Raw genomic sequence first — 288,358 nt, forward strand, 5'->3', positions numbered from 1 at the left:
CCATCACTACCGCTGTAAAGAAATCAGAGTCAGTAAGTATTTCTAGAACAGAGCATTTCACATCAAACCACTCTGAACAGCTGAATTCTACAGAAATTTGGAGAAACTAGTGGAATTCCCCTTGCAATTAGAAGACTTGCTCTCATTTGATACCTTTATGTTCATCATAGAATGTTGACCAGACACAATTCTGAACAGGACAAAGCGATTAAAAAAAAGTTGTAAATAGATTTATTCAGACATCAGGCCATCACAACAATCCTACATAGCTGTTCAAATGAAGAGTACACTGTGGCTGCTTAAATAGCTGCTTATAAATAATCTGTACATCTGGAAAATAAATAATTCACTATAGAGTATCATAAGTCACTTGGTGATCGAGGTTTTTATTTTGTGCCAGCTTCAAACGGTCTACCGCTAAGTGCTACAGGTCATGCAGTATGAGTGGTTGCACGCTAACAGGTGGTCTGGCGGTAGCGGCGTGCAGTGCAAACCTAAAACCAAAGGCAGCTCCAGTTATCACATCTCTGTCTCTGCCAAAAAGCTCTCACCCAGTCCTGATGTCATCAGGACCATCTGGGAGTTGGAGCCTGAAAGGGTCAGAGATAATCAGGTAAATGTTTGAAAATGTCATTCTAAGGAAGAAAGGAAAGGACTATTCCGAGTTCTATAACACTGCTTCTCTTTCTACTGTTATTTTTTCCCTTTTTCATTTACTTTATATACGATTATGTTCATTCACCAGATACACTGAGTTAAAAGCTACCTTCTTTTACTCGCTTTTATACAGAAACGACTCTCTACCTATTGAAAAGCATACAATCTGTCCTCATATTGCACAAGAAAGGCTACAAATACCCCTTTATTACTTTAAACACCAAGGCTCCTGTTCTTCAGAGTCAACCGGTGACCCCTGGACAGTCTTTCACACAAAGAAAGAGAAAAGAGAGCAAAAGTAAAAGAGCCTAACTGAAACAGTCTGAAGCGGAGAGTGAGGCAGAGAGAGAGAGAGTGGATCAGCCCTTACTGCTGTGAGGGAGCCACGCAGGCTTCTCTCTGGGCGCTACAGAGCTGCCGCGGGCTTCGGCCTCCTTGTCATCGTCGTCCTCGCCTTCGGACAGCAAGTCGGATATCTGCTGCTGCAGCTCGGGGCTGATGGCGTTCTCGGCCAGCACCAGCACACGCAGGCACGTGGGGTAGTTCTCCACCATGTCCAGGAAGACCTGAGGATGCAAGGATAGAACACATAAATACAGTCACTGCAAGCTCTATCTAATGAGGGACATAAGCAGCTGCCTAGGGCACTGTGGCCACCAGGGGGCCCTATAACAACTTCGGGGTTATTACTCTGCCATCATGTCAAAGCTTCAGGCAAACCAGATTTGTTTCTTGAATCAGGTTTTTTGAGACGACTGTATTCACTGTTATTTACAAGTGACCAGATCGGATTTGTGTGTCCAGACATTATCAACCTATCTGCATGGGTTGCTGTGGTAACTATGCAGGCATCAGTAACTACGTAGCTACACTGGTGACATGGATTTCAAACGCAGATGTAGGAGAGATGGAGGTGCATCATTTCACCCTCCAAACTCATCAAAATTCTCAGTCATGAATCTCTGGCACTCTTCTTGAGTCCCAGCGCTTCTGTCACTCTGACATTTGATTGACACTGTTGTTGTGTGACGTGTTGCGTGTGACAAAAACACCCTCTGAAATCCAATTTGAGCGGCCAGAGTATTCAGAATGAGATGCATCTGTAAAAATTTGATTAGAATCGTATTTCAAACCACCTCCAAATGTGATAATTTCATGTGGTTTTTTTGCTGTCAAAATCAGTCTGGATATGCTAAAAATCTGATTTGGGCTGCAGTCTGAACAAGGCCTAAGATACTTTTATAGAGGGGGGGGAAGCAACAAGTTAATCATGTCTCAAAAAAAGAATGCACATAGGCTCAAAACAGAAAAGCAAAAGAGAAAATGTAGAGAAAAAGATTAAAGAGAAAAAATTTTTTTTAACATTATGCCATTCTGAGGTCTGTCTAATGAGGCAGGTTCAATGAGACTTTCAGTTTTAGCTTCACAAAACCTAACAAACACAAACGTGGTTGACTCATTTTACAACAGCGGCTACAACTTCCTCTGTTACTCCAGGTCCAGATACTCAGGCTGTAATTAATCCTCGTGCACATGAAAGCGTGATGTTTATGACCACCAGCCAATCACATGAAACATAATGAGTCGTCAAAGATGACAAATAATTCCACCTAAATATGTGAAAGTAAACCATTTATAATGCTAAAAATGCAACGTCACCACCGGGGTAGATCGAAATAAGCTTGGTACGCATTGTGAGACGAGAAGGTCTGTAATTTAGATCATATATGATTAGAACCTCAAACGAGCATCCAATCATCATTTATACACAAATTAGCCACCTATAACTGTACATAATTTAGACAGCTTGTGGTCGTCATTGTTTATTAGTAAGCCTCTACTAGTACATCAGCAAGCAAGATGGGCGGCCCCCAAAAATCCTCTTTAGAGCCCCCAAAAATCCTCTTTAGAGCCCCCAAAAGGCTGGAGACGGCCCACAGTACAGTAGGATGAAGGACACCGGAGTGGGTGATATACTGGAAGGAACTGAGCACATCAGTATCTGAGTGAAAGCTTTTAGCGCTGAGCTATTTTTGCTCCTGTTCTGTCCTGTGTGTGTGTTTGTTTGTTCTTTGCTTTGTTTGATGGAAAACACAGATAAAACAAACACTTCTGTCTTCCAATATAGGAAAGGATATCGTCATCGGTTACTGTCAACTCAAAACTTCCAAAAACTCAACTTTTTTTGTTTTTGTTTTTTACAGTACTTAAAAACATCAGCTGCCTTTTACATTGCACATTTCATCATGAGTGGACCAACAGAGCTGATCCAAAATAGCTCAAATAATATAAAATCTCATAAACATACTTTAAAGTTGAGAACACTTTTCCTTCTCCTACAAAGTTACCACTGAGATTTTGTTATGAAAGCAAGCGCATACATATGTACCATTCTACTAAATTCAAACTGCAGCCCCACAGTAAAAAACACAACTAAGTATTTAGATCTCAGATATTTACAAGGATTATTTTATTAATAGATCAATAGTAATACGCTAAATATGTACAAAATCATCATTTATAGGGTACTTTCTATTGGGAGGTGGCTGTCCCAAACCTAAATTTTAACTTGTAAAAATTAATACCTACATCTTTTTTGCATTTTTTAAAAAGTTGTTTTTTTCCATTTCTTGTAAAGTGAGGTTGAAATATTTAGATTTATCAAGTTTAATTTTTAAATTAAAAAAAAGTATATATAGGTGGAGCCTTATTTTTGCCACACCCCTGCATTTTAGAGCAGGAAGTGAGACTGCATCCCTGTCCCTAGATTCCATTGTTTTATAGGAAATGTGTCCCAAAGTCTGAAAATCAGTGTGGAACAGTAAGAACTGTCACTACCGAAATGCACATTTTCTACAATTAAGTAAACTTGTTCTAATGTGTTTTTGTGTTTTTTGAGTTCTGCTCAAAATTAGCTACAATTATCACTACTGAAACAGTCATTAATGAAACATTTACTGAAGTTTCAGAAGTGTTACGCTGGTTTTGGTAGTAAAATGGATTGTTCAGTCATTTGTAGTCTACAGTCCTATATATATATATATATATAGGACTGTAGACTATAATATATATATATATATATTATGCACTGAAAGTTTATTCCCTGCAGATTGTATTTTCATTAATAATCAACTTTTTCCCTAAATTGCCAACTCATCTCTCAGACTGTCTTGTCAGTAGCCTGGGTAATCTTACTGACTTCACAGTGGAGTCTATTTCAGTGATACTACAGAAGGACACTTCATGTGAAGATATTTTCATATCTCAAAAAAGCAGTGTTTGGTGTAACACATTATGACTGACTGGCTAAAATAAAACACTCTTGCAGAAGTGAAATCAGCTTTTTAGGCTATTTTTAGATGCTGAAAGTGTTAATGGCCAACACTGTAGCTGCAGCGTGACTGTATCTCTAAAATCCACACTGTGAAAGACTGTCATCCTTGAAAATGTGGGCTTAACAAGAGTAAGTGGAGAAAAAATAGTCGTAATATTTACATTTTTGCTTGGTTGAAGCACTGAGTGTCTGACCAGTCACTGCTGCTCTCAAATCTAACATAATATGGATTTAAATTGTAGTTTTGGGATGGACTAGTCCATTATTTCCTAGAATTAATCAGTTAGCTTGGTAGCAGTCTCCAGTAGTGGAGGGAAGAGATGATAATTGAGATAAAAATGACAGAATCATCTGAAATAAGACCATTATGGGAAGCACTAAGCTGAAATTCTGCTGAAACTTCTGCCTCAAGCTAGTTTCTGACTCCAGTTTGCAGGAATTTCTCTAATATTACTGAGCTGAAGGGCTTTGGCAGAAGAGTTAGCTGACCTTCCTCAGCAAGAGATGAACACATTACTATTTATCTTTTTCTCACCCACTCGGTGAGTGAGAGGAAGAGACATGGAAAGAAAGAGAGGCTGTCACTGCTGATGGAGAGTACTTTGATCATGTACTTTCAGCCACTGTGGGTTGTCCTTGGTTGAGGTGTGTTCACCCATAAGGTGTCCTCAGCCAGCTTCTGCCTTCATCTGTACACACATGAAAGGCTCAGGAGAATGACAGCACTGGCTCTGTAATAAGGGGAGTTAAGAGGAGTGCACAGATGAACAGCACACGTGGCCCATTTAATGGCTAAATAAGGTGTGCAACATCGCCCCCTACTGAAGCACTGTATACAGCACAATTTCTCTGCCCCATTTATTCATCAACAGACAGTTCCAGTTGTGGAGGGCCATATTTTAAAGGAATGGTTGAGCTGAGGTTAAGGTTAGGGTTAGGGTTAGAAATAGGGCCAGGGTTAGGGTTAGGGTTAGGTTTTGGGTTGACATTGGTATGGTTAGGTTTTGCATAATGGAAGTAACATATTAACAACACATCTACTTAATGTAAGTAATGTATCAACAGAACATCTACAAGATATTTACTTCAGTGTATTCAGATGCTGCACTACTGCTACCTCGCTGATATGTTGTTGATGTGTTACTGATAATTTGTTAAGAGCTTATTAATCATCTACAAAGAACTACTCCAAATAAAGTGTTACCACAAACCTAAATATGGCATTCTTCTGCAAATATCAGTATATAATGTCAATTGATTTGCTAAGTTTAACATAAACTATAAATGTGCCATAACTTTTGAACAGGCCACATTTCATTAGAATAATTCAAAAATATTAAATTCAGCAAATAAACAGTCATTGTGCATTAAAATTTTCAGGAGTGTGTGCTCTGTAGAAGATGTGTTAACTTATTTACACTTAGAAAAACAACAAAACATGACATTTGACCAGAAGTGCCTACGACTGTCTAACAAAAATGCTGATGCGCACTGCATTTACCCGCAACACCACCAAAATTATGGGCTGTGGTGAGACATTTCATGTGTAAGTATCGGTGTAAAAGGTTTATTTTATGACTAATATAACTCTAAACTACCTGATCCATTGTTTCATAGGTGTGGATGTAGCTATTCGAATCCATGGGTACCCAAACAGAAATGAGGTAAATTATCTTCTGCTCAGTGGATGATAACATTTAAAGCAGAGAAATATCTTTTCTAAGTTCAGCTACCATGCTTAGCCGCAGTATGTTACTTCAGATGTTAACGCACTTGTGTATCGTATTAGGTAAACCTACCTCATACTCTGTGTGTGTGTGTGTGTGTGAGTGTGTGTGTGTGTGTATATGTTGAATTACATTTATATTCCAATAACCATCTAGGCTATATCCTCAAACCATCATGAGTTCAGAGCATGACCCTCTCTCAATTTACATTCTTTTTAAAACGGGTTTAACAGGAATTTCAAATTCAAATCATAATAAAATATCTTCCTACTACTTACAAACATAAATGCGGTATTAACTGAAAGTTTAGAAACCACACTTTCAACAAAATTTTACCACATTTCAATAAGCTAAAGTAAGAAATAATATTAAATTACACCATGCTTTTTATTTTTAAGAGGTAAACTATACAACCTTTTCATTCAATCAAATTATGCTGCAGAGATTGGTGCAAGTACCAGTGTACAAGTACATACTTGTTTCATGACATGCATGACTTCCACATCTCATCAGCTTTTAGGGATTTCAAGGTGGTATAGCACATAGCATGCCTAGGCTCTATCTACTGGCACCACTACTGACTGATTAGACTTTAATTCTCATCATAAAAATGATGTCCTCCCATGGACAATGATAGTTTCATTGGCTTATTTTTCATAAGCTACCTATGAACTTCAGCTTTCCCTTTGTGGGAAAGTCCAAAAATAATTTAGCACTAAAAAAAGTAGTCTGTTAGTACTCTGTTTATTTTATTGGACAGCAGTGAAAGCCAAACCTCTTTTGTTTTCTAAAGTTACATCTTTTTAAAACAGGAATTTTCAGCTCAGGTACAGAAATCTTGATTGGCTCATACTTTCGCCTTTTGCGAATGCCACAGCTTAATTTAGTTTATGTTGTTTATGTCTCTTTAACTGAATCCCTGTTTCTGACTCTGAATGCTGAGCTACCATCAGGACTCAGCTACTTTCATATGTTCTGCTATCTTCTTATGAAATCAACAGTTTTTAATTATAGTTTATAACTATAATATATTATATATTAAAGTGCAATTATGTAATTTCAGTCACACTGCTGGTCTAACAGTTGGAGTATGTTCTTTCAAGAAAATATATCTTCTTAGAGGAGCTAAAGATAAAAAGTAATGTGTCTTTTGGTTGCATGCAGAGGCGGCCATGGCTGTGAGTAGATATTTGAGCCTGGATGGCTGTCCTTACTTAATGATCCTCATTCGATCATCCCATTCACATCATTTATAACAATAAATTCACCCACATTTCTCACTTCTTAACAATGAGCCAAGACCTTAAAAAAACTAGGACTTAAAAAAAACAATTTAGAAACTACGATGCCAAAATGCTGAGTCTTATTTAAATGCACACTATTTTTCTATTGAGCTTGCTTTGTTTAACTCACATGTGAGCCTATCACTGTAAAAAGGCAAAACGTGTATATATAATTATTTTTCCACCTGTGAAATGTGTTATATACATTATTTAAAACATCTGCTATTTTAAACATATCTGTTGTTGTCGGAATAAAACTTCGTATCTCCATACTTCAGTTTTTGACATAATTTGAAAATACATGTTGGCCTTTACATTATATATAAATTTCATGATGAATGGACCAAAAGAACTGACACAAAATTACTTGTAAAAAAGTCAGGTTCCATTGACTTTCATTAACAGTAAAATAGGTTTTTTCCTTCTCCTGTAAAGTTACCATTTTGGAGATACAAGGTTTTCTTCTGACAACAACGATTATATTCTCCATAGAACATTTTTGAAAAGGGGTCTATATAGCACCAAAAAAATGTTCTTCTATTGTTACAAGGTTGACATCATAACCATAGTTGAACCATTTTTGGTGCTATATAGAGCTCGTTTCAAAAAGGTGCTATGTAGAACCACCTACAACACATTCTCCATCAATCTGAAGAACACTTTCATGATGCAAAGATCCCTTTAATCATGCAAAGGGTTCTTTGAGTGTTCTATTTTTCTATCTATCTATCTATCTATCTATCTATCTATCTATCCATCTATCTATATATATATATATATATATATATACACACATACATGTATATTTAACCATTTTCTTTACTAAAGAACCATCAAACCACCAGCGTTTTTAGGAGTGTACTTATGTCATCTGTATGTAGATTATGAAGTAAAGCAATACCCTAGTTCATCACTAGAAAGTAATGACTACTAAACCTTTGTAATGCTAGCAAACTGTAAATCAACTTGACACTAAGTACTGTCAATTCTAGTATGTAGATCCACAGAGTTCGTAAAGACTGAGTATCTTCAATTTTGCTAATGCGCCTTTAAATAAGGTGTATGTTTAAATAACGTGTTCCATATAGTGATAACTTTTCTGTATACATTACAATAATAGCTTTAGAATGCCCGAGAAAAGCCCTGTCCAGAGTCTGATGCTGATTTGCTGCTGAAATTTCACCTTATAACATGAAGAAGAAGAATAACATAAAAATAACAAGTGAAATAAAAAGTTTATTCGCTTATTACATATTGTGATAAAGTGCTTGGCAGCATATTAAATGTGTGCATGAATAGAGGCTACATTGCTTGTAATTCGCAAGTAAAAACCCCAAAAAGATACAGAGGAGAGTCGTGAAAATGAACATGGGCCAAAGTATAGCAGTTATGCAAATGTTTAAAAGAAAAATCAGACATAAAACTAACTTATGAATTATACATGGACTATGAAATATTAAAATACTTAAAGGACAGTACCTCACATCTTGCAAAATGCATTTCTTGATTACATGCATGTTTATTCATGTACCTTTCGAATGAACTGTTTACCTGTGCTGATTGATTTGTGAGCCCTGTTCCCTCCAAGTCTAGAACTTCTAGAGTCCGGCTAGAAGCCACAGCAACAGCCAACATTCCGGCAATCTGGTCCCCTAGGAGCCAAGAGGAACAAAAGAAAAAGGCAGAGACAGAAAGAGAGGTCATGCTATGGTTATCCTTGGAGTCCAGAAAGTGCAACTACTGCATTTCTCCAGCAGCTTGGACACTAGTGTGGCAATTTCATTCACTGGAGAGCAATGCTCAGCAAAAAACTAAAACAAAAGATGTAGCTCCAACACTTTCTCTCTGAGATCTCAGGGGAAACCAAGCCTACCTGCTGATGTCAGTAATTATCGAGGTGGGTAGAGTCTGTATCAGAAGCTGGCTACACAATTAGCCTTACATCCTGAACATTCTTGAGCAAATCAATGAGAGAAAATGTCAGTTGCAAATAAAACATCAATATTTGGTCGCAGTCGTTTTAGTTATAAAGCTATATCCATGGACAACTGAGCCAAAACTAGTGCTGGGTGGTAGTGACCAAATTTAATATCATGATATTTCAAATATATCTCAGTTTCAGATTATATTTAAGTTAGCATTAGTTCATTATATTTAAGTTAGCATTAATAAAGCTAATAAGTTAATGTTAATAAAGTTAATAGGTTTGCAATAATAAAGTGAATGACCCCATACTTTCTTATTGCTAGTATACTATATGTTAAAGAGCCCATATACATTTGTCTGATATTTTTCCCCTGAAGTCAACTTACAATGTTTGTGTGGTTTTAAACCAAAAAAACATAATTTACTTTTACATGACCATTTTCCAATCTCTCTTTATCTCTTAGAATTAATAAGCAGTGTGAATAGGAGGAGCTAAACTACTGTTGGCTGAAGGCTGAATAGGCAGACAAATGTAGACACACTGTTTTTTGTGACATCACAGATTCAGTACATTCAAAACAGCCTGCTTTTGCAGCTTAGTTTACATATATTGATGTAACTGATGTATCATTGAGGTGTTTAAAAACTCCAGCAGCACTGCTGTGTCTGATCCACTCATACCAGCACAACACGCACTAACACACCACCACCACGTCAGTGTTACTGCAGTGCTGAGAATGATCCACCACCCAAATAGTACCTGCTCTGTGAGGGTCCATGGGGGTCCTGACCACTGAAGAACAGGGTAAAAGGGGGCTAACAAAGTATGCAGAGAAACAGATGGACTACAGTCTGTAACTGTAGAACTACAAAGTGCACCTATATAGTAAGTGGAGCTGATAAAATGGACAATGAGCATAGAAACAAGGAGGTGGTCATAATGTTATGCCTGATCGGTGTATATATATATACCAATATCCTGGTACACCAGTATTTAAGACATATCACAACATTACGACATGGATCAATGGATTACAAATATTATCATGCTTTAAGCCTCATGAAGCATCATCATGCATACTAATGCAGCTGAGAAAAGCCATACATAGTATAATGTCATGGTACCCTGTCACTAATATTGTATTCCAAGACAAATAAATTGCTCCAATGCCTGAGACGCTAAACATGAAGGCAATATCACCACAGTCTGGTGACTTCCTTACTCAAATAAACCAGATTTAACCCATCTGTTAATTGCCAGGTTTTGTGGGTGTGCCTGAGTAGGTGAATTACCAAAAAAGAGTGCTGGAGCTGACTTTCTAGGACCAGAGTTTAATACCCCTGAAGTAAAGGTTGATATGACCTCTACCCAGCCTGTCGCGAGCTGCTTACCTAAGGGATTGTAGTCCAAATTAAGGACCCGTAGCTGGGAGCTATGGGCCACAGCGATGGCCAGTCGAGCCCAGCCCTTGGTGGTGATTGCTGGGTTTGCGCTCAAGGTCAACTCCCTAAGACCTGCAGAGCAACATCATAAATTAACACAACCAAAGTTGTTACTAGATTGAAGTAGGGATGTACAATATGATAATATTTTATTATAGTTGTGATACTTTTTGCTATTGTGATACATAATATACATTTATGAGCATATTGTGAATATCAGTACTGACCAACTGCATGTTTCGTTCCAAAGAAAGCACAATTAGTCCTATTTAATTGGACTTATTGCAGCACAGTATGTGAAAGGTTGAATAACAATGATCAAATTCACAGTTTTTTTACAGCAGTTTTTAAAAATGACACTACTTGAGCACTTTGTCTGTGTCAGAATATTGTAACAAGTATCATGCATTGTGAATTTTTCGTTAAGTATTGTAATATACTATGTTTTCCACATTGCCCACCCCTTGGTTGGAGCTTGAATATCTGCAGGGAAAAAAATGAACTTGGAAGCTGAATGTTTGTTCCAACACTGGCTGCAATCCAGCTCTCAATACTAACATTTGAGTAATGTTAATATTTATCATAGCTGGGAAATCTGAGTGTATTGGCACTGTGTCCCACTGCATTTTCTGTGGTTCTTCATGATTGCTGCCATGAATATTTGTGAAGTTATACCAGATTTGGCTCCGTCTGGAGGCAGCATGCCACAGATCAGCTGAACTGCCTCATCTCCCAACATACAATCCCCCAGATCCAAGGACACCAGCGAAGGGTGCGTTGACAGCGCTGTATTCAGGGTGACCAACCCTGCATCTAAAAGAGGGCTTCCATGCAGACTGTAAGAGAGAGAAGAGCACAGACAGAGGAAGAGGGAATGTTTTAATCAGACATACAGACATGACCAGACTCCAATATAGCCCATTAGTTTCAACTGGCATTAAGAATTAAGGAACTGCTGAAATGGTGCCATAGAAGACCCAGAACAAGCTTAGGACTGTAAGACATATTACAGAAAAAAGAATATATATTACATTTAATGATGTGCTTTGTGGATGTTCAAAGGTGTCTGCAGCTGAAATACGATATTGGTCCTGCCAGCTGGAACTCTGCCTGACTGGGACTTAAAGGACAATCCTATTATCACACAACACCATTATTAGTGCAGTGCACCAGTGCTGGACACAGGATAATCCAAGGCTATATAGACCTGTGCTGACACTACATCACTACAGGGGTGGGTAGAGTACAGTAATCTAAAATCTAAAAATAGGAAAAGTCTTGTTACTTTAATAAAATTATGATTTAAGTAGAAGCAAAATTAGCCAGCTTAAGCAATATGGGTGGGGAAAAAGGTCATCTCAAAAACTCTTCAAGGTCTATAGTACTACAAAACTGCTCTTGAACCTTCTCAGAACATCCAGCATCTTTCAGGATGCAACTGCTTGTTTGATGGTTTTCCTTCCTTTTTTTTTGGATGCTTTCAGACTAAAAAACAAAATTCTAAAGCCTGAAAGTGAGAAGTGTTAGCAACAGCCAAGCGGTCCAGGTGCTGCAGGTGCTGAACCAATACAGCAAAATGAAACACCACAATTAAATGGGATTTTTCAAATGTTCCCCATAATTTAGGTTAAGACATAAACAAAATCATTCAGAGTGATTTGATGAGAAATGCTCTGTTCTAAGGAAACTTACCAAGTCTGTATCCTTCACAGCAGTGGGGATAGGAACCAGGCGGCCAAGAAATTTAAGGGTTTAGACTCAAAAGCTCCCTCACAAAAAGTTATTACATGAAATGGTTATGAATGCTGCCTGATGCCTGAGACACTGTTTTACAATAGCTTTGAGAAAATTTCTGAACATTTTACGATAGCTTTAAGATAAGATTTTGGAAATTTAAGATAGCTTTGAGGTTTAGTTTTTGGGCTGCAGTGTACTACTATAAATCCATTCAAGGCGAACAGGTACATTTCCAATATTTTGCCAATATCAGTATTATATATAAACATGTGCAGGTTCACTGGTCATTTTGGATAGCAAACAAAATGGCTATATTAATGTTGTAGACATGTGATCCCTGGTTCCTATCACCACCACTGTAAAGAAATCCGAGTTGTATGTTTCTCTACAATGAGCCATTTCACACCAAACCACTCTGGACGACTTTGCTTACATCTCAATGGATCAATCAGGCAGAAATTTTGAACATTTTTTTGACAGGAACTACATGTTAATGACTAAACTGTAGCTAAATAAAAAGTACAAATCCATTAAAAAGTGCATGTAACTGAGTAAATCTAACTCATTACTATCCAGCTCAGGTCACTTTAAAACCAATATGCAACAACGCCAAACAAACATATGTCAGAAGACTAGCTAGTGTTATTACACATGTTTAAGGTAAATAAATAATGGTGCTTCACTCTTAAATGAGACGATTCTTCAGTAAAGGCAATGGTTCTACTGAGAACCATGAGTTCTATACACAACCACTGTATGGTGGTTGTATGGTGAAAAGGTTCTGCAGACTAATGGAGAATGTGTTGTATATGGTTCCTTTTTAAAAATGGTTCTATATAGCACCAAAAAGTGTTCTTCTATTATTACGATGTCAAGCTTGTAACAAGAGTTGTACCCTTTTAGGTACTAGCTATGTAGAGCCGTTTTCAAAAAGGTACTACATAGAACCATATACAACACATCCTCCAGCAATTTGAAGAACCACATCACCATGCAAAGAACCAAAGTGGTTCTAAATAGAGTTCTTCACTAAAGAAACCCTGAAGAACCGTCTTTTTTCAGTGTGTAAAGTGTTATAAACACTTATTAGTGTTATAAAAACTTATTAGTGTCCTCCATTCATTTTCCACACCAACGTTAGTCAAGCGTTATATGTGAATATTAACAATAATTAGAAGAAATAAAAGGTTAATTAATAAAAGGCACTTACAAAAGCGTCTGAATGGATCTGTTGGCCTCGAGCGCGTCCGCGAGCTGCTTGGCGCGACTGCCGCTGGACACCACGCCGAGGTTCAGGTTGAGCTGCGCCAGCGAACGCGACTCGGACACGCCGCGGCACACCCGGCCGAAGTCCCGGTCAGACAGCTGGCAGCCCCGCACGGACAGCAGCCGGACGCTGTTCTCCTTCAGACTCTCACAGATGTCCCTGATCTCCGCCCCGGACAGCGCCTCGCCCGTTATCTGGATTGAGCCCGGCAGCATGACGGCGGAAGCTCGGGGCAAGTCACGCGCGAGGCGGCGGCGGCAGCAGCAGCGGCGGCGTCGTCATCATCATCGGTCCGGTTCACTATGACAACCGAAAAGGCACCAAACTTAGATTTCAGAGAAGAAACCAGAGAGAGAGAGCGGGCCGAAAACACAGAGCCGTTTCTGTCGCCTTACTCGATTACACACCGAACACGACGACGATGCGCGCGCAGCCCGGTTTGAAATAACGAACGGCGAAACCGTTGGTCGACGCTGACACTAGTGATGTTAATTTCGATTCAGTTTATCGAACCGATTCCTTCGAACTGGCCGTTTAAATGAATCGAACCCCCGGTTAAATGATTCTTTTGATTCACAAGTCAAGTCTGCTGTATTTTCCGTTCCTCCATTTACAATTACACGAACACAGATACTTAATTTATGTATTCAGAATACATAAAGTATCTGTGTTCAGTCCAAGTTACATTTCCTAAAGGCAGTATTCAGAATACAGTTACTTATTACACCTTTAGAATACTTTTACAATACGTACCTGCTAATTAAAAAAAAATATATATATATATACAATCTTTAAAAGAAACACCATCAATGCTTGTTTATTAACTATTTTAAATCAGCGTGGTGTTTAAAGACGTACTCTAAAGACGAAGTAAATCAATGGCTTCTTTATAAACATTGAAGTTGCTGCTAAAGCCTGAGTAGACTGATAAATCAATGTGATGATCAGTTATTAATCTCAGTGTTACTGAGCTCTGCTAAAGCCTGATTAGACTGATAAATCAATGTGATGATCAGTTATTAATCTCAGTGTTACTGATCTCTGCTAAAGCCTGATTAGACTGATAAATCAATGTGATGATCAGTTATTAATCTCAGTGTTACTGAGCTCTGCTAAAGCCTGAGTAGACTGATAAGTCAATGTGATGATCAGTTATTAATCTCAGTGTTACTGGGCTCTGCTAAAGCCTGATTAGACTGATAAATCAATGTGATGATCAGTTATTAATCTCAGTGTTACTGGGCTCTGCTAAAGCCTGATTAGACTGATAAATCAATGTGATGATCAGTTATTACTGAGTTGCTAAACTCCTTTGAGGGATGAACAGTTGTTCACAGGTTATAAGCTTAGCTTTGGTGTCGTACTGGACTTGTGCACATGTTTTGTGTCAAGTTACATACATGTTATTAATTGTAAATCACATAGCTACCCAATTTACAGCCCAAATTAGCAATATTTTGCTATTGGGATATGGAAAATTCTTGGCTTAGGTCATGAAAGGTCAGTGAGATTATATAAACAGGCCATGAGAGCCAAAATGATGCTGAGAATTGTACATGAAGAAAACTGCCAACCAGTAACAGTGAGGAACAGTGTGGATAAAGCTGCGGTCAAATCTTAATTATCTCATTCCCATGCCTTACTAAGTCATGGCCATGCTTTAAGATCTCGTTCCCAGATTGCTAAATCGTGGCCACGACTTGTCTCGTTCCCACGCCTTACTAAGTTGTAGTCACACATTATTTTTTCTTTATAAAGGATGCCACCAGTCGGGCTCCGTAGTGTTCAGTATCCAGCCATCACTATTTTTTTTCTGCCCAACCTTGGATATTCAGTGAGTGAGTCTGATGTGTTCCTGCTTCTACTCAACGATGGAGTCAGACTTGGTGCTACACAACACAGAAAGAGAAAGCTGGCTACAGTCAACAGAGATAATATGCTTCTTGTTCTAATTTTCCAGTTCCACCTTAAATGGTGCAGCGATTACAGGTGCCAGAATGTGCTGCACCACCTAAGGTGGAATGGGAAAATTCAAATAGGAAACTTCAGCTTCGAGAGAATATGTACCAGAACGAACCGAATTGCAAAGCTGTTCTAAGTTTTAAATTGTATGCGGTTAAAAAAAGATTTTTAAACCAAGTCTACAGCCTTTCGATTCGGTTCGACCTGTGAATCGGTTCCAAAGAACCGAGTCGTTCACTCATGCACTCTGCTAACGTTAGCGCCTTCTCAAAGTTGCACTGACATCATCGCTTTCCTCTCAGCCTCTCTGTAGCCAAAGAATAACACCGAGGAGAACGGTCTTTTATCATATTCGGTTCTCGAGCCACTAGTGATTAATATCAATGCCGAGAGAAAAAATAATTTGTGGTGTTTAGCGTAAACAGCAATGTCCTTGGCACTGTAAATAATCCGCTGTGGGGCTGAATAGGAGGATTTGTGCTAGGGGCTAGCCTGTACTGCAGCTCCTTCAGGAGGGAAAATGGGAGAGCCCAGAGCTACTGATGGGACAATTATACAGCTACTGAGACGCAGCATATTAAATTAAGGAGGATCGGGCGACTAGTTGGGTCTAGTGGCATCAATCCAAAATGCCAGTTAATCAACCTTAATGTGTGTCCAGTAGTCTATAAATAGAATTAGGATCCAAGAAACAAGTAACTACATTAGTTAGTCAAGGTGCACCTCAGTACTACAGTACAATATTGGTTCTACTATAGTATAAATAATGCTTTAAAGAAATGCTTCACAAAAAAATCAAAATTACAGTTTTCCCCTTAGCCTAAACGCTGAGCTGAGGCCCTATAACATTTCTTATTTTTACCCCTACCCCTTGTTTTCGAGTGTCACCTTGCCCCTTGGAAGGGGTAGTGGTTGAAATCTTCTTCTATGAAATGGGTTGACCCTCAAACAAAAAAAGGGGGAGGTGTGACAATTATTTATTATTGCCCACCGCTAATTCCTCTGTGATATGAAGCTGAAGTCAGCTATTTACCAGCTTCTTGTTCAAATTTTCCTGTTCCACCTTAAATGGTGAAGCAGTTCTGACAGCTGAGGCGCCAGAATGTAACTCTAGCACCATTTAAGGTGGAACAGGAAATTTAGCTAGCTAGCTACCGACACATCAGCTTACTACTAGCGATTATTAAATACTTATTATGAAGAAAACAACCATAATACACTGAAACGACATTAAACTAAGATAATACAATGATTACTGTAATTTCTAACAGAGGAAATACTCACATTTGGTTTCTATGGTCGCTCGCGCTGCCATCTTGCAAGCTTTTCTTTTTTTCCCCTCACATCACTCAGTTTGGAGTGTGTCTCTGAAAATGTCCATTTTGAGGGCCGTGTAGCCCTAACACTTCGCCCTATCCCTTCACCCTATCTCAACAAAGATCGGGACACCCTACCCCTTGGCGTGAACACACAAAACTGAAGGGCAAGGCCTAAGTGGTAGGGGCGAGGGGTGAAATAGGATTGAGCCTAAGACATGTGTAAAGTTTGCATCTATAGTTTTGCACTGCAGCTACAGGGCTAATGTAGCTAAAACATACTGGAAGTGTACAGCACTGTGCAAAAGTCAGAGGCCACCTTTCATTTATTCCATTTCTAGTCAGAAGTACAAGATATATTTCTGTGGAGATTAGAATATAAAATAATCCAATTGCATAAAGAAGGAGGAAGTCAAAGGAAAATGTTTTGGATTACTTGGATTACTCACGAGAAGCAGAAAATGCAATCAACTTCTTTGAAAAACATTCCTGCAGATTTCTTTTAAAACTTAAAGCAAGTGTCCTGAAAAAGAATGCAAGCTGTAATAAAGGCAAATACTGAAAAAATGATGTTATATTTAATTGCTGACACCTCTGTGTAATTGTTTTGTCAAATCTGTTTTTTTCTGACACTTCAACTTGTACTTGGTGGCTGTTTTGACTGGAAATTAAATGGTGAGAGGTCTCTGACTTTGGCACAGTACCATACATCATTTTTTATTATCTTCATAGTTCCACTACAAAACTAAAGAGGTGAACATGGAATGATATAAAACAAAATGTCCGTTTTGGTGTGAGAACAAAATTGTGCAATTTTTTTGACCATCCCTTTAAATTCCCATAGAATTGGAACAGAACGTCAAACAATATTTGTAACTGATCCACAGGCATGTAGTTTCTTCTTCAGTTCCAGGACAACCTCTCAAGAATGTGGTGGGAGATATGGGTCATACAGTACCGCAGAGAGCGTGTCTAGTAGTGAGGCTTCTTCTTTAGTGGCTCCCCTGAGGAGGCCAGTGAAATGTGAGCCCTGATTCTTTTATAGCACACAAACACAGCTGAATTCAGCAGCGCTCAGAGGAGAGATAAAAGAAATGGTTTATTCTACCCAGCCTGTATGGCCTGCACCTTCTCACCACTGCCTCCTCTCTAATCTCCTTCTGCTCATATGTTCTTCTAACAAATTATATATAACTGCTCAGGTGTGACCTGGACTAGGACACACGCTGTGGCAGCTGAAATCAATAGCTATTCTCTAGAGTTTCTCCCAGGATCCTGTTTCACTACCTGAAACATTCAATTGATTAATAAAAACAAAGAAAGAAATCAGTCTTACATTTTACTGATTACTACACACTGTTTCTGGGCATTGATACCGATCTCAGCTTATACTGATGCGAGGGCATCAAAGTTGTTTATGGTCAAATCTGATCATAACATAACCAATTTCACCCACATCTTTGGCCACATCTTGATTTGCAGTTAACCAAAACTATTATCAAAATCCTCTATAACACCAATAATAAGAATAAAAATAGAAAAATAGTAATAATTTATTGAGATGGCAATACAGTATAAAGGTAATGTACTTATTTTACATGCATATTGGTATAAACAAATGCTGCAACTATTCTATGTGACATTTAAAGACATTTTACACTGCGGCTGTGTTATACGTTACTAAGACCGCTCACAAATTCCAAATGCAAGAAACAGCTAGTGCAGAAGCATCTCATACACTGCAATTATACAGCGTTTAAATATGTTATTTTAGGAAAATTATCACACTACACAATCACATTATTCCACTATTATCATTATTATTCCACCGTCTTATTAAAGTAAGATGTTTTGTTTATTTCACGTTTCATTCTTTTTACATACCTTTTTAACCTCCTAAAGTTTGGTCAGTAGGTGGGAGCAGTGCACTCACCACTCCACCTCAAACTCCACCTTCGAGCCCTCAAACTTGGCCTATGAGCCATTGGCTCACGAGTCACTGATCGCGGTCATTTTATGGGCTCCCTACTGAAACATCTGCATGAATTAGGACACGTTTCATGTAAATGGTATGTAAACAAGGTGCTGGCGCTTGATTTCACGCACTGAAGCTGCTTCATCATTTGCACTCAAACCTCTGCTTATTTCCACGTCATCTAAACGTTTCATGAATCAAACACAGTAGTTAGTGCATCATTAAAGGCAGACAGTTCTGCACGCTTTCTTGTGTAACTTTGATGAATAAGGGTCAGTGTTTATCCTTCTTTTGGTGTTGAAATGAAACAGTAAAGCACACTGCATTGTACCCAATCAATAGTTTGCTGTTTTAAACTTCCTCAGCTGGGAGTTGTAAAGGGAATATTAAAGTTTCAGTAGAACGGACAGCTTTACTACTGGAACATAAAGGTGAACTTCAACTACATATATAATCCAGCCCTCCTTGTTGAACACTTTAACAGTAATCTTATTTTACAAATTCACTGTAAAGCACTTTGAGTATGAAAAATGCACTATAAACAATAACTATATTACAGTAATACAGCTCAACAAGAATGCTCTCAGGTTAGCCTTGTGTTTTTAATACTTTATTTTTGATTCTACATCTTTTTTCTGTACAATAACCCTATAAATAGAAAGTTCACATAAAGTGACAAAATAACAAGCAAGTATTGATAGCCACAGACCTCTACCCAGTGTTCCCAACAGAAGTCCAGAGTGCAGTACATATAATGGCTGGGTAAAACAAAAACTTTTTTTAAAAAAAACTCATGCACCATTAAGAAGAAAGAAAAATCTGAATCATCACTGCATTTCTGCACCATTGCATTGCTCTTATTAACCAAGATAACAGTAATTGTAGATACAGGCTTCATTCAAAATGTCCCCAACCCAAAAACATTTGATATCTCAGAGGTTAAAGAAAGTGGCCCAGAAGTTAAACACCTTCAGCTGTCTATGTAAATTAGACAAATTGTGAGGATGCACAGGTGGAATGACTGACAAAGGAAGAGCTTCTCTATTACAACTGCATATATGTAAACATATGCAGGTCTTTGAACTATATTTTAAGATAATAAAGAGGCAGAGAGTAAGCTTCTTAATGTTTATCTTATGTAGATCTTATTAAACAGGTTAACATAATGAGAGTCACTTAAATTTGCCACGGTTGTTTTTGTTGCTTGTGAAGCAAACGTGTCAGACTCCGGTCCTTGCGGGCCACAGCTCCATAGACTTCAGGATTCTGCCTCATTCCACAGACCCGAATCAGCTGATCAACTAATTAGAAAAACGTTCATACACTGAATTCAAAGCATTAGGCGATGAAAAACGTTAATCTCCGCAGAGCTGTGGCCCGGAAGGAACCCAGTTTGACGTGCCTGTTCTAAAGCATCTTTAAAAAGTCCTTGCACAATATTAGAGAAGAGCTGATGTTTACAAAACAGCTAAACTGAAAATGAACTAAAATGCACTTGCTGTGAAGGTGAGGTTCTATCCCTTTCACCTTTAAATGAATTTGCATGTGAATGCACATTGATCATCTGGGGAAAAGCTTAGGGCACTTTACATACATGAACAAGTCTAGTCTTTAGTGTTGCTATTTTCTGCAGATAATTAAATGTGTCTGATGTGAGAAATACCAATATCAAGCAATTTCTTTCTGTTGCGCAACTGAATTTTTCCACAAGAGTTGACCACAGAGAGCAATAACAGTTAAGGTTTGTAAAAATAGTATTGCCTCTCAAAAACGACTGAGATCAAGATCCACTTTTTGCCACTGTGACCTATGATCTTATGCCCATCATCATGGCAGACATATGACATTCAACTGACAACTGGACTTTTAGGCTTAGGAAGGGCACTAGGTATGAACTCCCATGTCAGTCTCTTTTGTCCAGTTCATGCACACCCAAACCAGCTTCCTTGACCAAGGTAGGAAGCACTGGTACTAACCATGTGATCACTGTGAGTGTACAATTGCAGCCACAGATTTCACAGTGGCATTCACAACAACAGACGCCAAGTTAGGTAGGTCTCTGGCCACTCTCTGGATAGGGGGGACATTGGGACCTTCTAGGGTGTCCAGGATCCCTTCACACAAAAAATAAAAAAATGTGGTATTAATACTTGGTTATTATTGATGCATAACAATATAAAAGTCACAATATAGCATGTGAATAACATAATGTAATAGCAACTGAATTTGGGTTTCAAATATGCAGCAAACAAGTTTAAAACAAATGAAAAATAGTTAAGGATATTGTTTGTCAATGGCCAGTAAATGTTCAAAACAACCGCTGATGATAGGAAATATTCAGGGCACCATACAACACTAACCTCAGAGTTTTTATAAATGCTGGTAAATATATTTAAACATTAATGAAAATGATACTGGCGGTACGAAGTTTTAGACTGACAAAAAGTCCTCAAAACCTGACCCAGTTGTGATAAACTGCAGAAATTCAGTCCAAAAAAAGACTTAGGTACTTTGAGTCTAAGGAAACATAATTGTTTCTAAAATTAGACTAAAGAATAGACTAAAGACAAGAACTCTATTATCACAAGGTCATAATAATGCCTAGCTATTCTCTGGAGAAACCACTTTCATTATTTGGTTGCTCAGCGGGACCAAAGTGAATTTTCTTGTACAATATAGCACTAAACGAGTTCAAAACCCTAAGTAACTTTTCAAGATCACTTCTGAACAGTGACTAAATATTGTGGTTACATACTTATTACTCATTCACTGTGCACATTTTGGACTCAGGAACCAGCACATGCATCTTACCTTCAACAATCTTGTGATATGCAAAATGCAGGTAGAGCAGAAAGAGCATGTGGAGAGCAGCCAGGGTGCCACACAGGATGAGACGAGGAGTCTGACCCACTGTACGAGAGATCAGCACAGCAACCTGGGAAAGTAACAGGGAAGGACAGAAAAAAGACTGAATCGCCCCTGAAAGTGTTGCCATTACTGCACTGCACATATAGCGCATTGCAGATCTCAGAGACCACCCTTCATTTATGTAATTTCCAGTTAAAACAGCCGTTAAGTACAAATTATGAATTTTTCAGTGTCAGGAGAAAAGCGAAAATATGTATATAAAAGAAAAGCACAAAGATGCCTCAACAACTATACATATTACCATTTTTATTTAGTGTTTATATAATCTATTGTGTCCAACCATAGCTTCATTACAGCTTTTATTCTTTTTGGGAGACTTGCTTTCAGTTTTGTGAAGAAATCTGCAAAAATATTTTTCTACACCTTCAAAGTCCAGTCTTAGAAGTCGCTTGCATTTTCTGCTTGTTACAACTGAAGTAATCCCAAATACAATCAGTGATGTTGAGGTCTGGATTTTGGGGTGGTCAGGACATTATTCTGAGAACACCAACAGCTTCTTTGTTGGTTTTGCAAATTTTCTTCCTTTTATCTGTCTCCTTTTCTCAGTAAGGTCTTCTTGACAGCTACACATCCTTTCAGACTCATAGCACTGAGTTGTCTTCTCACAGTAAAGGATGGACAGAAACACCTGTGGATTTTTTTTTTCTGAAGCAAGAGTGGAGCTTGATTTTCCTCTCTCTCTCAAAGATGGAAGTCTTGAGTACTGTTTAACTGACGGTGAGTATGTTGATGGTCTTCCAGTTCTTGTTAAGAATCTATTTCTTTTAGCCATTTTGTAAACTCCTGTTTTTTCACTGATTATCTTTTGACTTTCCCCTTCTTTATGTAAGAAAATTACCTTATATCTAATATTCTTATAAATATCTCCCAAATATGAATAACTTGCACTTTTTTATGGGAAATTAAATAAATGAAGGATAGACTTTTGCTTTTCATCCAGTTTACTGCTTAGGGTCATTCAACTCTGAACCACATTTACATTAGCAGCATCTTGGCCAAATTATTTATATGGATTAACTTTTGAGAAAACAAGTACATTAACAGTCCATCAAACCTTTATGGCTTTATTTAGGTATCACCTGACATTCTCCTTACCATCCGAAGCGTAGAAAGTCCTCCAATCACCAGCCACAGAATGTAGAAGAGGGAGTGAAAGTGGACATTGTAGGTGATGAAAAGGACCACACAGTGGCCAAAGAGACCATATCCCTGCAAACATGGTGACAGAGTTTGAAAAAGTCATAGTCCACCACTTCAATACGAACATAAATCATGCAAACATGTTGAATGTCGTCCCTTTCAGGAGACTGTGATTACCAATAAAGACAGCATCTGAAGCATGGTGATTTGAGCATTGCAAAGGTAGGCCAAGAAATAGATGAAGGAGGACGTCCCCAGCCAGTAGCCGAAGCAGGTTCCAATGGCAGTGCCCATCAGAGTACCCTCTCTCTGTTTCAGGAAACAACATTATTCATAGCAGCAGGTGCCTCAGAAAGAGTAATAATAACTAAAATTCACAGTATTTCATTCTGAACTCCAGGAGGGACTAAATGCATGAAGTATGGAAAAACCTTCAGAAGAAATTCTAACTGGTGCGGCTACATGTGACGTGTATAAAAGGTTTTGCTTACGATGACTGTGCCCGATGTCTTCATGCCATGCAGGAGGATGGCGACCAGAGTGAACACCAGCATCATTGGTCCATACAGCTCTCCAGCAACTTTCTATGAAAGGAAACCATGTGTTTGGGGAGAGCTCTTCTATTCATATTTATTGTAAAAGTGATGAGTCCCTACTAAGCCTTTTTAAATAGGCTCTAAGAAGCACCATGACATGATTTATTAATTAAAAAAAAACAGTTTTTCCTAAATAGCAGCCAGCAATAGTGGAACATGCTTACCTGTGGAAAAGCAATCATTCGGAGAGGAATCATGGACTCAATTAATCTGTATAAGAAATGTGTACTATTAATGAAAATACCTCATCACAAACACTCTCAAACATGCTTACATGGCTTGTTAAATGGACCTTACCTGTTTCTCACTTGAATAGGCTCAACATCAAAGTAAGGTCGAAGGATGTCGATGTTAGCATAGAGGTTAAAGGCTTTCGAGGCCTGCCGCTTCCCTGCTTGCCAAACCTGTATGAATGAAAGGAACATGAATAATACACAACTTTATATCACACACAGATAAATAGTGAATCAATACTGTATCAAGAAAAGTAGAGGTGGGTGATATGGCAAAAATATCATCTCATTTGCACGATACAAAATACATATCAGGATATTTTGACATGGACACAATGCACTAGCACTAGATTTGAAAACGGATTTCACACTCTGTTCTGCACTGAAACCAATTAAAAAGGACTATTTATGTTCTCTTTGAAGAGAAACATGCAGTTGGCCATGGTTCTTTAAGTAATGATGGCATTCACAATATGCTCAGAAAAGCATACTGCTTATCCTGATAGTAACATTTATCACAGTAATTATAAAATATCATTATATTACCTACTTCTACTGTGGGAGTCTCTCTACACAAGCTAATACCAGAGTTCTCCTTCATTCATCTGATGTGACTTAATATGACTGGTGATTTTTAAGCAAAGTTCACCAGCGGTATGTACCAGATGTTTTCCCTGCAGAGGAGCATGACTGCAACTTTCACTTGACATTGCCAGAAGATCAGCAGTCGCCTTAAGCTGCGTATTTAATCTTTGCTTGAGAATACAGCTCACATGAACCTCATAAGACACCACAAGCCTACGATAAGAAGCCAGCAAAGGAGGACCGCAGACTTTAGTGGGAACTAATACAGTCTTTCCCACAATGCAGCACCCTAAGTAAATTTTGTCAGTTTATTCCAATTTTAACAAATTCCAAAATATTTTATATTCTTTTGTGTAGGTCATATTGAGATAACATGAGACATGAGACACAATATCAGTTGTTTTTTTAACATTTCTGTTGTCTAACGCTTCTCCCAGGTTTATTTCAGACATGTGGGAAACACAGTAATAACGTTAACACTTGTATGTTGTCATTCAGGGTTACATGCTACAGCTGACCTCATCGGCGACCTGTCTGCCTAGCTGTCCTTTGAGGCCTTTCATGCCAAGGAACTCTCCATCCTCTCCGGTGTCCTCTTCTGTAGCTGCAGCCTCCTCCGCCACCTCCTCCTCCTCCTTCATACGCTGGTGCATCTCCCCCATGTCCTCAAAGCTGGAGCCAGAGGTGTCATCCATGTTCTCCATGTCTATTACTGCAGAGCCACTGCCCTAAAATCAAATTATAATTTAATGTAACGAGGATGTTTATGGTTATGGAAATGTAATCATTTTAAGGTACTCAGGTGAGAAATAAAGCTAAATAACATCACTTGTTAAGCAATCATTTTTAGGAGTTGTGATCTTAAAAAAGTAAGACATAGCTCAAGCATATTAGTCCAAGATGCTTGACACTTTATTAGAAACTCAAACCTTGCAGGTCCACCTTGTACAGTTAGAGACTGTAGTCCATCTTTTGATGGACGATTTGTTGTCACCATCCTTTAATCAGTTTCTGACTACAGAACCACTATGTTTGGGTGAACTAGTCTCAAGCTAGCAGTGACACTAAGCATGACTGTGCAGTACATTCAGCACCCAATCATGGTCAGTGGCACAGCTGTGTTGATACTGTTAAAACACCTAAAAATATTGGGTCAACAGAGGTGTCTTGGTCAGAAACAAACCAGTGATGAATGGGGCAGACTGACATATTGGGAGTGATAACAAATGGTCTACAGCCTGTAATTACCTAGTGTATGTAGTGGACCTATAAGGTAGATGGGGCACAAAGTGGTAAGTAATCAGACCCAGGGTAGGTTTATAGTACAGTGGAGGGTGAATGCTATCAACTAAAAGCTACCAATGTCAGAGCCAACAATTATATATATATATATATATATATATATATATATATATATATATATATATATATATATATGACAATTATATAAAGATTCTTTTTCAACTTTTTTTACATTTATTGTGGTCATTAAATGACACAGTATGAGGCCACAAGTCCTCCTTTGACAGTATATCTAAGCTGGACCCAGTCATCCCACTGTTTTCAGTGGGGACCAGGTGAGATCAATCATGTCACTTCCCGATGGGCTTCTCATGGCGGTGCATAGCAGGAACGTGTGTTCTACTGCACAGGCACCTAAATGATGCAAATCCAAAGCATACGGTGCAAATTACCACCCCGTTTGTAGAAGTTGCCCAGTAAATTTTAGTAAACATGTTAAAAGAAACATAAATCATCACATCTATTCAGCACGACAGCACACTTTCACCACAAAACAAATTTTAGTTACTACTTTCTCCTCCTTTTAGTTGTGTAAAATATACTGTAGAATTAGAGATGAGAACAACAAGAGAACACAGCGAAAATAAACAGCCTCAACTAAACATGTATTACAATACTGATTACAGAATAAACAAATAAATAAATGAACAATAACAAATGTAAATTACTGTAGTAACACTTATTTTATTATTATTATTGCTATTACAATTATTATTATGCACTGGAGCCTTTGCACTATTATTATTATTATTATTATTATTACAGGTTCTACTTCAAATATTACAGCTCAGTCTTTCGAGTACCAGCCTTATTAAATTTTTTATACTATCGTATATAAACGTTTATTTTGAAGTTATAAAGTGATGGTCAAGCCTGTGGATGAAATGGCAGACAGTCCAGTCTCTGAAGAAGACAGGGCCATAATCTGACCTAAAGCCTTTCTTTTATTTTACAATCAATGCACAAACAAACAATCATGGCAATGCAGTGCACACTTGTTTACTTAACACAAACCGAAAGCAGTCCGCAAATTCAAGTAACCCAAAACAAAAAAGGAGGGAGGGGCATAATTACAACTCCCTAGGGTCTTTCAAACCATTTTCATAAATTAATCTTATTAACTTTTTGGCATTTTTCAAGGTGACCTAAAACAGCCCAGGAGTGCTTGTATTTCTGGACTGATAAAAAAGCCCGAGATGAATGGAAGTGAAAGGAGAGCTTGGCTGCGTCCAAAACCGCATAACTACTAGCCAGCACTTCGCATACTATTCTAATGAACGGACTTTTAATGGTGGCGTCCTGGTTTTGACGCTTAGTTTGGTAGCTTAGTTAACCTAGTGTGGAATTTTGAATGCAGCACTTCTTTTAAAAGGTCCTCTCGTGCCTAAGCCGCTCATTTCCGGGGGGGCCTGCTGGATCCTCAGCTCAAGCTAACCGACTAGCTTAGCTACTCAGCTAATGTTACGTCACAGACTTTTCATACGACATCGCTCCAGGTTCATCCATAGAAACAAAGCTTGTGGCGTTTAAACCGAGACGACATCATTTAATTACGTTTCATGCTGGAGATTTCCGACTACCTAGCGTTAGCCGGGTTACCTGGATGATAATGTTGTCATCAAAGCCACCCCACGGTTCCGTATTCGTGTTTTTGGTTCCTCCCGACGCCGACATTTTAGCAGATGGTGGTTCTGCGCTGCTCTATAAGTTCACCAGCTGTACAGTTATATATATACAGCTATACAGCGACACTGACACGCATTACAGTCTCAGAGGAAGATACTTAAATCGGGACGATCCGCCTCGGCAGATGTAAACAGCTACATGCCACATCAGAGGAGTGAATGAAGCTCTGATCTGCTGTGTCGGTTCACTGAAGCTTCGAACACCCGAGTCACGTGATCGCCGCCGTACAGTGGGTGACGTCATGCAAACGTCTGTCGAGATTGTTAGGGCGCCTGAAAATATTAATAAATAAACAAAAAAACAAAACATAATAAAGTATAATAAAAAGTGCACGTAATATTCACATAACCATGTATTTGGGACTCACCGATTTATTTTCAGCGTAAATAGAGCTTATTAAATATGGTTTTTTTTTCACTTAAATCAGTGGTTGCTTCTTTTAAAACGATGCTTTTTACATTTTTTTATTTATTTATTTTTACTTTTTTAAAAAAGATCTTAGCAAAGGAATAGTAATTCTGTAACGTGTTCATATTATATCCTGCCTTCCGCCCAATGACAGCTGGGATAGGCTCCAGCACCCCACCGCGACCCAGAAGTATAAGCGGTTTAGACGATGTGTGTGTGTGTGTGTGTGTGTGTGTGTGTGTGTGTGTGTGTGTGTGTGAGAGTGTGTGTGTGTGTGTGTGTGTGTTCATACTATGATGCCTGTGACTAAAAAGCCTCAGGAGCATTCATAGGACCACATCCTCTATGAGAGGACAAGAAAAGTGTCCTAGAATGGGGAGAGATACCACGTCCATCCACGTTTTGCAATCTTGAAGCTACTGGACAGTCAGATCAGTGAGACTGAATAGCATTGCTTAATTTGCATATTCAAATATTATTCATATTAATGTGACATCACACGCTGTCTTGTCACAACTGAGGTGATCAGGAATGTTGGATGACATGCTTTTTTCATGGCTCTCATACTAATACAACCATGGTGTTCTTTACTAATATATAAAACAGGCCTTGGATTTTATGTAGTAAATGAACTACATAATAATAAAACAGTCTTTTTAGTGTGCCAGGATTTGGTCACACATGTGGCCTAAAACACCTATAGGCACTTGTATTGTTCTAAACATCACCCATAAATATTTGCTCTTCATAGCAACATCAGTGTCTCATGAAAGAAACGTCTCAAAAAGTTTAAAAATCAGATCGTGTACTATAAGCACTTTTACACCAGACAAAGCTTCTCCAGCATTTAGTGTCACTACTATGATTTTCTGTTGCACGTTGCACAGTTACAGGACAGCCATTTTTACCTTAAAAAACATTAACAGCTTTATTTTAACAGTTTTATGGATGTTCCAATATAAATTAAAACTCCAAACTGATATGTACAATATCTTCACATGGGGATTATGCAATAATCAATCTATTGGTTGTCATTTGTATGGCTTCAGCACTTTATTTGTAGTGGTGAACAATGTCAAAAATCAGGAGTGGAGCACAAAACATTTTAACACACTGAAAAAAAATATTTGTATATGAAAAGCCACTATATTTAAACAGAATTCATACTGGAATATATATTGCTCTGTGTGTGTGTGTGTTAGGGAGTGTAACAATTACATAAATAAAACTGAGACCGAAACCATTAAACAAACAAACATCCAAAGTCTCGTGTCGTGGTTTCAGAAGATTGAACCATGATACCCCCCAACTCACTGCTGGTGCAGCCTGTTGAGCTCTTATTATGTTACTTATGTAACAAAACTCATTTTTCATTTCACAGTTAAGATTATAACACACGTAAATCATGAAATTATTATTGTATTTTAAGTTGGGGCAAGCTGCATACCATGGTTTTTAGTGTTCCTCTATTTAGAGTTCTGAATCGCTGGTGATTTAATAAAACATGGAATTTATTCCCCCCTTTTGCCTGATTTACTCCTCACACACACACACACACACACACATATATATATATATATATATATATATATATATATATATATATATATATATATATATATGTGTGTGTGTGCGTGTGTTTATAACATAATAGTCCTATCCTATAGAAAGTGCTACATTGAAACAGCCAGTGTATACAGGTGTACACTAGCAAAGGTTTAATTTGGGCCCTAAAATCCGATTTCAAATTCCATATTTTGCTAGCACTACCTGGTCAAACTGAATTTCTGGTATTAAAAAAATTATAAAAATAAAAACTGAAACAGTTTGCCACCACCAGGTGTCGCCGCAACACTAGCAGAATGGCTACGGGTGCGTTCGAGTGACCTACACGCAGCACTTATGCGGCGATCTACTAATCATACGGACACAACGTTTATCTGTAGGTTGCGCAAGCACGACTGTTAGCAATCTGCGGTCCTTGGGGGCATCCAGCGCTGCAGCTGCAGCTCTACGGCTTCAGCACGTTTGACATTTACATACCGGCTCGTCAAGGTTTTTCACCGGCTAGTTTGTTTAGCCTAATTCTCATCCTTATAAACCAGTTTGTTTAGCGAATTATATATTCTTGATGTCATCCAGATACAGACTGATACCGAAGCAAGAATACCGGTAGGTGACATTTAATATAATACTGTTCCATTTAAATGCCGGCAAAGGTTCGTTAGCCAAAGTTAGCAAGCGGTAGCTAACTTAGCTAGCTAACCTAACAGTATATACCGAGCGCTGGAGAGCTGTTTGTTTGTCATTTGTTATCTTAAGCCTGTAAATGTTTCTCTAGCGTCAGTGTACTGAATTCTGTGAATGGGAATAGGAAACGTTAATAATTCTTGGCTAATTTAATGGAAAATCAGTGTAGCTAGCTAAATATGCTCAAATGCCCTTGTCTTCCATCTGCAAGCCGTTGTCAGGGGAACTAGGGGAATCACGACACACGGCCCAAACAGCGCACTTTTTAAATGACAGTTAATAACACTAGTCCTGCAGACCTGAATCAGGAATGGGACGTTGATGAAGACGTTTCTTAATGTTATGCTCTGCTGCGTACATAAAGCGCATAATGTCAGTTGTTTGTAGATGGTTGTAAAACTGTGTATACGTATATATATATATATAAACATTTATGTATGTATGTATGTAAGCTGCTGTAAGCTGAACAGTTGGTTATAAATACTTATATAAACAGTTCATACTTGTTTTTGCTTATATATAGATAAACATAATTGACATCATGAAAACATTGGGCCTCATTCACTAACCATTAAAACCCAGTTATGCAGTTTTCACAAACATTTTCAGATTCACCAGTGTTTTTTCATGTGGGATTTGTTCTTAGATAAGAACAGAATCTACACACGCTCAATAGCACAAAGGTGCAAACAATTCTGTGGTTTAAGAGCACGTCATGAATCTGACGTAGACTTTTTCTTTGGACCTTCTTTGCAGTTTAGTTTCCATATATAGACTGTATGGAGTGGTTGGAGAATTGTATGGTTGCATTCTCCCCTATTTAAAGAGACACAGCTTTTGCACAAGTTGTAGTGCTTTATTAACCAGCTGTTTGCAGCCACGCTGTACATAAGCAATACTGTTTGCTTGATGCGTTGCTACGTCATACTCTCTCAGCTTTCTTCCTGATCTACACATAGGCTGCGTTCATTTTCAATTTAGCCTGACTTTGGCTGACGTGATGTTCAACGTAAACTGCAGGGGTGGGGTATAAAAACACTGCCGTCAAGTCGGACACATTGTACTTTCCCTACTGAGCTCACAGCAGCGGCCGATCTTGTGGCGTTTGCCTTTTGTGTTGCAGACTCCAGCGCTACAATTTTAAATGTTTTTTTGGGGTTTTTTCCAGCTTTTTTCCTGTAAATAAAAACTATAGTTTATTGTGGCTGTATGTACAAAATGAGCTGCTAGAAGGAGGTAAACAAATAAATGGCATCTCATTTAGGAGAGATAACCCTAGGAGATAATGGATCTGAAGTTCTTAGAATAAAAACATAACATATGTGACACACGTCATGTTTGTCATCGGAGATTCCAGCCAACACGGGAGATGTTCTGACATCACAAAAGTGTGTTGTAGTTTGTGCAGCGGATGGAGAGCAACTGCAGCGCCTGGCTTCAAAAACTGCAGCTGTCTTGATCCCGCGAGATTTTAATGTCATGTGACGTGGTGATGTTCTGCAGACAAAACGTCTCGCATTGTTTCAAGTCCAGCAAGCATCACATTAAGTCAGCATTGGTCAGGGCCGTTGTGAAGCCCAATCTCACATCCGTGTCCTGATTTCGCTTCCCACGGACCCTCGGAGTTAGCAAGTTAGCGCATTTTCTTTACCATGCCAGCCAGTACAGTTAACAGTGAAATGTGTCACTGTTTTAATTCAGTTGTGCGGCAGCTTTGTTGGGTTTGTTTACAAATACATTTAAGTTTATAAAAACACGGGCAAATAGATATTTACCTATGCCTTTAGAGGTTCATCCCAGAGTTGTTGATTGACAGCAGTGATGTGCATGATTTATCTAATAACACTGTGAATACAAGGGGAAGTAAAATCAGAGCTGGTTTATGAGGAGCCTGGCCTCTTCCTATTTCCCTTGTTATACCAAAAACGTGACTGCATAACGCTAGAGGGCGCCCGTGAGCGAGTCCTCACTGAATGAGAGTAAATGGAGCTAAACAGCTTAAAACAAAAAGTTCAAATAGTTTCTAGTCACTCGCCCAGAACTTTCCTTTAATTTAGAAAGTAGAAGGACGTATTTCACTAAAAAAGCAAAAAAAACGTACCTAAATATCTCCTTTTTTACGCCAAACGGGTTTCGAGCAGCAAGATGTTAACATTACTGCTATTCAGTGCTGATTGGTTGGCAAACAGCAGCTCATTGGCTGTTCATGCTCACTGATGTCATGAACGTACATGAGACGCTATTTTAAACTCCTATAACTCGAGTTCAAAAGCTCTTAAAAGATTAGGATGGGGATGTGAGATTGGGCACCACACCGCCTTAAGTCGACCACAACCATAAACGTGGCCAGCGGGCTAACCCTGCCTTCACGATAAGAGTCCTTATAGAATTACCCAGGAAATAAATGCATTAGAACAATCAACCTAGTAGTAACATGTCAACAAGATTTCTTGCGTAGGCTTTGAAATTTGAACAGTGTTTACATACTACATCCATAACTCCCTTTATTCCATATGGATCCTAAAAAAACAACAACGTGACTTAAAGACTGCATTTAATATGATAACTGAAGTGTTAAAAATTCTATATGGGCATAGAGCCATGATTTGACACGGGCTGTCGACTGTGAACTATTCACAGATTGTAAGATTACAGAGGAAACTACAAAAGGACTGTGCAAAATGTACACATACTAGAAAAAAAAACTGTAAAAAAGATACAGAATTCACAAATTCAAGTCGTTATGTCCCTAAAACACCAAACTGCATGGAACTTTGTCTTTGGCACTTCGTCTCTTTTGACTGTGTCAGCGGTGTTTGGCCTGTTTTCTGTCTGTGCTGTGTGACCCCCCCTGTCTGGGCCCCAGTCTGTCAGACTGCGTACGTGCAGATCGGAGCCTCGGCAGTGGTGGAGGGGGCTGAGCCGAGCTGTGGGCTGAGCTACGCCGCATCGGGGCTCACATAAAATCATGAAAGCCGACAATTAAGCTAGTGGCAAACTTTTATTGGGATCAATACATCATTAACTCGGATCTATCTGACTGTCATAGCGTATTGGATCGGACCAGAGGAGGTATGGACGAACAGGAACCTGTTTATGAGAGCGATGGACTCTTTCATGCGCTAGCAAAGCTACAGCTAACTAACCTAGCTAGGTGGCTAAACTTAGCAGGCAACCATTTGACCTCATCAGGCGAAGAGTTATTTTCTAGCAGCCTTTAAGCTCGATGTTTTACGTTATGTCTCATTTTGAGCGATAGTTAATGTAGACTGAGCACCTGAAGGTCGACCAAATGCGCGTTTATAGCAGAAATAACGCCACGCTAAATCGCACGAGGCTTGATTTCCATTCGCCAACTGCTTGTTCTAATTTTTCCGTTCCACCTTAAATACTGCAGCAGTTAAGTTACATTCTGGCGCCTGTGACAGCAGAGTCGACGTTTTGTATTGTAGCCAGGCTCTTTAAAAGGTTCTTCAAGGGATCGTTGGCAAAGACAGTAGTTCTAGATAGCACCACGAACACTCAAAGAACTATTTCCATGCATACGTGGTTCTTTTCGTGGTGAAATGGTTCTTCAGATTGATGGAGAATGTGTTGTAAGCTATATGATCCTATATAGAACCTTTTTTGAGTGGTTCTGCTGTTATTACGATGGTAATAACTAGAAGAATAGCATGACTTTTTTCAGTGCTATATAGAACCATATTTATGACACATTCTCCATCAATCTAAGGAACCATTTATCTTTTATCTAAGGTTCTTCTATATAGAACCTTAAACACTCTACATAGAACCCGTCTTTTTAAGAGTGCTGTAAACTTTATCTTAACCTTCTTAGTTTATCTACGTTTAACCAAAGATGCTCAGTCTAAACAGCAACTTGGATCAAATATGTTTCAGTTTTACGTTGTTAGTTAATTTTCAATCAGATAATCAGCAGCATTAATTAAAATATTACTAAAATGTCATGGGCCCTTTGTACCTGAGGCTTCGCTTAATCTGGACTTGTACATGCACGCACTCTCACACAGAAGATAAGACGTATCAAAAGCAGCCAGTCATCCACGTTGCTACATCTTTTATAGCTAGGTCATGCAAAACCAAGCAAACTTTTGGATTTCCTCTGAATGTCGCTGATTATTTTGTAATGTTTACTATTTTGGCATTATGCGAAGTTCACTGTAGGACTTGGTTTGCAGTATGGAGAGTGAAAGTGTTCCATGCTGTCTGCATTACTAAAAAACTGAACATAGTTTATGTTTATCTCAAATTAAAGAACTCAAACAGAAATGCAGATTTCTGGACATATATAGATGGTTTTGTCAGACTGTTTTACTGCATGATTAAAAAAACCCCAAAAACTCTGGTATGCTGATTCTCAAGAAACAGAAAGTGAGCCTTGCATGAAAGTAAAGTTTCTTATCGGAGAAAGCAGAAAGGAAATTTCTGCCAAGTGTAACAGGTCCTTGGTTCCTTGAATGTTTCTTGTCAAATAGTGTGGCTAAGTGTGAATAACTACAAGGTGACTCACCACGTAGAGGCTTTTATTATGTTTAATCCATATTGCATTTTGGATTATTGTATCAAAGTCAGATATTATTGCAAGTCTGTCAGGGCCCTAAGCAGCTTTTTAACTAAGACCTTTCACTTAAAGTTAGGACCAGTGACCATGCCTTAATCTGAATGGCCAGCATTTATTGGAAGTGTCTAAAATGTATTGTGTAAAGCAAAGGTACTTAGTCTCCAAAATACTGTGTAGATTTTGAAAATATTAACTTTCCAAACTGGTGTTAATGTCAACTATGCATTCATCACCATACACTGGAACTGAAATTGTTCAATGGTAGTATGTTTAAATACTTTGGACACTTTGACTGTCTGTAGTTCTTTTAATTTTGACAACAGAATAAGAAAATGAACCTAATGACTCTCATTTCTCTGCAGCATGTCACCAGTAGGGGAAAAAGAAAACACTGCCCTGAGGCAGTGTGTTCAGGCCCGGACCCAGCTGGAGGAGGCCATTGCTGGGGTGATGAAGGCTGAGGCACAGCTCAGGGGTAACTCAAGAGAGGTGAGAGGCTAAGCATTTCTTAAAAATACTGCTGATCCTCTTTTAAAGGCCTTCAGTTCAGCTATTTCTCCCAGGAAATCCACCTGTTCACTTATTTTTGAGAGATGTTTAGAGTGTGTCTCCATTTGATTCACCACTGGAAAGATTTCCAGCTTCACTCAGTGATCTGCGATCACTGCCAGCTTAGTCTTTTGTGTCTTCTGCTGTAAACACTGTTGTTCAGGAGGTTTCCATGCAGGCCATTTGGCTAATTCTTTACGGGACTGCAAGAGAAAGAGGGTATTTCATTGCAAATACAGGACTAATACCCATGCACATGACGCAATAACCGCTCCTTCACCCACACCCTTGAGCTTACTATTGTGATGTGGATGGGCATGGTAAGACCTGTCCGTTAGAATACCATTACAATGCCTCTGTGGCCTTGGCTTGGTTAATAATTGCTACCTGGTCGTCATAGTTATAAGAACAGAAGATTTATGTCTATAGGAAGTGGTGGGCTGAGATCACAGTTAAACGTGACAGCCAAGGAGAATCATCAACACCAGTCCTATAAATAGGATGTAGGTAAATATTTAGCTTCATATTCAGCGACTCCTTGGACCAGTGCGTGTCTCCTCTGACCTAACGCTGGTGGAGATTCCTGTTAGTCCTGTCTGCGTGTGGGACTTGTGGCAGATTTCTTCACAAGCCCATCTAGCTGGAAGAAAACTAGGTATTTTCATGATAAGAGAGTTTTTTTTCATGAATCTTTACTGGACAAGGACCATTGCTGTTTTGGTCAATTGCTTTTTGGAGACATGTTGGCTCTCAATATGTAACACATCCGTGACCTTTTCTTACTAACGACTGCAGGAGATTAAATCAGGCACGGACTTCTCAAGGCTTTGCAGCATTATGTGTGTGTGCTTGTACATGTGGAACTTCTTCTTTCATATATACTTACCTGCTTTCGTCGTCACTTTCAGTCGTCTTGAGTTTAACTACCGTTTTCTCTTCCTCTAAATTTCTCTTAATGCCTCTCTTTGTGTTTAGGTGAAGTCCCAGCTGCACAGCTGTATCAGTAGACATCTGGAGACCCTGCGTTCTCGGGAGGTCTGGCTGCTGGAGCAGATCGATCTGGTGGAGCAGCTGAAAGAAGAGGCTCTACAGCAACAGCTACAGCAACTCCACTGGGTCTGTCTGTCATAAATCTAGAACTGTTATCATACAGTACAGGCTTATCTCCAATTTTGTGCCCCCCCTTCTCTATGATGCAATGTACTAATAGGCCATTATGGCGATTTTCTGACCTTGAAAGGTTGTCCAGTTCATTCTGTTCTTGCTGTGATACTAAAAGTAAATCCATGATTGATCCTTTTTTTTTTTTGTCTATTCTTTTTTAGCTCCGGGGCCAGTTTGACATTCTCATTCATCAACTGGAGAATTCCAACAGCAACGACCTTGCCAACCAGCTAACTAGCTGCTTAGAGAAGTAAGCCACAGCTCAGCCTGCACTCTTTTTCTGGATTTAGCTTAGCTGGCATGTTTGCCCCATCAGGCCAAATTACTGTTTACAGACGCGACTGTTCAATAGAGTCTCTGTAGTGGTGTAAACCCATCCCTTTACCTTCTGTTTAAAGAGGCAAGATTTAATCATACACAGCCGCATGTGTATATCCACTGTGTATAGCTCTGACTTATGTATATCCCAGAGATGAGGCGCTCAGAAGCATTAATACTTGGATTCTCTGCAGGTTTTCTGGTCTGAATCTGTCTCCCGAAGAAACACCAGAGATGAGTTTCGAAGCAGATGCTCGCTCTTTGCGCCAGGCTATCACGTCTTTTGGGACCATTTCCACCCAGGTTTGTAGGAGCCTCAAACTCAGAATCAGTTTCTGATCCATTTCAGGGGAATCTGCAGTTTGTGTTTTTGCTTGTCTTATTGATTGTTAGTCTTTAACCTGTGAAGTAATTTAACCAAGCATTTAAGCTATGATTCACTGTCATGTTCAGTGTCATACTGTTTTATAGAAATGTTATTTTTAGATACAGCTTGTAACAAAGCGATTATTATTAGCTCTGTGTGTACATTGGCTTTACATCAAGTACAAGTTGTCAGCTCTAAAGCCGTTCCTAGCTCGGCTGATGGAAATGGAATGTGCTACACTGAACTTGGCCTCTAAAGTCGTGTGACCCTCATTACTGTCCCTTCTTCAGCAGATGGTCAAGACTCCTGCTCCCAGTCTGACCGCTCAAAGTTCGAACTCCGCTGAGAGACACTGGCTCTTACAGGCCTGCCCCGTCACTGCCAAGAGACAGGTTTGTCTTTGTTGTTCCTGTAAATATCAGTAGATAATGTTGCTGTTACGTCCGGAATCTCCCACTTAGTCATGTTACTGCATAAATGCCTACTTGTTTTGTTTGTTTAGAAGCTGGACTCGGAATGGGGAGCGCCTCTTGCTGAATGGCTTCTTGGCAGCCGCCCTGTTACCAGTACTCCAGTTGGATACCAGTCCAGTAAGAACCCTCAGGATTGGCTGATGGCTCCCAAGGAGAAACCCCAGGTTAGACCTCTTTCTTTGGTGTTTTAGATAAGGGCCCGTATTCATGAAACTTCTCAGATTAGCAGTGCTGATTTAGGATCTGTTTCTGCCAGTAAGATCGTAAATAAGACATAAATCTGATCCTGAATCAGCACTTCTAATCTGCTAATCGAGCATTTTAGGCTTACTGGCCCACTGTATTAAAGATGCTCTCTTCACGGTTTCCCAGACGCAGACTAAGCTTCATTCTTCACTAAAAAGAATTTACATTGTTAATTCAACATTGGCACTGCAATACAGTTCAAGACTGGGACTTAATTCATGTCTAGGAAGTTGGCCCTATATAATGAGTCAAGTTTTATTTATGTTTAGCCACTATTTTATTTGATCATTAACACTCAAGGAACCGGTGTAGTTCTTACACTTTGCAGAAGTTCACTTTGTTTTCTCTTGTTCCAGGTGTACTGCCCACTTGTCCTTTTCGACTTCCAAAAAGCATGGGGTCAACTCAAGGATCTAGAAGCATGGCTCTTGAAGGAGAAGTCGCCCCTACGTGAGCGCACCAGTAGCAATGCTAGCAGCGGTAGCTCTGCCTTCTCCATTGAGAAGATCGACGAGAGCGAGTTCCTGGATGTGGAGGAAGAAGAGGGACTTCAGATGGAGAACGACGAGGAGATTGCTGACATGGAGGTACTCAGTGACTGGCTCATCACCCCAAACACCAGCAACCCTGTGTTGGATGCAGACCGCTGGAAGCAGGTTTTCAAACCTTTCCATGAAAGCTTCTCCCCCAGCGAGTGGCTCCCCAAGTCGGACTGCGGCTCCTGTTGTGGTACACGCGCCAAGGCTGTGGAGATTGAGAACCTGGGTAAGCTCAAGTGCCTGAAGAGTCCCCCACCTTCGGCCACCAGCACTCCAGCTGCCTCTCCTGTCACCTTTGCCCCCATTGAAATGTGGCTCCAGCAGACCATACCTTTGGAGACCACATGCAAAGCCAATGAAACCTGTGCCAGCTTCGCTCAGTGCGTGTGTGATGATAACTGTGGGAAAGAGGCCTTGAGTGCCTGGCTCCTCAAGAAAGAAGGCAGAGATAAGAACGGCGTGCCCGTGGACAAGAACGTTGCCAGCAAATCGGCCATCTTCCAGCAGCATGAACAGCAGCAGAAGGTGCAGGCTATTCTGGAGGCCTGGCTTCATCCTAGCAAAAGCACCAGCAACCCGGCCTTATCCTCCCTCTCGGCTTGGGTGTCACCACGTACTCCCAGAGGTGAGGAGAAGAGCTTCAACTTCAAATACACAGTCAGAGAGACCGATAGCCCCTTCCACAAACCTCTGCAGCCAGAGACATGGGTCCTGCCAGAGAAAACACTCAGCAGCACAGAGACGTCCAAGCCAGACACCCCAGAGCCAGCCAGCACAGAGTCTGAGGAGGACAAGTGGCTGCTACGCAAGCGAGCCAATGCACAGGTAAGGCCAGTGGATATTCATAATGGTGGAAAGTGCATTAAGTAATAGTGTAAGACTAATAATATTAGCTTATGTTTATTAGGTAGTCGTTTGTTTTTAGGATGAACCATTGAGTCATCAGCAATATATGACTTGAAAAGGTGCAAATAAAAACTTTATTTTTCTGTTGTGTTACAGGACAGACTTGGTTTTCCCGCAGTATGTGATTTATTTTCCTGTCTTAAACTGGATGCAGACAAGGAAAAGTGGCTACATACAGCACCTATAAAGGTAAGAGTTACTGTTGCTTTTGAAGCTGAAGAATCTGAGCTAAACTATAATTTACCCTGTTGGAGAGAAAAATATAGAAGAAGTAAAGCAACATACTTTCTCTTTTTTAGATGTGAAAACTGCATCAGTTTCACTAATCCTTTGGTGGACCCACTGAATTGCTGATCATCGCACACAATATCTTCAATTGCCTTACTTTTCACGTCTGTAGGGTCGGGGGTCTCTCTCTAATCTTTCACTATTTAGATTGTTAAAGAAGTACTTGTTCTCTGAGAATAAGCTTTCGGGGCAACTATCCCTTAACACATTGGTGACGAATTGAGCTGTACACGGTAAATGTACCTTAAGAATTCCCAAAAAGGAGTGCCAAACAGGTGGAACAAGTTTTTGATCTAAATGTCATGAATAATGAAATGGACCAGATTGGTGCATATGTATAGAATCAAATATATTTTTTCTTTGGGGGCGGTGGGAAAGAAGGTGAATGTTTATTTAAATCCTGCACATGTTAGGATGCTTGTTTTTATTGAATGAGTTGTTCCTATACACCCTGAAGAGGACAGATTCTTTAGCAGAGAGTGCGTTCCATTGGCCCAGCACACAATACCCTTTGTCTAACCTTTTAAAAAAGGCATTTACTAATGTCATGGTATATCAAGTGTATTTTATTTCCTCTTTATTTCTAGCTTTAAAGGCAGTGTTACTTCCAGTGGGATATGATACAGAATTGTTAAAGAAGCATAACTTTTCCCCACATATAGAATGCCGAACATGCAGCTGTCATCTGAAAGTAGCCAAAACTGGCATGATTCAGCATGTCTATTCATGGAATAGGTAAACAAATAGCACAATATTTTGCACACTTTATTATTTAACTGCTTCATAACCATGTGCATTAAGTGTGCCACAGTGTATTAGGCTTAATCTGAACATGCGTTTGTTTTGCATTGGGGAGATGCACCCATTCTGCTCTGCTGTGGGTGCTCAGACTGAGACTGAGACATTCCTCAGTACTACCTGAATGCAATATGGCAAATATTCATCACAAAAAGTATTTATCGAACATAAAAGTCTCCAAAAATAACCACTTATTTTCTTTTCTGCTCTGCCAGTGTAGCTGGATCTCAAATGCTGTGTTGCATTAGAAAGTGTGGGCTTAACAGGAGGTACAGTAGTTTTGTTAAGTAGTCATTAAAGTTGCTTTTAAGACATTAAACTTTGATTTGCTCCTCATGATTAAGAAACCTTAGAAAACCTCCTTCATATCTAACACTTCCTTTCGGGCCTGTGTCAAGCCCCTCACTGAAGGACCAAGGGTTCTGTGCAATACGTAGAGACAACATAAATATGATACCACTTCGCTTTATATGAATTGAGAACTACTCAAAATGGTCTTCAGCTTTTCCAGGTTCCCTTCTTAAGCCCATACTCTCTGAAGTGCAGCACTATTAAAAAAAATAGTATATGAAATAACCCACAAACATAAGCTATTTGGAATATTACTGCTTACATGCTTTCTGTCCTCTGCTGTGATCCCTGTACCATATTTAACTCTTAATAAATAAAATGTTATAAATTTTGTCGTGTTTGTTTTTTATTTATGAGGGGATTTTGTTGACTGGGGGTATGAAATGAGGAAATGTCTGTTTCATTTGTCCTGTTAAAGTTTAGTGATGGTGTAATTTAATGGGAAAAAGTGAAGTTGGCTCTAAAAGTAGCTGCAACACGGCGCCTCTTGTGACACAACACGGCTGTTATGGTTGCTCAACAGATACTTAAGGTTTATGGGCCTATTTTAGCAGTTCACAGTCCACTTCATTACAGATTCCCTTTCCACTCACTGGTCATGCAGATGTTTTGTTGACATGAAAAGAAGTTAACACATCGTCTACAGAGAACATACATGTGCATGTTTTAATGAAGTCACTGCATATTTGTTGAATGCACTATGTTGGGAAAAATACTAAAAAATGTTGCCTCTGCAAATGTTATATGTTATTTTTTTCCAATATTGGCAAATAAATAGCGATTGTGCACTAAAATTAGCTTAAAATTTTAAAGGCAAATTCCACTGATATTGCAAAAAACAAAATTGCATAATTCAACTGTTGTGGTGTAAATAAAGCTAGAGTGGTTTGATGTGAAATGGTTCAGTGTAGAAAAACTTAAATATAGCCTTTTTATTTACCATCCAAAATCACCAGTGAACCTACACGTGTGTGTGTGTGTGTGTGTGTGTGTGTGTGTATATATATATATATATATATATATATATATATATAAAATAGTGTAGCACTACACATCAAACTACACTGAATGATGTAACATCTTAAAGACTTATGACTTCAGACTTGCTATTCAGAACATTTTAAAATTCAGTTAAATTCCTCTTCCGTGTAAAGCCCATATGTCAAACAGAAGGCACAATCTATCCAGCCCGCAAAGTTATTTAAAATTTGCATCTGTTTCACAATTTGCTGCACTACAATCCCCAGCATGCACTGCAATATTATGTGCGTGCCCACCTTCCATCCCACATCAATAATCTATGGGACAGCAGTTACACCACAAATCTACCACATCAGTCATAGCAGCAAACACACTAGCTGCGTTTTAGCTGCAGTTCCACCAACATTAACGCTCAGCTCAGCAGCTCAGAAATTGACCCTAAGAATGAATCAACCTTTGCAGCAATGAAAAGATGCCAGGTGTCTAATTTGAGCAAACAGGTAGGATTTAAAGACATACATCCTCCTGGGGACTTTTTAAACTTAAACCTTTGATAATATTTCAAGGTCTACTAGAAGTGCATATATATTTTGCTGTTGACATTTTGGCATACTGAATAAACACTGACGAGTTCAGGTTAGAACAAAACGTCATTATTATAATGTTAACATAGGCATTCTCCGGCCCATAGATTTGCTGAGATTTTTTAATATGGCCCTTTTAGTGGTTGAGTTTGTCCCCGGCTGTAGAGGATGTGTGAACTTATTTTCACTTAGAAAATGAACGAGCAATGTCATTTGACCAGAGGTGTTCAAACTTTTGTATATGACTGTATTATGCGTGTTTTTTCATGCACAGCCGCTCTCTACACCTTTCATCACTTGTCAGTTTCTGACCACAGGACCTCTGTTGAGACTGTTTGAGCACTGGACCAGTCTCTATAGTGACACTGATGTGGTAGTGTGTGGTGCAACGAAATGACGCTGAATTTCAGTTTCACCTCATTTATTAGCAACATGCTGTGTTTAAAACTGATCAGCACTGGTTGGTATGTATGTAGGTCACGTTTAAGGTAAAGGCCTTCATGGTAATTAAGAGAACTGAAGTGTCAGTGTGGAGATCCTCCTAAAACATGACAGTATTTTCACTGAGAATAATAAAAAAGCAATAAAACAGTGATTGCAAGCTCTTACAGTTTTACTGATCATTTTATGGCTGTTCAGTTTTGACCTGTTTTTAAAGTGCATTTCCTACACCTTTGTCCCTAAAACATTTCTCTATGGCATTTTCTCTGTCCTGTTCTGAAGAGTTCTTATGTGCCTGTAAGTAAGTGGCTAAATTAATATCTTAATTAAAGTAGTCATGGTTATTAGATGGCTGAGAATCTTTTGCAGTCAATGACTAAGTTTGTGACAGACACCATCAGACTCTGTCATGTTTATTTCATGCTTGGTTCTGGAGTATTTCACTTCAGCCTGTGTCATCAGTAAGTACCTGATCTGATCAGTCAGGTTCACTACACTTTTCGGCCCTGAAAGGCGGTAGTTGTTTTAGTAGTGAGTTTTGACTCATTGTCTATTTATATTCACTTAATTTTGGTGCTTTTGGTTGGATCTGAGCCACAATGATTCTATTCACTTCAGTATTCATTGTGCTGCTGCTGCCGTATACAGTCACATTATCATTATAAAGACGTGTGCTGGTTACGTCAGCATGTTCCACAATAAGGTGGTTTGTTTTACATCATGATCAGATCCGTTTTTACTGCTCCACAGTTTCCTCTTCCCATCTGTCTGAACACCACAGGCTTTTTGGTACTTTTTAGCAAACGGTACTCTGGACTTTCCTGAGGTTTCTTAGTGGTTTGCTTCTTGTGGTAAACCCAGGTCACGCTACTGCATTCTCCTCTATACGGCAGTCTTTAACAAATCTACACCTACATAACTGCAAAACTGATAGTGAAACACGTTTCTTTCATACATGAAAATGACAGACACCCTGAATGTATTCTAAATGTACAATGAGTTTTTTGGGAACAGATCAAATGCAGATAGAACCTTTTAATCCTAAGAACCCACTTTCTGCTTGGAATTATAAGGTTCTATCTGGCGAAGCAACGATTTTCAAGGAACATAAACAGTTTATACTCGTAATTTGTTTAAAAACATAAAATTGATGTTCTAACAGTGTCTACATGTATCAGAATGTTAAATTTAATAATCTATGACATTTTTATTAGATTTATTTTCATTGCTAATTTTTTTCTGGCATTTATTTCTTGTTTTAGGTCAAAGCATCGTTTTCTTATTCAAAAAAGCTTTGCAGATTAAGTATAAAGGTCAGTGCAGTGCAGCAGGTCAGTCTAAAGGCCGTATGAGGTTTAGTTTTATACCAGAAATGTGACTCTAATGAGCCAAAATGTCTCATAATGGGAGAACGAAGAAAAAGAAAAGATGTATGAATGAATGAATCAGTGTTTATGTTGTAATTAAGAGCCCATCAATTCAAATGTTATATTTAATTACCTTTAAGGCTTAATATTTATAAAGTTTAAGACAATAAGACTTAAGAAAGACAAGAAGACAGACAGAGTTTCAGCAACGTTTTCATGTTTCATAAGGTTTTATAAACTTTATCCACAGTCGCTGAGCAGAGCGGTGACATGACAAAGAAGCAGAACCTGATTGGTCCTCTTGAGAGATAGAACCTTTTTTCTAAATAAAGAGTCCAAAAATGCACACAACTTAAAAAACACCTCACTGTTAAGGATCTGTCACAGAATAAGAACATGTGAATAGCTCAATTATAATAAAATATAATAGTGGAAGTAAAGCCAAAAATATTCTTGAGTGAACATAAAAATGCATCAACATTTAAATACACTCAAGTATATAAAAGGAAATGCAATCATACTTCTGCACGTGTTAATGCACAGTTACTGTTTAATGACAATGAAATATCAGGAACAAATAAGACAAAACGTGACATATAACAAGTATCAAATAAATAGAAATTGTGCTCTAAAATGTGCATAAATATCCCATATTTAAGTGTGTTCTCTGTAGATGATATGTTGATGGGGGTGTTCAAACTTTTGCACACAATTATTCAATTTTAATAATTATGTAAACTCAAGTAAAGTACAAATCTTCCAAACTAACACTTTAATAACAAAATAAATTACTTAAATATTTATCACCCTGTTCTTCATCATGTTTCGTAGTTCGGCTGTCTTTTGTTCATTTATTCTTATTTGTCAACCTGTTGTCATCGCCACTTTTGCTGAAAGGCAACAGCTCCAGATTCAGATGCCATCAACGTTTTGCACTTAAACTAATGATGCAGTGACACAAAGCTGATAAAGAAACGGTTGAGAAGTCACTTGTCCTTTAAATGCACTGAAAAGGGAAATAACCTCATAGTTATTGTTTCATTTCAAATCCAACTGGAGTACAGAGACACAGCAACTGTCCAACTCTTCATCTGCAGAACAATATCTTCTTCATTATTCTCCAAAAGAGATCACATAGGGGACATTTCTTGACATAACACTAGATGTATTAATAAAGGTTACATCATAAAGGTTCACCAAGTGGCCTTTGAATCCAACAATTAATACTTTTTAATCATTTCTAAGAGATATGATTTTATGCTTATGTTCTATTTTACAACAGTGAGGTAATTTCCTCCTTATCAGCTGCTTCATGCTTTTATTAAATGGGTTTGATAAATGTGCTCATTAGTAGATCAGCAAGTCTTGGCAGACGTGCATGATAACTGTGGAGACACTGAAGATAAACTAAGTGCATCTGAGCACTAAAGCCAACTGACAGCAATAGAGATGTTATGATTATAATGATCCAGTTTTATTCCACCATGCTCCATTTTGGGATGCAACATTTAGAGCTATGATTTATTGGTAATAACATTCATTTGGCTATATTTATGTTGACAATATAAAGTTGAGGACAAAAGTTTACAAACTCCACACATTTCACGTTGCCATACGTTGCCATGAGACAATTAGAGCATCTACTTTGTTCACATCAGAGGTCATTTTAAAACAATTAATTACAGATTATTTCAGCTTTAATTCAATATATCAGATTTCTAGTGAGTCAAAAAGTTTACATACACCAAGTGGACTGTCTCTTTAAACAGTCTGGAAGATTTAATAAATTGATGTAATGACCTTTAGAGGCTTCTGATTAGCCAGTTGTTGTAATAAAGAGTTAATCAGAAGTGCAACTGTGGCTGTATTAAAGGGCCTAACTTGAAACTTTGCTGTTTTGTCCTCAATATCATAAAAAAATCCAAGCAATTCAGCCAAGACCTCCAGAAAAATGTGGACCTCCACAAGTCTGGGTCCTCCTTAGAAACAACTTCCTAACATGGGAAGGTACCACTAGCATCTGTACAAACAACTGCAAATACAAAAATCTTGGGACCACAATGCATGCTGTGGAAAATGCATGTTAAGAAAAAAATATGGCATCATGAGGAAACAGGATTATCTACAATACTTAAGCAAGACCTCAAAACATCAGCCATAAAGTTAAAACTTAGCCACAGCTGGGCCTTCAAGCAGAACAATGGGCCTCTTTCACCAACCACTCTTAAGAAGTAACTTGCGCAGTTCACATGAAGATTCTGATATTCACCAATGTTTTATTTGGGATTCTTAGGTAAGAAAAAAAAATCTACGCACACTCAAGAGCACTCAAGTGTGAGCAGCTCTGTGATTTAAGAGCATGTCATGAATCTGAAGTAGGACCTTTCTCAAGAACAAATTTGAGAAAAAACTTTGAAAGATATTGGTGAATGAGACCCAATGATCCCAAGTATTCCTCCACAGTTGTGACACAATGGCTTAAAGACAACAATGTGAAAGTATCAGAGTCACAGTCACAAAGCTCTGACCTGAATCCCACAGAAAATTTGTGGACTGAAAAAGCATATCTGAACAAGGAGGTTCGCCAGTTGTGTCATGAGGAATCGGCCAAAATTCTGGCAAAGCAACGTGAGAAGCTTGTGCAAGGCTAACCGAGGCATTTGCTTCAAGGCATTTGCTTCAAGGCAATGACACCAGTTACTAACACTGTGTATGTAAACTTATAACCTGCTGAAAATCTGATATAGCAAATAAAACCAGACATAACTCTGTCTCTTAGCTTTTATTCTGAAATGAATACTTTTGGAAATAATACATACCCTAATTGACTTAACACAGGAAATGTATATAACATGAAATGTGTGAAAAACTGGGTTTGAATATCTTTGGCCTAGGTGCATGTAAACTGAAAGCCTTGACTATAAGATCTGTATAGACATTTATTAGTCTCAGTCTTGTTTACATAAGTCTTAATTCAGAAAACATTTATCAATTATACTGTCTTAAACTTAATGCAGTGCAATAGTCTGTTATTTTACAAATGGATTTCCAAAGCATTCAAAAGCATTTGTTTTGCATTCACATCAACAATTCAACACAGCGCATGAATTATGCTAAATGAAGACAAAGAAAAAATGATAAGAAATACAAATTACAGCACTATCAAAGTCAACAAAATCAGCTGTTTAGAATTAAATTAATCTGCAACTCAAATTTAAGTGCTTGATCTCCTCAAAACCTCCATCAAAGATTCAGAATGAAGAGTTTTGTAGGACAGGCTTTCAGCATCTAGCAGCACTGAAGGACCACTGTGGATGCTCTTGGCTCAGTAGCGAGTGGGGGAGCCTTTCAGGTGGTCCCAGTTATTGTACAGGGCATAGAGTCCTGAAAGCACCAAGCCGACAACACCCCCACGAACTGCTCCACGCACACCCCCTACAACACAACACACACAGAAATGCACGGGTGAAGGAACAGCAACAAAGCAGACTACATTTCAAGGCCAAGCTCAAGATCAAGCCCAGACAGGTGATCATTTCTTTTATGCACACGAGACGTGGCTGCTGGCTTCAAAGAGTAAACAGAGCCGGGATTTGGGAACACACACAAAAGATTATTAGTGCCACGACCAGTCTAATTAGTGTAGAGTCAGAGTAGTTGGTCAAAAAAAACGCAGCCACAACATGAACTCAAATATCTTCAGCCAATCCAAACGGCTGCCAAATTGCTGAGAAGTTAGTCCAGGTTAAGTTTCAGAACAATGTTTCTGACTGTATGGTGGGCAAAACATGAACAAAGTGTGTCAAAGTTGTCAGTGGGCAGCCATGGTCACTACTAAAACAACTCACTGACCCAAAAACTCCCCGAAACACTGGAGATGGAACAGACCTAGGTCTAACAGAGACAAAACCCTGCATTCAGGTCAGTAGAGGGGGATAAGGACTGATAGAGTTCTCATGTAACGGAGCATGTCCTCCACACCCATCACCAGGGGATCCCTGATAAGTGCGGGATGAGCTAAGCGCTACGTAATAGCTTAGTCAGAGCCTGCACTTATTCTTCTCGCTGCGCTGTGCCCACACCCATCGCTCTCAGAGCAGCACACTGCCCACAGTCATGGAAACATCAGTAAAGTCATTCAGACCTGGACCAGATTAACAAAACACAGCCCTGCAGATTTGTTTTAGGTTCTCTGTTTTGAGGTGTAACTCACTATGTGTCAGTTGCTCTGATGTACAGTATCTTATTTTGCATTAAAAATAAATGGTTGCTAAATATCCTTGCATGTTTAGTACTGCAGAACTGCATGGTATAACCTATTATAACCTAAATTATTTTTTGGATTCCTGTTTTGATGAGACAAAATGCCTCACAATTTGTTCTGTGATCAGTATAAAGCAATAAACTTTTGCATAATTATGCTTCGGATGAATATCTAACTATACTCACTTGATTTATTTATTTATTATTTTTTGTTGATTATCATTTCCATATATTTATTCATAATGAAGTCAGAATTTTCTGTTTTGTTAGATAGGGCTCTAAATTTTTCTTATATTTTTTCTCTTACTTAGAGGTCAATTTACAACATTTATTAGGCTTCATGCACCAAAAACATTTCATTTTTTCATTTCATTTTTCACTTTATTACATTTTTATGAACAATGTACATCCTCTCTTTATCCTTTAGAATTAAACAGGCTGTTTTTGTTACTGCACCTTTAAAACTGATATATGTAAACAGACTCTGTTCTGATTGGCTGCCGTATATTGTGCCTAATTCAAAAACCAGCCTGGGCTGAAATAACTTCAGTGTGAATGGGTGGAGCCGTAGGCTCAATAGTCAAGTATATGTAAATAGACTGATTTCTGTGACGTCACAAAAACAGTGAATGGGCTGTTTTGCAGCTTAGTTTCAATATGTGGACTTCATGGACTCGGCAGAAAGGGTACGCTTTGAAACTTTAGCATGTCTATGTACTACACTGAACTGTTCTTTTCAAAACAGTGAGGAAAATTAGTTTTTCCAAGATATGGGCCCTTTAAAATCAGTAGTCCTGTGTGACTTAAAGACAACTTTTAATACGATAAATGAAAGATAAAAACTTAATATGGACTCTGAGCCATGATTTGACATGGGCTATGGACTGTGGGTTATTCAGCAGAAAAAAAGGACTGTGCAAAATGTACACACACTAGAAAAAGCTGTAAAGATGTACAGGATCTACAAATTTGTGACTTTAACATCAGTTTAAGTCATTAAGCCGTTAAACACCAAACTGCATCCTGGCTACAGGTTATAATTTCCATGTATTTCCTTTGACTCTTGTCAGTGATAGACAGAAACTTTATTAATCCAACAAGGAGTTGCATGATTACAGTAGCAACAAAAAAAGACTGTGCAAAACATACATATTGTTGCTGTAGGAACAAAACATTTCATCTTTATTTTTTTTTCAAATTCTTTACAAATACCAGCTGTTGTTTACATTGTGTCAAAATTTCAGGATGAGCAGACTAAGATTGTCAAAACTCTTGTTTCATTAACTTACACTGAAAGTTATTAATATTTTTTCCTACTCTTGCAAAGTTACCTTTTTGGAGATACAAGATTTTGTTTGGACAGCACACACACACACACATACATATATATATATATATATATATATATATATATATATATATATATATATATATATATATAATACACACACACACACACACACACACACACACACACACACGTGCTGTTGTTGGAAGAAAACCTTGTATCTCCGAAATGATAACTTTATAGGAGAAGAAAAAAAACCTACTTTACTTTTAATGTAAGTTAAAGGAACCAAACTTTTTTCCAAGTCATTTTGGGACATTTCTTTTGGTCCATTCATCATGTAATTTACACAAAATGTAAAGAGAAACAGGCATTTTGAAATTGTGTCAAAAACTGGAAAACAACAAAAATGGAGATAAAAGTTTTCTTCAGACAACAACGATATATATATTTAGAGAGAGGAAGAGAAAGAGCTAAGGGCCCCACAGACTAGTTAGGGAACCGCTGTATTAGGTAAACTGATTAAAAAAAAGGTACAACAGCCTTGATAAGCTACCTTTTCCCAAGCAAACTTATCTCTCAATCCTATGACAAAATCTTTCAGTTTTCTCTATGACCCTGCATCCCCGCACGTCCACATATTCAGTTTCTGTTTACTCAGCTGTCCCTTGATGTGAAAAACAACAAAAAAAGAACACATTTTTCAGAACAAGAGACTTTGTACTGGATGGAGACGCTTGTAAAACAAAACGCAAAAAGGCTTATAGCTTTACGACCGTATATGCACAATAAAATCAAGCAAAACTTCCTCTGTGTCCGGAAAAACAAAACGGTTTGACGCCTTTGAGGGTGACATGTGAACCTGAAGTATCGCTCTAAGCTATCAGTGAACTCGTGATTAGAACGAGCAGGTTTGTTGGGGCCAAAGCCAAATCAGCTGGGTGGAAGGGAGAAGACGAGATGGGGGCTGGGAGCTGCTGTCACGACCGCCTTATCTGAATTTGAACTTTAGCCTACTCCTTTCAGCTGACTGGCAAAAAACTTCACAGGCCTCACCTCCACCTCCCGTGTGCACCACAACACACACACACACACACACACACACACACACACACACACAAGCATGCACGCTCATGCTTTCTAGTAACGGCCCCTTCTGAAAACTGCACCACAGTGCATGCTGGGCCATTCCAGGGCTTGTTGATCAGGTGTCTGCTGTGATTTGTAAAAAACACACTTAGAAAACTGCCAGCAGACCCATAAATCACCTAGTTTGTTGCTGGCTGTTGGACTGTAAAAAGGGATTTTGATGCCTCAGACTAAAGTCTACTAACAGTCTACTAAAGGGCACAGTCTATTCCTCAGGATACAGAGAGGGGAAAGTATTGAGACGTGTTTTGCAGCTTTTTCCAGCTTTAATTTAAGGGGTTAAACAAAAACATTGCATTAACCGTTTAGGAATTACAGTCATTTTTTGGACCTGACTGTACTTAAGAAAAACAAATCAAGTTCTACACATTAATGCTGCAAAAACTGAAATAAAAACTGCTCTTGTGCAAATTGCACTTGGTGTCATTATAAAAGATGTTGTCATTGGTCAGGAAGACTTCCTGCCAATCATGGTGAAGGCTGAATGACATTTCCATTGCATTTATGCCATTTGGCAGACGCTCTTATTCAGAGCGACTTACAATTTGATCATTTTTACAGAGGTAGGCGAAGGCAGTGTTAGGAGTCTTGCCCAAGGACTCTTATTGGTATAGTGTAGGTGTAGGTAGTGCTTATCCAGGTGGGGATTGAACCCCAGTCTACAGCATAGAAGGCAGAGGTGTTACCCACTACACTATACCAACCTTGAGCTTCCTAAAGTTCTCAAGGACGACACTATTAAACAATTTTATTATTATTATTATTATACACTCTACTCTGGAAAAAGCTACAGAGCCAAAGCACACATCCCCACCAATACAACTGGTTCGATAATTTGCAAGTGTAAAGTTCACTGAATCGTCCCCGGACAAATGTGCCACGCAAGATTTCTCTCAGATTACTGATAAGGATGGTAAGAGAGACGGTAAGAAGTCACTAGAACAAAGCCACAAGAACAGCCATTACCCAGAGAATAGTAAGCCATGAACTGCACTGCAATCATCTCAGCTCCCACAACCCACGCAAAACTTCTGCCAAAAAAAGAAGCAGTGATTTGTATCTAAAATTTACTCAAACACACATTTAGACAATTCAGAACTGTTTTAGAACAATGTAAACAGAATTCTTTGCCAACTCGTCATGTTTGGAGTAAGAAGTGTTGTGTGTATAATCCCATGAACACTGGGTCATTACATGACACTGAAGGCAACATGAATGGAGTGATACTGGGACATAGAGGAGAATTTAAGGAGACAAAATCAAACCACAATGCTGCAAAAAGGTAATTACTTCTTAATGTACATGTTTCAAAGCTGTAACTGTCAACAACATCTTTGCTACTAACTAATGCTACTATTTGTGGTGTCTGAATACTGTTTTCCTGCCAATGTTTGTTTGAACCTCTCTTTGTTTCTAGGTATAAATACACACTTTTTGCTGATCTTCATACATCCAAAATTAAAAGATATCATGTGTGTGAATATGAAGTGAATACATACACTGGAAGTATCTTAAACAGTAAGTGTCTGAATACTTGTTTCCCCATCACTGTACTTCCCAAAACAATGGAGTCACATGTGAGCACGTGTATTTTTTGTGTTTTTGGCTTACAGTTCCTTTCCCCAGTTGCTTACAGGCATTCAACTGACCTAGAGTCCATTTCCCAAAGCTCACACAACCCACAAGTATTCCATACACAAACTCAATCTGAACTGTTGAGCAGCTTACTGAAAAAAACCTGTTTGTGCAGGGAATTTACAGTGTGTTCTAGCTGCATGTCTGGCCGTTGCCAGCATCTTAAAGAGACCCGTCTGAATTCAATAAACTGGAATTCTTTTCTTGCTGATTAGCCAGCAAAATTCTAGTTTCATTTCCATCTTTTTTGAGTTCCACAAGACTGTCTGGGTCACTGACTGGTGTGATTCTGAATCACTTCTGGAGGAAGGCCTGACTGACAGTAGTGCTCATTCTGATTAGCCTAAAAATTTTTAAGTTTGTACAGTGGCCATCAAAATTTCGAGCACTTAACTTTTCATAATCTTTTGATACTGCATAGCATGAATCTTCTTTGTCAGATTGCGATAACATAAAAAAGACTAACCAATTTTTTGTTTTTATATCTGATATTTTAGGGTTTTTTTGAGATATTTATATATTTGTTTACCTTAGAAACAATGTCAAACCTCCCACACTTTATCATCTCGTTGTGATGTCAGCACTTACCAGCACTCAGAGTTTTCAGCTGTTTAAACCACTTCTGCTTCAAAAGAGTTTCAATTACAGATGCACGATAATACTGTAACCATTTTGGTTTCAGCAGATAACGGCTTAAAAAAAATGGCATCAGATGTTTAGATTTGAGCGCTATTTCAAACCAATTGTCAATATTTGACACTGTATTTATTGTACTCCAGGCGAGAAGAACATATAGTCGACTACAGTAAGACTCACTGCTTACAGTCATATGCAAGAGTTGAAGACCCCCTGGTGAAGTGAAAATAAGTTAACACATCCTCTACAGAGAACACACTCCTGCACATTTTAACACACAGTTACTGTCTATTTGCTGAATTTAACATACTGGGGAAAAAAATAACATAAAATGTGGCCTGAGCAAAAGTAATGGCACAGTTATACTTTATGTTTTTCCAAAATGCTGAACTCAGTAAAAGCAAAGAAATTGTGCCCTAAAAGTTGCAGAAAATGTATTTCAGTTTGTTCCCTGTAGAGGATGTGTTAACTTGGTTTCACTTCAAAAATCAACAAAACATATCATCTGACTGGGAGTGTTCAAACTTTTGCACTGAATGACAGTCAGTAGCATAAGTACTGAATTTCGATACCCGGCTGAGCATTGCAAAATACAGTCTAAGAACTAATTTAGTTCATTGCTGTTTTATAGTAAAAAGCCCAAAATGCAGTTATTTTTATTATTTTTATAAAATTAAAAGTGAAAAGTCAAACATTACAAAGAAGTGAAACTTCTTCCACGGGCGGTGCATGTGAAACATGGTTCCTTTTCTCGGAAATGGGCGAGGCTAATTTCAGTTCATTGGTGCAGCATGTCGAGGAACTACTATGACCTGGAAATTGGCATCTGCGAAAAAACCTGATGAAAAACTCTTCAAACACAAAGTGCCTCAGGGTTCAGTGGATCATGGGATAGAACACTGTTTTCTGTTTCCCCTCCTTATCGGTATTAATTGTGCTTCCTTTCCTATCCCACTGCAGCACATCTCCAGGAAGGAAATCATTTCTATTCTAAAAGCAGCCCGGTTTGCAAACACTCCCCTTTGTTTTCTTACCTGGGGATTTATAAAGCATTCCAGTCATCGTCCCAGCAGCCACAGTGTTGAGGTCATCTTCCGCTCCTCTGGCCTTCTCTACGACCACACCGAAGACACTGTACAATAGAGCTGCCCGCATACACACACACACACACACACACAAATAATCTAATGGCAGTTTCAGTCAGACAAAGGGCTATTTAGCAATTCAGCACAAAACTCAAATGACCTGTGTAGTCTGATCTTACAATTCATGTGATTAGGCGCTCTGAGGTGGCAGTGCAACTGGCTGCTAATGTGAACAATATCTTTCACATGTGCAGAGAGAGAAATTAGGGCACTTACCAAGTGAGCCCAGAGTGTTTGCCCATGTAGCACCCTGACGGGTCACCAGGTTTAGTACTCTGCAGGAGAAAGTAAAGGATATGTCCTTTCACCAGAAGACTTAATCCTTCTGACAGACAGTCTTAGGAGTGAAAAGGTTAGACTGAGTCATGAATGTTACTAATAAGAGTGAAAGCCTGCTTACATCTCTGGTAATGGGAAAGCATGCTTTGTTAGATTATTACATTAAACTTAAAACTTAAGGGGCCCAAATCCTACATTTAACCCTTGTTACTCAGTGGTCTGCTGGACCCATCGCATTACTGTTTTTTTTAAATCAATACAGCCATAACAATTTATGTAAAAATACCAGATGTTTAAAATATCACAAGTGTCCAGTGTACGGTTCTCCTTTAGCAGCTGTAGCCAGTCAGCAGCCAGTCCATGCTGTCCACCTCACACACACACACACACACACACACACACACACCAATACAAACACATACACACAGACACACACTAACAGCAGGCCATGTAGGAGGAGAACAGAGCAAAGGACACAGCACCTCCACACTTTTACTCCCCGCAGGTTCACCCAACACCACATGTGTAATATAAATGTGTGGGGGGGTGAACAGTATGAAGACACTGAAAATGTGTTATTTTATATGTTCTTCCCAGAGAATGAGCAAAGGCCAAGGAATCTGTGGTCAAATATAATAAATCATGTCATTTTTTCTTTTGGTAAACATTGAAAATGGGTCCCACAGACCTGAACACCACACAAGGGTTCATTTTTTTTCCCTGAGGTCCATCTATGTCATTTGTGTGGGTTTATGCACCAAAAAAGTGCAGAAATATGTAAATGTGCTGGTTTTTGTGACATCATAAAAACAATCAATTAAAAACTTTGTTTTTGCACCACAGTTAAAATATATGGACTGAATGGACACGGGAATGAATTGCACATGTTAACAACTTTACAATATTTACATATTATCATACAAACACTTTTATTCCAAAAAAATATATATATACATACACACATACATACATATAATGGGCTGTTTTCCCGGTTTCCCTACATGGATCATATACACTAAGGGGTGAACGGTATGTTTTGAAATTTTAACATTGTTTACATGCTACACAAAGAATCAAGTAAAGTTAGGATTTTTTTTTCATGATTTGGGCCTTTTAAAAATGAGCTAAAGGATACAGCATTACAATATTACTCTAATGTAAGAGGACAAGGGGGCTCTCGTTCAGCATGTCAGCTCTACATAAACAAGTTCATATTTGTCCCTTGCAGTGTTTAAATAACATGTGGAAACAGCGACCCATGTAGTAACATTCCTGAGTCTCTCCTTGACAGGTGGTAGTAAGAAATACTGTTGTACAGTGTGGGGTACACTACATCTGAGAGCATGTATGTCTCTACCACTCTCACGTCCCACAGCCCCTCTGCTGAGAGAGATATAGGTCATACGTGTGAGGCATCACACACAGCCACATAACTGGATTTACACAGTTATGTGCCTTTCCATGGCCTTGACCACCAGCTATACCAGGTCACAGTTCTGTACGCACAGCTGTGTTTGAGCTGCTGGTCAAACAGATGAACAAATTTAGCTAATTTTTTGCCTCATTCCACCACTGTAGATGATAAATAAACTACTTAGAGAAAAGCAAAATCCTGAATTTTGTTTAGAATTTCAATGAAATGTTTATCACTCTATCAGCCCCTGAAATCTGAGGTTAGCTCTCGCTAAGCCAGAACATATTCCACAAGCTTGCTTGAGCAATTTCTTCAAGCCTGAAATGAGCTAAAGTTGGACCACAAATCTGGTTACATATGCACTGCACCAACAGAAAGCTGCTGTATTATTAACTTAACGTTATGTAAGGAATGCTTTTATAACAAAGACACAAGGATAACTGATATTTTTAATTTTCTACCCCTTTAAAATGTGGCCTGTTAGGTTTGAAGTCTTTTATGGATGTCACTGTCACTAACTGAAACAGCAGTCCTATATCTATAAGTTATAAACTGGTGTAATTTTATGTAAAAACAATGAGTAAGAGTAGCTGGATATCAGAGCTGCATATTGAGCTCCCCGTGGCCACATACAGAGTTCCGTGTTGCCTGTCAGCCTGTCTGTACAGCAGCCGCTCTCTGGCGTCACGGAAGAGGAACATGCCACCTACGCTGTGCGAATGAGTCATCTGATTATGCCCCTAAGAGGCGGAAGCAACATTTAAGGAACCCAAGCAGCCAAACCAGAAAATCAATCCATAGTAAACACTGCCCTCTAATGGCTGAATATCATAATGTTGTACACTGGAGGAAAATGCAAAGGAATTGCATGGAGATCATACTAAAATAACAAAATACCACACTAAATGATCTGTTTTACATCCCTGACTTCATTAATCAATTGTTTGCTGAGTGAAAGCACCGCTTAGACATCAATAGTGATACAACTAGAATCAAAAGCCAGGATAAGATATGAATAGATGGGAAGTGAAAAGGCAAAGTAAATCTCACTCAAAGTAACGATAAGTCTAACTGACCGGTCAATGAGTGTAACGTTAAGTGGATTTTCTAGTATATATATATATATATATATATATATATATATATATATATATATATATATATATATATATATATACACACACTAGAAAGTCCACTTAACGTTACACACACACACACACACATACACACTAGAATGTAAGAAGTCTGCTTTTTACAGTCTTCATCTGTTTTTCTTTTGCTAGAATTAACAGGTAATAGAAAAGAACTCACTGTACATTACGAGGTTTAGACCAGGCCATATGCTTGGTTTCAGACAGTCCCATTCTAAGTCCATTGATGGCTCCAAACAGAGCACCTAAACATAAAACAGCTCAAATCATATCATAAGATCATAACAGTTTTTCAGTATGTGTGAAAGCAGGAAGGACAGATTAATGGATCAGTTAGCAGTAGATAGTAAAGTAGTAGAGAAGCTGTTATGACAAGAATATATGTATATATCACACAGCTCGTCACAACTCCTTTCTGCTTTATGTGTATTATTAACCCTTTCATATCATTCACCTCTACAGTACTGCCAGTGCCTTAAAGGGGCAAAATGTCTGCATAACTCAGTTGTTGAGGTTTAAACAAATACCTGAGAAGTTTAACTTGTAGAGAAACATACCGACTCAGATTTCTTTAGAGTGGTGGTGACAGGAACCAGGGGTCGATGTCCACAACACAAATATAGCCATTTTATTTATTATCCAAAACCTACACATTATGATTATATTGATGATGGTAAAATAGTGGTAGATTTTCTTTAGGGATTATTTTGTCTTAGATCACCCTTCATGTATCCCTTTACCATGAATAGATTAAAATAAATTGATTAAAAAACCATTTAGGTCAAAACCTTTTCACAAAACTACCATAAAGCAGTGTCTCTGGCAACAGGCTGAGCATTCATAACCATTTCATGTCATAACTTTTTGTGAATAAGCTTTTAGAGATGGACATCTGGTTCCTATCACAACCACTGTGAACAATTCTGACTCAGTAAGTTTCTCTAGAACAGAGCATTTCACACTAAACCACACTGAATGACTTTGTTCACAACTTACCCACTTTTTTACTTTGAATTTTTGAAATCAATGGTGTTCCCCTTTATGCCAGGATTTACACCTTGGGATGTAAAACCACCCAAATGAAATACAGAACTATTATAGACTTTGCAAAAGGGTGGAGGGGATGTACCTGTCATACAGCATGATCCAATTGTGAAGAAAGCCAACTCGAAGCGCCCTCTGGTCTTGTTGGCACCAGTGGGCAAAATGAACTCATCTGCATCCTATAATACACAGGTATACAAGACAAACCAAGACAAACAATGAGCCTTAGTGAGAGGTTTTTCATAGTTCTGCTACCCAGATTTCAGAAAAGTTATCTATTCATCCCCATCATGCCAGGTCTTCTCACAATTTATGAAAAGCTCATGAATCAGCAGGGTTGGGTAATGGAATACAATTCTTCAGAAATACATTTGTATGCAAAAGTTTGGGCACATGACATGCTTTGTTGATCTGTGAAAAGTTAAAGTAAGTTAACACATCTTCTTCACATGTTAATGCACAGTTTGTGTTTGTTGAATTTAACATATTGTGAAAAAAAAACAGTACAAAATGTGGCCTGTGCAAAAGTTATGACATGTTTCCCTATTGCAACCACAACCCCAGTGGGATCAAGTGGGTTGAGAAGATGATGATTATTTTTTTCGAATATTTTAAACTCAGCAAATAAATAGAAATTGTACATTAAAATTAGCAGAAAAAAATCACCGTAGAGGACGTCTTGAATTATTTTCACTTAGAAAATCAACAAAACAGTGCTCAAACCTTTGCATGTGACTGTAGGTATTTGGAATACAGTAATATGTTTTCATTTCCCATTATATTTTGAAAAGGCAGTGCTCAGAATACAGATTTTTACAGCATTAGGAGACAGTGTGTCCACTCACTGTCCACTCTATTAGACACTCCTACCTTGTTGGTCCACCTCGTAGCGGTAAAGTCAGAGACAGTAGCTAATCTGTTGCTGCACAGTTTGTGTTGGTCGTTTAGTTCTTCATCTTTGGTCACAGGACGCTGCCCACAGGACACTGTTGGCTGGACATTGTTGCTTCGTGGACTATTCTTAGTCCAGCAGTGACGCTGAGGTGTTTAAAAACCACTCGTACCAGCTCAACACACACTAACACATGTCAGTGTCACTGCAGTGCTGAGAATGATCCACCACCCAAATAACCCCTGTGGGGGTCCTGACCATTGAAGAACAGGGTAAAAGGGGGCTAACAAAGTATGCAGAGAAACTAGTCTGTAATTGCAGAGCTACAAAGTGCACTATATGGTAGGTGGAACTAATAAAATGGACAATGAGTTAGGATACAAGTTAGGTGTACCTAATAAAGTGCTCAGTGATGTTCCTGTCATTAACTGAAAATCATGTAGCTACCAACTTTGCAGACAAATTTACAATATTTTGCTATATGGACGAGAAACTGTTTTCATAGTGGAACTCAGTAGAACTGTGTTATCTGTAGTGATGACGCTCCATCCAATAGTTTTTTAGAGGCACACTCCATGTTGATTGTCCAACATCAGTACCAGTCCTGACTAGCGCTCTAGTGGTTGAATGCAATCAAATCCTCACAATAATGTTCCAACATCTAGTCTAAAACAGTCCCAGCAAAATAAAAGCTCTTACTGCCTTGTTTCAGATGAAACAGTGGGTGAGCAGGTGTCTACATACATTTGGACGTAATCCCATTTCACCCCTTGCCCCTACCACTTGGTCCTTAGCTCTCTGTTTGCACGTTCACGTCTAGGGTTAGGGTGTCCCAATTTTTGTTTAGATAGAGGGGTAGGGCAAAGTGTTAGGGCTACATGGCCCTCCAAACGGAGATTTTTCAGAGGCACTCCAAACAGAGTGTTATGAGAAAAAAAGAAATACCGGCAAGATGGCTGCACGAGCGACCAAAGAAACCCAAGTAGTGCCAGAATGTAACTGCTGCACCATTTAAGGTGGAACGGGAAAATCTGAACAAGAAGCTGGTGAATAGCTGACTTCAGCTTTGTATCACCTAAGAATTAGCGGTGGGTGATAATAAATAATTGTCTTAAATCCCCTCTTTGAAAGCATATGATGCCCTAAATATAACTAAGGCCCAGCAGTGAGGAGCTGAACTTTTCCCTGCTCTGCTATCACTGAAACGGGCCGGGTCGCCTACAGAGCACTACTAGTAGCTGTTAATGAAGCAAGATTTTTTTGTTTGTTTTTTTATTTGAGGGTTGTCCCATTTCGTAGGGCAAGATTTCAACCACTACCCCTTGTAACTCAGTTACGAAAACAAGGGTAGGTGTAAGAAGAAGAAATGGGATTGGGCCATAGTGTAACACTACAACACCATTTCAGTAAAGTTTAGTGCTTCTGGTCAAGTTATTGTTGCAGAATATCCTGTTTTCTTGGTTCTGAGATACAGCCTTGTTGATTTTTCTGGTACCTTCTTTTCTAATACGCAAGAGTAGTGAGTCATCAGTATCCCTGAACTTTGCTCTGGAATTATCTTTCCTACTTTGATAATAACTTCACTATAAATGGTTTTTAGAATGATTTTTAAATATTTTTACTGCTGTAAGAAATTGTACATGATAGTGAAACAGGCATCATGCTTGGGGTGAGCATTAGCGAATTACTGAAGACCAGCCATTACAATGCTGTAGAGTTCAAAAATCATGCAGACCTGTGTTATGTTAGTGCCAAATAACTTTAGCATTAGGGACCATAAGTCTCACCTGAGTCAGATATCTGGGGTCGACATTTAGGTATGGTGAGAGGGGGCTCATTCCTGTCACTGTTTTAAAAAAACATAAAATATAAATAAGTAATGGGTTATTCAATTACTCATGAATGAACCACAGGTCTATGTAACTGCTACAGTTGCACACGCTTAAAGGAACAGTTGAGCAAAACATCAAATGTACCCAGTTTTCTGTTTGGTGTTCAGTGTTTGCTTCTTTAGCTTGGCACTGGAGCTACATTATAAAACAATGGATGTCAGTGATTCTGCTGTGTGATATAAACTTCAATGAAGCACATTTCAGGCACCAAACATGTCTTGGCTGACTGACTGACTATGCTTAGGGAAAATGGGCAAATTTGACTTTTTGGTGAACTGTTCCTTTAAAGAGAAATTTCATCATTTTTTCAGAATTTCTGCATAATTCAGTCACTGAAATGTAAACAAAGTTATTCTGAGAGGAGTAAAATGGTGCACTGTAGAGAAACTTGCCAACTCAGATTTCTTCGTAATGGTAGATAGGAACCAGGGGTCCAAATATCACTTCCACAATCCAAATGACCAGTGAACCTACATGATTTCTGAGTTGTTAAACGTAATGTTGAGACTTCAGGGTCATTAAACTTTAGCTTTATACGTTTGGTTCCCATCCCCACCACTGTGAACAAATCTAAGTGGGGAAATTTATAATTCTGAATTGGGATTTTTTTTTTTTTTTTAGAATCGAGCATTTCACACTAAACCACTCTGAACAACTTTCTCATATTCTATCCATTAAAGTCGTCTGAAATTTTGAAACATTGGTGGCGTTCCCCTTTAACAGCTATGCTTCACTTCAGTTGCACTGACTTACACGGCACTCCGGCGAGCTCGGAGTTTGAGTAGCCCGGTCCAGTCGACCTGAAGAGGCCCCCAAAGCCGCCTCCTCCTCCGGCCCTGGAGCTGGAGCCCTGGCTGGAAGGCGATCCTCCACGGTCGCTGTCCATCTTCACTTCAAACTCCGCTTGCTTGGTAGCGCTTGTCCTTCACTTAGCTGGACAAATCCTGTCAAAACAGCGAGACAGTATAATCCATTTCGGCGAGTCCAAACTTGGCAGGTAACTCGGGACACGGCAGTATATAAACAGAGCACTGCGTTTACTATCTAACCTACATGCACAGTGCTGCAGGAAACACACACACCTAACGTTAGCTAGTTAGATTAACACTGAAAACAACACAGAAACAGCTCAAACTTGATATTTATTAGAAACGTTCCCAGGTCAGTGTCTTTCACGAGTATTCAACCGCTAAATTAGCTGACTGTCACAGCTGAAGTCAGCTTCTTGTTCACATGATCCCGTTCCACCTTAAAACCTAAGGTGGAACGGGCAAATTGGAAAAAGAAGCTGGCGAATAGGAAGTTCAACCTCGTATAACTCTTACAGCTGTCGTGTGAAAATGTGTCGCCCAAGCATGACGACGTAAGAACATTAACGGACATATTATATACTGAAGTATACATCACGGAACACAATAAAATCCAATATTTACCTAATAATTCTACAACATTTGCAGCACATGCCGCATCAAACAGTGTTGTTTTGGGAAGAGCCTCGTCAGATCTTCGCGACAGGAAGTGCTGCTTTACGGCCAGACTCCTATCGAGAAGCTACGAACACAGCCAGTGCGTTCAGTCCAATCCTCGCGCTGTGAAATCGGGGGAGAAACACAAAAAATAACGCCTGAAAATTGACAGTCGTGACGACATCGGTTATGATCTGGCGAGAAGAGAGGTGCGGCAGAGCTCAGTCACAGTACATTACAGCGAGGAGGGAGGCAGCAAAAATAGACTTTTTGAGAGGGCAGATGCTCGGTAATGTCTTTAGATTTGAGTGATTTATCTTTGTAACCTGTCCAGAGAAGAGAAGACTTTATAAAAACGAAAGAAACCCAAAAAGCAGCGGCTAACCGACGGTCCACATAGTGAACAGTGACAGCGGGGGGAAAACACGATGCCGGAGCCGCGGTTTTAAACCCGGCCGACTGTTTTCCACTTTATTTCCTGAAATATTTCTATGTGTGGGTATGTTTGGTTGTCTCTCGGTGGTATTAGACCACATATGCCAGTTAGTTAGCTCAGCGAGTTCGCCCTGTTCTTGAGGCGGTTGTGTTAGGAAGCTGAAGTCGGCTTCTCGTTCGAATGTTCCCGTTCCACCTTAAATGGTGCAGCAGTTCCATTCAGGCGCCTCAGGCCAAACCAGAACCACGAACCGTCGCTGCAGCCGTTTAAGGTGGAACGGGAAAATTCGAACAAGAAGCTGGCGAATAGGAAGCTGATTCAGCCGCATGTCGTGTTTATGTTTATGGCTCGGTGAACGCTGTGTCCTCATAAACGGGATCGCATCTGCAATTTGCTTTTCCTTCGTCCACCGTGTTGTTTTGCTTTGGGGGTCTTGGAGGTAGGTGGACTCATCTCGGTTGTTATACGAGACGAGTCCTGTCAAAACGACCTCCTACAGTGAAAGCCCTCTTTTAAAACACCTTCTTATTCAGCTGTGAGTTTGCTGTAGTCAGGGAGGGCTTCTCGTTCGTCAAACCGGGGTCCAGAGAGCTGCATACACGCTTAGATAGTGAGGTTGTCCGTCTGTGTGGGATGTTGAGGGGGAATTTATGGCGGGTCGATTGAATCCAGGCCAGCATGATGTGGTATTCGTGATGATGGTCCCACAAGGTCAGGGGGGGTATGATAGACTACCCGGTTAGCCCTTTACCTCCCTAACGTGGTCTCACGTCGTGTACGTGTGCACAGAATAGCGCTTAAAGCGGTATTTATTAGACGCAGTTTCGCTGGATAGTCTGCTACAGTTGAGCAGCCCCTTTAATCCCTACCCACAATGCACCGAGGCGGTAGCTTCCCTCCGTTGGAGTTGTTGTGTGGCACTGCAATGCTTTGTTGGCTCGTTTTCTTAAAGTGAAATGTTTTTTTTTGGACAACTTGCTTTGCACTCGGAGGGACGAGACGATGGTGAGGCGACAGATGAATATATAGCACAACTTAAACTCCGTGTTTTGGCTTCTGCCCACCGTCACTGCAGATACTAGTCGTGTCGTAGGATCTTAGAATGGCCACGATCAGGAAATGAGCTCTTGCTTTCGATTTAAGACGAAACCAGCATTTACTCAGTTCATATTACCCTTTTAAACCACTAAACGGATTCATAATGATTAAAATATTCATGTTTGACTGTGGTGGTCATAGGGGGCTTTCTGAGTTAGTAGAGGGAGCCTGTCAGACACTGAGGTGACTGGTGACTCTGGGTTGGCTTTCAGTTGGAGCCTATCTGATCATCTTGTCTTCCTATAACCTCTTTTACCTTGTAATATCAATGTACAGTACTCTGCAAAAGTCTTAAGAAGCATTGTTTGTAGCCACCAAATCCCTATATAACATTAGACTAACAATAAATACACATAAATACAAATGAAATGTATCAATAACTTGTTTTCAGTAAGGTTATTGATATCTTATTTAGACAAATACAGCTAGAAGAACACAGGTTTGGTTGTATGGATTTCATAGATACACATCAGCAGCACACCTGAATTAATTTAATGAAGGATTGATTAGATGAAGATGCATTTTCAAGGGTTATTTAGTAAAAGGAGTTGTTCTATAATGGTCTAATAGAACCATTTCATCCTTGAATGGTTCTATGCATGGCGAAATGGTTCTTCACATGAATGGGGAATGTGCTGTAAATGGTTCTATATAGAACCTTTTTGAAAATGTTATCTATAGCACCAACAAAGATTACAAGCTTGACGTCGTAATGATAGAAGAACCCATTTTGGTTCTGTATAGAACCATACACAACATGTTCTCCATCAAGCTGAAGAACCATTTTACCATACAAGCATGAAATGGTTTTAAATCGAACCCCTTTACTAAAGAATTCTTGAAGAACCATCTTGTTTTAAGAGTTGTAGATACTGAATGGTACCCATTAATACTAGGTGTCCTTTGGAAATAGTTAAGCTAACACATTATTATCAAAATGACAGTCTATTGTTTATTTGTGTCTTTATATTTATTAAATGTGTACTGATAAATAGATTTACATATTTTCTTACTGAGATGTTTGCACAGTACTGTATTTTGTCTTTGTAAGTATTTCATAAAGCTGTTTCATGAGAGTCTAGTGTTGTAATGTAGAGGTGGGCAGTATAATGATATTTTATCTTTATCATGATAAATTTTATTATTATTATGCACAATATGCTTTTCTGGGCATATTGTGAACATCATCAGTAACTAAAGAACACTGGCAAACTGCATCATTCATTAAAAAGCGATCATTAATCCAGTTTAATTGAATTTAGGACTGTGCGGTACGTCATTGTTCATGGTTCTTGAAGGCTGTTTTAAATGTAGCACTACTAGTACATGTACATTGTACCTGTGTGGGGAAAAATATCTTAATACGTATCGTGAAAATGTTTTTAAATATTGTGATATGATATTTTTGCCATATCACCCACCCCAATTATCATGGTTAATGGCTCAACCAGCACAAACAGATGATGAACATTATTGAAAATAACTCAGTTTTGTTATTATTTTGGCCTGCCAGGATTAATATATGCTCATTTCTCTCTGCTTTTGCCAGGAGTTACTGAGGTGTGAATCAAGGCTGTGATAACTAAGGAGCCGCAGCACATTTACCTCACGGTTTCTGCCAGAAGACCACTGAAGAGCAGTCCTAATGGAGGACACAGAAACTGAGCGGACTTCATCTGAGCCAGACGCTCTTGGGGCGGACTTCATCACAGTGGAACTTGACACCCAGCCCATTGAGTATGTGGTCAAATGGGCTGAGGTTGGTTCTAAATTCACTATATCCTGCGTGAAGAAGGAATCGGACGAGAACGCTTGCTTTACGCCAGAGCAGCTGGTCAAAACTGAGCCGGACGAGAGGTTCTTTGTTCCGTACGAGGCAGTGTACACGGAATGTGAGGACACGGATCCGAGCATGATCGCCTCACAGGAGGTGGTAAGGAGCGATTCGGACGTGGACCAGCACATGGAGCTGGTGAGCGGAAACCTGGAGGAGGAGGATGACGACGATAATGAGGAGGAGGATGAGGGCTCTGATGGTGACTGGGAGGAAGAGGGCTCTCACTCTAGAGACAGACGTTACAACTGCCACTTCTGTGGCAAGAGCTACAGCCATTCCTCCAGCCTGGCGCGCCACTTGCACATGCACACTGCAGGGGACCATTCTTCCTCTCCTCCTAAAGCAAGGTCGGGGGAAAACCAAAAGTTCCTCCAGTGCAATGTGTGTGGGGTGCGGTGCAATGGCAGACGGCTTCTTGCAATACACAAGAAATGCCACAAAACCAAGAGACTGCACACGTGCAACACATGCGGCAAGACCTTCAATCACAGCTCCAGCCTGTCACGGCACAGGCTGATCCATAAAAGAGGCCTGGACAAGAAGTTGAAGCCACTGTACCCGGCACCCACCCCGGCACCCATAGTGACAGTGACCCAGCGCAGACGGGGCCCCAAGAAAAAGAAGCCGCTGTCGGTGGAGGGCAAGTTTGCGATGGCTGAGCGGGAGAAGCAGTACCAGTGCACGCAGTGCGACATGGTCTTCACCAACTCTACCAGCCTCTCCAAGCACCAAGTATCCCACGTACGGCAGCTGCTCAACTCCTACGCCCAGGGCAACGACGCCCTGGACAAGTCCTCGGACCTGAAGATCCGCCTAAAGCTCTGCTCCCGGGACAAGCCCAACTACTACACGCTCTGCAAGAAGAACAAGCGTGGCAAAGGAGGCCGGAAGAGGCTGCAGCTGCCGCCTGACGACGAGTGCGACGGCCACTTCAGCCACACCGGCAGCTTCAGCCCACACGATCGCACGCATGGCAGTGAGAAGCGCTACGGCTGCAACGCCTGCAAGAAGACATTCGTCCGCCTGTCCAACCTGAAGCAGCACCAGCAGACGCACGCCATGGGCAAACTGTACGAGTGCCAGCACTGCGGCAAGACGTTCGTCCACTCGTCCAGCTTCTCGCGCCACAAGAAGGTCCACGCGGGCCTCAAGCAGGTGCCCAAACAATGCAATCAGAGCCTGATGGTCGATGAGACGGCCCCGTTGGAGTCCGAGTCCGAGTGAGAAGACGGTTTCCAGAACTGTCCTGACACAGCTGTTGGATAGAAGGCCTCTTTGTTTTAGTTGCATTTGTTTTGTTTTTTTTGTTTTTTGTTTTTTTGCTTTTTGCACCAGTTTCTTATTTTGTCAAAGGACAGATAGATTTGGCATTGCTCTCATTGTGAAGTGAGTTTGATGTCATTGGTTTTGTGTTGTCAGCAATAGGCTTTGATGTTGTTGTTGTTGTTATTATTGTTGTTATTTTTATTTTCGCTTGATTTTCTTTGCTTGGGGCATCACTAGAGGATGTGCTGACCGTCTTTTGGCAATGTAAGTAAAAGATTTGTACATTTTTGTTAACATTCCCATTTTTTGGTCACGGTTAGGGATAATTAATTTAATGGCAGGGTAATGATTATTTTTTGTAGTGTTATTTATCTTTACTTTTATTTGTAAACAAAAGAAATTGACATAGGCAGTGCAGGTATTTTTTGGATCCTTGCACCAAATACCCTTGGCACTGAAAACAAAGTGAAGTACTTATTTAAAAAATAAAGGCTGGGGAGAAAAATCCAGGATAAACATAGTAAAAAAGTAGTTTCAATTCAGCCTCCATGTTAGTGGGCAGCTAGCAATGTGTCTGTTTGGCAGTGCTGATCTTTAAAAGAACTGCAGCTATTCGTATAGTGTGGGCTGATGCCTAGCATGTCCTATACAGAGAATATTTAACAATGTGACCATTTATTTATTTCATTTTTTTTTGTTTTGTTTTGTTTTTTTTTAGCAAAGATCCCACCTTTCCCTCCGCCTTTGACTTAAACTAACAATTACAACTAATGACCCTGTATTTCTCACTTTATTATTGTCAAAGGTTTTTATTTATAAAAGGTTATAAAAAAGAACAAACTACACACACACGCACCCCAACACAATGACTTGTAATTGTTGGTTTAAGTTTAAATGTTGGTTAAATGACCTTTTTGGCAAATTCGTTGTGTTTTTTTGAGAATTGGTGTCTTCACTAATTGTGAATAGGTTTGTTTGCTCTGCACACTCCTTTTGGTTTGTTTTTTTTTGTTCGTACTGTTCTTCTGTCATCTGATAATTAAAGAGCAAAAGATTTGAAAGGTTACTTGTCAGTTTGTCAACAAACGAGATCCATAAGCGTTATTACAGCACTGCAAATTGCAGATCGGACATCAATATGTGTGATACTGAATGCGTTGGGGATGGTGACTTCATATTAAATAGCGTGTGTGTGCATGATGAATATACTGAAAGAATATACTCAAAAATATATACATTTTAAATCTACTGTATATGTGTAAAAATGAAAAAAAAATTGAAGTGGGGGAAACGTGTAACTTTGTGTGAATGATTTGTTTGAACTTTGAATAATTTATGGACTAGCCAAGGGATTTCATATTTCAACAAGAGTTGCACTATTGTATTTATAGAAAAAAGCACTACATACACATGAATTTGGAATTAAGCGTTAAGGGTAACAAAAAGTGGGCCTTGTCAGTTTAAAACATGCTGACGCTTTTTTTTTCACACTGGTTTAGACTTTTGATTTTTGAGGCACAAAAATAATAAGCATTCGTTTTCACAAAGTTCTAATGGCTTTGAGCAACACCAAAGCTTTTCAGAAGCGCCTGTACACAAGCACTCGATCAGTTTTGCGGTCCAGTTCCACGGTCCACGTAGCGTTCCATCTGTGTCCAGTTCAATGTTCATGTCCACCCTGTTTACTGTTTGAAATGAAACGGACTAACCATTACTAACCTGTTTTTAAAGCTGGCAGGTGTTTGAAAGATGAAACCATGGGTGATGTTGAGTTGCCCATATCAAGCACAGCCTACACTCTGATAATACATTCAGAATGATTTGTTTGCTATGAAAAAAAAAGCGTGGGAAAAAATAAAAAGTTTGGTACTCATTTTTTTTGGTTTGTGTTTTGAAATTGTTCCTGTTCTGAAAAGCTGAGGGTCAAAAGTTCCTTAGTCTAATGATTATTTTACTGTTGTGATTGTTTTTGCCCCCGTTTTTTCTCCTGTGACAAACAGCTTTAACCTTGTTTTCTGCAGTTCTTTCCCTCCTGTGGGTTCTGTCCATATCATCACCTTTTTTTTTTTCCAGCCGCTGCACTTCTCATAATCTGATGCGGTGGAGCTGTATCTAATATAGAGGTGTATGTTTTTGTATTGTGTTTGCCATTAGATTACAATTTATGAATTTGCTGTCTTGCATTTTTTGTAATAAATCATTGGTTCAAGCAATGTCTCCATATTAACGTTTATAATCCGTTTATAATTCTCAACATATCGCTGCAGTCGGAACAAAACCTTGTATCTCCATTTTTTTTTAAATGATTTGAAAATGCCTGTTACCCTTTACATTGTGTATAAATTTCATGATGAATGAAAACGGCCCAAAATTACTTGGACAAAAGGTCCGGTTCCATTGACTTACATTAAAAGTAAAGTATGTTTTTTCCTTCCTCTATAAAGTTACCATTCTGGAGATACGAGGTTTTGTTTCAACAAGAGCAAAATTTTTTTTTAATATATACATATGCAAAACTTGGGTGCCTCTGATCAGATTACATTTTGTTGATTTTCTATGTGAAAATTTGAAGTTAACACATCCTCTACAGAGAACACACTTCTACACATTTTAATGCACAATTACTGTTTATTTGCTGTGTTTAATATAGTGGATAAAAAGATGTTATGGCACATTTTATATTTTACATTTTTCCCAATAAGTTACATTCAGTAAATAAAGAGAAATTGTGCAGACAGATGTCATGGTTAAGTGTGTCCTCTGTAGAGGATGTATTTACTTATTTTCACTAAGAAAATCAACAAAATGTGGTTTGACCAGAGGTGTTCAAATTTTTGCATATGCCTGAGTATCTACATGTTCACCCCTTGATTTGAAGGAAGTATGGGACATGATCCAAATCACCTACACAATACAGACATCAGTCGTCATGGTATTGATGTATGTTCACTGTTCATTAACCAGTCTTTATTTACTGAATCAGACCTAAAAGGGTGAATCAGTACCGGGAATCACTATGCCATTGTCTATTCAGAAATAGAGTAATTTGTAAATTCATGTTAGACTGGCTAGCATTTGGCATGCAGTTGCTCTTGTATTTGTAAGGCAGGTCAGTCAAGAAAAACTGCTGCTGCCCACAAAGTTTTCAGGAATAAATATATTGAAAAGTAATAAAATTCCCAAACATTAACAGTTGGCATAAACTTCAGTCTTTGTTCTACTACAACTTGGTTTATCCTCTGGATGTGGTCTGGGTTGCCTGTCTGGGTTCATTGCTAGTATCTGAGATAATTTACATCTGAATTAATGAGCACTAGAAAATCAGAGATTCAATCATTCAGGCACGAGGTTTCTGAAGTGACTACTTATTACCGATTAGTGATAATGGACTGACTAGGTCTCACAGGAGGAACTACAATTTGTCTTTATGTATTTCTGTGGGCTTCCAGAAGATGGCAGCAGAGCTCTACTAACTTTGTGTCAAATGTTGTAAAGTATTAAAATCCACAAGCAAACTATTAAGAATTAAAATGTGTAAAACATTTATTGTGCACTTAAAAAGGGTTCTTCAAGGGTTTTCTTTTCTTTGTAAAGAAAATGGTTCTACACAGAACCGTGAACACTCAAAGAAACATTTGCATGATTTAAAGGTTTTTTGCATCATGAAAGCGTTCTTCAGATTGATGGAGAATGTGCTGTAGATGGTTCTATATGGGACCTTTTTGATAAGGGTTCTATATAGCACCTAAACGGGTTCTTCTATTGTTACGATGTCAAGCTTGTAACAATAGAAGAACTCTGTTTAGTGCTATATAGGATCCTTTTCAATCCATGAAAGGTTCTTTGAGTGTTTGTGGTTCTATGTAGAACCATTTTCTTTACTTAAGAACCCTTGAAGAACCATAATTTTTAAGTGTGCAGATATAACAATGATAATAATAAAAACTGACTCAGACACAGAAGATAGTCTCTCTACTCCTTTTAAGTGACACTTTGCTTTCCTGTTTTCTATTCACAAATTTTGCAAATTCTACAGATTTTTCAGTTCTGGAATCCACTTTGCTTCTACAATGTTTATTTAGCTTTTGACACACCCAAATGAGGGGTGTGTCATAGAGAAAGTTATTCGTTTTAAGTGTCTATTTTATATTTTGAGACCCATGGAAAGGTCAGCAAAACTGGGGAACGCGTCCTAGCAAGTGTAGTAGTGATGGCCATTCTGGCTGTTTTCAGTGAGTCAGATCAATTGGCAGAGCTCACCAGTAAGAGCTGCTCTTCATCCAGTAGCACTGCCAGTTTTTTCTCCATACTTAGCGAAGTTAACGATATTTATTTATAATTTTATTTTCAATAAAATCTTAGTCTATCTATAAAAATTGTTGTATAAATTTAAAACTATCAAGACATCACAGTGGCACTAAAACAAAAAAAACATCTCACCTGCTAAACGTGGCTAATGCTAAACTGAAGATGTTAATAAGTGGATTCACTGTATACATTCTGATCAAAGTTGCACTGCATGTAATTAACTGTGTGCTGAGTGAAGTGAGACTTCGGTGAGTTTTATTAGTAGAACTTCAAAAAAGTAAAAAGAAAAGTATAACAAAAGTCTCCGGCAGGGGTCCAAGGAAAGGCAGACGGGCAAAACGCAAATTCATCCTATCATCAACAAACACAGCCAGAAATGAGACCATAAAACTGAGTAGCAAGCAAGAAAACAGCACCCTGCAACTGATGTCACTGAACTGACAAGCAATAATATGAAATTATTCCCTCCTGTTTTCCAGAAGCGCTCTGCTTACAAGAAGAAAGCTGTCCCTTGGGTATTGGCAGGAGGCCCTTTAAAATTGGTTAGATAGGACACCACTTGGGCAGATGCAGCTAAGTCCAGGATGGCTAACAGGACTGTTAGTTTGAGCTGATTGAGACGGAGCTTCTGGAGAGAATGCAGAGAACACAGGGAAAGTTCTCAGTGCCAGGGACAGCAGAGTTATGAGGGTGGTAGAATTTGCAGGCCTGAAAACAGTACAGACAAGATGGAGAACTCTTGTGAGGTAAATAACAATAATTACCCCCAAAGCCAAGGCACGCGCATGTCAAGAAGGACACAGTGCAAGCAGTGGAACATTTGAGCCACCATCAGTGAAACCACCATCTCTACTGCTACCTGGAAATCAGGTGCATCTGATATCTAGCCTTTGGGAAGGAGCAGGCAGCTCCAGCATTACTAGTGTGGTGAATCACCCTTGTATTGAAGCAAGTTGCCTAAGGATCTTACTAGAGACCACTGTCTCTACTTCTGGACCAATACATGGTCAGCATTTCATAATATATAACTTTTTTTTGCTTATCTGATTACATTAAGAAAGGAGCTGTAGCAGTTAGAGGTTGATGCGAAAGTTTGAACACCCCCAGTCAAATGGGTTTTGTGGGTTTTCTAACAGAAAAAAGTAAAACTCACAAAATTTGTCAGAACTTTTGCACAGGCCACGTAAAATGTGCAGTGTTCTCTGTTTCTACTTAAAAAAAACAACAAAACATGTAATTTGACCAGGAACGCCCAAAGTTTTATATATGGCTGTATGCTATGATTTACATTTCTGCTTTCTTAGAAGCTCTTGTTGACCTGGATAATGAACATGTGGACATGGAAATTTGATGGTACTAGCAAACAGCTATTGAAGGCCCTGGCAAACGGAGACACAGTGCATCTGGACCTCTTGTGTGTCCTGCATTTCCTAGATGAGATACTCCTTGGGGGGCATGCAGGATTTGGAAATTGGGAATGATGAGGCTCATAAACATGTACATTGGAGGGTCTTCCAGTGTCCAGTGTTTGAATGTCAGTAAGAAATAACTTTAGCAGTCGTGTTAGAATGTCTCACTTTACCTCTTAGCTTGACATTAAAGAGGGTGATGATGTGAGGCAAATTAACAAAAAACTGAGAAACTGAATGGAGATGAGAAAAAAGGAAGGAGAGTGAAAGAGACCGAAAGAGAAAGTGGTGAAGGAGGTGAGGCGTAGAAGTGAACAGTTAAGTAGGCCTAGTGTGTTTCAACATATGTGGTTACTGAAGTGAAAACTGGGGGAAGTGGAGATTTTCTGTGACGTTGTTTTTAGATATAAACACAATGTGAATCTGCAGCTGTGAAGAGCCGCTGTTCAGTAGTTTTCTGTGAAACGGTTCTGTTCTGTTCCATTCTGTTTCACAGGCTGCTCTGCCGGCTTTCATTTGTGCTAAACATGGCAAAAAGTATGAATAGAAAACAGGAAGTTCCCAAGACGCCAGGCAAGCGTCTTAACCTTTTTTTTTTTTTAACTTTTCTTACACTGCACTTACTGCCACACTAAACACCATAGCCTTTAAAAAAATAAAGCTAATAAAATAGACCTTGACTTTTGTCTTCTACAATAAAATCTAATCATTTATTTTTTTAGTAAGAAATTAATACCAGTGAATTTTTACACTGAGAAGCCTTTTGTGGCTGTTTTTTTTTTTAATTTGATAGTAGTAGAACTTCACATTCTTCAGTTCTGCTTCAGGAAACCATTCTTGATAACTCTGGCAACTTCTCCAGTGATCTTATCTCACTAAATATGTGAAAAGATCTATGCACCCTTATAGGAGTGTAGATTTTTATGTTCTCTTATACATAACATATAAGGAAGACCGTAGGAGATACAACTCACAGACACACATTCTCACTTTAGCCACAGGCTGCATGATCTCAGCTCCTCTTCATTCTGCCAGATGTCCTTGGCTTTGGTGATCAAGCTCTTGTCATGGATTTAATCTCTTCTCCAGACCTATTCCAGCTATCTGAGCAATTTGTAATATGTGTGTTTGGGAACCATTTACAGGGTTGCAGATGTTGCATAATCTCAGAAATCTCCACTAGGTGGCAAACTCAATATACAGCCATCAGTTTCTAACTTTGGACAGACAAGTTTTATATGTTGGCAAATGTTATGAAATTAATTCAGCCCCAGTTTGTATTAATAAATATGTACTCGGTGTTACTTTCATCTAATGAATGAAAAAACATTCTAGGTGGTTTGAAGTTGCTTAGCTTTAAAACTTTAAATTGATTTATTTGACTTCACTATATTTATTCATTAAACTGTGCACAAAATCACTCAAGGTCTAGATGTATCTGTAAATGGAAGTTTAGTTAGTTATGGTTAAGTTTTTCTGATACTGAACTTAATGTTGTAAATTTGCATCAGTTATGCACTCTGTATACTTAGTGTAGTATTTTTAAACAATATGTTTAATTCACAGTATAATACGTTTGATTCCTGTGCATTTTGCAAACTAAAGCCAGCACCTTTTGGTTTTGCAGATAGCGCTAACTAGGTTCAGTGCTGCTAATAAACCAGAAAGCTGACAGTTCTGGGCCGATTCTAGTTTACATCTGCGAGTGTTGGTTGACTTCTGGATAGTTATTAGGCATGTGGGCCAGAATTAGGCCAGATACTGGACAGCTAAATATGGTTTTGACTCTTATCTACATTTAAGGGACAATTCTGACATGAATGTTGTGGCCCAGCAATGTGGTTGAAGGAGGAGGGCCACAGCACAATCAAGTTGCAGAAAATTCTGGCTTACATCTATGAGTGTTGCTTGACTTCCGGATAGATATTAGGCATGTGGGCCAGAATTGGGCCAGATGCTGGACAGCTGTATGGTTTATCTCGTATCTACGTTTAAGGGCCAGTTCTGGCATTAATGTTGTGGCTCAGCAATGTGGATGAAGGAAGAGGGCCACACCTTCATGTAGCTGCAGATGAATGCTCACTTGATTTACGCCTCAGTACTTTTGTCCCAAGTCCAGCATATCATAAGTTGCTCATTACTGAAGTTACAGAAAACAGCTGATGCTCACTGTTTAAGGGTTAAAATCCTCATTTAATGAAATTTCCTGCCCATGTTCATGATTTTAAATAGGCAAGCCAGCAGCTAGATTTGAAGAGAAGACAAATGGAAGAGGGCATTAAAAAGGTAATATACTTTTAAAAGCACATTTACATACACTAACATTATTTGTGATGTGTAAGTTTAGTTCAGTGAAACTATTTAAAATTTCTAAGGTTCAGATATGGAAAATGGAAGTTATAACTAAAGCGAACAATAATATCATGGCATAACACTTGAAAAGCACATGCTAGCTAGGTTAATTAACTGCCTATCAGCTAAAGGTTTAGTTACGTTATCCTTTTTTAGCTAATTTATCATGGCTAATGTTGATGTACTGTTTTTAAATATTCAGGGTAGTTAGCTAGATAGGTTAACTTTAGCTCGTTTACGCATTGGCTCGAAACAAACACGCTAGCTCTGAGCTAAAGTGCTAAAAGCGAACTAACGTTAGCTAAATACTCTGAGCATTTAGAAGGAATAGCTGTGCTGTTCGGGCTTTGTGCCATAATGATTACAGCAGGTTAGTTCGCAGTTAGTACGTTAGCTCAGGCCTAATGCTGCTTTCAAGTTCTGTCGGAATATCAGATTTACGAGATGAACACACATGAACGACATCACTGTGTTGTATTTACTAGTAGGAAACTCTTTTAGTAGGAAGGAAAGGAAGTAGGAAATTTTTCAGTGAGCAACAAGTTGGGGCCTGTCAACAACAACAAAAAAAAACAATGATAGCCGCTAATAATGGCTGCGTCCCAGTTGTGTACTACAACCTAATACTATACAGTATATACTAATCTTAATAGTATGAGCTCGACAGGTTAGTGCACAAAATATTAACATACTAACGTAGCGTTAAGAGCACTGTATTCCGTATAGTATTTCGGCATTTTTCGCGTTTTAGTAGTTATTGCGGAAATACCCGAAGTCATACAAGATTTAATGATTGGTTGGACTCTACAAAATCTGCCTAGCAACCAATCTGCACTTTGATTGGTCACATTTGAACCAATACTTTTAAAGAAATAAGAAAAAACGTCATCTGCGTCCGCGGTTTGTGCCGTCAATACTCCGTACACCAGCTTCCCCAGAAGGAGCAGTTTTCCGCGCAGTGTTTTCCCTGCATTTTATTTGAAGTTTTATGAAATCTAATTGCATAAAAATAGACATTAACTGATTATACTGATTATAAAATTGAATTATTATTAACAATATGTGCAATGAATGAGGCTACCATGAAAAAAAGCCCAGTAAAGTGAGGCAGTGCTGTGAAGCTGCGCAGCTGAAACGAGTCTGCTGAGGTAACTCAGCTGACGGTGTAAACTTAAATTAACAACTCAGTACTAAACACACTGTGTTTCACGGTGATAATCCATTGTTTAATATTCGTTTTAGTGTTAAATATGATGTTTAAACGTGCTAAAATGCATTTTAACTGGCCGTGAAAGTTTCCCCCACCCCATTCACATTCGCATCCCTGGGTTTCCCCACCCGCCACGTTCGTGTGGCGCTGGGGGTCGGTCACTATTTGCCTAGATTTGATGTCCAACCCAGGTTAGATGGTCTTTCCAACCGATTTGATGGAAAAGGGGATATATGATGATGTCTCAGATGTATCTTTGACAAATGTCAAGAAAGTGTTTTTTATTACACAGACAGAAATGTTTGCAAGTGTACGGAATACCGTGCTCTTACGTTACACCATTCTTGCTAACAGGAAGTGACTAACCGTTGTTATGGCAACGCACATCATAGCAAGCTAGACTCTGAAGGCTAGCTAACAAATTAACGTGCGTTCACAAACAAATTTCTTACAGAAACGCTAATAAATGAAAACATTAGTAAGTATAACACATTTGTTACAGAATATTTTACAAATAAATGAGAAAAAAACTCTCATTTATACACCATTTCTGGTCCCGCTACCATAAGCATCCTCTGCTTTTCACTTTGTTGCAGTAACGCAAAACACAGAGACTCTCTTTAATGACAGAAAAACGAAAGTAAACCAAAAATATTATTTCCAGTGTATCTATCTTCTTTCCAACCAAGACCACTTGGACACAAATCAAGTGGTACCTCCGAAGTCGTAAGTAGGGACTTCTGAGGAGGACTTGAAGGCAGAAACAGAACGAATAGACGAAGCTGAAGGCCCAATCCCATATCACCCCTCGGCCCTACCACTTAAACCTTACTCCTTTCCTTGTGCGCGTTCACGACCAGGGTATCTCGATTTATGTTGGGACAGAGGGGCAGGGCGAAGTGTTAGAGATACATGGAGCTCCAAAAGGAGGTTTTTCAGAGGGTCACTCCAAACAGAGTTTTATGAGAAAAAAGAAAAATTGAAAGATGACTAAAGAAACTCATAAATGTGAGTATTTTCTCTGTTAAAAAATATATTATATAAGTTTAATATCGTTTCAATGTATTGTGGTCCTTTTCTTCATAACAAGCAAAAAAAATGCTAGTAGTAAGCTCATTAGCTAGCTAGCTAAATTACCTGTTCCACCTTAAATGGTGCAGCAGTTAACGTTACATTCTAGCGCCTCAACCGTCGAAACCGCTGCTCCATTTAAGGTGCAACGTGAAAATTCGAACAAGAAGCTGGTGAATAGCTGACTTCAGCTTCATATCACTTAAGAAATAGGGGTGGGCGATAATAAACAACTGTCGCACCCAATTCTTTGAAGGCATATGTTTCCCTAAATGTAACTAAAGCCCAGTGGCCAGGTGAACTTTATCCTCCTCTGCAATCACTGCAGATTGGCAGGGTCGCCTACAGAGCACCGCTAGTAGCCTGTTAATGAAGTAATGTTGTTTATTTGAGGGTTGACCCATTTTGTAGAGGAAGATTTCCACCGCTACTCCTTGTAACTCAGTACCAGGTGACACTCGAAAACAAAGGGTTGGGGTAAAGATGAGAAAAGGGATTGGTCCGAGGTTTAATCTTCGTCAGCTTCTCGTTCGCCTTTTCCGTTCCACCTTAAAAAGTGCAGCAGTTGGCGGGCACCCGCGCCGGCGCCAGAATGCAACTGCAGGACCATTTAAGGTGGAACGGAAAATTCAAATAAGAAACTGGCGAACAGGAAGGCGTCTTGAGCCTCGTGTATCCGCGGTGTGTTTGTGACTAACGCAAGAAGGAGTTCAGGTAGCTAAGCTAACGAAAGCCAGCAAAGTTTTGGCCAAAATTTGGGTTTAACACAAACTTAATTTCCATGAAGCTTCAGTAGTTTTCGGTGAACCCAGACCTTTAAATCACATCGTCTGGATGTTACATCACACTCCTGTTGTTTCTCTAATGGGAAATACATATATATTGTCAAATAACAACAGTGTGTTTCACAGTTATAAAATTTTTCTTTCTTTTAATTAATTACACTGCGTTTTATACGCCTTTCTGCTTTTTTTTTGTTTGTTTGTTTTTTTTACAAAAGAGTTGAAATTTTTACAGGCTGCTCGTTCACTGTGTAGCACACTCAACCAGGAGACAGTGACGTCATCGCAGAGCAATGCACTCCCTCTATGACGTCACAAAGGCCGTGACCACGCCCCCTTCTGTCACATATAAAAACCCCAACGAGCCGCATTTTCTTTCATTTCAAGTGTACCACTTGAGCTGTGCGCACAAACTTTGCGAACATTCGTTTTAGTCAGAACTTTCTGGAAGAAGAAAAGGTTCTTAAGTATGGAGAAGAAGAAAAAGGAGAAGGGCCGGGTGGCGGTCACCCTTCAGCGGATGGTTCTCCTCCTGTGCTGCTGTAGAGGTGGAGCTTCAGAACATGAGGAGGACCAGTATGAGCACCGCAGAACCCTACACGCTGGGAACACCAACGGAACAAGTGTGCCGAAACAGACAAAACCTAAGAAGTCGTTTTTCAAGAAGGCCCTCGGACTGTTCACTAAACGGGGGGCTAGAAAAAATGGACAGAATAAAAAAGGAGGGGACGACAGTGGACGGAATGATGGCGCTGGACCCAGTTCACAGGAAGCTCCTCCACGTAGCCGGATGTCCATTCGCAGCCACAAGAGCGCGTCTGAATTGAGACTGGCTGGTGTTCCTGAGGCAGCAATGGAAAAATGCAGGAAAGTCACTTCTGCACCAGATCTGCACAAGCTGAGACCAGGACCGTCCCACCATGAAGACCTCTATGACCACAACATCCTGTTCCCAGAGGTGATGGATAAGCTGAACAGGGCGCCGATGGTGTTCAGCAGCTGTGAAGAACAGGGCAAAAGCGAGAGAGAAGCTGTAACCCCTGAGCAGCACAAGCCGAGAGCAGGATTGTCCCACCTCGATCTTCAGGGCAGCACCATCACGCTTCCCGAGCAGAAGAGCGACTCCGGCAGTGAGAAGCACACTGTAACGCCTGAAGAAGTAGCGATCTGGATAGAGGACCCCAGCACTGCCAAGAAAGAGACCACCATGCATCCCCCAACTCCTTTGAGACAGCATCTCTTGTATTTCTGCTTATTTTTTGTGGTGTTTCTTGCAGCTGTTTTGATTTTCCTTGCTGTTTTCTTTTCTCACATGAGGTTTTAATAAAGGCCTGACTTGTGCAATAAAAGAGCTGTGACTGTTAATGCACTGTAGTCGAAGAAGAAGACCTGGGTGGCGGTCACCCTTCTGTAAATGGTCTCCTCCTGAGCTGTTGGAGAGGAGGAGCTTCTGAACATGAGGACAATGGAAAATGCACGCTGAAACCAAAAAGAAAAAAATAAGTCAGAAAAGGCCTCTGACTGTTCATCCAACCAGGGGATGGAAAAAATAGACAGAATTAAAAGAGGAGAGGATGACAGAGAGCGGAATGATGATGCTGAACCCAGTTCAAAGGGAGCTTCCCCACCAAATGTCCACCAGTAGCCACAAGAGCGCATCTGAATGGAGACTGCCTGGTGTTCCTAAGCAGCAACGATTCAGAGGGGCACGGAAAAGAAAGTCGCATTCACAACAGAGCAGGACGAGCTGAAACCAGGACCGTCCCACCACGACGACCTCCATGACCGCAACATCCTGTTCCTGGAGGTGGTGGATAAGCTGAACAGGGTGCTGATGGTGTTTAGCAGCTGTAAAGAACAGGGCAAAAGCGCAAGAGAAGCTGTAACCACTGAGCAGCATGAGCCCAAAGCAGGACTATCCAATCCTCGGAGATCTTCAGGGCCCCCCCTTCATGTATACTGAGAAGAAGCACACTTAGAAGAAGTTGTGATCTGCATAGAGGACCCCAGCGCTGCCACGAAAGAAGATCCCCACATGTCCCTTAACTCCACCAAAGCTGCACCTCGTGTTCTTCTTCTTCTGTCTTCTGGTGTTTCTCTCAGTTTTGTGTTTTTCACTTGCTGCTGACTTGTGCAATAAAAGAACTGTGACTGTTGATGCAGAGTTCAGTGGAGTTTGAGAGATCATAAAGTTCAGAGTAAACAGTTTGAGTCACTTATGGGACACTTTCAGTGCGCTGAGGTGACTTGCAAGAAAGGCTGCAATAAATATTAGAGAAAATTCGATCAATTCTATGATCAAAATCCTCAAAAACAAAAACTCACTTTAAACGGACCTCATTTAAGCCCCCCCTCAATGCATATAATCAGAAAAGGAATAAACATATTACTGTTTGTTTGTGCTGCTATCGTTTTTGAGAAATTAACCATGATATTTATTTTATATACCACTTTGTCAGCTCTACTGACCACATAGGAACACTTTGTAGTTCTACAGTTACAGACTGTAGTCCAATTGTTTCTCTGCATACTTTGTTAGCCCCCTTTCACACTGTTCTTCAGTGGTCAGGACTCGCACTGGACCACCACAGTGCTGGTGTGAGTGGGATCAGACACAGCAGTGCTGCTGGACTTTTTAAAACACTGTGTCCACTTACTGTCCACTCTGTTAGACGCTCCTATCTTGTTTGTGCGCCTTGTATAGTCAGAGATGAAAACTCATCTCTCAGCAAATAGATAGAAATTGTGTTTGAAAATGTGCAAAATTCAATATTTGAGTGTTTTCCCTGTACAGGATGTGTTAACTTATTTTCACCTAGAAAACCACTTGGGGTGGTGATGTTGGCAGTAGAAGTTAGTCAGACTAAACATACCATTGAAGCTCATAGTCATACGCAGTTTTCTCCTCCAGCAGGCAAGTGTAGTGTGTGTATTATGTATGTTTGCAGTGTGTAGTGTGTGTATTATGTATGTTTGCTGTGTGTGTGTGCGTGTGTGTTATGTATGTTTGCTGTGTGTGTGTGCGTGTGTGTTATGTATGTTTGCAGTGTGTAGTGTGTGTATTATGTATGTTTGCAGTGTGTAGTGTGTGTATTATGTATGTTTGCTGTGTGTGTGTGTTATGTATGTTTGCAGTGTGTAGTGTGTGTATTATGTATGTTTGCGGTATGTAATGTCTATGTTTTGTATATGTTCTTTGTACAGTGCGTTCAGCTCCTGTGCTGTGGTGCTGTATATCTGTCAGGTGCTGGCGGTGCTGGAGGTGGTTAATGCGGTGCTCAGGCTCGTTAGGACTGAACCCTTCACCGTTTGTGTTGCTGTGTCGTGTAGTGCTGACCCTGTCCTGCTGTTTGTGGTGTTTTGCAGGTGATGGAGAGGAACGTGATTCTGTTTGTGGTTTTCGGGAGTCTGTCAGAGATGCGAGGCCGAAGGGTGGCGTTCTATATTTTCTACCTGTGGAGCTCCATGGAGGTTTTCAGGTGAAGCAGAGACACTAACGCTGTGTTCATACTGTAGGGTTGAGCTGGTATGTGTCTGAGCCCAAAACAGCAGTTTATCCTGTTTTGTATTTGTTTTCTTTGAAAAAAATCCTCTAGCAGTCATACTGGCTATTGCCTACAGAATCAGAAAACATAGCTGTTTATCAAGTTAAATTACAAAACAGTGTCTCATACACAGTTGGCTTGATCACATATATGCATGTATTTTATAAAGGCACTGAATAGCTTGACACCTATACTTTAGGGGCATACACAACAGTTTTTATTCCACAGACTGCCTAAGTATAATTTTTCAGACATTTTTATCATGTCTAATTTAAAATAAAATGTCTGAAAAATGACATTCTAAACCCACTTGAACAGCGCTTAAGGGAAGATGTCAGATTTAGCCTGTATTTCGTTGGCCTCTAAACTTTGCTCAAGAATTTTCCATCCATGATGGTTTAAAATTTGTGCAGATATATTGTGAAAAATGTATTTATTAATATGGAAAGCATAGTACTCTTTGAAAGGCCAGCAGCATATGTCCCTAAAGATGTACACACAAAGACTGCATAACCTATCACAAAGATGAAGGCTATTTTCCTTTGTTCATTTACTGTTTTGATTTATTTAACCAAAATCAAAATCAAGTTTTCATTCTGAAATATTTTGATTATTAGGAAGAAATATTATTAATATTTTGCATGTTCTGCAATAAATGAGTGTTGCATACTCACTCAGGGCCACATCTGGCCCGGGGACCAAGATGGGTACTGAGCCATAACTGTGTGCCATATATGAGCCGATTACACTTTACAGTGTATGGGCCAGATCTGGACCACAGCTGTTAAACTTAGACACTTTACAGTATATGGGCCAGAGCTGGGCCAGATTCCTTAGTTCTACTCACTTTACAGTGTGTGGACCAGAGCCTTAGTTCTACTCACTGTACAGTGTTTGGACCAGAGCTTTAGTTCTACTCACTGTACAGTGTGCACAACAGAGCCTTAGTTCTACTCACTTTACAGTGTGCACACCAGAGCCTTAGTTCTACTCACTTTACAGTGTGTGGACCAGAGCCTTAGTTCTACTCACTGTACAGTGTTTGGACCGGAGCTTTAGTTCTACTCACTGTACAGTGTGCACAACAGAGCCTTAGTTCTACTCACTGTACAGTGTGCACACCAGAGCCTTAGTTCTACTCACTTTACAGTGTGTGAGCCATAGCCTTAGTTCTACTCACTTTACAGTGTGTGGGCCAGAGCCCCCGTTCTACTCACTGTACAGTGTGCACACCAGAGCCTTAGTTCTACTCACTTTACAGTGTGTGGACCAGAGCCTTAGTTCTACTCACTGTACAGTGTTTGGACCAGAGCCTTAGTTCTACTCACTGTACAGTGTTTGGACCAGAGCCTTAGTTCTACTCACTGTACAGTGTTTGGACCAGAGGTTAGTTCTACTCACTGTACAGCGTGCACAACAGAGCCTTAGTTCTACTCACTTTACAGTGTGCACACCAGAGCCTTAGTTCTACTCACTTTACAGTGTGTGGACCAGAGCTTTAGTTCTACTCACTGTACAGTGTGCACACCAGAGCCTTAGTTCTACTCACTTTAAAGTGTGCACACTAGAGCCTTAGTTCTACTCACTTTACAGTGTGTGGGCCATAGCCTTAGTTCTACTCACTTTACAGTGTGTGAGCCATAGCCCCCGTTCTACTCACTTTACAGTGTGTGAGCCATAGCCTTAGTTCTACTCACTTTACAGTGTGCACACCAGAGCCTTAGTTCTACTCACTTTACAGTGTGTGAGCCATAGCCTTAGTTCTACTCACTTTACAGTGTGTGGACCAGAGCCTTAGTTCTACTCACTTTACAGTGTGTGAGCCATAGCCTTAGTTCTACTCACTTTACAGTGTGCAGCCAGAGCCTTAGTTCTACTCACTTTACAGTGTGTGAGCCATAGCCTTAGTTCTACTCACTTTACAGTGTGTGGGCCAGAGCCCCCATTCTACTCACTTTACAGTGTGTGAGCCATAGCCTTAGTTCTACTCACTTTACAGTGTGTGAGCCATAGCCTTAGTTCTACTCACTTTACAGTGTGTGGGCCAGAGCCCCCATTCTACTCACTTTACAGTGTGTGAGCCATAGCCTTAGTTCTACTCACTTTACAGTGTGTGGGCCATAGTCTTAGTTCTACTCACTTTACAGTGTGTGGGCCAGATATGTGCCGAGGACCCAGCCAGAACTGGGCCAGAACAAAACCAAGGCTTAAAAGATCATTTTTGCTAACTGGGAAACTAACAACAGCGATGCTGCTACCCAATGCTGTCAGAAACGTGCTATCATTGATAGCATCAGAGATATTTTGGCAGAACCACTTATTTCAACTACTTAACAACTTCGTAATTTAGAGGCTCCAGAGATATTAGGAGGAGAAATGTAGCTACATGGACACAACTTTAGAAGGTTGTTTTCCCACTGCACATTCAGAAACTAGAACTGACCCAAACATGAACCATTTGAACTCACAGTTCTAGTTTTAGTTCATCTCCCATCTTATAATGTAAATTAAAATAACAAGGAGTAACAGTTTAATGGTCTTTTTGGTCATTTTGTCACTTTAAAGCATCTAACTAGGCTAATTAGCTACCTTATATACGCTAGCTTATTGACTGAAATGAAATGATGTATTGCGCTACTCTGCACACACACTCACACAAATGTCTCAATTACATTTACACAGAATCGTGTGTAGAATCAAACAAATCTTTCATTTTTATCTGCCGAGTGTGAAAATATGAGCAAAAAGCACTCTTCTGTTCTGTGTCTGCTAGCATCAATGCTAACAGTGTTAGTTTATTAACTAGCCTATGTTGTTATGTTGAACTCTCTACAAATAATAAATAAAAATGGAATGTCAGATTTTTCGATGAGCCCCGAGTGTCCGAGCCCTGAGGCGAGTCAACAGAAAAGAGATGGTAGCAACTAAAACTGCTTGTATTTCAGTTATTCAGCAGCCACAGATGAACACCGCAGGATAAAATCACCCACATTCAAAAATACAACTGTAAACACGTGTTATGTGATGCTTCTATAAACAAAATTATCTCATAAGTGTCCTCTGCCATCATTTCATTGCTGAAACACAAAGTAAACAGACTCTTTTTAATGACAGAAAACAAAAAAGCATTATTTCCAGGGTGTCTATCTTGTTTCCGACCAAAGCCACTTGAACAAAGATCAAGTCATAAATACGACCTCCGAAGTTGTAAGTAGGGACTTACGAGGAGGACTTGAAGGCAAGTACAGCATCAAGATCAAGCTGGGCTGGTTTTCAAAAGAGTGATTTTATGTACACTGTAAAAACTAATTTGGAATTTTAAGTCAGTAAAGTCAGTAACCTGGCTGCCTTCAAATTTAATTTTATTGTTCTTCAATTAATGAGTTAACCGAATGTAACACACATTATTCTGTTAACTTGTTCAGTCTATTACATGTTCAGTGAACATGTTTTTTTACATTTATAAGTTAAAATGATTATTGCTTTACAGTGGAGTAGATTTGTCTTTTTAATAGAGATTCCAGGCATCTTGCACACTCTAGGAGTGGGTCAAAGTGCCCCTAAATGAAACCACAGATAATGTGAGTGATATATTAATGAGCCAGGCTGACACATGTGAAATATTAACATCAAAAGGTTCAGGGCTGGATAAAAAATATTTGCAGCTATGGCTCTGGAAGCTCCCACCAGGCGACGCCCCTGCCTCAGAGTACTGTTTAGTTTTCAGGGGCACGTATTACATGTTACCAGTGTACAATCACATGCCATGGATGATTAAGTGCACATTAAAAAGAACAATCTACAGTGGTATGACCATTATCAGTTGACAATGCAAACTTTCTCACAGCATCAACCAAGCTAACATGACATGTTCATTTGCTGTCTGTCAAAGAAAGGGGTGGTTATTTTAGTGCATTGCTTGTCCACAACAGCATTATTTAACGTAGTCAAGGCTGGCGAACTACATCCCAAAAGGGCCAGAGTCCAGGCGGTTTGTTGATTTTCCTACTCAAACACAGCTGATTCAAGTCAGCTTTTAATTGCCAGGTTTAGCTGGTGTGTTAAGAGCAGAAACATCACCAATTATGCTGGACACTGGCCTCCAGGTCTGCAGTTCACCTTCCCTACTATAGGTGATGTACTTATTGTCTGCCAATTATGCTTGCTGTGTTTACGTCCACTGATAACTATCTGGCCATCTTACCTTAACAGAAACTTGGAGGTTCTGTGTTCTGTGGAAATTTTTACTGCATGGTTTTTATTTCACATCCAGTTTGCTTATGCAGTGTATACTACAGTCGAGCGCTTAAAACTAATCATGGGCAGAAGTATTGATACTTTCAATCCTGAAGTTTAATTTTGAGACCTGGTCCTTATGTAAAAGTGTTTAATATCGTCACTGTCCAAAGAAAACCATGTATGTCCATTTTTGTCATTTTTTATTTTTCTACATCATTTCAACACAACAGCTGTCCTTTACGTTGTGTGAAAATTTCATGATGAATGGACCAATAGAAATGCTCTAAAATCACTTGGAATAAAACATTACATCTTTACATTAACTTACACTGAAAGGTAAGAGTGTTTTTGCCCTCTCCTATAAAGTTACTATTTTGGAGATACTTGTTTTTCTTTGGACAGTGTTGATATATTTGTATTAATGAAACTAAAAGTTAAATTAATGGTAATCAAGGTGAAATATTAATGCAGCTCCTAAATATGTGGGATAGGAACAGGATAGGATCCAGGTATACAATGATAGGCCTGTTATTTTAATCATTTATCACTTGGAATTTCTTGAGAAGCATAATTTTACAATAGGTTTATAAACAAGCACATTCAGGCCTAGATTGGACAGGTTGAAATATATATTTTTTCTAAGGATGTATTACTGATTTTTGTCTTATACAGTTTTCACTGTAAAATTTACAGGAAAAGTTATACATTTGTAAAGTATTTGTATGAGTATTGGCACCAGGAGACTAGCCTTGCTATTACCTACTCTTGTATCAAAAAAGAAAATCAGTTGTGTGGCCCATCTCTGCTTAAAATGTTTTGAACATGTGGTACAAGTGTCTCTTGTTTTTGGTGGTTAATTAGTGGTGAACAGAACAAGCCTTCTGCTTGTAAATTTCCAGTGTCGACCAGAGAACATTGTGTTCCCCTTTTGAGTTTTGCTTCCTCTCTGTGTTTCTTCCTCATGCTTTGAGTGGAGTTTTTCCTGTCACTGGTTCCCTTGGTGAGGATCTGGACCTGGATTTCTGTAAAGCTGCTTTGGGGTAATTGAATTGTGAGTTCACCTACTTAGGTCAACTGATGATTGCATCTACAGTACGTCTGTATAGGTACAACTAATATGAAGAGCCCAATGGATTTGATCATTCTTTGCTTAAACTAGATTATAGTTGCAGTAGAAAAACTGAGATACCTGAGAGAGTAGTAGAGCGAAATGTGTCTAACAGTCATCGGTGATGGGAAAATATCCCTTTTTGAAAAAAAAGCAAGCCATTTGCATTAGAAAAGGTCAACTTGGTCTTCGTCACTTACCATTCAAACCCACAGAGGGCGCCCAAATACCAAGAAAAAATCCTGCTCCATTCACCCGGCTCGCCCCTCTGGCTGCCACAACATCACATCAGACGAAGAGATGAAGGAATGTGCGAGGACAGATAGAAGGGGACTGGCAGAGAGAGCAAGAGAGAAAGAGAGAGAGAGGGAACATAAAAAGGAGAAACAAGCTCCCATTAGAATTCTGGAGCTGCAGCTGGGAGTTCTCGGGCCATCGAAGTGAGGCGATGAAGTTTGCCATTGTTGCCAAGCTCGCAGGCCTGGGCTTCCTGGCAACCCTGAAGTGAATTAGCTGGGCTTTTCTGTGAGGCCTAGAAACAGCTCCTCTGTTCGTCAACAAAAAGCCCATTGAGATGAAGGGAGCGCTGGCCTCCCCAGGCCTCCTGAAAAGCTAACCCCGAGCCAATGAATGAAAGCCCCCGCTCCCCACTAAGACATTGGCTGCTGTGGGAAATGCTGGTGATGTCATTATCAATGCATTTTCTTACTGTTCTTGCCTTTTTTCCGCAGCTTCCCTCGCACCCACCCTACTGTTCCCTTCCTGTTCCATTTAGATCCCCATTATGGGATGGATCCCACTGCAAATCCCAAAAAATGGGGCTAAAGAAAACCCTCAGTAAGACTTGGTTTCTAGGGAAACATGGAAACAGTGCAGTGGCTATGGGGGTGGTGGTGGTGGTGATGGTGGTGGCAGTGGTTTGTGTTGGTCTTTGAAATCAATTCGGAGGGGATGAGACCAGCAGGAATTTGGACGCCTCCAAAACAAATTTGTAATCCTTCACTCTCCAGGCTTTTGCTCAAACAAAGGTTTGAAAGTCTAATGGAGTGTGTGATCTCACAAGATCCTCTACAGGCAGCCTGGGCCTCTTCTATTGAACTCCCTGATCCTCACTTTGAATGGTAAATACAGGTGAACCTACAAGTCCTTTCTTGTATCATCTAAGTCATTTTTTAACTTGTATAAGTATGTGCAATGCTCAGTCTTACAATAGATATATCTTCCTCCGTGTCTCCTGCAATATCTTACAGCCCAGAGGAAAAGCTTATTGCTCAGATGTTGCTCTTTCATGGCTCATGAGACTTTGTGATGATTCTCCTAAAACTCTGTAGGAGAAACAACATTAGACAAAAACGGAAACATTAGATACTTCTGGCCTAGATAAACATTATAATAGTTAGTGCATCACGCCTGAGAAGGCTCCTAGTCTTGAATGGGAAATGGCAGAGTTCCTGTTTTTAGTTCAGTTGTTAACATAAGTGATAATAAAGATAAAAATGAACAGTGGCAAATCTGAGCACAATGTGTGACTTTATTGAGAGCTCTACTTAAAACTCAAGATGATGTGAGATTACTGGGCTCTTTTTCTCAAGAGCAGTTCAATATGTTGTTGTATGTGTTTTTATGTGCCGTCACAGACTGTCGGAGCGCTGCACTTTCCCCGTTTCCAAGTTCCGCCTTTTGCATTCCGTTAACATTACATTATAAATGAAAATTTAGAAAATCGATTTTTGACATTTGTGAATCGATTCAGAATCGTTCACGTCCGCATCACGATGCATCTGAGAATTGATTTTTTTCCCCCCACTCCTACTTTACAGGGTGTCTCACGGCAGTGCACACACCTTATTTTAGCTTGTCTTTTCTCCTGACTCAGTCATGCTACTTCTTTCAGTTTCAGCTCATGAGCAAAAAAGTCTTACATGGTGCAGCTATTGGTATTTTTTTGCTCATGGGTGCCCCCTATGGTTGCAGAGTGTAATTCACTTTTACACCACAGTCATAAATACAAATCATGCTGTGATCCCCCCTCATGTACATGTGCATTTGTTGATGAGCTAATGGATACAGAATCCGACTCCCCTTAGTGTGCATGCAGGCATATGGACGCTACTGATTACATTACAATTTCTATGTTTCTATGTGTAAATAACTGAAATTGCGAGTGTTATCCGCAGCATCTTACAGGATTTTATTACAGGTGGCTGCAAACTTTTAACGGCTCATTTTGTGTGAGATTGACAAAGACTGAACAAACTTTTCTGCAAAAACATTTTTTTGCATCTGCAAAAACTACAGAACTCCATGAGACAGTGGTGAGACAGATAAGGTTACAGCCTTACAGGTTATGTTGCAATCTTTCATAAATAACATTGACAGGGATGTAACTTACAATCTGTTGTTGGATTTTAGTTGTTTTCCTGTTAGCCATGAGACTATCTTGCATCCTTGCATATCTTGCATAGATTTACTTGCTCGATCACTCTCTCTCTTTTTCTCTTCCTCGCTTCCTTTGAAAGCATCTTCTTTGGTCTTTTGGCAGCCTGTGAAATGGTGTCCATGCTAGAAATATCGAGCTAGCTTCTTCTTGTAGCTAGGCGGAAAGCCATAGCTGTTGGTGTGTGACGTGGTGCCGTGAAGCATTACGCAGTCTGATGAGAGGTCTTGTACCAGCTCCTGCAAAGTTACATAGTGCTATATCAGGAGTTTTGACCCGGAGTGGCAATGACAGAGACGCCATTCTCCCTATTATAAGTCAGTGTACCATCAAAATGACTTTGAAGCTTTTATTTTAAGGTAAAATTGTTACATAACGTTGCTTTAAGGAATGTCCTTTTTCTTTCTATCTGATGTCATTGTTGTCTGGGAGAAACTACTGAGATATTAAGAAGATCTCTTTTTTTGATTTTTTTTCTTTCTTATGCTTGTAATTAATTTAGTCAGTCAATCAATCAATCAGTCAGTAATTTCACAGACTAGAGATGGAAGACACAATGAGGAGTACTGACAAGCAGTTGACTGAAGGAGAGAGAATGACATTGTGTGTGTACATTTTAAAAGGCCGAATGAGTCTTTGAGGCAAAAAACCTATTGTGAAGATGGAGAAGTTCTCACGGTGCTCTGCAAGGACACTTCTTACTGATTTGGCAACCAGTCTGGGTCATTTCAGGCTAAATTTCAGTGTCACTGTGGTGTTTCTCTGTTGGGTGTGAAACAGTGACAATAAGCGTTCAGAGCTCAACTTATTCACTCCTCTCACACTGAGCTTGGAGTACAGGCAGAATTAGCATACGAAACATATTCTGACACGTTTCTTCGGAGAAGCGAGAGCGAGGGGGATAAATGTCTTCATTTTCATTCCCACTGCAGTACAGCCACTGAGTGATTTAACACTGGAGAAGTATTTGAACTGTTCTTTTGTAGCATACAGTTAACGTGATTTATGGGGGGGGGCTGTTTGAATGAATCAGAGTTCAGTGAGGATACATTTTGGCCCAACAGTCCTTTCACTTCAGCAGCACTGGTTTCATCACACGTGAAATGCACACATGAATTCAGACAGCTCAGCCGCTGCACACTGTGGGGGAGTGTGACGAAAGGCCTGAGTTGCTTTTCCAGCCTCAAAGACTTGAATGAACATGGCCTTTAATGATCATTTTCATTTTATTTTTGAAAGTCCCCTTGTTAACGGTGGACATAATTTGATATTCTGAGGTTAACAAAACTATCTTTGATAGTAATCCCCACCCCTGGCTCCTCACGTTATGGGGCCTCAGCATTCGAAGAAGGCAAAGAGAAACATTGCACTGGTGCGCATTTTGACGCTTTCTGAAGCAGGCATTGCACTGCCCTGATAAGGCCGGTGTTTAATGGAGTGGGCTCCAGCATGTGCCAGGGGGCATGAGAACTAGATAAGCAAGAGCTAATTACTCCTCTTTTACAATAGGAAAAGGCTCAGCAGTGCTCATTTTGCACTTGTTTACAATGCACCAATGCCGCCCAAGGCCTCCAAATCAAAATGAAGTATAACTGATTCCTGCAGTGGGGTGTTTAAGATGTTCAGCGCCAGCTTTTTGCTCTGTTGTTGTGCACCTCGAAGACATTTTGGAGAAACATATGCTCATAAAGGCCCTAAACAATGAGTTGAGTGCCAGGAAACCTCTGTGAAGAGGAACTGCGAATTGTTCATATGTATATGCCTTGCATACTTTTCAGCATAATGAATTAGTTGTTGAAAAATCACTTCTACACATTTCCCCCCATACCCCAAACTTTGCTGCAGTTGTTCTGCTCTGGACTTTGTTTACATCTGAAACTCAGAAATTTTAAAGCTTAAAAAGGAATCCTGCCCATTTTTCAACATTTCTACATAATTTATTCATTGACATCAGAAAGATTGGTTTGATATGAAATGGTTCATTGTTGAGAAACTTACTGACTTCTTGGTTTTTGTACAGTGGTGGTGATAGAAACCAAACGTCATGATGTCTACAACACAAATGTAGCCATTTTATTTACTATCCAAAACCACTAGTGAACCTACACGTGTCTTCTGAGTTTTGTTGATGATGGTAAAATAGTGGAAAATCTGAAAAAAAAAGATTTTCTTTGGGGACTATTTTGATGTACAACACCCTACATGTACTTTTCTGCCATGAACAGATTCAAAGAAATACATTATAGCCCAAAAGCTTATATCAAACTATTGTAAAACAATGTCTCAGACATCCGGTAGCATACTCATCACCCTTAAACATTTTATTATGAAAAACTTTTTTTTAAAAAAGTGTGATATTCTCCTTTAAGGCCCACCGATTAACAATGTATACGTGCTACATGCTTAAATCATCACTGCATCAAGTATGCTCAGACAGGCTTGCTTATGTGGTTTCTGTCTGAATGACATACTGTTATTTACAAAAATGGACAAAATCTGCTCAGGATTGTTGTAAGAGCTGTACAGTCTGTATTAAAATCAGAAATCTTTTTGTCTGAATACTCTAACCAGGAAAAGTTGTCCAATTGGCACAATTTAAAAACTTTGTTGTGCCAAAGTACTGATCAGTTTTTGCATCATCAGTTCATGCTTATTAGCTAACACAAACTTGTTATTATAAAATGAAATACAACATTACTGGTGTATTAAATTCAGTGAGACTACATAAGGTGTTAACTAATGTTAAAACACACTGAGCACTGTGGGAAACGCCCAAAAACAGTAGTAGCAGCCATATTGAAGCTGTAATTTTGTACATATGCATTTAGCAGAATGATGTGAGAGAAGCAAACTTCAGACACCAAACATGTCTTGGCCGACTTACTGCATTTGGTTTGAGAAGGGAAAGTTGCGTAATTAGACTTGTGGCTGAACTTTGACTTTAAAGCACCAATAGCTGCTGGAGTGGGATGCTAACTACTCGCATTAGCTGGAGTCAGCAGTGGCAGACCGCAGATCCAGCACGCCACCCTGTCACCAGAAAGCTGAGCTGGAGCGGCCTGTTTGGACACGAAGGTCAGCGGTGTTCCTGGCCTGGTGAAGGTGATCCCCCTGCGTTCCTGTTAAAAACCCTCTCAGGGCTGTTTAGCTGAGCCCGGTCGGCTCGCCTTACCCCAGCCTGCTTATCCCAGCACCCCCCCTTCTTCTGCCAAGCACAATTACTCTCTCATTAGCCCCCAGCCCCTCCCTTTCTCACAGCCTTGCCGCATTGTGTTACATTAGGATAAAGAGGCCTGGGTAATGTGTGTGTGTGTGTGTGTGTGTGTGTGTGAGAGAGAGAGAGAGAGAGAGAGAGAGATGGAAGGGGGAGCTCTTAAGAGCAGTGGGTGACGTTTGCCGATTCAAGGGGAACCTGATCTCACCCAGCGGTCCTTCTCTCACATGCTAATCCAGACTGAAAGGGGACAATCTCTCCCCTTCTCTGGCTCTCTCTCTGTCCCACCCAGCTTGGCTCTCTCTTCTAATTCACACTTCAGGAATGGCTGCAGAATTTCAGCCACCAGTCAGATGAGGAGAGGATATTTTAGAGAAGAAAGTACTCAATATGACAGATGATTAAGGTGGTACACTCTGAAAAATAAAGGAGTCTAATGGGTTGTTCTTTGGAGCGATGCCAGAGAAGAAATGCCTTTAGTTCCCTGACCTCATTCTGCAGGCCCCCTAGTGGCCATTCTGCCGGTGTAATAGACATCAACATCAAGAGGATATTTTTGATTAATATAATAAAATATATAAGTAAAATATTTTCCCTGTAATTTTTCCATGTTTTCAGATTAACTAGGGGCTGTGTTGAGCTGCTGGTGAGCAATGAGGGTGAAAGGGGAGGGGTTAGAACCTCCTGCTGGGAAAACAATTCACACTTCTCCCCAAAGATAGCAGTGCTGAGATAAAACTATCAAAGATATCTTCATAAACAAATCCTGTACATGGATGAACATGGATAATTTGGAGACAAATGGACTGATTTGCATTTATAATTCATAAGCGCTCCAGCTGGTTTCCTGATACTTTAATCTGCAACAAGAAACTGTCAAACACTAAAAGTCACAAAGCTAAAGTCAGTTTCTTGTTCACCAGATTCTCATTCGGATTTTATAATTCGTTCAAGACATTTTACAAGAAACTGTTTTACTTTTGAGGAAATGTTTCCTGCCTGAGATGCAAGAAAAGTGGCTATAGCTGAGCCAAAGCTTAAAGCAGAGCGAAGTAAGTCTGTATTTTCATTTATATTATATTTTTAGTCTATGCTAACATATTTGCACATACTGAGACATACTTACAGCCAAGATTGTATTGCAGTGTAGCTCCTCTGTTTGCACAACTGTACAAATGTAATTTTTTGTATATTATTCTATAATATACCCTGCGATGGACTGGCGACCTGTCCAGGGTGTATCCTGCCTTCTGCCCAATGACCGCTGGGATAGGCTCCAGCTCCCGCTGTGACCCAGAAGGATAAGTGGCTTAGAAGGTGTGTGTGTGTGTGTGTGTGTGTGTGTATTCTGTAATGTACTGTATATAATCGTTATTATGTCTCCTCGACTCATGCACATATTCACCTATTTATCTCGTTTAGCTCCTTTAACAGCTGTTCAATACCTACTCTCTTATTCCTTATATCCTTATTCTATCTGTCCTATTTTATTATGTTTGTCTCTTGGTTAAATGTCTTATTTTCTTTTGAATATTTCTTCTCTGTCCAGAACAAGACAAGGCAAAAACCTACCTTCCTTTTAATGTAAGTTGATGTAAAGAGATTTTATTCCACGCAATTTTGGATATTGAATATTGTATTTCTACATTCGTTCAAGTTACTTGTTCAAGTTACTTGTCATACACTCACCAAGACCAACTCATTGTATGTTTCACTATATGGCTAAAAGTATATGGACACTGCTCCTGCTTATTGATTTATGTTGTTTTAGTCAGTAACAGGTGTATAACAGGTGTATAAAATCAAGCACATAGCCTTGCAATCTCCATAGACACACATTGGCAGTAGAAAGAGTCAAACTGAAAAGCTCAGTGACTTTAAATGTGTCGCTGTCATGAGATGCCACAAGTCAGTTCATGAAATGTATGCCCTGCTAGACCTGTCGCAGTCAACTCTAGGTGCTATTATTGTGAATTGGAAGTGTCTAGGAGCAACAACAGCTCAGCCACAAAGTGCTAGACCACTCAAACTCACAGAGCGGGGCTGTTGAGTGTTGAAGCATGTAGGACGGAAAAACACCTATCCTCTGTTTCATCACTCACTACAGAGTTCAAAACTACCTCTAGGAACAACATCAGCACAAGAATTGTGCATCTGGAGCTTCAGGAAATGGGTTTCCATGGCTGAGCTGCTGCACACAAGCCTTCGATCACTATATGCAGTGCCAGGTATCGGCTGGAATGGTGTAAAGCACACCTCCACTGGACTCTAGAGTAGTGGAAACGTTCTCTGGAGTGATGAATCACACTTCAATATCCGCCAGTCTGATGAGCAAATCTGGGTTTGGTGGATGCCAGGAGATCGCCACCCACTGGAATGCACAGTGCCAATTAAGTTTGGTGGAGGAGGGATAATGGTCTAGGGCTGTTTCTCAGGGTTTTGGGCTTGACTCCTTAGTTCCAGTGAAGGGTAATGTTAATGCTACAGCATAATAAGACATTTTAGACAATTCTTTGCTTCCAACTCCAGCAGTTTGGGGATGGCCTTTTCTTGTTCCAGCATGACTGAGCCCCTGTGTATAAAGCGAGGTCCACAAAGACATGGTTTGAAGTTTGGTGTGGAGGAACCCCACTGGCCTACACAGGGCCCTGACCTTAACCACATGGAACGACTTTGGGATGAATTGGAATGTCGATTGCGGGCCAGGTCTTCTCATCCAGCATCAGTACCTGACCTCACAAATGCTCTTTTGACTGAGTGCGCACAAATTCCCACAGACACACTCCAAAATCTTATGGAAGCCTTCCCAGCAGAATGGAGCCTGTTATAAGCATAAAGAGGAGCAATTCCATATTAATACCCAATGTTTTGGAATGGGATGTGTCCATAAGGCTCACATAGGTGTAATGGCCAGGTGTCCACATACTTTTGACCATCTATTGTGCTTGATGAGCGTGCTTGCACCTTTTATGCATGTTTTACTCTGAACTTTATATACCAAACTTTTTTAATAGCTGTGTCTGTCTAAAAGAATACAGGAATGGATGTTTGTCATCTCACAAGGTGTATGGACAAACATAATTGGCCAGTGAAGCCTGATTCCGATTGCACATGGCTCTCTTTCAATATAGTTGGAATTGAATAGAACAGTTCACATTCATGATCTCACAGCTACAGAATAAAGGACTGTGATTAGTCGAGGGGTGGTGGAGTACAGCAGAAGAAAACATGTAAACGTTGCTTCGTCTACTGACGCCACGTTATCACCCACCCTTTCCTGAATGCCTGGCTGTTATAGTTGCTGTTTTCATTACAAGGTGCAGTAGTTCATTTCGCTGCTCGTTCCTCATCTGGGCAACGACGCAATGCATTCTAGATTTAATATCCTCTCTCGCTGCCACTGTATAATTGACGCCCCCTCTGCCCCGGAGCACACAGCGAGTTGAGAGAAGTGGAGAGAGGAGGCGAGGAACTGTGGAAGTGAGAGTGAGTGAGTGAGGAGGGGGGAAAAAGAGGAGTAAAGAGTGGTGATGGTGGTGGGGATGGAGAGAAGGGCTGCATCCCGTGGCCCCCGGTCATGAGGTCTGTGAGCCGCGCTTTTTCTCTCCCCCGCAACAAACACTTTCATGGCTCAACACCCGGTGGCGACTCAAGATGCGATTTCTTTTCCCCCCCCAAACAGCCAGCGGGGCCCCCAACAAGCCTTATCAGCAGCAAGCAGAGGACCGCAGAGGCCCAGGCAATTTGAGCCCTGTGATAGACACGGCAATTTCCGGCTGCACGGGCCCCGGATTCAGAGGACGAGGATGAAGAGGAGGAGGAGGGTGAGAACGAGAGGATGCAGAGAGGAAAAAAAAGGGTGAAGAGGGCTGGAGAGACAAAGTCTCACTGAGGGAGCTGCTCGCACAGTTGTATTGGTGACGAGTGAGAAAACAAGGACACAACTTAGGCCAGTTTGTACTGCATAATAAGGTGGCTGCTGTAGGGGAGGGTAAAAGGTCGTTCCTGTTGTTCGTGGGCTGGGTGGAGTTCCTGATTTGATGATGATCTTATTGGGCATGAGCTGATCCCTGATTGGCAGATAACAGAAGACGCACACCTGTGTTCACATTACCAGGCGCAAAACTGATTTTTTGCTTTACAGGTGCAGTTTGTAAGACATTTTGTTCAAAAAAATGTGAAGAAATAACAGTTTTGGCATCATGTCAAAGAAGTCTTTGCAGAGATATCTACTGAAGTTAGCATGCTAACCAGCTAGCCCCTGTCTTGTAATACCACTGCACCTCAACAGGCGATAGGGAGTCACTGTAGTGTTGAATCTGCCATCAGTCCACCATGAGAGGATGAAGAAATAGCACTGCTGCGAGGGCGTATTCCATAGATATACATACATAGATGTCGTGTTGTCTGTTGTTCTCTATCTGAGGTGCTTCGTCTACGCGTCCGCCATGTTGGAGCGGTCAAGATCCGCTTGTGAACAAATTCACTTGTATTGAGAGATGAAGATTCCCAGGATTAAATTCAGCCACAATTTCCTTATTACTCAACCTATTTTCTCCAAATTTGTTTTGTTATAATCCTCAGACACAGATAAGTCTAGGTTGTACAGACTGCTCTCTGTAGGTTTCATTTCGTTAATAACTGATCGTCACTTCTAATCTTAATACACATAAAAATAAAGTAAACCCCTGCAAAACACAGTAAGAAGGATGGAGCTCAAGTTGGCTTCCTATTCGCCAGCTTCTTGTTTTAATTTTCTGTTCCACCTTAAATGGTGCAGCAGTCACTTTCTGGTCCCTGAAGCTGCACTATTTAAGGTGGAACGGAAAAAATTCAAACAAGAAGCTGGCTGATGCACCATTTAAGGTGGAACGGGAAAATTTGAACAAGAAGCTGGCTGATGCACCATTTAAGGTGGAATGGAAAATTCAAACAAGAAGCTGGCAAATAAGGAGCTAACTTAAGCTTTGTGTAAGAAGGCGCTAAAATTAATCTATTATGAATATCTACAGGAATTAAGGAATGCTATAACTTACCTAGCTACAAAGCAATGACCATCATGTAAATAAATAACTACTACATGAAGTTAAGATCCCCTGAATAGACTATTAAATTAAATAAGCTTAATATAAAACCAAGCAAAAACAATCACATCAACAGGTTCTCTGTACCACATGACCATATCTACACATAAACATCACACAAACATGAGCGCGGATCGCTGCGTTCCCTCCTGTTATGTCTCCCTGCTGGAGACAGCTCTTGGCAAGTAAAGGGTTAAAGTTTGATGCTGAACTTGCAATGTTTCTTCTAGCCTAGCAAGGAGGGGGAGGAGTGACAAGGGAGGAGGTGGGACTGTGTATTTTCTTGTTTCTTACTGGTGATTAGTTGCCCCCTGTTCATTTGGAGTGTGGAGTATGAATTAGACAGGTTACGTCATCATATTGCTCCTTTAATGTGACATAGATCTGATTTTTTCAGAGCTGTGTGGACACACAAATCAGATCATTTTGAATAAGATTTGAGCCACTTTCATAAACAGATACATAGATTCGTAGCCATCCAACCTTAATGAGAATGGTCAAGTCTGAATTCATTGGGTTTTCACTGTGCATGAGCCATCGCTGAGTGTTAAAGTGGGAGTAGTGTCTAGGTATCTTTACTGTCACTGTACAAATACAATGATATGTCATTTGGAGCAAGCCTAAGATACCTGAAGTTAGAGGCAGTAAACAGTGCAAAAGCATCAGACCCTTTTTCACCAACATCTCGCTTGTTCTGCTGGTGAGTTTGTTTGTTGTCCACGATGCATGTGGTTTATTCTTGTGAAGCTATTGTTCAGGATGTGGTCATTTCAGGACACAGGTTTATCCACATTAACGGCAGATTTGTGTCACTTACCTATACAAATGTAAACCAAGTAAGAAAGATTGGATCTGAGCAAAAATCGGAATTGAGGAATGGGGCATGTAATGTGAATGTAGCAGGCTTTCGCTGAGATGAGTTCTCCCTGGGTGTTTTGGGGGCTCCACACAGAATATGCTTGATTTACTCTTGTTAATGTAGAAACCAGACTTTGTGGCATCTTCAGCTTACAAATTTTTTTTAGATAATGTAACATTACTACACTGTACTGAACTGTATGTGGGCGGGTCTCTTAACGAAGAGTCGGTGTGTGTTCCATTTTTTTTTTTTTTACATTCTTCATTTTCTTCTGAGTTTGTTGTTGCTAAGGGATTAGTGAAGATGTCTGTATTTTGCTTTTGATTTTTGTTTATGTAGTGACGCACTGTGGGTTACTTCCCTAAGCTTTGGGGTTATGTTTGTAGTTTTGGTGTGAAGCCCAGTCTGAAGCTATTATGTTCTTATTGATACTGTGATGTGAGCTAAGGAAACGAAAAGGAAATACATACAGCATTTCTTGAAATCACACCATAGAGCCCTGTTCTTTTATTTAGGCTCTGCTCCCTTTTAGCCTGAGCCATGCACACTTTTTTGAAATGGATAAAGAGTGGATGATTCTTCGTGTTGTTGAAGCCTGGATGATTCTTTATAAAGAATCTTTGTGAGAAGGTTCTACAAGAGAGCAAAGAGGAGCATGAAGCATGCACTTCAGAAAGAAGGTGTTGTGCAGGTCCATTTTTCGTTCATAAGGTACAATGTAAACGTACCCTCAAAGGTGCAGTGACGGTTTTAAGGTCCAACTGTGTACCTTAAATTATTTTTTTTCCCAGGGGAAATGTATGTATTTATACCTTTTCAGAAACTAATGTTTTAAAACATTACAATGAAAAAAACAGCTGGAGTCAAGACGGGTGTGTGGAGTTAATACAACTTAAACATAATTTCAATGGAATATGGTACAGTTATGTTCCCTAACTACAGGTACTAAAGATGCACCCCTAAAGGCAAAACCCCAGTGACAAGAGGGGTACCCCCCTGTGAGTGTGAAGAGAAGTTTCATATCTGGGTCATTTCTTTTTCTTTCTTGCTTAGGGCCCCCAACCCATCCCAAACATGTACCTTTTAAAATATTTTTATTTTCTTTTTCCCCAGTAAGTGTAGAGAGTTTATTCATTTTATTCTTCATTTTAATTATTGAAGTATTAATTCTTCTTCTGTTCATACAAAACAATATTATTGGGGTAGGTTTTGTGTGGAGCTTCTAAAACGTTCAGAAACAGTGTTTCATCCTTGGTCCATGAGTCTTAAATCAAAAGGGAGAGCTTTACCATAGCGACCATTCATAGACATTGACACACACATTCATACACTGTTAGAAATAAAGGTTCTGTGCAGGTACATTTTTCATTTATCAAGGTACAAACAATGTAAATGTTCCCTCAAAGGTACAAGAGTGATTTTAAGGTCTAGTTGTGTAGCTTTAAATAAGCTTTTCCCAGAGGAAATGTACGCATTTGTACCTTTTCAGAGACTAATGTTTTAAAACAGAGCAAAAAAAAAGCCTGGAGACGAGACGGGGGGTGTGGAGTCAATACAACTTAGAAAATATCATTTCAATGGATTATGGTACAATTATGTTCCCTGACTAAAGCTACTGAGATGAGCCCTTGAGGGTCCCACCCCAGTGACAAGAGGGGACTGCCCCAGTGACAGTTTCATACCTTTTTTTCTGAGGGTGTAGTGCAGTGGAAAAATGTGACCTTTCGCAGGGAAGTTCATTCAAACTGACCATTGTTTAGAGCAGGGGGGGCCCAATTCTGGTCGTGTAGATCTACCACCACGCAGAGCTTGACTCCACCTCTAATCAAACACACCTGATCCAGTTAATGAAGGCCTTCAGGAGCGTCTGTATATTAGAGCCAGGTGTGGTTGATCTGAACTCTCTAGGGTGGTAGATCTCCAAGTCCAGGACTGAGCACCTCTGGTCTAGAGGACATTAACCACTGCAATTTAAGTACAAATCTTTTTGCTGCAAAGAACACCCAGAAAAGTTTCAGGAGGTAAAGTTTTCGCATGTTAAAGCTGTTCGGCAAATAGACCCCTTTAAAACAGAAATTAAATGATGGATTGTATGATCATGCCTTTGAACCTTTGCATTGAGTCTAATCGTCTAAAAGTAGCCATCATCTCTGACCGTACTCACCACAATGCCAAGGACCAAGAACGTAAATAATGGTTATTTTGTTGAAGTAATGCCATTAGAGTATGAGGGATGTTCTAGATGTATTTAAGAATTAAATTATATGGAGGCTATTAGTGTTAAAAGTTTTTCTTCATTTCTTTGCAGTAGGTACTTGCACAGCTTGTTAGGAACAACATGATATATGGCTCTACTAATTTTGAAAGTGCTCTCTTGGCACAGGTCCATTAATATCACTAGGCTTTCTGAATGTAGCGTTCCACTAAAGGGCCTTATCTGAAATGATCAATCTGATGATTTTGGCAACAGTAGCAGCATACGCTATTAATATTTGGTGATAAAAATGCTGTAGAACGTGCTGTTAGCTTATTGGCTGAGGGCTGGGAGGCACAGCAAGCTGACAGAAACATCATGAAGGACTTCATTTACACACTGTATGGAGACAAGGCATTTAATGTAGTTTATTACATACATATAAAATAAGATAGAAAAATACGGTATAAACTTGTAACAATGGCTGTTGATACAGACATACGTATTTTCTCATAGGCAATACTTGGGCAGGGGCGCACACGTAGCATGGATCTAACACAGAGACTTCTGTCTGCAAGTCTGCAACACACGTTTTCACTCAGATGGTAAAGAACATTCACATCGATAAACTGAGTAATCCTGGAAAACTCATTTTGAAAAGCAAACCAAACCGGATTTATACTTCAATTGCTATTGAGGGTAAAATATCATGCGATATTGATGGTACGGCTTGCCCATACATAGATCTAACCTGTACTGTAGATTTTTTTTCCTGTAAAACATTCTCAAATTTGACCCTTTCTCACATTCTTAACTATTAAAAACAAATGTGTTTTTGACACAACAGGCTATTTTTCATTTTATTCCAAAAAACACATTGGACCTCAGTTATAATACCTTCATAATTACAATAATACTGTCATGGCACTGCAGAATCTGAACCGAAAGTGGTGGTGAAGTGACGGGACAGGAAGACATGTTGACACAGAGACTCCCCACAAGACGTCAGAGGCCATTCTGTTGCATAGTAAAGAAAGATCTGGGGGTCAAGGGGACACGCGACACAGTAGTATGGTGCAGTCCAGCATGGGCAGTACATGCAGCTTTCACAGAGGAACGCAAATCTGACAGTAACAGTGGTGCGTCTTTGCTGCAGTTCACATTATAACCATATCTCATCCTTCAACTGTCCAACACTACCTGTCTATGAGGCTGAAAATGGGCCACACTGAACACTGACCTATAGTGCTCAAAAGGTTATGGATTTTTTATTCAGAAACTGTAAAGTGTGGACTATTGACCACAATATTAGAGCCCCAGTCTCAGGTTTTAGGCACAATGCTATTCCTATTTCAGACTCATTATTCAACTTAGACCTGAATATCTTAATGTATAACATATACATACCAGAAAGGAACCCTCAGGGCCTTCTAGGCCTTCAGAGAAGACCTAATGATTTCTGGGAACTAAAAAATCCATGTCAGTAATTTTTCATTCATTTTTATTCATTAGAATCATGGCTCTATTTAAACTCTGCAAGTATTGCAGTAGGATGTGGTTCATTATGATGTTTTGGATAAAAACCTAAGTTAATTCTTGAAATATCCAGCAGCAGCCAAATCATTGGTTTGGTATAAATGAGCTCACTACTGAAAGAGTCACTGTGAAACTGCTACAAGGTAAAACATATGCTAATAGGTCTGTTACTCAGGGGTTGGCAACCCAAATGTTAAGAAGAGCCATTTTGTCCTTTCAACAAAAATCAAACCACCTTAGGAGCCACAACATTTAATGTCCATCTTACCATATTGGCTGTAAATATGTCTCTGTATGTGCTGATGTCCTAGTATAGGCTAAAAATATAAATGAAAATGCAGACTCACTTTGCTCTGCTTTAAGCTTTAGCTCAGCTATAGCTACTTTTCCCCAAAAGTACAACAGTTTCTTGTAAAATGTCTCTAAATGTTCAGTTTTTATGAGGCTGAAGTCAGCTGCTTATTCGCCAGCTGGTGAATGAGAAGCTGACTACAGCCTTGAGACTTTTTAGTGTTCGACAGTTTCTTGTTGCAGATTAAACCAGCTGGAGTGATTATAAATACAAAGAAGTCCATTCATCTCCAAAAGATCGATGTTTGTCTTAAATTTCTCTCTTTGCCTTTTTGTTAGCTACTAGCTAGGCCAGACTGTTGTCGTTGCTATGGTGACCAGCAGTCTGCGCGCCAACATTCAGGGTTAAAATGTGAATTAGCAGTTCTACATTAACTCCAGAGTTTAAGACCATTTATTATTAAAACTGTGTTGAACGATCAGCAGAGCTTTATTTGACCACGAAGGAGGATTATTTTATTTTTACCTAAAAAATCTAATTCTGCTGTGGATCTGCAACAGAGCAGTAAAAGAGCTGCATGCGAATCACGGTTTGCCACTGATATATACTACGTATAGAGTGAATAGGTCGATGGTGAATTTATATCACACTGTCAGACAAAAACATTGTATCTCCAAAATGGTAACTTTTAACTTTTCAGGTGTAGAAAAAACCCTCCACGTTTAATGGACATTAACAGTATTCCAAGTAATTTTTATTGGCCTACTGCTCATGAAATATTCACATAATGTGAAAAGCAGCTGGCATTTTCAAATTAAAGGCGTACAATAAAAAAAACACCTAATATGGGCCTTAAACTCTAAAGGTGCACCTGTTAATTTGTAAAGAAATTTCCAAACAATTCACAGTAGTTACCGTAGATTACGTAAGGAAATTGACAATGGAATTAACATCACATCAGGTTAGACCAACAATCATCGACGGCACATTCCATGATTTCGTTCCTCACTTGGAGGAAGCTGCATGCACTGAGCTCTGGTCTGTTCATTCGCCACTAATTATGACACATTCAGATCGAAGAAACCATGAGAACCACGATAAGGCACTTCGTAATGTTTCCATTTCAACCCTTCGCCAGTAGGACTGAAGGGTTGTTTTGGTCATCCGTTTCTACATCCAATTACAGAAAACTGGATTGTTTTCACTTCATAAAGGGTTCGGTATGATTTTGTTTTTTGTTTGTTTTTGTTTTTGTTCACTTTACAATACTTGAGTATAAAAGTCTCATTTGTAAAAATATATATGTTCTCTTCTTCCCCTGCACCGGAGGATAATAAAAGTGTTCTTTTCTGTACACATGTTCTTTGACTCTGTGTTTTTTTTTTCCTCTTTAAACATTTTTCTATCTACAAATTTCATACATTTGTACAGCAGATAGGCAAGCATGGCTTATACATCCTCAGAGAAACTCGTCCACTGAAAAGTGTTCGGTTTTTTTGAAGGGGGGGATGCTTCTTTTTTCTTCTTTCTGTGTTCGTATGCGTTTACGGTAGAGTTCCCTTTTGATGCACAAGTGAAATTTGAGAGAAGAGGGAGCTAATGTACTGGGAGAGAACGGTGCATGCACTAATGCCACACCATCACACAATACATTCAGATAGTTACCAACTGATGGGCAATGAGGGCCGTGAATCCTTTTCCCTTGACTGAAGGCTGTTGCCATGGAGGTCTACAGTCATGTGTGGTGTGTAGGGACGTTTGTAGCCTCCGTTTGGTGGAGTTGGTGGAGAAGAGTAGGCTAATCGTTATTGCTTATTGCTTTACAAAAGACTGAGTGCAGGTCTACAGTGGCAGGGCGGTCCACTTCGAACAGACCAGTTTGAACCGGAGGGCTTCTTCCAGCCATTGGCGTGCGTCCATACGTCAGGTGCAGGGAAGCTGCTTCTCCACTGCCATTGACCAGTGAAGGCTGCTTAATATTCTCTCTTTCTTTTACTCATTCATTGGTTCTTTTTTTGTTTTTTATTTAGAGCAGAGAAGTGATCTGCAGGCAGGTAATGGGCAGGTCATCATTGGGTGAAGTTGAGAGGTCAGAAGGTCAGGGGTTAGTTGCCGGTGGTGGCTGGGTGGGTTAGAGAAACAGAAAGGAAGGGGGGGAAAGAAGGAAAAAAGAAAGGAAATAAAAGAGGGAGGAAAAGAAAAAGATAGAGAGGAGATTAGTTTCAGCTAGTGACGGCAGGATGACAATATGATAAACTGATTACAATCAGGCTCCACATTGAAGCGCTTGTATAATTTTGAACAACTCCGACTGAGTTTGGGATGCGCTGAAAGAACTTTTGGCTTTTCCTCTAAACAGTGCAGTAAAATCAAAGCATGATTTTACCGACAGCATGCCTGTTCAAGTAGATCGCTTGTTAACAAAGGAAGAAATGAAAAGAGACGTCTGACATGAAAATGAAAACAGAACACAACGGCAGTAAACATGTCTGTTGGTTAGTAGCAGTCAAGTAAATGGACAGAGTTTCTAATGAAATGAAGGGACAGATCAGATAGCAGCCAGCACAGGTTTTTTACCTGACTGCTTTTGAAAGAGAATTCCACCTAAATTTCTGCATAAATAAATCATTGAGATGTAAATAAAGTCATTTGGTGTGATTTGACGTGAAACTGTTCATTGTAGAGAAACGTACTGACTTTTTACAGTGGTGTAAAAACTTCTATTTACTATGCAAAATGACCAGTGAACCTACATGTGTCCTTTGAGCTTTTATATGTAACATTAAAGGTAAAATATTTGTAAATTTCTACAAATATTGGTGCTATTTTGCCTTACAACACCCTACATGTACATATTTTAGTCTGAATCTTTCAAAAATGATCAAAAAACAATACATCAATCATCAGGAAACACATTTGTAATCTTTTCATGTCAAAACTTTCTGTGAACTGTCAAAGGCATTAGACGTCTAGTTCCTATCACCACTGTGAACACTTTTGACTCAGCAAGTTTCTCTAGAACATTTCACGCCAAACCACTCTGAATGACGGCTCACAGCTTAACGAAGGAACTGTACGAAAATTCTGAAAAATCGGTGGGATTCCCCTTCAAGCACTAGAGCTCTTTAGAGGTTCAAGCAGCAAGCCGATAGTTATGATGGAGATGGATTACGAAGTCTTCTTGTTAAGACCGGAGGCAGAAGGGAATTTGAGTCCGCATTGAACAGCGAAATAATTTAGGGCCAAAACAGGTGTTGGTTGTTTTTGTACTCAATAAAATTTTTATTGCCTTTTCAAATTCTTTTTTTCCTTCTATTTACAACAACATAAAAATCATGGCCTTAATGATACAAAGCAACACTACAAGGTATTCTCTAGATAGCATAATAGCCATGGAAACACAAGCTGTGGGAATTTTAGCCATTACCCTCAGCGTTGCAGACTATTGACAATTCACAGGACACATAATATAAAATGCTTTTGCATATAAACACTGAAAAAAGTCCTGTCGTTCATATAAAGCCCTAACATATATCCAAAAATATAGGAAATTCTCTAAGGTGGTGCTATAAAGCCACTATGATGCATATTTTTCTTTCCTACAAATAGCCCTCTATAATATCATTGCTATCTCTTTGCAAAATACAAGTAAAATCTGACATTTCATATACATTCCTGCTTTATATTTTTTTATATATATATTTATATATGTTTTTAAGAAGCCACAAGTAAATACTATTTTCTTTGCAACAACAAAAAATAAAAAGAAGCTTACAGTAAAATGTAAAAAAAAAAAAGTATCAAGTGGAATATTTCTCATAAATGCATTTATACTCTGATGTGATCAAATCCACGGCGGGTTTGTCCGCACCACAGTGGTCAACCTTAAGACTACCCAGCTTTGATCGCATTCTGGTCAGTTCCATCGTCTGAGGTTTGATGTAGTTTTCACTTTTTTCAATGTGTCCGCTCTTTGTGGAGCAAAGGAGATGAATGCTTCTGACTCATTCAGTGCAAAATAAAGTGTTGTGCCACATAGTATGTCTTTAAAAATGAGGCAAATACAACAGGTGGAAATAAAAAAAAAACAGCTAAAATAAAAAAGTAGATCGGCAATGTATATGTAGATTGGTAATCCAGTAAGAATGCGCAGATTGGAAATTTGGAAGTTCTGTGCAAATGGGTTCTCAAAAGTAGATTCTCTTGAAAGCAGTAGTACCATAATATAAAACATTTACAGTATAAAACAAAAAAAATAATATGAGAAATATATGATAAATGACAATAATGGAAAAAAGGAATTAAAAATCTCATGAGACAGTTTTGATCTGTAACAGCTGTAGCTGTTAAAAAGTGCCAAGCTTAAGATGGCACCCCACAACTATCTCTGCTTTCTCATACATAATCTTGTCTTAACTAAGCTATTTCACCTGGATTCAGTCAGTCAGAAGTACCACCAGACCCCTAAATGTCAATGAGGAGACATTTGGAGAAAGAAGTGATAACACAGTTTTAAAGGTTCTTATTTTCACAGTGAGCGTCAGTTGCAGTGGAGACTGCTGGAATGAATGCAGGACTGTGAGGTCAAATCATGTACAGTTTTCACAAATGTCACATTGTTGCAGTCAATGATCTGTTTATGTCGTCTTTTAAACCAATTAGTTTTAGCAGATTCCTTAAATGTCTGTATGCTCCATCAAATCAAACATCATGTGTAAATCTGTGTGACTGATCTTCATTGTCAATATCCACAGGAACTGTTTCAAACCAGATATCATTATCCAATTAGGTGTGTGCCCGGTGACAGTTAACTGAGTTCCCGTAGTAACACTCCCTAAGTGACCGGATACAAAACTCTTTTACTGCTGTCATTCATTTATTGAGTTATTTCAAGCAAAGCATAGCCAGACACTAGTAACTGAATGTTTAAACATGCTGTGACGTGATATCCTACATTATACAACAGTTAGTTCCGGCCACACAAGCTGATTGGTTGAGAAGCGTTCTAACAGTGCTGTTATTTCGCCATAACATCACAGGTTTTTCACAAACACTGTATCACTCCGCTGAGACACTGTTGCTAAGCAACGTGTTTGACAGCTGTAGGAGACGCTCAAGCCATTTGAATGTTTTTACTTCTTACTTTGCCACAAACAGAAAATGGACACTTTTAAGATCACATTTGACCGACAGCTGATTTGGTCAGACCCTGAAGATGAGACTACACTAAATTCCCAAACTGTCAGTTGGTCTGTGTGGAGCTGGAGAACGAACTGCCGGCTGTGCGGCGAGTGAGCGGAGTTCGTTACTCTGACGTAGCAACAAGCTGCTTGTTAAGGAACTATAATTTGACGGAACTGTGAACATTAAAACATATTAAATGCCATGTCCACGGCCCAGTTTATTAATTAATTAATGATGTTATTTTGCCATTAACACACTTCCTCTCGTGTTCTAAATTTGCTGAATTAATACCACATTAACTCAGATGAGGTTGTTGTAGAATTGTGAAAGTTGAGCTGCACTTGGTGCTGAAGGTACAATTTAGCACATCCTCAGACCACAGCGTCAGGCTTTAAAGGCTTTGGGTCATAAGTAAAAACAATTTAGTGACCAAATTAAAGATGACAATACAGGGTGATTCAAAAAGATTCATCCGATTTCAAAGCGCCATATTTTCACAATCGTAAGGCGCCTAGAAACCAATCACATACCAATTGAAAGAGGGTCACAGAGTTTCTGACTGTTACTGGAAGATGGCTCCCCTCAGTCTGCGAGGAGATGGAGCTGCTGGAGGAGGTTCATATTGAGCTTTTTTAAAATTACATAATAAACTTAAGGCTCACTTAAACCATTTACAGTTTACTGCCTTGTTCTGTAATGATTTACAAGTGAAATAAATCATTTTGAGGTTTTGAATCACCCTGTATATTGCAACCACAACTTTAAATATTTTCTTTTATTTCACAAAATTAAAGCTTCACAGTTTTCCCCTGTGCCCTCTTCAGAGTTGGGAACTGTCTCAAAATTACCTCACAAAAAGTGTTCATATCATTATTATTTTAGGGTTTAAAATGTTGCTGTTGTTATCATTGTATTATTGCTTATCCGTGTAAAATAACCTTTGTGGAAATAAAAGAACACAAAATCTGCATCCACACCTACCTGGCATGCTTTAACCCTTTACCATGGTTATTTCCTATGGTTATACGAAATAAGAGGACTCAGTTACCGGCCAATTAAATTATTGACTTAAAATATAACATTGATAACCTGCAATTTTAGCTTTACACCTCTTTCCAAAGTGAACATGGAATTTTGACAATGAAGAAAAATCTTTTCCACAGACTAGAATTTCTTGTTGTTGACTGTGTATTAATGACATACATGGACTTCACAATCTGGAAAGTGTAGAAAACGTTGGGGGACTTCAAGATAAACTCTGGCTTGCTTGAAATGTTAGAGAAGTGACATGTAAGATTTAATCATGAAATATGTCCATAAATTGGCACCATGAGCCCACATGCAGCAACAAGAGCGCATATTTGTTTCTAAACTGGTGTGCAGTTGGGCCAGTTCACACGGCAAATTCATCAAAACATGGCCTGCAACTCAAGCAGAATGGGTTACAATGCAGGCTCAAGCTTCAGCTCACAAGAAGCAACATCAAACACAATGGTATAATTTAGAAGCCAAACACTTCTAATCACTTTTAATCTTACATGTAGCTCCTTTAACAATATCTGCCCCCTATTATCATAAACAAACATGCATAGTTTTTAATCACCTTTTTTAAAAAACTGTAGGCTATATCTGTGACCATTGATTATTAAAATGTAATCCACCGCTTTTTTATAAGGTAAATATTCGTGATGCAACTAGGGACTGTAAAATAAATAAACATAAATAGCGAACCTTACCAACAGAGTCAGTGAAGTTATGGGAAATTGAAGGGTCTAAAGCACATTTTCATGCAAGAGGGTCCATTATTTGTCATCAACATCATGTCAAATTCACAAGGTCATCGAAATAATGGAATGGAAGTCAACCACTTCATTTCTGAAGTGCAGGTGCTGTTTGTACTGTATGTCCTCACGGATGGTGGGAGCTTTTTATTTGAAAAAAATGCAGGCTAATTGTGAATGTTGTGGAGCCGGGGACAATCTGCACACTGTGTATGTTGCACAACAGACCAGAACCAACAACATAAGAGGCTATTGGTGATAAAAACAAAAAGCATGTGAGCTAAACTAACCTCTGTCTGTGGTCACTACCCTTTGGTAAGGATGGACCCGCATTTCGTGCCTTCGAACTTTAGTTGTCACTGCACCTGCTTGGATTGCAATAATATCACCAAAAACACAGATTAGACCAATAAAAACTTCACAATTTTCCATGAAACAGATCAATTTAAGATCAAACTGGACAGACGTCATATAGCTGTATGACCAAATAAGTTTCAAAATTTAACATCGTTTTGCAAATAATAAAAAAAATACAAGTTAAGGCACAAATAATACTTGTCTTTCATCTTTAAAACTAGCAATTGAAAACAAACAAACAAACAGAACAAAACAAAAACACGGTTGCATTCGTCCCAAGTGGATCCATGCGTTGCTTGGATACTGTATGATGGACATTAGTGACGAGCACACGCATACACACAAACGCACACAGAGGGGAGGCTTTACTAGTCACATAATCCTGCAGTGGAGCAACAGAGAAATGCATGTCTTCAGTCCCATGTTTAAATATAATACTGATAAACTCGCTCTCTGAGCAAAGGCACAGAGCCAATAGCATTTAGGCACATCAGCAGTAGTTACAAATAAGAGAACAGGGTAGAAAATACAACAGCGTTGAATTAAGTGATTAGTAAAGCAAGATAATAACTGATGTTTTCTCTCCTAAACCAAAAATATAGCAGTCAGTAGAACAGTCCTGTGACTATGCAATGTATAAATGCTTTTTACTGCTCAGGGGGCGCATATATATATATATATATATATATATATATATATATGTATATGCTAGGAGCGGAGCCTCTTTGGGTGAGGAGTGGCCAGTGTAAACAAAAACAGTAGTGTGTCTGACTGACTGCTAGACTCATATTCATGGTTCATCAAAAACAAGGCCGCGTTGAAACGAAAGCGCATGTGTGTTAACACTCAGATCGGATGAGGGGCTCAGTAAGGATCCTCAAAAGCGCTTTTAGCCTTTCGTGGGGAAAGCCACACCTAAAGAATAAAGGAAGGGAATGGGAAATTAGTGCCAGTCGCATTACCCATGCATTACCAAAGCCGTTTTAGGGCAGTCCAGATCTGAGACCCTGCAAAGCAAGGCCTCTCAGAGCCAGTTTGGTCATATATTTATTACATTTGTTCATATTGTTCTGTAAACAAGCCTGGAAAGCCCCGTCAAACTGTCCTACAACGGCTGAGCTTTGCTTATAACAGATGCCCCATCGCCCTCTGTCTCCCAAAGCAGCCCCTCTCTGACCCCCACTGTCCCCTCACCGTCGTCATGTTACTCCTCCTGATACCCCCTCCGGACTGCCCCGCCCCTAAGAGGGCGGGGAATGGAGGGAGCATCCAGAGAAGGTTTGCAGCAGTTTGGGGCTCAGTGCTTTTTTTTTTTAAGATCTCCCTCGTATTACGGTACACAGTTTGAACACAGCACATTCATTACAAATGAAAACAAAACAATAAAAAAAGAAAAAGACGTGGTTTCAGAAGAGATAAACAATGAAAGAGCCACCGGGGAGCCGCTTTCCGGTCAGTCCGATAAAGACGGGTGGGGATTGGGAGAGAGTGGGGAGGGGGGTGGGTGAGGGAGCTGGAGTAGTGACTGTGGGTCAGAGAAGGGAAAGGGTGGGAGGGTGCTTTAAAATGGAGGCCGGCTGGTCGGCTCTCCGCGCTGGACAGTGATGGGAAAGTGACAGGTCTGAAAGCCCAGGTAGAGGGGCAGCTCTTCGGCCTTTGAGGATGCTGTATAGGTGTACACAAGAGAGAAGACAGGGTGAAATCTTCCGCTCTCCTCACTCCCAAACACTCCTCACCTCCTTCGCCCTCTCACTAAGACCCGGTCCACATGTATTCGGATATTTTTGAAAATGTAGGGATTTTTGCTCAGTGGTTCAGCCTCCTGTCTTCATGAACTTGGCATTCAGATCACTGAAATTTACATTTTTGTAGAAGGTACTGAAAATTTTCATGCATGACTGTTTTATACTTTGGACTGTTTGCTGTTTTGGATGCAAGCATGGCTTTTATTTCTGGGTATATGGCTTCTGATAATGTGTTTACTTATTGTAGCTTAATTTAACCCTTGTTTTTGTCATTCTTTGTTTTCTTAATATTTATAGACAAAGCCACACAATGCCATCTATACTAGATTACTAGAATACATACACATATATTGTTGCTGTCGGAACAAACCCTTATTTCTCCATTTTTGTTTTTTTCAATTTTTCTTAAATCACAATATATTTCTGTTGGTTTTGCTGGGGCTTTTGTGAAAATTGAGGCAAAAATATCCCTTCAGAATGGATGAATTTTCTGCTCCCCATTCTTATGTGAGACCATCACTACTGATGGTCAATACACAGTCTGATCTACAGCTTCACAGTGCACACTTCTAGAGTAATATAGTTAGCATGCCAATCCAGTTTGTGTATATTTTTGGCTGCCAATTAATTACTACAGTAAAATCACTGGTAAAGCTGTTTTTTGCAATGCTTTTGGTCCACGGCTCAATCGAGACATTTCTAGTTTTCAAAAATATCTGGATACGTGTGAACACGGCCTAATGCATCCACATGGTCGAACCAAACACCCAAACCAGCCCCCCACCCCTCCAAACCAACCCCCCCACCTCACAGAAACACACTGAAACAGGCCTCTAAGACAGGACTACTGTACTGGGCTTGGAACATTTGGGAGCAGCCGGCTCGATCTTGGCTGAATAAAGGCTGCTTATTGGACAGTAGCTAAACCCTGCTTGGGCTCATCTCATTGGACACGCCGCTCTTGGCATGGGGACGCATTTTTTGTCGTTGCTCAACTTAACACTGCGCCTCTGGGAGCAGCCTGTGTTAAACTGGCAGAATGCTGTTTGTAACATGATATTCATAATCGGCTTTTCTCAAGTGCCTTAATGAAGCCATAGAGCTTGTGTGGAGAGGGGAGGACAGGGCCTTTGAGAGGGAACGAGAGAGAATGAGAGGAAAAAGAGTGAGAGAGAGAGCAGTGAGAAAAAGAGAGCGCTCTCTTATAATTCACATAAAGCCGGCAGAGCACTTAACAGCCCAATCATTTATGCACACATTTCTTAAAAGGATTTTTTTAGCTGTGAGAGAGGACTTTTATGACACTAAATGGATTAAGTGGAAAAGGCTGAGAGTGTTATTGTTTTTGTACTTATGTTGTTGCCTTTTTTACTTTCCTACTGTGATGGCTGAGATGGAAAAGGACGGGGTGGCGACGATAACTCTTAGACCGCGGAATCACATAGAGAGCTACACTGAAATGGGGAGACTGAGTTCGGGGAGGGTTTGGGGGAGGTTGGGGTTAGGGATGGGCGCATATGTTCAAATGTAGGGCTATTCAAACTTAGTTTCCTTAATTATGTATTTAAATAAAGCTTTTGTTGCTTGGAATAAATATATATATATATTTTGTAATTTCTAAAGATGATTTTGACTGAGTGACACTGAACTACACAGAATGTCACTTCTGTGATATGTATTATATCCAGTTGTATGAAAAAGGTTGAATACTCCAATCATGTTTTGTTGATTTTCTAAGAGAAAATACAGGGAACAAACTTAAATATGGCATTTTTCTGCACATTTCAGTGCACAATCTTTGTTGTGTATTTCTAAAGATAAACTGTTCCATAACTTTTGAGTAGGCTACATTTTATGTGTGAATACATAAATACATACATACATCATCTAAACCGCTTATCCTTTTGGGTCGCGGTGGGGTGCTGGAGCCTATCCCAGCTGTCATTGGGTGGAAGGCAGGATACACCCTGGACAGGTCGCCAGTCCATCGCAGGGCTTTATGTGTTAATATTTTCCCTAATATTTTGAATTCAGCAAATCAGCAGCCAATTTACATTACAATGTATGGAAGTATGTTCTCTATAGAAGATGTGTTTTTTTCGCTTAGAAAATCAACAAAAGATGTAATTTGACCAGAGGCGCCATACAACTGTACATTACATATTATATATCCATATTATGTATTGATATGAGGAGTGTGGAAATAAGTAAAAACAATTTTTTTTTTTTATTTGAAGTTTTACAGTGCAAATTGTCTGACTCTGAGTTATCACTCTAGATTAACTGGTACAGTGATATGCAAAAGATTGAACACCCTTGGTCAGACTTAAGTATGGCATTTTTCTGTATATTTTAGTGCACAATTTCCATTTATTTGCTGAATTTAAGATATCAGAAAAAAAATAAACCATAAATTTAAAATGTCTCGTAACATTTGCGTGGGCTAGATTTTATGCCTTTTTTATGTTAAATTCAGCAAATAAACAGTAATTGTGCATTAACATGAACAGAAGTGCGTTCTTTGTAGAGGATGCATGAACTTCTTTTCACTTACAAAATCAGCAAAAGATATAATTTGAACAAAGGCACCCAAACTTTTGCATACGACTCTGTTAAATTGCATACGACTAAAACACAAAGATGAATCATAAAATGAACTGAACAGTCATCTCACAGGTGATCTCATAAGCTAGATGCATGCATTAAACCTATGTTTACGCTGAAAACTGAACGCCTTCCGTGTTTTATTTGTAATTCACAATATTATAACAAATTTTCTCATTAAAATATTTGAATACTATTTAAAATTATATATATTTGAACAGCAAAGGCTGTTGAAATGCCCATCCCTAGCTGAGGGATCTAGGAGGAGTGCAGGATGAGGGTAGGTGCTGTGGTCCACTGCCTTGGCGGGTAGAGGTGGGTGTTTGGAAAGTCGCAGATGCAGCCATGCTTACCTAACACCCCGTTGGAGTCGATAGGGTACTCCAGGATGGATGTGGCAGGTGCCAGTGTGTAGGGGTACTCGTAGGGCGCAGCGTAAATCAGGCCCGCTGATTCCGGGCCAGGTGGCACCAGGGTGGCGGCGGCAGCTGGGTGAGCTGAGCCGTTGGGCATGACGGTCTGAATCTGGCGGATGAGGGGCATGATGGTGGGGCCGGCGGGCGTTGGGGTGCGCAGGGCAGCCGGCGGCAGGACGGGGGCGGGGCCGGCAATGATGCGGGGTGCCTGGGCACTCGCTGCAAGAGAGAAGGCAAGGGCAGCTGCGGTGAGCGGAGGAACGCGGAGGGTGGAGAAAGAAGAGGAGGAGAGGGGGAGGAATATGGGGAGGGAGAGCAGGGGAAGGGAGGGAGACAAAACAAGAGTTAGTACCATGCATGAGCTGTACACAGCACATAAAGCATGTCAGCGAGGGCAACAGCAGCCAGACATTAGTTAGTTAGGGAGCAGCAATACTTATACCTCCACTAATATAAAACTCCACAGGCTGGCACTTCATCAACAGCAACGTTTGCATAAGCAGTGAAGCAAAGAGAGGAGCAACACAGTGTTCCATGACATAAAACCAGACTTTTTCACCCCTTCCTTTTTGACTGTTTGTGAGCTTTTGCAGGCTTATGGCTCTGAGGCAATTCAGAATCAAAGCACTGAGCTGTTTGTGAGTGCTCTTATCTGCGAATCAGGGTTACCTGAGAGCGCAGTGTTGAGCATTAGTGAAAGTCGGGATCGCACAGCCCTTTAACAATGCCAACAAACAAAGCCCTGCAAATAGGAGGCACTTACGTGATTTAATGTTGGCGTCCCTGTAGGTGCCATTTAGAATGGCCAGTTCCATCAGCTGCATCTTCTTCAGACTGTCCTCTCCTTCAGCCTGGAAAAAGGTCACAAAGGTCAGTAACCAGCCAAGGTACACATGCGCACTGACCATCCATATAAAAAAAAAGTGTGAACAGCCCCGGTCAAATGTCAAGTTGATTTTCTAAGTAAAAACAAGTTAACAAAAGTAAATATGGGATTTGTCTGCTAAGTTTAGTGCATAGTTTGTATTTCTTTGCTGAGTTTAACATCTTAGAAACAAACAGAACATACAATATAAAATGTGCCATAACTCTTGCACAGGCCACATTTTATGTTTTTTTTTTTCCAATATGTTAAATTCAGCAAATAAACAGTAACTGTGCATTTAAATAAGCAAAACAGTGTTCTCTGTAGATGACACATTAACCTATTTTCACTTGACAAACAGACAAAAACATGTAATTTGAATGGGGCACTGAAATCTTTGTAAACGACTGTACATAGTGGTCCTACAAGGTAAGTGACCTCAAAGTGACCAGTGAGTGGACATACAAGGAAGGCGTTTCTAATCACACATCTTCTACAGGGAACAAACTTAAATCTGGCAGTTTTATGCAAATGTTTGTGCACAACTTCTATTCACTTGCTAAAGAAAAAAATGAAACCTACAATGCAAAATGTGTCATAACTTTGAACAAGCTACAGTTCATATTTTATTTTTTTCCAACATGTTAAATTAAGCAAATAAACAATAATTGCCCATTAAAATGTGCAGAATGTGTGTTTAGCATTTTTTTTTTCTTTTTCAGTTTAGAATAACATTTAATGGCCCCCAAAAGCATTTGGACATTTGTGCGATGCTTAAAAATGTATGTTCACTGCGTTAGGATACGAAATGTCAAACCAAGTGGCATTTATTTTACATTACCCTTTATCATTCCAAGACTGTCATTTTGGAAAAGTGTCCTTTCAAAAGGTGGCTCATCATGATCATTTGAGCATTTTCTTTGCAGACTTCTGCAGCTTTCCAGCACCCTCAGTGGAGTCTGGATGGAATTCTTCTGCAGACTTTCTCAATACAAAGAGGATATGTAGCTATTTTACTTCAACAAAATCAACTAAATGTGTCATTTGTAGGGGTGCCCAAAGTTTGCACATGACTGTATGTGTATGATTCCATGTCTTGCACGAATAAAACTCTCGTGAACGCAAAGGTCAGCATACAGCCCTGTACCTCATACGGCAGGAATCAACAGGACACGCTCCATCAGTCTTTTGTACTACCTCACTGGTTTAGATTTGAAAGAAACGCCAGCTGAAATCTAATCAGAGCGAAATCTTTTACATTTTACGTCGTCTCTAATCTGCGTAGCTGGCACGGAGAGTAAAAATAACAAAGCTCTGTTTCATTATTCTCCCCCTCTCGCACATCACAGCCCCGTTTGATCACTCGCAGGCCCGCAGCAGCAATTAACTTGCCAAGTGAAACGCTATCAAGACTTCGTCTTTTGATTTGTTTGAGGTGTCTAGAGACGAGATGCGCGCTTGGCGGCCTTGTCGCAGCGCACTCTTCCCCAGGCCCTTGGTGCCCTCCCCTGCAGCGCTGCTGGAACCCCCTTCCCGCTCCGGCTGTGTCTAAATATCAATACTTTATTAAGTCAAGAGGCTGGTGATGAATCGTGTGGGAGGGAGGAGGAAGAGCTGTTATAAATCACTCTCTGTCTTTATGTAATCAGCCAAATGCGCTCTGTCCTTGAGAGGGAGAAACTCCGAAGGGCCTTTGGGGGCTCTGCTACTGCGGGCCACTGTCACAAACAGGCTCACAAAGGCCTGAGAAAGTTTGGGAGCTGTTTTCAGCCAGTCCTACACAAGGGCGGGTACATAGTAACTTTCGGTGTACATTTGGTGGAGTTGTCCAAATAATTTATAATGATGCTGGTGATAAATGATGAAAAAGCCTCTATTTCGATTGCTTTGTGAAGGCAGAGGAAGCACTGTGTTGTAATATGAGGCCAGGGTCAATACAGTGCAGTATCAGGTATGAACCAGTGAGAGGTGCTGTGATGTCATTATAGCATTCTGACAAAGCCTGCCAATACAATTACAACTACACAGCACGATGAATGGTAACTGCACCCCGACTCCCTCACTCTCACTCTCTCTCTCTCGGTGCATTACTCTCTATACAGGAACCTGAGCTCCTCAAGTACGAGTTACAGAGAGCCGTGGAGCAAATCCAGCCGATTCTCTCTCTGATTTATGCCCCTTTCCTTTCCCCACAGCTCTATTGCTCTTTATTCTACAAATCAAAAGCCGTTTTCTTCCTCCGTAGTTGTGCTCCGCTCTTATCTCTCTCTGTTCATCTCTCCACAGCCTAACGTGAGTGATTCCACTGCGCTCACTTTTCCCCCCGCACACCTCAGTAATCTATTATAGGCCTGCTGACTATCTCACTCACACTGGCTCCCTCCTCCATGCCTCACTGTCCCCTCTATTCCTCTATCTCGCTCCATAACTCTCCTTTTCTTCTTTGTTATCGTTCCTTCATCCTCGTCCTCCCCTTTCTCTCTCTCTCTCTCTCTCGCTCATTCTCTATGACAAACTCGCCCAAAGCCCTTCCTGCATCCAGACAAAAGCTGAGCAAAGCCACGCTCCCCGCACTCGAGCTTCCGTGATTATGCCAGCGTTGTGTGGTGGAGTCTGCCGACGCTCGCAGCAAACATCAATACAGTTGATCTCAGTTTAATATAAAGGACGCTCTAGGACGGCGGAGCTGCTAAATCTCTTCTCAGTCTTCCGCCGTGGGCTTTGGCCGATTGTCTTTCTCTTATGCTGCTGCATTCAAAAGTGCAAGACAAAAACTCCGGCTGCACAAAAAAGCTGTCAGAAACTAGACAAAACAAAAAGGCCTAGCCAACAATCTTTTGTCTGAAAATCTCGCAGCAACTACACAACAAAAAACATGGGTACACGAGGGCTCATATCATGGAAAACTAAATTTAAACTTGTCTAGAAAGTTTGGGAGTTTAATGTAGTATGTAAACATTGTTAACCCTTCTATAAATGGAAACTAAACTGCTAAAACAGCTCATATTAATCTCACTGTTTTTCTGAAAGCATTTACATACATCTGTCTTTTCAGCCTAGTCCCTCTCACTCATGCTGAAGTTATAAGGGGTGTTTCAGACCTGCTCTTTGAGGCAGACAATCAGAACAGAGCTCATTTACATATATCTGTCTTAAAGTCACAGTAACAAAAACGGCCTGTTAATTCTAAGGGACAAAAGTGTCATATTAAATGAATTTATAAAACCACATGCATGTTATAAGTGAATTTACAATAATAAAAAACAATGTATGGGCCCTTTAACTACCTCCCAGAATGCTCACAGTATCCAAAGTAGCTGCCAAAAACATTGTGGCAAAACTGAATGGATGGCAGGATGTGCATAACAACGGTCGTCTTACAGTGATCCTTATCATGGTCTGAAGGATTTGGAAAACTCTGCTCCTACTCTACAACCTATTAGATGGGTGAAGAAATCCTTACAACACAGCGGAGGCTGTTAGGTTACATCACCTGCAGAGAAAGGCTTTTTTTTAGCAATACATCTCAGATAAATGTCATTTTCATATAAGGAAGCTGTCCACAGTGCCCACCTCCAAATGCACACGCATACATTTGGCTGAGAGCACACATAATAGCTGATGAGCCTCTAACAATGGATTGAAGTTATGGAGATTTATAGGTGTTGTGGTCTGTGCTCTAACCCCAGGTCTGGGGGGAAGAGAGTGGGGTTTGGGGTGAGGGGAGCTGGAGTGGGGACAGTTCGGCGAAAACGCAGGTCAGCCGCAGTGGAATGCTTTTTATGTTCGCCTGCATAAAGAGGAATCACTCTGGACCTATTCAGGCTGGGATCATAATGACCTTTGGAGCACAATGCCTGCCTGCCTAGCCCTCTCCATCACCGCCTGTCAGGCTGCCTGTGCCCCCCCTCCTCTCCCTTCCTCACTCTCCCTTCCTCACTCTCCCTCCCTCCCTCCCTCCCTCCCTCCCACATTTTCAGTGGATCATATAGGGCACAACTGATATGAACATTTTGTCACTACCTAATTTAAGCAACCATACATAAAACAAGTTCACTTATAAATAACTTTATAACTTAACCTTAAAATTCACAGTGAAACAAGTACATAACATTAACTCTCATGAAGTTAAACCCCTTAGTAAACATTACATTTGGTTGTTTTTCCAAATAGCATCATATCCCTGAACGTAGTCTCTTATACAACACTGAAAGAGATTTTATTTGGTGTGATTTTTGCAAAAGCCAATAAATTAAATCTGAATATCAGCCATTTTATTGGCCAATTGATATACTGCTCAAGCCAAGTTCTTTGTTTGCTGGGAAGTTTATCAGTTCATAATAACACAGTGACTCTCTTTCTGGCAAAGCATTCCTTCAAAAGGCAGCTGATTGTTATTGTTTGAGCAGTTACTTTGCAGTTACTTCTGCTGTTTTGCATCCAAAATGCTTTGGAACACTTCTGAGTTCATCATTCCATCAATCAGCACCGGCTCACCGACACCACTGTAAGAAAAACAGACTTTGATGTTTCCACCTCTGTGATTTACACACCCTTAGTGCTGTCTGGGTAGAAATCTTCTCAACACAAAGAGTCTACCGTCAGTTTGATGTTGTGTTAAAAGTGTTTTTTCTCTGAAACAAATATCCTATTTTGTTATACATTTTTTGAAGAAACTTAAATGTTTGGTGTCCAAATTCTGTTTGGGGCCACTGATTTAAAGCCTAATCAGATTTATTTGAAGGAAAACAATATTGCATGTATAAACATTTGTGAAAAACTAAACAGAAATAAACAGGATACAATATGCCCATGAAAACACAGTGCACACACTTCCTTCATTCGAACACTCAAGTTTTTCTGTGTATTCCTCACAGATGCTCTGTCAGGCTGTGTGCAGAACGTCTTAGAAGTGTTCAGAGCTGGATGTCTCCCAGCAGCTTGACTGAGTCAGAGACGGGGTTAAGGTTGGGTGACTGGGCCATTCTATTACCCCTTACATCTCCTTCCTGTATTATTTGTTTCTTAACTGAACAGTAAAAAATCCAACAATATCTGAAAACAGCAAAAGAAGGCATAGACTTTGCTTTTGTCTTGCTGTCGCACTACAAGTCTCTATCATTTTCACTGTAACAGGTATTCTCTTATGACCTCCAAATAACTTTTACTTTCTTGTCCACCTCTCTCTCTCTCTCTCTCTGTCCATCTCTCTCTCTCAGCAAAACACTCAAGCGATTGCTTTCTTAAAAGCACAAAATATGATCAGATTTGGTCCTCCTCCAAGCTTGATCCTGTTATGTGAGTGATCTTATTAGCAGCACTCTTTCAAGGGCAACGATGCAGGTTGCTCCTGTCGGACGAGGCACTGATCGGATTGGTTGAGCCGGTGGGCCGAAAGGACAGAGAGGCGCTGTAATTGGCTGAAGGAGGACGGGGAGAACATAGGCTGTTTGAATGAGAACCGGACGCTGCCGCTCCAAGAATGTCTCCCGCTCCCAGTGTGCACAGCTGCTCTGGGTGAATACGAAGACGCACACACACACTTGGCAGTATGCCACAAAGTCGCCTCATCCCTCTCCAGCCCTTCCTGTCTCCTCACGCCACACAAAAACCCATCACTCTCTCCCGGTGCAGCCCGAACGCTCACTGCTGTTTTTGGGACACTGATCCTGATCTCAGTGGTTTAATACTGAGAATCTGTCCATAGTTTGATCAGATATGTGTATTTTCAAGTATAATACAGCTGCACAGTCAGAGAAGTGTGTGTGTGGTGGGGTGGGGGGGCAACCTCAGGAGGCTATAACTTACATACAGCAAATCTAAAACTGTAAACAAAGTACACTTACAATTACACTAATTATATTTATATTTCATGCTTTATCTGGCAGTATTAATATACTAACACAAATAGTATTATTAACAAATACATATTCAGTATAGAGATCCAATTTTGTTGCTTATTATGGCAACAATTTTTTCATTCTTTCCACTGTGTCACTAAAATTCTAAGTATGATCTTCATGTTGCTATAAATGCAAATTGCAAAATACCCATTAATAATAAACATGGTGGTAATTAGGAAGAACAGTGCACACTAAGTTTATTACAGCAAAATCAATTCAGTTTAGGTACGACATCAACACTGTCAAAACCGGTAACTTTACCGGATAAGGAGAACGCTTTTCAAATTTAAATGGAAGCTAATGGAACAAGACTTTTTTCTAAGTAATTCTGGATCATTTCTATTGGTCTGATCATTATGAAATTTTAACACAACGTAAAGAACAACTGACATTTTTACATTACGTGAAAAAAAAACCCAAATGGGAGACATAAGGTTTTGTCCTGACAGCAATGCTATGCTAATTTGCCAGTTACTTTAAATGCTACTAGCCTCTGTCATCATGCTGACATACTGAATTGACATGCTCTAAACTACTTTTTCAAAATGATCATTTAGTGGTGTCTTAAAAATGTTACTTTCCTATTTTAAGTTGCACGCAAGTGTGACAAGTTTTGTCCTTTTTGTCTATTTAACATACTCTGTTACCACTGTGCACTAATATTTTACATACAGTTTATTTACCAGTGCTTTAATGAAAGTCAGCCAGCTTAAGCACTGTTGAAGCGCTCACACTGCAGATACACTCTCAGAAATAAAGGTAGTAAACTGTCCCTGGGGCAGAACCCCTCTTGTCACTGGGGTGGTACTCTCAAGGGTACATCTCTGTACCTTTAGTCAGGGAACATAATTGTACCATAATCCATTGAAATTATATTTTCTAAGTTGTACTGACTCCACACACCCCGCCTCGTCTCCAGGCTTTTTATTTTATTGTTCTGTTTTAAAACATTAAATAGTGAAAAGGTACAAACATCTATTTTTCACTTGGAAAAACTTATTTAAGGTTCACAATTGGATCTTTGAGAGTACATTTATATTGTTTGTACCCTGATGAATAAAAAAGCACCTGTATTTCTAACTGTGTATTACAAGTGACTACTAGGCTGTGTTTTTAACAATTTTCAATATTTCCAAACTGCAGACATCACTTATTAAGTTTTAAAGGGCACATACATCGGGGGTATCAATCAAGCAGAACACCTGATACCACTTGCTTAATCTGTAAGTCTCAGTCTTCAAACAAGTGGTTATATTAGGTGTGCTCAAGTTTGATTGGAAAGAAAACCTGCAACCACACCGGCCGTAAGATTGGTGTTGTACATCTTTCTTATGTTATATTTTTTCACTTGAGGTCCATTTATAACATATGTTATAAATTTGTGTTCTTATTGGCTGCTATGTATTAATGTTTTGTTCAAAAAAGCAACTCAAACTGAAACAGTCCTTATAACTTCAGCATGAGTGGGCCGAGCTAATCTGCTATGTGCTGAACAGGTGGATATATGTGAATGTGCTCGCTTTCATGAAATCACAAAAACACTGAATTCAAAACAGGCTTTTAGTGTCCATATGTGGACTGTATGGAGAGTGAACAGCATGATTTTATTATTTACATACTTCAAACAATTATTTCAGTTTATGGTGACACTTTATTTTGAGTGGTCCTTTTAGATGAAACAAACACTCAATAGACTCTCAGTAACATGTCAAAAACATATGAGGATTAGGATCAGGTTTTGGGTTGAGGTTAAGGTTAGGGTTAGGATTAGGTGTTGGGTAAGGTTGGTAAGGTTAGGTTTTGCGTATTGGAAGTAACATATTAACAACACATCTACTTAATTTAAGTAATGTATCAACAAAACATCTACAAGATATTTACTTCAATGTATGCTGCCTTACTGCTACTTCACTGATATGTTGTTGATGTGTTACTGATAATCTGTAAAGAGTTTATTAACCATCTACAAAGGATCTACAAGTGAAATAAAATTTGGTTTTCTATTTAAAAATGTGCCTCATTGTTGCACATTATGAATGATGTTCGTTTATTAGGGATGCATGGTCAGTGAATGCATGGAATTGGCAGATTTTTGCTCCAAACACAGCATTGGCAATTAGCCAATTCATTATTTTTATTACAGCAGATCCGTTTAGATCCGTTTTATCTATTTTAGGATGTAAATAATGTAAATAATAAAGTACACTCGCGCTGCATTTCAATGCTGCTGCTATACCTGCACCAAATCATTGTAGCATGATTTGGCAACATTCTCAGCCAGCTGACTTTTACTTTTGATGTAAAATGTGATTTGATTGATACATGTGATTTGTTTGACACTAACAGCAAGAAGAGCTAAAATGTTGTTTAATTTGCACCTTATCGCAAAACTAACACCTGATAATGTGCTAATGTGTTTCATGAGCTCATGTAGCCTCACAGTGTGCACTTCAGATTAGAAAGTGGTAAAAAAAATGGCCAAATTTGGTTGTAAATAAATCAGAATCAATCATAAAAATCCCTGATCAGTGCATACTGTTTATGTCATATTTATAGCCAGATAAACAGTGCAAGGCAAATAGGGCAAAACAATATTAACTAGGGACTGGAATTGGATCAGGCTTGTACCAATATGCCTGGATGGGCTCTAATAGTGGTCTTTCAGATCAGACTGGGACGTCCATCCTCTGAATGCTCTTCCTCAGGCTGAGAGAGCTCAGAACTGGGAGCTTGTATCACACATGGACATGGCCTAGCTAACGGGGGCGGCTATTCTGGATGGTTTCAGGCATTGGCCGGAAGTTTAGCGCCCCTGGCAGTGTGTCAGGTGGAGAGTGGAGTTTACCAGAAAGTGAGATTCCTCTGCAGCTGCACAGAGCCGAATCATCTCCCACTGAGACCGACACCAGAGTCGCACTGACTGCACTGACTTCCTGTCTCTCATTATCTAAAGACACACATTCACAAACATATCCTCACTGTCGAAACCAAACCGTATCTGCAAAAGAGGGACTCATGGGAGAAGGAAAAATCTTTGAATAGAAGTTAATGTGACAGTTTAATTTGGACCACTTCTACTGGCCCGATCATCATGAAATTCTGACTCAGGGTGCTCAAACTTTTCAGACAGTGACAACAATCATACACACAGAAACAGAAACACACAAGTCACGCAAAGCCACACTGGCTGCTCACTCGTCAGAAGTGCTTCATAGACCTGTGAGAATAATTGCATCTTAATCCACTCTTAATGTTGATCAGACTTGCCACATGCCACGTAATTGGGTGGCTTAACTTGCTATTTGAGGGAGAGAAAACACTCTCTGTGCCTTTTAAAGTCCCTAGCATCTGCATGCAGAGAAGAAAAGGTGAGTAATTTGCTGTCTAGAAAATGCCCCAAGATAATGAGGAACCTCTAATACACGTCTCATTTAAATATACCGTTAACAGAGAAGAAGCATCAAAGCTTTATTTATTAGCGAGCTTTAGAATAGTTTACTGTCTGAGCAGGAGCACTGAGAGCACTGAGAGCACAGAGAGAACAGAACTTTCTAAACAAACACAAAGAGCACTGACACACACACAAACAGGTTACAATTAGAGTGAAAAACGTGAGGAACAAGACTCGAGAGTCACCAAATCACAGACTAGAGAGAGAGAGAGAAAGAGAGACTGGACATATACAGAGAGAGAAAAAGAGGTGATAGAGAGATATTAAACGTATAATAGAGACAAAAGAGAGAAAAGGGGTAACAAAGAGAGAGACAGATTGAATGAGTTTACAGAGAGACAGAAGCGAGAAAAAAGAAAAGGAGATAAAAACATATTGGACATGTATAGAGAATAAGGAATAACGGAAAGAGAGAGAGAGAGAGAGGGAGATTGGACATGAACTGAGAGAAAAAAGGGACACAGAACTACTAAACATGTATAATAGAAATAAAAGAGAAAAGGAATAACAGAGACAGAGAAAAAAGAAAAGGAGATAAAGAGACATTGGACGTGTATAGAGAGAAGGAATAACAGATAGGGAGAGAGAGAGAGAGAGAAGGAGTAACAAAGAGAAAGAGACATTTCAGACAGACTGAGAAAGAGACAAAGACAAAAGGGAGAAAGATCAGACATACAGAAAGAGAAAATGGGGGAACAGAAGACCAGATCAGAGAGAAAGAGAGAGGAGAAAAAACAAGAAGAGAAGGAGAGAGTGAGAGAAAATGACAAGGAGAGAATGAGAGAGAGAGCGATAGAGTGAGAGTAAGAGACTGAGAGACGGGGGTATCTACCTGTTGTAGTTAATTAGTGTGAGGTGTGTGTGGGAGGAGCGCTGTATTCGCCCGTTTGGGAGAAGAGTGTGTGAGTGTGAATCAGCAGCAGGTTTAACTGCATTCCTGTGTGTGTGTGTGTGTGTGTGTGTGTGTGTGTGTGTGTGACTCAGAGATCTCCCTGCGTATCTTCCACAGTAATCAGAAAGAGTCTAGCAGAGCCAAAGCGCTGCTGTTAATTGGCTCTGAGAGAAGAGGAGGTGGAAGCGTCCCCTGTGTTACAGCTCGGTGTGTATGTGAGAGCTGTTAATGTTCTGTGAATGTTAATGTAAAATCCTCTTTTAAATAAAACCCTGTCTAGTCCTGTCTGGCCAAACACAGAAATGATACAACTCACAAATACACACCAACACACTGAGTTAAAGTAACACTCCAGTGTTTTTCAGCCTCATCTCTGTCTGCTGCATCTGTAGCATTCAGTCCATTAGTTTGGATAATATAAAGTCGTAATGCTTGATCAAGTTTGAATGACATGTTCTGTTGTTTTGAAGTGAAAATAAGTCAACACATCCTCTACAGGAAACAAAGTTGGCAAACTATGGCGTTCTGCAAATTATTGTGCGTAAAAAGTTAAATTTAGCAAATAAACAGCAACTGTGAACAGAAGTGTGTTCTCTGTAGAGGATGTGTTCACTTATTTTCACTTAGAAAATCAACAAAACATCATTTGACCAGGGTGACCACGGCAGGATGCAGCACTGTGTCATAATAACCCTGTTTCTGGTCACTAAGTGTGTTTTGCCTGCAAAAAATATACACACACAAATTTTCTAAACCGCTTATCCTTCTGGGTCATGGGGGGTGCTGGAGCCTATCCTAGTGGTCATTGGGCAGAAGGCAGGAAACACCCTGGACTCCACACAGAAGTCGCCCCCACCCTACCCACTGCGCCACAATGCCGCCTTTTATATATATATATATATATATATATATATATAATGGTCTACAATTACTTGGGGAAACATCTACATTAATTTCTATTACATGTTTTTATTAATGAAGATGATACTGGGGAAAGTGTAACGGCAAAATAGTCTCCAAAGAAAACATTTTTTTATCAGATACATACATTTAAAACTCATAAGACACATGTAGACACACTGGTGGTTCTGGATAGTAAATAAAATGTCTCTATTTGTCTTGTAGACATTGTGACCCCTGATGAACCACTTCACATCAGATTTATCTACAATTAACCGTTTCACCAAACCACTCTGAATAACTTTGTTTACATCTCAGCCACTGAATTATGCAGAAAAACTGAAGAGTCAGTGGAATTAATCTTGGATATATGAGGATGTAACAGCACAGCTGTATGCCCAAGTTTGGGTGCCACTGGTCAAATTACATGGTTTGTTGACTTTCTAAATTATTGGTTGTGGTATTTAATTGTACACTACAGATACCTCAGATGGAAATTAGGCTGAGGTATTCCCTTAACATTTGTATGTGGTTGTCTATGTTAGAGTCATATCCCACAGATGCATGTCTAATAAAATGAGGCAAACCCATGAAATAAAAGGGTCCTATGTAGAATAGGAGACGCTAAACCTTGAGAGACCTGCAATATTTCTCAGACCTGTTTTTTCCTTGATCACTTAAATAGCATGCATTGCTTAATTTACACAAATAGAGGTTCAGATGCATTAGTGCATACAGATAAAATAGGCACAGTTATCACCCTAACAGCTTACCTATTTGCTCTTTCATCTTTCTGTGTCGCTTCATTGGAAAGCTATGCTAAAGTACGCCACACAAAGAGCTCGATTTGGGTCATCTGCCTCTGTATGATGGCACAATAAAAGTCTTGGAATCAAGGCCTCTGGGTGTATGATATGAGATAAGTTAAAAGGAGTCTTTGATAGCAATTCTGATTCGCATTAGTTGCCACGTTTGGAATGGATGCCTTATATGTTTCTGTTCCAAGCTGTTGTGCTTGCCAGTTCTGCACAGCAAGACGTTATGCTAGCTCTGAGTCTTTAGCATAAAGGATGTGAGACTGAGCACACTCATGATTTCCCTCTTACATGCACACATGCACACAGTGCAATGCATGTACACAAACAAGCAGTACAAATACACGTACATATAATTGTAATGTAAATGCAGGTTGCAGCAATGACTGGCTGTCAAAGCGTAGGCACTCTACTGATTGGAATTAAAGAGCTGTAATTAGGAGGAGGAGGAAGTCTCATACATCAAACTGGCTTTGAACTGAACAGACTACAGAGAGAGAGAGAGAGAGCTAGAGAGAGAGAGCTAGAGAGAGAGACCATTTAAACCCAGCTAACTGCTCGCCAGGCTGAGTGACAGTCAGGCAGACTCACTTTATCACTCCGGAAGGAACTCTGATTGTTTAGCGTGCGTGCGTACACGCACACACAGACGCAAGCAGTGGTTCAAATAGAAGCATAAACTTTCTCTTTTCTTCCTCTTATAACTCGCGCTCTTACTCACAAATAGCTCAGTCTTCTCTCCATATAATAACATGCCATCGTTCCCTCTCTCCTCATAAAAGGCGGCCTCAAGCACGAAAAGCAGGCACGAGGGAAGTGCTGCTGCGACAAGTCTGCCGGACACAAAGTCCAAAACATTACAGTGGAGGAGAAAAAAGAAAAAGGAAAAAGAGAAACTGCTTGACATCACACAGACAGAATCCTCTCATCTCTCCAGCAGGACTGGAAGCCAGTGGCTGTCCCAGACGCTTTAAAACAGATCCAACTCGAATTTGGCCTTTAAAAATGCAAGACTTCTTTTATAATTCATTTCCCGACTGCACCCAAATTCCGAAAATCCCTGGGTGAGACTGAGCAGCTTCCCTTCTGAATGAAAAGCATTGTTAAGCAGCAGCAATATCAATGGATAATGATTTGAGGGAACGATTGGAGAACAATGAAAAATGCTTTTTGAACAGAGCTAACTTAAGACAAATGAGCTCAAGACGAAGTTCTACATTGCTGGACATCTCTGAGAAACTGATGTGACTGATCTTGGACGTGCTGGAAAAAACACTCCCAAAGTCCTGCTGGGTGTTTTACGTTTAGACTGTGGGTGGCTTGAATGGATTACGTCAAAAGGCAACTCTGACATGCTTTCACTTAGAGCTCTTGTGCCCTCTGAGTCAGAATCGTAATTTTAATAGAAATGTCTGTAACAATTGACTTTTAAAACCATAAGCAAACAAAAAGCACAGGTGCCAGACCGTGTAGCCAGATTCAGTGCTGAAGCTTCCTAAAGTCAGCTTTACAGACAGAGTGAAATCCCATAATCTATCGGCTCACAATCTGAAGAGTCAAAATAGCTCTTTACATTTCGCAGCACTGCGGGAGACTTCCAAACAGCCCAGAATGACACCGGCACCGCTCACTTCTCGGGAGAAAGCCGCTGAGCGTTCAGCGGAGTCAAACGGTGTATTAGAGAGTCAGAACGGCGCGTTTGAGAAGGTGATGTGCGCTGACAGAAGGTACATGTTGAGAATGGGTGCCTTTATTTCAACTGCTGACATTTCGTTCCCGTGGAGCCTGGGGGGAGGCTCCTGAACCGGATCCATTTCTGAGCCGCTGGAGTCTGCATCTTTGCTACATTCTTCCACTTACTCTGGGATTAATGTGTCATTCAGCAGAGGACAGAATTCGAAAGGGGGGGGGAGAAAAGTATGAAGGTGTAATGGTGAGAATAAGGAGTAAGTGATATGTTACCATTATCACGCTTTTACCGCTATGTTTGTCCTCGATAAACAGGCCACCTGCATTTTTTGCAATATACATACATACATACATATCGTCGCTGTCCAAAGAAAAACATGCATCTCCACTTTTGTTGATTTATATTTTTCTATAGCATTTGAACACGGCAGCTGTCCTTTACATTGTATGAAGATTTCATGATGAATGGACCAATAGAAATGCTCCAAAATTACTTGAAATTAATCCTTTTTACATTAACTTGCATTAAAAGCTAAGGACGTTTTTGCCTTCTTCTGTAAAGTATTTGTTTTTCTTTGGACAGCGACAATATGTTGTCTATTCATGTATACTATTTTGTTGTCCTGTGTAGTATTTTTTGTCTGGTGTATTTATTGTATCTTCTGTACTCGTTTCACCCTGTTGTGTTTCTGAACTCTGTAGTTCTGGGAAATGTGCCGCTGGTGTGTGTGTTGCACCATGAGGCCTGAAGAATGTCATTTTGTTCCAGTGTATACAAGTTAAGACCACTTGAACACTTGTGATAAAAAAAGATTTAGACAGAGAAGAAAATGAGTGTGTTTACATGCACTTAATAATCCAATCATAATCAGACTTCTGCAGTTATCTGATTATTCAAATGGCTGTGGAAACAGCATACTCTGATTTCTTAGATCGAAGTGAGGTCTAAAAATCAGATTAAGAAATCCAATAAAGAGGTTGGATTTTAGCTCAGTAATCAGATTTCTCAGTGCATGTAAACTCTTACTCTGATTTCTTTCTGATTTCTCTGTTTGCGCATGTGTGAAACAGACGGCGGTACCGGAAATAAACAAGCAGTGTTGCTGGGAGACACAGCAAAACACTTTTGGAGTGACGATGAAACCAACTAGATGCTTGACGAAATGAAGGGTTTAAATATTCTTCATCTTCTTCGATGTATTTTTTAAAAAGCCGCAGCCTGGAGTTTGAGTTTTATATTACGTTTACGCCACGTCTTCTTCTGTGAGTTTACTGGCTGACTGTAAAGCAGAAATCTGATTACTATCTGACTCATGTAGACCCGGAGTTTTCCCATTATCTGATTATTCAAAATAGTTATTCAAAATATTTCTAATATGGTCTCTGCTTGTAAAGTGATTTAGCTATTTTGAAGGCAAAGCTGTAAACTACAAGGAACTTTTAGATGTTTTCGAACAAAGAACAAAGCTGTGAAGGATTCCATAATGACTGGAGAAGCTACAGAACATCAAGAATGAAATTTTAATAAAATTACCATCCAGAATGACTCCTATGAGAAGTTGTGATCTAACTTGTTACTGTATATTGTTTATCATTTCATAACTTCCAGCCAAAAAGGTTGAAATACTGATTAAAACATCTTAAAATACCTGGTGTTGGAGCGTAGAGTACTTCAGTGTTCATTGTGTAACTTATTACTGATTAAGGCAAGTGATTCCAAACTTTTGAGTGTTTCTGTCATTTTTCAGCAACTTTTTAAACCTAAAAAGCTAAATGACTAATATACAGGACATGCATCATGTATCATGAAGATATCCTCAAGTATCGTTAGATTTTTTCTCGTTTTTGAATCGCCCACCCATAGGTGAGAATGAGTGAGTGAGCATTGTAAGGTGCTTGTTACCAGGGCAAAGTGAGAACATGGTGAAGTGGGGGGCTTTTTGGCTGGAGGATTAAAGCCCCTCTGTCTCATGGTCATATGACCTTCTGCTTGAAAGATGGGGCAAGAGCCTCTCTCAAAAGGTCTCCAAGGCAACACATTCTCTAACCTCACGCTCTGCCGGACATGCTTTTATTCCCCACCGAAACTCCAACTGTACTAACATGAGTTGCAAAATATAACATGTTACTCAATAAAGTGGACATGGGAGACAGAACAAGAGTGTGTGCAGTGAGAGAAACCGAGAAAGTGGGGGTGAGAGAGAAAAGGAGGGTACAGAAGGAAAAGAAATAGGGACAGAGAGAGAGAGAGAGAGACCCACTGGGAGCATTATGCAGCCCTGCTGGAGCTGAAAGCTCTGCTCAGGATTTCCACACTCCAGTTGTAAACAAAGGACCTTTTGATGCTCCCTCAGCCTCAAAGACCTGGATGACTACTCAATCATGTGACCAGAGTGAAGAAGTCCCCACTGTTCACACATCCACCACAGCCACACACACACACACACACACAGAGTGACAGACCCAGTCTTCAGCCCATCAACCCACTGCTAGCCAAATAGAAATTGGAAGAGTTACGCAATGTTCACAGTTGTGGAGCAAATAATGCACTAGATTTATGCCTTTCAATACACTTGGAATATATACAAATCACTGCTGTCAGAAGAAAACCTTGTATCTCCATTTTTGTCGTTTTTCAGCTTTTGAAAACATGCCTGTTGTCCTTTATATTGTGAGTAAATTTCATGATGACCAAAAGAAATGGCCCAAAATGACTTGGAAAAAAAATCTGGTTCCACTGACTTACATTAAACGTAAAGTAGGTTTTTTCCTTTAAAGTTACTATTTTGGAGATACAAGGTTTTCTTCTGACAACAGCGAAATATACAACATAAAAGTAAACCTTAAATGTTTGTAGCTGTTCAAAATGTTTTCATGTAAATAAGCATATCGCTGCTGTCAGAACAAAACCTTGTATCTCCATTTTTCAGTTTTTGACATACTTTGAAAATGCCTGTTGCTTTTTATATTGTGTATAAATTTCATGATGAATGGATGAAAAGAAACGGCCCAAAAGTCTGGTTCCATTGACTTACATTAAAAGTAAAGTATGTTTTTCCTTCTCCTGTAAAGTTACCATTTTGGAGATACAAGGTTTTGTTCCGAAAACAGCGTTGTATTCTTTGTCAGTTTGCAAGATGTTAACACACTAAAGAATAATCAGGTTTATTTTGTTAAAGCTGGGTTTCAGTCTGATCTGATATTTGAATTTGTAAGGCATTATTCAGAAAGTGCTGAAAAACACGACCCCCGCCATCACTCTACCAAACCACAAAGCCATAATAGGTGACATGTGGCTTGAAATTTTACACTGAGAAACGCAGATGCTAAATGTCTGTATTCACCTCACCTAACGTTTCTAACCTAGAAATGTCATCACTTACATCACCTCTTCAGCTTGAAAACAGTGAGTTTATTAAGAGTTAGTTAGCTGATACTAAACATGGTAAATTCTGTAATGCTCATAAAAGCTTCATTCCATTACCTATACATAAGTGTAAAATACTTTTCTGCAAAGCTTCCTATGTGCTGTAACTACGTTCTGCTGCACAACGCTTCTCATCTGTTGTGTGGTAGCCTTCAGCCAGCTGCAGTAGTCCTATGCTCCCATCATTGAACTAAAAACATACAAAAACTCTGACCAAAATATAAGACACAGGTTCTACACCACATTCTAGTGGAGTATAGAGTTCAGACACCTCATGATTCCCTTGTATTAATAACAGTGCTACCTTAATTATATAGTATAACCCTGTACATTTCACCCTGTTGTTGTTATGTCAGCATTCAAAAGAGTTTCCAAAAGAATGCATGCTTGCAAATTACACTGTAAGTTTTAGTGAATGTTAATATGATTGCGTGATTATTTGTTTGTTATGTTGGTGCTCAGTTCTTTATTTAGTGAACGGAAAATCTTTTTAAGCTCCAAAAATAAAAGCCTAAATAAATCTACGTCTTCAAACTGATCAGTTGTTGTTAATATATCATTGCTGTTGGGACAAAATTTAGTGTCCATTTTTGTCGTTTTTTATCTTTTGACAATTTGATATTGCCAGTTATACAAGATTTTGTTCTGACAGAGGTGGTATGGAAAACGTTAAAAAGTGTCACACCTCCCCTCAACTTAGCAGAGACTAACACTCCTTACTCCGTTCAGTACTCCAACTGCTCTTCTTGTGCCTATATGACCTTTTTGCATCCGTAGCTTCATTGCAAAGTATTGTGTCAGTCGACTGTGCATAACTGAGCTTTTATATATTAATAAATATATTATAGCTGGATTCTTTGAATGCATCATACATTCATGCCAGCCAACCATGTCACCTCGCCTCAGTTTATGCCTTTAATTAATGCTCAGTGCAACATGTGTGGTAAGAGGTTGGTATAACATAAGGGTGGGTGATATGGCAAAAATATCATATCACAATACTTACAGCATTTTCACGATACACAATAAGTATCACAATATTTTGACACACAGACACAATACACTATTGGTACCAAAAACTCTGGGTACAACTCTTTTTATTGAATTTTCACATTCTGTGCTGCATGAAGTGCAATTAAACAAGACTAATTATATGCTCTCTTTACAGTGAAATGATGCAGTCGGTCAGTGTTCTTCATGTACCGACAATCTACACGATATGCTCAGAAAAGCACACTGTTTGTCATGATAAAATTTATCACAATAAAATATCGTCATTTTGTCCACCATGTACACCATGGAGGCAGGACAAGTTTAATCTTATAAGAATCATCTCAAACGTGTGCCATACAGACAAACTTATCCGAGTACATTTATTCATGCCATGCGTCCAATCCATACTGCCTTCAACTCAGCTGTCACACAACTGCTTTGGGTGGAAATATCAGCTCTTCTTTCTCCTTTTATTCTATTTAAATCTTTACTGTGATGAAATCACAATCACAGGTTTTTTTGTGCAGGAGCGCAGGAGCTGCTCTCCAACTACCACACCAGCAACGTCAGGTAAATTACCATTTAAAGTACAGTTTAGAATGCTATAGAAAGTGTGAGTATGTGTTTTGACTGGATATCTCTGGAGATATCTGGAGTTTATGCTTCAATGGAAAAAAAAATGTGACAGCTCAGAAGGGCTCATGTTTTGATAGACGTAGGATGTGCATCTAGTGCCTCTGATGTGGATGAAATGTTGATTAAAACAGAAGCTCATCTGTTCTGCCAGACAGACGACTAAATATGCTCCAAATATTACTGCTTTTAAGGGTGATTTTGACAGTGAGTATTCAGATAATCATTGGTAAACATTAACAAGTATTCAAAGCCTATAAAATGCTGTTCAGGCCAGTCTTAGTGAAGGAGTAAAATCCTACTCATCTGAAAACCTCAACATCACTCACGATTTTAAAAGGAGGCAAAGTGTCTCCACACTTTTAACAGGCAGCGTAGAACACACACCCACCTCGGCGATTAGAGGGAGGGAAGGAATGAGAGGCTCACTCCCACACACACAACCCCATTCCCACACAGAGAGGCAGGGGTGGAAGAGTGAAAGTGAGAGAGAGAGAGAGAGAGAGAGAGAGAGAGAGAGAGAGAGAGACTGACTCCCTGCCTGGGCTGAGCCACTCAGAGAAGCAGCGAGCTGCACAAAAACATGTCATGCAAGAGGGAGTCTATTGTGCAGCGTGGTGAACAGATGGGAACTCCCACAAACCACTGCGTGTTTTATTCCACCATTCAACTGCACTCACACAAACACACACAAACAGCAGTGGCCCACAGGGACTCTTCTGCTTTTACGTCCACTCAAGGTCCAAAACACGAGCATGTGTCTGTTAAAGCTTAGTGTTTATGGGAGCGTATTTGGGGCTGATCTCAGGATGGGAATCCCCACACTGAACATCCAGACCTCCCCACCCTGACACACTCTCAGATACGCACGTCCCCCGAGAAGAACTTTGAAGCTCACACCCTGCCCTGAACTCAGAGAAAGAGACCCGAGCTACAGAGAGCCAGAAAACTGAAACTACCAGAGTTACGATCTGAGAGAGAGATAGAGAGAGAGAGAGAGAGAGAGAGAGAGAGAGATGGAGCCGTAAGGCCTTGTTCAGAGAGGCAGCTGAAATCCGATTTTTTGACATATCTGAGCAGGACACTGAGCAGGTCAGATTTTCTGCAGTCTGCAGCCTTACATGCCATATTTTAGCCATACCCTGATGTGGTGGTGGTGTGTTAGTGCTGGTACGAGTGCATCAGACACAGAAGCGCTGCTGGAGTTTTTAAACACCTCAGTGTCACTGCTGGACTGAGAATAGTCCACCAACCAAAAATATCCAGCCAGCTGCGTCCTGTGACCACTGATGAAGGACTAGAAGATGACCAAGGGTCCATGGTGGGTAAAAGGGGGCTAACAAAGTATGCAGAGAAACAGATGGACTACAGTCTGTAATTGTAGCCATATTTATAGGTGGTTTCAAATCTCATTTGGATTTCTGGACATGACTCAGTTTGACCATAAATAAATAAATAACATTTATACATCAATCCCATAAAAAGAAATGTCAGACATATTGACTTAGGTGTAAGATTATTATGCCAAGATACCGTTATTAAATACTGCATATTTTATATTAGACTAAGTAAATCACTGCAATGCAGTATTTTGAAAAACGTGTTTCTTCCACGTGAATGTGAAGACAAACATATTTGTACAAAAATATTTTGCAAACTTTAAAAAATGATTGCTGGCTTCCACACTTTTGGTCTGTGTTGCAGAGGCAGTGTTGTATTGGAATGAAGCCTGAGACTGATGCAACGGCCAGATTGAGAACACAGGGAGCAACATCGACTGCTTCCCTCGAGGCCACAGGTGCTAACACAAAATTGCTGAGCACGGACTGCATGAGCTGAAGGAGCCAAGGCTGAGCGACTGACAGGCCGACAGGCCAAGCTGGTGGAGGATCTGCGGCTCCTGAGGCTCTCGCTGTTTATCCGGCTTCTCCGTCAACACTACTGGCCAGACAGTGTGCGTGCACGGTATACCTGCGTATAACACCTGCCCAAAAACCCACTTTAAATTCCACTTTATCTCCAGCCCGACAATTAAAGCTCTCTTTATCTGTCCCGACTGTGGCTGGAAGCCACCGTGGGGTGGCTGACGGACAGGACTTTAATTAAAGTGGTCCCTTCAGGAACAGACCAGCGTGGGGCCAGCGTGGCTAACACCCTACAGACATCACTGAGAGTTTTGGTTCATGGAAACTGAGAAAGAAGAAAAAATGCTACTGGCTTAGGTTCTCAATGCAGACATTAATGTTTCTTTTTCTCCTGAAAAGAGATTCTCAGAGATGCCGCTGCAATTTTGCGCTGCTTAGTCTAAGAGCCGCACTGACACTGCTGCTGTTTGTGAAGAAATATGAATCATCGGAAGCTTTATATCAGATAGGTAGACGTCGGAAAGGAGCACAGAGGCCGAAAAATAAATAACCCCGAGGAGTTTTGTAGACTTGAGGCATTTCCGCTTGCAGATATGAGGAATTTCCAGTCCGTGAAGAAAGTGCATAAAAAGAAAAAGAAAAAAGGGGCTAAGCTAAGAGCTAAAAGCAATATTACCTTGCACTTTTTCCAACTTCAAAGTATTGCAGTGGCACGCAGTGACGCAGGCTGAATGTCGCTGACACAAGAAAGTGGCAGAGTTCTCTCTCCTGTGGCAGTGTGTTGTTTGTGTGCGTGTCAGTAGGTGTGTGAGTTGTGCGGGGGGGGGGTGTGTGCCTGCGTGAACCGCTGCCTCTGTCAGCACAATCAGGTGTGATTGTCTGCAGTAAGGCGTTTTTTATTTTTGCCACAAAGCCATTGATGATAATTGCATTTGACTGTGTTACCAGCATCCCGCTGGTCACTGAGCTCAAGCCAGCGCCAAGCCAGCCGCTGCTGAGAATGCTGATTATAAGAGCGACGATGATGGTAATAATGATGGCTGGACTGGATCACATGATCTCCAGCGCTGTCTGAGGTCCTGTCTACTGGTTGGAACTTATCCAAACTAGACGCGTCCCAGCTATAACTATAGTTCGGTCAGTTTAGGACATCATTTCTCAAATATTTGTAAGAAATCTGATACTGCACGTTCAGGTTTCCGATGCTGCACCAATTTACATATTTATCTCATTGCTGATAAACAGTTTAAAAGACCCCTATCCTGCATTTCTCTTGTATTTTAGATACACTAATGACATTTGTGGGGCTGTTTGTACCAAAACTTTTCACATAACCATTTTTCAACCCCTTAGTATTAAACAGGCTGCTTATTAAAGCTGATATATGTAGATGACCCCTGTTCGGATTGGCTTCACTGTATTGAGCCCCGATCATAAAGCAGTACAGGCTGAAACACTCCTTTTTGGGTGGGGCTAAACTGCTGCAAGCTGAAAAGGCATTTTAAAAAATGTTTATTTTGGAAATAATTTCGCACAGAAATCAACATCACTACTTGTATTTGTCTTAAAAACAAAATTCATTTCCATTTAAGCGTAAAGCTGTAGATCAAAGTGACTAAGATTATAAAAAATGAATATTGATTCAATACAATGTTTTACAGTATACAGTGGTGTCTGGATTCGGTACATTTTTTGATGTGAAAGCAAAAACAAGGAGTGGCTGAAAATGTTATATTAACATGTTAACTTCCATTTTTAGTTTTTCAGATCATTTAACATTATAAAAGCATAATATTTGCAACAGAAGTTGTACTTCACAGTGTACAATCTAACACTCTAGCCACATGCTAATATGTCAGACCCATCAAACACACTAGCCACAAGCTACCACGCTAGTCATGATACAGCAATACAACATGACATGTTGCGATACAATTCAATATGACGTGATATGTTGTTTTGTTACACCTCTAATTAAAACTACATAGTAATAAGAAGCTGATTGGATGGAAGCTTATTATACCACACATTTATCTTTGAAAAAATGTTACATTTTAAATTAAATTTAGCACTAGAGCTAGGACTAGGTTAGCAAACCTGCATGTTTTGTTGATTTTCCAAGTGAAAATAAGGTAACACTTCCTCTACAGTGAACAAACTTAAAAATGCAATTTTCCTGAAAAATGCAGTGCACAATTTCAAATTTCACAATTTGTAAAAAAGTTAACATATTGGAAGAAATAAAACACTACATATAAAATATGACAGAATTTTGCATGTAATATTTTTATATTTAAAAAGTTTTATTTTTTCCAATATGTTAAAATACCATATTTTCCAATATGTTAAGAGGTGTGTTCTGTGTGGAGGAGTGTTAACTTATTTTCACTTAGAAAATCAACAAAACATGGCACCCAAATATTATATTTGCAATATTACATTTTTTGGACATTTACCCCCCCGCCCGCCAGCACTTCAGGTCCAATATTTCAGGCCCAATTAAAGCTGCAGTCCTGGTGTCCTGGAGGGCAGGTAGAGACAGACCTCCTACCAGCCCATGAGTGGCACTCCAAAGGCGGCCTCCCTGCGCCAAGACCCAGCATGATGGGAACAAATGCATGTCATTAAAGTTGCTGCATTTCCCACAAGCCCCTCGGACGCTGGGCCGCCCCACCCGCCTTCTTGCCCGCCAGGGAGCAGGGATGGCAGTTCAAATGCCACGGGGCGCCTTCAATCTGTATGTAAATTTTGGCGGGGATTAGGCACTCTCTCGATGAGTTGGAGCAGAACACTGGCGGCCCTGATCTTAGTACAAACACAGAGGAGAAAAAACAGCCTCTCTCTGACTCTTTGTCTGAGACGAGCCCCTGGAGGCAAACATGGAGGCGTTAATGGTTTTTACCTCGGGACACAGAAGTGTTCTTCACTGAAACCTCACGCTGCAGAGCAGGGTTTGGTTAATGAAGTGAGAGGGACCTCTCCGGGTTGACTGTGGGCCTGTGGGGGACCACAGGTCAGTGCTGTTGGACATGAGGTCAGAGTTCAGGATAAGGTGTAGCAGTGTGACAGAGCCAGGAACACAGCAAGGCTCCACTGACAGCAACAGCTCTCAACCAGTTGATCCAAAAAACAAGCAGTTACCATGACATCCAGTAACACCTACTGCTGGGCAATATATCTATATTAGTATATCAGGACTGTGTCGCCCAACAATTAGGATAATACAGACAGATAAGAAAGAAAATGCAATGCATGTCTTTTGCTAGGTGCTTCAGAATGTTAAGACAAAAAAAGCAAGACAATCGTGAATATTTTGATATTTTTAGAACTTTTGTGTTTGAATCAGGGGTTTTAAATCAGTTTTAAATGCATGTCATCATATACTGGATTCAGCTCTCGAATCAGAATGACTTGCACCTCTGTTGTGTATGTGTACAATAATGAAGCAATAAGCCACAGAGGCTGTGTGTTACTGCGATTTTATCATAGGAAGGGTGTTTTGACACAAAGTGGAGTGCCTAAAACCCCCTTCCCCATGATAAAATCACAGTAACGCATAGCCTCAAGTGGCTCACTGCTTTTTTAAAACGGCGGCCAACATAAAATATGATAAAATACACAATTTTCCAAAAAATAATTTAAGTTAAACAAGTATTCCGCCAAAAATGTAGTTTAGAGTGTGGTATCGTTGCCAAGCAACCATGGGTCACTGAATGAGGAGAAGAACGTTTGGTCGCCCCTCAGTGTATATTACGGCCATTTCATGAATTTTTAAACTTTCTGTCGTATAACAATAAACAGATCATAACACAGCACTATTTAATGCAAAAACCTTTGCTTTATAAGTACTTTGTGGCCACCAAATTATCACCGCGAGTCTTACTAAGCACCAATCCAGTGGCGCCCTCTTCTCACGCTGGGGCTGAATCTCAAATGACTCCCTGCTCCCTACATAGTACACTACATAGGAATTTAAATACTGGATCCTGCAGCCCAAATAGTCATTTGGGACACATCCATACTCAATAAATGATGAACTATTTGACTGTAGAGACTATCATTTCTAAACTTTAATAGCTAGCACACTATTTAGGGAACACAGAGCTGTTTGGGATTGAGCCTGGGTTTGAATGAACCTCTGACTGAAACACGAACATTTGAAGCGTGTAAGACATTTTTAAGCTTTATACTGCCGTTTTACAGTGAATCATATCATAAGTACTTTATTTCAAGCCTGTGGTATTAATGATGGAGGTGTTTAGGCTGTTGGCTAGCTGACCAGCCTGATTCTAGTTAAGAACATAAAGTTACCAGCCCCTCAGTTTAACAAAAAAACTGGCTCTTACTTCATCAGTACACTTGGGGGTCCATGCGAGCAGCACGAGAGTCAAAGATTAATCCATTAACAGCACAAGGGTGTTTTTCGTGCTGTGGTGCAGTAATACAGAGTTCAGTTGTTGTCAGGTGGTCATAGGTGTGCGCATATTGTGGATTTTGCAAGGGCTTTGAAAGCAGTTCAGCCAATCAGATTTTAGGATCGAAACTATCTGTTTTATAATACTGATTATGTGTGTCTTATAATTATGTATAACTGACAAAGGGCTGGAATTAACAGGCAGTGAAGGAGAGAGAGAGAGAGAGAGAGAGAAAAAGAGAGCGAGAGAGAAACGTTGACGTCTTTGCCACTATGACTCTTTTCGGCCTTAAGGGTTAATGAGATTTCACTTTTAGGAGAAATTCAGTAGAATGACATTAATATATATGTAAAGATTAGTAGAAACAATTATTATACCTTAGTCTCTGAGGCATCAGGTCATGTGTGAAACCTGGGTTTCAGAACTTTTAATTATGTGGAACGTTCACTATCGTCCAGCACTAGTAATACCAGTGGAATTCATTCTGTATCAAGTAATGTACTGATCTACAGCAGTGGTTCCCCACCTTCTGCATTTCAGTGTTTTTCTGCTCTAAGACACCTGATTAAATTCAAGAAGGGCTTCTTAATCAGCTGATTAGTTGGATCAGGAGTATTAGAGCAAGGAAAACACCAAAATACACAAGGCAGGGGTTCTCCAGGGGTCCATTTCATAAAGCAGGATTTCTCAGTAATGAGCATAATGTATGCCAAAAGTTAGGACTACCCCTAGGGAAAGCCTCCTATTGAATCTGGCTTAAGTTATCTGGCTAACTGAGAAATCCAAATACTTGAAGAGTCGTTTTTTGCGTTTTGCTATGACCCTAGAAAATCAAATGGAAATTATTTATTCTACAGATTCTTGTTGCTGTATCCATTCTGGAGTACCTGCATAGAAACCTGCTGCAAAGTGAAAAGAACCGCTCAGAGCACTTCTGCTGTTCTTTTCTTTTCACCTCCTACTCTCTCTCTCACACACACACTCACACACAAACAAGTGTCATGTGTAATCACAGTTGTAGCTCCCGCTAATGAATGTAGATCTCTATGCTAATAGTGCTAATATACACGGTGCCTACTTCAGTTGCAGCAGGGCTCTCCAGAGGCTGACCCTGCAGTCTTGTGTTCTTCATTAATGCCCAGCGGCTAATGAAATCAATGAGGCGGGCCTCAACGGTCATGCCCTAGCTGTTAGCAGACTCCCAGCAGCTTTGAAATCATCAATGGCGGCTCACATAATCCAATGTCCATGACCTGCATGAAGCTACATGCATATCACATGACCTCCGTCTGACATATCATGTGACCTAATTAAGCTAAACTGAGACAGAGAATTCTACAGATTCACTCAACAGGTGAATTTGCTCTCTCTGGCTAAGGTTATCGTTTCAATATTTAGATGCAGGTTCTGTTTGAAAAAAAGATACAGTACTGCTGGTGGAACAAACCAAGAACATTTCAGGAAAATGGAAAATGGAAAAGTAGCCCCACTTTTTTAGCGTCCTATATTATGTTCAGATTAGGCCTCTGCCCACTGATGGTTAACGGAGTTACTGCGCCCAGTGTCCCCAGTGACAGTAAAAATTAATTTACTGCAGGTTTAAAGGAACGTCGTTCATTTACTGATTTACTTTATGCAAACCACAGCAAGAAACGAATATTCCCACACATGAACACCACTTTTAAAAGTTGGGTGATGTGATATCTCAGTTTAATATCACATTTGTTGCACCTAACATAGATTGGATTGTGGTAGACACGCTGCTGCACTAGTTAAATGTGATCAGTGCAGCAGATAGATATTATGCCTGTACAAAAAGCTGCTTATGTTAAGGTGTACTTTTAGGACATCCTCACACCACAGCGTCAACCTTATACATCAGAAAAAAAAATGTCTGGGTCTTGGGAAAAACGTAAAATAGGGCAAAAATCGTGTCTCAGCTCTCGTTCATCAGGTGAAACAGGAATTGTCCAATGGTATCAGGCGAAATGGCTTGAAAGAGGAAGGCATCAGGTTTAATGACCACAAAATCTCAGAAAAAATTCATGTGACATTTGCAATTACTTAATTTCTTCCAAATAAAAAAGACAACTTTTTAAAATAAACTTTTACTGAACTTTATTATGTTCTTTTATTGGACAAAGATTAAGATTCAATTCACTATCACTCTGTTTCCTCCCACATCCATTTCAGTTTAAGGTAAAGGGGATAGAAAAAAAATCCCACACAGTCACCAACACTGGCCTATTTGAGATGCTTTAACTGTTAAATGTTCCAGTGAACATCAGGTATCAACGGTTTTAAGGCTTGGGCTAAATTTAGGTTTTGGCTTGAAGTTAAGGTTACAGTTAGGGTTAAATTTAGGAATAGATTTAGTAGAATCTATTACATTCAACTTAACTTTCATTGGAACAGATATTTGGCTGAATGTAAGTAAAAGTTACACTATGGAAAAGCTGGGAAGAGCATTTTGTGACCCCTTCCCCAAGTGAATGACTCTGATGATTGCAAACGTTTCTGAAGAAGAATTCAAAGAGAACTCAGTCAAAACTCAGTGAAGGATGTGTCTTCTGAGATGTGAGTGAATTATCTACTACTGTCATCATGTCTTCATCAGTATAATGTTGATTCTGCTTTTGAGATCTACACATCCTTGTTGTGTGTGTGATGTTAATGCAGAAAGATTGACGTGATTCAGAAAACTCAAGCAAAATCCAACTGGACTTTTAAATCACTATTTCAGGCTTTATTGGGTGACTCGCAGCAGCACATTCTTACCAATTTTTAGCCTGTTTCTTTCCTCCTAACTTAGTAATGCGAGTTCTTTCAGTTTTAACAACAAATCTTAATTAAATAGGTTTAAAATATCTGACAAACTGAGCATCTACAGTGGATTCCTAAATAAGTGTTATAGTGTTATATACAAGATTTTACTCCAAGTAATTTTGGACCCTTACTGTTGGTTCATTTACCATGAAATTTTCACACAATGTAAGCCGGCATTTTTAGATGCTATAAAAAATATAGGACTTTGATTTATCAGTACATTTTGCAATGCTCTCAATGTCTCGATCTTTTGCTCCCTCGTCCACATTTACACTACAGGGCCACGCTGACTCAATCCACTCTGGAAGTAAACCAGCTCTGTGGTCACTGCCCTGGCCTTCTTCCTGCACATACCTTCTTATTAGCTCAGCTGAAAGATTTAAAAGGAAAAGCTTAAAGAATGTCAGCAATCTAAAACAGATTACACAATCGCAGCAGCCCTAAAACAGCACTTCCCCTTTCTCAGGAGTGACGGGAGATTTCGCTTCCTGCTCATCAAGTGACACGATGATGAATGGAAATGAAAGAGGGAAATGTGTACCGGCTAAAAGGAGAGTGCAAATGAAACACTGCGCTTTAAAAAAAATTACAAAAGACTTATTTGCTGAGCTTAATCTGACATCGGGAGATGATCAGCTACTCTGTTGAGGTGTACAGTGGACTGCCAAGCCATGCAATCAGAGATAATTGGTTTTAAAGGGCAAACACTTTGTCTGCTGATTTTATGATGCAGCCCTGAGTGAAATGAACACTCTAATAAGCACCCAAAGCTACATGAAATGGCTCGGAGAAATTGCAAGGTAAATTCATAGGTCAAAAGTATAGGAAGCCCACATGCACGCACACATGGACCGTCACACAGCCCATTAAAAAAAAATAAAAATCCGGCACAGCAAATCAATTCCACTTCATATCCATCTATTATCTTGTGCATAATACAGCAGTATCAAAGTTCATAGCACTTACTAACAAATGAGAACCTTTTTTTTGTTTTCATAGTTAGTCTCATGATTAACAATTCTGTGTCACTTGCATGACATCAATTTCTGTGGCAAAAAATAGTCATGCTGTGTGAAAAGGCATTTTGGTGGAAGAGCAAGAGTCACGAGCTGCGGCAGGAAGTGACATGAATTATGGCCTTCACTCACCGCAGGCACCAGTAGCTTATTGACTTCCTCCACGGCCCGCTTCAGCTTGATCTCAGCGCGGTTCTGAGCGTCTTCAACTGTGATCAGGACGTGCAGGTCCTCATTCAGGTGCTCCCAGTTCGGCTTGCCCCGGTTCTGCTCCTCCTGGAAAGAAAACACACATTCTCAGCAAAAAAGCTTTTATATAATAGCAAAAAATAACTTACAGCAGAACACTGTCTAGGTTTTACACCATAGAGAAGAACCATTTTACAGTGCAAAGAACCATTTATGCATTCACGTCATTCTTTGATTTATACATAACCATTGCCTTTACTAAAGAACACTTGGATAATCATTTTCTTGAAGTGTGTACACAATAGGAGGAGTCACAACTAACCTTGCAACAAACTGACTTGATTTTACATAATTAGAAATTTATCAATAATTAGATTTGACTGGATTTTTAAAATTTAGACTTCTTTTTAAAAGCACATTCAATAGCTATACTAGTCACATTTGTGACTAGAATATCTATTTATACAGTAATAGAATACAGATTCTAACAGTCCAGGAATCTTATTTCAATCCAGAATAAGAAAAGAGTTACTGAATATTACTATTCTAAACTTCCAAAATTGAAACATAAAATTTGAAAACATGTTTTTTATTCACTAACTGCAGGGGGGAAATCGGAAGGTGTTCATGTGGAATGAGTAACGAAAGCTGCCTCATCAGATGAGCTAACACTAACTGGTACAGCACTGGATGCTAATAAAGACTTCCTGACTTCTACACAAGCGCTCTTTTTTCTCAGTGGAAGATGTGCCATCATGAAACGTACTTTCAATGTAACTAACATCAGCTAAAGTAGGTAGCAATAAAGCCATGCCAGAGACAGCTGCTCTATCTCTGCCTTCTCAGCCACATCCTTAACAATAGATCCTTGGCAACATGCTCACATTTAAGCACTCATGTTTCGTAGTAGCGGAGTGTAATATACTTGCTCGCAAAACTGTCACAATTTATAGCTCTGTTAAAATATAAAATCAGCATTTCTTTAAGTTTTAGTCTGTCTTCCTGTAATTAAATGGAACAAATACTCAAACTACGATTTCAGTATTAATATATATATATATATGAAAAACGATAAAAATGGAGATAAAAGGTTTTGTTCCGACAGCAGGGAGATATATATATATATATATATATATATATATATATATATATATGTGTGTGTGTGTGTGTGTGTGTGGTGTGTGTAAAGCACAAAATGGGATTTTATCCACTTGGATCAGCATTACAGATGAATATAACATTTACTTATATAGGCTTACAAGTGCAGTCAAATAAATAAAATGCACACATTTTAGCACAGTAGTGCAAAGTAACCTAAATGTTCTGCTATTCGAGAGTACAATAAATGATAAATGCCACCAAAAATACATTTTCTTAAGCAAATATCAGCCCATACTGATCCCAGTATCATTGCTCATTCCAAGTTCAGATACTGCAGAGTTCATAAATCATAAACAAAAGGAATATAATTTATATTCACTAACTTTCCTACTGAATTGGAATGAGTTTGACATTATTCTCAAACAACGCGAATGGGAAAACGTGAGCACTGCGGATCAAAACGTCCCAGAGCTGTTAAAGTTTAAGCATGCAGTCCTTGCTTTCAAAACTTTGGCATTCAGAATTCTAGTTTGCCTCCAGGTCTCACTGTTCGATACCTTGACGGGACCAAAACAATGCACAGTATTTTCACTCCTCCAACAAAGAGCAGAACCGAGAAGGGTGCAACAGGAGAGGCTGTGGAAATAAACATAAAATGGAGCAGAAAGAGGTGCTGGTACTTTGATCTGTAGCCTGCTACCAAAGATGTCGTGCACATGCCATGGAGTAATGTGCTGATTTATAAAGGAAGCTTCATGAAGCAGCAAACAGAAGCTCAAGACAGGCAGCGGCTGGGGCTTTCACAGTTGTGTTCACAGCATCCCTGAACACAAAACTCAATCAGATCTGCAGCACAACCCCGCACTGCTCCGAAACTCCGTAGTCCCTACTATTGAAGAGCTGCGACGCTACTTCTAAAGATGTTTAAAGCAGGAGAGCTCTTCTGTTTGCCTTTGTGTGTCTTTGTTTCTCTGCTTGCCTTTCTTTTTATATATGATTTCCCTATGAAACAGTTAAATCAAGATTTGATTTATGCAATAATCAGATATGCAAACAGTGCTCATTTTTCTCCTTGTGCCAGCAAATGGGAAATTGATGACAATCAGCGCCGCCGTTTGTGTTGCTACATTTTTTTTGCCTGCTGATTTTCATTAGGGCTCCATTGTTGTCCCCTTTTTTTGTGGCTGGGGAAAATATTGCAGCATTAGCATCATCAGGCGCGCTCGATATGATTTATCATTTGACATTGAGGCAGCATGCTCATATTAGGTCACTTCCTTTTTTTCTTGCCGTTTGTCCCTCTGTCGGCTGATTTACTTGGCTTTCCTTGGTTTTGACAAGCGCTAAAAATTGATCCTCTGTGCCTGGCTGTCACAGCCCAGCGGCCCACCCACGACCACCCAGTCAATAACACTCGGGAAAAAGCCCAGCAAAGATGGCCAGGGTGCACGAGTGTGCGTGTGCGCTTTTTTGCTCGGGGGTTAATGGTAGGTTTTTGTGTAGACCTGTCTATCAGTGTGTGTACACGTTTGTGTGTGTGTGTGTGTGAGTGAGTGTGTGTATTAGGCGAAATCTTTAGGCACCTCATGATTCGGTTTGATTTAAATTCAGGGTGCCGAGGTGCTATTACAGACCGATTTTCAATGCATCTCCATTTTTGATCTCTGTAGCCTATATCAGGGCTGAATAGTTTGCAAAAATATCTTATTGTGATTTTTCTCACCAATAGTGTGACTGCGATTTGAATTGCAATTATTTTCTATAAATTAAGATCCAGGCCTATATTTTGCCAAAAAGACATTTTTCTGGCTTTAGGCTTGAATGATGATGAGTGCCAGATTGCCAGTTAGGTGTGGCTGTGTTGTCACGTATACAGCAAGTGGGTGTTTGGTTGCTTCTGACTGGCCTAACTCATCCACAGGCAGCTGCCCGAGCTCTGTGTTATTGGGTTAAACTTTCCCATTTTAAAAAGCTTTAAAAAGACAACACTTCCGGTAATGTAGCCTATAATTAAAAGTACAGCTCTTGCTGTAGCTTAGACCTACTTTCTATTCTATTCTATTGTTAGCTTATATGCCTTTTTAACTTTGACTGATTTAATTAAAATCTTTCATGAAAATATTTACCACTGCAATTCTCAGCAACTCAACATTTTTCTTCTTTTTTTTTTTTCTACATCAGTTGGCCACATTATCTGCATTGGCTGCTACCATTGCCAATAGTTGTAGAATGTTTGGTCATGGCTCAGACAGGATACAGATTTCCAGGCAAAACTTTAGACAGTTATGCAACTGGGCACTATGACAACAATAGAGGCTGAACTCATGAATCTGAACACAAAACACCACCATGGTAAGTATTACAAAAACATATAAAAAGAATCCAAACTTTGGTAAAATAACTTATCACACAGAAAAAAAAACATTTTTTGAGAAGAGAACTAATGAAAAATATATAAACTCAGAGGTGATAAACAGAAACCAAAAGTGCAATGCACTCTGGGTAGCTCTGCCCCTAGTATATATTATTTAATACTGTGAGTTTCTGTTGTTTATTTGCATTTTAAGATGTGTGACAATTACTAACTATAGAACTAAGTAGAACTATCATATCAGTCAGTAAAGCAATGTTTTTTATTTTTTTTATTTTTTCCTGTTTCCTCCCCAATTTATTCGTATCCAGTTCCACCCACTGGTTTGGACTCCCCCAATTGGAGGCTAACACAAGCTCCGAGTCACATGAAGCACTACCACATGTTTTCGACCTGCCGCTAATGCAACGTTACTCGACAGCTGAACACGCTTGGAGGAGAACACTAACCGCCAGTTCTGTTACATCAGCCAACAGACGCCTGCGCTGGCTAGCATCGTGCTGAGTGATGGGGGAGAGGAATGGCCATTCCACCCACCCAGAGAGAGCGAAGCTAGCTTTCTTGGAATTCCGGCCACAGATGGCTGTAGCAGCCACAGGGATCGAACTTGCAATCTTCTGATGATAGGGCCAAGGCTTAGATGGTTGAGTAAGGTACTGTTTAACTTAAATTACTGAAGCGTATAAGTAAAATATAATGTAAATATAAAATATACTGGCTGATTTGATCAGGTATCAGAATTTTTAGCCCCTTAAAATCGTTACCGGTATCGGCCACAAAATGTTCACATCGGTCAGGCCTTAGTGGGCAACCATAAAGTATTATATTTTTATGACTGTACAGCTCACCTGAACCATCGGGACATTTAAGCTGTACAGAAAATTATGAGAATTTCCCTCAGACGGTATCATAAAATCTGATTACGACAATTTGTAAATTGATTCAGAATCTTTCAAGCTGAGAATCACAATGTAACTAAAAATCTATTATTTTTCCCAACCCTAGTGTGTAAACACTGAGCTGTGAGATATGGCTGGCATCTCGTGATCCGGTCAGCTTGTCTCACATTGCGTCCACTCTACGCCCTGCAGGGCGGCCGGTGACAGGCTGGTAGTCAAGGTGACGCTCCCTCAACGCTCCACAGAGAAAACATGTCCAGCTGTGCAGCCCTTTGTTTACACCTCCTCTCTCTTTCTCTCTCTCTCTGTCTACCCTCTCCCTCCTCCTCTTCCTCTCTAGCTGGCCATCCAGTAGCTGAGCAGTAGCATAATCAATGTCCATAAATCCATTGTCCAGTTCCTTTGTAATCCTCACAGAGGCAATAACACTGCCCTGAAGCAAAGCTGGCCCTACCACCGAGGCTGCTGGGAAGTAATATCACGACCTGCTCGGGAGGAGGGGGAGTGGGCTTAATTGGCTGAGGAACATGCAGGGAAGAGAGAGGGATGGAAAGAATGGAAGGGGTTGGATGAAAAAGGGCAAAGCACTGAAGGTACTATACAAATCTCTGTTAACGTCTTCTTAGCTTCAAATTCCAGGATTTATATGGTGACTGCTGTGGAATCAGCCATAAGTTAGTCAAATTCCATGTTTTGTTCATTTTCTGAGTGAAAATAAGTTTGAAATTTGTACACTAAAATGTGCAAAAGTATGTTCCCTGTGGATGATGTGTTAACTTATTCTCACTTAGAAAATCAAAAAACATGCAACTTCACAACTGTATGTCATTTTTTTAGCGAATAACAGCCACAAAAGCAAAGGTGTCAGATATCTGAAAGGATAAGAATAACTTAAAATTCATTCTCATTAATAACGCTAAAGCCACTATCTTTAGTATTATTAAAGAGTTAGTCTGAGGGACAGATTCTCTGGAAGGTTGAATAGGAGGGACAGTCTTCAGTGTGGAATCTATTCTATTCTATCCATTCATTTTAAAATATTCTGTCACCAGACATTCTTGCAGATGTACTTCTGTCAGTCATGAGATCACTGCAGGTGTCCTTTAATACAGTCGTTCAGGGGGAAATCAAATGTACTGGCATAAGTACATTGCATGACTAAAAACAGCTCTGCATTTTGTCTGTAATTCTGTTTTTTTCATGTAGGGAACAGTTTGTTATACAGTGTGAAAAAAAACATACCCAAGTCTATTTGAGATTATTTAACAACTTCACCAGTTTGAGGCAACCTTGCTAATTGGTGGGGCTAAGCTTGCATCACTTGTTACTTGTAGCTTCAGTGCAAAACTAAAGAAGCAAACAAACATGTTTTAGTGGATCAGCTATTTTGGGGTAAAGAGAAAACTGTAAATTAGATTTATTGCTGAAACACAGTGCATGTCTACAGAATAGAAAATAGTGTGATTTATATTTGCATATTCATATTGGTGGTGTAAAGAAGTTATTATGTCTTTGGTTTGGATTTTTATAGTGTTCTGTAGTGAACAGGGATCCATACCTGTTAGAGGTACAAAAACCAGAAATGAATGGTATTTCACCATTAATGAATTTGTTAGCCCATGGATGTAACATAAGTGAGCATGAAAAGTCCCCCAGAGAACTCCAATTAAGCATGTACATTACAGTTCCAATAAACCTGGGCTACTGAAAAGTAGGGTTACCAAAGGCTTTATGTAGCCTCTGCTGTTCACAGATCACACGCAGATAAAACTAAATCAGGAGTGATCCTGAAACATTCATGTTGAACAACATATGTTGCTTGTTTCAGAGTCAAAGAGCAAGGACTAGAGGAATCTGAGGGGTGGATTTTAGTGGGGGTGTAGCCTTTTTTGTGGTGGATATGCAGCAATCCAGTACTAAAAGTTAACAACTTGCCCTCAGACATGTATTCTTGTTACGAGATCACGTCAGGCCCCCTCGAGACCACTTGAGAGCTGACTATCAATGACTCAAGAAGACAGCTATAGCTGTGTTAGAGGACATTCAGATGATGCCTTTTTAAACATGAGGTGCACCACATCTCATGCTTAAAAAGAAGCAGGATGTGGTTCTTAGGGCGGTGGATTAACGCAGGAGTTTGAAAAGTAGGTAAACATGACCGTGAAAGACAGAGGAATTCAACAGACATTTCAAAACTGACACATACCATAGTAAATAGAAAACACAGATAATACTTGTATGCAAAAATAAAAGAAAAAAAATTGTGGTCGGAAACAGCCAGAACTAGCCATGTTGGAAGAGCAAGAATGAATCCTTGATACTGACTGGCCAGCTGTGGATGAGGTATGGCACTGTGACGTTGGCACTCAGTGAAAAGTTGACATTTTGTTCAAAGTAAATGAACCATTTCAAATCATGAAATGTGTTGTGCAGACTAGAGGAGTGCTTTACTGTTTACACTGCTCTGTAGAGAGCAAACAAAAGAAGCGTATCATCTGAATGCTTCAGCTTTAGCATCTCCAGCCTTTTTGAATCAAAGTCAACTGAGCTTACAATAAACATTTTCACCTCACCTTACACCCCGTTACACTAAAGTATGCATTACACATAACCAGGCCTCTTTGTTTTTTGTGTTAACATTTGAGGAAGTCAAGTTTGTTTATGGTTACCATCGAATAGCAGTTTATCTAATCAATCTTTCATTAAATTAATCCAAATGAACCGCTGAGGGAATTTAACAAATCCATACAATGGAGCCCAAAGAAGCCAGGAACCAATCCTGTGTTCTTCTAACTGTAATCATCCAATGTATTAATAACTTTTTTAGAGCTACACTATCTAAGATTTGGGGATTTGGAGACCTCTCTGGTTGAAATGTGTAATTGCATGCAACATGTGGAAGAACATTTTGTATTGTTGATTGTGCTGTAGACCTCTTCCCTGAGTGGACTAATCTGATGACTGCAAGTGTGTTGGAAGAATTTTCAAAAGGGACTTAATCACAACAGTCATCTTATCTTCATCGGTTATAGTGTTAACTTTGCATCTGAGACCTAAACATCAAGCCAGACCTTTTTCAGCCTGTGGTGTGACCTTAATACATAAAGATGTATGAACTGCTACAAAAAAGTCCTGCAAAATCCGACCTGATGCCTCTGACTTTAAAATTATTATTGAGGCTTTCCAGGGCATCTTGCAGCAGTACACACACACCATATTTCCGTGTTTTTTCCTCCTGACTCTTGATTTCTATTTTTTGGAAAATGAGCTCTATGATTTATGCTCAAGTAACTAAAGAGTATGCATTGCTTTCGAATCTCAATTGGTGCTACAGCAGCTGCAGGCTTTCCTGATTGGGGATTTAATATGATTTAATCAGTGTCTGGATTGTGATGACTATGGTATCTAAATTTTCATTTGTGTGAAACCCCAGTTATCCATTCCATTCAGCACTGCGGTGGGTTGGATAATGAGAGAATGTCAGAAACCACCAGACTCCTCCCTCTCCCTCTCTCTCTCACTCTCTCTCTCTCCCAGGGGAGGATTTCAGGTTGAGGGGAGAGCGGTAGGAGAATGAGAGAGGGCTGTGCTCTGAAATCCAGACGACTCTGTGATTGTGTAAAAACCCCACCACATCAAAGCTCCTTGTTAGAGGATTTAGAGAACAGAAAAATCCAGGGTTATGTTCTTTGTTAGAGAACTCCCAATTGCAACATTCCAATATTCTCGCCGCACTAAAGATCGCCGCCACACACACACATTTACGTGACTGCGGACACACAAGCGCACACCTTTAATTTAGTGCTTTCCCTGAATCTGTTCCTCAGTCCATTTCTTCCCGGCTGACTAATAAAGACTGACTGAGCAAAATGACCGCGCTGAATTATGCATTCATATTATGTACACTGTCAGGTTCGGCTCTCATTCATATTGAGCCAAGACAACACTTGATTTAAGTCTCTGGTGTCCTTGTCGTGAAGGTGCAGCATTTTCGAGAGCTAGTAATTAAACCCGAGTCCGAAATTCATAAAACTGCTTGCAATTTACGGGGCTGGACAATGAGCCCTTGGCTAACTTTGTGTTGGATGTTATCTTAGTCAAGTCATGACTCCAATACTAATTTAAAAGCCCACATCAAGGCTCAAATAAACAACTACTTTTCAATGTGTCTGCTGCGAGGCAGGGTGGATGTTCTAAATAAAAATAAACACTCTGCATGCAGTCTTAGACAGTGCTTCTGCTTGGTGGCTGTAGTATGACTAGATGGTGTTGAAGTGATTGTGACAGGCCTAATAACAGTAATTGCTAGCAGGCTCAACAGTGGAGCAGAGCCTCTCTGACAGGCCCTGCCTGAACAACAGAGGCTCCAGCTGACAGTAGGATCCCAGCATAAGCACAGCAACAATCTCCATCCACTAAGGCTGCCCTCATATGCTAACACTTCTATTTCCCATTAATTACAATGTTGATGTGTTAAACTCTGAAACATGCACTGTAAAGAACGGAATATGCAGCATAGACACTACAAGGAATCTACTGTATCCCTGTATCCCTAAATGCAGGAAATTGCTATAAAATGGTGGATTCGTGGAGGCACAGGTCCACTAAAGAAGAGTGCTTGTCAAAGAAGAGTTGAAGTTTCAGATTTTAGAGTAATTATCTGTAATTTGCAGAGCATACTGGGAAAGTGACCAGCCTGTCTGAATATTGAAGTTAAGGGGTGGAGTTCCTCAACATTCCTCATGGTTTTGTTTGTTTTTGTTAATGAGCTTTTATTTCTCCATCTGCAGTTCATTTCAATTCAGATTTTTTTGTTACAACATGCTGATCTTACTCTAAGGATACATTTGAATGATTTGTACATGTTTTGGTTTTCCAACCATGATGGTGTTGTGTGTTTCAGTCAACTAGTTCATCCTGTAATGTTATCGATGCAAGACATTTAGTTACTGCCATTTTCACAGTCTTAATGACTGCTGTAACTGCTGTATCTGCTGTAATGTGATGTCAATGGAGTGACTGATAAACAGTACTGAGCTGTTGTGAAACACAGTGCAATTATTCTCTTAGCGTTATGTAACAGCAAACATGAATGTTCAAGTATTTACTACCGGAAGCTAGCTAGACAGATCGGTGTCACTTTATTTTGAGTGGTCATTTTTAGTTGAAACAAACATTACATCCTGGGTTGAGGTTAAGGTTAGGATTAGGATTAGGGCCAGGGTTTTGTGTAATGACAGTAACATCTGCTTAATGTAAGTAATCAACAGAACATCTACAAGATATTTACTTCAGTGTATTCAGAAGTTTATTAATCATCTACAAAGGACCCCTCCAAATAAAGTGTTACCAATAGATCGGTCATGTTTCTTTATCTTTAGATGAGCTAATGAGCTAACACTAGCGACAGAGATACCTGCTGTCTTTAAGTCCTCCTTGGAAGTTTCCACGTATGAATTTGGTCGTAAGTACGATTCAATATGTAGATTTCAGTAGTTTTGGTCAAAAACAAGATGAATGCACTGGGAATAATACTTTTATGTTTTAATATACTTTTATTTTGTGTCACTGCTAATAAAATAAAGAGTGGAGGCTTAGCTTTGGATGAGTGATGTTTTTATCCTGTTAGAAGCGCTGAATTGCATTGAATATTTTTTTGTGAACAATCCTGAAACTCAGAAAGTCAGGGCTCACTAAAAAATCCACTAGTTTTCCATTAGTAATTGACATTGTGGTGGCGTACATGTGTTATAATCTTGTAAGTGTGATATTTCTGACACAACTTGAAGGCAGCAATTATAATGAGGACTTTGCTGAACCTAACCAATAGAACAGTAGGTGCTGATGAGGACTCGTCGTCCTCTACATGTTGTCTTTTCTCCTCAGTGGACGATGTGTCAATATGTAAGTTTGTTAGACAAATGTATTTTCACTGTTTCTGTATGTAACTAACATTAGCTAGAGTTGTTAGCCTAGTTAGTGCTAGCAGTAGTGTAATATAAGAGTGTAATACAATATACATACTCAAAAATATAAGTAAAACTGTCACATTTTACAGTCCTTTTAAAAAAAATGAAGTGTTTCCCTGAACTGTTAGTCTGTATGTTTTCTCTGTCTTTCCATAATGATAACCAAACAGTGATTCAAATACTGGCACCTCAAGTAATTAACTGAGTATTTGAGTATGTGTGCACAGCTCTATTACAAACATGACAAAGTATCTATGGACTAATCGGTAGCAACTAAAAATACGATTTTCAGTTTACTTTAGTAAAATACACCACCAAAAAATGTTCTTTATTTTGCCATAAAGAAAAGAGTAAAGGTCAGAAACCGTTTGCAAAATTACATAAAATAGCGTGTATAAGTACGCCTGCAGATGTGCACGTGCGGTGTGTCTTCAGTGTTATTATTTGGGCATCTTGTGAAAAGAGAAAGAAGGAGAAAGAACTTCTGACGCTGCCTGAGATGCTCTAAATGAGAGCTGGATAGATGTGCAGGTTGTGGAAAGCTTTGCCTTGAGTGTTAGCAGAAAATAATCCCACTGCCAGATGCCATCTCCCCTCGCATTAAAGTTGTGCTTTAGGCTGAGACGAGACAAAAGAAACTCAATTCTGTTTAGAGAGCTTTGATAAGTTCACTATTGTCTGGTTATGTCCAAATGATGATGTTGCATTGTAGCTTATAAAACCAGGCTATTGAAAAGCTGCTGCTGAATGAAAAGCTCTCAATAAATTTCAACTGTGATTTTATAAAACACACAAAAAAACACAGTCATTTCACAACACTGAATCAAGCAAGATTTATTTATTTATTTATTTATTTATTTGCCAGTAAAAAGCAATAATAGGCATAGATGCTTTCCTTGCAGCACTCTCTGCCTCTGGATGCTACATTTCTATTCTTATCTGCTTGGGCTACTGGTGGGCCATTCTGCATTCCATGAACACACACCCAGTGTCAGCTGGCATTTGTTTCACTTAAGCGGGGTGTGTATTTGTGCGTGTGTGTACGTGCGTATGTGTATATGGGAGCCAGGAAATATGACACAGAGGACAAGGACACTTGCCCAAGTGGAGAGTAATCTAATCAAATGTGTGCAGGTAGAATAAGCTTATATCCAGCGACAACAAAACACAGCTCCATGTGGCTGGAAAAGAAAGGGTGAAGCAGACAGCAAGAATGAAATGAAGGTCAAAGAAGATCTACAAGGATGTTATTTGCTGTTTAGCCGAGCACCTTAGTTACTAGGGATGTATCTAGTACCTGTTACATAGCCATCTAGTCCACTGGTAAAATATTACTACAGACTTGTACCACTAGGGAATCTGCTGAATTTCATCACTCAACATGGCCAAGAACCGCCTACTTTGACAGGAAGGGGCCATTTTACCGACACACAACAGTTGTATCTGCGCAGCGGATACTATAGTGCTACAACAAAACCAGCTAGCAAACATGTGAGGGTATCTAATTTTCATGATGCTAAATGCTCTAAACAAAGTCTTGAATAAATTTTAAAAACTTGATGCTTGCTATGGTGACTAGCTAGCTTTAAGCTGTTTAGTAATTAAATGTAATCGTACGCAATGCATGGAAAAACGTTTTGTAGTTTCGGACCCCTTCCCTGAGTGAATGAATCTGATGATTGCAAACATGTTGAAAGAGAATGCAAAGACAACTCAGTGAAAGCTTGGTGAAGGACATTTCTGCCAAGGATGTGAGTCAATTATCTACTACTATCTTTATATCTTCACCAGTATAATGCTGATTTTGCATTTGAGGCCTAAACGTCAAGCTGGATCTTCTTTTTATTCCTGCATGTGATGTTAATATGTAAAGATGTATGAAGTGGTCCAAAAAAGTCCCGGCAAGTCCGACCCAGTGCCTCTGATTCTTAGTTTATTATTTCAGGCTTTACAAGGCCACTTGGAGCAGCGCAGGCCATATTTTAGCCTGTTTTATGTTTCTCCAGACCCAGTAATGCTACTTCTACTCTTACTTATTGATTTATTTATGTTTACTTTGTACTCATTCTAATGTAATCTGGTGTTTTTACTGCAAAAAACATTTATTTCCAAGATAAACAATTTTCGTGGCTGCACAGTACTGAATTTAACACATGGGGCCTACAGTTCATAATTAATATTCAAATAATTAATTACTCATTACTCAACCACAAAATTACTCAAAACATCCATCACTATGACTCATCAACCAACTCAACAAGACTATGCATGTGAATGTTTACTCTTCGAGATGAAGGCTTCAGATGACCCCATCAATGTCAGATGGACTGTGCAAATACACATACGCACACTGACACACACAAACACACATGCAGACACACATGCGGAGCTGAGATCTGATATGCTGATGACCAGCTGTGCTCCAACAGGATACAGAACTGATCCAGATGTGGGAGCGGACCGTGAGATGACAACGGCGCTTTTCACAGAGCACTTGTTTTATTTTTCCCCCTCTCTCTCCCTCAGCACCGTGCGGGACGCCCTCCGATAACTATCTCTGCTACAGTCACTTGTCCAAATATACGACCGACCCCGCTGATGGAAACACAAATTCACCTCTTTCTTAGAACTCCATCACATACAAACACACGTACACATGGAGGGAGTGTGAGAAAAATGAACGGGCTGCACTTGATTGTGCCACCACAAAAGCAGCCTGATCCATCAGAAGTGCCAAAAGTTTGGACACTCCAATCATCAAGAGCTTTACTATCTTCCACATTTTAAGAGACCCTTATTAGTCCCAGAACAGGGAAATTTCGCCTCCACATTTTGACCCATCCGTGCAGTGAAACACCACATACACACTAGTGAACAAACACACTAGGGGGCAGTGAGCACACTTGCCCAGAGCAGTGGGCAGCCCTATCCATGGTGCCCAGGGAGCAGTTGGGGGTTAGGTGCCTTGCTCAAGGGCACTTCAGTCACGTATCGTCAGCTCAGGGGATCAAACTGGCGACCTTCCGGTCACAAGGCTGGTTCCCTAACCTCCAGCCTATGACTGCCCCCATTTTTTTATTTATATTTTTCTTTGAAGAATTTAAGATTAAGATTTTTTTTTAAGATTAAGAAGATTAAGATTTTAGAATAACAGTGACCAAGTGAATTACGTAGTGACCAACAAAGTGTTGAAAAACTAGTAAAAACTGTCATATGACATTCTTTAAAGTAGCCTCCATTTGCTTTAAAGGACAATTCAACCAGTTTTTCAAAATATCTGCATAAACCAATAGTTGTGATGTAAACAAAATCATTCAGAGTGGTTTGATGTGAAGACTTCTTTACAGCGTTGGTTAAAGTAACCAGGTGTTGTGATGTCTACAACAGAAATATAGTCATTTTATTTAGTATCCACAATGACCAGTGAACCAACATATCTTCTGAGTTGGTTTATATAATGTTGAAAATGGTAAAATAGTGCTAGTGAGTATTTTGCTTTATAACACCCTGCATGTATCTCTCCACCAATGAAAGGATTTAAAAAATATATTTAAGCTCAAAACAATCCTGACTCTACAACAGTGCAATTCAAATCAAACTAGTGTGAATGACTATTTATATCTTAGTTACTTGATTAGGCAGATATTTAGACAAATTGGTGGAATTTTCCTTTCACGTAGCTTTACATGCTCTTGGCATTCTCTCAAGCAGCTTCATGAGGAGCCAGCTGGAACGCTTTTCCAACAGGAATGAAAATTTTTCTCATATACTAAACACATATTGACTGCTAAACTCCATATTGAAATGTTGGAGTATGTCAATATATACTCACTGTCACTGAAACAAATTTCAGGAACATAAGCATAAACCTTTTGTTCAAAATGCTTCTAAGATTATGAAAACATACCTTCAATCAGGTGTGTCCAAACTTTTGACTGGTATTAGTCAAAGTAATGTCTAATATGCAACGTATGTTGGTTCCTTAACCAAACTACTATGACTTATCAGATAAATAACCAAACATTGAGGCACATCTACTCACTTATGAAAGTCTGAGATCATGTATGTTTATCCAAGTGTTCATAGACTGTTGTAATGGACTATGGACATAACCCTTAGTATCAGACCCTCCCATACCCCCTGCTGACCTGGAGAGATAGAGACCCAGCGTGCAGTGATCAGACTCAGGCTTTGACTGGGACAGCAGCCCTGGCGGGGCCACTGGAGCCAGGCCCCATGCAATCTGAGGCCAAGGACAATGTTTGAACACCTGCCCAAAGCTCTCAGGAGCAAAACTGCAGTTTGGGGAGGGCTTGTTATTCCCTACTGTCAGGAAAACTGAACACTTCAACAGGGCCAGCAAAAAGCCCAGCACAGACTGGACCAGGCCAGTTTACACACATCGCTCCACATGATGCTCATCCATGCACACACAGAAGAACATACACTGCCCTTCAAAACACTGAGGACACCATGCCTACCATGTCTTCTTTTCTGGTTTGAATTACTTTTAAATTAGTAAAAAACTGGCCATTGAATGGAATGGAAGCTAGCATTAGCATGATTCTATTCGCACTATTGACAACAACTGCTATTTACTTTCACTGTGACTGTTGGAAAAGAAAGAAAAATATCTGTGAAGGTTTTTGTGAACAATTTGCTAAGACTGGTTATATTTTTCAACACTCAGTTTCATATTCATCACAGTGTCTTCCTTGGTAGGAAGAATAGGTTTTGTCCTTGTCCAATGAGTGGTTAAAAGCACATACTGAAACTCTATTGGCCCAAAGGAGGTTTAAACACACCAGCTCTAGGCCTACATCAGTTCAAACGTAAGCATGCAAGTGTTTGCTATGTTCAGATTTACTAAATGACTACAGGCTGCACCACACAAACTAGTTTTAATGCCAAGCTTAGTAGTTGCTAATTATAATTACCCTCTGCCCTATGCTCGTGTTAGTATTAGAAAAAACAATGTAGCACAAAGAAGACAAAAACATGACCCAAGGAGAGAAGGCCAACTTCTAAACTTACTTTTTTTTTTGCTAAGTTTACTAATAAACCATAAATTCTATGTGCTTTGATGCTTCCAACATCCAACTCCAAATATGAAACTAACATCCAAAGCTCCATCTTAGTGATAACATTCATAGCTCACGCTCTTTCTTGACTGATGCTGAAAGTTTCTGATTTAAGCTGCTGTAGTGACGGTTCAACAGAAACCACTTGTTGCACATTCGTTGTGTCATGAAAGTAAAGCATTTTATTCAGATCAACTGTAAAAGCAGAAACTTGTACACACAGTTCCTTTATGAGTGCTGATAAGTGCTGACATCACAACAAGAGGATGAACTACACTTCTTCAAGGGTTCTTCAAGGGTTCTTTAGTAAAGAAAATGGTTCTGTGTAGAACCATGAACATGCAAACAACATTTTGCATGATTAAAGGGTTCTTTGCATGGTGAAATGGTTCTTCAGATTGAAAAGGGTTCTATATGGCACCAAAAAGGGTTCTTCCAGTGTGAAAAGTTTGACATCGAACCATTTTTGGTGCTGTATAGAACCCTTTTCAAAAAGGTTCTATACCGACCCATGCACAATACAGTCTCCATCAGTCTAAAGAACCATTTCACAATGCAAAGAACCATTTAATCATGCACAGAGTTCTTTGAGTGTTCATGGTTCTATATAGCACCATTTTCTTTACTAAAGAAACCTTGAAGAACCAGAAGAGTGTATGTGGGATTTGGTGATGTAAGGTAGAATTAAGGTAAGATTTTAAGTGGTTGGTATAGTGTAGTGGGTAACTCCTCTGCTTTCTACACTGTAGCCTGGGTGTCAATCCCTGCCTGAATAAACTCCCTGCACTATACCAATAAGAGTCCTTGGGTAAGACTCCTAACACTACCTTTGCCTTCTTTATGTCTGCCAAATGACATAAATGTAAGATTTGTGTTCCTCCAAATAAATTTACCTTTAACAAGTTATTGTAAAGCAACAAAGAAAATATGCTCATTCGTTTTAAAAATGTTGTAAAATGATAAGTGTACTCTGGTCTCAGCCTCAGACGCTTCTCCCACATGTAAACATAGCGCCTGATATCTTCTGCAGGTTAAGCTGGCCACAACTATGGGGTTTTGTCTGTTGCAGTCTGACTGGTTATCCGCGCAGTCTTGTGTACGCATTTCTGTGCAGTGGGTTGTATACATCTGACGGAAAACACACGATTGCAAGTACATGCGCTTCCGTCAGTCACGAAATTAGATTCAAATTCGATTAGCATCTAAATAACCTTTTTTTTTTTCAAATCGATGATTATTTTACCATCATCAACATTACATAGAAACTCAGAAGACACATGTAGGTTGACTGGTCATTTTGGACGATAAATAAAATGGCTCTACTTGTGTTGTAGACAACGCAACCCCTGGTTCCTATCACCACCACTGTAAAGACAACCGAGTTTCTCTACAATGAATCATTTATTATCACACTACTCTGAATGATGTGTTTGCACCTCAATGATTGAATTAATATGCATATGCAAAAGACGTCCATTTCTGCTTTTTAATCTGCTTTTCTCCATTAGTCATGTGATTTCTCAGTGCTTGAGTTGCATTTGCATTTCAGTGAGTGAGTTGCATTTCTTTTATATGTAAAGAAGAGCTGTCAAAATACACAAGTCTTGCAGACTCTCTGACAACAGGCAGAAGTCTGGCTTGTGAGACTAACTGTACCCAAACCTTTGATAGCCAGTACCTACCCCCCTATACTTGTACATGCTTATGGACTTATGGACTTCGAATGAGTGCTATTTTCCCTTTTTCTTCTTTAAATCTGGGATCATAGCTGCAGTGCCGATGTGTGTGTTTGTGTTGGGAATTTTACCTTTTTTTTGTCTCTCATGGAGCCTTTGCCTCTCACCATGATCTTGCATCCTGTCTCAGCCTCCAGCTGCTTGGCGGTGAGCCCCCGCGGGCCCAGGATCCGGCCCACGAAATTAAACTGTAACACACATACACACACAACATTTAGTCCTCTGCTTACACGCCGCATCTACGCTGTATTGGATTCAATAGATTAGAAGCAGATGATACCTTTTCACAGTGTGCAAAAACTCAATACAGTAAAATTACACAGTACAGTGCACAATGTTTCATCACGCTGACCTTGATGTAAAGGTAGTACGCAAAACAGCTTTCCTGAACAACGTAAGGCCTTGTTTTCCCCAAAGCGTTCAGCATTCAGAAAATCATTTTGCTGACACAAAAAGTGAGAAAGCACAGGACTAGCAGACATGATTCAGTCACTGAATACAGCACTGAAAGTGTGAGTGCACATCCCCTGGATCACTGAACGTCACCTTCAGAGTCATGTCTCAGTGTTCATTCCAGAATTAAACAAGATTTTATTTCTTAAATGTAAAGCAATATTCAAAAGGCTTGGCTCTAACTGGCTTGGAAAAGCCCTCTCCAGGGTCCTTGTGTTCTCCTCCCAGCACGTCTCAAGAGTTTCCACCCTGATTTGTCTTAAAGTTAACAGGTTTACAGAAGCACTTACAAATCATAGTCACAAGTGAGTGATATTTCTGTTCTGAACGCATTAAAATGCTTCTACAGTTTGAAGTTGTAGCCCTTAGACATCCTTAGATGTCACAGTGATTGCTGGTGATGACAAAAGCATTTCGTAATTTCACCCATTAACCCTTCAGGGTCAATGCAAAAAGCAGCTATTTCTTCTCTGTCAGTCATCACGTATGTATCAGTTGTCAGTTGCTGTTTGATATGTAACGAATGTGATCTACGAAAACATTCATAGATTTTCATTTAGTTTGTCTCACTATTTCTAAATAAGCAAACACGAGGCTGCCAGCAATAAAGAAAGCTTTGTGCATCTTTTCTTTTGTCGGAAGTGCAGATCCTAAACTGTGAGTTGCTACCAAATGAGTGAAAGAAGAAATATTTAATTATCATTTGAATTCCATGAAACATTATAGTTGTGTGTACACTCTTGTAGAAAAACAAGTTATAGTTTTGCTAAAACATTTAAACACACACACACATTATCTAAGCAGCTTATCATTCTGGGTCGTGGGGGGTGCTGAAGCCTACCCCAGCAATCACTGAGCAGAACATTAAAACATAAAAGTTAAAACAGTTTTTACATTTTTGATGTGAAAAACTCAGACTTGAACCTGTCAATATAGAAAATGATGTAAACTGAAATAACTTCTCGTTGTTAACACCACAGTAAAATCTACCCCATGTGAGCTTCAGCACATTAGGGACACAATCATCATAGAACAGTTAACCCTGTAACTCTTTAAGGCTTATGCAAAAAAGTGTCTATTTAATCTGTTCTCCTTCTTTAATAACATGACTTCTCAGTGCTGTTACCGCATTTATTTGATAAGCAAAGAACTTGATTTAATGAAGTCGACACAAAGTTACAGATCAGTTGCATTTTATTGCTACGACTGGCTGGTGATGAAGTCCCTGTAGTTTTGAGTGCCTGTTATTTGAAATATCTTGGTGACTTCACCCTTTCTCAAGTCCAAGTAAATGGTCAGAAATCTAATTTTTGAAAGAATGCTCTTTAGAAAAAGATTGTTTTTAAAGCTGCACTACACAACATTTGGGGATTTGGAGACCTCTCTGGTGGAAATGTGTAGCTGCAAGAAATGTGAGGGCGAACCTTTTATAACGTGGGTTGTGTTTGTTCCCAGAGCAGACGAATCTTAAGATTGTGAGTGCACTGAAAGAGTATTCAGTCAAAACTTGGTGAAGGACATGTCTTCTGAAGACGTGACTAAAGTATGAATGCCATATCCTCATCAGTATAATGTTGACTTTGCATTTGAAACCTAAACATCGAGCTGAAGTTGGATTTCAATGTTCAGATTTAAATGAGTTAAAGATGACGTCGGCACACAGATGCATCTCTGAATGTACCACCGGCGGGTTTGGTTTGATTAGATTGAACCCCGAAGACTGGATGGGGGCTCACGCTACAATTCCTCACTCTCAGAACTATATAATTTATTTCAATTTCACAGCAGTTACTATAAAACTTGCAGTAGAAGCCTTAAGATTACCAACAGAATAATAAGCTTAGAGCACAAGGAGGTTAAACCACACCAAGAAATTCCTGGTGTTGTAGATAAAGAACTGCACAATGTGTGTAGGAATCAGTAATCCAGGAAGCAGGTTGGGGAGAGGAGTGTGGGGAAATGCGAATGAGATCCCTGCGAGGCAGCTTGTTTGAGCAGGGCTGTCTGAGCGTTATCTCACGGACTCATCAGGCCAGGCTCTGACAATGGAGCTCGATGTGTGGTGAACGGGTGCCAATAGCGCGGAGCATGGCCCCCGGCCTGCTCCGAGCCCACCGTGACAAGATAAGAGCCGCCGATCGTTTGCCCGATCGATCAGCTATCAGTGCTGACCTGAAGCCTGTCAGTCAATAGACCAGGACCTGTCCACACACGGGCAGCCACACGGGCTTGACGGACAAGCCTTAAAACAAAGTCAAAGCCAACTCTGAGTTGAGCTGATCTCAAAGATAAAGAAAGTAGAAACTAATTGCTTGCCTGTGATTGGGCTTCTGTTGTTTGGTAACAGCCCAAGTGCTTTACAGCAGTCGTGGGAGATTAAAAGCTGTTGAAATCATATCTAGCAGCGCTGTATCTATAAAAAACTGCAAATAATCAAATAATTGATAATACGTGTTATTATGACACTGAAGATGCCGCACATTCCACTGCATTCAGACCAGACGAATTAGTCGCTTCTCCCCACTGTCTTAGGCTGTGAAGTGCACAAAGCCTGTCTATGTTTACTCTCACACGCTCGGCTTAATTTGAATCACATCCTTTTTATCCGGCCACCCCGCCCCCCCCCCGCTTCTTCCACAAGGAATTCCATTCATCAAAGCGACGCAGTCGATATGACATCCAGCAAAGGTTTGATTTTGGAAGTAAGGCGGTAGGCACGCAGCTCTGCCTGCTGCAAAAAATCCCATTTTACACAAAAACTCCCCTGTTCTAATCAATAATCCTCCAAGGCCTGATTTATCAATGTATTTGGTATTCAGACGCGATGTTGTTTTCACACGAGCGACTCTGTGCATAATCGACTGCTTGTAAAACATAGTCTACGGACACTGTTAAGTTAGTGAAAGAGTGTGTGTGTGTGCTTGATAACAGCGTGTTTTTTTCTCCCTGTTGCATACTTCATTCCTGTCCAAGAGCACTTGCGGATATGAATGAAAAGAAGCAATTAAATCATGCTCTGAGGCACAAAAGCAACAGTGCAAGCATGACATTTGTATGCATGCGCACAAGTCCTCAGGGAGGAAGTAATGTGTGTGTGCGTGTGTGTGTGTGTGTGAGTCACACTGTGAGCACATCAGGCTAGTGGCTAATACCTGTCTATTATAACTGATTCTGATAAGCACCGACTCTTTAGGCCACTGCACACTGACAGCACTGCTCAGTGTTACAGCATAGCAGTTAGTACAAGGCGCAACTATAGCATATAGGACGTGTAGCAGTGGCAGCTCAGAGAAACATAAAGCTTGTTTAACACCCTACTCATATATATTTAATGGAATATAACTTCCATCATTTAGTGAGTTTATCATGACTGGTATCTGCTAACTAACTCTCACAAACCTGCCTTTTTAAAGCTTAAAGATGTGAGGCGACAACACTAGTAACGTTAGTTGACTTAACAGACAATTAGCACTTGTCTGTAGAATGGCTGCCCTTCTTGGTGTAACTCTGAAGCCACACATTACCTGCTCTGGCTTTTTGGGTTTATTATAATACATTGGCAAAATGCTGAGGGCGCTCAGGCTTGCAGGGCTGGGAGTCACCAAGCATCAACACTGGTCAGCACTGAAGGTGAACGTCCAGTGTGCGGCAGCCCTTACAATTACGATACCACATAAACATACATATAAGTAATTAATAAGCAAAACGTGGGGAAAAAAGTATCTTTTAAATAAATGCATTATAGTTCATAAGTTGGATTCACTTGTTTTATTGCTAATTTACGTTATTTTATAATAATTATATACAATAATAGCTTAAAATATGAATTTTATAATTAGACACCAAAAATTTTCTTGGATGTTTTATTCAATATTCCAAAGAATCTGAGTTATTATACAGCACTGTGCAAGAGTCAGAGCCTGCTTCACTTAATTATTTTTTTTTATTTATTTTCCAGGAGATATTTCCATAATGAAGGGGAAAGTCAAATGAAAATAACTGAAAAACACAGGGGGTTACAAAACTGGAGTTAAAAAAAAGATTCAAAGATACAGAGATAATGGGACCCCTACCAACTGTACAAGACCTGGTAGACTACCAAAAGTGTCTCTATCAGATAAACAGCACTTAAAGCTTTCATCTTTAAGAGAGAGGAGAAAATCAAGCTCCACTCTTCCTTCAGATCTAAAGGCATCAACAGGTGTTTCAGTCCATCCTTCTACTGTGAGAAGACAACTCAGCGCTATGGGTCTGAAAGGATGTGCAGCTGTTAAGAAGCCCCCACTGAGAATAAATAGAAGAAACTTTGCAAATGAAACAAAGAAGACATACTGAAAATTGTGATATTGTTTTTAGTTGCTGAGGTTCTTTTAAATATATGCTTCTTTGTTTTTTCCCTGATGTTGAAAAATGAATAACTTGTACTTAGCGACCGTTTGGACTGAACATTAAATAAATGGAGGGTGTTCTCTGAGTTTTGCATAGTACTGTGTACTGTTCATTTTGTACTGTAATTATCAACTCACAATTATTTTTGTTGTCTTTCATGCGATTTAAATTTTCCAATATGAGCCATTCTGGATGTTAAATTTATTATAAATTTAATCTTGATGCTCTACAGCTCTACAGTCATTTTAGAATCACCTACAGCTCCGTCCATCATTCACCTCAAATTAGCTTTTATATTTTTAAAATTATTTCTTCAAGACTTTCCAAGCAACTACTGTTAGAGCTGTAAAGGACAAAACTTTGGTCAAGTGTGGACTCACCACACAATGAAGACAAGCCACATAAACATAAATGTGGCTATATAAATATGGCAGTGGGTGTTTAATATGAAGTTGCTTTAGCAGTTAGTCAGCTGCCATATTAGGAACTTGGCATTAGATCCAGCACAAAGGGCACATTCTCTTCTACACCATGAAAATACACACTCGCACAGCCACACACACACACACACACACTGGAACAAATGTCATAATGAGACATTTATTGGAAAAATGATCTCTTCCTCAGCTCGTGACTGAATGCAAAAGTAATTACAACCTGTCTCGGAAAGCGAACCCAGAGAAAGGTTATGTATGCTCAGCTATCACTATGGAGATTGAAGGCCGCTCAGTATATCAATGCCGGCCAAGCGTCTTTTTCCAAGCTTGTATGGACGGATTTCCAAGGTGCCCTTGTTGAGTGAGTAATCGGGGGAAGTGTAGAGGCGCTCCAGGAGGCCTTCATTTTCATAAGAGCAGCTTCAGTCACGCACAGGCACGGGCAAATTACACTGACATATAGAGCTCCCCATAACCTGTCATCTGGATACATCTCCCACAGTGACACACCTCACCGTTCCCTTGCAGACAGCGGAAAATTGTAAAGCCACCTTGGAGAAAACATGGAAAAATGTGCATGCATGCTTGTGAGAGGGTTTTTCTTATTGCCATGTTATTGCGGTAATGTCAAAAATGCTAGTTTTTGGACCAGCAGGGTGGCGTAGGGAGGTACACTCCTAAAAATATAAGTGTCCAAAGGTTTCTTTGGATGGATGCCACACAAGAACCACCTTTGGTTCTCTAAATAGCCTTTCAATGGATGGTCCTTTATAGGAACACTCCAGCATTTTTCAACATCACCTCGATCGAAATAGTTACACTAGTTACACTTACACTTAGTTACACTAAGTTACACTTAGCCATATTCAAAAATTTGGGCACCCAATGACATGTTTTGTTGCTTTTCTAAGTGAAGATAAGAGAGAACACACCTTTGCGCATTTTAATACGCAATTACTGTTTATTCTTTATTATATTTAACATATTGAAAATAAAAATAAAGTTATGACAGTTTATATTTTAATATATTTTTATATTATGACATTGTAAAATGTATTACATTTAGCAAATAAATAAAACATTATGTAGAAAAATTTGCAAAAAAGTCACACTTAAGTGTGTTCTCTATAGAGGATGTACAAACTTATTTTTTTTCCACACTTTAATTAACAGTAAAGCAGTCCCAGAAAACAGATACCAAATATAAAACATAAGATCATGTGACAAGGAATGCAGCTGTGAGGAAAAGTTCAAACTAAACATCCAATGACATGTTACACCACAAATTTTCCCATACCTTACTATCTTTTCCACACTGATCAGATATCCCAGCTAACAGACTTTCATAAGATGCAGCTTCTATCATAACATTCACTCTTTCTTTCAGGTCAGGTATTTCAGAGGATTTCCACTGTATCAAAATTATCCTCACAGCTGATACCAGGTCTGTGGTAACAATCCTGAAATCACCCTCAGTTAAGTTTGTCACAGTCTCTTTGATGCCCAGTAAACACAACTGTGGGCAAACAGGTAAGACTTTCCCAATCCATTTACCCAGAATATACAATATTCCTTCCCGGAAAGGTTGTAAAAATACACACTCCCATAGAGAATGTATAAATGTACCCCATTCCTTTTAGCATTTCCAGTAGAGATCATTCTTTGTAAGCCCCATTCTATACAATCAAGAGGGTGTCCAGTAATATATGCAATATTTTATACTGAATAAATTTACCCCTGACTTCTCTAATATGTCTCCCTGAACCCGACAAAATGTTTAACTATATTTCATCTACTATTTCACATTCTCAGTCTTCCTGCAATAGTTTTTAGTCATTCTCATTATTGCCGAAGTCATTGGCTATTCTGTAAAACACAGTAGCCTTATGACTTTCCTTAGGTAGCTCTAGGAAGTCCAGAAAGATGTGAGTGTCCTAAAATCTAGAAGAAATACTCTTTGTAACTTTGTAACTGCACAAATTTCCAAAAGGTCACTTTACCTTCAAGATTATATGTTTCAATCATTTCCTTATAGGATATTTCACAGAAAATGAACAAAACGTCATTTGACTGGGGTGTTCCAACTTTTGCATATAACTGTATTAAAGAAGACAATGGGCAGCATTCTTGTTTTTCTATAATCTTCCATTAAATTATAATGCCAGTTACTACACACGCACACACACACATACATACATTCTCTAAGCCGCTTATCCTTCTGGGTTGCGGGGCAGTTACTATACTAAATAGACAAATTATCATCTCGTTGTATATATATGTTTTTTAATACACTATATCGTTCTCACTATATAAAAATCATTAGCACTGGACTTGTAATTTACACTTACAATACACAGCTGTCACTGCCATTATATATATATATATATATTATATATTTATATATATATAAAATATACACATATATACACACACACACACACACACATATATATATATATATATTACACACACACACATATCTACACATTGTCCTTACATATTTCAGTTTTCACTGTGTTCTTTGTATGTTAAGCCTTAATGTTGAAGCAACCAAGTGCAATTGTACTTGTTGTCTCGCTTCTCCTGTCCTAGAAGCACTACAAGTTCACCGTGGACAGCATCTCGGTTTCCTCTTCTGTAATACTTTTTATCCTTTCATTCCCAAAGAAATCTCTGTTCTGTGTAAAATTCAGGGCCATCAGCAAAGGAGAAAAAGACTTATCTAGCCAAGAAGATCATGATAGCATCAGGCTAACAAAGAAGAACAAACACTGGAACAAGAAGCCGTTTAAACAGCCTTAGTTGGCTAGTTATGCCAGCTGGTTACGGAATGCTTCACTTTGAGAAACCTGTTTGTTTGCTGTTATGGCTCAGGAAAATGACAAAATAAAAAACTAACAAACTTCTGTTACATTTATCAGAAGAGTCTCCTTTTCCACTACCCAATAAACCACCATCTTTTTTACTTTCTTGTCCACTGATCCCTGTGAAATCAATCCTTTGAAAGCACTGTAAAGTTTCTTGCTGTTTAACGTGATAATGTGATACATTACTGACATTTCTGACTGGCTGTTCCATGAAACTTTTTTCACGAATGGTTGCATCTGTTGCGGCTGAGTTTTAAGTGAGTTACAGGACGCTTTGCATTACGCAACTTTCAAGCAATGCAACTGAAGTTGCATATAAGTTTCACTGTGTAAATCAAGCCTCACTGCAACTGTTTTACTTCAGTGTTCAATACATTACACTTTTCGGTGTCGGTGTTATTGAGTATAACTTTTCTTTAAACCACTGTTTTTCAAATGATGGCTCAAATTAGGTAAGTTAGAGCTGGAAAATATGCATGGTGCAGCACTGAAACTGCTTTAGACTATTTAGAGTCAAAGCCTCCCTACCTCTTCTCAAAGAGCAGCCTACTTTTTTAGGTCAACACTTTTTCAGGTCCTCACTGTTTTAGTAACTGCTATTGCACTCAGGAGGCAATGTGAAACTAAAAGCCTAACATTTTCAGAAGGCTCAGTTGTTAAGGTGCATTCAAAAAGCTCAATCAAAGCACTCTTATCTGAAATTACAGCACTCACACTTGAGTGCCAGAAGATTCTGGAATTTGTGAAACGAGTGGGCCCGCGCAGTCAGTTCATTGTATTAATCTGAGTCGCTTTAATTAATCCTATCATTCACAACCAGCTGAACAAAACTGAACGTGCTGTAACCTAACAGAAGCAAATATCTGCTCTGTGGCTGTTTCTATTTCCACCTGCCCTCCACCTACTCAGCCAGCGCGTCAGGCGCTCGTATCATTCTGAATTTCCCACTGACTATTCTGTCAGCACTCTCCATTTACAAATGACCAGACTGTGCTCTGGCACTCTGAATGAGAATTTACCAGCACCCTTTATGCAGGAAAAAAAAAACGGACACTGGGAAAACAGGGATAATAACAAGTGTGAAAAGTTATAAAATGGCAGTCATATCAGCTGCTGTGTGGGAAGCGAGTTACAGCTTCAGCAAGCAGAAGTGTCCTTGCTCCTCCTTGGCTCTGTGCTTGAAAAACAGGCCCCTCTATCTAATTGAGAGTGAGTAAGCATAATTGGGCTAATATCAGCAGTAAATGTCTTCTTTTTATTTGAAGTGTAGATGTGGGGGAATATTCCTCGAAGGCAGAAGGACAAAGTCATGCAGATGTCCTACGTCTAAGGAGAGAGCGGTTTCTATTGAGATAGAGCTGAACAGAAACGCAGGATCAGAATAAAATGCTTCACACTGTATACAACACAGTATTATATAAATACAATTATATAAAGTAACCTTTACATCACAAAAGTCCTAGTGATGGCTATCTAATGGAATATGTTACAACAGGCATTCACTCGCTCAAGGTGACTTCCCACTTGAGCCAAAAAACACTCCTGGTAAGGATGAAATTATACATAAAAGAAGAAAAGATGTATCATCAACCTACTGAAAATTATGACTGATAATGTTAACAACCATGTTAAAGCGAGGCACGCAGAGATTGATCTTTATGACCACTTTATAGCTAAATTGGCTGATGGGCTGATTTCTAGCAATAAAAGTTGTTGTTTTTTTTTTTTGTACACAACAAGCAACAGTGACAGTAACATTGTTTATTAACACTGCACTTTGTGGGCACTGATATGAAACACGTCACCTCTTCACAATCTCCGAACTTTCCAAACAGCTGACATTATTGGCAAGCTGTGGCAACTGCATTCAGATGCAGCAGGCTTGTGTTTAGTTGGCTCAGTTTATTTACAGCATGAAATTGCAACACAGATGTCAGTCATGTCAGAAGTACATATCAGCTGATTCCGATCCTGTCACGGTGCGCCCCAATAATGACCCCTCTTTCAAAGTCACAAATCTTTTCCTCTGGCCATCTTGAGTTATAATCGAGGTCAACTGAGTCTTTTTTATACATGCTACAGAGCCTGGTAGGATCTTAATTGCTTCACCCTTAAAGAAAAATCTGTGTCTGCCATTTAATCTGCACTTGTTCATTAATGACGTGATTTCTCAAAGCTATTTGTTTAATATGTAAAGAATGTGAGCATGAAAGCTGAAAATAAGGTCTTTATTTAGTCTCACAAACTACCTTTTTAAACCAGAAAACGCATTAATAGAAATATGAATTACACATCAGATGTGTTTTATCATTACTCTGGTTAAACAGTAATAAGCTCTAACTGATCTTTTTGTTTTTTTTAATTAAAGTGAGTCATCTGAAATAAATGTCAAGTATTTTACTGACATTCCAGTCTAACTCATCTATTGGGAAAAAAGAAGGTGCAAAAACACAGGTATCTACTCCAGAGTGGCAGGGAAGTTATTCTCGCTCTGTTCCTGGGGCCAGTCATGGGAGAAGCTCCCATGAGCCATCACAACCACAGCTTGGAGGCAGGAATCAGAAAGGATAAACAGCAATAATTACTGTAATATTGTTCTCCTCAGGAAAGGAAAGATGTAAAACCAGCAATAGCTTATTTAGCCTTAGTTGTAGCTCATCTAGCTGGAGTTTTAGTGAAGCACCAATCACATTCTTTCAAAAGTTATTGAAGCTTCAGCTGGATTAGTCATTACGCTAGCTTATAAACTCGGACTAACTGACCATTTCAAATTGTTTAGCCACTTCATGTTAAGCACCAGCTTTACTGGGGGTAGTGCTTCAGTTCAGGTGAAGAATTTTCTATAATAAAAGGCTCAAAATTCAAAGCCGTGTTGAACCTGTCTCTCAGACAATTGATTCGGACTTGCACCCCAGAGGCTCGAGACTCAAACTCTAATCATGCAATACACATGCAGGGAGCATGCACACTTGTTATGTTTCTGCATTCATTTATTCAAATTATTCCTTCGTCACCTGTCTGTAGTTCTTGGTTTGTCTTTGCAGTCTATGATGACTGAGCTGTTTTCTTTTTTCTCATTCTATCCAATATCTCAACTTTTGCTCTTGTATTTTTCAATTGTGTTTTTTCAATTACGGATTATCCCAGTGTTTACCTGCCTGCTCGTGTATTGACCCCTGCTTGTTATGATGACCATGAGCCGGTTTGGAAGGCCCCCGGATAAAGCTACTCAGCTGCCGCCTCCTCATTACATCCTGGCTGATTCCAATTGTGCACCGCTAGTCAAATCCGTGAAGGATTACCCTCAATAAGACAAGCATCTGCATCAATGCTGCTAATGTATTACCAATACAGCACCTGGCCTGCTACAAAAATACAGGTTCAAACTCCCTTTTCAGAGACGGTACTTCCTACATGACCCTTTAAACCTCTCCTAAAAAAACACAGAAGAGCAGGACGCAAAAGAGCAGCAGCTGACTGGGATGAGGCTCAGTGCTTTATGCCTCTACACACACAAGGACAGAGATACACACATGGATATGCAGGCTGCTTTATTCATACGCTTCCTGCACACACAAAGCCTATGTGACAGCAGCGAGTACTCCACCTGAGTGGATGCATCACTTCCCCACCTCTCCACTCTCGGCCTGTCATCTGCGCTTTGATGCCACGTTTCACACGAGTGTGCTCCTGTACCGGGGCCTTTTGTGCCGGGCCCGCTCCTGCTGCACACTGCACACACTCGCCACCTCTACTGCTGCTGTGGCCGATGAATGTCTGTGACTTCGCTCCTGTTTGTGTGTGTATATGTTTGTGACAGGTATGTGTGTGAGTGTGAGTATGCATGTGTGATGGGAATGAAGGGGCTGCAAGTGAATGCGTGTTTTGAAAGGAGTCAGGAAGGGAAGGTCTGAATTAAATTTTCATCATCCCCCCCTTCAGGTGCTGGCAGGGCGACTGAGAGTGAGGCTGGGGAATGGGTCTGAGGTATTCTACCACAGCACAAGTGCCACCTCCTACTAAACCTCCACATTTCTGCACATATTACACTCTGACAAAAACTGGCTTCTGAAGCCATTTGGTTTTCTACAGAACCAATTTATAAAGGTTCTTTAGGGAGAAGTTTTTCTATGTAAAAGTAAATATATATTCCCTACGGCCCATGTGGCAAACACAATCCTATTTAGCCCGCAAAATTATTTTCATTTTCTATTAATATTAGCCCTTTGCACCATGAGCTGCACTACAATTCCCAGCATGCACTGCAACATAATGTGCTCCCCCAACAACGATCTATGGGTCAGAAAAACAAAGACAAAAACAAACTAACACAAAAAAAAACAGGTGTCTAGTTCAAGCAAATGGGCAATGTTAAAAAACCAGCTGTACAGCAGGGACATTTAAAGGGGTTTAACAGTTATCTGCAGCTTATGTAGTCTATACTGTTTTGTGTCTGTGCTGTTATCCGGTGTCGACCAGAGGAGGATGGGTTCCCCTTTTGAGTCTGGTTCCTCTCGAGGTTTCTTCCTCCTGTTGAGGGAGTTTTTCGTTGCCACTGTCGCCAAGGCTTGCTCACTGGGGGCGTGGACCCGGATTCTCTGTAAAGCTGCTTTGTGACAACATCTGTTGTAAAAGGCGCTATATAAATAAATTTGACTTGACTTGACTATTATTTTATAAATAACATATTTTTTTTATTTAAAATGATTTTTGAATCATTCGAGTATTCAGTGTTTATTTTTTGCTGTTGTAGTTTTGGTATATTTTGAATAAACAATGGCCAGTTGGGGTCATGGCAAAATGTTTTGTGAAAATAAGATAAAAACAGCTTAACCACAGATTTGTTGAGATTTTTTAATATGGCCCTTTTAGTGGCTGAGTTTGACATCTCTCCTCTACTGGGAACAAACTTAAATATGGCTTTTTTGAGACAATTTTAATGTATTTGTTGTGTTTAACATACTGGAAAAAAATAAAACATCAAATACAAAATGTGCCAAAACTTTTGCACAGGCGACATTTCATGCTATATTTTTCCAAATATGTTAAATTCAGCAAATAAACAGTAATTGTGGATTAAAAGGGTGTTCTCTGTACAGGATGTGTTCACTTATTTTCACTTAGAAAATCAACACAACAAAATGTGATTTGACCAGAGGTGCCCAAATTTTTGCATACAACTGTATTTTCCCTGTACTTGGGCTGCATTAGGTTTAACCTGGAAATGATTGGAGTCATTTTCAATCTGCGCTGTGCGTTGCAGCTACAAAGTGGAAAAAAACATGGAGGCCTCCATTAAAAGCAAGCAACAAGCTGGACAGCTAAGGTTAATGATACATAATGTTCATGACGTATTTACTAAGAGCATTTTTAATGCCGATTCCTCTGTCTTTACAGCCAAATTGGCTGATGACTGATTGTTCTGGCTGATTTTTATTAGCGTTATTTTAAACCCAAAGGTCACACTGTATGTGCTTAATGAACATATGAAACACACTGGCATTTAGTCATGTTGGAACATAAACAGCATTATTTGCTCTCAATAAACCAATAAACCTGCCATTTTAAACTCATAAAAGTTAATTGTTTATTTGAATAGCATGAATATAGCATGACATTTCGGTATACACTCACCAAGCACTGTATTAAGATGACCTCCTTGTATCTACACTCCTTGTCCATTTTATCAGATCCACTTACCATATAGGTACAGTTACAGACTATAGTCCATCTGTTTCTCTGCATACTTTATTAGCCCCCTTTCACCCTTTTCCTCAATGGTCAGAAGCCCCACAGGACCACCACAGAGCACGTATTATTTGGGTGGTGGATCATTCTCAGCACTGCAATGACACTGATGCGGTGGTGGCGTCTTAGTATGTGTCGTGCTGGTACAAGTGGATCAGACACAGCAGTGCTGGAGTTTTTAAACACTGTGTCCACTCAATGTCCACTCTATTAGACACTCTTACCTTTTGGGTAGACTTTGTAGATGTAAAGTCAGAGACGATAGCTCATCTGTCATCTGCTACAGTTTGTGTTGGTCATCCTCTAGTCCTTCATCAGTGGTCACAGGACGATGCTCACAGGACGCTGTTGGCTGGATATTATTGCTTGGTGGACTATAATCAGTCCAGCAGTGACACTGAGGTGTTTAAACACTCCAGTAGAGCTGCTTTGTCTGATCCACTCATACCAGCGCAACACACACTAACATGCCACCACCACTTTTTAGTCACTGATACAGATTTAACCAACTACTGTGTCTGTATGTTGACTGATCTATAGCAAAGATTACTCGTCTCGTTCAGTGGTGCTTTAATACTGTGGACAGTCTGAGCAGTGACACTGATATGACATCTAATGGTGAACTGTTAAAAACACTGATTTTCTGTGTAGGAATTCCAGTGAATGGGATATTTTCTTTGTGTTTTTCTAGTCAAGAGGTCAGAAATTCAGAGTTACAGGCTTTAGTCTAACACAGTTGACTGTTTAGAGTCAATAGGTTTTCTTTTCTTTCACTAACTACAGGGCAAATAATCAAAATTATTGTCTATGGTAAACAAACAAACGGTACAGATGCAGCAGATAGAGATCAGTCTGAAAAACACTTGAGTGTTTCTTTAAAGAACCATCCACTCAAATGTTCTTTTGGGAACCAAAAGCAGTTCTTCTATGGCATCACTCCAAAGTCTTTTTATATTTTTAAGAGTCTAGGCCTACTGTTAGCACTGCTTTACTGGTTCCTCTGACTACAAAAAGCCCAACCTGAAGAGCACATTTGAGAGGAAGAAAGGTTAAAAGGCTACATCTGGAGTGGTGCTGCTCCAAGAATTCTTTCAGTTAAAACATCCTTTTATGAGTGGAAGCAAACCAAAAAGTACTGTATCTGTGGCAGAGCTTATTGGTATGGCACTTCATCATTTGACTTCATCATTGGTGTATTTAACTGTCTAACCACTGGCAGCGGCATGGCTGAGTGAGAGAATGTGTATGTGTCTCTGTCTAACCTTTACTGTCACAGTACTGAATGATCTAGGTAACAGCTGCATTCACCAACATGCATTCTCTTCCTTTTAAAGCCTGTGTCTTCATGTACAGCAGATTCCAGGTTTCAGGACTCTGTGTGCCCATTTTTTGTACAGGTGATGATGTTTAACTATGTCCAAGTCAACATATGACCATTACTCTCCAAAAGAGCCACCTATTTGTACTGCCACGGTAGCTCAACAGTAACAGAGCTGGTAACCCAGACTTGTTTCAGGGTTAAATTCAGAAACCTTAACTATGGCTATGCTAGGCCCGATTGCATTGCTATCCATTGGCCACTTACCCAAACTGAAGTCACCAAATAAGCAGTATTGAAAAGCCAAAAGTACAAATTCAGCTGGCCTAAAGCCCTGATTTCCCTCTTCGAAAATCGTTTCTTGGAGGCTCAACTGGGGCTGACAGGGCCGGAAGTTTGAGACCTTTCCCAAGTCAATTTTAAACCTCGCAATTGACTCAGACAGGTTGGAGGCGATCCGATGTTAGATTTTTTCAAGTAAAAGTCGGCTTCAGGTGCTGCAGAGGGTCAGCGACACGTTCTGTGATCAGGTCTGCCAAAGTCTAGCAAGAGATATTGTTTTCTCATTCGTTACCGATTTAAAAAATCCTGCGGTGAGCGCCTGGCCTGTTTACTGTTTCCAGCGCCGCTCGCAAAAGCAACACAAGAAAAATCATTAGACTGTAATGGAATCTCTAATATCTGCTGTTCAAGGCCCAGACCTATTTACACGATCTGCACAGTGGAGATTAAGCGTGTTTTCCATCAACTACAATAAAACAGGCAGCGGGGACGTAATTAGGGCCGTTTAAGACAGCGCCCGCGCGAGGCTGCCAGAGACTGGGAGTGATGGCATTATCTTATGAAGATAAACGAGCTGGCGCTGGTAATAGGCAAATTAATTATTGCATGGCTTCTAATAGCACTGTGCTCTGATTCCCTGCTGCAGGATGTCTTTTGTTTTCATTATTGCTCGGGACAAGGGGAGGAGAGCGGGGAGGAGAGGCCACGCTGCTCCTTTAAGAGAAGGGGTGGCAAATCGCTGAGCATACGCATCTGTATAACATCTCAAATGCTCCATTTCTAAGACTTGCTTCAGAAACTGGGTTTATTTCCCTATTAGCAGATCACATGCCATTGTTTTACATTTACAAAGACAGCTTTTCATACAGTTTAGCGGTCACTTATGACAAGATTCACAAACTGACAAGCATGCTGGAATATCTGTAAGTTACAACATGGGTTGTATTTATTATATGTGTATATATATATATATATATATATATATATATATATATATATATATATTTATTTATATTATTTATATAAGGACACTGATTAACAGCAAAAGCCTCTTTAGAAACAATAAAAGGGAAATAAAGATTTTTTTTAGTCAGTGGCTCACTGTCACTCTTAATGTCAACTTAATACCAAAATGGACCTTCATTATGTTGTTAGTTTATGTCTCTGTCCATATTATGCAAGATTCATCATCATTTACAAGTCAAAATTCTTGCTTTTCTATAGTTGTTGTATCAAATGTAGTGACTTTTGTCTATCTTCTGAGTTTTGATTACGTTACTGTGCACCAGGGCAGGGAAAAATAATATTAACCAATAAAAGCATGTTTAACCACCCTTCTCTCAACACTCCCACCCATCATCGAAAGAAAACACTCAGCTAGCACAGAGACTGTCTCTGATACTGGAATTCCATCCAAATTACACTTACTGCTACTTTAAGGTTCAGCAAAAAAGTCTAATTTAGTACAGATTAAATTATTTAGTACAGACAAATTAAAGCTAATATTAGTTTTAGCTACAAAACATATTTTTGTCCTTTGTCCTTTTTATAGATACATGTCATACAGTGTCAGAAACCATACAAGCAAGTCTATTTGAGATCATGGAAAACTACATTTCTCTTACTTTTCAGAAATTAAACAGTTTGATATAATGTAAACATTGGTGATGTTTCAAAATGTAATCACCAGTCCATACTATCCACATAGGAAAACTAGGCTGCAAAAACAGCCCGTTTTAAATTCACTATTTTTGTGACGTCACAAAAAACCAATGCGTTTACACATATATGACTATTCAATCTGCAGCAGTTTAGTCATGCCCATTCATGCTAAAGTTATAAGGCAGGGAAGCATAGAGTTTAGCTCTAGTCCTGATCTAAGACACCTGATTACAGTAATGAAGGTCTTGGATCTGTTCTCTCCAGGGTGTTAGATTTCCACAATCAGGACTGCACAGCCTTGTTATAAGGAGCGTTTCAGTCTGGACTGTTTTTCAGCAATGCACAATAAAGGACAGCCAATCAGAACAGAAGTCGTTTACATATATCAGTCTTAAAGGCACTGTAACAAAAACAGCCTGTTTAACTCTAAGAGATAAAGAGAGGTTGGAAAATGCTCATGTGAAAATGAATTATGCATAAAACCACATAACATAATAAGTGGCTCTGAGGAGAAAATAAATGCAAGAAATGCAAAAATGTAGGATATGGGCCCTTTAGCAACCTCACATGGGAGGAGGTAAGTGAATGATCATTTAGCCATGCTAATTGGTGTGGTACAAGGTTTTTCTAGGTAGCTACATTAGCTTTGTAGCTCTAGTGCAAATCTACAGAATCAAATATCAGACAACAAATATATCTATCATAAAACTGTGTACTGATTTGAGTTTTTAACCAAACTATCACTTGAAGGCAATAATGTGTAACTGTGCCCTTGTTCTGAGTTCTGACTGTGCTTTGGTCAACTGAATTATATGCTTTGTATTGGAGCAAATGATTCAAACCAGTTTATACTCACTCACTGCTACTTCAACACAAAAACGTGACCTCTGTGAAAATGGCGCCTACAGCTGCACTGAGTGGAGTTTGACACCGGCCAGTGATTGCTCCAGATTGATCAGTGTACATGAGTCCAGCTCGGCTGGGTGGCCGTCAGCGCTGCCATTACAGGGGTGTGAGCAGGAGGAGGCCGAGCTGAAGGGCCGTCTGGCTGCCGAGCGCGGGGCTGAGGTGTTGTTGTGAGCAGCCATCATGTCCTAATGAACCCTAATTAACCTTCATTAGCCATGCAGTGATCCAGAACGCAGCCGCTCCTGCCGCAGCCCAATCCCCTGCGTGCGTGTTACTGTTTATTATCATCAGAAATAATGAGAGGATTCGTCCACAGCCCGCCGATCCGCACCTAATCACAGCTGAAGCAGAGTGAGGATCGAAACGAGTAGGTGACAGAGGGAGGGGGCTTACAACATAAGAGGCTGTGTAGGTGTTCCAATATATGACCTTCTCCGTGTATGGGCTGCGGCCTTATTGAATGCGATCACTCGTGTCGAGATGGCTACGGCCGTGAGCGCGGCGAGCCCTGTACCTGCGCCGGAAAGGAGATTCAGACCACACACAACTCTCCAAACACACTCATATTAACATGCACACACCCGCACAAGATTAAGCCATATTAATCAAGACCAGCTGCTCCAGCTACTGCAGCCAATCCCCCAGTTAATGTCCAGTAGTTTGGCTTTCATTAGACCCTCATTCAGAGGTGAGTTATTGGGCCATCCTCTTCAGCCCCATTCAATTAAAACAACGACACCTGGAGTGGCAGGGCAGGAAGCCAAGTCCCCTCCTACCCTCTGAACGCCCTGGACATTGCATATCACAGCATGCTGGCCTATGCAAGGCCTACACATGCCCTCAAACTGAAAAACATCTTACTCAAAAAAATAAAAATACTTTATCTGATAGCTTTTATAGCATTAGACTCCACACTCTTAGCAAAAAAAGGTACAGAACTGTCCCTCAAGGGTACGTCTCAGTACCTTTAGTCAGGGAACATAATTGTACCATAATCCATTGAAATTATATTTTCTAAGTTGTATTGACTCCACACACCCCGTCTCGTCTCCAGACTTTTTATTTTATTGTTTTAAAACATTAGGTTATGAAAAAGTACAAATACATACTTTTCACCTGGAAAAACTTATTTAAGGTGCAAAAATGGACCCTAAAACCACTGAATGAAAAATCTACCTGCTCAGTACCTTTATTTCTAACAGTGTAGTGTTTTATGTTGTAGCTACATTAATCGTTAATTGTTAAAGTTAACATTGTAAAAGTGCCAGAAGGCAAAGCCCCCTCAGTTAGAATATTGTGCCCCCTCAGCTCTGCATTCCTATTTCGTTTTGCGAGGTTGCCTTTACTCTTCTAACTGCACTCAAGGGGAATATGTGGATTTCCTAGCTGAGCAAGCCATTTGGACCTTTAGTCGATATTGCCTTATATGAGCCTATCAGATATAGCTGCACGCTACCGCTCTCAGTTTGGTTCATTTTCTGTTGACGATGTATCTTTTTTCAGATCTAAAGTGAGAGCAGAGCTTGATTTTCTCCTCTCTCTCAGTGATGAAAGCTTTAAGTGCTGTTTATCTGATGGGGACAGTTTTGATATCTACCAGGTCTTACTTGGTTGTCAGGAGTCCCAATTTCTCTGTAGCCTTAAATCATTCATTGATCTCCAGTTTTGGAAACTGCTGTTTTTTCACTTATTTTCGTTTGACTTTCATCTTCCTTATTCAAATAGATTATCTTACATCTTATCCTCAGAAATATCTCCTTTAGCCAGTTTACATGCACATGAGGAAGAAATGTACGAGGCAGCTAAGGTGTGTTTGGGTAGATGCCTGTGTGAATGTTAGTCTCTTTGAGGGGCAACATGTCATTGACAGCTTTGTTGAGAGGGCAGATCTGGAAAAGGTTGTTATAACATTAGAAGGATGGAGGAGTTAAAGTGGGAAGAGAGTGCACCAAAATAGAGTGGACAAATTTACAAACACAGGGGAGAGTGGGGTAAGATAAGCCAGTGGGAAAGATGACCCACCACCTGTCTCTGAGCAACCATACATAATTTTGCCATGTGACCCTAAATTTAGTTTGCATCCCCCATTTTCATCTTGCCGTGAAAGGAAAAACCATGTGGATGAAGTAGTAAGCATATTTTTTTTACAAAACACTTTTTTTTTGGTTATATCACATATGATCAGTCACACATTAAAAATAATTTATCTCAGTTTAAAAAGTTACATCAGATATGTTGATAAACTGACAGTGTGTAAAAACACACAAGGGAATAAGCAAAAGTGTAGCTCTGGGTTGCTGGACTAAGCACTATTTCGGAAATGGCGGCTGTGGGGCACGTGGGGCTGTGAGTTCAAACAGTGGTTCATCTTACCCCCTCACGTTTACATAAAGTTAAGCCAAATATCTGGTGTTTTAATTGATGCTGCATCCCAACAATGAATAACTGACATTGAATTTCATATATTAGCCGCAGCATGGCAGCTGTCATGCCATGCAAATACAGAAGAAAAAAAGTGCTTTTCAAAAACTATTGCTTGTAGTCCCCAGTTTCTGTTTACCTCCTTTTTAATGATGTAGAAGCATCATTCTTGTTTTGCCATTTTTAATAATATTTTCCATACATATGTGATGTCACTGGCTATAAAGTTTGCAATTATATGGATGTTCAGAACATTATGTGACAATTATGTTTATGTTAATAAACAAAAAGCTTTTGCCAAATATACAGTTAAGAGTCAACATTAATAGTGAAAAACAAATAATCCATGAAGCTCCCTCAAAGAATAAACATTTCATTCAATTGCAGAGTTCCATGTCTTTTTTTTTAATCCCAGAGACTTGGCAAACCATCTTCAGATTTCAGAACTGTGGACAAATTAGTAATATTTATTATTATTTATTCATGAACACCAATAAAATCAGCAGAATGGGGGATTTAATTATTAATCATTATATTTAGAATTATACTTTAAAATCTGGGTAATACAACAGTAACTTTTCTCAGCAGGATTAATTTACCCCTAACGTGGAGCAAGTTGAGCCACAAGACCACTTTTTTTGGGACCCCCTATATTGTTGTCTACTGGAGTTAGGTACACTGCTACTGTTTAAATTGATGCCACACATCCTGAGCTGGCATTACATGCATTAGCTTTATTCCTGTCTCATATTCTCTTGACTATAGGTCGACCTAAGTAAAAAACAGCTTATCGTATCCCAGCTCTCTCATATGTAGTGTTGGAGGCTTCTGTGTAATTTTCAGTTAAATATGTGTTTCTCTGTGTTTTTCTGACACTGAAAAATGAATAGCTTGTATTTAATGGTTGCTCTGGAAATTAGTTAAATGAAAAAGTGGTCACTGTACTGTAGCCCTCTATCATTCCCAGTCATAACAACTGCAAAAAACACCCGAAGCAAGTGAGAAAGCATATGAAATTTACATGAAAAAAGTGAAACATAGCTTCACTCGGGTCCAACAGTTAAAGGTTAACATTGTTGCCACAGTAAACACGTTGTTTGTCGTGAGATTTTCTTTGAGAAGGGTTTACATAGCACACCGTATGACTTCTGCAGAGCCACAGTGTATGAAGTAGGCTAGATGTGCTAACTATCAAGCAACAGTCTGAGTGTTTGATGAAACAGGCTAGATTCTTAGTCCATGTTCAGTGCCAAGTGGAATAAGTTCACATTAATGCTAGCTAGCTAACTGTCTCCAATTCTTCACAGAATACACGTTTTACACTGTTTAAAATTATAATATTTTCTTTAACTGTCTGCAATAAAATATTCTTTTTCAATAAATGCAGTAGTTACTGATGTGGTGTTACTTTAATAGATGCTACACAAAAAGAATGCTAGTAATCGTTCTTTTGCAAGGTCCAAACTAGTTACCAACTACAATGGGGGTTCAGGCCTACTTGTAATACACCTGTCTGTTCAAAAGCACTTGCGACACAACCTCCTACAGCGACACAAGCATACACACACTCACTTTCGTGCACCCCCACTCGCATCCTGTCTTTCTGAGCTTGCTGAACGATGACCAAGGCCAAAGAGAGGACTGAGGCAGAATCAATCCTGCCGTGCATGCTTATAATGATTAATAATCAGTGATAGCTGCTCATCTCCGCCGCCGACGAGCGTGACCCAGAAAAGGACACTGAGGGAGGAATGATAGATGACAGCATTCTCTCGTTCACCCGCTCCCCTCTCTCCAAACTCACTTTGCACCACACTGGCTACAATTAAAAGCTCTGTTTCTGCTCAGGGCCTGAGAGGAGCATTTATAGAGCTTTATTTCCCCTTTACACAGAGCACACAGTCTACTGTCTAACATTTTCACACATACACCAGTGATGGGCATTCCAGCTCTTTTCTGGGAGTCATATCAATTTGCTCAGTTCACCAATAAGAGCTGGTTCGTGGTGGTGGTGTGTTAGTGTGTGTTGTGCTGGTACAAGTGGATCAGACACAGCAGAGCTGCTGGAGTTTTTAAACTGTGCAGCAGCAGATGAGCTATCGTCTTACATCTATAAGGTGGACTGACAAGGTAGGAGTGTCTAATAGAGTGGACAGTAAGTGGACACAGTGTTTAAAAACTCCAGCAGCACTGCTGTGTCTGATTCACTCGTACCAGCACAACACACACTAACACACCACCACCACGTCAGTGTTACTGCAGTGCTGAGAACGATCCACCACCCAAATAGTACCTGCTCTGTGAGGGTCCATGGGGGTCCTGACCACTGAAGAACAGGGTAAAAGGGGGCAAACAAAGTATGCAGAGAAACAGATGGACTACAGTCTGTAATTGTAGAACTACAAAGTGCACCTATACAGTAAGTGGAGCTGATAAAATGGACAATGAGCGTAGAAAAAAGGAGGTGGTCAAAATGTTATGCCTGATCGGTGTTTATAAACTATGAAGCTATGAAACTATGAAGGCATCATTTTTGGTGGATTTGTCTTGAAATCATTATGCTACACTGAACAAGTCAGATAAGTAGTTTCACTTGCATTTCAATTAGAGGATCAAAATCTCACTGAGTGAGGTGAGATTAGGAATGGGTGGTATAATGGTAATGAGGTATACCATGGTAGTTAAAACTGATGACAGTATTTCAAAATGATGACATCTCAAAGTTATGACGGTGTTAAATTTCCGTTCCACATCTATCAAGTAAACGGCCACATAAACAGAATCTGCCCATTCACATTTTAGTGGTGGGGGAGGGGGTCACAAGATTTCCCTGAAAGCAGATGTAGTCAGAGACAGAAACATGCCCAACATGCATCACTGCTGAAAAATTAAGCACTCTCTAAACGCTTCACACTTGTTGTCAACATTCACTGTAGAGCCAAATAGTTCTGGCCGTACTGTGCCTGTTCTAGTTTCTTATTCCACTGATGTGCTGCTAACTAAGAACCAGGAAATATCTCAGAACAACTATGCCAACACTGGCTCAACATTGGCTTGACAGCTATACACACAACAGAACACATTCAATTTCTGCTGTCACTCCAACATCAGTCACTCCAACACCAGTCGATCTCTCAGAGATGAGTTTATTTTTCTAAATGTGTGTAATTTGAATATCAGTCCACTAACCGAGCCTGTACTGACCTGCTTAGCTTAATGTTACTTAACACACTACTGATCCAAACACCACAGAACAGGTTGGATCTTGGCTTTCTGTCTGTATAATACCAGTCACTTGATTTGCTCTCTAAGACAGGAGTTTTTATTGCATACATGTGAGTCAGTGATTTGGAATCAAACCTGTACTGTGTGGAACTGGATCTGTAGTCTGTTCACTAAGCTAATGTTTAGGTTAGCTATGGGTTACAGATCCAAACACCACAGAACAGGTTTCATTTTGCCTTTCTGTCACTCCAACAGCAGCCACTTTACATCCGCTTCCTTAAATATATGACACTGGGGCTCAGTCATGCTGGAACAGAAAAGGGCCTTCCCCAAACTGTTCCCACAAAGTTGGAAGCATACAATTGTCCAAAATGTCTTCTTATGCTGAAGCATTAAGATTTCCCTTCACTGGAACTAAGGGGCCTCAGCCAACCCCTGAAAAACAACCCCATAGCATTATCCCTCCTCCACCAAACTTTACAGTTGGCACGATGTAGTTAGGAAGGTAAGTCCAGTGGCGGCGTGCTTTGCACCACTGCATCCCATGCTTGGCATTGTGCTTGGTGATGTAAGGCTTGCGTGCAGCTGCTCGGCCACGGAAACTCATGCCATGAAGATCCCAGCACACAGTTTTTGTGCTGATGTTAAAGCCAGAGGAGGTTTGGACCTCTGCAGATATTGATCAGCAGAGCGTTGGTGACTTTTATGCTCTATGCTCCTCAGCACTCTGCGAACTCTGTAACTTTACGTGGTCTGACACTTCGTGGCTGAGTTGCTGTGGGTCCTAAACGCTTCAACTTTCAATAATACCACTCACAGTTGGTTGTGGAATGTCTAGGAGGGAAGAAATTTCAGGAACTGACTTGTTGCAATGGTGGCATCCTATTACAGTACAACACTCGAGTTCAGTGAGCTCTTTAGAGCGACCCATTCTTTACAAATGTTTGTAAAGACAGATTGCATGGATAGGTGCTTAATTTTATACACCTGATTAAGAGGTGTGTCCCAGTGTGTTTGTATATACATACAAATACACACACACACACACACACACACACACACACACACACACACACACATATATATATATATATATGAGTCAAAGAGCTAACTCTGACTTGCAAATGACACACACACACTTACACGCAGCAGTAAGTGTAGATATGAGCACTGAAACGAATGCTCACAATTACAGGGAGCAGTGATGTTCTCCTAGCTCTGTTGTCTTTCTCACTCTAATAACATTGTTCACCAAATTGGAACGGGGTGTGTGCTGCCAAGAGAGCAGCACCACTGCACGAGTCTGAAGGAGCAAATTAATTTCCGTGCCGCTGCATGCCTGTCTCAGAGACGAGTGTGTGAGGCACCGGGGTGTGTATGAGTTTGTTCTCTCTCTTTTATCAGGCAGACCAGGCCACTGTTCTTCTGCCCTGATTCCCTGACCTCATCATACCCTCACATTCATCACCACTTCGCATCCACAGCTGGTTATCATCCCTCCACCCCCCTTCTCTTTCCTAAGCATTCTCCCTTTAATGTATTTTTTCTCCTTTAAAACTATCCCCGTCCTATCCTCTACTTAGAAATACCAGTGACCACCTATGAAGAGATAATTGGAGATTTTGAACCCCCATGTATGTACAAAGACACACAAATGGGGATGTCCAAGTGCAACTACATAAACCAGTCTTTCACCCACTGTTATGGTGTGATAATTAGAGGGTGGTAGTCTGTTGAAGAGAACCTGTGATGGTTTTCGTGGCTAATCAGCTAGTTAATTATTTTCTGGAAGGGGGTTTCCTGCATTAATGTGCATCATGCACTACCAGAGTGTGTGTCGGAGGGGGGGGTAACATGGTACAAAGTAACATGTTGAAGTTTAAATTCTTGAAATCACAGTAAAAAGTTGATATAGTTACTTAGATTAAATTTTGTTACATCTGTTACTCATAGGTCTCTACAGAGCAATATTAATTAATTAATATGCAGTAAATTCAAAACATACATTTCTGGCTGATTACAGTAGAGACACACACTATAAAATAATCAACTATTTGGTCATTTATTCTTAAAGATTTCATTTTGAGGTGACTGTTTCTGATTTCTAATGACTTGTTTATTGGTTTTCAAACAGCATCTGCTTCTTAATTTTAATCTGCATTACTGGCTGTGAGTGAAGAGTCTTTTTAAATGATGTTTATTCTTATTGGGTGTTTGTATTCTCAATAAATGACTGAAAATGACTGCTGGCTTTTGTCTTGTATGGTTGGTACAAGGCAAAATCAGGTAGTGTGTGAGTTTTAGAGAGTAACACTGAAGTAAATTAAGGAGTAGTGAAATTTCTTTCTCCAGTAAGTAATAAGTAATCCAATAGAATTTGTGAAAAGTAATTACACATTTGTACTAAAAAATCAAAACTCTGAAAACCTTTTCATAAATAAGTTTTCCAATTTTTTACAACTTTCATTTTTTTTTTTCATTTGTACAATTTTCCACATTTTAGAATTAACGATAAGACATCAAAACTATGAAATAACACACATGGTCATGTGCAGAAGCTAAATTTTTTTTTTTTTTTCTGGTCTATTTTTAAATAACGAAATATGTTTTCAAGTGCATTCCTCTGCATGCTGCTAAATTTTTGTCCAGCACCAGTGCAGTGCTAAAAATATAGGGCTTACAGCACCACATTAACGTCAGCTGAAGTCTCCTTGGTTTATATATTTTTTGCCATTTTGGTTAACCAATTATCCGTTCATCAAACCTTATGGATACTCAAATACTTAAAATATTTGGAATGCGCATCTCAAAAAAATTTTTTTTTTCATTAGTTGAATTTAAACTATTTTATAGGCCTGTCACAATTAGCAAAAATATGCTGAATACAATTATTTGAGCTGACCACCACTGTCTTCCACAGTTGTTAGCTTTCACAATCCTACTTTTACGTTAACAGATTTGAAGCAAACGCAATACAGCATGAAAGCTGGAAATGCATTTATTAAAACGTGTCATTGGTTGCAGGAAAACAAAGACAATTATTTATATGGCAGCTGAAATTTCACAGGTTTAATACCGGGAAATAATTTAGTACATAGGCACTATTTGTATTTGTCCTAAAAACACATTTTATTTCTAGTTAAGTACAAACCTTTAGGTCAAAATATCTTTATGATTCTGAAAATTGCATATTCAGTCAGGTATAGTTTACACTGTGGCATCCACAGTTGCCATTCAGTCCATAAGAACACACAAAACCTTAAGGCATATCTGATGTACACTGTACTGTCTAATGGTGATTACATAAAGGAAAGTAAAGACTAAATCATCTACAGAGGATAGAAACGTGTGTCAACACACATACACACACACACACACACACACACACACACACACACATACACACACACACATACACACACACACACACACACACACACACCTCTTAGACCTCCTGGGACTCTATTCTCGGCTGGGGGTTATTTGAGGCCTATCATTTCATCTCTCATTCCTCCTAATGAACCCAAGCTCACTAATAATGATCCTGGGTGTCCTTCAGAGCAGCAAGGACAGCCAGAACCTTTACACACACGCACACACTCTCACACACACACACACCCAGTGGCCTTTTGCACAGCCAGAAAACTCTCACAGCACTCAAGAGAACAAGTGTAGCTCCACTAAATGTGAACTTTTTGCAATTTGCTGAAGAATGGAGAAGATGGATGGTGCAGCACAAAGGGCAAAAAGCCTGGCAGTATTTCAATTAACATATTTTATATCCACTGTATCAATTCAGAAAATAGTGGATGTTGGTCCCATCCATAGTAGCTTCTCACAATCACCCTATGAAACAAGAAAATACATTCACTGCAAGACTATTGCTTTAAAAGCACAAATGAAACCAGGGATCAGTCTTTGGTCAGTGCAGTTTTGTTTCTCTGACTGTGGCTTCTCTGCTATCACTTTCACTATTCAGTATTAATTCAGAATGCTTTTAAATTATTTTGCTACAAAAATAGGAATTATTACAGATGTTTGAGCAATATAAATATGCATAAAATATTTATATTAAAATAATATCCTTTGCTCAGTGTAGGGCTGCCACTATTGATTATATTAGTAACTGCGTAATCTCCTGATTAGTTGGATGATTAATAGAGTATTCAGAATTTAAGAAAAAGCCCAAACAAAAAAAAAGACTGAACAATAACAGTCCATACATACTTTAATATAACAAAAGAGTTTACTGGAAAAGGATAAACCGAGAAGCCTTTAAAAAAGACTACGTGGCAAAAAAGTTAATGTAACTGAGGCTCTTCTCTCACTGTAAAGGCCCAGTCACACTAGTTTTGTCAACAAAATTTTACAAGCAATATCAACGGAATTTGCTGTGATAACTGAATTTGTGACTTTCAAAGCAAATAAATTTCACTTACAAAATTTCAAATTCAACTTAAGATCGTCCTTGAGCAATACCACTACTACTTAGGCTATGTTGACTTCTGAAAGGGCCGGGATTCTTTTAGCTAGGGCTTTTTGATTCCAGAAATTTTGGATTCAAGTCCAATTCCGATATTGATTCCACACAATAATCTTGATTTCAAAATCCACACAGAGAAAAATACAGGCAAAAATAAAGACTATAATATTAATTATCTTTGACCTTAGCAAGGAAATTGGGAGCGCTAGTGCTACCTAAATTAGGCCTGACACAAAAAAAGCTATTCTACATGCTGAACATTTTTAAAATCATTATTGTTGCAGACAGACACACACGTGATGTATCTCCTCTGGTGGCAGATACCAGGCTCACTGCTTTCATGGGTTAACCTAGCTGACTATCGGAGGCTGGCTAAGTTGTACCTGATTCTCCTTTATCAACTATTCAGGTGGGTAAACATTTCAACAATGTAATGTTCTTTGATTGTAAGCAAATTTTAGAAAATGGCATTTTACTTCGTTTCTCCATTGTCTAAAGTAAAATACAGCTGGACCATTGATGTATGTGTTGTAGAAGGAGGCTTTTTTCATACAGACTATGTAGACAGTGACAGCACAATATCTCTTGCTCCTTGTGCGGCTAACTTTAACAACACTGTATGGACGCTGCTTGGAAATCTCCATTCCCAAATATCTGGAATCAAGGATTGGATTATTGTTGGGATCGACTCCTAGCCCTACGTTTAGCTTCATTAAAGATTCAAAAAGGAGGAAACGCTAACTGTAGCAGCAAAATCCTATGAATATTTTCCCTGTTGGCTATAAATAAACACATGAAAGAGAGTTTAGCAATCAGTTTAGAGACTGTATTATTATCTTTACTTTTGTGGTCTTGCTGTTTGTTTTAGAGTGTTAGCCAGCTTGCTAACTGCTAGCTTCTTGGCAAACTGCAGCTGCACACATCAACTCACCTGCTGCCAACCATGACAGTTATCTGAACTTTTTTGCTACAGATCAATTTGCAGCAAGTTTATAATTATCTAAAAGAATTATGTTGATTTTTGTGTCGTTACTGTTAGGTACCATGCTAACTTCACCAACAGAGAGGGTTTTTTTTGCCACCAATTCTCTGGGCTAGTCACACCCAATTAAACGCATTTGTTTAGCATGGCTGCAGCTTAAAAGAGTACAGCAAGACATTTTAAAGTATACATTATTATGAAGGAAACGGCTAATAGGTTTTTAAGTGATTAATTAAGTTTGCAGCTCTATTCTACATCACAGAACTCTTTCAGCAGTCTGTCAGTGCAGAATGAGAACTCGTGCTTTTTTCATTCACAACCAGAACTTCTTAAAATGAAATGCTGATGTTAATCTCCTCTTTTCTCCTAAGGGGGGTTTAGGAGAAAGTTCAGAAATCAGTAATTCTTCATTAATACATTATTGAGATCTGCTTTATTTCTCTGAGACAATCTTAAGAAAGACATTTTTCCCCCGTGGTGAAATATCATATTTTGCCACAAAAAATGAGAGATTTCTCCAATCTATTCTCCCACTCTCCGTGACAGGTATAGCCAATATTCAGGAGTTATATTAATTTAATTCTTACACAGGTCTATTATTCTGGGTGTCCAGGGTGTTTGCTACCTTCCACCCAATGACCGCTGGGATAGGCTCCAGCACCCCCGTGACCCAGAAGGATAAGTGGCTTAGATAACGTGTGTGTGTTGTTAAAGCATACATTAGTCAGACAGATGAGCCTCACAGCAGAATGCAGCACGTTCTGGTACCACTGCTTCCTCCTGTGGGGAATATGGCCAAATAAAACCAGGAAACCAAGAAACTTCAGCAAAATGGAGGGTCCTGATTCCAAACAGTGCTCGCGCCCCTGCTGAAGAGGCTCAATTAATGCTGCCCATGCAGGAATCAAGCAGGGACGGAACAAGTTAATTGGGATCAATCAGCTAGGAGCTGGGCACGCTCCCCTGGGCCGCAAGGCTGAGCCGAGCCGGATCTGACAGCGATTGCTTAAAAGATTTGTTAACCACTGGGAAGCTGGTGACGCGGGTGAGCGTGCCTGACTCAACACAAACTGGGAAGCAGAGGTACAATTCAAAGTCACCCTCATTACTGAAGAACACAGTCAGTGAGAGAGATGCAGAGGATACAAACCACCATTTTAGACTAAATTCTACTACAGCAAGCCTCATCTCAAATGATGCCAAGCATGCAGTCTATTCAGCTACGTTAATAGAATCTATGGCCTTGTGATGATAATCACGCTTAAAATGAGACAGAAAGATGAAGTCCTCTAGAGCGCATGCTGTAAGCAATAACAAAAGCAAATGGTTGAAAACCCAGACGGCTCAGGCTTGCAGTAAGTGCCTATGACAAACCATCTGTTTGGTCCGTAGCAGATTAAATGGGCCCATAAAAAGAACCAAAACATGGTATGCAACCTCACTACTTAAGTGTCTCCTAATGAAATCAATAAATTGGACTTGAGCCCATGTCCTAATGCAGAGAAAACCAGATTACATTGACTTGTATGCCTCTGTAATTAAATAAGGGCAATCCTGTATGCAGCTGCGCAGAGTTATTTACAATTCCATTTACTTATTTATGAAGATTTAGCAAAGAGCCTGCGTATGAATATTTATTTGGAAAGTAATCTTTTATTGACATCCAGGAGCACCCGGCTTTCATTGTGTGGTATGAGCAAAACAATTTTTGGCGCTCTAGCTTTGGTTTCTATTTTCTGCATACAGATTGAGTTTCCTCAAAAAGAGCAAAACAGCGAAATGCAAATAGCATACTTGAGCAAATTGTAATCTCCATTGATGCTGTAACTAAAAGCACTCTATGCGGGTGCTATGAGAAGGTCTCCATTACACTCTTCACCACAAAAATAAAGGCTCCTAGATGATTCCTGGCTTTTATATTGGGTTCTAGGTAGGGAAAACTGGTACATAAACTGGAGATTCTTTAAAATTTAAAAAGTCTCCTCATACTCACACATCTTATTTACAAAAACAGTTTTTTAAAAGGTTCTTTAGTGGTTCTACTACGGCATTGCTACAAAGAATCCTTTTTAGAATCTTTGTTTTTTAGAGTACAGGCCTGAATAAGCTGAAGAGTTGATACTCACATCAGGGTATTCTTTAACAGGCACATAGAGCTTCTCCTGGAGCTGAACGATGGGACCCACAGCATCTGGCAGCTCCGAGCTCCTCTTCTCCGTGCTGCCATTTAACGTGTCATTGTACATGTCCTTCCGTACCCTGCTGATCTCTGCAAGAAACACCAGACACACTCTTAAGTCACTGCAATCGGAACAAAATACATACTACTCAACATTCTGTATTCATACGGAGGGAGAGCTAGCAGTGTCTACCAGTAGTGTGTTGTTTGCAAATGAACCAGGGCTCTTTTAGGTGAACGTTGCTAGCTGACTGGCACTAAAGTTGTTTTTTATTTATTTTTTTTATTAATTAAATCAAAACAAATGGTTACATCTTGTGGTCCTGCAACTGAACATTCATCATTATTCTCTCCTGGGTGTCTTTTGAACCCATAATCCCCAACACATGTTGATTATTGTGTTACTGTGTCTCTGGTTTTGTTCTTGCTGTTTATGTAGTTCTTGGCAAACTTACTTGGTATAGTATAATGATTCAGAGCCAAATCTAGCAAGAATAGCAAGATGCTTTAATCTTCACTGTAACGTCTTGATAGTTTCACATTTATTTATAACAGTTTTTTATACAAAACACAATGCAGTGTTTGCTAATTAGGAAGTTAGGAGGTTTTACTGAAAATTAAGTGATAGATAGTATCACTATCTAGGCTCATTTTGGGAAAATATGGCAGTGCTCCTGAACAAAGAGCCGTCTGGGAGCTGAAAGGTTTGACTCTTATTGGTGAGCTGAGCCAATTGATCTGCTTCACTTAAGAGAGCTGGAATGTCACTCCATCAGTCTGACCTAGTGTATATTTAACCCTTTATAGCCGATGCAAAAACATGGTCATGTGAAGAACGTGATCTGACTAAGCCAGAAATTTGTAGATTGGACCACAAACTACACAAAACACTGTGTCACACATCCCTCCAGCCATGACTCTCTGGTGGGCTCTATTTCCCAGAACCCTTTGGATGAACACATGACTGTGACATCAGACCAGCCCACGTATCAGAGATCTGCCTCACCTGATTACTCACTTGTCGCACCTGTTTCTCACATTTTGTGATTAGCTCAGTTAGCATTTAAGCCGGGCTGTGGGTTAGCTCAGTGCGAGGTACTGCTTCTCTTATAGAGCTGCGTGGTCGTTCCCATGTTTTGTTGTTTGATTCAGGTTCTGACTTCTCTTCTATATTTTTGACTTTTCCTTTTTGCCTGCTCCCTATTTGGATTTTGTCTGCCTGATTAGATTTGCGCTATGTTCTTCTACCTGTGTATTTTGACGCTTTTGGATCTGACCTTTGCCTGTTTTTGATGATGACTCTGAAAAACGTACCAGCCTCATTTGTTTCTTTTATCTGCACACGTCTGACTCGTTCTATCAAGTTACACGCTGCTGTTTTTTTATCATCGTTAAAAAAATAAAAAAGCTCTTACCGATCCAAAATGTGCTCTGAATGAGCTCACGTGCTTGTTTAGAAAAAAACCTTGTGCATCTTTTACACAGTGATAGAAAACACTGTAGCAGATAAAAAGCTTAGATTCGCTTAAACACACTGTTCCACTCCAGCCAAGTTTAAGAAGCCGTCCTCAAATTGTAGTAATGCATCACCGCTGAGACGCTCAGCTCAATAGTCTTAACTAATAATCCAGATCGATTTTTGGAAGTAAGGTATTGGGTGGATTAATAATGAGGATGCATTTATTGCATTCTGGAAGAGCAGAGCACTTAGGCGACGTTGGCCTGCTGTGTCTGCATTTTATTCGTTTTAAAGCGTAAGCAAATAAATATTACATTTCTCCATAATGCTGGTGGATGTAGTCTTATTTTCTATGTTTCATAAATGTGTGTGCATTAGATTTCACTGAAAATAGTGGATATCTGAATCAAATTCCCAATCAATGCCTCCCTATTAATCCTACTTTCTTTTCTTTTCTAAGTTTTTAAGACTACTTGGATCTGAGGTATAAAACTGGGTTAAGACGATGCCGCAGGAAAGCAAAGTGTCCCATTTTGCCTCAAGGCCTGAAGGAGAGGTCTCTTTACTGCACCACTGCCCTGCAGTTTCCTCAGTGCACTGTGGCTGAGGTCTACAAAAGGTGCCACAAGGGCTGCTTCTGTTTTAAAACACACTCTGCTTGAAGAGGTTACAGCTGAGATCTACGGCAGGAAAGCCAAGGAACACGGAGGAAGGATAATCACTGTAATTACGCACAATCCCTTCTGTCACTTAATGAAGGAAGCAATAACTCTCCATTTCTTAAACCAACCATATTATCCTTGAGCAGAAGCAGAAGTGAGGGAATGAAGTGGGGGGGGTCTCGAAAAGAAACAGAAGGAAAGAGAAATGAGAGAGAGAGAGTGAGAGAAAAGAGAGAGAGCATTCTAATAAGGTGGGAAAGATAATTAAAACCACCAACTCTGTTAATATTTCATAAAAGACATTAAGTATCCTGGTCCCTAGCTGCCGCCGCTGTGCGTTGTGTAATTCTATTACTGGAGGATGAATTCTCTGGTGCAATTCTCAGGGGCAAACCAAGGAGGAGGGAGAGATGTAATTACAATGGGGATGGCTTGCTGCCATAGACATACTCTTGACACACACACACATACTTAAATGCCTGCCACTTCCATGACCTCTCCAATCCATATTCCAAAGCCTCCATAAGTCCTCTTTTATTTATGAGGACACACAAAAAAAGGCCCACGAATGCACAGGGTAAATACATCATCCCAAGCTAGGTAAATGAAAATGCGAAAGGTTAGTAACAGGCAATAATCAGGACAGCTATGCGCTAATGCATGATCAAAAACAACCGCACAAAGCGCACTGAAAGAACAGCTCACACCAACTAACCTTTCTTGATCAGATACATGGCCTGTGCTCTAAGCCTGCCCTGGCTAAACGTCTATTATACGGCATCTCTCGCTCATCTCAATAAATCGCGGCTTAAAAGAGCCCTTTTGATGGCCGTAAATGACGCTCGCGTTGTTATCAATGGTGATTTATACCTTTGGCGTGACATCCAAGGCCGTGGCTGTGAGAGAGAGAGAGTGGCACTAGGAGAGAACTTCCTTTGAAAGGTGACAAGAAATATGACAGGCACATCAGGTTGGCCGCACAGCGCGACGGTGTGAGGAGTCGCGCCGGCACATAAGGGATATCACTGCTACAGTGGTGACAGAGTGGTGAAAAGGAACTTGAGAGTAGAAAAAAAGCTCTATGCTTTATACTCCTTTGCAGTGACCGATCTTGAGAGCTCCAATTACCTAATGGAACAGAAATTCTCAATGTGAGACTTTGGCAAAGTGCTGCAACAATTATTTTTGTAAACGATTGATCTATGAACTAGTCCAGGGGTCGGCAACCCAAATGTTAAGAAGAGCCATTTTGTCCTTTCAGCAGAAATCAAACCACCTTGGGAGCCACAATATTTTATCTCCATTTTACCATCTTCGCTGTAAATATGTCTCAGTATGTGCTAATGGGTTAGTATAGACTAACAAATTTAATATAAACAAAAACACAGACCTACTTTGCTCTGCTTTAAGCTTGGAGAAAGTGAAAGATTAGAGAAAATTCTATTTTTCTCTAAACTATTCTTTTAAAAAATAACAGATAGCATGAGGCAGATGTTCAGACTTGACTGATAGTTCAAACCAATATCTGATTAAGCGTTTATTGTACTCCAGAATGTTTAGGCAAAGCTGAGCTACTGTGCTAATATGTCTGCACTGTATGTCTACACAAATTTTACTGCATTTGTAACACTGTAGAAATAAATGTTATGTTTCTCTGTAACGCTACTGCAGCACGTAGATGTACTACAAATTTATAGATTTTAGGCAAACATATTAAAGAAAAATATCAGCAATATTAAAAAAGAATAAGCCTACCATTGCTTTGCTAACTGTGCCTAGCCTACTGCACGGTGTGTACCAATGAACATTAAATCTCAACGTTTTTTAACAACAGCTGCGAGTGAAAATGTTGCAGAAGTTTTCGTACATGCATCCTTTCCTTCTGTACTACCATAGTGTGGTCGTGATAAGTGCAGGCCTAACTGCCCCAACACTTCCTGAAGTGTAATCTGTAATTTACTGAACTGATCACGAATATCATTCTTCACAACAAAAATGAATGTCATCTAGAGATTGCACAACACCACTTTTTCTTTTCTGACACCAACACTGAAACCTTGATTGTCGATCAATACGATCGATCAATAATTGAATTTTTTTATTTAAAATGAATTATTTTTAATTGAAGCACTTCTCTTAAGATCTACAAGTAGGCAATTATGCTGAAATTACTCAAACACTCTACTACTCCACAGGATGAACTACACAGCTAACGATATCACAGCAGACAGGATAGATGTGTTACAAGACTGAACCACATTAATTCTTTTTTCCCCCAATACCCACCCATTTTCAGCCAGATACTGAAACTTGGTATCACAATGGTGCCATCTCTAATGACAATGGAAAAACCAGTCAACGAATCATTGCAACTCTTCTCTGGAGGTCAGAAGTTCTGTGATTGCTTTTGTTGAGATACAATTAGGTGGACAATTAAAGTGAAAAATATGAGCATATGAAACTTACAAACACACATACACAATCACACTTAGATCTCCTGGTACTCTGCTCACAGCTGGGGTCTCAGACCTATCATTTCATTTCTAGCCTCACCTAATGATCCAAAGCCTCCTCATAACAACCCTGAATGTTGACTCTCTCCTCATGACAAAGGTGATATTTCTAACCATAACAGGGAATTAACCTCAGTTCTATAAATACCCAGAGACAATGATCTAAAACAGTAAATCCACTCCACCCAAGCCTGGTTGTATCTGCGTAGCGCATACAACAGGCTGCTATTCTCCCTGGTTCCTGGCACTCGACAGCTCGAGCACAGCGGCAGTGCTGAGGATTAGCCTGCTGCACGCAGGGAACAGGATACACTGAGTCTTTCATCAGCCGTGACGCCTGTGAATGTAGCCTCATTCTCCTCACTCTCCTGGGATACCGCGGCTCCAGTTATTACACCCGCACTTAGCTGTTGCTTTTTCACCGCCGCTCTCTTTGCCTGTCAGAGACCATACTGCTAACGGCTAGAAGAAACCACCGCACATGCACAGAGTCAGAAAAAACACACTTTGTTTGCATGCAGGCATGTTAAAAGCTAGATCAAAGAATAGCCAACGGCGGAGTAAGGTGGTAATTGAATTCATCTGTCAGGTAATGTTGGACTTTTAGACGGACATATACAGATGCTCCTGCATAGTAGCTGCACTCTAGAAACCAAAGGTCCTTGAAGGTCTTTGGATTATCTCACCTGTGGAGCTCCTACAAGGTTTGCAAAGGTTCTTTGAAACATCTTATTAAAGGTTCTAAGAAATCTAAGCTAATCTGTCTGGAAAAGGTTCTGGAAGCATGAATTGTTATTACAAAGAAACAGAATTTCAATACGAACCCCCAAACGGTTCCCAAGAGAAGCTTTTTTTTCAGAGTCTGAGGATTTGGGGTGTAAATAGGACTAGACGGACGGTGTACTTAAGGTTGTGTTCTTTGGGCCGATTGGGGAGCGCTGTCCGGTCGGTCAGACGAGACTCCAGACCTCAGGATGATTAAACTGTCAGCGGTGATTTATGAACGACGTTATTATGGCGTTTTAAAGGCGGTTTTTAGTGATTTGTCAGCTTTCTTGCCCTCCGAATTCAATCACTTTTCCTGCGCTGGCCTGCAGGGCTGGACTTGCTGCACTAGTGAGCACGCAGCAGCCACCTGCGCACATACGCCACACAATCATACAGACACAACACACACACGCGCAGACAAAACACACACAAGACACACACGTAGGCTGAACTGCTGAGTGGTACATCCACACAGAACCCTTACACAGGCAGCATCAGCAAAAAAAAAAGCTTTTTTGAACATCAGAAATGTATTGCAACAAGTCTGCGCTGTTTGTTCTGATCCACTCATCTCTAGAGACGCTGGGATGGTCCTGCACAGCCCAGCGAAGCCTCAATCAATAAAGCCAGATTAATTTTCCTGTCACCGGGACACAATCTGCCTCACGCATCTCCTGCGATTGGCCTCGCATTCGTCAACATCACAAACTATTAACCCAGCTTGGAGAGAACAGCCCTCAGGACCCATGAGGCAAGATCTAACAGCCGTTCTGAAAGTCTAAAAAGAATAACACAGATAAAAAGAAAGTAAAAAAATAATATCAGTCATTGTTTTATCTCACAGATCTTTGCTCTGTTGATCAGAAACCCTCTGTTAATCTCCCTTGTACTGCTCTTTTACCCTTTCTATTATTATATCATTATGCAGTCTCAAACACAGAACAGTTTCCTCTGTTTGAGTCGTGGTGCTTATTTCTCATGCTCTATGGGAATTTCTCTCAATCGTCTTTTGCATTATGCGGCAGTAAGGTGGATTTCTAGAATGATGCCTGTTGTACACAGTAGTATGCAAAAGTTTGAAGACTTCCAATCAAAAAATGTTTTTGTAAGTGAAAATAAGGGATTTTCTACAGAGAACAAACTTGTTTTATGGCATTCTGCAAATTTTAGTGCACAGTTTCTATGTCTTTGCTGAGTTTAACATATTGGAAAAAAATGAAATTGTGCCATAACTTTTTATTCTGCATTAAAATGTGCAGAAATGTATTCTATGGAGAGGCCATGTTCACTTATTTTCACATAGAAAATCAACAAAACGTGTAAAATCATGGGACAAAACATGCCCAAACCTTTGCATATGGCTGTATACGAACTTACTTTTAATTACTGATGCATACATAGAATTTTAAGGCTGATGATTAAGCAATAATTAATACCCTGCCCTGTCCATTACTGATACCAGTAACAAATTTTTCTGTTTTTTTTTTTAAGCAAATTCACACTACAATCCATAGTTGAAGTACAGTGAGCGTAAGACAAACACTAAAGTGAACTGTAAACTAACTAACATTAGCTAGATGAACTACACATTCCCTCCAAAAATGCATCAAGACTGCCCATACTCCCCTCTTTTTAGCTTCACCCCAATGAAGAAAACAGTGGTGCTGACATGCCAATCTTTGTCAAACAAAAACACAATAACAGAGCCATGCAGCTGTGGTTGTATTGTCTTCTTGTATTGATTGTCATCTGTAATTTGGTCACAAAACTGTAATTAATCTACTAATAAAGAAGAAATTGTGAATGTCACATGAACTTCAATACCCAAGTTTGTGGCTACTTGAAACAGCCCATTTCACCTGATGAACGAGAGCTGAGACATGCAGATTTTTCTTGAGACCCGAATCTGTTTTGTCAGATGTTTGAAACCTGACACTGTGGTGTGAGGATGTCCTAAAATATATGTCTTAACATCTTTTGTACAGGCATGGTATCTGCTTGCCACATCGTATTTAACTAGCACAGCGACGTTTCTAGAACAGTCTATGTTATGAAAAATGAATGTGGTATTAATATCATATGACCCAACATGTTTGAAAGCTCAGCTATATTCATTTATTAACTAGCATCTTGCATGAAGACGTTTTTAAGGTCACTGGGGACTGTTACTATGGTAACCACCACCAGGGCCAGACTTTTCAAGAGCCACTTACAACAGTAGGTAAATGTAATGTTATGAGGCTAATACCAGAACTCTTACGTGGCAATGCCAATGAAAAAACACTGTACACGACCAAAGGCGGCATGCAGCCACACAAACATTGGCATGGTGACAGTGTTACCAGTGAAAATGGATGATTATCAGAGAAGAGCTTTAACAAAGTCGATTGTTTATTTAAGGTGGAAAAAGGTAAAAGGATGCTCTGTACTCTTTTTAGTTTTTGTTTTATAATATTGGACTTAAACAATGAGATGTTTGGTATCCATGGTTTTGGGGAGATTTTTTCCCCCATTTTTACCCAATTTAGTTGTCTCTAATTCCACCCGCTAGTTAGGACTCTCCCAATCACACGATACCACTAGCATTAGGAGGGCGAAGGCTAGCACAGGCTTCCTCCGAGACCTGTGAAGCCACCACATTTTTTTGAACTCCTGCTCCAATTGTGCTCTCTTGGACTCCCGGCCAAAAAAATTGAACTTATGATGGAAAATTTCGCTGACTGCTGTGGTTCCCTCTATCCCCGCTGGCAATGGCAAAATTGTCCTTCACTGCTCCATTGTAAACAATAGAATAGCCAGCTTGCCATCGACTGCCTATTGCTAAAATGTAAACGCAGCATTACTGTGGCGCTCTTGTGCGGTCTGCTATATAGGCAGTGGTTTTACTACTGTGCTCCATTTGAGTTTCAAAGAATGGAAATGCCCAGCACTAGTGGCTACATGTGCAACAGAAGTGTGCAAGCTAAAATATCTGTTCTAATTATTGCCTGTAATTCCAATATCAGATCGATAATAATAATTACATTTCCTCATTTACTGGGGAATAATATATTGGCCGTTCATAAATCATGCGGCCATAAAACGAACTGTATTAAACTGCACTGAACCTCCAGGCCTAATCACAGCCTTTCTCAATCGCAGAATTTTGCACGGTCAAACCTCGGCAACCACCTCCACCACTCCTCAGCCAACTGCGTCAAGATTACATGTGACAAATTTCTGACACCAGGGGTTATCTTAATATTAATGAAACAGCTGCTGAATCGTTGGCGCCGGGCCCAGATGAGAGGAGCCGCTCCAGCGGCGGCGGGACGCGACATCACAGAGTGTGATGGAGGGGGGTGGAGGGTGCCATCCTCTAAACAGAAGGCTGCACCACCTTCACTTGCTGCACAGGGAGGTCCACATGAGCATATGGGCGGTGAGAGAGAGAACACAGGGAGTGAGGTGAGAAATGGAGGGGACAGAACAAGAAGAGTGTCTGAGGGAGAGAGAGAGAGACAGACAGAGAGAGAGAGAGCAAGAGGTGCTGCCATGAGGAAGAGTGTTAAAGGGAGAGCCAGTGAAGCAGACAGGCAGAAAATAAAATAGAGAAGATCCAGTGACAAAAGGGAAAAAAAAAGAAGAGAAAGGGAAACTAGGTGGGATGGAGAGAGAGAACAGACCAAGAGATCAAAATGCAGCACAGACAGACACTGTAATAGCCGACTATGTTTGATGTTAAACGCGGTCAGCCTGTGATGGCAGGTGAAACAGGGTAAGTGTGGATAATGAGGATTTGAGTGAACAGGAGAAAGGCAACCTGGAGCAACATGTAAAAACAAATAGTGTTTCAGCCGCATCAGTTTTGTAATATTGATTATAATATTATAATTATATAACAGTACACACTCATTTTTTTTTAATATATTCTCAGGCTACTTTCTATTTTAATGTTCCACTATTGTTCGAATAGCCCTCCTTACGTTGGGTTATACTGATAAAATTTAGACAATATTTGACAATATTTTCCAAACATAAAAGACATTTAATTTAGCATTTCTAAAGTAAATAAGTGAGCATTAATCAAGTTAATAAATTTGTTTTCCCCAAGTGCTGCTACTCTATACTAAGAGAATTTCCTACAAACCTGACATAGCTTGCTTTGATTGGACAAGGGTCTCAAATTTGACAAACTGTCATTAGTCGAAGATTAAGCCTAAAATCAAGGACGAGACCCATCAGAATGTCAATTATAAAACTGATAGTTCCAGTTCTGATATTTGATTGGCTGAGCCACGTTCTAACCCATTTTAAAACACTCAATGTACGCACGTCTAAGTGCACGCTTAAGCTGCATTCTGTATTAATGCACTGAGATGGACAGTGGTGTAGTGGGCCAAGTATATGCATGTATATGAAAACTAAAAACCTAAAAGTTGCCAAAATTACTGGAATATACAATAATTCTACATTCTACCGTTATATTTATCACTCATAACTAAAACGAACATAAATGTCATCTACCACGTCCTCTATAATTTTGCACACCCATATGTGATTTCCTCATACCGTTGTGCATCACTTCTTTCCCTCTGAGGAGATGGATCAAATAGTTGTCTGCCATCACTTGCAGATGTTTGCTTTTGATATGGAACATCATTTGTGTATTTGTTTTATTTGTGCTATATTTGTATTTGTGCTATTGTTCTCTCGAAACGTGGTCCCGAAGATCACACTGTGTGCTCAGTTTAACTATAAAAATATAAACTATAAAAAAATAAGTAACTACTAACTAGTTGCTTGTACTATAGTTTAGTATTTTTGGAGTATTTCTATTGGTCCATTAATCATGAAATTTGGGCAAAATGCAAAGGGTAACTGGAGTTTTAAAATTATTCACAAAGTAAAAGCACCAATAATTGAGATACAAGGCTTTTGCGCAACATTCGCATGGTATGGAATTCTCTATAGACACTCTCTATTGTGATATGGTTACTGTATTTGAGCATGTGTGCATTATAAGTGCCAGTGCAACACCAAACATAACTGAGTGTACTGTGAACAGAGATTACACCCCTTACGAACCAGCTGTAACTATGTAGGTAAAGGTAAGCAGGGTGGCCTGAGCAAGTGAGTGAGTGAGAATCAGAGAGCTGGAGGGTGGTGAGAGAGGAGTGAGAGAGAGACAGGCGGAGAGCAGAGACGGATAGCTGGGGACAGAGTGAGAGACAGCGAGAGCTGGGGGAACTGACACCCTTCTGTGTTTGTAATTACGCGGCTCTGTCAGAGGGTGCAGGTGGGGAGGGGAGGAAAAGGGCGCAGGCTCAAACTGAGACACCATCTGGGCCTGCGCTCACTGCAGCATGATAATACTGCCCAGCCCTGCTGCCTCACCACACACCCCCAGAAATACACATAAATACATGCACACACCTACACCAGCACAAACATAAACCTACAGACCTGCACGGATGCTAAAACTGTACAGTACTGAAAAAAAAAAATAAAAATGAACAAAACAGTGTATGGAAATTTAAAGCTGTATCGCTGATACGCCCCTCAGTCTCCTCTGAGCATGTCTCATATTCTGTCTTTCGGGGAAGTCACGCTGCGTTCATGACAACCAGGAGATCACAATTTTCCATCTTGGAATCTCCTACTTCCTACGTGAAAGCGTTCATGCAACTTCAGCTGTTTGAGATCAGGAAAAAATGGATGCTCACAGTAAGGTAGCGCTTGTTTGGCTGCTGTGTGCACATAAAACGCTTTTACAAGAGTTCGCAGCTCAATGAAAGAGCTGTTTGGTTAGCGCTTGGTTTATTATAAAAGGGTCAGTAGAGTATGGCCATCCATCATTAAATAAAATGCTGAAAACTGACACGTAAGTATGTAAACCTCATAGTGCTTAACCTCATAGTAAGTGTGTATCAACAAACTCTTAAAAACGCTTCTGTTTCTATGGGTGCTGCTATGTTGACAACTTGGAAAAGTTGGATTTTCATGAATTTGAGGAATGTTCAAATGGATTTTTTCTACTTGGAAGTCGGAAACATCCCAGTTCTCGCTTGCTCACGAGCGCAGCTTCACTGTCAGTGATCAAAACTGGGCACCTGGGTGCATCCTATCAGAGTAAAGTGGTGGTTTGGGAGGGAAACCCATGCTCAAAGGACAAGGCTGTTTCCTGAAGTCACATCAAATTTGAGAGGTTGTGATTTTGGGGGTTATTTTGTGGCGTAGCAGGAATTAAAAAAAGTTTTTAAGCCAAATTAATCTGGGCTTCCCATGTTTCCCAAAAGCATCTCAGCAGAGATGATTCTTAAACGGTAGAGTATCACACCGAACACACTCTCAATTGAAGATGATCTTAACACGAACATGATTTTGAGAAATGTCTCGGCGTGTAATATATAATTATAGCTCTGTAGGGTCAATACATTTATTTCACCTATTAAATACTGACAACTGAATCAAATTGTCACCTCAGAACTGAAAATCAGTGTCATTATACTCCTAATGGTAATGTACAGTAACAGTCCAAAGTCTTTTACTATTTTCAACGTAGAATAATAGTGAAAACATCAGAACTATGAAGCACATATGAATTCTGCCTTTAACAAAGAAACAAAAAACTGGCCAAAAAAGACTTTACATTTTAGATTCTTCAAAGTAACCCCTCTTCGCCTGGATGCAGCTTTGCGCACTCTCTGCATTCTCTTAATCAGCTTCATGAGGAGCCACATTTTTGCACAGTGTGCATTTATAAACCCCAAAACACGCACAAACACAATCACATCCTCTAAGTCTCCTCATGTGAACAGAAAGCATATGTTTAAGTTGCATACAGATGGTAAGAGAGGATGTACTGTATCTCTCCGTATGAATGGAAGATTGATTGGGAAACTAAGCTGGGACTGGGTCACAAGCTTCAGGCAAGAAAAATGTCCAACAATGAGATTGTGGATCCAAAAAAACACTCACAGCAGCCAAACACGGATCCTGTTTAGGGTTGGACAGTTCATGCAAATCAACTATCGAGATCACACTCTGTAATTACATAATCATGAGAAGCCACTGTCACAGAAGTCTGCAGAAGGCCTACTTCCTCATGAGTAAGCGTTTCCAGTTAACAGTTTCACTCTTAGAATGACCTCAAATAAACTGAAGGGATGTTTGTTGTGTTTACTGTGACTACAGTGACTAATGATAAACGCTCAAGGAAAGTGTTTGCTGAGTCTTCCGACAAATCACAGATGTTCAACTGAGGCAAATCACAACGGGCTTCAATGGAGCGTACTAATCACTGTTATTGGCAATTAATAATCACACTCACAATATCACTCAACATATGCTGCTGTGCTTTTGCAGCCCTAGTATAACTACACTTAACAAAGCACAGGACAGTAACACTGCAGATGCTTTGTTTTCCGTCTTGTCTTTAACCCTTAAAAGTGTAGTTTTTCTTGTTTTTTTTCTTTTTTTATTCATTTTACATGACAAATTTCCATCCTCTCTTTCTTCCTTAGCTATACAGTACAATTCAAATGAAAATGACATTATGAAGCAAAACAATGTGTTTTTAGCCAAAACTATGTGATGGTTTGAGTTTGTGTGGTGTGGTATGTACTGCATACTATTAATCACCGTGTCGTTCTTTCTGAGGCTTCCTCCTCACTGTGATTGGTCCTAATCACATTTAAAAAGAAAGCAGTCTGGGTCTAAACACTTACTATAACTTCAATGTGAATGGGTGGGGCTAAACCACTGTGGGCTGAAATGGTGCATATATGTACAAGTTGGTTCTTGCGACATCACAGAAACATTGCATTGAAAAAGGCCTTTTTAGCAATATAGTTTCCATGTATGGACTGTATGAACCGGAAAGCGAATGATACGTTTTGAAACTTTAACAAGGTTTACATATTACATCAAACTCTTATTGGAAAAAAGCAATACATATAATAACACATTTATATGATTACACAGTAAGTTTTATAAGGAATTATATATACATGTGATTTGGAGTCTTTTGACTTTTTATGTTTGTTTTTAATGCTAACAGATGCATCATGTAAAGGATGTCCTTTCTGCAAAACAAGACTGAATTTCATCAGATTCAAAACATAATACAATTTCTCCTCTTCTACCTACACTTTTAGAGAAAGGTACTATGCAGGTAAAGTTTTCATTCATCAAGGTACAAACAATGTAAATGTTCCCTCAAAGGTACAACTGTGGTTTTAAGGTCCAGTTGTGAACCTTAATTAAGTTTTTCCAGGTGAAAAGTTCATATTTGTACCTTTTCATACTCTAAAGTTTTAAAACAGAACAGTAAAATAAAAGTCTGGAGACGAGACGGGGTGTGTGGAGTCAATACAACTTAGAAAATATAATTTCAATAGATTGTGGTACAGTTATGTTCCCGGACTAAAGGTGCTGACATGTACCCTTGAGGGTTCCACCCCAGTGACAGTTTTTGTGTATGAACACAATGTGGCATTGCTTAAATGATCAGGATTCCTACATTTAACTGAATTTTCTGCTTGTTTCAATGAGCTGCAAATGTGAAATAAATAGCATCAAATTGCTAACAGGCGAACTGTAACTTTCTGACAGAGCTGACATTCAAGTAAATATCTATTTAGTTTAAACAAAAGTTTCTCTAACTCAAAAAAAGAACTCTCACCCTAACCTTAACCTCAACCCCAAACCTTAATCTAGCCTCGGTTCTAATTCTAACCCTCACCTTAATGCTGTTGACAGTCACCAGACAGAACAGGAGTTCTATCATTTGCATACCATTAAAATAAAACATGACTCAGGACAGTTCGCACATCAGATCACCAGTCAGACAGAAAACAACCTGTTTCTTCTCAGCCTTTCCACCGTTGAGCCTAAGAGTAAATGATCTCACCAGACCAGTTAAACAGAGATCGCAAACCTGACCCCTGAATCCCTCATCTGCAACAGGTCATTCTGAGAACGGTTTGATGGCACTGTAAATAAACAATGAGTCAGTGGAGAGTGTCAGGCTGGAAAACATTCTGGTAAATATAGATCTCCCTAATGAAGGTTAACTGCTGCGCTGGGCGGTGGAGGCGAGATACACAAAGAAGAAACACATGCGCGCCGCGCCCTATTATATGGGCACCGCTTTGAGAAGGGGATGTGACAGCCATGCCTGTGGATGAGCTGAGGTAGAAGTGTGGTGTGTTTGTGAGAAAGAAAAGAGAGACATGAAAGAACAGGACATCCACAACTGCTCTCTGACTGAGACCATTACAGAGCTGAGGAGAAAGAAAGAGACACAAACCTGATTTGTGGCCTAAATGTGAGATCTGATTCTTTCAGAGCAGTGTGAACAAAAAAATCCTTCAATTTAGATTTGGACCACTTTCATATATGCTACTAGACTGGATACACAGGGGAGAGCAGGGCATAACCCAATGCATTTTGTTTTTTGCTAAGTAACTTTAAAAGTATTTGAGTGAGATTAAGATTTTTGTGCAAACAAGCTGCATCATCGTCATTATCATTATCTTGCAGTGGCAGTTGAGAGAGCAGAGAATACCAGATGACCCTGTCCCCTAAAACTTCCTCCAGCTCATTCTGGGGGACCTCAAGCCACTGCCGGGCCAACTCAGAGATATAATCCCTCCAGCAGGCCCTAGGACGACCTCGGGCCCTCGTCCCGGGAGACTGTGCCTGGTAAACCCCCACCGGGAGGTGGCTAGGGGGCATCATGATCAGATGCCCAAACCAGCTCAGCTGGCTTCTTTCAACGTGGAGGAATAGCGGCTCTGAGCGACTTTGAGCTCCTCCCAGATGACTGAGCTCCTCAGCCTATACAACCTACACATATCTGCTTAAAATAAAAACTTATTTCCAGCATCTACAGTTTATGAACAATTCTGCCAAAAGTGACGTCAGTGCAAACGTTACTACTAACCCCCAGTTTGGATTAATTAGTGCAGAACTAGTTGTGACTGTCGCTAACAAAAGTCTGGTATATTGAAGCAAAACGCATTTAATTCAATACAGTTCTATATTGTTGGGACCAGACACGCTATCCAACCTTAATCCATAAAAATATGTTCATCAAAATAAATATGATTAGTGAAGCAAGGCTCAAATGTGTCAAATTTATTTGTAAAAAATAATGAAATATCAGCACAATAAAATTGACATATATATTATTTACCTGACATCTATAGCACATTTTGATGAATGTGCTCATAAAAAAGTGCAAAAAATTTACTGTTTTGAATTTATGTGGGAAGTTATGGACTTCTTTCACTGTTTACTTTAGAAGGCTTAGTTGTAAAAAGATATAAACTAATAATGTCGTATGGAGACTGTACTTTAGCCTGGCTAGCTCTCACTGTAAGCTGTTTACATGTGTCAAAATGGTGCTACATAATAGTCACCAAGAGGGAGATTAAAATAATACAGGTGAGAATTTGGTGACTTCTACACACCATTCAGTATTTGAAAAACACTTTTGGTTTTATGGTATAAAACAACTTCAGGGTGATTCTTGCTGTCAAAATTATGAAATATGAGAAAATAAGAACTGAAAGCAAGCTCTACCTGGGTCTGTTTAACTACATAAGATATCCATGATGCTGTTTACCCCACATTAGTTTGTGCCTTGCTCTTCCCTGTCTCATATGAGGCCAAAAGGTCAGATGGGAATGTGAGAATGTTTTACACTTTACATGTGCATATCACTGTCATCATCATCTTGTGTTGGCAGCAGGGCGACACAATGTATTGTTTGTTAATTCTCCAATATTAATATCACAGAGGCCTGCAATATGCAAATGAGCCTTCTAACCTATCACATTCCATGAGCATCCTGACCAATCACAATTCTAGATGAGCATTTCTGTGGATGTTTTGATGTATCAAGGTATTTTTGTAACCCCAAAAAAGGAAATTATTTTAGTCAAAATAACACAGGCCAACCATTTAACACTAAAGATTCACCATTGAATTATTAACACTGCATATCACAACCACAATATCTAGGAATACAACTGCAGTAGGATTTTGTGCATATCGCTTCAGCAGTGGCTAAATTAATGATAAAATACATGCAGGTTCTTTCAGGGAAGAGGCCGTTCACACTAATGACAGATATGGGTCATTTACACAAATGTGAACTATCAAGACAGAAAGATCAGAATTGAACAATAAGGCTTGTGAACATAGCCTAAGTATCCTATGCTATCTGCAAAACCCTTAAAAAGGCAAACAGATGATTGAGAGGCATGAAAACCCCATAGTGAAGCTGAGAGAGAGGAGGAAGAAGGGGGCGGCTTAGCAGGAGAAGAAGTGGAAGGTGGGACGCTTTCCCTGCATCGCTGGTTTTGGCACAGGCCCACTTCAATTAGCTCAGTGTGCCGTAGTGCAGGCGCTGGTGGTTCACTGTGTCTGAAAGCACGCAGCACGCTTTCCCTGTAGCCTGCACAGACGGATGACAACAGCATGGCCGACTGCAGAGTCATCAGAGACAGTCACGCGGAGACGTTGCTTCCATATGGAGCGAGTATGTACCATAAAGAACATCACATTGCAACTACACTGTCTTTTTTTGGTGTGTTTGCAAAATACAAAAGCCAGATGCAAAGCAGGTTAATTCATCTGCAGTTACATATTTCACTTCCGTCTGTAGTTGTCATTGATGCATACATGCATTCGTGCGTTCCTGCTGGTGTGGCTTCATAAATTCCTCCCTTTCAATAGCCTGTTTTGCACTTTAGGCTGAAAGCTTCTGAACACAGGCACTAACTGTTCCAGTGGCATTTCCACTTGGACATGGATTTGCACAAAATGGTTAGATAACCCTGCTCAATCCCGCATGACCACGTGGGACTGTGTAATGACATATGATCTGGGGTTTATGCATTGCTGTGAATACGCCGGGGAATGACGCAGTGGACCAGTGTGTTAAAAAGTAACAGGTCATGTGATGAATCAACAGACAGCACATCTGCGTCACTTTTCACTTCACTGGCTTTACATTTGTGCCACTTTGCTTTGATGCCTAATTGAGTCTCATTTCAAAACCAAAAACAGTCCATAAAGAACTCATACAATTCAAAAAGAGTATCAACAGAATGTTCTTTTAACTTTCTCGGGTCCATGAACTCGCCCGTGCGTCAAATTCCTCTCCTGTTCCTTCAATCATCTTTGTGATAATACAGCGCAGAAATACAGTTCATACATGTCCTGAATCTGTAGATACAAGTCATGTTCCTCTCATCAAGTGTAATTGGTGGATTTGTGTGTCCATCTGCATTTTGTGTGAAACTGACCAATAAACACTCAGGCAATCACTAAGGACTGACCCATCATGCTGGAAACCCTTCATTCTTTATTCAGTCCACTTTAGAGACACATGTGAAATGGCGTGCAAAAAACGAATAGCTTGCTGCAGAGGTTTTGGAAAGTAGCGACAAAGACAACGGAGCATTTTGATATGAAACATATGGGTATCATGTTACATGCAAGTGCCTTTAAAATATGAATTAAGAAGCTACACCAAAATCGAGAAAAGGCCCTCAGACCCCAGAGGGTTAACAGAATGTGCACCTGTAGTTTTTCTTCAGTATCTACTTCCTAGTTTTGATTTAGCGGCATAACAGATACAAAAAAAGAAAATTTAACCCTTAATTTGTGTTTATGGCACAACAGAAGGCACAATGCAACAGTGTAACTGTTTGGCCATACAATGAAACAGAGGCTAATGATGCAGACAAAAGATACTTTAGTGCCAGTAGCTCCCCTTCTGAACCTTTTAGCCTGCTAATCATGAGTCAGTGAGTGAATTACAAGCCAGGCTTGTGCAATCATATACATCACACTATTGTACCATTGCAGCCATTGGCAATTTGCAATAGTATCTTGGGGGCAGTATTTGTTACTGTGCCTTTAAGCCTGACATCTGTAAATGAGATCTGTCCTGACTGGCTGGCCCTACTGTGCCTTATTCAAAAAGCTGTCCAGGTTTAAACACTCATAATAACTTCAGTGTGAATGGGTGGGACTAAACTACCGTAGGGAGAATAGGCAGGTATATGTAAATGGGCTGTTTTTTGTGACATCACAAAAAACAGTGAATTCAAAATGGGCTTTTTTTCAGCTTAGTTTTCATATATAGATTGTATGGACTGGAAAGTGACTACATTTTGAAACTTCAACAGTGTTTATACACTACATCAAACTTTTTCATTTAAAAAAGTGGGGAAAAGTTCTTTTTTCAGGACATTTTAATAAAATGCATAGTTACAGCCTATAAATCTCTTCTTGTTAAAATAATAAAGTGACTAAAGCTTACTATAGGAAGTCAGCCTATGGGCTACTGTTATCACAGCTTTCCTTACTGTTATGTTCTGAAGCCACACTACGCACACTATACAGCCAAATGTATGTAGACAACCATCCTAATTACTGAGTTTTGGTGTTTCAGCCACATCCATTGCTGACAGGTGTATAAAATCAAGAAAGCCATGCAATCTTCACAGACAAATATTGGCAGTAGAATGGGTCTAAGTGAAGAGCTCAGTGACTTCAAATGTGTCACTCTCATAGGATGCCACCTTTGCCTCAAGTCAGTTTAGGAAATTTCTGCTCGATCTGCACCGATCAAAGTGCTTTTATTGTGAAAGGGAAGTGTCTCAGAGCAACAACAGCTTATGGCAGACCATATGAACTCACATAGCAGGGCTTCTCAGTGCTACAGCACATAGAGCAGAAATACTGCCTGTTGTACCCCTCACTAGAGTTCTACAGCAAAAGAACTGTGTGTTGCGAGCTTCATGAAATGGTTTTCCATGGCCAACGAGCTGTGCTCATGCCTTAGATCACTATGTGCAATACCAAGCATAGGCTGGAGAGGTGTAAAGCACGCCAACACTGTTCTATGGAGCATTGGAAACATTCTCTAGAATGACGAATCATGCTTCACTATCTGGCAGCCTAAAAAACGCTACCTAATGGAATGTTTAGTGCCAACATTAAAGTTTGATGGGGGAGGAATAATGGTTTAGGGCTGTTTTTCAGGGTATTGGGATCGGCCACTTACTTCTAGTGAAGGGTAATGTTAATGCTACAGCATACAAAGACATTTCAGAGAATTCTATGTTTACAACCTATGGCAATAATAAGGGGAAGACCCGTTCCTGTTCCAGCCTGACTGTGCCCCTGAGCACAAAGCGAGGCCTGTAACGACACACTTTGACGTGTTTGGTGTGGAGAAACTCTAGAGGCCTGTACAGAGAGCTGACCACAACCCAAATGAATACTGTTGGGATGAACAAGAACGTCGATTGCACGCCAGGCCTTCTAGTCCAACATCAGTACCTGACCTCACAAATGCTCTTTTGATGGAATGGGCACAAATTTCCACAGATACAATCCAATATCTTGTGGTAAACCTTCCTAGAAGAGAGGAAGCTGTTATAACTGCAAAGGGGGGCTAACTCCATATTAATGCCCACAGTTTTGACATGGGATGTCCAAAAAGCTCAGGTCAAGTGTCCACACTGTTTTGGCCATATTATGTATTTAGACTGATATAGGAAATAAGACTACACATGAAAAGAAATGTACTAAAAATGTTTTAAAAATATGAGACAAATGTGATTATCTTAGTGCATGTTAGTGACACAGACCGTGTTTTCTTATATTTAAATTGTCCAACTTGAGTGGCAGTCACAAAAGATGGAATCTAATTCATGATAGTATCATCAATCGACTCAAGACTATGACAAGCCAGATCAGTGCATCTAAAAAGTGGGCAGATAATGCTCACTTCAGCCCAACCTCGTAATCGGTCCTAATGAACATCACACAGTTCCTTTTTTACACACAGGTCCACTGCTTCGTTCCCCAGTGTATTCATAATGATGCGTAAACCCCAGTTCTGTCCTTCTGCTCCTGTTATGTATAATGATTCCAGGCCTACAAAAAGTGCAAGGCAGCATCTTCCCTCAGCTGTAATGTCCTGGATGCTTGCTAAATACAGTAAGGGGAAGGGGCTTATCCCATCAGAGAGGGAAAGACAGCCACAGGCCTTAAAGCAACTCAGTATTTGCATGTGCTGCTTTTGCACATTTAGAGTGAATGTATATGTGTGTTTGCATGTGTGTGTGTGTGTGTGTGCGCGTATGTGCATGTGTAAGCTTGTGTTTAGCTTCCTCTCAACACTTGCTGCCTCAGGAGGTGCTGACACAAAAGAAATGATGATTCTCTGTGGTGAGGCTCTAATATGCGCCAGGAGAGGCATTGTGCCGGGCTGCACACGGAGGCCAGCATATGGGCCACTCTGTCACCCGAACACACAAGTCAAAACGCCTCCAGCTTATGCTGCAGGGCCCTCTGTACACAGCTCGGCTTAAGACACACCAGCACAGCACACAGAGAGGCTCAGGACATCAGCAAGAGGCAGCAATTCACTAAGAGACAGGTACACGAAGAGAGAGAGCAAATGTGATGAGAAGTTTCAAGAGCGTCAAAGTCATGATGACATGCTACTGAGGTTCTTTCAAAAATGGGAAGCTGGGAAATGGACAACTGCAAACTGGACACAGAAGCAGTGTTTTCCTGTCTAACTGATCTCATGTCAGAAATGTCCAGAGCAGGCCTAACATGGTCATGAAATTTTCTCAGACTTGCATGAAATCAGGTCTCTGTAATTCGATATTTCACACAGAATTAAAACCTGATTTTTGACAGAAAATAATAGCTTATAAAGGCTAAAGAAAGCCGACTGCAGGGGTGTCCAATCTTACCTGCTTGTTTAGAATGAAAACCTGCAACCACACTAGCCCTTTGCAGAAAAGACTGAACACCCCTGGCCTACTGCCTGCTGCCCTGGGTTGTTTACATTGCCATGGCAACATCACCATCTCTGCAACATCCACACAGTCCTGAGAAAGTAGAAAACTTAAATTTTCCAGCATTTCACTCTGTCCGAAGTAAGGAGTTAGTATTTTTTTCTAATCTGACTTTGATTAAAGATCATCAAGTTGTATATCTTTAGAATCACTGAGAGCTTTTACACGCACTTAATAATCCAATAACTGCAGAAAATCAGATTTTATCAGTAATCTAGTAATTTACATGCACTTGAGTAATCAAGGGAAAACTCTGGGTTTACATGAGTCAGGCAATAATTAGATTTCTGCAACCGGCCAACAAACCCACAGAAGACATGGTGTAAACGTATCATAAAACTCAAACTTCATGCCACACCTTTGTTTAAAACATTGCGCCACTTTACCTGAAAATATGAACATACATTATCTACAAGATAAAGTATATTTAAATCCTTCATTTCGTCAAGCATGTAGTCGCTCCAAAGGTATTATGTTGCCATCTCACAGGTGCTGTGTTAAACACTGCTTGTAATTTCGGGTACCGCGGTCTGTTTTCACACATGCGCAGACTGAGAAAACCGAAAGAAATCAGAGTAAGAGTTTACATGCGCTGAAAAATCCGATTACTGAGCTAAAATCCAGCTCACTTTCAAGACATTAGAAATCGGAGTACGCTGTTTAAACGACCATTCAAATAATCAGATATGTTGACTGTTTTGTTGACTTGTTTTAATTAGTTTTATGGGGAAAGAAAAATGATCTTTTACATTGTTGCTATGTTTTCATTTCATGAAACAAGCCAAAAAGTCAGAAGTGCACTCAAACTGCTGATACAGAATGTTAACTGGATGTAAATGTAATTAACTAATTAATTATGTAATCACATGATTACACTTAAATAGCAATTCAACAATATTAACTTACAGACTTTAGATACTGTGACAAGACAGCACTGAAACAGGTCAGATGATGAATCTACAGACAGCAGTGAGTGACCACAACCAGAGCGATCAGATGACAGGAGGACACTCAGTCCGAATATTTCTGTGAGCAAACGAAGCACGGCAAACGGAGCCATGCAAATTCCCCCTCTGCTCTGGATTCTCGCATTCGCCACGGCTTAATTGCATTGCGCTGTCACGAGACGAGGCAGTGAGGAGTTAATAGCTTAATGCCGCAGAATGAGCAGCTGTGTACATCACATGCTTTCACAGGACGGAAGGTCACACTTACGCTTGCGAAATGATTGACGGACTTGTCAGCACTGTCTGAACCGTCACTACAGCGTCCTAAGTCAGCATGCAGCTTTAAAACACTTAAAGAGGCTTGAAAAACATGCAACGCTGCAACCGAGAGTGCGCTCTCTTCATGAGCTAGCATGGATCTGACTAATCAAGAGCAATTATGGCTTAAGTTTTGCAAAGCTATTAATGAGGACACTTTTGGCCGGAGAGTGACGTTCTGTAAAAACCTGATGGAGCCATTAGCCTTTAACAAAGGATTAAAATGCACATTTGGCTTGTAAAGGGTACGAGCTAAATCACAGTAAGGAGGCGAAGAATCGATCATCACTCAGAGACGGCTGGATGGCTTTTTATCTGTATTAAGCAGATGAGTCTAATGGATGGCACATTAGGTGGTACCTCAGAGTGTCCTTTAAAAGGCGGCCGCCTGGGCCCAGGCCCGGAAAATTTGAAAATCATTTAGAAGAGGGGAGATCTAATTAAATGTCTCTCCCCGCACCTTGAACTTTGCGCTGCTGACGAAGGTAAACACATCAATCTCTTTTTGTTCCTCAAGCAGCAACAATCCTGCAATCTGCCCAAGCGTTAACTTAGTATCTGGAGCAGGAAGAAAAATGGCCCGTAGACAAAGAGCAGCCGAGCTCACGGAAGGACCAACATGCTGACATAGTTGTTGGACACAAAGGTAGATAAGATTCTCTTAAGCTCTGGTCTTTCTTCAGCATTAAATGTCTGTGCTAATATTCACAGCAAATATCACACTAACAGGGCAGTATGGCCAAAATGTTATATGTTCAGTATAGTCATCATGTATAGGGTGCTTTCTGTTGTGAGGTGGCTGTCCCAAACCCTAACCTCTACATTTCAACTTTTTTTGAGAGAGAGCGCAGCCCCCCCCTTTTTTAAAAATCTTTCTGATTTCTTTTAAAAGTTGAAAAATGTACATTAACTCAAGAGATTTAAATGTTTAAATAAAAAACTACTTCCTAAATTTTTGTCACTACTGAAACACAAAGAGCTTTAATCCATAGACGGAGCCTTATTTTAGCCACGGCCCTTCACTTTAAAGCAGGAAGTGAGACTGCATCCCTGTTCTTCAGGCCACATGGTGAGCAGTAAGATCCCAATGTTCACAAAGTAAATGTGTCCCAAAGTCTGATAATCAGTGTGTAACATTAAGAACTATCACTACTGAAACATGTTTTCAGCAATTAATGAAACGTTTTTGAGTTTTAATGAAAGACATTATGATTTTATGTGTATACAATTGCTCAAAGATCTGTTTGCTAGCCATGTACTGGGTTTTTGAGTTATGCTTAGCTAAAACTGTCACCAGTGAAACAGTCATTACCGAAACACTTGATAAAGTTTCAGTAGTGTTATGATGGTTTTGGTAGTGACAAAATTGAATGATCAATCTTTTAATAAAATAAATATAATTAGGTATAGGGTCGGTCAAAGCAAAAGGATTTTATTCTGAAGTCAGTTAAAAGTCCAAAATGCTCTTTCGATTCTAACTTTAAATCAATTTGGTAGAACGATCCAAACACGCAGATGTCAATATTGCTTTCTAACCCTATCAAGACAAAGGGCATGCAAAGCACTTCATCTATGATCATCAGACACTGCTAGAGTTTGGAACATATAACAAGCCATTCCAACTTATCAGTATTAGCTAAAAAGCTGTGGAGCCTGTAGCCTGAGACCACAGCACTGCCATTCCAGCTGGCTGAGTGAGGGGTGCTGTAGGCGATGGGCACAAAAAGCTAGCTAGTCTCTAAGCTAGTGTAACCATTTACTATAGCTTAACCGCATTTCATTCACCTTTTCCCCATTGCTGTAGCTTAATTTGTTTGTTTTGTCTTTATTATTCTCCACTAAATAGCTTTATTTTACCTAAAATATGGATATATAAATATATTAATCAATAAATAAAACTAAAAATAAGTAAAAGCCAATGCAAACTCTTGAAAAGCATAGCCAACAAGAAACAAGCAGCCTTGTCAGACCACTGTCTGTTTAAGTGGAGGCACAGGCAAAACACTCTCACCACTTTCAGACACAGCCTTATCAATGTATATTAAGATACCCTTTAAGACCGGCTAACACCAGGAGATGGGCTTTTCCTTCCACTCTCTTTTCCTCCTTTACCTCATTACATTCTGATTCTACTCCTTCAACAACAAAACTGGACTAACTCACCTCAGACTGCAACTCAGTACATAGGAGGTGAGGAAATAAATGTACTTTCTATTGTACGTATGTTGTGTTATCTGCGTTTATTTGTGGCATACTGGTGTAACGGTGATGCCAAACTCATCCCTTAGGAAGAATTTCAACTGGTATACCTGATAAATTGGTTTATCGCCCACTACTGTATCAGCGCTCACTGAAGGCAGCGGATTAAGCTGATGCTCATTTATGGTGAATCACCATTTATAGACTAATTTGGTTAAGAACTGGCCTAAATCTGTTTCTGGAAAAAGGCTGAGGTATTTAAACTAACAGTGAGTGACATCTCTTGAGGACGGATCCGTCAGGCCTAAATTATCTTGAACAGAAGCCTTTGAAATGGGAATCATTCAAAGAGCAGCTTTCCTTTTAAGGGGGAAAAGACGAGGATGGAGACAGACAGGAGAGCAAAAGCGACTGATATAAATGTGCTCGGTTGCTGCCTTTTCTTTCGCCTCTCTTACCTTTAAATCAATACGGCTCTGTCTGTTGAAGTAGACTCCATTCACATTCCCCTCTGCCTCTCCACCTCTCTCCAAAGCCGGTCCGCTCTGCCACAGAGGCAGGCCCAAAGACTTAGTCAGCAGTCTGTGAGAAACCGTTTCAATTACACAGAGTGCTTTTAAAATGAGGGATGTGAATGCATTATAAAGCCCGACGTTGATGTATTCACTAATAACGACGGCATCGCAGGAAGCCGGCCATAATAATCTGCAATAATATATAGAGCAGCTAATAGAAGAGGAAATGGGGAAGGGAGGGAAGAAATTGTGATTGATTTCCCCTTCAAATGAACTATTGTCGTGTCTTATGTGAGAAGATAAGTAGGGCACATGACTTCGTGACACCGTGACCTCATGACCTCTACGCTATCACTCATTTACAGTGGTCCTGTGAGATGAGTGTGGGCTTATTTGTCTGTGTTCACCTCTAAGGTTATCCTGTAATTGGGAGTGATAATCTTAAAGGAGGCTAAAAAGACCAGCCCTGTGATCTATGACTCCAGGATAACCTCATAAATCAATAGTATAGAGGCTCAGTTTGCTTACTTTGATGCTCAAAAAGCATCATTTACCGTTTCTCAGAATATCAGGGCATGCTTAAAAGACAGTGACTAACTCAAGAGAAACACATACTGGCTGACTTCATGTAAGATGAAGTGAAAACATCCTCGGCGCCTTGTAGCCTACCACAGTGCAACCACACTCATGTAACGCAGCCACACTACCATGTCAAACCACACTGTATAACTTCACTAGCTGTGCTATAATGGCAGGCACAGTGAAACAGTGTTGTCTGCGCTCCGTAACAGGTCACTGATCAACCATGGCTGACCCTTGATTCGGTTATTTCATCCTCCTCCTCCACTTACTGGGTTTAACCATCCCAGTCTTGAGTTCTGTATTATGTGATTATGTGGCACTGCTACTGCTGACTTCCCTTCACACACAGAAATGACTCTGTGTCTGCCATGACAGAGAAGTGAAGTACTTAAGGGGAAAATTTCAGCATAATTCAATCGTTGAGATGTAAACAAAGTCATTCAGAGTGCTTTGATGTGAAATGGTTCATTGTAAAGAAACTTAACTGAGGTCAGGAAGTCTACAATGCAAATGTAGCCTTTTTTATTTCCTTTAAAAGTGATCAATAAAGCTACAGTTTTTTATGTAATGTAGAGGTAAATCTGAAAACAAGGTTTTCTTTGGGATACTATTTTTCTAACACCCTGCATGTACCTCTCTGGTGAATGTGCATTTACTTTAAAAATATGTTTTAGCCCAAAACTCATGCAAAATAATATCAATATCAATATTTTTCTAGGACTGAGCATTTCACACCAAATCACTCCGAATTACTATTTACATTTTAGCAGTTTAATTCCACAGAAAGTTTCAAAGAATTGGTGGAATTCTCCTTTGATATACCATACACAAAAGGCTGGGCACCATATCAAAAGTACAGCATCAAAATACCTGAAAGCATTTTCACACTGTGCAATATGTATATCCATTGAGTACAAGTTTTCTTTTAAATTCAACTATTTAGCAATATACGAATTGTGGGCCGATGCCGATATCTAAAATGAACTTTACAGAGAAATGTTACATTTGTTTAATCTTACAAATGCAGTAAAATGAAAATAATGCAGACATCAAATACTGGTTTGAAACATCTGCAAAACTTAACATCTGCCCAGTGCCAGTACGATTCCGATATTATTGTGCATCCCTACTATTTAACCCCTTAAAGGGAACTCCACTGATTTTGCTAGCTATCAGAGTGAATGAATGTTTTTGTTTACATCTAAACCATTGAATGATTGAGTAATTTTGCAAAATTGGTGGAGTTCCCCTTAAAGAGTTGGGACCTGTTGGTGGATTCAGACTTCTATCACACGCTCCTAATTTACGAACAACTCAGCCAGTTTGCATTGTACTCCATGTAGTAACTGAATAATAAACTTGGATGTAATAAAACATTTATAGGGTTTAGAAGGAGTCTAGCACTGGGGATAATAGGATAACGGGCTTCTATCCAATCAGCTAATTGTTACTATGCAGTTACTATACGCTGGTTGTTGCTGTTTACAATATCTAAAGGCTGTAATTGGTCTAAGTCATTTTTATAACTGCTGTTTGGTCAGTGTTCTTGTGTTCTTGAAGTACTGACGATACATAAAGATATATTCATAAAAGCGTATTGTGAAGTGAGAGCATACTGACCACACCTACCAGCAATATCAGTTTTGCAATGTCAAATGGACAATGTTTTAAAAAAGCATTTTGAATAAAAAATAACAGGGTTTCCTCAAAATGTACGCTGTAATAATCATGTCCTTTCACGTAGCCTCAGCCTAATCCTTAGGTTGTTCTTCACCTGCTCCTCTAAAACTCTTTAACGAGTCCACAGCTCATTTCCTCTCGCTAATGCCACAAAGTGAGAAGGATAGTGGCACACTCCAGAAAGGACAACTACTTCTCAACTAGGGATAGCATCCAAGTTAATTCAGGATAAATCGACTCTGACCCCGCTGAAACTTCTCCGAATTAATTAATTACTGCAATTAAGTGATGAATGTGGCCACTTAGACTAATTGTTAGAGGATCTATAAGGGCTCCCAGGGTCCCTGGGGGACTTTCTGGGAAGCTTCAGAAAGAAGGCCGCAAAGTGTATTTTGCTTTTTAACAGTCAAAGTCATTGGAATCATCCCTCTGAGCGAGATTATCACTCCTCGGCAGAACTTTCCTCCTATCTGTGCCTCCGTGTGCGATTAACGACCCCTGCTAGAGTGCTTATCCTGTCTGTGTAGTGATACAGTAGCCATAATAGCAGGAGTGGCCCTGTTTCTTTGGTTAACCACGACTGTGGTAGGGCGCTCAATGGGGCTTCCGAGGACATATCGATTCAAACTCACTGTCTTTGGGAGGACACTGGCACAAAACGCTGAGTATTGTTAGTAATCACAATGCCAAGGTTAAGTTCTGGGACTGAGGCAAAATCACGGATATGCTTTAAACTGCATATTAAAACTAGGGATAAACACAATGACTAATTGTTGTGAACAATGAAATAAAAAATATTATGGTCTTGGGTATAAACAATATCTTCACTGTGCAGAACAAACAAAAAGGGCAAAATGTCCTTATTTAATCAATGTCCAAATTTCATCAAGCTGATTGTACTGAACATACGGCCGTTCTTTCACTTGTAAGTGGAAACTGTGAATATCAGACATTTCTGCTTTTATATATTTCAGTTACTCAGAAATACTTGATGACTCCATTAGTCTAAAGAACTAATTCAATGCACAACCCACAGTACTACCCTGCCTCAGAGCCCCTGCACACGCCTCCTACTATAACACTTTCCCGTTGCGACAGCATCTCTGTTCTCTAAGGGACTCGGCGCAGTACAGCTTTGCATTATAGGCCGTTGTATCAGCGATGGCGGCTGCTTCCCTTATTAAATTCATCACCTTTATTACGGTGCGTGGTGCACGGCTCAGCATGGCTGACTGCTCCCGTTGCCCATTGAGGGCATTCATCTGTACTAACGGGGGATGGGGGGCAGGGGTTTATGCTTGGACTGTGCATCAGCCTGCATACACTGCGTCTGCTCCACATGACTGCGCAGACACATCGCTCACAGCTAACATGCCAGGGCCAGCCATGGCGCTCAGATGAAACCGCAAAAACCAGACCGCAGAGGCAGGTATTAATGTTTTTTTGCCTGACCAATATACAGCTGATACTGACTATAAATAGCCGTTTTATAAATGCAGTTTTATTTATAACTAAATAATAAGCAACACCAGTGCATTTAAAGACTGCACACTAGGACTGGCAAGACATATGGTTTGAATCCCTGGTGATGAAACCCATGGGCGCAGATTCAGGATTCAATGTATAATGAAATCTCAAATTTCAGCATGCTATGGGATGTAACTATGAGTCAGCAAAAAGGCAAATACAGTATCACAATACCTCAAGATATTTTCACAATATCTTGACTACAACAGGGACTAATTATGCTGTATTATAATGTGACTTAATGTATCATGATAATGATACATTTTGTCCTCTCCTATGTTTAATAATACACACAGGTTAAATGCCTGAGGTTCAGATTTGAATATTCTCTGAGTTAAAATATCTTGATACTACAGAGCTCTAATTATGTAAGCTGTGACACAGACTGGTGAGCTCAGTCTAGTGTGTTTTATTTGCTCATAAAGCAGAACAAATACAAGAATACAAGTAAAATAAATACAATTCAAATACACAGTAATTTTATGCATGTCAATGTGTTTGTATCCGAACCTCTCCTTGAGGAAGCCCAGTTTTAATCGTAGATATTATCCAATACCTGGTTTGGCTATGCAATACTTCATTATGTTAAATCAACTGTTATACTGACAAAATATAAATCCATGTGATGGCTGTGGGCATGAAGGTGAATTCTGGAACCGAACTTTGTTCCTCAAACTAGCACATAAGATATCAACTACTTTTTTAAATTTTCTTTTTACATTTTACTGTTTATTTGCATCTATTCCAACAATACATAGTGTTTTTACAAGCACAAACACACTTTTTGCCAAGATAAATGGTTTTAAAGAATATATTAAGTAGTGGAATACAGACAATGAATATTCCGTTCTTTTTTTAAGAGACACAATAAATCAGGCCATATAATCAACTATAATCGATGACAGCATTCCAAAATCAATGTAGCTGAATTACGTTCGAATGCATTTTTACAGCCCCTCTTAATAACCTCTTTATTTATAACAGTGTAATAAGGAACACCAGTACTATCTGCAAAGGCTTCATACTGGGACTGTCAAAGTTGCTAGTCTGAATCTCCGGTGATGAGAGACTGACACCACTGAAAGGCTGCAGGTTTGAACGTCTGTGCCTTCAACAAAGCACCCAATCCCAGATTTTACCGGCTTTATATATCTCTGGCAGTCTTGAAAAGAGCAGTGGCTCCTCTGTGGTCATATTGTGCATAAATGAGTGCTAAAACTGACAACAGCTCTTTCGATTTTGTTAGATGAAATCTGTTCGTGGAAGCAGGGTCAGTAAACATGACTTAGAGAGAGAGATAGGCTGCTGAGCTACAGCTTCTGTCTTGTCCTGTGATATTTCAAATGGGAATAGTATGAACAGTGCATAACAATAAGCTGCACACACATACAGACCAAAGTTTCTGGATGTTACGATTCTAAGCGCACCGCAGGGAATATTGCGCAAAAAATTCACATAGAGTTTGCACACTGAGGTATCACGCACTTGCGCTATCGATGATGCCACTGATTTTCAGATGCTACTCATTTTTCTGTTTTCATCTTCCGCATCTCACAATGGCAGATATATAATAACGGGCCCTGGCAGAAAGCACCAACTCAGAGCCTTACATATGATCAATGTAGCGAGCAGAAACAAGCTGTGGATGATAATTCACACTCTTTTCCTCCTACAAAGGTGGAATAATGCTGAGCTGTGCAAAAGCTGGTGATTTAGCGTTGCTTTGGAGATACCACAGCAACAGAGGCACAACTAAAGACACAGACAGTACATAAATATACATATATATATATATATATATATCCAAAATGGTAACTTTACAGGAGAAGGAAAAAACCTACTTTACTTTTAATCTAGGTCAATGGAACCAGATTTTTTTACAAGTCATTTTGGGTCATTTCTTTTAGTCCAAGCATCATGAAATTTACAAACAGTGTAAAGGACAACAGGCACTTTCAAACGATGTCAAAAACTGAAAAACGACAAAAATGGAGATATGAGGTTTTGCTCCAACAGAAGGGATATATGGAAAGGCCTTGTCCATTAAACCTGTTCCCATCTGTAAAACTGTACAACAGTGGATGACTTTCAGTTCAAAAAAGGAGCAGTACAGCATGTACTATACGAGGTGATGTACCAGGACTTAGGACACCATGAAACTAGGATACTGTGAAGTACTTTTCACCATCACTTATCTTCACAGTCGCTACTATCACAGGTTTAAAACATTATCCAATAAGCAATTTCTTCATAGCAGCACACTCTTTATCACTTTCTCTTCCCTTTCACAGACACACATACGCCAACACACAATTAGCAGTGGGATGTTATGTCTCCTGTGTTGCAGTTCTGTCCAGGCCTGATACTGGAAGTGAAACTGGTGTTTCAATCTCCTCACATGAACAAACTACTCACTCAGGGTCACCTCTACAATCTCAGTCTAGCAGTCCTCAGTTATTTTAAAGTACGTCCAATGCTGACATAGGCTTTCAATTACCCACAGAAGGACTGTACAATTTTCATAGAAAGGCACTAACCAATAGAATGGTATGTACTGGAGCAGCGGCACATGAGGCTTAGGGTCACCATGTCCAATGCCAAGCTAGAGGGGTATGAAGCCCCCCCCAGCTCTGAGCTGTGGAACAGTGGAACTGCATTCTCTGAAGTGATGGAGCTCCATCCAGAACTAATCAGCTGCTTGTGTGACTGAATGCAATCAAATACTCACAGCAATGTTCCAATGTCTAGTGTAAAGCCTTCCCAGAAGAGTAGAGGCTGTTACGGCAGCAAAGAGGTGCAAACTCCGATTAATTTGCTTGATTTCAGAAGAAATGTTGCATGAGCAGCTGTCTACAAACTTCTGGACGTATAACAGTGAATGTAACTATGTATATTTGACAGGAATTATCAAAGACCAGGTAACATTAACTACAGTAACCAACTGTTTCTGAACCATCAGGTTTAAAAAATGAAACACAGAGCTTTTATAAAACGTCAGGACCAATTTCTTACCCTGCTGTAGTTTATTTTGCTGTAAATATACAAATGCAAGTAACACACATACAGAGACTACCTTTAATTTACTTGACCCCTTAAATGGCCAGGGTCCACCAGCAGGCCCTGAAGTTTTATTACGCACTTCTATAACCTAAGAATATCTCAGCCAGTTTGCACTGAAGCCCTGGCAGTTATAAATAATAAGCCTTAGTTTGTAACAAGCCTGAGATTTTAAGGGGTTAATTTCTACATCTGAGGAGATTAGATGCAATATAATTGACTTTCATGAGGAAGGAGAAAGTCAAATAAATTTAAGTGAAAAACTGGAGATTCCAAAACAGAAATTCAATAAAATATTTAAAAAATTATAAAAGATGTAGAGAAAATGAGACTCCTAACAACTGTGCAAGACCTGGTAGACCAATAAAACAATCCGCATCAGATAAACAGCCCTTAAAGCTTTCATCTTTGAGAGAGAGAAGAAAATCAAGCTGCTTCAGATCTGAAAACATCCACAGGTGTTTCTGTCCATCCTTCCACTGTGAGAAGACAACTCAGCACTATGGGTCTGAAAGGATGTGTAGCTGTCAAGAGGCCCTTACTGAGAAAAGAAAATAAGAAAATAGACTAAAAAGAAGCTGTTGGTGTTTCTCAGAACAATGGACTGACCACCCCAGAATGCAGACCTCAACATCACTGAATGTGTTTGGGATTATTTGGATTGTGAGAAGCAGAAAATGCAACCAACTTCTAAGACTGAACTTTGGAAGTGTAGCAAAAATATCCCTGAGTATTTCTCTGGAAAACTGAAAGTGAGTCTCCTGAAAAGAATGGAAGCTGTAATAAAGGTAGTGTGGACACACTAAATACTAAAAATGTGATATTATATTTAGTTGCTGAGGCTTCTGTGTCACGTCTGTTTAATATGTTTTCTGCTTTTTTACTGATGCTGAAAAGCTAATACCTTGCATTTGATTTCTATTTTGGAAATTAAATAAATAAAGGGTGGTCCATAACTTTTGCACAGTACTGTACAAACACACACACCCTTCTGGAAACTTCAGCTCTCTGACTGTGGTCACGCTATCATACACAGCCATGCTACTGAAGGAGATTTCATTTTACAGTATGGCCGGCCTCTGCATGACCACATCACTCGAACTTTCCTTAAACCAGTTGTGAAATAGGAAATCCATCTGACTCATGAATCCGCTTCAAGTGTGATGACTACAGAAGAGCCGGACTTTCATCTCTATATTAACAGGGTCTTTCAGTATACTGTACTCCACCTCCACACTGCTCAGCCAACAGGAGCTGTGCTACTCCAACAAAAGCTGTACTGTATCTTGGTTAGCTATATTTCCATGAATAGATTATTGCACCTTCACTTGTAGTGTTCACTGAAGGATAGCAATGCAAAATGTGATTGTCACAACAGCCGACATGCTTCAGATTTGTTCTTTTCTGAGGATTTTCAACTGATAATACTTTTACTAACACTCAGGTATATCTGTAAGAAATCTACTTTTGCCCAGTTCCATTTTAGTCTTTGACATTTGACTCCTAATTCCTTTTTCATGTTTCATCTCATTCTGTTCTGTTTGTTCAGCACAGGGACTCTTTTACTGTTGTTCACGCTGCTCACTTTAGAGCTTTAGCATTTTATTTTAAACCAAAATCTAAAAAGAGAAGAAAAAGCATCTACGGTTACTAAGCTGATAGATACTGGATGTTCTGAGAAGCTCTACTGCAGGTCTATAAGATACTCAGTTTCTGGCCTGATAATTTCTCCTGCTCAGGTTGTTTTTGGCTACTAGGTAAGCTTCTTCCTGGGTTGAGATGTCTTCCACAAAACATTTCACTATTTAAAGGGGAATTCCAATGAAATTTTACATTTTCTGAATAACTCAATTATTAAAATGTAAACAAAGTCATTCAGATTGGTTTGATGTGAAATGCTTGGTTATCCATTTCGTTCACACACAGTAAACTAACTGTTTTTAACTGAACTTTGAATAGCATGCTTATATTTTTAATTAAATATCTGCCAATATGATTCCAATATCATTGCATCCCTAGTTTTGCTTCCTTATAGGAATTGTCTTAATGCTTAGCATTATAGACCACAGATTCCTGTAAAACGCCTTTATATCCTATTAGAAAATGACCAAATGCGTCTAGAATCAGTTACAGATCACCTGTTAAACCATTAGGATCTTTTACATTGTGATATTAACCCACCATGAAAAGACAAAACATAATTATAAAACCATCAGAAATTTTGAATAGTAAATTAATACCCTGTCTTATTATTATTTGAAGTTCATCTCATAACTCAAAATTTTAAGGCAGCCCGGGCACTTTTTTAAGTAAAAACCCCAAATTTTTTACAGTGGTGGTGATAGGAACCAGATGTCTGACGAGTTTAATGCCTTACGAGTTTAAAAGCTCACTCACAGTATCTTAAATGAAATAGTTATGAAATAGACATGTGCATGTAGGGCACTGTAAGGCAAAATTGTACCCAAAAAATTATTATTTATATTTACTACCCTTTAAGCATTATATATTACATATAAAAGCTCAGAAGATGTGTAGCTTCACTAGTTGTTTAAGATAATTAAAATAGCCGTATTTGCATTGTAGACATCCTAACCCCTGGGTCCCATCACCTCCACTGTACAGAAAATCTATTGAACCAGTCTACAATGAACCATTTCACATCAAACCACTCTGAATGACTTTGTTTACGTCTAAATATTTGAATTATGCAAAATTTTTAAATAACCAGCAGAATTTCCCTTTAAACGATGCAGAAAGGTTGTTCTCGGAGAAGTTCCCACCTCATGTCACACTAATGTTTAATATACTATAAACAGCACTTTTTTTGCACACAACGCAAGATAAAGATGATTCAGGGAGCGAAAAGCAACTCGTGAGCATGCATCAGAAATGGCCTGCCTTACGCAATGGTCAGCGTTTGCAGCCCAGCTGGACAAGAGAAACACTTTCTGTCGCTGAGCGAAAGACACAATGGTGAATTCAGTTGAACTGAGCTAAACTGCTTTACCACTTAAAACACAGATTTAGTTATTGACTCACTGGGCTCACACCTCTCAGGAGACCTAGTGTTGGAAAGAAAATACATTCTCATAATTACTAAGCTTTTCACCTTTTCACTGAGATGGGAAAAAAGAATAGGCTTCAAGACCACTGCAGAATGATAAGGCCATAAGAATGAAGAACGAAAATAACGTTGTTTTTTTTTGGAGATCTAAAAAACAGTATGACAACACAGTGACTACAACTCCAACTCCTACAGATGGATCATAAATAGGCATAAACACAGCCTCTTGTTAAGGTGACTGATACTAACTGATAATCTTTTGGAGCTATAGCAGTCATCCTCATGCATGTTTATTTTATTTTTTTACATTTTGTTACGTATTTTATTCCCCTTAGAGGCACTTTCAATGAAACATTTACAGGCAGATCATCAGAAGAAAGGCCACGCTTACATATATATGTGTGTGTGTGTGTATGTATGTGTGTGTGTGTGTGTGTCTGTGCGTGTGTGTGCTTGTGTAAAGTCCATTTAGAGCCGTGTAAAGTTGAGAAGGGAGAAAAGTATCCCATAAAGAAAGGAAAAGAGCCCCCTGGTGCTCCAGAAACCGCAAAGCGCTGCGGATCTGCCCGCACTTCTCCACACAGCGAGGCTCACTGCTCTCCTTCCCCCAGTCATTTCACCAACTCAAGCTCAGGAACACATACTGGACTGAGATATTCACCTATCGCACAAAATGTTATATCATACAATTCCAGATAAATAAACTGCACCTCTGATTAGTCATTTCTACGTTTGCAAAAGGGATTAATATGAAATGCAGTCGGAGTCGGGCAGAGATTTGCTGTGGGCAGAATCAATGGATCACTCCAAATCATACAGAGTCTTAGGACAGGCTACCACCCAGCTGTGTTCATGCCCTTAGCAAACTGTTTAAGGGCAGCACAAAAAACGTGCAGACCCACTCTGACACAAGCAGAAAGAGACATTTCAAAAGGAGTCTACTTAAAAATAGACGAAAGTTTGACCAGAAGGGAACTGCTGTTGCAACACAGATTAACTATTTTTGCTGATTTTTTGCCATTAAAGGTTTTTTGTTGGTTCCTTATGCTTTTATAATTGTGTTTTGTGTTTTTGTGATGGGTTAATATCACAATGTAAAAGATCCTAATGGTTAAACAGATGAGCTGTGACTGATTCTAGATGCATCTGATGCAGTTTTCTAATAGAATCTAAAGGTGCTCCACAGGAAACTATGGTTTATAATGATAACCATGAAGACAATTCCTACTAGGAAGAAAAACAAGAGATGCACGACGATGTTGGGATCGCATTGGCAGATATTTGTAAAAAATATAAGCATCTAACAGATGCTTAGATTTGAGCAATATTTCAAACGGATATTTGACGTATTTAGTGCCTTCTGGAAGAGCAGAATATTTTGACTACTGCACTAAAATGTCTGCATTTAATCATTTTACTCCATTTGCAGCTGTAATGCTAATCCAGACAGATTTAGTCCTAATTTCTACAGTATATAAATGTTTATGTATCAGCATCAGCAGATGTACATGAAAAATTACTGAATATTTGCATTAACCCACGATTTCCATATCAGCAGTGCTCATATTGGCAAGGCAGACGGACGAGGACTAAACGCCACTCGAAAAGCTAAACGAGAATTACACTGATTTTTTATTTTACTGAGAAGTAAACAGTCATTCAGAGTGGTTTGATGTGAAATGGTTCACTGTAGAGAAACTAACAGACTGGTGACAGGAACCAGGGGTCACAATGTCTGTAACACACATATAGCTATTTTATTTACTATCCAAAACCACCAGTGGTTTTATATGTAATGTTTGGGATGGCAAAACAGCTCTAAATCTCAAAAAAGTTTTCTTTAGGTACTATCTTATCTTACAGCTCCCTGCATATATCTCTCCACCAAGAATCGATTATAAAAATACATACATTTCTATATACATACTTCTCAAAACTATAGTAAAACAAGTAAAGCAAAAAAAGCAACTTATAACTATGTAATAGCTTTCTGTGACGCCGGTTTTAAAGGCATCAAACTCTTCAGACGTCTGGTTCCAGTCACCACTGATACGAACAATTCTGACTCAGTAAATTTCACTAGAACGAAATATTTCATATCAGACCACGTACATATTAACCACTTGATTAGGTGGAAATTTCGGAAAACCGGTGGAATACCCCTTTAACAGTGATTGAGCTCTAATACATTAGTGATGGAGTCATATTAAGCTCAAGTTGCCAAAAACTGTCCTCGCCCAGGCTAATCCAAGCTAATTTTCTCTCTCAAATTTCTATTAAACTGTAATGCAGAGTGTGTGCCTCATGATTTAAACCATTTTTGGTGTTTTATTTTTCTCTACTCCCTCCAGACGCTTTCAGTGACATCTTGCGCCACAGGTTCGTCTGTCTGCAACACACACACACGCGTTTGTCTTGCATTACTTATGAGGACGTCCAGTGAATTCTACTGATTTCTGTCAAGTTAGACTACACCTACAACTAAACCTAATCCTAACCTTGGCCCTAACCCAAAAGGCAATCTTTCTGCTCCTTTAGTTTTTCCCAAAAAATAAAATAAATTTGTGGTAAAAAGTGAGGACCAGCAAAATGTCCTCATGTCCGAAACTGTCATGCTGCCCTATTACAGTGAGGACATATGGTCCTCACAAAGATAGCAAGACAAGCACAAACACGCGCAAGAGTGAACCGAGTCGCGAGCACGAGGCTGAAGTTGGCTTCCTATTCGCCAGCTTCTCATTCGAATTTTCAGTTCCACCTTAAATGGCGCAGCGCGTCCATTCTGTCGCCTGTGCCACTTAAGGTGGAACGGGGAATTCGAGTAAGAAAGGTGGCGAATAAAGGCGCTGTAACTTCCAGCTGCGTTTGCGGACGACAGAAGCAACAAATGTGTCTCCTGACAGACACAATGTGTCCTGAAACCCAGAGAGAAACAGACGCCGCCTTCAAGCCAAACTGCCACTCCAGACAGAAACAAAACAGTGTTTTTCCTCTTTTTTTACCTTCGTCCAGAAGCCGTTCGAGGTGGTTGAAGATGCCACAGAAGTTGGGCAGACTGCTCATCAGTTTCTTGTCGTTCATGAGCTGCATGAGATAGTCTGGGCTAGGCTTCGGCTTCTCCTTCGCTTCCATTTCCCCCACCATATTCCAAAAAAATCACAACTGAGGCCCCGGAGCGCACAAATGCTAGAAAGGAGAGCAGTAAAAACACAGCGAGACGAACGCGCTGGAGTGGAAATGCTGAGAGAAGCGATGAGGAGAAACAAGTGTCGGGTCTCTGGCTGAACGCAGGAAGAAGGAGGAGGAGGAGAAGAAGCAGAAGAAGAAGAGCTGGTGCTGCTAACGCTGCTGTCTGACTGTCAGCGGCCAAAGCTGCAGTTTCTCCTCACGCGCACATACACACACCACACACACACACAGGCGCGCGCGCACCGGCGGCTCTTCTCAGGGCAGTTCACGCACAAATGAAATTAAACCGTAGAAAAAAATAAGGTAAGTGTCCCGGAGTCGGAGGTAGCCCGGGTCTCTGTCTGCAGTCCGCCCGGTAAATTCCACAAGTTTGTCGGAACCCCCTTCACTCCAGCCACAAGGCGAGTCCGGCGAGGCGGAGTGAGTCTCCGGCGCGGCGACGCGCTCAGATCCGCTGTCTGTTCGGTGAGATTTTGCCCTTCACTTCTCCCTCCGCTCCGCTCGGCTCTGTTGTTGCTGTTGTTGTTGTTGGGGAGGCGGCGTATGTGTGGCTCCCTCTCCCCGAGTTCCTCACGGCTGCCTGTGCCTGACTGTGGAGCTGTCCGTCCGTCCCCTCCTTCCTTCCTCTCTCTCTCTCTCTCTCTCTCTCTCTTTCTCTCTCTCTCTCTCTCGCTCGCTCTCTCTCTCTGACGCTGCCGCTCCTCTGAACCTCAGCAGCGCTTCGCCGGAGCTCGCGAGCGCGTCACGTGACCACACACACACACACACACACACACACACACACACACACACACACACACACACACTCCTATTCCTCTCCTTGTGGTGTATTTCCTTTACTGGCACCTGTGAAACATTGTCTTTCATTGTTTACTAATAAAAGCTGCGCAGAAGTTGACCCACATGGTCAGCACATGACCGCAACGTCTAAAGGTCCATGCTTTCTATGTTTTCATCCATTCTGAGGACGTTAGAGTTACTCTTGTCCAGATCGTAAGCTTAACACCAAGAACCAAAAGGTGACGTTTTGCTCTTTTCATTTTATTAATAAACGATTAAAAAAATCGATTTAATTGTATTTAAAAGATTGTTTATAATGCACTCTCAGAAATAAAAGGTAGTAAACTGTCACTGGGGCAGTTCCCCTCTTGTCACTGGGGTGGGACCCTCAAGGGTTCATCTCAGTATCTTTAGTCAGGGAGCATAACTGTACCATAATCCACTGAAATGATATTTTCTAAGTTGTACTGACTCCACACACCCCGTCTCGTCTCCAGCCTTTTTATTTTACTGTTCTGTTTTAAAACATTAGATTATGAAACGGTACAAATATGTACTTATTTAAACTTACTTAAGGTGCACATTTGGACATTAAAACCACTGTTATACCTTTGATTTACATTGTTTGTACCTTGATGAACGAAAAATGTACCTGCACAGAACCTTTATTTCTAACGGTGTGGTAAGCAGCCTAATGTGCCCACAATGTCAAAATGTTCATGTTTTCATTTATCCTGGAGACATTTAGTCCTCAGAAATAGTTATCCCACCTGAAACACACTCAACTATAACCTTAACCTTAGGATCAAAAACTATTTTGGCTCTTTTTCACTTTTATTAACTTTCTAAACTACATTTTTACAAATAAAAGCATAAAAAGCATTTTGTCCTAAAGGAAAAGTGCCAAATGTCCCCACAATGTCAAAATGTTCATGTTTTCACTCATGCTGGGAACTTTTCCTATTCTAATTGTAAACAGGAGCTAAAAGCTAATATTTTGGATTGCTTACTTTTATTAACCCCTTAAAATCCCACTCTTATTAGATACTAAGGTTTATTTTTCAGTAACTACAAGGACTTCAGTGCAAACTGGCTGAGCTATTCTGAGGTTATAGAAGTTTGTAATAAAACTCTGGGCCAGCCAGTGGGCCCTGACCATTTAGGGGTTAATAAACTGTGTTTTAAGAAACATCTTTTTCTAATGGGCAGCCAAATGTTCCCACAGTATCAAAATGTTCATGTTATCCTTTATCCTGGGGACATTTAGGCCTCAGAAAGAGTTAACCCTGCCCCCACCCCCCAAACACACTCAATAGCCTTAACGCAAAGAACCGAAAGTATAATGATGAACAGTCAAATGTCCCTATAACGTCAATGTGTTCATGCTTTCATTCATCATGGGGACATTTAGTCCTTAGAAAGAGTTAAATACACACACAGATGCACAAGAAACATACAGTACACACACAGATTTTTAAAATGAGTTACTTTGAGCTGCAAATGGATATCACAAGCATTTACCAAGGGACTGCCCTCAGAGACATTCACTTCAGCGGCACTTGCAAATTGCCGGTGATCTCTAATAACATCTCTTTTTGTGTCTTGGGTGAAAAAGCCTGCACTTAATATTCTGCTAAATTAACTTTGTCCGTGTTCGTGTTCATATATGTGTTGGGCAGCATTGTGCTTTGACCCCTTAAATGGCCAGAGCCCATTGACAGGCCCAGAGTTTTATTACACACTTCTATAACCTCAGAATAGCTCAGCCAGTTTGCATTGGCATCCCTGTAGTTACTGAATAATATGCATTAGTATGTAATAATCCTGGGATTTTAGGGGGTTAACTGCATGCAGAGTTGGTCAGTAATGAGCAAAGCTACATCACATTTAGCTACACCACTCAAAAAAATGAAATTGCTCTGTTGTTGGTTTTCTGAACCAGTGTCCCCTTAATAATATCACTTATCAAATGCATGTCAGTGAAACCGATTTAATTGTGCTGTTTCAATCAATGTCAGAAGTGTTTGTTTGGTCAATGCAATCCTGTGGAATAAAACTCAGAAATCTTTCCCATTGTCTCTTAGCATCATATATTTATTTTACTTTACTTTATTCACCCTCTAAGCTTAACTGCCACGTTATTGTTGGCTGTAAGTGCAAGTTATCATGTAACTACTACTGCTGAGCGCAATTCTATAACAGCTTAGTAGCACAGTCATAACGAAATGGTGTAAAACTTACTTAAACCTATTAATTTTATGTTCTTTTTCTACTTTAATTAGTGAAACATAACCATATTAAGTTGCAACTTGAAGTAATACATAAAAATGGTCAGTCTGGTTAATTAGACTTGATTTATTCGAATTTGATGAGTACATTTAACTCAGTTGAGCATCTTAAAAGCTACTTAACACAGTTGCGTGGAAACACACCATATAATTTTTAAGCAAATTCAACATTTTATTTCTTTAGTGCAGCTATATGTCCTGAATGTGGAATAATATTTACTTATCCAAACATTTTCAATGAATTAAATATTATGCTCAACAACACTATATGTCCAACAGTTTGTGGACACCTGCTCATCCAGTGTTTCCTCTGAAATCAAGGGTATCAATAGGGCGTTCGTCCTCCTTTGCTGCCTCTACTCTTCTGGAATGGCTTGTTGGAACATTGCTGTGTGGATTTGATTGCATCCTCAGGTTCTGATGTTAAGATAAGATACGATAATTGCTTAACACGGTTACAGTTTGTTACTTATTACTATATAGACAATACGTATAATACTAAAGATAAAAACTACAAGATAAAAAATAACCTATCTGTCACATAAACTGTATTCACAAAAAAATAACAATATACACAATTATAAATAAAAAAACAAAACTATTTACACTGTAAGGATATTTCACCAGAATTGCACATGGAATATTGCACATAAAGTATTGATTATATTACACATAGGAATGGTGAGGAATTAATATAAACACTATAAATAGAAAAACAAAAAGAAAACAAATAACAAATGTTGTATGATCAGTTCTGGATCACTCCAACTCATCCATCCATCTATAATAGGGGCTCCATCATTCCAGAAAACACACTTCCTTTGCTCCACAGCCCAATACTGGGGGCTTTATACCCCTCTAGATGACACTTGGCATTAGACATGGTGACCTCAGGCTCATGTGCAGCAGCTCCAGAGTATCCCATTCTATTGGTCATTGCTTTTCTATTGAGATTGTACAAGCTCTCAGCCTCAGCGCAAAACTCACAATGTATCATTTGAGCCAATCTATTCTAAAATCACAATCAAAACAAACTGGCATTTTACTGTAATACTTTTTCCTCACCTTCTGGCTCTGAGTAAAATTGTTTATTGGAGGGCTACTTTAATTTTCCACTTGAGTCATTGCTTTATTGAACGAGCTACACCTTCAACCCCTCTAACCACCCTCTCCTGATCGCAGGGGCCTAACACTGACAGGCCCTGCATTTGTACCCTCTTGGCAAGTTTCATGGGAATGTCCGTGATATTGTGTGAATGTGAGAAAGAGAGACAAAGTGTGATAGAGTAAATGCCAGGGTGCATCAGAATGAATCACGGCGAAAACAAGGCCTTTATCTCAATGGGGTACTTCCTCAGAGAGGTGCTAAACACTGCAGATAGAGACTAAAGCCCTGTGAACATGCCCTGCTGGTGCTGCGCTGTCACAGACCCTGATCCTCAGGCTGATGGAACAGAAGGGTTATTTTTATACACGTCACATGGTACAAGTAAACATTTAATATGCAAATCAGCCATAATAAGACCTAACGTTGGTATTTTGCCTATGTGAGAAATAAGATATTGTCGCTGCAATGTTGTTTCTCTTAAATGGAACATTTAATAAGGAAAAAGAGTCCTTTCATGTAAGATTTGGTGGGCATTATGTTGATGGTGTAATGGGCAGCTTATGTTTTCAGATGGTGTAAATAAATAAATAATGGGGAAAAAAATATATCACTGCTATTATTGACCATTTGCACCGCTATGCTAATTCAGATGGCACTGCACAGTAAACATCATTCGCAAATGCTCAAATCCTTTCATTAGAATTAATATAAATACTTTAATTGGCTTAACTGTTTTGTCAGTTCTTTTTGTCATGCAAAGTGGTTCTCATGCCCGCCGCTGACTGGCATTTAGATGGAGCTGCAAAAAAAAAATAAATAAAAAAAAAACACAAAAAAAGGCTCCAGCCCCTGTTTGATTGCACATATTGGCCCATCAGTCGCTCGCTTTCACGTGAATGTGGAGAAAAAAAAGAAAAAGCTTAAAAAGTGTTTTAGAAAGTGCTGGAAAAACAAAAGCAGGGACGAATGTGTGAAACGGGCCTGCAGGGTTAGGGGGAAGGTGGCCCGGGCCCTGACGGCACGGAAACAAATGACCCTCTAGAACAGGAAGGGATTGTCCAGGTCCTGCCCAGAACCTTTTCATCCTTTTGTGGCACTCGGAGCTTTCTCATGCAGATCGACTTGGACGAGGAGGCCTGTGTTAGGGCGCCTCGTTCTCCTGGGTACGGGGGTGGTGGTGTGTGTGTGTGGTGGGGGGGTGGTTTTGGTGTATTTACCCCCTCAAGACTCCTACTGACAGAGACCCCCCCTCCCTCCAGTCTCCAGTCCGGTGGCCTCCGCTCGCTCGCTCACTCACTCAGTGACGGAAGCCTTGTGTGAGAGCCGAGGAATTACGCTAATGAATGCATTCCTGCACACACACATCCCGAAACCAGGCAAAGCGCAGGGCCGACCCTGACCGCCTCCACTCAGCAGCCTCTCTTTCTCTCTCTCTCTCTCTCTCTCTCTCTCTCTCTCTCTCTCTCCACCTCTTTTCAAACCTCTTGCTCTATCACTCTCTCCCATTCTCTTTCTCTGCCCCTCTGCCACCTTTGCTTTTCTTCACTCATCTCTCTCCAGCACAGACTATCTCTCTCTGCCTTCCTTACTCTTTGTCTCTCTCCATTTCTCTCTTTCTCTCTATCTTTTGCTCTCCTTCTGCTTTTTACTATCTCTTTCTCTCTCTCTCTCACCTCCATAGTCTCTTCTAAACTCCTTCACTCAATCACTTTGTTTCACATTCTTTTTCTGTCTTACTATCTCTCTCTCTCTCTCTTTACTCCCTCTAGGAAAGTATCTCTCTCTCTCTCTCTCTCTCTCTCTCTCTCCCTTTCTCCCTTTTTGTCTTTCACTCTCTTTCTCCCTCTCTCTCCCTCTTTCTCTCTCTCCCTATCACTTTCTTTATCTCCCTCATTTTTGCTTTCACTCTCTTCCTCACTTTTCCCTCTCTTTCTCTCCTCTCTCCCTTTTTTCTCTCTCATCTTTTTTCTCTCCCTCTCCCTCTCTTCCTCTATCTCTTTGTTTCTCTCAATCTCCCTCCCTCCCTATCACTTTCTTTCTCTCCCTCTTTTTCACTTTCACTCTCTTCCTCTCTTTCTCTCCCACTGTCCCTTACTCTCCCTCTCTTTCTATTTCTATCTTTCTCTGTCTTTCTCTCCTCTCTCCCTTTTCTTTCTCGTCTTTTCTCTCTCTCTCCCTCTCTCTCGCCTCTACTTCTGTCCCTCTGTCCCTCTATCTTTTTGTCTCTCTCGCTCTTTCTCTTTCTCATTTCTTCATTCTTTCATTCTCTCTCTTGTTCTTTCTCTCTCCCCCACTAGCCCACCCTCCCCAGAGAGAGTATCAGAGACAGTTCGTGGGGTCAAGCCGAAAATAAAATCAGTGCATAAAGTGATGAAACCGGATCCAGTCTGTGAGACGTGGCGCGAGAGCCTCACCATGGATACTGCATGTTTACCTCAACGACACCAGGTCATTAGTAATTAAAACAGATCACACATTAACTGTCTTAATTACTTATTAACACAGTTCAAATGATACTTCACCAACATTTCAAAGTTTCATTAATGTGTCTCTACATAATTCAGATCAGCTTTAATGAGTAATGGTGAGACGGTAAGGAAAGGCTGGAAATCGATGCCTTTGACTCCACAAACATGCAGAATCTGTGCAATTAGTGTTAAACCAGGGTGAATCAAATCCATTCAGTCATGACGGATTGAACACATTAGCAAAATAACTACAAAATATCAATAATCATTTTCACAACTCTGCTCCAAGGCTCATTACCAGGGCAAAACGTCTCATCGGGTGTGTTATTAAATTTAATCATGTTCCACAAAATTAATCCAGGCCTTAGTTTTAGTGGAAACTCCCTCTTTCGAATGTAGAACTCCAGCAAATACAATATGCACCAATCAGAGACTCTGTTGTGTTTCTAGCTTTGTGCAAACCTTTGCACTGGGAGACATGGACAGAGGCCTGCTGGGGCTCCTGATGAGCCTGTCCTCTATTTTTTTGTTGTTTTCGGTTACCGGGCCCTCTGTATTAGGACTGGGCCGAGTGCTAATTTGACGCGCTGCAGAGATAAAAGGGGGAACTCATGTTAGTTTCAGCATCAGAGGATCGGAATGCAGGCTATTTAACACAGGAGTCAGACAATCCCTCTCAGTCGGGGACAGCAACCCCCCCAACCCAACCGCCCGGACCGCCTGGCTAAATAAATAGCGAAGTAATTAACAGAGCAGCGAGAGGGTGTGCTTCTCCCCATAGGACATGTCATCACAGCTAACGCGGAGGGGTGGAGGGTGAATGTGAAAGTGAATGAAGGAGGTTAGTGGAGTAGCGAAGATGCGGAGGATTGAAAGTGTGATATAGAAGGAGCAGAGGCGGAAATAGAAAGAAGCAGCGGAGAGCAGCTGAGAACAGATCGTCTATGAATAGATGAAATGTCAGAAAGTGTGAGTGAAAAAGGAGAAAAAGAAAACAAGGAGCAGACAGGAATATCTGGAGTCAGAGTTTAAGGTAGTGATGTTTATTCAAGGCATCTCTGTATTAGAATCAGCGTTTCAGTGATGTGTCGGAAAGTCAAGGCCCCTCAGTCTATGCAATAGATGCGCCCCCTTTCTACCACAGTCCTACAACAGTACAGCTCCAAATCTTTGTAGGAATTCATGTTACATCACTATACACTTAAAGGGCCCATATCACTGCTGTCGGAGCAAAACCTTATATCTCCATTTTTGTCGTTTTTCAGTTTTTGACAGAATTTGAAAATGGCTGTGGCCCTTTACATTGTGTGTAAATTTTTTCCTTCTCCTGTAAAGTTACCATTTTGGAGAATTTTTGGAAGTTTTGTTCTGACAACAGTGATATGCTACATTTTTTTGTAGTTTATAATATCCATTAATAATATTTGATATGATTTTAAGTACCAAAAATGGTCATAATTTATTTTCACCTGACCATGTTCCAAGCTTTCATTAACCTTTAAAATTAAACATGCAGTTTTTGTTACTGTGCTATTGATACTTATATATCGCTGCTGTCGGAAGAAAACCTCGTATCTCCATTTTTGTCATTTTTCAGTTTTTGACATAATTTGAAAGTCGCTGTTGCTCTTTACATTGTGTGTAAATTTCATGATGAATGGACCAAAAAAAACAGCCCGAAATTACTCTGAAAAAACTCTGGTTCCATTGACTTACATTAAAAGTAAGGTATGTTTTTTCATTCTTCTGGCGGTTTTGTTCTGACAACAGTGATCTGCTTCTTCTTTTTTGGTCCACTAATAATATTTGATATGATTTTATGTACCAAATGGTCATATTTATTTTCACATTATCATTTTCCAACCTCTCTTTAACCTTTTAAACTAACAGGCTGTTTTTGTTACTGTGCCATTAAGACTGACATATGTAAATGAGCTCATTCTGATTGGCTGTGGCCCTGTTCTGTGCATCATTCATAAAGTACTCAGAGCTGAAACACTCCAAAATAAATGGACAGGGCTAAACTGCTGTAAGCCCTGAAGCTAGACATTTGCAAATCAGTTGGTTCTTATAATGTCACAGAAATAATGAATTCAGAATGGACCATTTTTGCAATTAAATTTCTAAATTGAGAAGCACTTTATAGCTGTACCTTAGAAAGTGCTATATAAATAAAGTTTACTTACTTACTGTATATGGACTGTATGGACTGGGGTAGTGAGTATGTTAAACCTTTCAGCAGCAAGATTTTTGGACAGTATTATACTTTCAGTGTGTTTTACTTAGTTTATTTAGGCTTTCACAACACAAAGTGTGGAACCACTGAATTCATTTTTACAGTGTATGAAAGTAAAAAGTGGTTAAAATAAGGAACATCATAAAAGCCAGTCAAACACTAAAGTGAAGAAACATGTTTTAATTATATTTTTAAAAGAGGGATAGAAGGAGCCTGACAAATATTTACAATATAGAATATGAAATATGGAGAAGGCCGGCATTAGATGACCTCAAGACACAATTTGGAGCACAGTTTACAGATTTAAAAGATTTAAGATGTAAGAGATTTAAAAATGAGTTAAATTTCACAGTCAGTTGTAAAAGAAGCAGCCACTGCAGTGATGCTAAAACTACTCTAATATGGTTTCCTTCTCTAGTGTGTGTTAATATTCTCGCCGCTGCGTTCTGCAGAAGCTGTAGTTTGTTTGTTGTGGTCATAGATTGTGCATTACAAGAGCCAAGGCCAGAAAAAACAAAGGCACATCAGTGGTACACTGAACAGAAGACTGTGCTATCTCAGCAGTGATCTACGCTCGATACACACAATGAGCAACAGTTTTTAGGGAAATGAGGTGAAACATTCTCTCCGTTTAAAAGTGATTCATGTCATCTGCGTGAACACCTATTCAAACGTAATAACCTGTAGCTACCAGACTTTAAGCAACACAGTGAAGTGTTTTCTTTCTGTGAACAGGTCTGTGCTCTGGTCTAATGTCCTCAAGCCCTGTACTCAAACTCACCTCCAGTTTCTTTAATGGAATAAGGTGATTTTCTCAATCAAACCCCTGTGGTTTGCTGCTGCAGTTCCAACAGATGAAAATTATATACAATTCTGTTTTGCAACAATGCGAGTAATTGAACATCGGGTGAAATGTATATGAAGAGATATGAAGAGAACAGAAAGAAAAGTACAACACAAAGATTTGGTGCGGGATCAGTCATCAGCAAAAGTTTGGGCACTCCTGGTCAGATTCCGTGTTTTGTTGATTTTTCAAGTGAAAATAAGTTTACACACCCTTTACAGAGAACACATTTTTGGAAGTGTGCCATAACTTTTGCACATTTTATGTTTTTTTCCCCCAATGTGTTAAATTCAGCTAGTAAACAGGAATTGTGTATTAAAAGGTACAGACGTGTGTTCTCTGTAGAAGATGTGTAACTTACTTTCACCTGGAAAATCAACAAAACGTCATTTGACGAGGGGCGCCCAAACTTTTGCAACTGCAAATTATACACCGAATTCACTTGATTCAAACTTGTCTTATATATTTTATTTCATCATGAATAAAGTATATCACATCAGCACAATTTTGTCTTCTGGCTTATTTACTTTTGGCAGTAATTGTGTTGGTGTAACATATTTTATTCATGTGGAAACGACAGTCAATTCAGAGCATCACTGTGTTCAGCGTGTGTGAAAATGTGGTACCATTCAACACAAAGTCTGAACTAAATTGCCTTTGCAATAACTGAGGACTCTTCTCCGTCTCCTTCTGTGCTGAACAGTGAGTGATGATATCATCTATTGGCATCAATATGGTGCTATTACAGGCTGCCAATAACACAGACTGACTACGATTTACATTACAAAACCCCTCTCTCGCCTCCACAGACATCATAACACTGGAGGTTTTCTCTCTACCTGATTGATACGTCCATAATGGATATAGATTTTTTTTCCTCACTGTAAATGAGAGGACATATCTATGTCAGTATGTTAGTGCCTCATGTATTGATTTAGCATATGCAAATATAGCAGAGTGTCATTGTTTACAGGTTTCACTGTAACACAAAATTGCCTGGACTTGCATATGCATGTAAATGAATGATTGTGTGTGAGTGTATCTTTATATAAATGGTGCATTTTATAGCTATAACAAAAACACTATTATATGTGTGTATATATAAATATACAAATGTATAACATCTGGAAATGCCAGTTGTCACATTTATATTGTTTAAACATGTTATGATTGATGGACCAATAACATACAGCCATAAGCAAAAGTTTGAACACCCCTGGCCAAATTACATGCAATAACTATATATTTTAGTGCATAATTTTAAGAGTTTAATTGATTGAATTTTATAAATATTTGAATAAATTCATACATATAAACATACATACATACATTACATAATAAACATGAAATAAAAATAGTGCCATAACTTGTGCCCAGAACACATTTATTATGTATTATTTATAAATATAAAGAGAATAGAAAAAAAAAATTGTTGATTTTCTCAGTGAAAATAGTTTAACACACCCTCTACAGAGAACACACTTAAAATTGACATTTTTCTGCAAATTTTAGTTTAGCATATTAGAAGTGTGCCATAACTTTTGCATAGGCCATATTTTATGTTTTTTTTCCAATATGTTAAATTCAGCAAATAAACAAAGTCAAAGTCAAAGTGAACTTTGCCATTCAAACTATACAACAAGGAATGCACAGCTGAATGAAATTGTGTTTCAATATAACATAACGCTGTTGTCTGATCAAAACTTCTTATCTCCAAATTGGTAACTTTACAGGAGAAGGAAAAAACATACTTTACTTTTAATGTAAGTCAATGGAACCAGACTTTTTTCCAAGTCATTTTGGGCCATTTCTTTTAGTCAATTCATCGTGAAATTTGCACACAATGTAAAGGTATTTTCAGATTGTCAAAAACTGCACATAGACATACTAGACAGCTTAGACAGACATAAAAGATTTGTATAGGGGAAAAAATATTTACATATATAAAAATATTGCACGTTGTATAGAAAAATACTACACATTGTTCTCAGTGATGGTATTATTACACAGTGTAACAGGAAATGTAAACTTGGCACTGGTGAATAATGATAAAGTGCTCAAGTAATTAGAAAATACTGCACAGAAAATAGCTGCATTCTTTAAGATAGAACACATGAGTTCCAATAAATGTGTTCAGACAGTCTGTGGGTATGTTCAGGAGTTCAACAGTCCTGATAGGCCAGCATGTTGTGTACTGTTAGAGGGAGTTGAGTAGTCTGACGGCCTGTGGAAAGAAGGTAATTGTGCTTTAAAACAGCAATTGTGCAAATTTACAGAAGGGTGTTCTCTGAAGAGGATGTGTTCACTTGTTCAAAGACGTCATTTGACCAGAGGGCCCAAACTTTTACACTTAAATTTACACTAAAGAATCTTTTTCCTTCCAAGGTTTTGTTATGACAGTGATGATATATTTCTGTGTGCCTCTCCGTATCAGTGAACACTTCAGAGAGTACGTGTACAGTCAGAGTGGACAGTGACTCTGCTGGTCCAGCACAGACACAGAGGGCGATTGTTCTCGGACAGTCACACTGGGCACCATTGTAACCTGCAGTTGGACTGGAGCAGAGAACCGGGACACAAAGACAATTAGCGTACTTCCAGAGCGGAGACATCACCACATCGGCCCCTCTCAAAGACCCTTACACATATCACCACATCTCCTCCCCTCCACCACAACACAGAGAAACCGGCCCAGCGGTGGGACACACAGCTACCCACAATGCATCCTGCCGTACTGCTTGAGACCCACACTGGCATTAGGATCAGTGTTTTACATGTGATACATGTGTAAAATGATTATATTAAGTTGTTACAACTGAACAGATTTCAACATTCACAGATTTTAACTGATTAGTGTGAAGCTGTGAAAAATGAAGAACTATTAGATACAGTACTGTGCAAAAGTTTAGGCACCTGAATAAAAATTTTAATTAAAGACAAAACAATTCTAACCTATTTTCAGTTTAGAAGTGAAACACCTTCACTGTAAGGTGTGTGGAAAAGCATGCCCAGCACAGCCATGGACATTTGCTATGCCTCTGGTAGCTGCAACGATGTATGATCCCTGACCTGCTCCTACTATATATACACAGCCAGGCCTGAACTGGGACAGATATGAGAGCAGAGGGATAAAGCAGCTCTCTTTTGTTTGCATTGCTGCAGACCCCTCTATTCATGTGCCTTCGAGTGAACGTCCGTTGCCGGTGAAGCAGAAGAGGCCCGGCATGTCGACCATAGCTCACAAAACCACGGCCACTACTGTACTGACCAGCTGCATTTAGAATTAACCGTTTAAAAGACAATTGAATCAATTTTGTATAATTACTGTGTAACTCAATAGTTGAGAAAGCCATTCAGAGTGGTTTGATGTGAAATGTGCCATCTTAGAGAAATGTACCGATTCATATTTCTTTACAGTGATGACGATGGGAATCAGGGGTCACCATGTCTACAACTCAAATATAGCCATTGTATATACTAAGCATATCGCTGTTGTCGGAAGAAAACCTCGTGTCTCCAAAATGACAACTTTACAGGAAAAGGAAAAACCCACTTTACTTTTAATGTAAGTCAATGGAACCAGAGGTTTTTCCAAGTCATTGTGGGCCGTTTCTTTTGGTCCATTCTTCATGAAATTTACACACAATGTAAAGAGCAACAAGCACTTTCAAATTCTGTCAAAAACTGAAAAACAGCAAAAATGGAGATACTAGGTTTTGTTAAAACAGCAGTGATATGTAAAATATATGTAAGGTGTATATTGGTTAAATAGTTAGTCAGTCTGAAAAAAGTTTTCTTCAGGTACTGTCTTGTCCTAGAATGCCCTATATGTACTTCTCTGCCATAAATGGCTTCGGAAAAATAAGTTTTAGACCAACATTTTAATCTTAAAACTATCATGAAACAATATCTCAGGCATCAGGCAGTGTATTTAATTTCATATCACTGAATTTTATATCATAGTTTCCTATGGTGGAGCTTTTAGAAGCATTTAACATTTCAGATGTCTGGTTCCTATCATCACCACTGTGAACAATTCTGACTCAGAATGTTTCTCTAGAATGGAGCATTTAACACCAAACCACTCAAAATGATTTAGATCTTAACCATTTAATTATGCAGACAATTTGAAAACTCTATAGAGTTTCCCTTTAAACTTACTATCCAGCAACTGTTATAAATTATTCAGCAACTACTATGAAACTAATATGTGAGTTATGTAGTTATGAGAGTGAGAGTTTTAAAGTGTGGGCCCACATATAGACCCATGCAGATTAATGGGTTCAACCACCTCAAAGTCTTACATTTATTACCATGTCAACTTGCATAATGTGTCTCGGCGTCATTATGCACAATACATCATAAACATGAGTGATGTGAAGAGCGCCTCAAGACAAAGGCAATAAAGACAGCATTACAATAAGCAGCTTCACATTAAAGCTTTTCATTTCCTGTTCCAAAAGAAACGTCGATAACATCAATCATGCTTGATTACAAGTATGTTTTCACATGGTACAAGTTTTTGTTTTCTGTTGCAGGATATTTTGAACTGCATTCAAAACCACAGATTTCTGGAATATTCCAGCCAAGCCACATTGTGGTGATATGGTGAACATGTTAGTAATCCCAGTATGTATAGGGCTGATCCAGTGCTAAAAGCAGAAAGACTTCTTCAGGGTCATCACCCTCTCGTTCCTCTCCCACAGGAGAGGGATGGCACAGGTGCAGCGGAGCAGAGAACACACTCACATTCCCGCCCTAATCCGGCCCATACGGCATTCCCGCCAACGCATTCACGTTTAATCATGGCAGATGAACCTAACCGGGACCAAAGGGAATGGAAGACATGATCCATCCAATCCCATGTCCGTTCCCCCAGCTCACCTCAGCCCGGACAATATATCAGCAGTCTCCAGAGCTCAATTTCACCTGTTGGACATGGGGTGCTGCACTTCAGATAATATGGAGCAGACACTACAATTTTCTAAACTGGGCTATCTATATCAACATTCGTTCATTTTGGTGGAAAAAAGCTGAGTAATGAACCAAAACCCACTTCTGAGTCAGTTTGATATTGGAAGTTTCTCTTGGTCACATCCAGTCAGAGCATGGGTCATCAACTGAGCTGGAAAGAACCATGTTTGTGCAGATTTCCCCTGGGACACACCCTGTGTTCACTCCGCGAAGTCCACATCAGGTTCCTTTTTCCCCTATGGCATTTTCTTTCTTTAACCTCAATGTTTATTCTCTTTTTTTATCGAAAAAGCGCACAAAGAAACGAAAAAAGAAAAAGCTGTTAAAATCTTGGTAATCACTGATCATTATGTGCAGTATGACGTTCCATTTTGCAGTGTTGTTAGCAATGGCAAAACTTTTTTGCCATTGGCCTTCAGTTTGGGTTATAAATGGCAAAACTCTATCAAAAATGATGAAAAATCACCTCTTTATGTTCTAATGCTAATTTCTGTTAGAGCTCCTATAGGATTCTGACCTGTACTACACCTTATAAACCAGCATAGACCAGCTTAGACATGCATGCTGGTCTGTGCTGTTTTTTTCAGCAGTGTATAGCAAGCAATGCTAGTTAGCTAGCATAACAGCTAATCCAGCTGAGGTTTCAGCAACTTGTTGTGATCTATAACTTCCTAACTCTTCAGCTAGATTAGCTGACAAATTCACCTAACTTAGCTATTGTGAAAAGAAATTATAGAAAGCAAAACCATTGGTTTCAATCAAAATGGTTCTAAAGGTCATTTTTCAGCAGGGTGCTACCTAAGCTACATGCTAGCCACCAGTTTAAAGCAACATAGTTCATTAACAGTAGTCAAACAACATAACAGTCACATATTATCCCATGCTATTATCCAGCACAAGCCAGGATTAAGTGTTTTAGCAGTGGTGAACCATAGCTAGTAGAGTTAAACCTTCAGATTGGGACAGAAATGTCAAAACTCTGTTAAAAATGAGAGAAAAAAGTAAGATAATGCTCATTTCTGCTAGCACTTCTATAGGATTCTAGTAGTATGTTAGCGCTAATCTAACTCTGATTCAACTGAACATTTTTGGCTGTTCTAGATTAAACACGGACATTTGAAGCTTGTTATTAAATCATCTTTCTTGCTACCAACAAAAGGGTGTAGAGGGGATACATTACTATTTTACTCCTTTGGTCCAAATTTCTGTAATGTACCCCAGTGCTTCCCCCATGACATTTTCAAAACCCCTGCAGAAGAAGAGCGGCAGCTTAAATTTGTTTTAGCAGTGGTGAACCATAATTATTAGAGCTAAACCTTCAGTTTGGGACATAAGTCTCAAAACAAAAATGAGAGAAATAAAAAATTTGTAAGATAATGCTAATTTCTGCTAGCATGTCTAAAGGATTCTAGTCATGTGTTAATGTTAATCTAACTCTGATTCAACTGAACATTTTTGGCTGTTCTAGATTAAACATGGACATTTGAAGCTTGTTATTAAATCATCTTTCGAGGTGATACATGACTGTGTGACATTTTCCAAACCCCTCTGGAAGAAGAGCGGTAGCTGAAACTAGCACAAAACTGCAAAACCCCACATTAAACTGCCTTACGAAGCTTATGCAGTGTTGTGTCTTTACTACAAGCCAACATCTGCACAGAATGTTCCAGCAGCAGGAGGAGGAGGAAGGCTCAGGGTGGGACTGTACAGCTGCTCAAGGGCTCAGTCAGCAGCCTGGCTGGCCTGCAGAGCCCTGAGGAGTGAGCAGAATGCTGGGGTGTGGGCTTGTGGCGGAGGCCCCTGTGTGCTGGAACCGGTCTGGCTGCCATTATGCGGTCGTCATGCAGCGACGCAGGCCGCAGGCCTGAGCCTGGAGGTCAGGGGGAGGAGAGGTCAGCTCCTCAGCTCCGCAGAGCTGGGAGCTTGGGGCCGACTGGAATGCACATCTTGAGTTTAATGCTGGAACATTGGACTGTGCTGTACTAATCCTAAAATCCAGCGCAGGAATCCATCAGGAAGCTAGCAGGGCTGGCCGATCATAAATTAACCACTCTGCAACAACTTTTCATTTCTGAAACTTTTTTTTTCCTGGTCTCATTTATGGTTTAGCGTTTAGATGCTAGATGATTGACGTGTTTACACTGAAAACCATGGGCAAGATTGCAGACAATAAAAAATCCCTGTGGTTACATTCATGTACAATGCATGCATTATTGCATATTATAAACTGTTATATTTGTCTACAGTGACATTTTCAAAACCACTGCGTTTAACTAAAGCGTGCTTTGTGTAGGGTTCAATGGAGCCCTATCTAACGACCTGCCAGATCTTCCCTTTAATTGCCTTTTCTCTTCCCCGCTGGCTTCCAATCGAACGGAGACGACCTCCGCATCAGAGAACAAATATACATGGCATTCAGTGTCAGTGGCTTAACAAGTCATTCTTACCCAAGGTTAGGCCATTGTTGCGCTGATATTGGAGATGACCTCACTTGGTTCATAAATCCATGAGTTGGCAAGCCGCTGGGAGTGAGGTGGCTATTTGTGGATGGCTGTCCATGGATGCACGCTGTCAGTGTGGACCAGGAGCAGGTGCGCCCTTGTCAAAGGGGGCCAGGTGTGAATAGCCAGTGTGGACTGATGGTCCTATTGCGGACATTCTAACCCCGATACCAGTCATCCCATCCATGGGATCTCCTCATAGTGTCTGAAATAGTATCAGTCAAGAGTGGGTAATCGAGAGAGTCGAGAGAATTCCTGGTTAACTGGTAATGTTTGGACTGGTTACTGTCTGCTGTTATATACAAACCCATGCATATATAAACATATTGTTCCAACAACAGCGATATGGATTACAGGTATATGACAAATATTACCGTACATTGATACTGTTTCCCTCATATCCAACTTACATTTGTCACATATGCATATATATGTGACAAATATGCCAAATAATTTGAAATTGGCCATTTTCAAATATGGGACATATATTTTAGCCATAACATCAACATAGACAAACATATATGTGTAACACATATATTTAACAATATATGATGGAAAACATTTTCCTTTATGGATGGCATATATTGCTCATATATGTTCGCTTCATGTTATATAATGTAAGGTTTTTATGCATCTTATTAGTTTTTTCTACTTTTTAATTAAGTGAAAATTAATATTATATATATATATACTAAACTAATAGCATTTGCTAAGTAAACTAAACACATGCTTACATGGCATAAGCTGTGCAATAATATCATTAAAACATAAAAATATATATAGTGTTCCCTGACACTATATATATAAATAATTGAACGTTACAAAGCAGACAGATAACATAGTAACAATTATAAATATACTGGGTTGGATTCAACCATACATCTGATATATCTGACACATTGATATATATACCAGACTGTGTCCAGCAACCACAACAGCAGCATCCTACCTCTTTAATTTACTGGTAGACAACATGGAAAGTTCACATTTTGCATGTATGTACAGTTTACTATGCAGAACAGGCATGAGGAACAGCACGGTTTGATGATGGCGTCTCACCCACTAGCGAGTTTGCAAGAGCCTGGAGAGCCATTTTTGTAATGAGATGTGCAAACGCAAAGGAACCCTTTAAAAGTTTGAAGAACCTTCAACATAATGTAAAGGTTTTATACCTACTAAAGGTCTGTTCTAGATCCAAGCCAAGCCATCATATGGGCATTATTTTCAAGGTTAGAGGATCATTCTCAAAAGAGCTTTTAAGAAACTGAAGCACCTATTATAGTCTCCCAGCTTTGATTAATGTTGTGTGCTAAGCAGCTTCCATAGAGCGCCTTGCATGACATAACCTGATGACTTATCAGGGAATATTACTCTCCAAACATTTGGATTGCTCATATCTTTCTGCTGATTAGAGATAAAAACGATACCAGAATTACAGCTTTGATGAAATAAGCCTGCAGGGATGTTTCTTTAATGGTCAAAATGCCCAAAATCAATCCGTACAAATGTGATTAGGACTTAAATAAGGTTGGTACGTGTGCTCTACCGCAGGAATAAGGCTGTGCATGCTCTTATAATGCAGATGTACTCAGAAACAGGTGGCTGGCATGCAGCACCACTGCATTGTCTGACTTGTCTGTCTGCCTCAGCTAATTAACATGATGCCTCCACATGCTGGTGGAGCAACCTGCCATAGAGACTATATTAAAATTCGCGGAGGTGAGTGCGCAGACGTTCATTTACAGCGGGGTGATAAAACGATGACCTGTGGATGAATGGAGCGCGGCTCTGGGCTTTATCTGTTTGTTTGAGGGATGGGAGGCTGACAACAGCCACCCTGCCATTAACGGCAGATGGGAGTGAATGATGACCATTTACAATGGCCTTCCGTGCTAATTGTATCCAAGTTCAGAAATGTGTTTACCAGCAGTTCTTAATTACGAGAGGAACAGCAATTTTAGACCTGAAAACCAGGTGCTTATTATTTGGACAGGGGCCAGAGAATGCATGCTTTTGGGTTATTCTGTTGCTGCACTAAATGTTCTATGCAGTGTCCAAACAGCCCCTCTAATTAGTGAATTCAGCTATTTTAAGGTGCACCCACTGATGACACAGGTGATCAATTGCTTACGGCTTGTATAAGCTCCATAGAAAAGCACTGACCAATAGAATGGGATGGTCTGGAGCAGCTGCGCATGAGCTTAAGGTCATCAGAGCAAATGTCAAGTGTGGTCTAGAGCTACAAGACTTCCTGATTAAGCCACCTGTGCAGGGCCAGACCTAGCCTTTTGGGGGCCCTAAGCATGAGTTTTGGGGGGGCAGCATCTTGCTAGCTGACGTACTGTAAAGTTAAATGTTAACTAACAACAATATCACATATTTTCTAAACTATTTAAATTTATACCTGGCTAATTGTGTACTGCAGCTGATTGCGTACTTGTTTGAAGGTCTAATAAACAACAATTTAAATTATAGCTAAACCTTCTAAGCATTCTGGATCCAGGGGTCTGTCTCACAGCAGTGAGACGTGAGCCATGTAGCCGTTCACACCTGGCATTTTCAATTGTCTGGAAGATGGCTTCCATCCATATTTACTATGTCAGTCTCTCACTGGTTGGATCTAACCCTAGTGCTTTTTACACCATTATAAATGGTTTACTTTCATTTTTAGGTAGCACAATCTCTTTTTCCTTCTTTGGCGACATTTTCTCAGGTTTCACACGATTGTCTATTTGTCATAACCGTCACACTTTTACATGCACAAGGATTAATCACAGGTTGAGTATCGAAACCTGAAATAACAAAGTTGTTCACCGCTGTTGTAAAATGAGTTAACTCATTTTAAAAGAAATACCAAAGAGCTGTGGAATTTTAATTGAATGCTGAGATACGTTTTCAAATGTTTTTGATTTGAGCTTGAAGGTGGAATAAAAGGTGGAATTGAGCTCCAGAGTTCAGAAGCATAACAACTGAATGAGGCCTCTCCATGTTTTCTGTATTTTACAGCACATATTTGCAGAAGGTCAGTATCTGCAGATCTAAGATCACGTGCTGAACCATGAACAGACAGACACTCTGTGATGTAAGCAATGCTTTTAGGTCATTTAGAGCCTTAAAAACTAGTAGCAGAACTTTAAAATCTATCCTGAACGATACAGGTAGCCAGTGCAGTTCTTTCTAAATGGGAGTGATATGATCTCTCTGTTTTGTTTGTATTAGGATCCATGCAGCTAGATTTTGTACGAGTTGTAGAGGAAGTATTGTTTTCTAAGGAAGTCCAGTAAGAGAAAAGCATTACAGTGATCAACTCTGCTTAAAATAAAACGCATTAACAAGTTTCTCTGCATCACTCTGAGATAGAAAAGGCTGAACTTTAGCAATATTTCTCAAATGATAAAAAGGTACTTTATTGACTATGTTTACGTGTGGGTTGCACAGAACTCAGAATCCAGCTCAGAAGATCACACCCAGGTTTGGTACTTCAGGTTTGGTATATGAAGCTAAAAAACAAGTATCAGTTGTAAGAAATTTTGTGACATCCATGGAGGAATATCTGACACACAGCCTGTAAGTCTGCCTACAGAGTCTTGATCATCAGAAGAAATTGAAATGTATAATTGCGTGTCATCAGCTACAGATATAATAATTTATATTATGTTTCCTAATGGCATCACCTAAAGGTAGCATGTATAAAGAGAAAAGCAAGGGCCCTAAAACTGAACCCTGTGGGACTCCACAAAAATGTTACATTCCTTAAATGTTAATGATTTCCTAGTGAAACCAATAATTCTAAGTATTATAAATATTATATATGATTTTAACCTTTCTAAAACTGTACCTGAGAGGCCTACCCAATATTCAAGGCAGTGCATTAGAATTGTGTGATCAACAGTATCAACAGCTGGACTGTAATCCAAATAAGATATATAATATATGTAATAAGAGGTGCTGTCTAAACTGCACTATATTGTTATTCTATTACCATCCAATACCTTTGGGATGAGTGGGAGTGGTGTTTACAGTCAACATCAGTACCTGACATCAATGGCTGAACGCAATTAAATCCTCACACCAGTATTCCAACATCTAGTAAGGCCTTCACCAGTGAGAGGCTGTTCCTGCATCAAAAAGGGAGGGTTAACTCTATTAATAGCCTTGATCTCAGGAGGAGATGTTTGATGAGCAGGTGTCTGCAAACTTTGGGTCCATCTGTAGCGCTTTCACTGCACAGCCTTTTACTTGTCTCGTTTGCTCCCAGACTGGAAAACCCCAGAGGACTGCAGAGAAGCAAACAAAATGTGCGGATAAAAAAGCCCCTTGAGCACAAGTCCCAAGCGGACAGTGCTGATCATTCGGTTCAAACAGGGGAAAAGTAGTTTTAGAGCTCACATCAAACAGGTGGCTTTTCCCAAGTGACACTTCACCTGTTTATGAAAGCTCATTAAACACTCAAACAACACAAAGAGAGAGAGATAGACAGGGAGAGAGAGAGAGACCCGCTACCTCTAAACAACAGGGAACAAATCAGCCATCAATCCATGAGTGAAGTGACAGAATAATGTAGTCAATAACACTTGCGCGCAGGCAGCGGCTGCTTACTAAGAATAGGGCCTGTCAGACCCTGTCGCCTAAATGCTGCCTGCCTCATCATCTGTCACCCGCCGCCCGCCGCTGTTTTCCCTCGGGTAGAACCGAGATCACATCTCCTCTTTTCTCCAATGTTCTCCTGACCCACGTGTGCAATACCCAGTGAGCACCAAACGGTCCATGATTTATTTTGTGCCTTTGTTTGGGGAGGGGTTTAGTTTAAGACTAAGCTGTTACATCTGAGCAGCTTTCCCACAGTCACAACAGGAAAGCATAGCTGTCGCCTTACAGAAAAAAGCAGGAGAAGCGTGGGTAGACAGACATTACATCACAGTAAATATGTAGAAAGGTGTTTTTCCCCTCCAGGCTCAGATTATTTAAGATGGGGCTGTAAATTTAAGTGGACACTTTAATTGGTTGCGCGTTAATATACCTGTTGACATCGTGCTGTGACTCAGTTCTGCTCCATGATTCTTAAACAATGACATTTGGTACGGCAATGATTGTTTTAATAAACTAACGTCGGAATGATTTGTCCTCCAGCAAAAGCGTCTATAATTGGATGCATATTCAGGTGCTCAAATTGTTCACTAGAGGCCCAGGTGCCTGGGGCAGGTATGTCTAATTTGCATCTTGTCACACCTTGTAACACACTTCTACACAATCTCTCATGGCATTACTCTTTAAATAATTCCCTAAAATAACAAAAATGTAATAGTACTAATAATAATCTGTATTTATTGCACTTTTCCTACATAAGATGTAGCTCAAAGTGCTTAACAGCCACGGTTAGGCCTAGGTGGGCCAGGGACTACCAAGATTGATCGCAGACCTAAACAAACAAATGAAGAAAGAATACTTATTAAGCTACACTATATAGACAAAAGTACTGGGACACCCCTCCTAATTATTAAAGTCAGATGTTTCCGCCACACCCATTCCTAACAGGTGGATAAATTGAAGCACATAGCCTTGAAGTAAAGCATGCCACCACTGAACTCTGGAGCCGTGGAAATGTATTCTGTGGAGCGATAATTCATGCTTCTCTATCTCTCAGTCTCATGGACGAGTCTGGGTTTGGCGAATGCCAGGAGAACGTTACCTGCCTGACTGCATTGAGCCAACTGTAAAGTTTGGTGGAGGAGGGATAATGATATGGGGTTGTTTTTCAGGGGTTGGCCTAGAACCCTTAGTTCCAGTGAAGGGAAATCTTAATGCTTCAGCAGACCAAGACATTTTCAACAGTTGTATGCTTCTGGGAACAAAAACCACAACTGAATGCTCATGACCTTCAATCGCTGAGACTCCCAGTTGGACAAACTGTTGTCATTAAACACTGTTTGTAGCTGCATTCACAAATTCAGCTTAAGACTGTACTGTGTTCAGTGTAAGTCATTCATCAACAGCATCTGGACATCAACACTGTCCAGAAATGCTCCTATCATAGTCTGCTCAGCTAAACTTTCAGATTGTTTATGGAAATAATGGACATTGTGTTTGCTGCGTCAAAGAAGAAAAGGATCATTCAGCCTAAAGTTTAAAAGCCAAGGTCTGTCATGGTGTGGGGGTGAATTATTGCCCATGGCACGGGTTACTTGCGCATCTGTGAAGGCCCCATTAACACTGAAAGACATAAACACATTTTGGAGCTGCCATTTAGACAACGTCTTTTTCATTCACATCCATGCTTATTTCAGCATAAAAATGGCAAGACATATTCTGCATGTGTCACAACAGCATGGCTGCATAATCAGAGTGTGGGTGCTAGACTAGCCTGTCTGCAGTCTAGACCTAAAAATGTGTGGTTTATTATGAAGGGCAAAATATGACAGTGAAGGACCTGTATTGTTATGCAGCTGGAGATTTATATAACTGCAAAAAATCCACTTTCAAAACTAGATGATTTGTGTCTTCAGGTGATTATTAAGTGCTGTAAAAAGGAAAAGCTGTGTAACACAGTGGGAAGCAATGTCATGTCCCAAACTTTCTGGAAGGCAGGCATCAAATTGGAATGAGCGTACATTTTAGTTAAATAGAAAAATATCAAATATCATATTCAATTTTGACAGGTCAATCCAGTTACTAATCTTTGTTTATTGTAATTAGCAGTCAGGAACAAACAAAGGAAATGGACTGCATGTGGCTCTGTGCCAGCACAAAGACAGTAAGAGGGGAAGTATAAACCCTTGTTGTTAAACTTATTTCCCCCTATCTACTGTAGACTATGTAGTAACGTAAGTTGGCCAAGTTATGAATATTAGACAGAATAGTTAAATCTTTTTCATGGAACTGCAACCAGGCTCTGACCCTTCCACTGTTACCACCTGCAGAAAGAACACCTAAGGCAGCACCTCAGTATGATGAAACTCCCTCTCCTATTGGCACTGATTACTTTCTCCAGCTGTAACAGATTCGCTCAGACTCTTTCATTACATACTGCTGTGAATTTCGCAGCATGGCACTGCAAAACCAGAGGATGCTCCATTTGGATCATCCTGCTAAGTCTGGTGGAGGGACTACCTTTCTGGGCACAAATTAACTGGTGTTGGCTCATTTAGGCCTAGCTAGGCCATGTCGTTTCACATACTCACTGCCCCCAAACACACACTTCCTTCAGTTTGTCTTCCTGGGTTGGTGAGTTGCCCTTCCTGCCCATATTATGGAACCACCATGTGATAATAAGGTCCATACTTTCAGTCTATCCTGCCCTTGGGCTTGGACGAACTTTGTTTCATCCTTCCACTTTTCCTCATCCAGGAACCGGCGCCTTCCTTAAAGGCACGCCATCCCTTCACTTCCCATGCTTACTGAGATGTGTGCTGTGTGATTTGCCCTTGGTGTTTACATTTTAGTGCAGTCCACTCCCTGTCACAAGCAGGCCTCAAGTGGATCTGCCTGAAAGCTGCCTTTCTAGCGGCGATTACTTCAGCTTCAGCATGTAGTGGAGTTTGGATAGTTTGGATGTCATGCTATGGCCAATTTGCCATTTCTTCCTGAAGTTCAGGCTTTGAGGCATTAAGTGGACTTGGCCACTGACATTTATCACACTGTCCATTTTTTGTTCACTTCAGTGACAGAGCAGAGTGTCGCTCCTGCCAAAACACAGGTTTTTGTACAGTGTGGTGGAGGTAATGTCTATGGTGGATGTGGCCTCTCCTCTACAACAGTGCTAGCTGGGTCTACCAGTGCTTCACTCCCATTCCTTGTACTTTGGTCATGTTTAATGGAACAGAAAGCTAGTTGGAGATGCAACTGTGGTGCCATGAGTTTCAGATGTTCTCTGTCAGTTGGATTCTTCCATGTGAGCTAGCACTTTGTTGCTACACCACATGTGATGTTATTGTGTGACTTTGTTAATACAAACCTGATGATCTTAACCTTTGTGCAGGTGTATGAGGAGTAACCATTGTGCTGTTGGGCTGTGCTACATTGTGTCACTTATAATGGCCATCTTATAGAACCACAGTGAACCTGAAATCAAAACCTTCTTTACCTTGTTAGTTCATAGTTCTTGTCATAGTAAGCATGATTAATCACTTTATAACAAAAAGGAGGAAAAAATATTAACCCATAATATGATGTTTCACCTCCCATCACCCCATCGATCATCAAGCTCAGAGCCCCTCCTTGATATCATTTCACTCAGAAATGTGTCATGGTACATAAGGAAAAGCTTAGTTTAGATTTGAGTTGATTTTAAAGTTGTTTGCGATACAATTTAGGTAAAAATTTAAAATCTACCTCACACATAAAACCATTCACAGAGAACATATTATTTCTTTCTCATGGTGAACCTGGTTGATGAAGGTTAACAGCTTCAGAGTCAGCAGTGTCTTACTTTAGGACCACTGAAATGTCAGTTAAGCACTTTATACAAGTTGCACTCTCTCCAGTTACAGTCACTAAGCCCTGTGGCTTTGGTTGGGATGACAGTGAAACAAAGAGCTGAGAACCTTGAACCCATTGGTTCCTGAGCCCTGTGGAGGTGGTGGAGAGGAGAGCCCAGCTGCTCATGAGTTCACAGGAGTTGTAGTGAAGCAGGCTATGCCTAGTGTGAAGAGAATGCTTTATGTTGTCAAAATTTACTGTTATGCTTAAAAACACCTGTGTTCATGTGTAGGTAGTGAAGGCACAGTATGCATAAGACTATGCATAGGTGATACTTTCATAACATCCAGGTCTTATTTAGCTAGGACATGAAAACAGCCACAGCCTGTGCTACAAATTAGCCAATTTAAAAAGTAAAAAAAAAGGAATTTTAAATGACAACAATTACAGGCTACAAGAAACATCCTGGACACACATGTCTTATCTTGCATTGTCTAAAAATCTGAACCTTTTTTTTAATGAAGAAATGAATGCTGGCATTGCCATTCTGTTCAGTTGTGTCATTACTATATTAAATTAAAGCTATATTGAGATTTAGATAAACAGATAATGACCATGGAACTTCTGCTGTACAATGTTGTGCAAACCTCACCTGCACATCACTGACCCTCCTGACGATACTGCTGCATTTTTTAATCATAGACATTGCTTCTTCTGCTTTTCTGAAACTTATACTGATGGTCAAATCTCAGTCTCTGATGTTGTTGTTTGCTATCCGGTGTCGACCAGAGGAGGATGGGCTCCCCTTTTGAGTCTTGGTCCTTCTCAAGGTTTTTTCCTCTTGCTCTTAGGGAGTTTTTCCTTCCCACTGTTGCCACTGGCAACGCTCGTGGGGGCTCTGACTCAGATTTTTTTCTGTAGAGCTGCTTTGCAACAACGTCTGTTGTAAAAAGCACTATATAAATAAACTTTGACTTGACTTGACTAATAAATGCTAATAATGTGTTACCTCAGCTAATGTTACTGCCTAGTTTTATTTTTTACCTTTTATTTTAGTTCAAAAACTTTGTGAAGAGGTAATAAATTGATGCCAAGCATGATGAATTATGCTGAAAGTTTTATGCCATTTAAATCCATATGAGTGTAAAAATGCACCCTAGGCTGCCTTGCTGAGATGCTCGCCCACAGCAACGGTCCAGAGAGCCAGAGAAATTTAGATCACAGTATAAATAAGACAATAAGAAAATAAGAGTAACCGACTTCAAACATTACAGGATTATGGGGTGTTATGCCCCCTCTCCAACGACACACGACTTCTTATTGCGAACCTTCAGGAAACCAGAGATTTGGACCCTGAAACCAGGCTCCTCCCTTGTTGTCTTCTCTGAGGTGTCCACGTTGTTAATGTCATAATCATGACCAGCGGCTAGTCAACGTCAGGCTTAAAACATCATTGCCGAGCAGTAAAGTCGGCTAGTCAACGAGTCTGTACAACCCCTAGCATACAGCATTATGGTATATGATAGCAAATGAGAATTAAAAAGGCATAAACTATTTAATGAAAACAATTTAAGTGTTTTTATTCTGATGACTCCCAAGTCGTGCAATTTTCTAAGCATTATCTCTATTATCAGGGGATCATAAGTTTGATATCCAGCAAAGCCACGGCCAACAGTGGGAGTCCAAGAGTTAGCGTTCTCATTCAAGCATGTTAGGGTGTACATGGAAGCACATGGAGGAAGCATGTGCATTTTTCCCCCTCCAGCTTGGTGATGGGGAGACCTAGCTAGCAGGTGGGAATTAGAAAAGATCAAATTACAGAGAAAATTGAATAAAAACAATACAGGAGGTACAGGAGATAACTGTATTTTAATTAAGCCTAAACTGATTACTACACAGTAGTAATACATAGCAAAATTCACAGTCTACTGTTATGACTTAGTAAATTACTATAAATGTAATCCAATTAGTAGTCAGTAATTTTTCAGTGATTTTATTTACAGTGTAAAAAGCTGACACCACAAGAATCTCAAACCAACCTGTAGCAGTGCCAGTTGTTCTATCTGAAGATCTGCATTCCACAGATTAAAACTGCAGCGGCCTTGTGTGAGCTGATGCCTTGCGACCTGAGTAAACTACCCAGAGTCTCAGGCCTGGAAACCCCTGCAGATCGATTCAAGGCTACTCTTTGTAGCACTATGGTGGGCCTGCCTCTCCAGCAGATCAATCCTTCATTCCACTGTCTCAAGCCTGGCACTAACTGAGGCTAGCTCTGCTACAACGTCAGCCTCAGTGCTGATAGCAGCGTTGTTTTTTACAAATCAAAATAAAAATAAAAATAATAAAGCAAGATAAAACAAAAAGAAAACAAAATAAAATGAATTGAAATTTAACTGAATTAACTGCATAAAATAATATGATAAAGGATATAAAACTGGTGAAAGGATAAAAGTCTAGAACCTGAAACGGAAAGATGGTTTTTACTTCTGCAACAGAATCAAATATATACCGATCTAAAGTGTTTCTTTGCAGTTAGTATTGTATTACTTTGTGTCTGTTTTTGGTGAATACAATGGCCACCAAAGGTTAAAAGAACAAAAATGAGTAGTCGGTAGTCACAACATGTACACTGGGTGCTTAGCAGCACAAATAATTCTGATAAAACCCCCACTGTGGCCATGCGGCCCTCTCCCTCTCCCTCTATGTGTACAGTGATGGTCTAAGCCATTTCCCAACTGAAAAGAGTTCTGTTACCAGCGGGGGAAAAACAAGCGAAAACAATAAATTAAAGCGTATGATCTAGTTTAGGTGTCACTATGAAGATTAAAGGACTGACAGGAAGAGGAACATCAAACATTTTACCAAAGCACCAGTCCACTGAAAAAACTGTGCTCTCTGCAGTGCTGGAGTGGCCGCTATTCATTTTAGCTGAATATGTGTGCTTGTAATATTAAGGACTCTTTGTCTGACTCGGTCGCTAGATCTGCAGACAGCATCTAATAATCCAAAATCTCTCCCTACCTTTTTCTTCTTCTTCTCTCTTTCTATCACTCTCTCTCACATTTTCCAAACCGCATCACTTGAGTTAGCATAAAACACTTTGCTAGCTGTCTTTTGCTAATGAGGAACGGAAGGACCCCAGGGGCCGAAGCGCCCCACACTAAATATATATCCAGCTCAGAGATGGATTTATCACGACTGTTTTCTGCGCTGAGTGCTGAACATCATCTATTCAGGATTCCTCCACGGGCAACAGGAATCGCTCATACAGGACACTGAGATCATGGAAGGAGTCCGGATGATGGGAAGAGATGGATAAGATTTCACCAAAATGATTTTTAAAGAACAGATGGGCAGAAAGATGTCAGTCATGACAATTCGGCTGAGTTGAAGGAGGATAATAATTTCTGTTTTGACAGTTTGAGAGTGTGAGGAACTCAGGGAAGGAGGGAAAAAGAAGTGGAATGAATGAATATTTATATAATACATTTATACCGTACAAAATGAATATTTACACCATATTCTTGTTCACTGTCAAAGTTGAAAAGTAATGAATGCTACTTGTGACAATTCTTGAGTACATTCTTGCATGTAACTGTGTAACTGCTAATTCTTCTTATAGCATAGCTGGTAAAAAGCAAAACACAGCATATGACCATGCTAGGTGACCAGCTAAACCAGCACCAGACCAACATAAACCATAGATCAGCATGGAATTCATGCTGGTCTAAGCTGTTTCATTCAGCAGGGTAATTGTTGCTAATTCCATCTGCTAGTGGGGTGGGATCATGAAGCTAGCCCTCCGCTACACGCTTCCTCTGAGACATCTGCATCTTTTTCAGCTGCCACTCATGCAGCGTCACTGGACAGCTGAATGCACTTGGAGGAAAATGCTAACTGCCAATTCTGATATGTGAGCTAACAAACATCCTTGTTAGCTAGCATCATGCTAAGTGATGGGAGAAAAGGGAGGCCAACTGCGCTCTGTTGAACTCCCGACCACAGATGGCTAAAGCATCAGTAGGGATGAAACTGGTGATCTCTTTTTGAAAGTGGCCATGTTCATTTTTATTAATCATTAACTGATCTTATATTTCCTCTTTGAGATCAATAAAGCTGAACTATGTGGCAGTCTAATCCAAGATAAATAGCTGTGGTACTTTTTTATTCTTTTCTTTTTATTCTATTGTTTTAGAATAAACATAAACCTAAAGCTGTTGATTATATATTCTATTGTGAGTGCTTGTTAGCCGGCTCGTTTAGCCAATGTAAGCTAATGCTCAAAGTAAGCCAGTGGGTTAGCTTCAGTAGCCAATAAATCTTAAGCAGTAGGCCAGGAGTCAGCAACATGCGTCTCTTTTACTGCGGCTCCCCAGCAGAGTTAGATTTTTAGGTAAAAATAAAAAGATCCTCCTTTGCAGTAAAATTAAGCTCTGCTGATCGTTCAACACAGTTTGAGCAATAAATGGTCTTAACCGCTGGAGTTAAAGTATAACTGCTAATTAGCCCGTTAACCCTGAAGGTTGGCATGCAGACTGCTGGTCACACAGAAATGTGGACAACAATCTTGCCTAGCTAGTAGCTAACGGAAAGGCAAAAACAAAGATTTAAGATAAACATTGACAATTTGGAGATGGTAGGACTTATTTGCATTTATAAGCACTCCTGATACGTTTAATCTGCAAAGAGAAACTGTCAAACACTAAAAAGTTGCGAGGCTGAAGTCAGCTTCTCATTCACCAGCTTCTTGTTCAAATTCTCCCATTCCACCTTAAATGGTGCAACAGTTAGCTACATAGTTACCTAAATTCTGGCGCCTCAGGCACCATTTAAGGTGGAACAGGAAAATCTACCAAGAATCAGGTGAATGAGACGCTGACTTCAGCCTCGTAAAAAGTTGAACATATAGAGACATTTAACAAGAAAATATTCTACTTTTGTGGAAAAGTGTCCTGCCAGAGATGCGTGAAAAGCAGCTATAGCTGAGCTAAAGCTTAAAGCAGAGCAAAGTACGTCTGTGTTTGTATTATATTTTTAGCCTATACTAGGACATTAACACATACTGAGACATATTTACAGCCAAGATGGTGAAACCTTACTTCAATAAATGGACATGAAATGTTGTGGCTCCCAAGGTTCGATTTTTGTTGAAACTTGACTAAATGGCTCTTCTTAACATTTGGGTTGCTGACCCCTGCACTAGGCCTTTAGTTAAATTTAATCTAACTAAAATAAAACAGCTTTTCTGCAGGGATTCCTGCCAAATTTAGTAATTGCCAACTCCCACTTGCTATCTGTGTCTCCCCCGTTATGCGATGGTGGGAGGGTGAAGGCTAGGACGAGCTTGAAGTGCCCATGAGGCAAAGTCATTGGACAGCTCAACATTCTTAGACAGGCACTACCTGTCAATTCTGTTATGTCAGCTAATAGATGCCTCTGCTGGGACTACAGCACAGCTGCGGCATCACCGGGCATCAATCTCTCGATCTCCTGGCAATATTGTCAATGCTTAGATGTTTGTGCTGTTAAGGAGACACAATAGTAGTTTCAGAAAAAAACAACATATTTACTCTTACTTGAGTAATTTTCTTTATTATTTGAACTTTAAAGTGAATTATTACTACATTAGCAGTACTCATATTTAAGCAGAAATGTCAACCTTCCATACGTTAGTTAAGCACTGTATACCTATCCTTTTGTTTCCTAAATGGCTGCTGATCTTACCTCTCTCTCCACTCAGTATCTGCTGCTTGGGATTTTATATTGCAGAGTTCACTTGTGAGCCAAGGTCATCTACGAAGCATACTGTATCAGGTAGGAGACCTTCATTCCTCAGTATATCTGCTGGTGAGTGTGTGTGAAAGAGAGCATTCATGCATTTATTAGAGAGAGCATGCCTGTACCCCTGGTGAAATTACACGTTTTGTTAATTTTTCTGAATTGAAACAAAGTTAACACCATCTCTGCATGGAAGTTAACACCATCTCTGCATGGAACAGACTTGAATATGACACATTTCTGCAAACTTTATTGCACAACAATTATTTATTTGCTGAATTTAACAAATTGGAAAAAAAAATAAAACATAAAATGCTGCATGTGCAAAAGTTTGGATACCCTTTCGGTTGCTTACACTCAACAGTCATGGGCTCACATAGCATTAGCTGTGTCTGAGGATCTGAAACTACAGATAACTGACTCTTATACAGCGAGAACAGATATAAAAAGATATACAAACTCTCTCTGCTTACAGTTTACACTGTCTGAAATCTCATTAAGAAATGGAAGTTGACTGTTAAAGTCAAGACAATGTCTGAAAGACCAAGAACAGTGTCTGATAGGTTTGATCATACTCCACTGGCGAGGACCTATAAGAAGATTTGGCTGACACAGGAATAGTGATGCACTGGCCTACTGTGCGGTGTTGTTGGATAAACATCATCTGCATAGAACAGTCATCAGAAAGAAGCCTTAACTGTGATCTCATCACAAAAGTCAGTGTTTGAAGTGTGCAAAACAACATCTAGATAAACCAGAGGCGTTTTGAAATCAAGTGCTGTGTTGTGATGAAACAAAAATTGAACTCTTCTAGTTATGATCACCAAAGGTAGGTTTACAGAAAAAGCAAGAAGCACTTCCAGAAAATCTTGCCAACTGTTAAGCAGTGGGGGTGGATCAGTTATGCTTTGGGGTTGTGCAGCAGCCAGTGGCACAGGAAATGTAGGGATGGATAGAAAGGATTTTACTAAATATCAACAAATCCTGGAAGCTAATGTCACATTGACTGAAGAAAACAAAGATGAAAAGAGGTTAGAAATTACAAGACAATGATCCAAAACACACTAAAGTAAAGCTTATCTATCTATCTGTCTTTCTGTCTGTCTGTATACACAGACACACACACACTCTCTCTCACACACACACACACACACACACACACACACACACACACACAGACCGGCCTCTTCATTAAGTTGACCTCGTAGTTCTATAGTTATAGATTGTAGTCTGTCTGTTTCTTTGCATACTTTATTAGCCCCCTTTTACCCTGTTTTTCAATGGTCAGGACCCCCACAGGACCACTACAAAGCAGGTATTATTTGGGTGGTGGATCATTCTCAGCACTGCAGTGACACTGTATATATATATGCATACGTGTGTGTGTGTGTGTGTGTGTGTGTGTGTGTGTGTGTGTGTGTGTTTATGTGTATGTCTGATATATATCTGCAATTTACCTGTTGTGGCTAAAAATACAAGCTGCATTGGCGGCATGCACAAGGTCCCCGCACCCTCACCACACACTCAGATGGGAAACAGATGGTTGTTAATCAAGAGGGTCTAAAACGCAAGAAGGCAAAACAGTGCCAGCAGATGATCTACTGAACACTCATCAGCGGGAGTTTATTTCTTGATTATGCTGGCAAAACAACAATTATACATATATAATTGACCTGTGAGTTGAGAGTTGATGCCATGTTCTTGAAGCACATTCTGTTATTCTTTGTGTTGCTCCTGTCCTGCTCTCTTCTGTCATCGTCATAGTTGATTGACAGTGTCAGTTCCATGCCCCAGGAGGATATACACTTTGGACAGCGGAAAAACCTGTTTCCACAGTTTATCTGTGGGTAATAATAGAATGCATTGCTTTTCACTGTAAGCAATGAACAGTTGTGTTTATGCCACCCAGACAAACTGTAATCATTTTTTGCTTATAATTGACATCTTAGACCAGTCATCAGTGAACAGCTACCACCAACTGAGACCCACCATTTTTAGAAATCATAAAGAAGCAGAGGTCAAATATACTTCTGTTGTGTTGATTGTGATACACGTTGCCCTGATAGGCCTATATGCTAAGTATGTTTATGCAACAGGTAGGATTATAAATGAAGGGGTTCGTTTCAAAACAAATTATAGACCACTTGCAAGTCTTTTTTGCATGCGTTGTTGGCAATGAACTTTACACATACAAGAAATATCAGTGCTATATTATGTTTAATATCATCTTCATTAAAGAAATAATTTTTTTTTTTCATTATATTTCAGCTGTTATTCCAGATATGGATATATTCAAATTCAAATTCAAATTCAAATTATACACATATTTTCTACATATATTATCCATATAATATATATATATATATATTTATTGCAAAAATATATGTGCCTGATAGTTCTGAATTAAACAACTATGGGTTGGTGAATAGGCACTGTACTCTATTTCTATGTTCTTTTTATACTGTTGTTTTAGAATATCAAGCTTGATTCAAAGTAAGCTAATGGGTTTGCTGCACTAGCCAATAAACCTTGTGAAACCTTGAGCACTGGACCTTCGGTTAAAGTAACTAACGTAGATGTGGGTGTGTGGGTGGGGGTGTTGCACAATTTTCTTCCCAATTTAGTCACTGCCAATTAATTTACCCCTCTAGTTAGGTCGTGGGAGGGTGAAGGCTAACACGTGCTTTCTCCAGGATGTGAAACACTGACTGCCAATTATATTACATCAGCTAACAGACACCCATGTTTGCTAGCATTGCATGACTGATGGGGGGTGGGAAGGGTAAAAAAGTAGGGCAGTGGTTGGCATCATATTTGTTGTGTTGGCTCTTGAAGGCCTTTTATCACACCTCATTCAAAGGCTCTCTAAAAAATGACCCCCAAACTACCCTCCATCAAGAGGCTATAAAAATACCCCAAGAGCATCTCAATGTCCTTGTTTAACTGAACAGCTTGGGTTTAAATTAGCCAAAATAAATTCATATCATTTTATTACCTGGACATGATTGGAGCTATGTAACTAACTTCATTAATGTGTGGTCATGCATAGATATTAAACACGACTATATAATCCTTTTGCCGTTCACTAATCCTCTTTCTGTGGATAGAAAAGCTCTGAGAACTGATGGATTTGCCGATTAGCATTATTCCATGTCGCTGTGCGATGTGGCTCTAATGCTCATGCAATAAGCGAATGGCTATTCTTTACAACCGCATTGCCTCATTTATGGAGGAGAATACTGAGCACTGAAAAGCTCATGAAGACTGTTTCACACAAAGCTCTGTGTCTTCACACTCGCTCTTTGTTTTCTAATTGTTTCTTCAGATTCATCACTTGTGTTTGCACTTTACTCTCAATTAAGCTAACAGACCTGCGGCACAGTTTATGTTCGTAAATGACTTTAACGTAGGAATAAGTAGTGCTACAGCTTTGGCTAGTACAGTTAGCACAAAAGTTAAGAATGAAAGAGCAGCAGCCGCTAACTGCCCCGCGTTTCTGTCTCAGGTATTAACAACAAACACAATCCACAGTGCTTTCACAAACTGGAGTCTGGGGTTTAAGGCCAGTCCATGTTGCATCACTTAACCATGGGTCCAACACTTCAGGCCCTGGTCGCTTCTTTTCTGCTGATGAGCTCAGCCCCCTCCTTTCTGATCATTAGCCGCTAACGCCGCTAATGAAGGGCCTCTTTAGCCCTGTGCTGCTTAATGAAGGGTCTTCCCACAGCCGCCTCTCCTCCAGTGAGAAAAAAAAATACTTTCTCTATGACCGCTTCGCCGAGCCCTCTGCTTACCGGAGCTAAAGTTTAAACACTCAAGCAGAATTAGCAAAGTCTCTGCAGAGTGACTTTCCTCTTTTCCCCGTTAATTGGAAAGCACAGAGCTGTACTTTTGAATGGTTTTAATTAGCACTAATGGCTTTGTTTTGTCAGATCGCTTTGGAGATTGGGCTGAAGAGGAGTCTCAGTAGACCTGATATCCTCTTACTCTCCGCTCGCATTAGCCGACACTCAAGGACCTAGAGGGTGTTTAGATTGCGGCACAAACTTGCTAACGTTCATTTTCGAGACAACACCATCTAGCTAATGCCCACATCAGACTACAGGATTTAAAAAATCCTAACCTGTGGGAGAGACCCCACACATTCTGACAGATTTCACTTTTTTTTTTCTCTGTGGTCATCCCATTGTTTTCACAGACCACACTCTACAAAATGTGCCCAGAACATAACACCACACACTTTCTGACCAGTGGACTTGACCCTCACAACCTGGGAACTCACATAATTTTGGAAGAACAAACGTGACTTTAGGTCAAGTCATGGTGGACAAAGAGAAGCTCAGAATGTGCTAAGGAAAAGAAACACAGTACTGTGCAGAAGGTGCACCCTTCAGTTTTTTTTAATTTTTCAGTGTTGGGAGAAAAGTAGAAAACATATTTTACAGAAAATTAGACAGAAGTCTTTTCCTTTTCATTTCAGGAGACTTGCTTTTAGTTTTTCAGAGAAATCTGCAGGGATATTTTTCCACATCTCTGAAGTTCAGTCTTAGAAGTTGGTTGCATTTTCTCATATTCAACGATGTTTAGGTCTGGACTCTAGGGTGGTCAGTCCATTGTTCTAAAAACAGCCGCAGCTTTTCTTGTTTGATTTGCAAATGCTCTTTTTATATGAAATTATACTTAGAATTGGAGGCTTTTGTGGAATTCTCTTAAATATGGTTTTTGCTTTCTGATACTGAAAAACAAATAACTTAATTATAGCTTAATGGCAGTTCGGACTAGACATTAAACACATGAACAGTGGTCTCTGACTTTTGCACAGTACTGTAGTTTAATTGGTTTTAACCAAATACATTTTCTTCTGCTCACATACGGGACTGCTGTTCATTCTGACTCTCCTTTCTGTTCGGCTCTACTAGTATCGGTTCATGTTTCAAAATGCCAGTCATGATTTCGTATGGCACAGTTGGCATTCCCCCGTACTAAATACTAAACATTGTTTAATATTTACATTTTGAAATTGTGACTGCGGTCTGAGGGGATTGTTAAGGTTATGATTGGATTACATGCTCCATATCAAAAGATAATCTGGGAAGATATTCACTTATGACAAGACTGAAATTGGGATAACTTTTGCGATTGACAGGAGGGGCAAACTGGACGTAAAATCAGCCTGATTATTCTGTACTGTGGGCAGGACATAAGCCACTACAATCACACTGTGTGCTTGTATGGACTGTAGCAAGAAGAGCCACATCACACACGCTATGTTTAAACACACATCCGTCTGTTGACCAGTTTTCAGTTCCTCATATACATGTTCTGCTTTCTAGTTCTGCTGTATATGCAATGTCTTGTATGTAATGTATTTATATATAAATTCATTCTGGACAATGTTATGGGCTAAAGAGGAGAGGAACCACTCAGCTTGTTATCAGTGCACAATTAAAAAGCCAGTATTCATGATAGGGGTGCATTAGTGCACATGGCATGGGTGACTTGATTATTTCAGCACATCAGAATGGCTCTGCAGTACAAGAGTCTGCATCCTAAAGTGGCCTGCCTGCAGTCCAGACATGTCACCACTGAACATATTTGGGCATTATGAATCAAAAAATATGACAAAGGAGACCTCAAACTATTGAGCAGCTGAAATCTTACATCAAACAAGATTGGGAAAATATTTCACTTTCAGCTACAACAGTTGGTCTCCTCAGTTCACAAACGCTTACAGAGTGTTGTTAAAAGAATATATATATATATATATATATATAAATATTTATAGTGTGATTCAAAAAGATTCATTTGATTTCAAAATTATATATTTTACTTAATTCATTAATAATTACAGAACAAAGCAGTAAATTGTAAATGGTTTAAATGAGCATAAAATTTATTATGTAATTTTACAAGTGCTCAATATGAACCTCCTCCAGCTGTACGGACGACATCAACGCCATAGTCAAATTCATCCCATACTCGATTGAGCATGTCAGTGTCACTGTACTCACAGCTCTTTCAGTGCAATTTTGGAGATCATTCAGTGTTGTTGGGAGTGGTGGCACATAAACAGAATCCTTAACGAACCCCCACCAAAAAAGTCACATGCCGTGACAACTGGTGATGCTGGTGACCTTTTTCTTGGAACTGTTGGTACCAACGATAAATGCTCTGAGCTGTTGGAGGCTCACTGCCTATACTGACAGTCGGAAACTCTATGACTCCCTCTTTCAATTGGTATGTGATTTGTTCCTAGGGACCAAGGAAAATGGGGAAATATGGCACTTTGAGACCAGATGAATCTTTTGGAATCACCCTGTATATACAAACACATATATACACACACACACACACACACTGTGACGGTTTCCTCTGTCCCTCTGTCTTCGTCTGTTTCTTGCTCTATGTTGTAGCCATGTGCTTTTAAGCCATGTGCTTGTGTTTTGTTTTGGCTCCCGTGCTTCACCTTTTTCCCTGCCTTCCCTATTAGGATCCTAACCTATTTGTATTCCCTGCCTCCTCCCTCTCACAGGTGTTCCCTATTGTTTGTAGGTATATTTATCCCTTTGTTGCAGTCCATGGCTGTCTAGTCTACTCATCACTTTGTCGCTTGTAGTGGTTGTGTGCCTACCTCGTGTTGTGTTTGCTTTTGTTTCTTTGTTTAAACCTTGTAGTTTGTCACTTTGTACCTTGTATTTTTGCTAGTTGGTTTTGTTTATTAAAGTCTGCTAAATCCAGCCTCCTTGCTCTACACACATGACACACACACACTCACACACACACACACACATACATACATACATGTGTGTATATATACATAATGTATGTGTGTGTGTGTGTGTGTGTGTGTGCAGAAATCAAAGATTTATACAAAAGTGCTATCATATCCCCATTCAAAGAGATACTAACATTCATAGAAACAGCTACCCAAACCCACCTCAGCTGCCTTGCACATTTCTTTCTCAGAGGGGGGAATGAGTCCAAAACTGGAGTTGAAAAAATGGTCAAAACTACGGAGAAAATGTGACTCCTAACAACCACCTGCAACAGCTGATAGACCGCCAGAACTGCCCCCTTCAGATAAACAGCACTTAAAGCTTTCACCTTTGAGTGAGAGGAGAAAATCAAGCTGCTTCAGATCTGAAAACATCCACAGGTGTTTCTGTCCATCCTTCCACTGTGAGAAGACAACTCAGCGCTATGGGTCTGAAAGGATGTGTAGCTGTTAAGAAGCTCTCACTGAGAAAAGGGAATAGACAATAAATAAGAAACTTTACACTAGAACAGAACACAGAACACCTGAGACTTAGAGTTTTAGGCCCTGATGAGTCTAAATGTGTAATTGGGAATATTTGGATTGTGAGAAGCAGAAGCTTCTAAGACTGATCTTTGGAAGTGTGGAATAATATTCATACAGATTAAAAAAAAAAAAAAACTCAAAGCAAGTCTCCTGAAAATAAAGCTGTAGTAAAGGTGAAGAGCTGACACACTGAACATTGGTATCATATTTTATAGTTGAGGCTTGTGTTTAATTTTCTGTTAAATTTCTGTTAAATATGTTTTCTGTTTTTTCTTTTAACTCTGCTTACTCAGAAGTGTGGAGGGATCTAATTAGACCCCTACAGGGCAGATGAGCAGCACGCCCATGACAGTCGCTGATGCAGTAGCAAAGCATTCTCTTCATGGCTTTGAGAGGACATGGGGTCACCCCTCCCTCTGCTCAACAAAACCCCTCCCACATACAGACAGCATAACAATTACGTTATGTACGCTCCAGTACAAGAGCAAACCGTTACTGTGACACACCCCTAAACAGAGACAATTAAAACCTGTAAACAGGGAATTTCCTGTGCATGTCAGGGTCATCTGTGTAATGTGTAATACTGACGCTACAAGGAAAACAGGCCTTATAATATAAAATACTCTCAGCAACAGAGGATCATATGAGGAGTATATGACTTGTGACAACAGCAGAACCTTTTTGGTGTTATATACAAAAGATTCTTCACCATAGAGAAGAGCCATTTCTCTACGCACCATTTCAAATGTGTTTTGAGTCGTCATGGTTCTAAATGTGACCACTAGCTTTACCAGAAAACGCTGGAAGAACCTGCTTTTCAACAGTGAACAGCCTACAAGGCCAAGTCTTCAGTAAAAAGAACATGACACAGATTCAATTTAATGCAGTGTTATCCTTCAGTTTTTATGCAGCTCATCCTCAAAGTACATGTAGTTCAGCATGATGACCCTGACATGCACCAGACGTTAGTCGGTTGCTCGCGGTTACTGGGTCAGCCCTGTGGTAGCTGTCAAAGCCAGCAGATCAAATAGGCTTTTATCATAAGGAGCTTCACTAGGGGGGCTTCCTCCTTTGACTTTCCTCGAGGAGCTCTGGGAAACTGAGTCAGACTTTCCAGCAGTATTCGTTTTTGGCATGCTCTCATTTTGGGGGGGTGGGTGTTCGAGCTGAACTACTGGAGCGCCAAAATAGGAGACGGTCAAGCTGACCAGCGCATAAGCCTTACAACAGCTGATCATAAATGAAGCCATCAGAGAGCGAAGCAGCGGCGCAGCCAGTGCTGAATTTGACCTCTGACTTTTTGAGAGGCGCTCCAGTCATTCCGCTTGACTCAGAACATGATGGAAATGAATGTCGCGACCCAGAAGCTTGAAGGAGTGGACATTGTCATGCAAAAACATGACCAGAGAGCTGCCTCAGGCCCACTGCCTCCCTCTCAGATTCCTTCACAAGATGAAGAAGCTGAAGGCAACACAAGAGAGGCTTTATGACTCCAGTTCTGAGTGATTCTCTCTCTGTCTGAGGCAGAAGTTAGAAGAGATCAGGGTTGATTGAAGGTCGCTTGTCGCTCTTGCCAGTCACTTTATAACACAGTGACTTTCTGTTTGCTTGTCATCAGCACTTCTAGATAGCATCAACCACTCAGAAGCTCCGGTGCACGTCTAAAGCAATAAACCAGCTTTGTGTTCAGAAGGACTTGGCAGTAGCAGTAACTACGTTTTCATTCCACAGGATCTTTTTTTTGAGAAACATGTCGTAAAAGCTTGTAGGTAGACTGTTAGAAATAAAGGTACTGTGCAGGTACATTTTGGTTCATGTAAATGTTCCCTCAAAGGTACAACAGTGGTTTGAAGGCCCAATTGTGTGCCTTAATTAAGTTTTTCCAGATGAAAAGTACATATTTGTACCTTTTCATAACCAAATGTTTTAAAATAGAATAATAAAATAAAAAGCCTGGAGACGAGACGGGGTGTGTGGAGTCAGTACAACTTAGAAAATATAATTTCAGTGGATTATGGTACAGTTATGTTCCCTGCCTAAAGGTACTGAGATGTACCCTTGAGGGTCCCACCCCAGTGACAAGAGGGGTCCTGCCCCAGTGACTGTTTACTACCTTTATTTCTGAGAGTGTACAGGCTATGAAAATAGAAATTGTCAGTAATATTTTATGAATGTTGGCAAAACTTTTGTCTTTAGCCAAGAAGTGTTATCAATACACAAACAATCACAAACAGCATGGCGGAGGTAGAGCTGGACTGAGAAGGAGACGAGAGCATTTTTAAAAGAAATGATGCCACTTTTCAGCTCTCATAGAGAGAAATGACAAGAAAAGACTACAGTATTTCTACATGGGAAGAGCTCAAACATCTCTATGACAGAGAAACGTGATCTCTTGTGAAGAAAACAAGCAAAGCAACCTACCTTTTGGGTAGGTTATAGTGAAATCAATCAGTGGTGGAAGAAACATCAATAACCTTCTATTTACAGATGACATGACAATCATAGTGAAAAATCAGGAAGATCTCAAGGTCCTTACAAGGAAGGTTAAAGAACAGAGTGAAAAGATGGCTCAATATGAAGAAAACCAAGGTTTTGACAATAGGGAAGACCACTTACATTACCACTATTGGTGAAGATGTAGAAACGGTGGACAGCTTTTGCTTACTTTGATCAACTGTTTACAACAAAGGATTCAGCTTTGTTCAACAAGGATGAAGGAGCTTGAGAAGATCATCAAATGTAATGATGTGTCTCTACAAACAAAGATCAGAATTGTCCAGGTTATGGTCTTCTTTGTGATTCTCGATGGATGTGAAAGCTGGACAATAAAGCAGGACAGGAAAAATACTGATGCCTTTAAACTTAGGTGCTGGTGAAGACTTATGAGAGAATCTAGGATGGTAAACAAAAAACGAACAAATGGATTCTTGACCAAATGAAGCCTCACTTCTCACTCAAAGCCCAGACAACCAAACTGAAGATCTTGTTTTGGTATATAAAGGGAAGAATTCCAACTATTCCAATTCATCGGACAAGACAATTATGTTTATTACGTTTGAAGGTAAAAGAGACAGAGGATGACAAGCTAGAAGAAGGATGGACACAATCAGTGATGCCATAAACAAGCCATTAAGAAGCCTAAAGATGCAAACAAGACAATATATTTTGGACACAATGCAGAAGGTCTACAGGAGTCAAATTTTGACTTGACAGCACTAATAACAAAGGTACATAAGTTACAACATGCTTGATATTAGCGATGGAAACATACCAAAAACAACTCATGCAACAACAGTTAAGTGTGTTTGATGGAAACAATCATTTTTTAAACGCAGCTTGCACAGAAAGTGGATGGCGACGTGGCTAATGATTGCTGATGAACGTAAGCAGAAAGTTAAAGTTAGAGGGGACTTTGACCGCATTGTTTTTGTAACAGTCCCGGTTTGAGATGTGGAGATCGTATTACTGATGAGACCCCCATTAACTTCTCTCGCTTTTCAATTGGCAGAAGTGTTGGGTAATTATAACTGGAACAGCCCTTCAAAAGCTCTGTGCCTCTGAAAGGCTTTTTAGTTGCCAAAGTCATGCTGGTCAAAAGAGAAATGGTTGGAAAAAGACAGAACTTTAAGACCTCACTGTGACTTCGGTGTGGACAGTTTGTGGAGTTTGTGGCTGGTTTTCACGTAACCTGCAAGGGGGCCAAGAGGGCATTTGGAACAGAGCTGAGAGAGCCTCTCTCATCTTGTCACAAGTGGCAAATTCAGAACCACCCTGGGACTATTCCATTGAGATGGACTGTTGTTATTCATCACGGTCGTGTAGCTGGGGCTCTTTGTCTAGACTTGCATAGCTGGCATGTTAGATATTATCCATGGGCACAGCTGAGTGAGGAGACAATAATGGAAAACTGACCCAGATACAGGACGTTTCCTGCATCTGTTTTTTTTTTTCTTGCTTACGTCTGGCTTTCTCTGCTTCTGCCCCGTCATCCTGAAGTGGCCAAAGGCTCTTGCTGTGGATCCACTGCTCATTTAAAAGTCAGCCAACATGGCAATAGATGTCACAACATGTAGAATGCCTACAAGGTCCCCTGTGGGGAAGCTGGCGGGAAGCCAGCCTGGACTCGTAGATAATCATGAGGTAATGCCAATCAGGGCCGTACTCTTTGAAATTGAATTATACAGTCATGGGAAATGACTCCGAAGCTTTATTGATAGGCTTTATAGAGCTGCAATTTCTATTATCATCAAACCCGAACACCTCCTAGATTGCTGTTTACAGAAGCCGATCCCCTCGGACTCTCGGCACTCCACTGACCGAAAGCAAAGCACTCCGGCCTTCCAGAGCACCAGAAACTCGCAGCTCAGCTCCAATTCAATTACAGTGAGGCCACGGAATGTCACACGGAGCGTTCCAACCACACACAGCCGACTCGGCCTGCACGCAAAGGGGTCACGCACAGGGTGGTCTTCAAAGACCTTGAGGGGACCTTTCATCTGGACATCTGTTTGTTTACGTTCAGCCCCCGTGCAGCAGTGTAACTGTTAGCATATGGAAGGTTGACCTCCTGCGACATCTTCACCTATACAAATATTACAACTCGTTCACATACAGCGCGTTGAGAGAGAGTGAAAGCATGTGGTCACATCCTTTATAAGGCACATGTGCTGTATTAAGATTGCTGGGTGTGTTGGATGGTCTTATGAGCAAGTGTCCAAGAAAGACAGGAACAGTCAAGAGTCTAGACCCTTGTCATCCCATTCATATACAAGAATACAGTGAATGGACTGTAGAATGCATTTTTCATAAGCCACTTATCCTTCTGGGTCATGGGGGTTACTGGAGCCTATCCTAGTGTTCATAGGGCGGAAGGCAGGAAACACCCTGGACAGGTCGCCAGTCCATCACAGGGAAGACATTCACACACACACACACATACACACACACACACACACACACACACACACACACACACACACACATACACACACACACCAAGGGGCAATTTAGCATCTCCAGTTGGCCTGACTGCATGTCTTTGGCTGGATACCGGAGCACCTGGAGGAAACCCACGCAGACAAGGGGAGAACAAGCAAACTCCACACAGAAAGAACCCTGGTCACCCGGCTGGGGAATCAAACCCAGGCCCTTCTTGCTGTGAGGCAACACCGTGCTGCCCTACCACAAAGCAGCAAAGATTAAATAATGTTTATTCTTATTGTATGTTTTATGGTACATGTAAAGCCAATAGGTCTGCATTAACATAAGTTACATTAAGCATCTCAACACTATATGTCCAAAAGTTTGTAGACACCTCCTCATTCAATGTTTCTTCTGGAATCAATGGTGTCAATATGGAGTTTGCTTTCTCTTTGCTGCCTCTACTCATCTGAGAAGGCTTTATACTAGATATTGGAACATTGCTGTGAGGATTTGATTGTATTCAGCAACAAGAGCATTAGTGAGGTCAGGTGCTCATGTTGGATGATCAGTTCTGGATCACTCATCCCAGAGGTGATGGGTGGATGTCCAACACTCCAGAGAACACAGTTCCACTGCTCCACAGCAAAATGCTGGGGGACTTTATACCCCTTTAGCTGATGCTTGCCATTGGACATGGTGACCTCATATACAGCTGCTGCTGACTGAACCATTCTATCAGCAATGATATTCAAAGAGATTAAACAAGCTGTGTGTGCACAATTGAACACCTGCATCAACAATGAGTGCACTTTAAAGTAGATGAATTCACTCTATGGAAACTTTTGGACATATATAATATATGAGTGTATTTATATGCAACTGAATACATAGGATAATACATGCATACTAAGAATATGTGTGAGATTCTTTCTGCAATGATGGCTTGTGGAAGTTCTTTGGCACACATTAAAAAAATAGGTGGGCCACGGCTCAGGTGGCCCCCTACCATGTTGTGCAGTCTATCATACAGTGGAATGACACCGCCTTCCTCCAGGGCCTCAGTGTAACAGAACAAGACAGAGCTAGCCACTGCTGGACTTCACAGTACAAGTGACCAGTCCAGAATGAAAGCATAGTTCACATGGACTACATGTAATACAGTTTTAATGTACATGTACTGTACATGTAAGACAGCATGAAAAAGATAATGTGTGTAGTGCAGACATTGTACTTGATGAAATTCATGTTTTTCTTCTGGATAAGCAACTTCTTAAAGGAAAAAGTGATAAAATGAACATCCAGTCGAGATGATTAATATGATAGAAACAGAGGTGCATATGAAATGATTTAAAAATGAATTAGGATCATGATTCAAGATGATATCCACCTAAAACAACAATACTAAATCTTTTCGATAGTGACCTTTTCCCACAGCCGAGCAGCCAAACGCCAAAAGCTTCCCAAAGAAGCGAACTGGGAGAGTGAATGAGCTTCTCCTTTTTCCTTTCTGTCATTCACTATTAATAAGTGCTGGCATTCTGATACGTGTTAGAGCGGCCGTCAGGCAGTGCACGACTCCGTGATCAATACACACTGATCTGAGGAGGAACCTGAGCGCATAAATAGTTTGACAAGAAGATCAAGGCCGTGGATGGATAATGCATGACTGTTTTGGACTTTAGTAAGTGTTTAAATAATTGTTTGTTGAAAAATGTACACAATTTTACCCCTTACTCCTGAAGTATAAACATAGAGACATGTTTAGTGTCCAAAGTTGGCCTCTGTAGGTTTGCAGTGGAGCTACAGGGCTAATGTTGCTACAAGTAATGGAAGGTTATAGCACATTAATTAGCATGACTAGATCGTCACACACTTGCCTCAGACTGCATTTCCGAGTTGTCATCTCAAATAGACTTGCTTATGTGTTATGCATAAAAGTGGGCAAAACTACATTGCATACACAAAATAGATTTAATATATTTGTGGTAAATATGATCAACATGATTGATCTATTATTAACTATTGCTTTAATATGCTGACACATAGTTGGGAACCATCAGAGTCTTCTAGGCCATCAGAGAAGAGCTAATGATTTCTGTGGAATTAATATGCATGTAGTTCTGTCAATTTTAGTTCATTTTTAATTAACATCATCCTTGTGGTATTTAAACTCTGCAAGCATTGTTGTGATTTTATTGTTAAAGAGGACTTTAACCGATCTTTCAAAACACTGTTATGATGTAAACAGTCATTCAGAGTGGTTTGATTTGAAATGCTCTGCTCTAGAGAAAGTCATAAAAAAGTGAATGGACAAGACGGGTGCAATACCTTTTAATATCACAACTATCTGTGATGGAGTTTTTAGATGCACTGAATATTCCAGATGCATGGCTCCTATCACCACCACTGTGAACAATTCTGACTTGGTAAGTTTCCGATCATTGCAGAACTTTAGAAATGTTAGTGGAATTCTCTTTCAAGCTTTAGTTGGAAACAAAAGGGTTACAAACATGAAACGCTCAACAGAAAATGATCCAACCTCCTATACAGTTTAATACAGCCAAGCTGCTCTCCCATTGGTTAGGACTTCAGGAGCTGAACTGAAGGCCTTACATGTCAGATAAATCGACATAATCAGGACCTGACAGAGACTCTTTACTGAAGGAGTCACTGTAAAACTGGAACATACAAGGTAAAAATATATATTAATGTCTTTTCTATTTAATGACCTTTTCATTGTTAACAGAGTTTTGACATTTATGGCCCAAACCGAAGGCCTAGCTCTAACAGTCACACTCAGAACTAGCATGGAACAGAACAGAAGGGGGGACAGAAGTGCTGCTGTGGAGATGTATGACGCTTAGAAAGAGAGCGATTGGAGGGAGTGAATGGGGAAGATGGATGAGGGGATGAGAGAGGGAAGAGAGAATGAGAAGGGTGGGTCAGTTGGATAGAGACCACATTGATAAGGGTCCCTTGAGACAGATGTATGGATTTATAGTGATGAATGATACCTGAACGCTGCGTTAAACGAATGGCTTTCTAAGGTACTTACTTATGATCCCTTCTTACACAGATCTGTTCTTTTCTTACTGCTTCTGTATCGATTTTGCGGCTGTATTGCCTGAGCTCCACATCCTCACATGATAATCCAACAATGAGTGAATGCAAATAACACTGTGCTAAGAATGACCTTTTCAGGATTCATCTCAGCTCTCATTTATAAAGTTGAATCCCCGGGTACCTGCAGCAGCGGCTAGACAATAGCAGTCAACAAGAACATTAGAAAAGTTACAGGTCATTAGCAGAGCTCAAAATTAATGAGGGGAATTCTCATTTCACTCATGTTCTAATCACTCTCTCGGCCAGGAGAACAAACCGGTGACAAACTCCGTCTTTGCCTCCAAGGGTATTACGCTTCAGCATTATTACCCCACTCTTCTTCTGCCTCTTTCTGTCTCTCTCTCGACCCTTTTCTCTCTCTCGCTTTCCATCTCTCCTGTTCCGCCACAGCTCCCCAGTTCTAATTGAAGTGGTTAATTAACTGAAAAAACACATTAACACCTTTCCAGGCCATTAGGAGACACAAGCGAGGATGTGTGAGCGAGAACGTGCGTCAAACGCTCATCGTTTTCCCGCCGACCGTCTCCGTGGAGACGGGCGTGGGCCTCGCGAGGGGGGGGCTTGGGCGGTCACAGGTGCGAAGACAAACCGGACCAGCCGGACGACTGTTAATTTGTTTTGTCTCATCAAACCTCGCTGGAGCACAGAGTACAAACACTTATTGTGGTGAATAAAAGAAAGAACGTATAATTGGAAATGGGTTTTATGCGGCATTTTACTGCAGCTCCAACACTGTGCAGCCAGAAGGTGAAAAGTAGCTCAATAAACAAACGGATACATTTCAGCAGAGAGTGAAGAGAAGATACAGAGAAGATCACACTAAGTTTCACAGGGCCAGATGGGATCTTGTAATTAGGGACAACTGTAAGAAATGTTGGTGAGAATGTAGATTTATTAGGGTCGGAACAGACTGAGACCAAGTGCCTCGTGAAAGTGGAGCTCAAAGTAGGGGGTGATGGTGTGCTTGTCAGAGACAAGAAGCCTGTTGTTAACCCATGGATATAACATGAGTTAGCATGACTGAAAAGTTCTCCAAAAAACTTATGAATAAGCGTAAGACATGTGTTGTGTATGTGGAGAACGCATAAACATAAGCATTAGCTCCTGCGAAGGAAAAACAGTCCATTACCTATCTATAGCATTTAGCTAGCTAGCTTGCTTTACTCTGGATGTTAAAAGAGGAATTTTGGGTGGGAGAACACACCCACAAGACTGATCAAGACTGAACAGTTCACTTAAACTTATAGAAGTATAAGCCAGAAGTATGTGGACACTCCTCTTAGATACTGAGTTCAGGTATTTCACCCACATTGCTGACAGGTGTATAAAATCAAGCACATAGCCATGCAACCTCCATAGCCAAACATCAGCAGAATGAGTGGTACTGCAGTGCTCAGCAACTTTAAACATGGCTCTATCATAGGATCCCATCTTTGCCAAAGGTCAGTTTGTGAAATCCCTGCACTGCTAGATCTGACCCGGTCACCTAGAAGTGCTATTGCTGTGAAATGGAAGTGTCTAGGAGCAACAACAGCTCAGCCACAAAGCAGCAGACCACACAAACTCACAGAGAGGGGTTGCTGAGTGCTGCAGTGTGTAAAAATCGGCTATCCTCTGAAGCAACATCAACACAAGAACTGTGCTTCATGAAATGGGTTTCTATGGATGAACAGCTGCAAACAAGCCTGTGATCGCTATGTGCAATGTGTTGGCTGGAGTGGTGTAAAGCACAGCACCACTGGACACCGGAGCAGTGAAAACGTGTTCCCTAGAGTGATGAATCACGCTTCGTTATCTGGCAGGCTGATGGACAAATCTTGGTTTGGTGGATGATAGGAGAACGCTACCTACTGGAATGCATAGTCCCAACAGTAAAGTTTGGTTGAGGAGGGATAATGGTCAGATACTATTTTTCAGGGTTTTGGGCTCAACCTGAGTTCCAGTGCAGGGTAATGTTAATGCTACAGCATACAAACACATTCTAGACAATTCTATGCTTCCAAATTTGTGACAAAATCTGGGGAAGACCCTTCCTTGTTCCAGCATGACTGAGCCCCAGTGCACAAAATGATGTCCATGAAGGCATGATTTGACGAGTTTGGTGTGGAGGAACTCCAGTGGCCTGCACAGAGCTATGACCTCAACTCCACTGAACTCCTTTGGGATAAATTGGGCCCTCGACTGCGAGCCAGGCCTTCTCGTCCAACATCAGTGTCTGACCTCACAAATATGGGGGCCAACTCCACATGGGATGTCCAACAAGCTCATATAGGTGTGATGGTCAGGTGTCTACATACTTTGGGCCATACAGTGTATATCTTTATCATAATACCATGCAATCTACATCTTTATCACTATCGAAGCTGGACAGATATGTAGCTATACACTACCATTCAAAATTTCAGGATCAATGTTTTCAATAATAAACCAGTTTTGTGGCAGATACATGTTTAAAATTTAGTACTCTACAAACTCGATAGCTTTCAGAGAATTACAAGGAAGCTGTAAAAAGTGTAGATTGTTTTTTTATATGTGTCCAGAACGATAAGCTGTAGATGATACCATAATAACTGAGACAGCTGTATAACATAGAGTTATAATGAAGTTGGCAATCAAATACAAGCAGTGATCCAATCTCAAGGTGAATAACACAGGAAGTGCTCTAAATAGATAATTACAGTCTTATTTATCATTTAATAACTTTCTGTTGCTCCCAATAGCCTTGAAATATGGAATAAAACATCTAGAAACTTTCTGTGGTTTATAGTATTTTAGTTCATACCACAGAACTTATTACTGAGCAAATCATTGATGGTTATTGAATAATTCACTGTAATGGTGATTAACTTAAATAAAGTGATTTGTATTTTATGTTCACAGTTATTATATTGAACAGTACTTCATTTAAACTGACTATGAACAGTTATTAAAGTCAATGTGAGGTGGAATTTTTATTCTGTACCGCATTTGACGTATTTGGTGTCAGGGAGGGTCTCTGAGCTCACTGAATGTTTTCTGACACTGATAGTTGGGGGTAGGAGGGGGACAGTAAAGCATCATTTTATTGGTTAATATTAGTTTTTCCCTGTGAAAACAATAGTTAGTTTTTAAGGTGGGCAAAAGTGATTATACTTTGATAAGGGCAGTCATGGGCTGGAGGTTAGGGAACCAGTCCTGTGATTGGAAGGTCGCTGGTTCAATCCCCTGAGCCAACAGTGCGTGACTGAAGTGCCCTTGAGTAAGGCACCTAACCCCCAACTGCTCCCTGGGTGCCATGGATAGGGCTTCCCACCGCTCTGGGCAAATATGCTCACTGCCCCCTAGTGTGTGTGTGTTCACTAGTGTGTATGTGGGTGTTTCACTGCACGGATGGGTAAAATGCAGAGGTGAAATGTTCCCGTTGTGGGACTAATAAGGGTCACTTAATCTTAATGAAAGATTACAGGAAAACAAGATTTTTGTCCTTTAAATGGTCTAAATGACCCTTTTTCACAGTGGCCACAAGAAACAGTTCTGTCTGTTTTGGAGGTCACTCAGCTGAACTATGCACTTTTTTCTTCAAAACATTTGATGGAATGTATATTGATGGAAACGTGCATGATCAAAAAACGAGGCGGTAGTTTACTTAGAGGTTTAGGAGAATGACAAAGAGGGTAGTCGTAACAGTCCAAGGTCAAAACCGGAGAGCTTATTAACCATAACCAGAGGGACATCAGGAGAGTGAAACCAGACACCAGTCTCAGTTCAAAAAACAGGAGATCAGAATAATCACAGCAAACAATCTCATAGGGGCAAACACAAAAAGCGTAGGTCAAAAAACATGAAAAAGGCTTAACAAAGACAGAACACTCAGTATGCAACAAGAAAAGTTGGCAATGTGCTAGTCTAAAGGCTTAAATACTGCCTAGCTAATGACTAGAGATGACAAACAGGTGTGCGAGTTCAGAATTCCGATGAGGATGAGCAACGTTCATTGGTGGATGGTGAAGTGAGGGGAGTCACATGATCTTCCAGTGGCTCATGGGAGTTGAAGTCCTCTACACAGTCCATGAACTCAACTGATCCCGCAGGAGAAAGATAATAGGCAAAGTAGGTGTTCTCGGTGCGAGGCATGATATTTATAGGTGAGGAAGCAAGTCCAGTGTTTTTATTGTGTTAAAATACCATTTTTATTCTGGCAGTTGTACATGATTTTTTCATATCAGAAACCTGCAGTCGTGCTGTCTGTTTTATGTCCTTGTGGGGAGGTTCTCACCCTTTCCCTGTTACCCCTCATTGCTCACTAGCAGCTCAACACAGTCACAACGTTTCACAAACAGAGAGCCAACCGTGATCTAGTTAATCTGCTAACAGAGTAACAGGGAAAAATATTTTATTTGATAGTATTAATTTAAAATATTGAAGCTGTTTTCCTTTCCATCGGTGGAATGGTCACTAGGACCCCCTGAAAGAGATAACTATCACCAAGGATATAAAGTAACAAGGTAACACGGTCTGTTTTGATTTCATGTTGAGTTTAATATCGCAAATGATCCAGACTATTGAATGGTACTGTACAGTATATCTGCAGTTGAAGATACATACACAAAAACACACACCTAGTATTGTTGGCTCTTGTTAACAGCAATGATAATGAATCAGATCTCTGAGTTATGCCGCCAATCACTGCTCTTTGAGGCAGCGAGAGCATGGCAGTGAGGGGCTTTATAATGGCCTGGCTGTTTGAGTCCACAGGCCCAGTACCAGCTCCCTGCTGGAACCGCTGGGCAGCGACATCCTCAGACACACAATCACTTGCTTATGCTTCCCATCCCTGCCCCCCCCACGTCTCTGCTTCAGCCTCAGCCACCGCAACAAACCGACCATTCTCACAACCTCTACACAATGGACCGAATGTACCAACTGAGTGTGTGTGGGTATGTGTGTTTGTGTGTATTCGTGAAACAGACAGAGCGAGAGAACATTTAGGGGCCATTTCTTGCCACTAAACAAAACCGCCCCTCTTTGCGGCCTTCTCAAAATGCCCGGCGCGACTCGGATGACAAACATATATCTTTCCCTTTATTTCGTGTTGCTACATTCGCCTTGGCTTCTATCGGCCCCTCCTGTCGTGGGCCTATTCAGCCTTTGGCATGCCAGCTCGGCCTAACTGTGGACTCCTTTTGTCAAGTTTTTGGGAGAAGTATGCACGCTGGACCGAATATTCCCATCGTCAGCTGCACCTCATGGGCCCAGCCGCCCACTGTGCGTCTTCCAGTGAAAAAGGGAACAATTTAAGTGAGTGTTGGCTGATTGGAAACTGCAACCGGGTGACAATGTCTTATCGTGAGGGTGGGGGGTGGGGTGCAATCAGCCGCTGCTGAAAGCGCATGACTGACATGCTCTGGATATCTGTGGGCGGGGTAGACATTGTTTTCTCATCCGTCAAACAATGGCATATTTTGTTGCGCCCATACATTCTCATCGCAACCAGTGTGAGCGGCCTAACGGCAGTGCAAGGTCACTGGCCCAAACAATGTTTCACAGGGCGGCGGAAAAGGACAGGCTGTGCCAGTCAGGACTCTATTAGGGGAACACGGGGCTGGTTGTCACACTTTTCACTCTGGCTCTCTTTTCCCAGACCAGATAATTGGTCTCTGTCAAACCTAGAAACACTGAAAACTCAGGGTGTCCTGCACAAAATCAGAAGAGCATCATGTAGTTATTTCACTGGTATGATTAGAGTTCAGGTCTTACCAATGAAGGAGTTTAGATGTTCTGTACTCCCCATAGAGTTGGTTCTCACAATCATCATTCCATCACGCATTACGTTAAACCAAAAATGAAGGACTAAATTAAAATTTAAAGAACATCTCATATGTAATTGAGAATAATTTATTATTATTATTATTAATGAATTTATTAATTCATTAGATTTATTTAAGATCATTTTATCTAGTTTGTAAACAAAGTCATTCAGAGTCATTTGAAGTGCCGTTCTAGAGAAACTTGCAAGGTTACACTGACCTGAACCAGACGTCAGAAAAGCTTAATTCCTCTAAAACTCTCTCACAGAAAGTTATTATATGAATTGGTTATGAATGCTGCCTGATGCCTGAGATGCTAGAGAGTTTTTCATCCTTTGGATGAAGCGAGAGATTCTAAACATAACTTTTCATGTCTGGATGAGATGGAAAAGCACATCACTTGCACATTTTTTATGGTAGCATTTACTATATCAGTAAATCCAACATTTTTGTCATGTTTTATAACCAAATTATGGAGCCCCTGAAGGGACTTGGTGTATTTTTTTTAGGTAAAAATCTGGTGCATTCCAGATACTATCAGGTGAGCACCCAATACTATGTAGAAAGAACCCAATACTATGTGGTGAGCAACAGATCCCCCATAAATAATATATAATACACAACTATTAGTATCTGGTGCTGACTTGATAGTATCTGCTGCTCACCAGATTTTTACCTAAAAAAAATACACCCCTTTTACCCCCCCCCAAAAAAAAATTATTATCAAAATGAATTATTGAGGGTTACCTGGCAGGGTTATAATTATTGGAGGGGTTGTAACCCCATCACACTTGGAAATTACAGCTATGACTCAAAGCCAATGAAGGGCCAAATCCCCATTATATGAATATGGTGAGCGAGACCGTTCTATTGTATCACGTTATCTTCAAGAAGCAGATGGAAGCACTGATTAATTTCCATTTTCTTTTACAGACTTTTTGGAAATTTGCTTAACATTCGCTTTTGTTTTGTGTTAGTTTTGTGACAAGGTTGTGGCTAAAACATATCACACATATTTTAAACCGATTCATGGCAGAGAGAGACATGCAGAGCATCATATGGCAAAATAGTTCCCAAAGAAAACATGTTTTCATATTTATCACTATTCTACAATCATCAATATTACATATAAAACTCAGAAGACACATTTAGGCAGAGGCATAGCCAAAGGGGCGGCCGGGTGTGCAACATGAACACCTTTCTGGCCTCCCCAGTTATGGAAAGTGAGACAGTCAACCATCATCAGTCAGCCGTTTTTCAGCCAGCTCTCAGCCAAATAAAATAAATTTTTTAAAATCTGCCATCAGTGTAGTTACCAATCAGCTATGAGTCTGATGACGCTGCATTTATCAATTGCTGTAAAAGGCTAATTTGCTCAGCAAACAGGTGAGTGGGTGAAAGTGCACTTCAGCAGTGCTGCTCTGTGAGCTACATTATTAACATGCTGTTAAAATGAATTAACTATCCAAAAAAAAACAGCTATAATCATTTATCATGCTAATTTATTTTTTTTAAGTTGAATGCATGAATGTGTTGTAGGTTATCTTACACAGTCTGGCAAACTTTCAAATCGTTAGACTCAGCAGGGCAGCACAAATGAATAACTTCTGTGGCGTATCTGAAGTGTGTGAACATCGCGCACTGAACAAAGTTGTGCGTTTAATTTTCTAGATTCAAATACATCATTTCTTCATGTATGACTAGAATATGTTACATCAACACAGTTTTGTCTTTCAGTTTACTTTCAGCAGTAGTTGTACTGATGTAATGTTTTATTCATGTGGAAACGATGGACTGATTTAGTTATGTACAGAGAAAAAACAAGAATGTCATTGTAATACAGCAGCACTGTTTTATTTAGTTTTTTTTCCAAGCAGCGTGCCAAATCTCTGGGTCTTACGTTCTTGCTACACCCCTGCATGCAGATTCACTGGTCATTTTGCATAGTAAATAAAATGGCCAAATTTGTGCTGTAAACGTCTCACCCCTGGTTCCTGTCACCACCACTGAGTCAGTACGTTTTCCTACAGTGTAATATTTTACATCAAACCTCTCTGAACGACTTTACATTTCAAGTAGAAAAAGACTGAGCACACAATTTGAAAAATGGGTGGAATTTCCCTTTAAGAGCAGGTAAAACACTGTCCTCCAAAACTGCCATAAATTGACCCGTGTTCCTCTATTTCCTCCTTAGTTGTTCTCACCTACTCAGTATTCCTCTCTTTTCTCTTCTCGGCCCTTGGTTCTGTAATCTGGCTTGGGTCCAGCAGGGCTCTATTCAGGACTGGACTGTACTTAGTTATACCGTTTCCTGTTAAGTCCATTTTCCTTTCCGTTTAATTCAGGAATATCTCTTCCTCTGCAAAGACAATGAATCTTTCGTCCCCTCAACCTCTTCACCTTCTTTCTCCCCCCGCCTCCGTTCTCTCTCTCTCTCTCTCTCTCTCTCTCTCTCTCTCTCTCTCTCTTTCTGACATGATAGAAATCCTGCTTCTCAATCTCCCACTTTTCGCGGCCTAATCCCTCAGACGCACAGCATGTGTAGTGTCCCGATCGTTACACAAACCTTTAAAGCGTTATGCTATGTTTCTCACAGCCGGTGCTTCAGGCCCATTTAAAGAAAACAGGGAAATCAATATTTCTTATTAGGAATCCCTGCTGATGTGCCTGAGGCTCGGCGTTCTTTTTTTTCCCCCAGCATTTCTGGCTCGCTCTCTCGCTCGCTCACTTTTTTTTTCTGTAACAACAACAACAACAACAAAAAGAAAGCTATTTTCCTTTGTGCCACTGAAAGAAATAAAACCGGAGGGATGGTCTATCGGGAGTTATTATTTATTTATTGGCATATTTATTTTCTAAGCAAATGTTTCTCAAATATTGTCAGGAAAAGGGTCCCTGGAGGGAGGGTTGGGGGGCTGAGGCGTTTGACTTATATTAAGTGAGCGCTAAAGCTGCGAAGTGAGCACACATCTGAGCGAAATCATTTCTCAGAGGACATAACTGATACGTTCAACACGGAAATGGAGGCAGATTGTCAGTATGCAGCTCCGTTTTGTGATACTACAGCGTCTTATCGCTTCGTTGGCCCACATACCGGGCATACTGAAGCAGACCCATGAAGCCTCATGCCTGAATGAGCGCTGGTGTCCTGCTCTGGCCTGATCCTGGGAGTCTAACACTGTGCATCCTTGTCTGGTGCGTAATTACATTAGCCGTATCTCCGTGCGACGGCGGTCGCGTTTGCCCTTAGGCCGCGGTGTCCGTGACCCTGGGCGGGCTCACAATCGGCACAGATATACAGCAGGCCTTTCTGAAGAACCTGCCCTGGGAAATCAAAGGCCGCAGTCAGTAGTGGCGGAAAGAGTGATAGACACTCTCACAGTAAGTACGTTCAGAGCGAGGAGAAGGCAGAGACAGAGATGCTGTCCTTGCCAGGGATAATTGGGCTGTTTCTTTTGTTTCCTCATGGGTCCCTCTCTCGGCCTGCGCTCCCTCTCTCCCCCTCTATTTACTTAGCAAAAGAAAATTGTTTACCGGGGAAGGCGGAGGGGGCCATTGGAAGGAGGTTGTGGGGCGGGGGGGTGCAGCTTTTCATTGTGATTGATCGAGAGGGCCATGGGAAAAGGCCATTGGGATAATACACGCGTTTCATGGTCGTCCGTTTCAGTGCTCGCTCGCAAAGCCGGGCAGCTTTTCTAAGGCCTGGTATCGTAAACGTCGGCCGGGGGCAGCCGGAGTGGCACTAAAAGACTCTCTTTCCTGAAGCGAAGGGAGCGGTCACATATAGACTGAATACCTGCTATTATGAGTCGCGCCGACTCAATAAAACTGCTCTTATTATTAATGACATCAAAAGCTTTTATTGCTTTGTTGCCGGATAAACCAGCCATGCATTCAAGTCGGAAAAAAAAACAAGCAGCCGAGACGCCCTTGTTGTCGAACCGGTAGCCTAAACGCAAATCGAAGTGTATATTAAAAAAGCTAATGCCGATGCAAACATTCACCCGATGAAATAATCAAACCTTAATTTTCCGAGGGTTAGCAGGTGGTAAGACCCTAGACTGGTCGATTAGCTTGTGCGCAGAAAAATCATTACCTGCACATAAAAATAGTGCACATCAAGAGAAAATGAAGGCCCCTCTGCTGTCGCTCCTCGCGCCGTTCCGAGCTCCCCTCCCTCAGGAGCAGTAGAGGAGGCAGTGCGTAATAGGAGATGGTAATTACTGATAGCTGCCTGCCCGCTCCTCCTGGGACAGGAGACACCTTGAGTCTCATTAGATCACTCACTGGCCCGTCTGATTCCTTTACTCGCTCTTCCCTCGCTAATCCATTCTGCCTCTAATAGCATATCCCATTCCAGTGGCCTGTGATTATCCGTATCCACTCCCGCCATATCAATTTATTATGATCCTCGCTCTATTTCCTGATCAATAATCTTGGTGAAGTGGGTTCCCAGGCTTTGGCACGTAGAAACCGGCTGTGGTCACTGAAGGACGACATGGGCCTTAACATTTGTGTGCTGCATTTACAAAACGAGAATATTCATGTTTTGGAAGTTTTTAGAGGTCCATAAGAAGCTTCGTTCTCAGCTAAATGTCTTTACTGTCTTTGCTTTACTTGGTCAGTAAGCCATCTTGAGCTGTTGAAGAGTGAGAGAGGTAAAAAGTGGTTGGCTGCTATCAATAACCTACATTTCAACCAACACACACCATTAGGTGATGCTGAGGAGCATTTGTGTTTGATCAAAACACT

At 40.0% G+C, this 288,358-nt stretch overlaps 6 protein-coding genes across 11 annotated transcripts; 2 read left to right on the forward strand and 4 right to left on the reverse strand.

Annotated features, from left to right (window-relative positions):
* Positions 1-215: 215 nt before the first annotated feature.
* On the reverse strand, positions 216-13,598 carry lrrc73 (leucine rich repeat containing 73). The gene is made up of 6 exons (XM_036573405.1): positions 13,318-13,598; positions 11,046-11,206; positions 10,320-10,442; positions 8,553-8,653; positions 1,028-1,223; positions 216-590 (listed from the first exon to the last, which is right to left on the reverse strand). The coding sequence occupies exons 1-6, from the start codon at positions 13,587-13,589 to the stop codon at positions 520-522; spliced, it is 924 nt and encodes a 307-aa protein (XP_036429298.1). The 5' UTR covers positions 13,590-13,598; the 3' UTR covers positions 216-519.
* A 5,612-nt stretch (positions 13,599-19,210) lies between these two features.
* yipf3 (Yip1 domain family, member 3) lies at positions 19,211-27,298 on the reverse strand. The gene is made up of 9 exons (XM_036573778.1): positions 27,011-27,298; positions 24,628-24,837; positions 23,589-23,695; positions 23,456-23,501; positions 23,187-23,279; positions 22,873-23,004; positions 22,651-22,764; positions 21,439-21,562; positions 19,211-20,741 (listed from the first exon to the last, which is right to left on the reverse strand). Exons 1-9 carry the CDS (start codon positions 27,083-27,085, stop codon positions 20,611-20,613), a joined length of 1,032 nt encoding a protein of 343 aa, XP_036429671.1. The 5' UTR covers positions 27,086-27,298; the 3' UTR covers positions 19,211-20,610.
* A 2,209-nt stretch (positions 27,299-29,507) lies between these two features.
* Positions 29,508-40,664, forward strand: ncoa4 (nuclear receptor coactivator 4). Of its 4 annotated transcripts, none has more exons than XM_036573774.1 (10): positions 29,508-29,677; positions 34,700-34,826; positions 35,862-36,002; positions 36,212-36,300; positions 36,563-36,671; positions 37,026-37,127; positions 37,238-37,372; positions 37,811-38,818; positions 38,996-39,088; positions 39,199-40,664. In XM_036573774.1, exons 1-10 carry the CDS (start codon positions 29,637-29,639, stop codon positions 39,202-39,204), a joined length of 1,851 nt encoding a protein of 616 aa, XP_036429667.1. In that variant the 5' UTR covers positions 29,508-29,636; the 3' UTR covers positions 39,205-40,664. The 4 variants fall into 4 exon arrangements, with proteins under 4 accessions (XP_036429667.1, XP_036429668.1, XP_036429669.1 ...); XM_036573775.1 differs by having other exon boundaries at positions 37,029-37,127; XM_036573776.1 differs by lacking the exon at positions 29,508-29,677 and adding an exon at positions 32,628-32,827 and having other exon boundaries at positions 39,199-40,660.
* Positions 40,665-44,237: 3,573 nt separating this feature from the next.
* Positions 44,238-61,997, reverse strand: timm23b (translocase of inner mitochondrial membrane 23 homolog b (yeast)). The gene is made up of 8 exons (XM_036573782.1): positions 61,931-61,997; positions 61,251-61,441; positions 60,393-60,451; positions 57,799-57,892; positions 56,830-56,914; positions 54,042-54,100; positions 53,715-53,825; positions 44,238-47,144 (listed from the first exon to the last, which is right to left on the reverse strand). Exons 2-8 carry the CDS (start codon positions 61,381-61,383, stop codon positions 47,035-47,037), a joined length of 651 nt encoding a protein of 216 aa, XP_036429675.1. The 5' UTR covers positions 61,384-61,441; positions 61,931-61,997; the 3' UTR covers positions 44,238-47,034.
* A 153-nt stretch (positions 61,998-62,150) lies between these two features.
* On the forward strand, positions 62,151-67,757 carry LOC118810197 (zinc finger protein 883). Of its 2 annotated transcripts, none has more exons than XM_036573779.1 (2): positions 62,151-62,252; positions 65,047-67,757. In XM_036573779.1, exon 2 carries the CDS (start codon positions 65,143-65,145, stop codon positions 66,556-66,558), a length of 1,416 nt encoding a protein of 471 aa, XP_036429672.1. In that variant the 5' UTR covers positions 62,151-62,252; positions 65,047-65,142; the 3' UTR covers positions 66,559-67,757. The 2 variants fall into 2 exon arrangements, with proteins under 2 accessions (XP_036429672.1, XP_036429674.1); XM_036573781.1 differs by lacking the exon at positions 62,151-62,252 and adding an exon at positions 62,280-63,404.
* Positions 67,758-110,258: 42,501 nt separating this feature from the next.
* On the reverse strand, positions 110,259-231,737 carry LOC118810200 (protein quaking-B-like). Of its 2 annotated transcripts, none has more exons than XM_036573784.1 (7): positions 230,896-231,737; positions 192,666-192,808; positions 161,435-161,551; positions 144,150-144,293; positions 115,091-115,178; positions 114,265-114,546; positions 110,259-111,227 (listed from the first exon to the last, which is right to left on the reverse strand). In XM_036573784.1, the coding sequence occupies exons 1-7, from the start codon at positions 231,035-231,037 to the stop codon at positions 111,124-111,126; spliced, it is 1,020 nt and encodes a 339-aa protein (XP_036429677.1). In that variant the 5' UTR covers positions 231,038-231,737; the 3' UTR covers positions 110,259-111,123. The 2 variants fall into 2 exon arrangements, with proteins under 2 accessions (XP_036429677.1, XP_036429676.1); XM_036573783.1 differs by having other exon boundaries at positions 114,265-114,570.
* Positions 231,738-288,358: the final 56,621 nt, after the last annotated feature.

This window comes from Colossoma macropomum, unplaced genomic scaffold, assembly GCF_904425465.1.
Source record: "Colossoma macropomum unplaced genomic scaffold, Colossoma_macropomum, whole genome shotgun sequence".
In the NCBI taxonomy this organism is placed as follows: domain Eukaryota; kingdom Metazoa; phylum Chordata; class Actinopteri; order Characiformes; family Serrasalmidae; genus Colossoma; species Colossoma macropomum.

Coding starts and splice junctions, on each gene's coding strand:
- ncoa4 (XM_036573774.1), top strand. CDS start 29,637: ATGTCATCCAGATACAGACTGATACCGAAGCAAGAATACCG. Junction 29,678..34,699: donor ATACCGAAGCAAGAATACCG/GTAGGTGACATT, acceptor ATTTCTCTGCAG/CATGTCACCAGTAGGGGAAA. Junction 36,672..37,025: donor TTGGGACCATTTCCACCCAG/GTTTGTAGGAGC, acceptor TCCCTTCTTCAG/CAGATGGTCAAGACTCCTGC.
- LOC118810197 (XM_036573779.1), top strand. CDS start 65,143: ATGGAGGACACAGAAACTGAGCGGACTTCATCTGAGCCAGACGCTCTT.
- timm23b (XM_036573782.1), bottom strand. CDS start 61,383: ATGGACAGCGACCGTGGAGGATCGCCTTCCAGCCAGGGCTCCAGCTCC. Junction 56,915..57,798: donor TGGATCATGCTGTATGACAG/GTACATCCCCTC, acceptor TTTTATGTTTAG/GTGCTCTGTTTGGAGCCATC. Junction 54,101..56,829: donor TCTAAACCTCGTAATGTACA/GTGAGTTCTTTT, acceptor TTTCTCCTGCAG/AGTACTAAACCTGGTGACCC.
- LOC118810200 (XM_036573783.1), bottom strand. CDS start 231,037: ATGGTGGGGGAAATGGAAGCGAAGGAGAAGCCGAAGCCTAGCCCAGAC. Junction 115,179..144,149: donor ATAAGCTACTGGTGCCTGCG/GTGAGTGAAGGC, acceptor ACCTTTTTCCAG/GCTGAAGGAGAGGACAGTCT. Junction 111,228..114,264: donor CGACTCCAACGGGGTGTTAG/GTAAGCATGGCT, acceptor ACACCTATACAG/CATCCTCAAAGGCCGAAGAG.
- lrrc73 (XM_036573405.1), bottom strand. CDS start 13,589: ATGCTGCCGGGCTCAATCCAGATAACGGGCGAGGCGCTGTCCGGGGCG. Junction 11,207..13,317: donor AGATCCATTCAGACGCTTTT/GTAAGTGCCTTT, acceptor TCTCTCTTACAG/TCTGCATGGAAGCCCTCTTT. Junction 1,224..8,552: donor TCACAAATCAATCAGCACAG/GTAAACAGTTCA, acceptor TTGCATCCTCAG/GTCTTCCTGGACATGGTGGA.
- yipf3 (XM_036573778.1), bottom strand. CDS start 27,085: ATGTCGGCGTCGGGAGGAACCAAAAACACGAATACGGAACCGTGGGGT. Junction 24,838..27,010: donor ATGACAACATTATCATCCAG/GTAACCCGGCTA, acceptor ATTTGATTTTAG/GGCAGTGGCTCTGCAGTAAT. Junction 23,005..23,186: donor AGACATCGGGCACAGTCATC/GTAAGCAAAACC, acceptor TTCCTGAAACAG/AGAGAGGGTACTCTGATGGG.